The sequence below is a fragment of the Neurospora tetraspora genome (genome assembly GCF_033439725.1).
Source record: "Neurospora tetraspora strain CBS 560.94 chromosome Unknown B0H65scaffold_7, whole genome shotgun sequence".
NCBI lineage: Eukaryota > Fungi > Ascomycota > Sordariomycetes > Sordariales > Sordariaceae > Neurospora > Neurospora tetraspora.
This window is the reverse complement of record NW_026944389.1, coordinates 609,365-829,712: the sequence shown is the minus strand read 5'-3', so window position 1 is coordinate 829,712 and position 220,348 is coordinate 609,365. Positions and strand designations below refer to the sequence as shown.

The window sequence follows — 220,348 nt, the reverse complement described above, 5'->3', positions numbered from 1 at the left end:
CTGTTCGGTAACTAGAAATCTATCCGCCTTCTTGTAGAATTTTCTACTATCCTCTTCTATAATCCTTAATACAATTTCGCTTATACTTCCCTTCAAAATTCTTAAAAAATAATTTATAAAATTATCCATATATTTAATCTATAACTTTTAATTTTCTTAAGTCCTCTTTACCCTTATTTTCCGCTTCCGCCTCTATTTACCTAATTATCTCTTCAATTTCAACCTTATTCGTAACAATCGCTTCTAATTACTCTATACGGATTACGAAATTAAAACTTATAACATTAAATTATATAATATTATTTAAATCAATAAGAATACTATTAATATTGATAGATTTTACGAATAAGAATATTAAAAGCCTCCTAACTAAGTCTACGATAAACCTATATTACCCGTTAATTATTTTATAAAGTATTAACGTAATCCTAGGTTTAACTATTTAAGATAGGTTTAAGTTAGGAAGTAATATTATTACCTAATTTCCTTCTAATAAATTAGTAGGCTAAAACTATTTAGGGTTTGTACCCGCCCTTTTTGCAATTCTTTTCTATAATTAAATTCTTCTATATTAAATTGTACGTTTAATTTAAAATAAAGCTAATGGTTCCCAGGAACGCTCCAAACTTAATACCGACGAACAAATCGACTCTAGGTCTAATATTAATAAGCGAGCCAATTCTAATTTTAACTCTAATAATAACTTAACTTCGAATTCCGGTACCGCCGGTATATTTTCGAAATTTAGTCCGTTATTTAGGAAAGGTAACGCTGCTGTTAATACTAATTCTATCTCTCCTTCTATTTCCTCTTTAATAACTTTTAAAATATCCCTATATAAAATTTTAGGTACCTATATTTAGAAATTAAGTATATCCTTAAATAAATATTTACTCCGGTATTTTCTATTAAATTTAAAATCTCCTATTTCTCAATTCGTTGAAGGGTTATATTATTATAATTAAAGTAGCCCTAAAATAACTAGGTTTTTTAATAATGATATAAATATCAATATATCGATATCTTCGCTATAAATACTAATTTTTATAATTAATGTTATATAATTAGTAGTATAAGTATTAATATTACCGTCCGTTAATTTCAATGGCCGTAGCCGTTCTAGCTTATAAATTAGTCAATTATTGTATTTAATAAAATTTATATTAATAAAAGTTTTGCCTGTATAATCGCTATTAACCAAGGCTAAATAATATATTTTATGCTTACTATAATAAAAATAATTAAAAAGAAAGATAGATTCCACTCATTTAATTATAATTAAATTAATTAATAAAAGTTCCTTTTAATTTAACTCTCTATATTCTAATAAATATCCTTCTAATTCCTTCTTCCTTTCTTTTTCTAGCGGTAGCCTCCGCTAGTAATTTACAATAGAAATACTATATTTCCTATACCGGCGTCGTTATCATTATTATTAACTTCGGTAGTAGCTTTATTACCGCCGCCGTTAACTATATTAATATTATTACCACCATTACTATAACTACTCTAACCAAACGTTTTATTACTATTAATATCAGGCTTCTTATTATTATTAGAACGGTTAATTTTAATACTAGTAATAGGTCCTTTACTATTACCTAAATTTATAAACTACTAATAATTCTTCTATTTATAACCCTTTTTACTATATTTCTTATATTCGCTATTATCCTAATAACGCTTCTAAACATTAAAAAATATAATATAACATATAATAACCTTAATTTAATCTAAATCTATAATATCGCTGCTTTATAAAACAATTTTCATAAATCCGCCGCCATTACTATTATTATTATTATTATTATTAAAATTAAAGCCGCTATAATTACTAAAAAAGTTAGAAAACTTCTTTTTAAAAGTAGCCTCTTCGTAATTATAAATGAAACTATATAAAAATATAGTTTAGCTTTAAAAATTATTATTAATCAAGAAGTTAGTCTAGTAATTAATTAATTCTTTAAATTAATTATTAACCTTCTTTCTAAGTAAAAGAATTCTTATCGAATTACTTATATTATAATAGTCGACGTAAAAGACAAATTTATCTTCGAAATTTTAAAAATTAAACTTCTATTAAAAATATTAGAAAGTACGCTTAGCGTCCAACCTTATATTTATAATAATATAACGAATATTAAAGTAAGTCATTAAATCCGTACTTATCTTCTAAAATTATATTGAAGGGTCCCTATTTTTTATAAAAAATTCTATATCCTTCTTAATATTAATTATAAACGCTTTACCTAAATAAATGTAAATATAAAGGAGCTTAAGACGCTTTATAAAGAATACTTATTCGTTTATATTTTAATATAAACGAACCTTCGTATGTTAAATAGAATAAATATTGTTATAATTATAGAATATTTTATTAAAAGCGTTGAGAATCTTAAGGTCGGGTACTATACGATAGTAACTACTACTGTCGTAATTTATAACTGAAATTGGGACCGGGGATTTAAAAGGGGGACTGCTAAAATTTCCGCTACCGCCGCCAAAACCTCCGCCGCCGCCGCTGGGACTACTAAAACCTCCGCTACCGCTACCGCCGGGATTTCCGCCGCGGCTATTATCGGAACTATTGTTATTAAGGCCGAAGCCGGTAGGGACGCTAACGCTATTATCTTTAAATAAGGCTGTAAAGCCGTTATTATTAGTATATAATTCAACGATTTAATTCTATAAATAAAATATTTAAATTTATAGCGAAAATACTTAAATTTTTATAATTCTATTATCGTTTACTATATTAAGTATCTCTTCATTATAATTTATATATAATTACTTTCTATTTTTATATTTATTAAACTACTTCCTAACTTTAAACCTCTATTAAATAACCTCGTTCTAAAAGTTCCTCTAAAATTACTTATTAATACAATCTTCCACCTCTTTATATAAATTTTCTTAATAGTAGTATTCTTTAAAAGTATGAAAGGTCCTAGTAATAGTATCGACTATAGCGATAAAAGCTGGTAATTAAGTAATAGAATTAATATATTAACGAAATATAACTGGGTATAAGGTAATAAAATCGTTAATTAGTAGTATATTGTATAAAAAGGACCAAATATAACGACGTATAATATCGCCGCTGTATATACGCAAAATTATTAGGGCTATTTCGTTATCGGTAACTATTTTATTACTATCGGCCGAAGGGGGATTATTTAATCCCTAAAGAATAAAGTTAAAACTATAAAAATTATAACCCTAATAATAATAATTAGGAGGATAAAGAACGTTGATTTTATAGGAGTTTGACTCTTAGGGAATAAAGTAATTATTAACTATATTCAAAGCTAAAATTTAATCAATAAAAGTAGAAGTAGCCTCGCTTAAGAAACTAGGAAAATAACTAACAATTATAAATTTAATATCGGTATTATTATTATAACAATTAATAATTACCGACTTAATATTATTATTGTCCTTAGGATAAGTAAAATAAATGTACTTAGGATTAAGGACGTCGCTTAACGCTTAATTACTATAATTACAATAATTATAAAATCCGCTTATAATTAAAAGTACTAAACGGATAAATATCGTTACTAAATTAATTCTCCGTTCTATGAAGGGCAAAAACGTCGAAAACGATCCAAAAATCTAATTACTAGCAAATCGCTAAGAAAAACGTTCATTACAATATCTATAGTAAATAAACGCCGATAACGCAATATATAAATATAATAAACTATTATAGGGCAAAGGCACCGTTAGGTATGAAGTATAATCTTTATTATTGTACGAAGGAAATAAGAAAAGAATACGCAGCTAGGGCAAATATAGGGCATAAGTAAGATCCACCTATAGATCTACCCCGTAACCGCTACCAAGGCTGCCCAGTACTATGGCTCTATCATGCAATAGTATAGTACATTAGCCAATGACAGCCATAGTACAACTGGTATAGGGCATGTGATCTAGCCCTGTGACAAAAGATAGCTATCGTTGGCTATTAAAGATTAGAACGGCCCTCTTACCTTCTAAGAATTTCTAATTTTATTAAACTAAAACCCTAATATCATATAGGGTGAAATTAGCACCAAACCCTATACTTTAAAAGCCTTTATTAATATAATTAAAGAAATTACCTACGCGTTATACTATATTTACGAAATTATAATTAAAATAAATAAATAAGTTATATATTTCGCCTAACAGGCTAAAAAATATTAGGTAAATATAAACAACCATTTTAACGCGGGCAATAACTACGAACTAACTATAACAAAGTAATTAATAGAATTGGAATAAAAATTAACAATAGCTAATACGGATAAGGACGATTTAAATAATAAGATATAGGATCTTTAAATTAAAAATAATAACCTCTATTATAAATATAACTAATGAAATAAGAAAGCCGCGAAAGGTATTAATATAATTATTAAAGTAATTAAAATTGCAATATTAACTATTAAAGCTTACGCTCGTAATTAAATAAAAAGTATTAAGAAAAATTATATCGAAGACTTTAAATTTATTTATAAATAATACGACTTTAAGATCTCGTACCTACAAACTTAAATTAATAATTTCTAATACTTACTAAATATTACCTAGATAAGCGAAGAAGAATTAGAGGCTACAAAACTAGCTAAACTTATAAAGACTATTAAATTTAAAGAGAACATCGTATTTTATAAATTTATTAAACGCTCCCCCAATATTATTTACCTTACTAACGTTACTTACTATAAGAATAGTAAAATTCCCGATAAATATAATAACTATCGTCTTTCGAAGATTTTTAACGAAGGCTGCTGTTTATTTAAACCCATTTTTTACTACTTTAATACTAACGAAGGCGATTTTAATAATAATAATAACGAAGACCCGACCGATAATAATAACGATAATAATTATAATCCCCCTTACAATCCTTATTATATACTCCGTAATAATAGAAATCGCAATAAATATAGTAAAGGTAATACTCTTTTTAATACTATTTCTTTCGAAGGCAAACGTCGCCGCAATAAAATTATTAAAATAAATATTCCTACCTTCTCTAGAAAGGGTAGAAATAAATTAAAATTTAATATATAGTATTTCTAAATAATTTATTGCCTTCATACTAACCTTAATCATTTCATTCATAATAAAATTACTTTTAAAAAAGTTATTTCCAAATTATTTAAATAAACGTCGAAATACCTATATTCTTTTATCCACCCTAGCGCGGGCAAATCGCGTATTAAAACTATAAAAGACTTTATAAATTATCTATAACTAAGATATTACGACTTCAACGCCAACGAAAAGGCTCGTAAAGAGTACGAAAATTTAATTATACGCGCTTTGGACTATTTTAAAGATTTTAAAGTAATTTTTACCCGCTTAACCGTTTATTATAATATTTCTAACTCCTAATAGAAATTAAAATTATATCGTAAAATTATTATACGCTTTCGTAATTATATTAAGGCTAGCTATCGTACTAATTATAGCTATAAAAATACATCGAATTTCTTTAAAGTTTTAATAATAATTTTTATATAAATTAATATAATAATAAGGATAAAAGAGTCCCTACCGGCAAAGCTCTCAGTAAATTTAAGAAGTTATTTAAAGATACCATTTTCGGTCCCCTTCGTAACCGCCTACCCAATTCGTCTTTCCTTTATAAAAAGCCCTCTAAAGAAGAAACCTATAAGCTATAGTAAGAAGGTAAATATTTTATTTATTGTAAACTTAATTATATAGTTCCCTAATACTTACGCCGCGAAAAACTTTTTAAAGTAACCGATACTAAACTTTATGCCATAAGGGCTAAATTTTCTAATAATAAGATTGAATTTAGTAACGAAGAAGGCAGTAATTATAAAACTGATACCGTCGTTGAAAAAAATATAAATTCGGAAAATTAAAACGTCTAGAGAAATTACTCTCCTGTCTAAGCGAAGTATTAATCTATATATTGATAAAAAAAAAATAATATAAATAAATTTAATTTTCGAAATTATTTAAGGAAGGGACCTATTTTTACTATTAAATATACTATAGTTTATAATAAATTATTTATTACTACCTTCGATACGCTTATTGATACGGGAATAGATATATATATTCTTATAAGCTAGAAATTTGTTAATAAATTAATTAAATATTTAAAAATAAAAATAAAGACGAACTTTCCCCCAAATTACGTTCGTCTATACAAAAATATTAAACTGGATATTATCTTACAAACTCTAATAGGTATTATATAGGTATAAAATTACAAATTCCTAAATTAATAAATAATAGTATTACTAACTGTATTTAAAAATATAATCCTTAATAAAATATAATTAGGAAAAAAATAAAATCTTGCCCAACTATAGTAATAATTAGCTTATTTTCCCGGAAAAACTATTAAAAGTATTATTAAATAAGGATATCGAAATTAATAAACGACCTAAACTCCTTTAGGATCCTTCTTTTTAAAAAAACGTAGCTCGTCGGGAATATTTTATAATTATAGAAAATAAAAAACGAGCGGAAGGAATATTATTACAAATTAGAACTCCGTAGGAGGAATAGGAAATAAAAACGGAAATTCGAAAATTGGATACTACTATTATAGAGCTATAAATAAAAACGGAGGAAATTGCAAAGAAAAATTAAAACATAACGGCTAAAGAGAAAGCTATAAAAGAAACTATTAAAAGGTTCAAAGAATAAAAGAAATTAAAAAAAAGATTACCGGCCGTATTAAAGGAAAATATTTAGGAAAGAAAGTATACCGAAACCCCCAAAGGTATTCCTAATATAAATTAAAAACTAAAGGGTATTTATATAATGAAGTACCGTAATTATAATAACCTTATAATTAAAGTTAATTGAATAAAGTAGTAACTCTTTAACGGAATTAAATATAAATACGCTTCGACGGCCAAAATTTCGGAAAGAGAGATAATAAGGGACTTATATCGATAAAATAAAGACCTCTATCTTTATAATAATACTTAAAACCCTTACTATATAGAACGGCCATTCGGATAGACTAAATAACGCCCCCGCAACTATATACTAGTAAATACTATTACTGTAAACATCTATACTAAATAAAATAAAATTATTAAAGAGATTAATCTTTACAAAATTAATAGTATTATTGAAATACTACCAATTAAAGTATTACCCGACGATAAAGTGGAATACTACCAATTAATAATAAATAAGCTACCTAAGAAATACTAGGATCGTATTAACGTTTTTAATAAGAAAGTTTCTAATACGCTCCTAGAACTTAAAAATAAAATTAATTATAAAATTGAATTCGAAAAAAGTAAAAGTCCCTAAGATTTCGGATATAACTCACTATATAATATAACCCTAAAATAATTGGAAGAATATTGCTAATATATTACTAAAAACCTTTAAAAAGGATTTATCGAAACGAATTTAACACTATAGGTAACCCCTATCCTATTCGTACCCAAAGCCAATAGTAAACTATACTTCTACGTAAATTACTATAGACTCAACACTTTATCGAAAAAGAACCGGTATCTATTACTATTAATTAATAAAACGTTAGCCCAGATTAATTAAATAAAAATATTTACTAAAGTAAATATATAATAAACGTTTTATTATATTAGAATGTACCGTAATTATAAGGACTTAATTACATTTAAAATTCATTATAGTAATTACAAATACAAAGTATTACTTTTCGGACTAACTGGTAGCCCTTCGTTATTTTAACGCTTTATTAATAAAATGCTAATAAATTATTTAAATAATTTCTATAATACGTATATCGATAATATTTTAATTTATTCTAATAATTAAGAAAGGTACAATAAATATATCGATATAATATTATAACGTTTCGAAGAAGCAGGGTTATAGATTAATATTAAAAAATACGAATTTAGTATTACTAAAACTAAATTCTTGAAATTTATTATTAGGATTAATAATATTTTAATTAACCTAGAAAAAATAATAGTTATTAAAGAATAAAAAACCCCTACCATGAAAAAAAGCGTACAAACCTTCCTAAAATTCTATAATTTCTATTAGAAATTTATATACAATTTTAATCGTATAGCCAAACCGCTAATAAATCTTACAAAGAAGGACTTAGTATTCAAATAGGATAAGAAATATAAAGAGGTATCTACCTCTTTAAAAGAGAATCTTTTAAATATACTAATATTAATTTATTTCAGCTATAGCAAGGAAACCCAAATTAAAATAAATATAAATAATAATATCTTCATAGGAGTAATAAATTAATTTTAGGAGGAGGATTAAAAATAGTACTCGATTACCTTCTACTCTGAAACTATAAACTCCGCGGAGTTCAATTACCCGGTATATAATAAAGAGTTCCTAATAATAATAAAAGGTATTAATTAATAGAAACTGGAGTTTAAAGGAATAAAACTCTTTATTATTTATATAAATTATTAAATATTAAACTATTTTAGCGAGAAGAGAGTATTTAATAGTAAGTAAGTTTAATAATTAAAAATCCTATCGAATATTAATTTAAAATAATATATTGATTAAAAAAAGAAAACGTAGTAGTAAATACTTTATTACGTAAATTAAAAACCTGAAAAACTATTAAAAATAAGAAGGAAAATTAATTTACTTTACGAATATTTAAATTCGCTAATAACGGATTCTTTACTTTCGGTAGTAATAAATTATTAAATTAGGAACCCTTAGTTAATTCGGAGGAGGAGAATGAAGTAGTGCTATTAGCGGAATTATACGTAGATTATAATATTGTAAATTAATCAATCTAAGCTAACTATACTACGGAATTTTTATTAGTATATTACGTTAAAATATAAGAGGATAATTCCCCTTTTTCTCTTAAAGACGGATTATTATTAAAAAATAAAAAGTTAATAGTCCCTAAGGATAATAACCTTCGTATTAAATTAATCGAAATTATTTACTATTTAATAACCGCTACCTATCTAAGTTGTAGTAAAATAAGGAGGATACTTTATAAACATTATTAGTAATTATTTATAATTGTAAATATAAATTGGTATATTAATAATTATTAAATATATAAAGTTTCTAAAGTATTTAAAGATAAAATATTGGGATTATTGTATTCTATCCCTTTAATCAAAGAATATAAGCCGTTTAGCTCCCTAATAGTAAACTTCAAATCTATACTTAAGAACTGTTACGGATACAATATAATTATAGTAATTATAAATTAGTTTTTAAAAGCTAATTAGGATATCTTTTATAAAGACACCATTATAATTAAGAACGTAACTATTTTATACTATCGCGGCCCCTACCGCCTCTATAGCTTACCGGTAGAAGTTATTAGCGACCGAAGTCCTTAATTCGTATCTTAAATAATATAAGAAATATTGTTACTTTTTAATATTAAATAAAAATTAGTTACTTTAAAATACTCGTAAACCGTAAAATGAGTAGAGAATTTCTATTAATATATCGATTAATAATTAAAGCTTTATATTAACTATAATTAAAATGATTAGTCCGAATACATCCCTACGCTAAATACGGTTTAAATAAATCTTCCCTATAATAATTTTAATAGCCTATCATTAAAAGAAGTAATTATAGGCTATATAATACCTAATATCCTAAATTAAGAAACCCGAATTTACTTTCGACCCGCCCGCAAGGAAATTAACCGATAAGAAGCTTACTAATTAATAGATCGTCTAAAATAATATTACGCGGTAGCCTGGGAGAATATTAAAAAGGTATAATAATAATAAACTATATAAGCTAATAAATATAGGCGGGAACCCAACTTTAGTATTAATAATTGAATCTTTATTATTAAACGAAGCTAAATTACGGATTGGCCCAATGATAAATTAAATTAAAAGTAAATTCGAATACTATACTGTATTAAAGTAATAAAAAGGTATTCCTACGAATTAAAAGTCCTAGAAAATTAAAGAAGTATAATTATTTATTATATTAATTATTTACGACTATACCTTAATAATCCCCTCCTAAAATAAAGTAATGAGAATCCCGCGGGCGAAATAATTAGAAATAAAGAAGAATAGGAAGTCTTAAAAATAATTTTATTAAAAATTATAAGAGGGAAGCTAGAGTATTAAGTAGAATAGAAAAGATAGGACCCCGACCCTCGATTCTAGTTAGCAAATAACTTCAATAATGTAGTAAAGTTATTAAGGGATTACTATAAAGCGAACGTAGTAATACCGGGACTATTTAAATAATTAACTAATTAATTAGTAAGAAATAAGGAACCTTATATTAATAACGATAAGTTTAAAAATAGTTCGAAAGTAGGATTAAGTTGGAGAATGATAATAAGGAAATAAAATTAGAAAAAGTATTCGATTCCTATTTAAATTAATTTTTTCATTTTTTTCATTTTTCAGCTCTAAGGCTAAGCCTTAACCCGGGGGGGGGGGGGGGGGGGGGGGGGGGTAATATAATAATATACGTCTTGATACCCTATATATAGGTACTAAGGCCCCACTCGTCCTATTATAAAACCTATATCCTTAGGGATGTACGACCTCTAATTGGCTAAATTAGAATTAAAATATATAAGCCTATTTAATTAGTTCGTTGCAACTATTTAATTGGTATTGCAACTTATATATTGCATATATAATATTAGATTAAGAAGGCGGTAGAAGTTGGTAGAATCTAGGCACACCCTATATAAGGGTGCGCAACCGAGCCTAACTCTCAACCTCTCCCTCTTTCCTTCTTTAACTTTAGTTATTTTATCATTTTATACATACTCGTCGTACTACGGTTATACGCGCCCGTGTTGCATTCTGACATATAGGGTAGTTAGGGTTACGTATTAAATATTTATTAATTCGAAAAATCGTTATACTAAAGCGACGACAACAATAGAACTTGGCAATATCGCGACGGATTTCATCGATTATTACCCTAAGGGGGAGGGTATAAATAGGATTGTCTAGTAGTACGTGCTAACTTTTTCGAAAAAAGGAAGTAGCGCTTATAAAAGTCGCTTAGGTATCGATAAAGTTACAACAACAACGACGAGAGTTAGTGGCCATCTATAGCGAACTATTAATATACATTAAAACTAATACCAATTAATTGACGTACATTAATTAACTATATAGAGCTGGCACGGTTGATTAGCAGGGTAGTATTGCAGGGTAGTAATGCAACGTACAAAATTACTTAAAACTGCTAAATTAGAAAAGGGGTATACGGCTCGTAAAGACTAATGAAAAATTTCATAAAATACATATCATTATTTCGTACATTGAAATAAGGTATTTTCACGGCTAAAAGTGGGAATTTTAGATATTAAGTGCCATAGCCTATCATAGGCTGCCAGGGACCCTAACCTTAATGTTTTTATAGGTCTTGGAGTATACGGAGGCTAACCTTAGAGTATACTGAAGTTTTCTCTTCATCACGACACTCATCATCGTCATAATCATCATCATGATGCTTTCGCCCATTGCCATCATCATCCTTTGGCTGAGTCAGAACTGAACCTTCTCACCTTGGCTTGAACCCGGAATCGACAAACTACGTCACTGTCTCCAAGCAAGCTTTGAGAACAGTTAAACAAAACATTCGAAGCAACCACGACGCCGGCCCCCCTCGCAACGTACGGCTTCCTCAGAAACTCGCCCACCATCAACGGCTTCAGCAACTCGTTTCCCGTTACTAGCTCCCTCTGGTGAAATTTGGCCTCAAACCGCAGCAGCACCAAACACGGCATCACAAGCTTCAACTCCCGTCCCGGAGTGTCACTTCCGTCTCCACATCCGCGACAGCATCGTAAAATCTGGAACCAAAACCTTCATCAATTTTCCCAAAGCAGTAGTGCTTCTAACGAGCACGGCCACTCTTTTTACTCTGGCTTCCGGCCCCATGCGACACGCAACCAGACGTAGCCATGGATGCTACGATCAGCCCACTCCTTCCTAACATGGGCGCAGTAGACCTTTGTCTCTTCTACCGTCCAGCCCAGCAGGTTGGCGCAGATGTAGGTGAGATATCCCTCCAGATCCATGTCAAGCGACATCTTCCACCACAGTCCTCGCTCTGCAGCCTCCTTATCCGGGTGCCAGGTGCCAATCGGACATAGAATGTCCTTGACCTCGATATCGACAAAGCCGGCCGCTTCCATCCCCTTCCTTTGCAGATCCTCCTCAACACCGTCAAACGTTCTTCCGAACTTTTTGCCGCCCTCACTAAAGACTTTGCCCCATTGACCCAGGGCGCTATCTGGCTTTACCGACCCATCGTCACTCTTGAATTGGGGAGAGCCGATGAAGGTCTCAACATAGCCGCCTGGCTTGCAGGTCCGATAGGCCTGGCGGAAGATGTCGTACCAGTCGGCAATCACGCCCATCAACATGCGCATGTGAACAAAGTCAAAGGTATTATCGGCCCAGGTCCATTCCTGGTTACAATCGTCGAGTTCGAACTTGACGTTGGGAGGTACCCACGAAGGTTGGATGGGGGAGACGTCGGTACCAATAACGATCGCGTTGGGGAATTCATCGGCAAAATCGCTGCGTGGAAGTAAGATGGTATTAATAAGGCTGAGAATCGCCGGAGAAAGAACAGGGGACCCAAGAGAGCAGCTGCGGGGAAAACTTACATTGCCCAAAGGCCGGTGCCTGTGCCAATATCCACTACCTTCTGGACCCTCTTCTTATCAAGAGGGGACATGAAAAGCTTTCCGCCGAGGCACACTGTGTGACAGTGGTGGCTTTAAAGGCCGTCAGTGTCTGCATTCTGACTGTATACCTCTAGTCTCGTCAAAATCGGAATTCAGGGCAGTCCGACCAAGCAGGGTTAAGCGTCTGCCAATTACATCAATGATCAAGTACAGGCAGTCAACTGCAACTGGCCTGACCTTTGAACCAATGTTGCCGGACTGTCCTGGATTCCGAGTGTCGCCGCAAAATTATAGGGCATCATAAGAAAATCCGGCGCACATACGCTACATCCATGGCATCGACGTGATGCTGGTCGTTGGGCTCCCAGGCCTCGGCATTACCGATATCGCCGTGGTAAGTTCTGCCATGGTGGGTGCGGTACTCGAAAATGCTGCTGGTCAAGGAAGCGGTGCTGCCGACGTCCGATCCAAACGTAGAGTCAGCATCATCGTCCGGACGTTCCTCGGGAAGCTACGAAAAATATGTAAGTTTTGGTTAGTTGATTTCTCAGTGATGGGATCAAAAAAAGCAATTCAACTTACCGGCTGATCAGCCCAGTGCGATGCAGGAAGAATACCAGCCGCAGTCGCCGCCTCGGCGCTGAGCAGAGGTGCGGGGGCAGCAGCGGGTGCAGCAGCGGGTGCTGGCGATGCTGCCTCGGGGCTCTGCGAGCTTTTGGGGCTCTGTGACTGTGAGGTGTTGGGGCTCTGCGAGCTTTTGGCGCTCTGAGCCTGCGGGCTTTTGGGAGTTTGGCCGCTACTGGAAGCCATGGTTGCGACTTTGAGGACAAGTACGTATAAGGATACTGAGGGAAACGGACAGGCAGAAATTGAAGGTGGGCATCGGAGCGCTCTAAAGACCCCAGGTGAGAGGGTTATCGTCCGGGAACAACGCTGCACACCGTCTTTTCCGTTTGATTCACTGTGCGGTGCGCAAGTAATGCACGTGTTCGTTAGCGTGGTACTTACAGAAGGCTCTTTTAGGATCATGATTACCAATTTCAAGATGGCTAGGCGGGACTGTTGGCCTGAATAGCATCCAGTTGGCTGTTGCCCGTTGTGAATGGAGTCAAATTTTTGCGGGACACGACCGATGGTTGTTGTTGACCCTGGCTTTAGGGTGGGTTGGACCAATGGGAGCTATCTGTACTAATTTTGGGTGATTTTCACACTTTTTTTCGGTAGGAGCAGATCGGCCGGGCTTGTCTCGATCGGCCGGGGTTGTCTCGGAGATCCGGATTCCGGTGTACTTAGTTTCCCGATCAGAATACACTCAAGCTCCGGCTGCTCCGCCCCAAAAAGAGTTCGCCAAGTTTCCCCCGTGAACCCATCTGTCTTGTGAACTGACCACCAGATCGTCAAAGCTAACTTGGGGAGTGAAGCTCTGCTTCCTCTCTGTTTGGTGGTTGAATGACTACCGCTTTTTCTCACCCGATACGGTTTCACTCAAACTCACTCAACAAGGTATAGCGCCGGGTATATCTGGCTTCGACCAATCTCCTGGTCAGTTGATGCGGGTTGCAGAATATCGAGTGAGAAAAAGCGGTAGGGTTTGTTGATGAATCTCCCTTCGTTGGAATCCTCTGAAACCTATCATGACCAGATCTGGTCCTCACCATAACCTTTTTGTTGGGTGGGCTGTCCCGTTCTGGTTGTGAGTAGTGTTTTGCTCCATTTCAGTACACCGGATTTACGGAATCCGGTGCCAAACATCGCTGCTGCTGTACCCTGCGGGAAGGAATCGTCATTCCCAAATAGCTCCTCCTCGCTATGCCGTTTTTATCCCGACTGAGTCCCATCCCCTGGCGAGTTCGTGACAGGTGTGGAGGTGACCGACTTCGGCATTGTCCCCCCAACTCCTCAAGAACCTTCGAGGCCGGTCCATTTACTCCACGACGAACAAAGCTTGTGAAAGGTAAGCATTCCGGTGCCGTTCAATGGTGCGAAAAATATTCCCATTGCTTGGAGTCCTGACCACGTCACCGTCAGTGAGTGCCGGGCGGCGGCCCAATTGGAATCCACCCTGCAGAAGACGCCTGCAGCAACTGCCGGGGTTCTCTGCCCCTGCAGCACTGCAGACTAAGCGAGAAGACTGGCCACTTGCATCCGAATTCGCATTTTTTTCAAATGGGATTTATCCCCACGCTGTACGGCCAACCACATCCTGAGAAGGGCTGCAGGCCGACGACGCCTCAACGTGTCAGGTGATTGACAAAAACTGAAGCACTGAATATGCTCTGTGTGATCTGGGTGCAAGAGTGTTCGGTCTTTTCTGTCAACCACCTGCGTGTTGAACCATACGGAGGAGGTGATCACGTGTGAATGTGAGAGACGACGAAAGTGGTGGTGAATGTCTTGATTGATTGAGAAGAGAGAGAGATCAAAGGAAAAGGGACGAAGTCTAGCTTATATGCACGGTAAGCATGTACGGATCGTATCGTATCCACCTTGTGCCAAGAATGCCAAGACATGGTGATGGCTTCAACACCGCGTGCCTAGCAGACCTGTAATTGGCCAGAAGAGTCTGGGGATAAATCCCATTTGAATGGGAAAAAAAAAAAAAGCACCTCGGGGTCTGTCAGGATACAGTAAAGACCCCTGAAAGTGCAACTAATCCGAGCGGGCGAAATCTTTTGCACTTTCTGGGTATTTGCACTTGGAGGCTCTGGTGCACAGACCATAAGCCACCCTCTAGCCAGTGGAAGGCGCCCGGCTAAGCCAAAAAGTGGGTCGCCGGAGCCCCGGTAGCCGAGTATAAATATTCGTTCCCACCAAAATAAGACCCCTGCAAGTGCAAATCCAGGCTAGAGTGTTTGCACTTTGCAGTTTGCAGGTTTTATATAGCAAAACAATTCCGGCTGCCCAAATCGTTTGCACATTAGGGGGTATTTGCACTTTGGGGGGGTTGCACTTTCAGGGGTCTTTACTGTATGGGATGGGACACACGTTCATTCTTCGAATTCGCCTTGACCAGTTCATGGAGATGTGTCGCTGGCATCCTCTGAACTGAATAATGGGCCGGCAGCGTGTGCAGTCTGGACCTTTTTGCAGCTGGAAAATGCGCCAACTCAAGCCTGCCAAAAGGATAGGTGCCGGAACCGGGACCTACCAATAAAAGACTGTAGATTTCCCGAAAAAAAGGATCACGAAGTCTGGTCTATCCAAGTCTCCTGGTCAGTCACTGAAAAGAGTAATCATTTATGGTCGGGATTAAATGCGCGCCAGATCCTTACCACACTTATAAAGTCCACCAAGGTTCACCATCTATGTGGATAAGAAGTCGTGTGCGTGAGATATAAAAAGCGCATAGAGCTGGATGGATTGAGACTCTGTGTGGTCTTGAAAGAATTCAGCCAAGGCCCAAGAGGTGAATGAAGTGGAACGGATAGTATGCCCAATGCTAGAGAGATGAAGTGCCGGGATCGACGTAGTTGTGCGACCTAAATCTCCCGGAAGATAACGGCGCCGGGCAGTCTCCTTCAGCCAAGCTAGGCGGTTGATGAAAGATACAGCAAACTGATGGGAATGTACCTGGTAGGCCTTCTATGCGGAACCATGACTGTTCTCACGAGAACTATCCGAATCCAACATGACAGGAAAAGATGCTCGCTCTGACTTCCCCTGGACCAAACCCCGCAGTCTTCAATTCCCAATGGCAATTGGTAGCCCAGTCGGGAACTCGCCGAGATGTACTCCCTTCCCCCCCTCCACTTTACTCCGGCTTGCGGCCGTATACCACACGGATCATGAAATACCCGTGAATCTCGGGGTTGTTCCATTCCTGCTTGACGTGTGTAGCAAAAGCCTTGGTCTCCTCTGGAGTCCAGCCCATTACAACCTGCAAGATGTAGTTGATATATCCTGTCGTACGGGTTAGTATAACTTCAATATCCGATCTTGACGACAAAAACTTACCCTCAAGGTCTGCCTCAACTGCCATCTTATACCAAAGCCCCCTTTCCGCCGGTTTCTTCTCAGGATGCCAGACCCCTATGGGACATTGAATGTCCACGAATTCAACATCAACGAATCCGGCCGCTTCCATGCCCTTGCGTTGCAAATCCTCTTCATACACTGAAAACGTCCTGCCTAGCTTTTTACCGCCCTCTGTAAAAACCTTGCCCCATTGGTCCATAGCGCTACCTTCCTTCACCGATCCATCATCACTCACAAAAGTGATATCACAAACACAACTCTCCGCGTAACCGCCCGGCTTACAGCACCGGAAGGCATTCCGGAACAGGGCAGACCAATCGCCGTCAACGACGCCAATCAGCATACGCATATGGATAAAATCGAAGCTATTCTCGGCCCAAGTCCATTCTTGGTTACAATCGTCGATTTCAAACTTTACGTTTGGAGGGACCCAGGACGGCTGGATAGGGGAAACGTCGGTGCCAATGACTTCGGCATTAGGGAACTCGTCGGCAAAATCACTACAATGAAGAGAAAGAGTTGGTTAGCACAGATCTAATCGAGGCGGTGAACGCAACTGTGTAGCAGGTCACTGCGACTGCGTGGAGACAGGCCTGCTGAAGGTGCAAGTCCCCTCAGTTGTTGTAGATCAACATGATGACTCTTTGTGATGGTTGTCGCAACTTTGGCTGCACAGACTTGATGCCAAGCTTGTAGTCTTGGCTGTCTCTGTCGCAGGGACCGATCACACAGTCGCTTCACCCGGCTCGGATTTGAGGAACAGAAGGCTGGGGAGAACTTACATAGCCCACATGCCAGAGCCTGTTGCAATGTCGAGCACTCTATGGACCTTCTTCTTGTCAAGCGGAGAAAGATAGAGCTTGCCATCCAGTTGAACTAGCATGGCGTGGTGGCTTTCCGATGCATGAATCACGTCAGTAAACGATCAAGTCCATCCATCTTGCGAAGCCATAGGGTTCACTTACAAGATCTCCATGGCCTCAACGTGACGCTGGTCATTGGGCTCCCATGCCTCGGCATTGCCAACATCACCGTGGTAAGTTCTTCCATGGATAGTGCGGTACTCAAAGATTTTCGAACTCAAGGAAGCGGTGCTCGAAGTAAAGGAACCGATAGTAGAGGCGCCGTCATCTGCAGGATCCTCTTCTGCGAGCTGTGAACCAATGGGTTAATCCTCCGGATGAGAGATGCATCGAACCCGTGACTTACTGGCTGCTGTGTCCAGTGCGAGGCCGGGAGAAGGCCAGCTGCGTTTTGTTCCTCGGCGCCGAGCGGTGTTGGGCCTGAACCAGAGACAACGGGTGCCGGCGGGCTGGACGCTTGGTTGCTATTGGGGCTCTGAGAGACCGGGCTCTTGGGGCTCTTGGGACTGGTCACCATGGTCGCGACGCTAGGTAGTGTGCTTGTCAAGGTTGTTGTGTCGGAAGCAAGAGACAGGGCAGAATTTGAAGGAGGGGACTCGGAGAGGGACTCGGGGAGAGAAGGGTGTTCGTGGGCAAGCCTTTTTAACAGCACAAGAGAGGCCATCGTCCGGCAAGCACGACAGGTTCAATCCACTGTGGATGCTTCCCCTGCAGGTCTGGGAGTCTGGCTAGTCCCAACTAAGTAGCACCGGCAATGTCCACTGTCTGAATGGAGTCGAAAAAGTGGTTGGAGCCGTTACCCCGCAGTGACCAATAAAGTCAACTCGGATTCTCCGAGATATCTTTATACTTGCGAAATGCCGCGAGTCAACTTCATTGCGGCCATGCATCACATCCTGCCGAAGTAACTAGGGCGTGATCACAACCCTAACCCGACGGGATTATTGTACTGGTGTTGACGGCCACGCGAAGAGCTAAGGTTATCGATTCTGTATGCGTCGCGTCGCGTTAGCAACTGACATCTGGGAAGTGGAAAAACACTATTCTTACCTCCATCCTCGAGATCTGACTTGGGTAAAAGCAGGTCCTGGAGCGGGAGGAGTTCTGAACTTCTGATCAGGATGAGTTCCATTGGAACGGTGACCCCGCCATTGAATCTGCCCCCGCACTTGGACCGCTGACAGAGAACGGTCTCCACGATGCCTTCCTGATGCGGCCCGCGAGGCACTTGGTGAGGACAGGAGTAGAAACGAGGAAGACACGGAGGAGAATAGAGTCGAGGTTGTGCAGTTGAGAGGCTAGTGTAATGATCGCCAGGCACGACCTGCTGAGGGGGGAGTGATGGATGGATCATGGAAGTGGCGGGGCGAGAGCTCCGCACGCGTGACGCGGGCCGTTGATGTGGCGGGGAAGGTGGGGCACGGTACGGCCCGGTCGTGCCTGCCCCTCATCCGTCTTCCGGCCCCGCCCAGCCGCAGCTCTCCACACAACCACCGACAGCACCAACAGCACCAAAATAACCAAGTGCGCAAAGGAAAGATATGCGTGCGGGTAGAATTTGTCTAGAGCTATGCTCGGTCCTTGAAATCCAGTTGCGCGGCCTTTCGGGTGTCGAAACACCATCGAAATATCTGGACGGTGTGGTTTTTGCCGGGGATGCTTTGGATGTCAGGGAACTCCCTGGCGATGTGGTCTTATGAGTAAACCGAACATGGACAGTCCAATACCGCTCGCTTTGGCTAGAAAAGGTCGCGGTATGGTTCCCTTTACCCACCGCCCAAAACCCTCAACATATCCTGAAAGTCACCAGGAACTCCCAGCCCCGTAACTGGATCCCAGCCCCCCTTCGCCTCCCATCCCCCCACTATCACGTTCCCACTCCGGTCCCCTTCTCCTATTCCTTCTCCCTCTCCCACTCCGGCTTCCCCTTCCCATTCCCATTCCTCGCCGTCTTCATCTCCTTCCCCTTGATTCCCATCCCCGCCACCCTCTTCCGTCGAATTCCCCTGCCTCTTCTCCATCCCATAGTGCCTTCGGCCTTCCCCCTTCGCCTTCCCCTTTCCCTTATCTTTCCCCTCCTCCATCACATCCCCAGGAAAAACACACCCCTCACTCCGTCCCTCTTCCACATCCCTGAGCACCCCCCTCACCCTTTGGTCCAAGTACAAATACCCGTTCAGCCACCCCAAGCTCCTCTTTCCTTGTCTCAAGCGTTGATCATTAACCAGCGCCACCATGGCCGCCACCACCGGCGTTGACGCACTCGTCCCGCGTACTTCCACTATCTCTCCGCGGTGCATGATCTGGAAGCCTGAGCCGATGGCAGCAATGTCGGGAGTTCCGCGCCCGTTGTGGGAGAAGTAGACTCCTTTTTGATCACGGGGCTGGCTTGGTTGACCCGGTTTGCTTGATTGAGAGCGGAGAAGGCTGGAGACGTAAGGGTCCACTGCCGCTCGCTGCCAGAGAGGTCGATCAAAGTACTCGCTGAAGCCACCGCTGGAAAACTCAGCGCCGGTTAGATTTAGGGCCGTGTTATCAGTTGCTCCCACGCTGGTAACCCAGGGACAGGAGGCAGGAAAGGTAGGGACGAAAGCTCTTCTACCTGATCCATCGTTTTTGATGCAACTGTCGCCGCCTCCGGCCGAGAAGCCTATTCCCGCGGCACCGCCGTCGCCGGTTGCCACCAGCACTGTTGTTCCGCGCGCTGCCAAGGCAACGAAGAGGTCGCATACTCTGTGAGCGTATTTTCGCGGGACGGATTGTTCGTCGTCTGCATAGCTGATGCTTAGCACATGCGGGATCTGCGTATCAGGCAAGGCCAGCAAGGCTTGCAAGAACTCGAGGAAGGGCTCGTTATTCGCTCTAGGATCGTTCGCAGGGAGGGGACGCCCAGCCGAATCGAGTTTTGTCCCGCGCCCGCCGGTGGCGTAGTAAATCACTTGCGTAGGATGACCCAGACTGAGAGCGTATTGTACGTCAAGGTTGGCTTCGAGGCTGGAGAGGGCGGGGTCGGTGGGATGCGGGTCCCAGGGGGTGGCGTTGTTGAGGAGGGTTATGGTGATGTTGTAGGGGGGCTCGGTGGTGGTGTTTGTGACGGGCGGGCGGGTTAGGCTGCCCCCGCTGCCGCCCCGGGATGGAGTGGGAGTGGGAGGGAGCAGTTCGGGAGCGTAGGTGGTTAGGAAGGAGGTCACGTCGCGGTGGGTGATATATTGTTCCAGAAAACCGGCGATGCCGAACCGCACAGGAGAGGGAGAGCGAGAGCGGGGAGGGTGAGTGTAGGTGAGGTTGTAGAGTTTGCGGATGCAGCCAGGGAAGGTGCCGGTCCAGCAAGGAGGGGCAAAGAAGCCCTCCCGGGCGGACAGTTCGGGTTGAGTTGGCTGGCGACGGCCGAGGCGGAGGGTACTATCATTGCGGTTGCGAGGAGGCGTGAAGTGTGTAAGCGGGTGGACGAAGTCGATGTCGTCGTTGAGCCACTTGGGGATGGTGTAAGAACGGGCACGAAGGATTCGGGTGCTGGGATCGCCGTTGTACGAGTAGTAGGTTAGGTCGGCTTCAAAGAGCGCCTTGACGGTAGCAGCTGTAGCGTCAAAGGTGATCCAGCTGTTCTCCGCCTTGTAGCTTTTGATGCCGTGGGACTGTAGCCAACGGCCTACCTCTGTGACTGACTTTCGGTCTGGCTGACGGTGTTTGTCGACTTCTTCCTTTGTGAGGTGGCGGCTGTTGGGGTCGTTGTCAGATGTAGACTGCTGCAGGAGGCGTCTTTTCAGCTCTTCTATCCCGGCTTCTTTCAGCGCAATGGACAGTTGTATCTGATCGGAATCGGTGGCATGGTGATCGAGCTTCCACCCTGCCGGTAGGTGGCCCGCATCTTCGAGAACGATTGTTAAGGCAGTGGCAAACGAAGAGAGAAGAGCAAAGAGGCCGAGAAGGGCCCAAATGTGAAACTGGAACATCGTAACTAGAGAGGAAGGAGGAGAAGCAGACAGTGATCATGCAAGCATCCGCCGTACCACGATGATAGCACCACTGGCGTTATTCAACAACACGCAGATGGTGTTGCCGGTTTATATGCCCGGCGCATGAACACTTGGCCAGACTACGAAGGCGGCGACTGCGCCCGTGTTGAACCCGAATGGTTCGTGACGTAGGGTCCAACGATGTTGAGGTCTGTCAACAAAAGGGTTCCATGGACACGGTATGCGTGGTGGACATGGTGGCTTCCCCGCGTCGACTTGTACCTGGATCCAAGGAAGATTCGGCCGTCGCTCATGATCGGAACACGCTCCCGAAATCTTGGCGGTCAAAAATCGTACATGGAGGCTCAATGTTTCTAAACTTGGAAAAGCAATATACTGGAGCTGCTACCGTTGGGACGGTAATATGTAGGTGCTTCGTAGTGTGGTGCCAAGAGTCGAGCCGAATTTGTGAGCCGCGGGCCCTGAATTCAGCCGCGAAGGCCTGTATGGGAGCATTGGTGGGCATATTGACAGTTATAGGGCAGGGGATCCCGAGAAGTCGTCCTCGGAAGAAGGAAGTTTGCCTCTTGATACAGTGCAAGAAGATTGCAGATCAAAGAAAGTAAGACGACAAGCTTCCAGACCCTTAATAGAGTCGTAGGTCCTTGGTATCCAGCTGACACTTGACAGTCGCAAAGGAACGCTGACAGAAGTAATGCGTCGGAACGGCTAGGGCGCCACGGTACCAGTACCCTCGGATACCACCTCAGGCTTCCTATTGACTTCGCCTCCAGCGTTTTTTGCTTGTATCCCCCACCGCTGATCCTCCGCAACCGCGCTTCCGAATCGGTTCAAGAGTGTTCCGACGGATACTGGGCCGATGACCGTATTGAGCACGATGGCCCAGACTGCAATGACAAAGGCCTTCCGTGACAGATACGGTGTCTCATTCAAGCCGATCTGAATGATGAGAAGACCTATCTCGCCGCGCGCGACCATGGCAGTACCAAGGAAGGCTGCTGGGGCCCAGTTTCGTTTTGCCGGGGGTGTCGAAAGCGCTTTCTCTGAGGGATCCGGCTTCTTATTTGCGATGAGATCCCACAGTGGAATCACTAGGCCGACAACCAACTTGCCAAGAACCATCATGATAGTGAAGACGATGCCCTTCCAGATGACCTCGCCTGTCCAAAGCTCGATGAAGGGGATGGAGAAGCCAATGCTGGCGAAGAAGCATGGTTGAAGGATGAAGCGCTGCGCATCTTGGATGTATCGCGCAAAAGTGTCGCCGAATGTTGGCCTCTTCTGTTTCGCATCGTCATCAAGGTCGATGGTGTCGCTTGGTTCGTCGGGGTGGACATGCTGCTTGCTAGGTAGGCTCGACACAACTGTCCCGGCCAGGAATGCACCGAACAGGACGCTTGCGCCGGCATACGCAGCAATGGCCAGGAACGCACAAAGGACCAACACTATCAGGGCCATGTTGGCGACGTGTCCGAACTTTCGGAAGAATCGTGTCTCAACAGCCGGTAAGCGGAACAGGGGGCCGAGGACGAACTTGGCTGCGAGAGGCGTCAGGATGGCCATGAGCCCACTGGCCAGGATAGGCCGCCCTATGACCCAGCCCAGGTTCGCATTTTCGATGTCGCGCAGCTGGGAGATAACACTGACGAGGACCAGACCGCAGACATCGTCGAGAATGGCTGCGCTGATGAGGACGGTGCCGACGCGGGTTTGGGCGAAGTCGTGCTTTGACGAAGCGCTGTTGATGACGACGAAGGTGGTCCCTATGGAGGTGGAGCAGAGGGCAGTGCCGACGATGAAGGCTTCGAGGGGGCCTATGTGTTGAATGTCAGTACGCGTTCGCGATGAAAGAAGCCAAAGAGATGACAGAGGGAAACAGACCATAGCCAAAGCCAGCATAGAACAGGGCAAACGTCAGGGCAATCGGGGTGAGCACACCAAGAAGCGCCGCGCTGGTGCTGAGGAACAAGTTCTGCCAAAGAAGGTCCAGACGAATAGTCAAGCCACCTTCAAAGATGATGATAATGAGGCCAATGTAGCCCAAGGCAAGAAAGGTTTCCTGCCATTCCAGGGCCAGGATGTTGCCAATGGGGACGCCGTAGATGAGGCCAACAATGATTTGGCCAATGAGCCCCGCACGGAGCACCTTGTCGGCCACCCATTCGGACACGGCAAGAAAGAAGAAGAAAGAGATTAACGTCAAGATGCTGACGACTGGAAGAGAAGGAGGAATCAGCTGGTCGTTCCTTGTTGAGGAGGGAGCGAGTGACAAGCGATAACGAACTGTCTGGTTCATGATATTCGAGGAAGGCGCCATTTCCTTCGGCGCCCATGATTTGGGGCGTGTCGCAACCAGGACTCCACCTTGGCCAATGGTGCGCAGCGCGGGGAAAGCGCTGCTGTCTTTTGCGACGGTAAGGTTGGAGTAATTGAGTGAGAATCAAAGCAGTGAGAGGCAAGAGCAATCGCGCGAAGCACCAGATGGATGTTCTCTTGGGTCGTGACTGAAAAGGGGAATTTCAATCGATGACGATGTTGTTCTTTCCTCCAGTTCTGTCACAGCGCAATCAAGAGGTCAGTGTCTGCAGTCTTGGCGGTCTAGGCGCTGTATTCTTGGCGGAGAGGTCTGTGCCTTCCCGCAAGCACGGGCCACACAACCGCGAAAAGACATGGCCGAGTCGACGTCGCCAGACTCAAGAGATTCCCAGCACTGCAAAAATGCCTTAACGGCAGACGACCCAAGCCGACTACTCCGATCCGCCAACTGCTCTCGTCACAATTCGCATATACAAGCCCTTTTACACTTTTCTGAGTCCTGCTTCCTCGTCCTCATCATTGAGCGCAGAGGGTGTGCTGACCACTCCAGGCCGTAGCATGCTGCTGTTTGTCACTGTCGCTCGCGCTGGCGCTGGCGGGGGCTGTCAGTCTCTGCCGCTGTCACTCCAGGCCCCAGGGCTCGAGCACTCTCATCACTCCCGGGTTAGGGTTGGCTGTTTGTGCAACATGAACAACATCAACAAAGACACTCTCCCGTGACGGTCCCATTCCATGCACTAAGAGGATCATTGTGCCGAAGAATGCTTCCCGGGTGGTCAAACATTATTCTACTTCAATGTTTTCCCGCCTTGGGCCCGTAGCCGTTAGGCTTACCAGCGTCATCATCCGCACTGTCAGCTCTTCATCTTCCCCAGCCAGAGTCCGAGTCCAGTAAGGAGCGTGACCTCCCTGGCTCAAGTTCTCACGTACGGCAGTCGTGGCCGAGCCTACTCCAAAGTGCTGTATGTATTCCATTTCAGTCGGGCGGGAACTCAACTCTCTCTCATCGGCTGTTCTTCTTGGCAAGCATCCAATTAAGCCAAGTCCCCATGCTTCGTGTTGCCTTCTTTCACGACTCTTCATTTTTGCTAGTGAGCTCAAGTGGCGGACTTCGGCTGACATCTTTTGGATGAAACTTTGCCATATTGCACCAAGCCTTCGTGCTGCTGTTCTAGCCCGTGGAGGAATGATCGGTCTCGTCACCATGGTTGCACAAACCATCCTAGACCGCCGCGATACCGGGTGGCCTTTGTCATCAACAAAACAATAAGCCGCCCCTCCGAAACTCAGTGCTGGGTTCTCTTTATCTCGAAATAGCCTCCAACTTAAGGCAACGGGATATGCTTTCACCTCAATTTGCAACTCTTTCGCCATGATGCCCAGCGTATCGCCTGCCTGGATCGGCACAGTCCCTCCCATGCCATGAGTCCTAGTGTGCTTCAGAAACCTCAATGGGCTATTCAACCCCTATGGAAAGAAAAGGGTCATGGGCTCGATCGTGTTCAGTCGTCGGAAAGTCCGTATTTAAACCACTTGGTAAGTGATCCTCCACCCTCCGCTTCATTCCTCCGTCTCTCTCTCTGAGATATTCCCATGACCCGTCCCCTTAGCACGTCCCCTTATACCCGTTCCCCTACTAAGCACAACAGAAACACCATACACTCATACCTGGGGCATAGACAAACCCCCAACAGACCTTCGGCATGAAGCTGGTCTTCACGCTCGCGGCCTCCGCCCTCCTGGCGACGGTCCCCATCACCGCCTCCCCCATCATCCCCAATACTTTCACCAACACCGCGGTCGGCAAGAAGGACACCGTCATCGTTAGTGCCGCAACCGTCTCCAACATCATCCATCCCACCACTACGATTGTTGGTCTTCGACCTGAGGTGTCAGCGGCTGCTAACGAGTCCGATCATACCACGTCTGACTCTGAAGACGGTGTCTCTGACGATGATGCCTCTGACGATGAGAGTACCAGCTCCCATCTGACTACCCGCCAAGATGGCACCTGCTCCGGCAACTCCGGCCGTCTCTGCGTCGAAGAGGACAAATGTCTCTGCGCAGAATGCAAGAGTGGTTCGTATTCTGAGGACTGCAAGTTCACAGCCATTACCCCTGATAAGCCCAAGGCCAAGAGGAGCGTGATCCCTCCCTTAGCGGCCAACATCGTTCGTGCGGCGAACCACGACTACGACTCACGACACAAGGACAAGCGGACCGAAACGCCGCATAGAAAGGAGGATCTATCGGATGGCTCCTCCTCTTCCGAGTCTCACTTGAACTTCCTCACCCGCCGTATACGTCCCCTCCCTGAAGGGTACCACTGCCCTCACAAAAGTTTCTTTTTCGGCTGCAAGGATGACAAGCCTAATGAGTGCGCCTGCTATTGGCGTACAATGTGGAGTGCCCAAGCTGAGAGGGAAATCCCTGTTCGTGACAGCGACGGCACACCTTTGAAACGCTCTCTTGATGGGCCATCCACTTCTACCCCCATCCGTGCGGTTCTTGTCGAGGATGAGGATGACTTCACCGTCTCCGAAGAAGAATTCCACCTTCTTCCAAGGGACATATTCCGCCGCATGATTGCCGACGACTTGCACTGTGCCACGCCAAATGCGGCGATGAGGTGTAGTCTCACGACGGAGGTGTGTAGCTGCTGGAAGGACGGCATGAAGCTCGATGAGCAGCCGGTTAATGGGGGCTCGGACTGGAGTTGGGAGAAGCAGAGGGATGAGCAGAAGGCGGCGGAGCAGAAGGGGAAGGCCGAAGAAGAGAAGGCAAAGAACGGCGCCAAACGCTCCCTCTCTCCCCCTTCCGCCTCCGCCTCCGGTCTCGACGGCGACTATGACTTCCTCCCCGTCCACTCTCTCCCCCGCCGCAGCTCCCACACCGCCGAGTTCTGGAAGTCTCATCTCCCTTCCCATCTCCCTCCCACTTCTCACAACCGCCGCGGTCCCCAGTCACACACCGGCGACTACTGGAACCACCACCCCCCAGCCAGTTCGCCCAACCGCCGCGCCCCTGGGCCCCAAGAGCTGAGTCAAGATGACATGAACAAGGCAATGTTCGACTTCCATTCCGTCTCCGATGTTGCCCAACGTCGCTCCAATTCCCGCTTCGATGCTTTTATGCTATTACCCAGTTACCACTGCCCCAACAAAGGGTCCCTAGTCACCTGCAAAGATTATAACTACTACGATTGTCCTGAGGATACGTTGTGGTGTCGCCATTGGGATAAGAACCAAAAGAATGCTAATGGCCGCTTTGGAGTTTGGGTTGGGGATACGGAGAAGCCGATCAAGAAGACCAAGCGAGGTCTTGACGTTGACGTTCAACGCCGCAGCCCCGGCCACCCAGGCATCAAATGCACCAAGACTCATGAATTCCCCTTCTGCAACGATATCCGCAACATTACCATCGAGACATGCAGCTGCGCCTCATACCAAAAGAATGCCACGACGGGCTTCCACTATTTGAAGATCATGGGGCCGGCGGAAAAGGATGATTCCGACGCCCCCAAACATAAGCGAGACCTGTCCGACGGCGTCGACGACTCTCCTGACGCTGTTGACTCTAGCTCGTATCATCTCGCCAGGGACGGCAAGAAGCGCGACAGCATCGAGGACATCAACGCTTTTGACTCTGGCTCGTATGGCTCGTATCTGCCCGCAGACGTTGATGACCACAACAGCATGCCTATTGCCCGTCGCGCGGATACGTCCAACTTTTTAGATTACCACTGCTCCAACTCGGACTGGGTCGTACGGTGCGGTCGCAATAGAAACAAGCCCAAAGAATGCAGATGCTACGGGTGGAGATGGGACGGTAAGAAGGCCCACTTGGATGACATGGACGAGGCGATCAAGAATAAGAAGCGCGATGTTTCCGCAGGGGAAGATGAGGCAGACTTGGTCCCTCTCAGTGAACTCAGCGGAGATCTTCTTACCCGCAAATTAGCTTCAACCTACTACTGCACCGACCCCAGAGCAAAGATCATGTGCGAGCAGTCCAAAAGTACTGAATGCTGGTGTTACACCGACGAGACGGAGCAGACCGGGACTGGAGAATCAGTGACGACGATGGTGAAGGGCGATAAGCCTGTTCAGGACTCCGGCTCCAACTCAGACAACGAGGACAGTGATGGCAGCGAGGATAAGGAGAAGGAAGAAGACGAGAAGCCAGCGGACAAGAGAGACGTCACCTCCGACTCTGACTCCCAAGCCACGAACGTTTACAACATCATATCCCCCACTGTGGGCCGCCGGAACGACGGCCCAACAGGTGGCCCAGGATACTACTGCGCAAACAAGGAAGCCAAAATGGTATGTATTGCCGAAGATTTTTGTGGCTGCATGGTCAAGGGTGAGAACGGAAAGCCAGTAAACGGTGGTTGGCCAATCAAGGATGGTGAGAAGCCGAAACGCCGCGATCCTGATTCTGATTCTGTCGAGCCCGAGTCCGACTTCGAGTCCGACTTCGAGACCAAGTTCAGGAGGGCCAACCCGCCCCTCCAGTTTGATGTCGCCGTGACGCTACCTGCGGAGGTAGTCAAGGCTTTGGGCCCCCGCAAGCGGGATTTCCTTCCTGGCAATGACACGGAAGATGGGAAGAAGAGAGATGTGGAGGTCAAGATGGAGGTGGAGGAGCACCTGCCCGAGGCCAGCGTTCTTGAACGGGACGCCAACGGTGTCGCACCAGCCATGGAAAAGCGCAAGTTGAACGTGCAGAACGACCACGACCATGAGCTCTTTGCTCGCGGCAACAACGGGTTCGGCACCCGAAAAGTCGAATGCAAGGAGACGGGCATGATCGCCGGCTTTTGTCTCATCAACGGCTACTGCTACTGCCTCCAGTGCCGGCGCTGGCCAGACAACTGCAACTTTGCGCAGAGGGATGGCGTCGGCGACAAGAAGAGGAAGCGAGACCGTTTGGATACCATCGACGGCAGCGACGCCGAAGACGACTCCTTGATTGAGGCATCCGAAGACACTCCTGCGCATCAGAAGCGCGGCCTGACGGATTTCCTCGACAACCTCCTCAAAGCCCGCACATTTGGCAGTGAGGTGAACACCAACCCAAAACCACAGAATATGCCCAACTATGTTATGCACATCTACAGCCAAGTGATAGCAAACAACAAAAAAATCCAACTTACCTGCCGTAACTCGGTGGGCGGGTTGTGCTTCGAAGAAGGCTGCTTCTGTTTCCATTGCGAAATTGCTCTGAACAATTGCAGAGTCAGGAAGATCGGAGGGGGCCGTTCAAAGAGGAGGGATGACAATGGGGTTGAGCAGTTAGGTGATGATCATGATGAGCTGTTGACCATCGAGGGGGGTGATGTGGTGCATTATGATGAGAAGAGTTTGATCAACGAGAAGCGTGGTGGTGGCTCGGGTCTTCACAGAACCAGTTCGTTTGGCCATCCGCTTACGGTTGGTCGCCGGAGCCCCATTCCCATTCCCAATAACCAAGCGGTTTTGGAAAAGAGGAACAAGGGCTTCGAATGCGAGAATGCCCTGGGCGCCTTCTGCTTTGACAAAGATCAGTGTTACTGCCTTCGATGCAAGAAGTTTCCCAATGAGAGCTGCAGCTTGGACCAAAGGAAGTTCTTTACCAATTCCAAGAAGAAGCGGGACTCCGGTGCTACGGTCTCCTCGGAGGAGGATACCAAGCCGGAAGCTATCGACGTTGCCGCACCGCCAACGATTACTCCTCACACGGTTGTCAACGGGACGAAAGGAGGTGCGGGAAGGACGAAGATGAAGCCGGTGGACAAACTTAAAGCTCGTGAATAACCCAAGGTTGTGCAGGTGCCGACGAAGGGGAAGGTTGGTCGCAGCTTGAAGGAGGGGCAGGATAAGGGTACGCATCGGGTCGCTATCCCTGGCGAGAATGACGCTGATGCAGGAGCTTATGCGGGAGCTGATAAGGACCAAGGCGGTGGTGAGAAGCCCAAGAGGATGATGACGCAGAAGGAATGGGATGGCGACCACGAGGCGTATGACTGCGGGTGTCATGATGATGGGTGTTATTGCATGGTTTGTAATTCGAAGTTGAGGACTTGTAGGAAGATTGAGCAGACGGGGGTGGGGAATGATGGGAAGGAGAAGACTGAGAAGGTGATTAGTTAGGGTGTTGTCTGCTCTGGGGGGAGGGGGGAACGGGGCGGAGGAAAGAAGTTGCGGAGGGATGCGAGGAGATTGAGAGGTTGTTGTGAGTTGTCGATCCTTTCGACATTGTATTTTTGACTTTCTTGTTTTCTTTCTACAACACGAACAAGAATTTGTGATACCCATTGGCATGAGAAAGGACTCTTACTCCACGAACAATGGGTGGTTCAGTCCCGTTGAAGATTCAGTGAACTTTGTCAAATTGTCGCTCAGATTGGCAACACCAGTCTCGTTTCCGGCGAGAGGATTCTTCGGTGATGTTCACGAAAGACGGAGATAACGAGTCGACACCTGTTCTTCCGCCCTCGGAGGGTGCATGAAAGCACGGAGTTTTGATGCTGCCGGTCAGTCCAAGCTGCAAAGGAGTCACTGACCAGCCGGCCGGGCAATCAGTTGCTTGTTTTATCAATGTCAAGTCGCTGCAGGTATGCCTCTCGGACTTCTCCCTGCATTGTACAGATCAATTTTTTTTTCCTTGAAGCAAGACCCAAGGCATACCTCTCCGCCTCCTCCGTGATAGCAATGATGACACGTCTATCAACTTTACCACCAGAACTTCCCAATGACTAGGCGCATATATCATGGTTCTTCCTTTCTTCCAGAAAATGGGAAGCCTGAAGCCGTTCCAAGAGCCATGAGTTGAACTGTTGAAGACTCAAATTTGTGATTGTCCTGGCAATCGACCAGTCGGTTTATGGGCTACCTACCCGTCAATGCTCGAGCAACCTCAACCTTGGAATCTCAAGGAGGCTGCCGTCCGGCCAAGATGTTGCTGCATCTATGCCCTTGGTGACTTGGTCTGGACATGTCGCCACCAAGAAAACAGGATGTAGGTAAGGTAGCCATGACCAGGCCGGACATGCGAATGGAAAATGCCACGAAGCAGCATGAAGCCACGTCCGCCGAAACCCTATCGAAACCCTATGTCTGATCCAGCCAGCTTGCCCGAGCCACAGACCATTTTCCTTCCGAGGTCTTCATCATCAAAACAACCCTCTTCTTTCCCAATACATCCAACTTATTTTCTGATCATAAGACCTAACCAAGTCGTCTATCACCACCGTGATATCCATCACGCTGGTCTACCTCTTCGTCTACGCCGCCCTTCTGATCGGGCAAATCCTTTCCGCCATTGCTGCCCCCAATGCTCACACCAAGGGCATATTAACCATTACCCGATCTTTCACTTCCACTGTGACGGCCGGGGAAACATTTACCACTACCGCTCCTTCTCCTGTTATTGTCACTCAAACGGTCCACGATGCCCCGTCCTCGTCCCCGTCTTCCAAGGCCGTAGAGACGGTCCACGACGTCCCCTCTGTCCCCTCCTCATCCCCGCAGCCGAAGCCCAAGACGCCCGTTAACTTTCACGAGGATTACAAAACTTGGTATATGTGGGAGGAACCGGACATGTGGGAACACAACGGCTACAAGGGGAAGAACATAAAGGGCAAGAGATCCGTCGAGAATAAGGACTGGAGAAGAATCCCTACGGGACTCCCTACACCCAAGCCGGAGATAGGGAAGGGGAAGAGAGAGTTGGAAAACGTGGAGGATGCCAATCTTTCGACTTCGTACCGGACGCTGACGGCCACCATCACCCCCGCCCCCGCCCCAGTCGCCCCCCCGGCCCCCGCCACCACCCAGCAACAACAACAACAACCCCAACTCCTCCCCGGCCAAATCCGCGCCACCCGCTCCGACCTCGACGGCATCGCCGTCGGCTCAGGCGACTGGCAAGCCAAGAACATTGACGAGGTGCACATGTTCGTCTGGGACGCCGATCATCCCGAGTATGTGGCGATTGGCGGGCAGTATGCTGCGTTGGTTAGTACGCTTGTGAAGGCAGCGGCGCCGGCTCCGAGTCCGAGTGAGAGTCCGAGTCCGAGTGAGAGTCCGAGTCCGAGTCCGCAGGTTCAGGTGACAACGCAGCAACAAGAGGAAGGAGACCAGCCAGATGGCGTAACAAGAATCACACTCCCCGGCCAAACGACCGAGTCCATACTCATGACGATGAACGTGACAACAACCATTACGTTTCCTTCGGCCGAGGTCTCAACGAGCTTGGTTACCATCCCCGCTGGGCAGATTGGGAATAGTGAGGCGACGGTTTTGTCGGTTGTGGTCCCTGCTACTACCTCGGCTGCTGAGGCTCCCGTGGCTCCTGACCCGGGGCCTGTGGTGGTGAACACTGCGGCTGCGGCTGCCGGGGCCAGTGACAGTGTGGTGACGAGCTTGCTTACCGTGTCCGCTGGACAGGTGGGGAATAAGGAGGCGACGGTGATGACGGTTTTGGTGCCGGTTGAGAGTGAGACTACTCCTTCCGAGGCTGTGGTCCCTGCTCCCGCTGCTTCGACTCCGGCTGCTTTGACTCCTACGACTACTTCTTTTATTACTTTTACCCCTCCGGTTCCGGCTCCTGCGGTGAATACCACCCCTTCCGCTACCGCTGCGGCGAGCACATCGGTATCGGTATCGGAGGGCCCACAGGCACAAAAGAGTCCAAGTCCAAAGGCACAGTCGGAGAATAATGTGGAGTGGGAGACGGTGGTGCCGGGACAGGAGGTGGTGGTTAATGGGCAGACGGTGGAAGTGGTGACGGTTATGACTGGGGGGCCTTGATACCTCTAGGTACCCTTTAGTCATGGGGGATGGCGGATGGGAGTGGAAACTTATGAATGGCATTAATTATCATTTTATGTATCTTTTGTAGGTAGGGTGAGCTACTCCCTCGGGGTGTACTCATAAGGAGGGAAGGTACCCAGCCTATCGGGCAGAATGGGGATGGGGATAGTATGGTTTGGTATGGCCCATGGCAAAGGATGGAACGGATCGCCGGATCGGGTGGTTAAGGTATCTATCTGACGATATGAAGGTACAAGACATAGTATAGTGTAGTGGTTGTGAGACAGCGCAGAGGGGTGACAAGAAGAAGGAGGACTACTCAACGGCCCGGTCTAGGTAGTGCTTTAAAGAGTTCTTTGAAGGCAGGACGGCAAATGGGACGGACGGTGATAGTAACTAGGCATAGCGATAGGAAGACTGCCATTGGCAGATGGAGTTGGGTTCGAAAAAGGGATTGTGTAAAAAGCTAAGAAGTAACAGAGATAGTCAGACAGTATTAGTCAAAAGGAGTTCCTAGTTTTGCTTTGATCTTGTGCTGCTGTTGTGACCAAAAAAAGGAAAAGTTTGAACCAGTGACAGATGATTGCTCATTGCTGTTCGCTAAGGACTCGACAATGTTGTTTGGAGTGATATTTTTCCGAGAGCTTGAGCTTGCTTTTGTGGCATCGTGGGTGCGCTGGGTAGTGACGTTGTGGCATCGTGGGTACACTGGGTAGTGACGTTGACCATCCATTCGATTGTACTTGTTCATTGTGGCTGTCCAACGGGTGTAAGGGGACTGGTGATCGTGCCCGGGGCAGAGTGTTCATTGGCAGAACTGCAATTTCGTTATTCCATGTTGAGCAAGCTGCAAGGTATCCCCGGAACGCTGTCGATGGATAATGGTCGAGAACGTGCCTGTCACCCGGAGAATCCAGATGCGTTGTCACTTGGAAGCTGAGGCCGAGTCGACGAAGTTGGTGCTGGGTGTGGTTGCTGTCGAACTGAAGTTAAAGATTGCCGGCGGCATCGCACCAACGCCTGTTCCGTTCAGCCCGGCGGGCCCGGCCGTTCGACCGCTCGCTCGGGAGCAACGGGTGATGGGTACGGGTACGGATGTGGGTATAATTAGAAGGAGAGTCCACTTGGGCTTCTCTTGTCAAATATAGGGGGTTCAGAGCTGGCACTACTCCATCACCTCGATGGAGCTCCAATTTTTGGGTGTTTGGCGCAGTGGTCAGTATCTGACATCTCTTGATCTTGCCGCTATCTCCGGTGGTCCGCCCGCCTGCGACTGACTTCCATATCTTATCTGAATTGGCATAGATGGACGTGATGGGATTGTAGCTCGGTGCTGTTCGTGACAACGCCATGATGGACGAGACGAGCCCCTGGCAGCTTGAGCACTCGAATGCAACGTGTAAATGGAAAGAAGGAAAGGGGGCCGCGGCACCAAACAGAACGTTCATTCAAGGTCATGATAGTTATACATTATTGCTTTTCTTTTTTTAGGCAGACGAAACTTCAACCAAGCCATTAACTTTTTTTGTAAACCAGCAGAGCCGTTATGTAAAGAGGAGTCCGACCGAGAAAACCCCGGTATGGATATCGATAATAGCACAAGTACATTTCCCAACTCCACTTACTTCCGTCATGGCCGCGAATTTGTCCTGGTTGAAACTAACTCCACCCATTTCCGTCATGTCCGATGAAACAACGATGGCACTTTCTCATCCATCTCCACCAGTTATGCTAACCCGTTCCCACGCAGACAACCCAATTGCTGTGTTTCACGCATGTGAATGTCGTACGTAGTAGAGCTTTTGAAGATTGGCATGACCATAGGGACGTAAGAAAAAGTGCGCGCTCGCTTCAGTAACACTCCTCTAGGCTAGTAGAGAAATACACTTATTTGCCAGGGTTGGCAGCGACGAAGTCCTTGCCCTTCTGGATGTTCTTCTTGAGGTCAACAAGGCAAGCATCGAGGAGCTTCTGCTCGACCTCATCGACGGGGCCGACGGGGTGGATCTTCTCGACACCGTTGGGGCCGAGCTCGACCTTGGAGGAGAAGAAGTCGATGCCCTGGTCCTTGTAGAGAGGGGAGTCGACAAAGGTGGGCTCGATGACGCCCTTCTCGCCCTGGGAGGCGCGGAGGAGGGACTCGGCCATGCGGGCACCGGCCATGGCCATGGAGAGGGTGGCGGAACCGGCACCGTCCTTGGCCTTGACGACCTCGTCACCGCCGAACTGGACGCGGTGGATGAGCTGCTCGTTCTTGGAGAGCTCGGGGTGGTTGCTCTGGGAGAAGAGGGGGACGATGGTGACGCCGGAGTGGCCGCCGACGACGGTGATGTTCTCGTCCTTGGGGTCGGTGCCCTTGATCTCGGCAACGAAGCGGGAGGCGCGGACGACGTCGAGGGTGGTGACGCCGAAGAGGCGCTTGGGGTTGTAGACGCCGGCCTTCTTGAAGATCTCGGAGACGATGGGGACGGTGGAGTTGACGGGGTTGGAGATGACGAGGATGTTGGCGTCGGGGCACGACTCGGCGCAGGCCTTGGCGAGGTCGCGGACGATGGAGGCGTTGGTGTTGAAGAGGTCGTCGCGGGTCATGCCGGGCTTGCGGGGGACACCGGCGGGGATGAGGACGATCTCGGAGCCCTTGAGGGCCTCGGCGAGGCCGGAGGCGGTGGGCTCGTAGCCCTTGACGTTGCTCTTGGTGTTGATGTGGGAGAGATCAGCACCGACACCGGGGGCGCCACGGATATCGTAGAGGGCGAGCTCGGTGACTCTGGGGTTGAGCTTGAGGAGGAGGGAGAGGGGCTGGCCAATGCCGCCGGCGGCACCAAGGACGGCGACCTTGGAGAGCTGTGATGTTGGGGTGGTGATGTTAGTCTCAGAACTGGTGTTGAGCTTCCTGCTTGGAGGAGCTGGGACAAGCTGGACTGGAGCTATGACATGATAATTACTCAAATGCCACTTTAGGGACGACAACATACCTGGCGGGCAGAGGCCGAGAAGGCACGGGTCTGGATTCTGGAAGCGGCGAACATGGTTGCTATCGTGACGGGATGTGTAACGACGGTTGGGAGAGAAGAGAGAAAGGAGCAAAAGTTGGAAGCTCGGCGCGCGCGAAATGTTGATGAAGCTGTGCAACGAATTGTCTCGTTCCTGGCCCGCCCAATCCGGCTTAGCGCAGCCGGTCAACATTTCGGAATGGTCGGCTGGGGATACCCCGCCCCGCCAGCTTGTGCGCTGTGGAGGCCCAAGCCCACTGTAAGTTGGGGCCTGAGGCAGCAATGACAGCACATCCCGATGTCACTTGTCGCTGAGGACAACGACACAGAGGGACTTGGACTGTTCGGGTGGTCTGTGCACTCGCTCGTCAACACTCAACAACGACAATTACATGTTGCATCCGGGTAAAAGGGCCAGTTCGTCCCGAAGACTCGAAGAGCATCGATAATTTTCAGGGTGTCAGCACGTCTTGGTCAATTGGACGACAGTTTAGGCCCAAACAAGGTTCACGACAAGACAAACTCACGCTGAACAGACATCTATCCACTTAATCTATCATAGTATGTATTGTACACCACCAATTCTATCACAAACTCCCCCAATTATAAAGATGTAGTTTAATAGGTATGAAACATATCCAGTTCACTCACCCCATTTTCTTTCTCTCATGTAGTCAAGTCATAACATTCATCAAGATGCCATATCATGACCACAACTATTCAGCCCTCCCCCCCATTCTCGCCCGCAACCGCCTCTCAAACTCGGCCACCTTCTCCATCCTCGCCTTCTCCTCCTCCTCATCCTTCTTTCTCTTCTCTTCCTCCAACTTCTTGAGCTCCTCCGCCTTGCGGATCTTCTCGCGTTCAAGCTGATCATGACGGCGCACCGCAATGTCACGGGCCTTGAGGTCGCTGAACAGGTACTTGAAGACAACCTCAATGAGCCAGCAGGCAACGTAGTCCAAGATCATGACCACAGTCATCGTGTACTTGAACTCGTCCGTGAAGGGCACAAGCTTCATTGCCTCGTTAAGCTCAGGTACCATCTCGGTGGAGCAAGCGAAAGCGATGGCAGTGACACCAATAATGCCGTAGAACATGCCCTTGTTCTCAGACAGAGACTCGCGGAAGGGACGGCCCTGGTAGTTGACAGCGAAGGTGGAGATTTGCTGGATGAGCTGAAGGAGGTAGACGGCAGAGTTGAGCAGCGAAGGGGAGAACTCGGCCTCGAGGTCGACGCTCTCGGCGCGTGGCTCGAGCTGGTCGCAGAAGCGGGCAATGTAGATCAAAGTGACGACGTGCACAGCAAACTGGCCGAGAATGGAGCCGATGATGTAGAAGTTGAAGATGTTGGGCTGGGGACGCTCCTTGGAGAGACCCTCGACCGACTTGGCGCGCGAAATGGACAGGAAGCAGACGCTCATGAGCATGCCGCTGATGGTAATCTGACCGTCACCGAACTTGATGCCTTCGAGGTAGAGCACAGACAAGCTGTAGGCGCTGATCAGGCAGTTGAGGGCAAGGATCTTGTACATCTGAATGGTGGCAACCAGAGTGCAGCGGCCTTGGCGGATGATGTTAGGAATGGCCATAACGTTGCGGAGCTTCGAGGTGAAGGGAGCAGCGACCGAGGCATCACCAAGCTTGAGCGTGGGAGGCTCGTCGTCATCCATGTCCATGTCCATCATACCAGCGGTAAGCTTATCAGCAAAGGTGGACGCCTGCTGGGCAGCCGCAGCCTGTCTCTGCTTGGGGTCCTGGTTGATGAGAGCCTGGGCGCCAGGGGAGGTAACAGTCTCGATAGGAGCATTGTGGTGGAGGGTCTTGGCAAGCTTCTCAACGGTGATGCCCTTCTTCGCCGCCTCACGCTCCATAGCAACGTTGTAGTGCGGGTTGGAAGGTCCAGGCGGGTAGAGATGAGCGATCAGAGCGGGGACAGGAGGAGCGGGTTGGCCCCAACGCTTCATGAGGTCAACCTGCTTCTGATACATATCCTTGATCTTGTTGTTACGAGCGTGCTCGGCAATGCGAATAAGATCTTCCTGAGTACCGTTGAGGAGAGCAACACCGATGTGAGCCTGCTTCAGCGCACCGACATCGTTGGTGCCGTCACCAGCCATGAGAGTGTAGTAACCCATATCCTTGAGACCGAGAAGAATGTCTTCCTTCTGCTTGGGGGACACACGAGCGTAGACCCAGGTATAGCGGAGCAGCGTCTTCCAACCAACCTGTCCCTTAAACTTGGCCAAAGCGTAACCGGTAACACAAAGATCATTGGTCTTGATGATCTCAGGGTCGATGGGCTTGGTAGGGTCGACCTCGATGTTGACCTTGTCATCGACGCTGCGCCAGATGAGCTTCTCTTCGCCGTGGGCGCTGTGCTCGGGGGAATCCAAAATGAGAACGTCACGGTCGACAATCTCGACCTCCCTAGCGACATGAACGGCAGTAAGCGGGTTATCTCCGGTAATCATGACAACACGGTGGCTGCTCTCGTTGAGCATCTGCACGGCCTGCTTGGCATCCTCCTTGAGAGGGCACTGAAGGACAAGGAATCCGGCAAAGGTAAGGTCAGCCTCAACGTTCTCGCGTTTAAGGTCGTTGATCTTGCTGGCGCCCAGCTCGTTTTCGGTAGAGAGTTGCTTGTAGGCAAGCGCCAGAACACGGGCACCACGGCGGGTAAAGTACTTGTATGTCTCTTCGTAGTCCTTGGGAATGGTAACCAGCATCTTCATGATCGTCTCGGGCGCACCCTTGACAGCAACAAAAGTGCCCCTGAGCTTCTGGCCGGTCTTGGAATCGGTAGCGTTGATGGTGGCGACGGAGCTCTGACGCTTCAAGGCACTGGAGAACTGGAAGCGGCGCTTCACCTGAACGTTGCCCTGGACGGTGCTCTTGGCGCCAGTCCTGGTCTTGAGCATATCGTTCTGGCCAAGAGACCAGCCGAGGGCAGTAAGGGTAGCCTTCTCCATGGGATCACCGACAATGTCTCCTTCATCGAGCCTAACAAGAGCGTGGGCGGTGGCCAAAACAAGAGTAGTCTCCAAACCGGCCTCGTCAACAGGGGTCATGTGGCTGTGAGCACCATCGGACTCGCGGGGGGTGTCGGTACCAGAATGGCCGAGGCCAAGACCAGCGATACCCTCGACAACGAGATCCTCGCCAGTCAGGGTACCAGTCTTGTCGAAGCAGGCAACATCAATGCGACCGGCAAAGGGAATTCTGAAGGGCTCAGTGCAGAAGATGGCGAACTTGGCAAGAGCAGACAAGCTAGTGTTGACAGCCAAGCTAAGCTCCATCGGAAGCTCGGGGGGAACGACACTGGTAACGATCAAGACGCAGTCGAGCAGAAGCTTGGAGCGCTTGCGGTCCTTGCGAACACCCTCGTCCCAGACATACCAAGAAGCGGCAAGGGCGAAGATCAGGAGGAACAGAATGAAGAACAGGGCCTCGACGTTGTTGGCAGAGACGCGCTCGGTGGAGTAGATCATGGTGCGAACCAAGCTACCCTGGGAGGTCTCGAAACCGGTCTTGGTGACGATGGCCATGGCGCCGTTATCGGGGGGAGTAGGGACACCAGACGCAAGCTTGGGCTTCTCTTCATCGGGGTTGCCGTGGGTGATCTGCAGGACCTTGGTGCCGCCCCAGAGGAAGGCGTTCTTGTCAAGACCCTCGGGGTCAATCTGGGCATCACCGGGACGAAGCTGGATGGAGTCCTTCAACAGAGGAGTGCTTTCACCAGAAAGCATGGCCTCGTTGACGATGGCGGTTCCTTCAACCAAGATCATGTCGCAAGCAACACCGCTGTCCTCCTTTGTACGTGTAACAGACACAAGATCTCCGGGGAGAAGCTTGTCGCTCGTGGTCTCGGTCCACTTGCCAAGGCGGTAGACGTAGATGTCGTAGGGCTTGATGCTCATGCTGCGGAACTCGTTGAGGGTGCGTTGGCGCTGCCAGACGACGGTACTCTCGAAGACAACGAGCATGAACAGGGTGAAGAGCGAGTAGTACCAGTATTCGTCCAGCATCCACAGACCGACGCAGAAGACCTGGAACACGAAGAAGGGGGCGACGGCGTGTTCCTTGAAGAGCTCCGTGAAGGTAGGGACGGGGATATCGAACGTGTTCATGCCATAGTGTTGCTCCAGCCGGTCGAGCTCCGAGGCGGTCATGATGCCCCTGGACTTTTGGAAGACTTCGAGCTTGGGCTTGGGTTCGTCGTCGATCTGGTACGTGAGGGTGCTGAAGGAGTTGGTCTCGGCATTGTAGAGAAATCGGCGCTTCTGGAAGAGGAAGGAGATGTTGGTCTTGCCTCCGGCCTGTGAGGTGGTTAGTCTTCTATCTCTCCTGGGATAACTTGACAGGGGCAAACTAACAGTATCGCGCACAATGGGGCAGATATCGGAAATGCCAGCGTTGGCAACCGGGATGACCTTGATCAGCTGGGCATCTTGAACGGAGCGTGCCTTCTTCGCGGTAAAGGCGGCACGAAGGTTGATGTTCCAGTGGGTGCAGAGCCAGACGAGGGCCTGGACGGTGATGATGGTGCCGGCCCAGACAAAGGTCCATTCCTGGCCGTTGATGTGCTTATCGTAGAGGTCCTGATCGAGATAGTAGCGGAAGAAGATGGGCCAGATAATGGCAAACGGCCATACGTAGGCGTGGAGGTAGAGAGGCAGCGGCCTCAACAACTCGGCAGACTGGATCTGCGCGTTGTCGACGAGCGGCGCCATGATAGCGGTTCGACGGTTGGGTGGTTGTCGACTATAGAGACGGCATTGAACGGCGTCTTTGAGAGTGTGGTCGACGCGCGTATGATATGTTGGTGATGGGAGCAATCGACTCGATGGTGTCGGGTACTCGGGTGTTGTTCTGGTCGACGTTGGCGTTGGTGCTGGTGTTTGTCTCCGAACTGGACACTTCTCGTTTCGCCTGGGACACTTTTTCCCACCCAAACGGTTGGCCAAGTCCGAGCCAAGGTCCAGACAGGACTAGCGCTTGCGCGTCCGCTGGCGACGTAACCAACCGCCACCCTTCAGTGGACTTTTTGCCCCGAAACCGCCAGCAGCCCACTTTACGGTGGCCCAAGTGTTGGCTATGATCAATTGAAAAAGTTTGGTTGGAAAATGGCCCGTGCCAGCTGCAGGCACTAGATTCACACTGAAGGGTAGCTTCCATAATCTAATGCAATACCTTTTATCGAACTAATGAAGCAAAGTATTGGAGCGAAGCAATGAAGTAATGAAGCAATGAAGTAATGAAGCAATGAAGTAATGAAGTAATAAAGCAATGAAGTAATAAAGTAATTAAGTAATTAAGTAATAAAGCAATAAAGTAATGAAATAATGAAGCAATAACTGAAGGCAATGAAAGTCAACCAGAGTTAATAGAAGTCAACTAGAATTAATAAAAATCAATTAGAGTCAAAGGGGTGTAATGAGTTGAGACTGAGAGTCAATAAGAGCTTCGAGGTTTACTAAGATTTAAGGTAGTAATATAAATAGATCCTCCAATTCTTTTCCAAATTTTGGTCAGAATGAGCGAGCAAGAGCCTCGAGGTTTGCCAAGATTTTTTAGGGTAGGTAGTAGTGCAAATGGATCCTTCGCTTCTTCTCCAAATTTTAGACTTTAGGGTAGAGTATTAATGCAAATGGATTTCCCTGTCCCTTTTGCTCTTTCTGGGCTATAGGAATAAATAAGAGTTAATAAGAGGTATAAGAGTTAATAGGAATTGATAAGAGTTGTAAATGTGATGGACAATGTGATGCCTTTGGATGTAGGTGAGTCTTCTAGTTTAAGTATGCAAGTGATATGGAGGCGTTGATATAAAAGGGCTGGTAGTTGGTTGCAGTTGAGAGCTCGGACCAACTTTCAATTGATCATAGCCAACACTTGGGCCACCGTACCACTTCGTTCCCAGTGGACCGCCACTCTGGATCAGCCGTGTCAGCCCGCTTGCTGGGAGCTTGGGCCACAAATTGCGCGATGAGGACCGTGCCCCAGGCTCCCGGCAGGCAGATGGGCGCGTCATTTTGAACAGCCGTGGTTTTAAGCCACGAATAGTTCAACGACATCTCATTCCTGTCCGTGCGTTTCGCTTTCCAAAACATCGCCAACGACGTTCTTCATGGACACTCTGCAATCTCAAAGCTGGAACCTGCCTACCCTGTTCTTTGAGCTGAGTACCCTGTAGTTTGGATATCATTAAGCCAACCGTCCCCATCTCACATTCATTTCTCCTTTATCTCATTTTGGTTGATCCTCTTACAAGCAAGACCTTTCTGCAGCTTACCATGCCCTCTCTGTCACTGGATTCAAGCTGCCCTACATCACGCAGTTGCCTTCTGGTCTCAGTCTAACATTTCATCGCGTCCATGCCTATCAGTGATTGACTGGCGGCCTTGCCGATGAGCCATCATTTGCGTACCGTTGTCGGGGAAGAAAACAATTTTGTGTCAGGGGCCGATGAGAATTTGGTTTGTTAGACGCCAAGCAACCGGCCCATATCTGACTCCTCGCATTACTGGTTCTTCTGGATCTTTGCTTCTCTTGTTATTGCCGTCTATCCTGGAGGGTGAGTCAAGAAACACAAGCGATTTCTCAGGGCAGAGTACAAATGCCGTTTTGGGCTGATCACCCAAGGCCCATATCAGTCTGTCGGTGAGCAGGCTAAATGCATCAGGAAAGTTAGGATTAGCCATCCTGCTTCTTATTACCTCGTTACATCTTCCCAAAACCATATCGTGCATGTTCGTGAGCAATGAGTCCTGGCCGGAAGGAAATGGAAGGATGGCCCAACGTCAGTGGATATCCGTTCACATAACACACACCGAGGACCACATCAAACAGCCGTACTGGACTGATGAGGAAGGTACAAAGAGTAGCAAGTGCTTGATGCCGATCACAACTTCCTTCGACGTTCTGATGGCACCTGCCGACTGGAAGTCCGCTAACTGCAGGATGTAATCATGGCCTGAGGCAGTGTAAATGTTTACCGTCTCCGAAACAATCTCCTCTTCTACAAGTTCAACAGAGTTCTCTCGATATCTCATTATCCTAACCGACTCGGTCGCTCTTCAAAGCTCCCGCCGACAACCGGACATCCCCCCAACTAGCGTCAATCAGTACCTCTATCAACATAATCACAGATTATTCTCTTACCATGAGAAAGCAGCTTTACTTCCCTCCTCTCCCACCTAGCGAAGGCGACGAGAGCCCAGGTAGGCCGCTCACCCATTCACAAAACACTATCCGACATTCCAGCTGACAACCGCTCATAACGATCCAGATGTGCCCGAAAGTCCCAGCCCCAGTACTCCCAGATGCCCGGTACGCAAGCCACCTGTAGTCTGGTACCACGGTCAGCTTGACGAAATAGCCCATGATCTCAAAGACACAATCTTAGTCGCCCTCGACTTCGAAATGATCGACCATCCAAGGCACCAAAAAGTCCTGTCAGAATCGCAACGGATGTCCGAGCTCGGGATCGCCGTCTACGACCCCCGAGATGCCGCTGCCTCCGCCACGCATACAATCGAGGAAAGACTCCAGAAGATTCACGTCAGGCATTACATCGCCTCCCGCTGGCGCAAAACCACCCCCTTGACCTGCGACGCCTTCATGCACACCACCTGGCCCGGCAAAGGCGGGAAAATAGTTGGCCACGTCGCCCACCCCTACGACGGCGTCTTCGCCCGATCCCGCATCCGGCCCGCTCGCGCCATCCGGGACAAACTACAAGATATCCTCAACCGCCTGCCCACCCGCGGTCTGACCACCGAAGAGATCGCCCAAGGCCAGCGAAGACCCGTCATCCTCCTCTTCTGGGACGCTAGATTGGAGATCAAGATCATGTCGCAGTGGGGAATCCAGCTCCCTGAGTACCCTGACCCTGCGGGAAACAAGGCGAAGGTCGAGCTATGGGATCTCCAGAAGTGGCATAACCTCCAGCGGGCCAGGCGGAACGCGGAGACGAGCGATTCGGCCTACAACTTGCTGGCGCCGCTTGGGGTCCTGGCGTGTGGGCACAATGCGGGCAATGATGTTTTTGCGATGCTGGCGGCGTTTTTGTACTTGCTTCATAGCGAGGAGGGGGCGTGGAGTGAGTATATGAGGGACTTTACGTGGTTTCCGGAGGAGTATATGGTCAAGCTGGATTGGGTTGATCCGGAGGTTGCGGAGTTCAATGAGCGGCTGGATCCGAATTGGGAGATTGGGTCGTGCTTGGGATGCTTTCTTTGACCGACGTGTCTTGTTTGGTTTGGGGAGCGGTTACTTGGAGGTCGGCAGTACTGGCCATACACTGGCATACGGCAACAGAACTGGAAGACAGGCCCTGGGCACTGCATAGTCGGATTGGTGTTGTTCGTTTTGGATACTGGAGGCGGTCAATACTTGCCTTGCACACGGGATACAGGTTAGAATGAATGCAGGGAATCATGGAACGAGGAACAGCGGTCTTCTAGTCAGCTTCTCAGTCCTGTTCACAGCACCAGCACAAGTATCTCTCTGAACTTCGAGTACACCACCCTATGCAAAGCTAAACTGTTCTTGGCTGTTGACCGTGTTGGGGTCTGGACTCTGGAGCTCCGGGAACCTCGAATCAGGCCTCTGAGATGCTTTATCTTCGTTCTTATAATGTTCACGTTCATCTTCCTTCAGGACAACTACGTTCTCCCTCGAACCGTCAGCCGGTGAGCGGCACTTGTCACCACTCCATCCACTGTCCTAGCTTTTGCTCCAGTGGCACGGACTCCCGATTCGTCCCCGGCACCTCAGCCTGTGTTCTACGCTCCAACGGCCCACCTAATCTAGTCTGTTTCTTGCTACAAAAGGCGGATTGGCCATGAAGTGACTCCTGGTTTCGCGAGGGACGTAGGAGTTGGCGCCGGCAGTGCTTCCGGGGTTCTGGCTTACGGGCCCTAGTATAAAACCAGGGTAGCGGAGGTCGAAGCCATAGGTCTGGACTCCGGTCGAAAGGCCTGGGCTGTTGGGCTTATCGTGCCGGTGTACTTCGGTTCGGTTCGGTTCGTGGATGGGTTGAGAGTAAGTCGAGGGCCTCGCTGTTGCGGGGAAGCAATTGGAAGTTGCTCGAGTTGCGCTGAGCTTGTGTTGCTTGTAATGGTAGGCTGTTGGTTTCGTGTGTCGCTGTCGAGTAAAACTAAAGCGGCAGAGGGGTGGGATCATGGGCAATCAGTAAGGAATGGGCTTTCGTTCGGGCATGGTCGCTTTAGGTAGCGGTCTCGAGGGCGGGTCGGGGGCCTGGTCGTGGTACGCGAAGGCGTCTTGGGTTGTGGAATGGGTTAGCAAACGAAGGGATCTCGAAGCGCTGTCGAAGTTTCGAGGTCTGGGTAGCTCCGCGCAAATCGTTGGTGTATCGGGTTTGGATCGTGGTTGTAGTTGTTGTCGGCTGAAGAAAGTTGAACGGGGAAGAGTGACGTTGGTGGAAGACTTGTCGTGTTGGAGGTCTCGCACCGATGGACCGGGCGCAGTGGAAGGCCTCGTAACAGAAGCGAAGTATCGGCAGCTCGTTAACGCTGCTTATAGTGGAGTTGGGTACCTGAGTAGAAGGGTGCTGCTGTTAGTGCACAGTTCGGATGTTGTCGTCATGTCGGGCAATGCACACGGCAGGCGCACCTAAGCCTACCCAAGTTCCTGACGCCTTGCCAAGCTGCAGCCGAGCAGGGTATCGTCCTGCGTCTTCTTCTGGTCCGAACTTTATTTTCTTTCATGCAACGCAGCTACGGCAGCCCGTTCAAATGTCAAACACCACGACACGCGTCACGGCAGGGCAGCGCAGGGCCGCAGGGCACCCCCAATCGAGGCAGTCCGAACCACATGAGCGCCTGTTGGAGGGGCATGTACAGATTCCAACCGCTGCCCCTCCCTCCGTCCTTTTCTCGGAATTGGTATTACCGCTTTTAACATGAGCTATTGCCTTTGTCCTCACCCTAGAAACGCATGCTGACGAAGCATTTAGGATCACTACAAGATTGCTTTGTTTACTCGACTTCCCTTTTTGGTTATAATTGTGGATCCTCTCCTTTCCCTGTGCGGGTCCTGTGCGACCCAAAAGGCGCAGACTCGGAGCAGCACTGCACAACATGTTCCTGACGCTGTTGTTCAGCGTTCATGCACATCAACTCCGTGCTTATTTGAAGTTCGATTGGTTCAATCCACTTACTTGGTTGATATTTGCACACTCGCCATGGTGTCCTTGACGCCAGCAAACGAGGAAAGGGGTGAAGCGGCCAATGGAGTCAGTAATTCCCAACCTGGAATCTTTCTCTCCTTCTTTTTCTTGTCCCATAATGGGAATAATCAAACACAGGCCAAGTGGCCGAAGAGACGCATCGCTGAAGTACGGACGGAAATCGGCCTGGTTCCGTTCCTTGAGGTTCGAAACTTTGATGGAGATGGATGCCGAAAGGTTGAGCATTGAAGAGGATTGAAGTGGTGGTGAATTGAAGAGGGGGCTTACCGGTGGTCTTGTAAAAACAATGGTGCTCGAAAGCCGTCCCCGCAGCAGCTATCCGGACTTCCGGAGCAGTCGGTTCCAGGTTGGCTTCCAGGCTTTTTTTTAGTTATCTGACTTCACGACTATTGCATTCACAGCCAGCATCAACGCTGTCACGAGGTTTCTGAGGCACGGGGGCTGCGGCTTTCGGCAATGACGCGTATATTGGCTGCAGCAGACAACCTGAAACTCCGCGCTCGTGTTGGCGGCTTCGAGGTTTTCGCTGGTGGTTGCTTTGGTCCGGTGTATGCTGAGGTTTCTGTCGGGCCTCCGGTGCTGCGAGTGAAGGATCATAATATGCAGTCATAAGTTGGCTGAACCTTTGCCCTGATCTGCCCAACGGTTTGGGTTTGGTAAATGGTTTTATATAAATTCCTCTCTTTCCCCCCTTTTCTTCCCTTAACTTCAAAAATCTTCATTCTGTGTCCGCCTCTCTCTTTTCCCCAAGCCACCAAACCACCTTATCTCCACCCCCTCCTACCTCAACCTCGGTGCCTACAATATTGTTCAGCAAACAATACCAGCTTCACTATCACCATGAAGTCCGCATGCCCCTCGCCGCCGGAGGTTTCCACATACGATGAGTTGCAAGAGTTCAAAATTGCTCTGGAGGACACCATCTCGATTGCCTTGAACTTCGAAACCACTGACCACAACGCAAGCGAACAGATCTCGGACCAGGTCTCCGGAGTAGGATGTGCCGCCTACGATCCCCGTTCCTCGTCGCTTGATGAAGCAGAATGTATCAAGGGCATCAAAGTCAGCCATACGATCAGTCGTGATTGGGCGTGGCTCACCCGAGTAACCTGCCCAGCAAACAAGGTTGGACGGTGGCACCACCCGGAACACCCCAAGTCCAAACCAAATTCTGCCTCTCCCTACGCCGCAAAATTCTGTTTCAGCAAGGTCATATCGACCCAGGAGGCTCTCAGAGACTTTGCTGCATTTCTGGACCGCCTTGCCGTTCAGAATCTTACCGTGGAAGAGCAGGCTGCGGGGGTTCGTCGCAAGATTGTTGTGCTGTCGTGGGACTCCAACCTTGAGCCCAAGATCCTTGACGCTTTCGGGTTCGATCTTGGAAAAAGGAACATCGAGCATTGGGATCTCCAGCTGTGGAGTCCCGTTCTGTACCGTTTCGGTGACCAGGATAAAACCGGCGGAAAGACCTTCTTCGCCAGCACCGGTGTTTTGGGTCCCGAAGGCAACGCCGTTGCTATGCACAACGGCTCCAATGATGCTTGGGCCGAGCTGGCTAGCTTTATTCGCTTCCTCCACATGACGGAGGAGTCCTTTAACCGTTGGATTCTCGGCATGGAAAACCTCGAGCCCCTGGACCTGAGCTGGGTCAACCCCCGTTTTTTATTATCAAATGCCAACTTGGGGGGCGAGTACAAGGATGAGAATCCTTACCTCCGCTGCCGCAATAGGAAGAACAAGAACCGGGGTGTCCATCACACCAAGAATGCGTCATTTGAGGCTTCAAATCCCGTACCTCATCATCAGAACGCCGGCCCTCCCCCGGCTTTGCACGACGCTGCCGCCTTCCCCTTTCTCTCCGCCACACGTCAACCCGCAAAGGCATATGTCAAGTCAGCTAACGGAGGCTGGGCGAAGAAGCCATTTGGCGTCACGGAAAGTACCGACAGGCCGCTCACCAAACCGCCTGATGTCTCACCCTCTACTTCGTCCTCAACCTCGCCGTTATCATCAACTTCACCTTCTACTAACCCCTCTACTACACCCTCTACTACACCCTCTACTACACCCTCTACTGTCCCCTCACCTACCTCTAGCCCATCCCCCACACCCCCCACCCTTGCCATGGACGCGCTCGCCATTATCAGTGCTACTACCGGCAATGACTCCAGCAAGGCTGGATCGTCAAACAAGACGACGAAGAAGCACGGAAAGGGAAAACGGAGGCGGTATATTCCCATGGTCTAAAGTTGGATCACCAAGTATCAGTGGTTAGGGCAGTTTTGCAGCTAATTTCAGTATGCTTTCAGTTGGGAGTTCGGAGCTTGGATGGTTATCATGATTCTGCTTGCAGAAGGTTACCTCTAGTTAGCCCTCATTAGATTGACATTGGCACAAGAAGAACCCAGTTAACGTAGCTAGCATCACTACTCAACATTTCATTTCCCTTTCCCATGCCTTATACGTCACTTGTCGAACGGCTTTCTAATTGATTGATGGCTTATACCGACATATGCCTGATCGACGAGAAATGCAGATGGGCAGGAAGTGATGGAAGGAGATATTTCCGCCGATGTGCTCTACAAATTCACCTGTCTTATATACCGTCCTCTGTTTCTTATTACCATTTCTTCCCTTTCATATCCTGTCCTTCCCATCTCTCTCCCCCGACACCGCACCACCACCACGTTACCACTAACCTACACCCACTCCAATATCCCCCGATCAACATCCAGCAGGAATTCCCAGCTCAAGACGAATTATCAACAATGAAGTCTACGTGCCCTGCGCCCCCGGCTGTCCACAACTATGTGGACTTAGTCGAAGTCAAGAGGACACACAAAGACACTATTTTCGTATCGCCGGGCTTTTTATCTTCCTCTGGAAAATCTGTCCGAGATGGGCGTGGCAGTTTATGACCCAAGAAGATGTTCATCGAATTCTGAGGTCGAGCAAATCCAAGCCATCCAAGTCCAACACACGATCATTGACGAGTGGGCTTGGGTGACATCGAAGACCTGCCCAAATCGCTACAAGGCCTGGCACCGCGGGGCGCACAAGCCCTCGCCTTACACCGCAACGTTCTGTCTCAGCGACGTCCAGTCAAGTCAGAAGGTAACGAGCCAGCTGCTTCAAATTTTTGCAGAGCCATAACCTTACTGAGACGGAAGTTGCCGACGGCGTCCGCCGCAAGGTTGTCGTTTTTTCCTAGGATGCAAACGCCGAGTCCAAGCTCTTCTACGATTTGGGCTACTATTCCTGTGACAACGATGTTGAGCACTGGGATTTTCAGCTCTGGCTTCCGGTTTGAACCGGTTCGGCCATGCCAAAAAGACTAAAGCCGAAAGGTTCTACGAGCCAACGGGCGTTGGTAGATGTAGGTAAACTCCCATACTATAAGGTACCCAAGGTCTCGCAGCGCTGTATTGAAATCAAATTGCCAAGCCAAATATAAATAAACAATCAAATACAAATAAATAAATATGCGTGCATATTTGATTTGCCTAAATAAATATACATCGATATTTGATTTGACATATTTGCCCGCCCGGCAAAATCCCCGAGTTAAAGTTCAAATTAGCAAAACCCCTTTATTTTTACCCCTAAAGATTACTACTATCGGGACCCCAAACCCCTATACACGGCATCCTAAACCCTATATACAACTAATTAATTCGCTCGAGCTACCTAGAGGGACCTACATTTTAAAATTTCTAGTATTTTAAATTACCGCCCGCATTCTAAGTGCCTTTTTAACATTATATCGCCAACCTTCTACCCTAATTAGCTCGCCTCTAAAATTAAGCTTCATTGTACCCAACCGCACTAAATCGTTCGCAATACCTATTAATTATCCTTCCCCCTTATCGCCAATTAGTACTAACTTCTATTTAACGCTATTAATACTACTACCGCCGCTATTAAAATACCCGTTATTAAAAACCCCGGAACCTCGTCTATTGCGGGTAATATACTAACTATCTCTTTTAAAGATTCAACTGCGTATATAGAGGCTATTAATATATTCGATAGGATACGCCGTCTCCCCCTCCGTCGATAAATCAATTATTTAAAAGCGATCTACCCTAACGATTTACCTAAGAATATTAAAGGTATATTGAAGGTTATTTAGCAAGGAGATTAATATATACTAAAAATATAGTTATATAAATATTTTAAACGAAGTTCCTATTTAATTAAAGTATTTAGAAATCATAAGTTCGATAATTATTAATATTATAATGTATATAATAAATTCTATGTCCTTTATATTACTAATTCAATTTTTATTCACTTTTAATATATTTATAGAATTAAGAAGCTTATTAGCAAGGATACCGATTAACTAAAATTTAAGAAGGCTTGCTCTATCGTAGAGTAATTATAATAAATTAACTTCCTTATTGTTAAACCTATTAACGAAGTATTTTGCGAATTATTAGTAGAAATAATTATTATAATACGCCTCCTATTTAATTTTATTAAAAAAAGTATTTCGAGGGTTCTTATAGTTAATAAATTGTAATATAGTTAATAACCTACTACTAAAATCGTACTATAGCTTTATAATATAGATAAAAAATAAGTATATATACTATTTTATTTATTTTCAAGAGCGTTTAAATAAGTCCTCTTAATAGAAGTACTTCTCTCTTAATTTCTAGACCTCCTTAAACGGCTTTATTATATTTTCAATATTTGTTTATTACGTAAATTACTATAATAGTATTAAAAATAATTTATTTAGCCTCTTTTAAATTTATAGTAATTATAACGGCGAAAATATTAGGGTTTGCCTTCTACGAATTATTAAATTCTATAAAATTAAAAATAATAAAATCGGTTTCTTTTAGTACGATAATATTAATTCTAATAATTATTATATTTATTACGTCTTTAAATGATTATACCCCGCCCTTTCGAACGAGGAATTCGAAATAAAAGTACTTTATTATTATTTTCGTTATTTTAATTATATTTTAAATTTTAGTACGAAGGCTATTATTAAATCCTCCCTATCTTATACTACTAATACTAATTATTCCTTTTCTTACTTTTCCACTATTAAAAAAAATATTATATTATAGGAGTAGTGCAAGTAAAGGTTAGTTAAAAGGCTTTATAATATCGTATAATTTATTTAACGAAACCCTTTAAAGCGGATAAAGTTCTAAGAGATTATATAGTTTAGGCAGTATTCTAATATTAATAATAAATTGTCTCCCTTCCTAAATATATATATAAAGGAAGACGAAGTTTCTCTTACTATTAGCATTATCTTTAATAACATAACGTACTAGAATTCAAATTACTATATAATATAACGCGCTTAGAAATTACGCTACTTTATTAATTACTATATTAATAAGGCTATATAATATTTAAACGTCTCAATGAAGCTCCCTAAACAAAATCAATTCAATAATAATAATTAAACTATCTTTACTTCTATTATAAATATAATACATTACTTTAAAAACCTTACTAAAAAGTTTAAGAAGCGGGGTCTTTACTTTTTAACCGTTATACCTAATTTATACCGCTTTATTACTATTTTTAATAATAAGAAGGTGCAATTCAATAAAAGGATTATTTTAATATATTTAAGGGTCTAAATATCCTAAAATCTAATATTATAATCTCTAATACCCAACGGTACCGTATACGCACTTTATAAATTTAATCCTCTCCTCAAATCCAATCCTCCTCCTCCTCCTCCTTTTAAATCGAGTTCTTTTAAAATAATAAATTTCGTATTAACTATACTAACGATTTAATTAACAATGGTATAGAATACATTAATTTAATATTTAATAGAATTATTACTAAACTAAAAAAATGTAAAGACTTAATAAAAAAGGAAAATATTATATACTAAATTATTCATATCTTCAACCCTAATTATTATAATAAATAGGTAATAAAATATCTTTCTAATTACAAATATAGAAAAATTATTAAGGATTTCCAAATCGTATATCATAAAAGCTACGCCAACGCCCTTGTTCAAAACCCGCCAATTAATACCAATAATTAATAAATTAAATTAACTAATAACGATTAATTCATCGACCCTAATTTCTATAATACCCTCCCTTTATAGCCAAAGAAGGAAAATAAATTATACTACTACCTCAACGACGAAATCTACGCTATTAATAATATAATCGGCTAATAGAAAACTAATTAATCCTTATACCCTCATTCAATACGTATAATATTTAACTATTATTCTATTCCTTCTATAGCAAACGATTATACACGGTCTTTTAGCAGCGCCAGACTAATTATTAATAATTAGAAGCACAATTTTTCCGCTAAGTCTATTAATATCGTCGAGAGTTTGAAGTTCTGGCTAGAGAACGGGCTTAAAAAGTATAACTAAAATAGGAGTTTAAGAACTGACAACGACGACGACGTCTCGAATAGGGAATCTAGTATTCTAATGAAGTTTAGGGAGGTCTAGGGAGGCTGTACGTAAAGAAAAATGAAAAATCAGGGTTCAAATGCACCAGAAATCACGATTTTACGAGTTCAAATATTTAACCAAATAAATATCGATGTCAACTCAAATAAATACGATTTCATATTTGACCCACTCAAATAAATACAGATCGATATTTATTTATATTTGATTTGAATACAGCGCTGAGGTCTCGGCTTTCACAGACTCATAAGAGGAGCACTCCTCGCTCGTTTTAAGATCTTCTTCCTCCATCCAACCAATTCTCATCACATCGTCCGTAAATCAGCTCCGACACGTCTCCGAGCTCCATACCTCTACAAAACTCGGACCGAGGCCAAACGCGACGTCGTAAACTGTCATACTATCTCCTTCAAAATGCCACCCATTCACCAACCACGCCATGATCCCTCTGGCAACAGGGGAACTTGTTGCAGTCCCGTCTCTTTCAACATGATCACCACTCAAGGTTTTTGGTGAGGCCTTCCCTTCACAGCAACTCTTGGCAACCATTCACCTGTACTGCATGTGGCCCACCACTCAAAATATTCCATATCTCTGACCCTCCAGGATTACTATTTATAGCCCTCCACAATCGTCATCTTCCTCCTTTTTTGCTTCCTCCCTATAGAGCACAACCCACAAAGCTAACTTCCCTCCATCTCCAAGAACGTACTCACATTTGTCTCCGTACACAAGCTCTCAGGTACCTGCCTACACCAAACGTAAGTTGATCTATCTGTCGACCGTTCACAACCTTTTCCTTTCGGTTAGCTGACAAAAATCTTCAGCGGCGCACCATTTCAGTTTCAAGCGGTTGAGTTACCCTGGTTCACCTACCTACACATTCAACAAAATGTGCTTCAAGTGTTACTCGGATCAGCCCACGGTTCCTATAATCCTATGCCAGAACCACCACCCGAGGTTAAGACTTATAGGGGCTTGGCTGAATTCCAGTCCTTGTATGCCGACACCGTAATCGTAGCCATCGATCTGGAAGGAATCGACCACCGGAATGGTATCCATGCAAACGGGCTGGAGATTTGGGAGAAGGTGTCCGAGGTCGGTGCTTCATTTTTCGACCCTCGGGACGTTCGTCTCGACTCCGGGTCTCCCTCGGCGACTACATGTAGTCCAAAGCAATCGCCTCTTAACACCTCCACGGAGAGGCTGTCGTCGATCGTCAAGTACATCATTACATACCACGCGATTATCAATCGCTGGCGCCAATGGACCGAAGAGACGTGCGACGCCCCGCACCACAAGACCCACGACAAGGCGCATACGGCAAAGCCTTATCACTGCATGGTCACCGAGTCCTGCTTCCGAACCCATGAGGGGGCATTATCTGACCTTGATCGCCTTCTGCGCGATCTGTCCATTAGAAATCTCACCGCAGAAGAAATCGAGACAGGCAAGCGTCGTATGGTGCAGATCATCTACTGGGACGCTCGCATGGAATCTACCCGGTTCCACGACATAGATTTCGATGTCGGCTGGTACGGGGCCATAGCATGGGGCTTTCAACAGTTCAAGCCCTTCCGGTCGAGAAACGAAAAGGCTCGGACGGGTGCCGAAAAGGCCTTTGACAGTCTTGGGGCCCTCGGAACGGGGGCCGGGGGCATGGCAGTGCTCCATATTCGTCAGGTCTTCAAAACCGACCGTCTGACTAGCGGGCGGGCCACTAGTCAGGGCTAGCGATTCGTACACGACCAGCGACTCGTACCGAGCGGGGTACATCCCCCACCCGCCATTTAACTAGCAAATAAAAGTCGCTCATCCGGAGCCAATAGTTTTTTTTAATAATATATCCATATTTTATAATCGCATACAATATCGCTAACACGACCAGCATATGTATCAACCCATAAAATTATCATTATTTTGCACATGCATGAATCTAATAATATAGATTATTTATATTGGAAATTAAATATATCAAAAATTATATATCCCTTATTATTGTAGGGGTTCAACCTCTTTATAGTTACAATCCCTATATCCCTCCTCTTCGTCGTCGTTATCGTCGTTGTAAATAGCTTTATCGACGTTATCATCCTCGATATCCTCGTCCTTATACTCCTTATACTCTTTATCCTCTCAATTTATTTATACCTATCGTTTATTATTAGGATACTACTATTCCGGGTCTTTCTATATATTTACTAGCTCATTATCTTTAATAATTTTAACTTCCCCTAGTTCCTCCTTTATAAAGGGGATATTACCTTTACTAGTTAATTTAGCGGTAATAATATTATTTATAACCTTCTTTCTTACTTCGTTAATTACTTATAGAGTACGTAGCTTAGGAGGATTACTAGGAAGTTACTAGTATAAGGGTAGGGTAACGTCTTATATAGTACGGGTACGGTTAAACTTCAATTGCTTAACCTCCTTATTTATAGCCTTCTATTTTTCTATTTAATAGTAATTCTAATGGTTAGCCCTCTCTTTATAATATTTATTAATTAGCTAATCGAAGTTAAAAAAACGTATAATATGTAATTTAATATACTATCAAATTTCCTTTCTTAATATTTTAAATATATATAACCGTAACCGTTCGCTAACTAACTGTACCTTTTGTATAGTAATAAAGCTACTAATCTATCCCCTTAATATATTTTACTCTTATTAAAATTCGTAATTATAAATACGTTCGTCTTCTTTCTTAATAAAGGTAATACGCTGGTATTCATTTGTTGCAACGCGTAAACGGTTATTACTAATAATAATTATATTGCTATGCTTTAATAAATAGTTAGTATTATATATATTACGTAATATTACCTTAATTATTTCTTCTTTACGCTTATATTTAAATTCAACCTCCTTTACGGCTATTAGATTGAGGGTATTGCTAGCTTTATCTCGCTTGGCTAGTATATATAAGACTGTAAGTAAGATAGCGCAATTACTTTTAATTATAAACGATAGCTATTATTTAATATATTTATTATACTTTTTAATAAACGGGAAGTTAAATATTAATATAATTGTACTATTCTAATCTTAAATAGTATAGTCCTTTGTCTTTAGTATAAATAGCTCTATTAAAGTAGGGAGTTCTCTTATTATAGGGGGGTTAGCTAATATAAGTAAAGAAGGATTATTTAGTATAATTATAGTACGAGCTCTGGTATGCGAAGGGGTATCTTTTCTTCTTCTATATTAAAATTAATAATTCCTTGCTTAGTAAGATGAGTAATGCATCCTCTCCTCTATTTAATATATTTTTTATTTATTAATAAGGTTAACGGATTACGAAGGTTTAAGAGAATTAGATTAGGGTTGAAAGGATTTAAACCAGTTCGTTTTTAAATAGAATAAATATTATTCCTTTTAAATACCTTTTATCGGAGTTGCTTAACGCTATTAAGAAAGTCTAATTTATTAAAATCCACGTTATAGAATACTATCCTCTTCCAAATATTAATTTAATAAAAGTTTTTATAGATTTAGAATATACTGATATTAAAAGGTTGAAGGAAGTGGGTAGAATGAGGGGGTAAAAGGAATAGTGTAATATAGTTCTTTCTATATTATTCGTAAAATTTAATAGTATAGTAATTACTATAATTATTTAATATTAATACCCTCCTTTCCTCTTTATTAATAGGTTATGAGTGCTCCTCTTGGTGTTTGAATTAATTTAATGTATACTAGTTATTTATATAACTTTGTAGGGAAGTGGTAATAATTGTCCCGTTATCGAAGGAATTATTAATATACTTGTATATAATATTAACGTTAGGAAGTATTTACGAAGGGAGGTATAGTCCGACTAAATATAGAAATAGCTTTAAAGATAATAATAAAAATTCTTTAATTAGGGTTAATAAATTATATTTTAATTATTTTACTATAAGTCTATATATAATAGGCTTTATTTGATACGCTAACTTTAAAATTAAATTTATCCTTATTCTATATATTATTTAACTTAACTTTATACTTCGTAATAGTATTATAGAAAGAATAAAGACTTCTTCTATATTTATCCTAGTCTATAAAGCCTTACGTACTTACGCTATCGATTTAGTTCGAACGCTATAGAAACTTTCCTTCTTTATATATCGATATACCTATCTACTATTAATACGAGGGATAATAATAGAATTATCGTTACTATTATCACAATTTAATTTTATTGAAGTAATTACCGCTAATACTAACCGCTAAAGGGTTATTTCGATACCTGTAAAGGACGGTTAATAGGGTAAATATTAATAAAAATAATAAGTAATATTAACTAATAAATATTTGCATATTAATCTAAATATATATAATAAAATCCTCCTTTCTAATTAACAGTTTATTAAAGCTGCTATTCCCTACTACAGAACTTGCTCCCTTATAGTGGTTAATAATTTATTTATATAAAATTCGAAATGCCTTCGCTATATTTATTATAGTTTTGAATCATTTATTTTGAAATATTTTTACGGCGGTTTGGACGCTCCTTTCTATTTGGAGCGTCTCCTAAACATTACTAACGATATTTTTAATATTAAAAATTAAGTTAATAAGCGTTAGATTAGGGCGTAAGGAGCCGTTAGTAGATTTATGAAGTAAATAAAGTATAGCGTAGTAAATAGGAGATATAGTGATAAAAAGATAGTCTAATAGAGAAATAGAAGGAAGTAATATAGTAGGGAAATAAAGGAATTGAATAAAGGGGGTTAAATATAATTAAGACTAATTATACGTAAATATAAGTATACTTATTAATATTATTAAGCAAATAATTTAAGAAGTAAGCAGTTGAGTACAAATGGCTGGTATATATTTAAAATGTTAGGCAGTACGGGGAATTAGGTTATATGTAATAAAAAGAAAATTATTAAATAGATCTATATTAATTTACTAGCAAAATGGCGGTGTAGGGAGGTACCCCCAATTTTAGGTACGAGTCGCTGGTCGTGTACGAGTCGCTGGTCGTGTACGAGTCGCTGGCCCTGACTAGTGGCCCGCCCGCTAGTTAGACGGTCGGTTTTGAAGACCTGACGAGTAACGCTGCCAATGACACCTTCACTCAGCTTGTCGCGTTCTTGAGGTTCATGCTCATCAATGACCGAGGATGAGTGGAAGGAGTGGCGTGGTCGCTCGGACTTGTACCCTGGGGTCCTGGATCCGATTGACTTGTCATGGATCAATGACCAAATCTGGAAGTCGAACCAGGAGCTTCGCCCGATGCTTCAACCAGGAGAGAAGCCTGAGGAAGTTGAGGATCCTGAGGATCCTGAGCCCGTCATTGTCCACCATAGCGCAATGGCCGAGATCAAGGCTGGTGTCACTTCCACCACTATCGGTAGCGAGCCGGAGTCAAGCAGCTGGGCTGATGCTCTGCGAAAGCCGGTAGAGAAGGTCTCTATTCCAACTACGCTATGGTCACCGACATCTAGTTGGCCTTCAACGACGTCGAATTCCTCCTCCTGGGATTCCTGGGGTTGGAAGTCAACTACACCTTGGTCGTCCGCTTGGACTCTGCCGGAACCTGTTGAGGACCACGTCGCTGGACTGCCGGCCAAGATGAGCAAGCATGTACTCATCAGCCCCGCTGCAGCATCTACTTCTACCCCATCCACCACAAAGATTGAGGAAAGTGGCTGGACTCTCGTCGCTCACAGCAGGCGCCAAACTAAGAAGACGGTCTCCTGGCAAAGCACCAGGTCCCCTCCTCTAGACACCAAGCGCGGCAAATCCGACCACAGAGGCAACAAGCATGCCACCAGACCCATCGGATCTAGCAAGCCCAACAGGCAGCTCGTCAACGCTTCTCTCAATTCTGATACCGCGCCACATGCAGGCACTGCCAAACCGCCAACCAACAGCAAGCCCGCCCCTGAGGGATCATCTGCCGCCATCCACTGGGCTCAGCTTCGTTCTGCAGGTAATCAACATACCCGCAGACCTGACTGAGTCACGACGACGCAAAAGTTTGCGGTTAGCATCAGCAAGCGCAAAATCATCAAAAAGGAGCCAATGAGCAAAGTCTCAAACAACAAGCCTGCGGGAACTGGGATACATCAATCAAAGCCCAAAGGGAAGCAGGCGTTGGCATGATCTCTTGCACAAACAGGGCCGGAGTTCAAGCCGGGCCGCGGGAATCAGCAGTGCCAAAGTCAAAAACGCCGCTCCCTCTACCCGAGTGGGGAATCGAAAGGTTTCGCTTGTAGAGGTATGTGGTCACAGTCACTACCTCTACCGCTAAAAGGTGACGCGTAAGGAGGAGTGAGTGGAAGCAATCAGGGTTCACGCGTGAGGCAAGGGCGACGGGTGAAAGTGGGGGTGTGATGGTAGCATGGTGGGTGACGGTTTACATGGGGACAAAGGGGGAAAGCGGCTACTGGCTAGAGGGTGATTGCATCTGGAAGACACCAAACATGAAGTGGAAGGAATCAGGGGGTGAGTCAGGGATTGGTAAGGTAGTTGGGGTGGACGGCACAACATATTGATAACATCATCAGCTTTTCGCGTTGGTTGGTATTCGGTCTAGGTGGAATGCTATTTATTACTTCTGATTCCCATGTTGATTCTTGCAATCTTGCCCATTCGGTTCATGTTCTTGTTGATATTGTTGATGTTTTTTTTTTTACATGACTTCCTGTCGTTGACTCAGGGTGAACAATCAAGCTAGGGAGATTAGTGCGTTACCATACGGGATTGCATTTAGTTTCCCAATGGTCAACTGTTTTCCAATGTATTCCTCTTTACGATGTCATCAGTTTGTCCTGTAGAAAACGGTAGACAAACTGTGTGGAGCAAGAGCACTCCTGCCCTGTTCCTTGGCGGCTTGTTGTTGATGGAGCTTGCCAATCGAACGTCTACTGTTGGATTACACAAAGAGCATTGCTATGGGAAGCTGCCATCAGGCAAAGATTCAAACTGGAAACTGTGACTCTCAATATGTATAAAGCTGAGCCTTGATCTTCCTGTTTACGACCTGCCTCTTGATGGGGGCCATTCTTCTCCTTTCAGAACCTTAACTTGACGACCACCGATCAATTGCTCGCCGCATACAACAATGGGCTTCGAACGCCAATAGCGAGGCGGCTAAACGGAATTATAGGATTGCTACGATAGTCGAGGGAATGCACCGGACTCGAGTGCGAACGCGGCGCCCTGGCTTCCGTCGGACATCACACAATCCCGTGCCTCTGGCCGCAGATGTCTCAACGCTAGGGTCAAGGGGGTTTGAGGCAAAAGGAGGAGATTCCGGTGGGCCAAGATAGAGGTTGTGTTTGGATTACCAGTATCTCCCTTTTGCACGTTTTGTTTTGGTCATCGCCTATGGGTAGAAGACTGGATGGCACTAACGGAAGCCCATTCACAGACGTACAGGTACTCGAGGGGTTATCGTGGGTGGAAAGGTTGGGCCGATACCTACAATCTTCCCGCCCTTTCAAGCCTGAGTCACGGGACATACCAGACGAGCGAGCATGGCTGTGTCTGTTTGGTCCTCTCGGTCAGACGAATCGATCTGTTAACGAGTAGGGCAAGGTTTCTTGCATGCAGACACAGATTTCAAGCAAGGTGAAGGGGCCTTGGGTCAGTCTTTTCCGTTCACTTTTTGGAAAACGGCCTGTAAACCTGAAGCTATTCCCAATCCGGAGTACGGCCACTCTGATCTGAACCCGGATGGTGCATCAACAACACCAAAACATAAGACGACGGACACGAAAAACGTTTGTGCACCTCTGGTCTGTTGTAGCCACTTCCACTTCCCTTCACTCGGCGTCCGAAATTCGATATTTTTTTTTCTTCTCCTCCACCCCTATTTAAACCCTCCTCCCTCCACCACCCAATATTTTTGTTCCTTTGCTTTCGTTCTTCAACTCAGAGCAAAAGCCCCTACGAGAACCACCCGCGAGAACAACCCTCACGAGAACAGACTCTGCCAGATCTTTGAGCCTTTTTCCTTACCAGCAAAAGCCAGGAATCCGGGAAGACAACCTTCGAACGCACTTGCGTCACTTCATTTCAAAGTAATTATCTCCCTCCTCTTCTTACATATTCATTACATCCATTCTAATACACCCCTCTAGAACATCTTTACCCAACTCACTACCTCCACTTTACCGCCGTCCATCATGTCCTCCAAGTCAGGCTGGCCCCGTCTTCTCGAGGCGGACCGCCCCCCGCCTATCTACGCCTTCAACAACCTCAAAATATTTATCAAGGGCAACATCAGCGATAGCATCATCGTCGTACTTAACGTGGAGTATATCGACCATGAAGGCAAAGATACAACTGCCTTAGAGGCTTTTTCAAAGCTTGAGAGTCGCAACTATAGACTTCAGGCATATTAATTTCGAAAAAGCAGACTACCAGACCTTGGTAGAAGCGATCGAAGCCCAGCACATCATCACAACAGAGTTCAAGGACATTACGGAGGAAACGTGCCCCAACCCGGATCACCTGCCCGAGGATCCAAGGTGGGAATTCAACCACATTGCAAGGCCATACCACGGACAATTCACAAAGTCCGTGTTCAAATGCCGAGCAGATGCCATGGAGGATCTTTACCACTACATGCGGTCATTAACGACAAAGGACCTCACCGAGCAAGAGCGAAAGGAGGGGTCTCAGAGGGAGATCAAGGTCCTCTTCTGGGACTCCCGACTAGAAGAGCGTCTCTTCAAGCAAACGCGCCTAGACCTGGCGGAGTTGGGGGGAAATATTGAACTTTGGGACCTGCAGATCTGGCAGCCCTTCGATCACCGCTTCCGGCAGATTCGTCCATTCTTCCCACCCGAGTCCTGGGAGCTGCGCCGCCCTCATCGCACGAAGGCCAAGACGGTCTTCCACTCCCTCGGTATTGCAGGCATCTATCTCCACAACGCAGCCAACGACAACGTTGCGGAGGTCCTTACCCTGCTCTCGTTCATCACGATGACAGAGCAAGAGTGGGACACTTGGCATACCAGGAAGGAAGACCTGCCACCCAAAGCACATGCCTCGTGGGACCAAATGCAGGCAACCTTTTCGCATAATTATGCCCAGCGGCCCACTCGATCCCGGTTTTCGGAAGAGGACCTTGCTTGGGCGAAATCAGACGCCCGCATTGCGCGCCAGATGGAAAGGATCAGGAGGCTTGAAGAGGCGGGTGAAACAGATATTATCTGGGACGACGAGGCGGTGGAGGTGGACATAAAAACTTCAGAATGGGATATTGGTGATAGTTGGAAATTCTATTCTTAGTTTACTACGTTCAATGTTGACTGTGATTTACTTTAACCCGTGATGCCTTTCTTTTCAGATTCGTCTCTCAGCACCGCCTTAAAAGGTGTATATAGAGGTACCTACCTGTAACCCTCAATATGCTAGAGTGTGCCTCCCCTTCGGCTCGCCTGATCCCGCCTCCTTGAGCCCCGATCTTCAACTATGATCATTTACAATGCATCCGAGTGTCCATCGACCATCACAGACATCCATCCAGCAAGAAGTCGATTTCTTTTGTTGCCGTTGCTCTTCAGCTCACAGCAGAAGCGCATACAAGAACCCACCTTGCCAGACATTGACTTTGCAAAGAGCTACACTCCACGCACGCCCAAAAACTCCTTAGGTACGCCCTTCAAGTACACCACCTTAAGACACTCAAAAAAAAAGATTCCGTACTTCTATTTGCATTGGCTTTTGTCTTCGATATACACTTTTCCGTCCATTCTCCAAGCTGGTATGACGTTATTCTAACTCGTTAAGTCTTAATTGAGGAAGCGTACTAGACGGTGCACTTTTTGTGAGGTAAAAGCGCGAGTATGGTTCCTTTTCCTTCTTGCACTTTGGAAAAATGGGCGTACCTGGGGAGTTTTTGGGCGTGCGTGGAGTGTAGCTCTTTGCAAATTCTTTCCGCCATTTGCCTGATTAGTAACAACAAGAGATCTTGGGCGGTCATCTTGCAAAGAAGACGCCTCTCTTTTTCTTCCTAAGTAATTACCTCTTTTCCATTTCTTCCTACCTCTATATATTTTGAACATCATCCTATCAAGAACCCACGAGAACATGTTTACCATACTACTCCCGCACCTTACAACTTTTCACAATAGAGATTATCATTAGCAACGTACGCTAGACGAGCTCACCGAAGCATATTATAATATATAACGACCTTAACATTCTAGGCTGAATTGGATGACACTATAATCGCGGCCCTCGATTTTGAGTTGGTCGACTATTTCAAATAATGTAGGACCCCTCTACCAAAGTGGTGCACCATATCCGAAATTAGCGTGGCTGTATTCGACCCGCGCCTGGCATCATATCAAGACAACGATTTAAGCAGCCTAGCCCGTCACATCAAGGCGGAGCATATCATCGACTACCAATGTCAGTGGTGCACCGAAGAAACGTGCACAAACCCAACTATCCATCCGCCGGGTAACCTGCGTCCGAGGCATTATGCCCGCCCTTACCACTGCCAATTTGCACACTCAACTATCAAAACCAAGGACGAGTCATTCCCCTGGCTTATTGACTTTATTACGACCCTGACCAAGCAAAGCCTCACCCCAGAGGAGAAAGCAAGCGGGAAACAGAGGAAAATCAAAATCCTCTTCTGGGACTATCGGACGGAGATGGAAGTATTGGATGCAGAGGAAGTCAACATCGACCTCAAGGGGCTTGGTACAGACATCGAGCTGTGGGATCTGCAGACCTGGTCCCCAATTGTCAGGGTGTTCTTCCCATGGCCTGATGAGCGCATGCGCGTCAACTGTGGGGTGGCCTTGCCTCTCTGGGAATACAGGGTGGTGAAAAGGGTTCTCAAGGCATTATTTTCCACAACGCGGCGAACGATACCGTGGCCGAGATCCTGGCTTTCCTTCGGTTCATGACCATGACGAGGAAGGAATGGGAGATATGGCATGACAACCGGGAAAAGCTCAACACGGTTTCCCTAGACTTCATCGACCCGACCATCTGGCGTAGTAACTGGGCGAAAAGCCAGCCGCTACCTCCTATGCCACCGCCACCGCCACCGCCACTGCCACCTCCACCACGAATACCATCACCAACTCCGTCAGAAGAGTGGCCAGACAGCTCGTGGACAGACGGCTCGTGGCCACACGGCTCGTGGCCAGACAACTGAACTCACACTGGTAGAGGTGTAACATCGGACTCCCTTGAGAGTTGTCGGTACATCCACTGTCGAGGTACGGGCAGGCTCTACAGTATTTTCCCAGAGGCAGCTCTCGGGACGTGGAAAGAGGTCTTGGCTCCAATTTTTGCAAAGGTGGTATCTCGATTCTGAGTTTCAGACTTGATTGTAGAAGGGCGGCATGACGAAAAGATTCCATAGTAGATAAGTGGTTAAGCTAAAAACCATCATTATTTCTTGCCTCTATATGTCTCTTTTGACCATCGATCTCGTTCTATGCGTTAACCCCTGGGCCTATCTTGCATGTGGCCTTGGACCTTTGACACCTTTATATATAATGTAATCCATTCCGAGACTGCTCCAGTAGAACATCTTTACCCAAATCACCACCTTACCACCCTCCATCATATCCTCCATGTTAGGCTGGCCCCGTCTTCTTGTGGCGGACGCCCCCCCGTCTAGAGATATCTAAGGTACGCCTTTGACAATCTTAAGAGGTTCGTTAAAGGCTCTATTAGTGATAGTATTGTCGTCGCACTTGATGTGGAGTGTATCGACTATGAAGGAAAAGATGCGATTGCCTTGGAAGCGTTTTTAGAGCTTGGAGTCGCAACTATAAACTTTAGGCGTATCAACCTCGAAAAAACAAACTACCAAACCTTAGCAGAAACGATCGAAGCCCAGCATATCATTACAACAGAATTTAAGGATATTATAGAGGAAACATAGACTAACACGAATTACTAGCCCGGAAATCCAAGGCGCCAAGTACACTGAAGAGACCTGCCCGGCCTTTTACCACAGAAAGTTCGCCGATAAGCCCGGAAAACAGCACTCAGTCAGGCCTTACCACTGTGCATTTGCGCGCTCGACCTTCAACTGTGGTGGTTGAGCTCTTTTTTCTGGGAGCTGGCACGCTAAGACCGAACTAAGGAAGAGCTTGAAAACGATAAGCAACGCTCTATCAAGATTCTCTTCTGGGACTACCGCCTAGAGAAAGACATCCTAGATCAAGGCGGTTTTAACGCAACAGACCTAGGCATCAGTCAACTATGTGATGGCCGCCAAAACGCCTGCAAATCCCACGGCCTGGGACTACCAAGGCCAACTGGCATTTTGCAAGAACGTGGAGGATAGGTACTAAGTTTGTTATTCTGTGTCTCCCTTCTGGGTTTCGAAAAGGGAAAGACCACGAGGGCCCAGGATCTCAGCGTCTTGAAGAGCTTCTACGAGAGGGTCAATAGCGTCAAGAACAAACTAGACCAGCCTGCTTCATACGACCCTTTTCCTCAACTCGAGGCCTCGGCCACTGCTGCTTCTGCAGCAGCAGGTGTTCATGAATAGCACGAGATAACGGCAGTAGCAGTTGAAAGGCAGTTTTATCGCTTGGTTATTTATTCCTAGAGGTATATCTGACCTTGATTCGACTTGATCAACGAGGACTTTGTTCCCGTTCTGTGTTTCCCAAAATCCCATTCACTTCTCCTGATCGTGACCTGGGTTTTATTTCTCCCACAGCATATTTAATCCCCTGCTCCCCTCCTCTAACTCGCACTTCTGTTCTTCCTTCTCCAGGTCAATTCCTCTTACAATCGGAACTCAAAAAGTTAAGATAGGAAACCGAACTGTCAAGACAGTAACACATCAAATCGACCCTCGTCGACAGACCAGTGTCCTAGCAACCCACCGCAAAGTTGAGGTAAGGATAATCCCGCAGGCAGCAAGCATCATCCAAGTCGGTACTAACACATAAGGTACCCTAGAAGTGTCTTCAGTATTCGTCATCATGGCTCCCATGACGCCTGCGCCTCCCATGGTCTGGGACCACGAAAGCCTCCTTTCCTTTAAGAAGGAATTGGAGGATGCAATTCTGATCACCATTGACCTCGAAGGTGTTGATCACCTCGTGAAGAAGTTCGACAAGCCTGCTCCGACAAACTACGAGAAGTTGTCAGAAGTGGGCATCGCCACGTACGACCCACGTGAGAAGGTGTCGACGTCGACCACCAACGACATGGAGGTCCTCGGCTCGTGCATTCGCGCCCATCACACCATCGTTCATCAATTTCGCCGTGTCACCGAAGAGACCTGCCCGGCAGGTTATCACAAGAGGTTTGCCAAAGATCCGAAGAAACAGCATGCTGCGCGCCCCTACCATTGCGCCTTCGCCAAATCAATCATCAAACCGACCCAACAGGCACTGGAAGGTGTGAAGAACCTCATCAAAGAACTCTCCGGCCAGAATCTCACCAAGTCTGAGGTCCAAAGTGGCAAGGACCGGCACATTTGCATCCTTTACTGGGCCGCCAACATGGAGGAGACGGTCTTTTCGCAGGCCGGGATTGACCTGACTACTGCTGGCTCCCAAGTCACGATTTGGGACATGCAGCTCTGGTCGATTTTTCAGATCCGCTTCCAGAAGGGGCAGGCCAAAGGCGAAGAAGCGTTCAAGTCACTCGGCGCTCTAGGAGATGGCCTCAACTTACACAACGCCACGAACGACTGCGTGGCCCAGTTGCTTTCATTGCTGAAGGTTTTGAGTATGCAGGAGTCCGAATGGAACTCCTGGTTCCACCAGCTTGCTGATCTTCCTCTGATGCCCATGTCCTGGATGAAGGCGAGCATCTATCAGCACAACTTTAACATGCGGCCCAGGACCCTCCACGACAACGCATACACCAGGGCTTCTCAGGGTCAATCCTCTAAGCATTTCAAGAATCAGTCGGCTTACCAGCACCGCCAACAAACTCAACATATCAACACTCAGACAACCACCAAGCCCTCGATCAACACCCAGACAACCAGCAAGCCCTCGGTCAACACCCAGACAACCAGCAAACCCACGCAAGACACTTCCTCCTCGAAGAAGTCTGATGAGAGCCAGAAGGAGATCGCACCGAAGGGCAAAGAGAACACTGCCCCTGTGGCGAATACCGATGAGGTTAGCCAGTTCTGGGCAAAGTACGACAAGAGCAAAGTTTCTTCGGCCATGGGCAAGTACAGGAGGCCCACCACCGCTGCGGTGCCGAAGAGCGAGCATGTCTCGGGCTGGCCGGCTGGTATGCCGGGCTGGTAATCTGGAATGTCTTGGAGGATCCGCGAGTGATGGTTGTCCGCAGAGAACAGGTCTCAGGATATGAAGGGGTAGGACTATGGAGAATTCATGTATTTCATTGTGAATACCGTCTTACATCCATGGAGAGCTCACGAGATGTATTGCAGGCACCTCTAGCTTGATGACGCTTAGGGAAGGGACATTGAGAAGGATGTAGAAGGAGCATTTGTTGGCGTCTGGGCATCGGACTAGTGCTTTACAAGGCGGTACAGGTAGCGTGTTGTTTGCGACAGGCTCGGACTTTCCTGTCCCGGAAGGTAGAGAAGAGAAGGAACGTTTTGTACCTCTACCTACCCGTCTTTCTAGCTTTCATTTGAAACATATAGGTACCTCACTCATTGCCCATCATCTTGTAGTGTGAACAGTTCATTCCATGCAAACAAATTTGCTCGATGAAGGCAACCGCCACATGCATCTCGTCGCCTTAACTTCTGCTTCTCAAACAGCAACCGGAACGTATGCTACCAGTTTCAGTTTTGCCTTGTTTCGTTTGTTCGTTGTCCTCTGCCAGTACCACTCCAGAGCGTACGGCTTCACAATTGGCCGTCTCCTATCAACACATGGACTGTCCTATGGAAGCCTGTCAAATTTCTGGTTTGCGCGTGCTATATACCTCTAGCAAAGATGTTAGAGATTGGCATCGCAATTTACGACCCGCGAAATAGTCCCTCCGCATCCCAAACCACGTCGACCACCCCCAAGTCTAATACACTCCTCGAGGACTTGGGAAGATCTACAACCGCTCATCACATCCTGGTTGATGAGTGAAAGCACGAGACAGAAGTGACCTGCAAAACCTTTTGGCACAAGGGCCGCAAAAACAAGCCGGGAAGACCTCACAAAGCGCGGCCATACCACTGCCAGTTCGCAAAGTCAACCATTCTAGGCCACGATGAGTCGATCAACTGGTTGAAGGACGTCCTCCAAAGCCTTACAAACCAGAACCTCACTGCCAAGTAAAAGGAAAACGGAGACCAAATACAGGTCAGAATCCTCTTCTGGGATTCAGGCCTTGAGGATAGAATCTTCCGACAGGCTGGCATCAACCTGCACGAGCTTGGCAACGACGTCCTCCAAGCATGGTCGCTGTTCAGAATTCGGTTCAACAAGGGATCAACAACGGTCAAGAAATTTCACAAGCCCAACCCGGCATGGTTCTCATCCATAGAACGTGCCCACCAGGGTCGTACAAATGGGTATCACGTTACTCTGTCTCAAATGCACATAGGAGCTGTGGACGGCCTCGGAGGTCCAGTTGAAGGATGAAGGTACGGGAAGAAAGCCGGGAAGGGAGCCAGGCAGTGCTGGATGAACAGAACCTTGTACGAAAATGACATTCACCGATATTATGCCCTTGAAACCATCACGGGACCTTAACCTTGACCGGATTCCTTGCCAGCCCGTAGTCTCGACCTGAAAACCTTGAAGGCTCGTTCCCATTCACTGCGCCCCGTGGTTGGCGATTTTCTCTCCCGCCGTCCTATAAGATGATTCCCAGTTCTTCCTCCCCACAACTTTTTTTTCTACCATCCTTTGCATCCAGATCAAGGCAAGCAGCAACATCAGCAGCCACACTCTTCATCATGGATTCCACTTGGGACTCAGACGCCTGCGACCTGGACGATGGTCTCGTTATTCCAGGAGGGATCGGCGCATCAGCTCCCCCCGCTGTTTACTCATTCGAAGAACTCAAAGACTTCCGTGTTCAGACGAAGGACGCAGTGATTATTGCGGTCGACTTCGAATGCGTCGACCACTTGAACCAGCAGTTCGGAAAAGACTTTTACGGCAAAATGTCGGAAATCGGCATCGCCACCTATGATCCTCGACAAAGCACCAGTCTCGATACAGGTAACATTGCGAAGGATATCGCCGCCCAACATATCATTGTTGAGGAGTGGAAGGGCATCACAGAGAGAACTTGCCCTGCTTTTTTCCACCGCAAGAACACCAAGAAGCCCAATAAGGCCCCTGCGCCGCACAAAGCGCGGCCTTATCACTGTATGTTTGCGAGGTCGACTATCGGCCTCAGCAAGGAGCAGGGGATGGAAAGGTTGAAGGATGCCATAAGGCAGGCTACGGTCAGCAACCTCACCGCTGACGAGAAGGAAACGGGTGCCGAGCGACAAGTGAGAATCATCGTTTGGTGTGCGGAGAGGGAAGAGAAGGTTTTTAGCCAGGCTGGGGTTCACCTGGACGAACTCGGCTCGGACGTCAAAATGTGGGACTTCCAGATATGGATGCCCTTCCGCCTTCGCTTCCCCCATTACCGCACAGCAGGCGAGACCGCTTTTGCATCTTTGGGCGTTGTGGGAGCGCTGGATTCTGAGGGACAGCCATCGACCGTCCTTCATAACGCAACTAAGGACACGGTTGCGGAAGTTCTCGCGTTCCTTCGGTTCATGGTGATGACAGAAGCTGAGTGGAGTTCTTGGCTTGACCAGAAGGTTGACTTAACCCCGATGTCGTTCGACTGGGTCGATCAGACTGTTTACCAGCACAACATCGCCCAAAACCCCATGCCCAAGCCGACGGACAAGGGCCGCGGAAAGCCTCGGGGTGGAAAGAGCTACATGTACAACACCAGACAGCCCAGAAGGAACACAGCGTCTCAGCCAAGCAACAAGACGACGACCACGGCAGCCGCTACGAAGATATCGACGAGCCCAGCGACCAGAGTTCGACTTGTGATCAAGGAGACACCGAACAGCACAGGAGGACCGTCCACTTTGGAAAAGCCCGACTCGGACAACATCGCATCGACCAACGGCTGGGGTAATAGTTTCGGAAACGGTTCGGGAAGCAATCCGAGTGAGGGTCAATTCAGCGGCTGGCCCAAGACTCCTAACAATGATGGGTGTGACAGTTCATCCAGCAGCGGTCCCAAGACTCCAAGCGAGTATGGCGATGAGGCAGAGGGTCCATTCAGCGGCTGGCCCAAGGGTTCAAGCGACTATGGCGATGAAAGCCCATTCAGCGGGTGGCCCAAGGGTTCAAGCGAGTATGGTGATGAAAGCCCATTGAGCGGTTGGCCCAAGGGTACAAGCAATGGATCTCACGATCATGTTGGCAATGGTTGGAGGGCACACTCGAGCACTGGCTACGAGAGCTCCAAGACCGAGACCTCCAAAGAGAACACTGATCGTGACAGGGTTCTCAACCACAATGACTGGTGGGACGCTTACAACGAGCGGTCTAGAAACGCAGGAGTCTCTTTCAAGGCCAATGGTTATAGGGGACGTTCTGCTCCGCGGGGAAGAGGCAACCGCTCAAACTGGCGGTAGAGCGTTACCAGCATCAAAGCGACAGGCCGGGGTGTGTGGCTTTAGCATCTCTGGGTACGACCTTTAGCACCGATAGAGCCAGATCACTCGAAAGAGGAAACGGGGTTTTAATGAAAATCGAGATTGGGGATAAAGTATCCGTTGGAATGGTTCTAGAAAGCTTATAGGAAGCCTGTACTTTCAGGACTCCTTTCGGTCTGCTGCAGGGAAGTGGAGGAACGGCAAAGATATTGGGCATCCCACAACACTCTTTAGTATCGGACGTAAAGTTCCGGGCTATCTATGTACCTCTAGGCAGCCGTTAGACTTTGCTTAATATTCTCCCATTACGTATCCTCTCATGTGCAGTGTCTGAAATTTTGGAGCGGCTTGAAATAATTGCCATGTCTTGAGCCATACATGACGCTTCAATGTTTGCGGTCTCGTGCAATCAACACATAGACTACCTAGTCGAGCTGTCAAGGCTTCAACCCCCCCGCAAAGGCTTCACACTTTCCCTATTTTCCCGCTATGGTACCTCTAGGTAAAGAAGACCCCGGGAGTGTATGTGGGTGATCTATATAGCATGATGAGAATACACCAATATGCAGTAATACACAGAACCTCACTACGATACAACAGAAAGCGAAAGTGGTGAGCAAGAGGCAGGTCAAACTTCAACTTCTTTTCTGGAATACCGGCCTCGAGGATACCTAAGATGCTTTGCCAGGCTGGCATCAATTCGCACGAGATCGGCAATAACATCCAAGCTTGGGACCTCCAGGCGTGGTCACCGTTCCGCATCCCTTTCAACAACGGCAAGAACAATGGTCAAGCAAAGGGAAGGGAGAAGAAGCTTTTGCTAGCTTGGGGGTGCTGGGAACGACAGGCGATGAAGGAAAGTCCTCTACAGTTCTTCACAATGCAACGAATGATACAGTTGCACAACTGTTGGCCTTCCTGCGTCTCACGGTCATGAAGAGCGGAGAATGGATTGCATGGTTCGATGACAAGATCGACCTCACTCCGATTTCGGTCGACTGGCTGGACATGACCATTTACAAGCACAACATTAACTAGCCGGAGCCCTGGATACCAGAAGAGACATCAGCCAAGAAAGCCAAAGAAGGGGGCATGGGAACCGGTATCGTGGGAACCAGGTCCAGTCTTCGAATGGAAAGCAAATTTCAAGTGGCAAACTCGAGGTTTCTTTACACTAGTGTACCTTACACATTCATTCGCGGTTTACATGCAAAATAGAGGTAGTGGAGGTGATTTGGGGTATGTTCTTTGTGACAGGGTATTTGAGGCTCCCACGTCTATTCCTGATGCCGCTTTGTCGTGCTTTGATCACTACCTCAACATAGAAATATATCTCTACAGACAGAGGTAACCGACAAACCGACGTCGAGGCCCCTGGGATAGATGGCTGGTCTATGTATGTAGACAACTCGTCCTTATGTGCAGACAACACTTCCACTGCTACAGACGCTTATGGTTGGGTGTACATTGTATTCGCGAGTCCGGAGGGAAATGGGGAAAACATTGGGCATACTGACGCCTGGAAAGAGCACTATCACAAGTCGAAGTCATCAGGGCTTGGGGTCGCGTCTTTCGATCCGAGAATCAAACTGTACCAAGGGAACGTAACAACTGGGTTAAGACAGACATCATCAGAGTCAAAAACTCACTTATATAGAGTGTGGATGACGATCGAAGTGAACCGAAGACCAGCCAGCAATGCGCTTCACTCAACGGACCCTTGAGCTATCACCAAGCCTTGGATACAACCTGATGTTGTGGATTCTTTGGTTAGCGGCCCTGGAGAACCTGAAGTTTTGATCTTGTCCCTCACCTCCAAACCTTCACACCGACATTCACCGGCTACCTACTCTTCGTGATGATACCATTCACAGTTCCTGGCGGGGCTTGAAGGTTACAATTTTTCCCACAACCTATTTAATTCCCAGCTCCCACACCGGAGCTGGAATTTCTTCTTTTCTCCTCAACACCACACCCACAAACTGGAACTTTTTATTTTTCCAGCTCGCCTCACAGCACGTGCAAACTGCATCTCCTTCCCTCTCCTAATCACTTCACAGAAAACAATCAGGTAAGAGCGATGATGTTACCGCGCATGGTCATTCGTGCTAACAATTCCGCATCAGACAACATGGAATACATCACCGCGACAGAGCCAACCCTGGTCTGGGACTACGAGACCCTTCGTAAGTTCCGCCAGGTGTTGGGACGGGAGGACCCAGTCATCCTTTCCGTCGACTTCGAGAATGTCGACCACCTTGTCGGAGCCGGCATCACACACTATGAGAAGATGTCAGAGCTGGGAGTCGCCATATACGACACGAAAAAGCGACCATCGTCCAACGATCGCCCCAAGGCCGGCGACAACAGCAATCGCCGCCTCGAAAGCCTTGCTAAATTCATCATATCCGAGCACATCATCACCGAAGAATTCCGGAATAAGACGGAGGAGACATGTGATGCGCCCTATCACCGCCGCGCCGACAAGAACCCCGGTCTTGCTCACCATGCGAGGCCCTACCACTGTCGATTTGTTGAGTCCACCTTCCTCAGCAAAGAAGACACCATCCAACGTCTCCGAACCCTCATCCAGGACGTTTCCACACAAAACCTCACTGATGACGAGAAAGCCGCTGGCGCGACCCGAGCCATCAAGATCATCACTTGGGCTTCGCACTGCGAGGAGTCCACATTCTACCACGGCGGACTAAACCCTGCTTCTTTGGGCTTGAACATCGAGCTCTGGGATTACCAGTTATGGTATCCCTTCCGTGCTCGGTTTCACGAGAATCCAAACTCTCGCAATGCTAAGACCAAGGGCGAAAAGGCCTTTAGTTCCTTGGGCGCTTTAGGAGAGGGGCTGCCATTGCACAACGGGTGCAATGATACAGTCGCCCAGCTGATTGCCTTTCTACGCTTCATGGTAATGACCGAGGGTGAATGGACGGCTTGGTTCGATCAGAAGGTCGACCTGGCCCCAATTTCTTTCGACTGGGTCAGCCCTAACATCTACCGGTCCAACCTCGCAAAGGCGCCGATTCCCGAACCCAAGGTCAAGGGCAAAGGAAAGTGGAAAGGAAACCAGAAAGGTGGAAACAACCGGAACTACCAAGGATACAGACAACCCAAACAGACCACATCCTGGAAGCCGACCCAGGCCGAAACCGCTCCTTCGTCCAACTCCACGCCCAAAGTTCTTGCCGACAAGATGGCGAACTTAAACTTAGAACAGTCGTCATTAAGCAAGTCCACTCCAAGCGACAGCTCCAGCACTGGTTGGCCGGAGGGTATGGACGGGTTCAGTGATTGGAGCCAGAGTTCCAAAAACAGCTCTGGTGACAACACGAGCAGTGGTTGGCCAGATGACATGGATTACCCAGCTCAGAACAATGGCTTTGAGGATAGTGGAAACAATGCTCAGCATGACAATGCAAGAAGAGGTTGGCCGAATAGCGCAGACAACGGCGAAGAGCACTCCGATCTCACCATCAAGGCCCTCAACCACGATGACTCTTTCAAGAAGGCGCCGAAAAAGGAACAAACGAGGACGCAAGAAAAAGTATGTGGAAGAGGTCGAATGGGCTTTGTAGGGCCAAAAATTGTTGTCAAGCTGAAGGTCGGTTGCGTAAGGTACTTGCGAGCGACTTGGAGGGCTTTGCATGGAACTTTCATCTGCGAAGCATCTGGCAGATTGAGATGTGTGGTCTCACAAAGGACATGAAGGGAAGGAACCTAGAGGTAGGAAAACAGGTGAGCAGGAAAAGAACAAAAAAAGAAGAAAAAACGGAAGGGGCAGTCGTGACCTCGGACCTTATGCTACCTAGAAATATCGTATATAAAAATCGCCAAGTTTTTTCGTTAATATGACTAAATGTTTAAAATATTTTACGGGCTGGTTTTACTATATAAAACGTAGGGTTTTATATATTAGCTATCATTGGCTATTATGTAGGGCAAATATGGTGCGGCAAGTCAAAATATGGTGCGGCAAGACAAAAGGGGTGGTGCGGTAAGTTAAGCTCTATCGAAACCATATCCCTTCCCAACTCTCGACCTCCAAACCACCCACTCCCACCAATCTATACCTTACTCGACATCAACCTCATCCATATTCCTCAAAAACATCCAAAACCACTTAACCCCATTAACATGTCCCCTGACACTCACCCGCTCATTAACCGTATGTATACTCCCCAGTCCCGAATCATCATCCGCCGGATCATACCCCGGTCCCCACCGAAAGATATGTTTCGTGAGGTCCCAGTAGTATCGCGTGTCCGTGTTGCCCGTCATAATTCCGGGAGTCACAATGACTTCCTCCCCGTAAAGCGCGCGGGTGGTGCCTGCTAATACCGAAAAAGGGGTCGCCGGGCCGTGGGGGTTTACTTGGGAGGGGGTGACGGGTGCTACCAAGAGTTCGTGATCGGATTTGGTTAGGATGATGGAGTTGGCTGGTTCGATTTCTGTGGAGGAGGAGGGGGACTCAAAAGCGTGGAGGGAAAGGTTGTGCTTCTTCGCGACGTGCGCGGCGAGTTTCGTCAATCGGTCGTAGACTACCTGCGGAGTTTCGCCAATGTTGATGCGGTGATTAACCGTCACCTGAACACGCTCCGGGAGGGCGTTGACTTTGACGCCGCCTGCGATGACGTCCACGGCTTGAGAGGTTTGCATGAGGTATTTGATTGCTGGGCCGCCCTGAGCAGCGGCTTCGAGGGCGAGGTAATCGGGTTTGACTTTGGCCTTGCAGGTTTCCGAGTGTTGCTGCTGGCGGCCCGAAGAAGAAGAAGGAGAAGAAGAGTGGCGGTGGTGGGCTCGGAGCAACTTCTTCAGCTTGTGCGAAAACTGAGGCGAATGCGCAGCGCCGCATTGCAACTGGGTGAAATACGGGTTTTCCTCTTCCAGATGGGTGCGGTACTGCTCCGCTTCGATGCGCGTGATCAGCTCGCTCAAAACACCAATGCTGGTGTGGTCCGACGGGATGGACGAGTGGCCGCCGGGCATGCGGACGGTGATGTAAATGTCTGAGTATCCCTTTTCGGCCGTGCCGGGTTTGGCGAAGAGCGTGCCCCAGGTCTTTTCAAACGTGGAGCCCTCGTCGACGATCACCGCCAACGAATCCTTGCCGTAACGCTCCTCGATGAACTTTGAGAGGGACGCGGCGCCTTGCCGGCCCGAACACTCCTCGTCGAAACCGAAGGAGAGTAAAATCGTCCGCTTGGGCTCCCAGCCGGATTCAAGCAAGAGCTCGACCGTCTCCATGATGGCGATCAGTTGGTTCTTGCAATCGCCCGCCCCGCGGCCCCAGATGTACTTGCCGTCGTACTCGCCGGACCAAGGCGGGTGCGTCCACGCGGGGATCGTCTCGGGCGGCACGGGGACGGTGTCCTGGTGGGCCATGAGCAAGGTGGGCTTGAGGTCCTTGTTGGATCCTTGCCAGGTGTAGAGCAGGCCGTGGGTGTTGACCTTGTCGACTTGCAGCTTGGAGTGGATCAGCGGGAAAGTCTTCTCGAGATAGGCGGCGAAGTCGTAGAAGACGTCCCAGCGCGGGTCTTCGCCGATGGCGCCGAGGTCGTCAAAGGACTCGGATTTGACGCGCACGGCGCCGGAGAGGCGGGCGACCGAGGTGTTGAGGAATGCCTCGGTGGAGAGGAAGTCGTAGGCTTGGTCGAGCTTGTCATTTTGGCTGGGCTTGAGCGGGGAGGGTTGCACGCATTGGGAGGCGAAGTTGACGTTTGCGGACGACGAGCGGGAGAGGGCCGAGGGGAGGACGGCTTGGTTGGTGTGCCAGGCGTAGAGGGCGTAGAGGGGAAGACCGAGAGCGAGGGCTTTGGCGACGGTCTTGAGGGACTTGCATCGGTTGTTGGATGCCGGGGCCGGCGTGGGCGTGTAGGCCACCGGGAGAGAGATTCCCTTCTCCATGGTTGCTGATGATGATTTCCTTCGTGATCGAAAGACGGTTGGAACTCGAGGTGGTCAAACAGACATCAGTGTTGGGGATGACGCAGCATATAAAAGGCGATTGGTAATGGTGGGTGTTGACGCGGAGACCGGGATTGCCGAGACGTGGTTGACACCTCCTCGATTCGGAATGGCGCGGGTTGTTTTAGTTATCTGTCGTCAAAAGCGGGGACGCAATGCGGAGCTGCCCGTGTCACCCCCACTGGTTTCCGGGAACGGGAGCCGAGTGATGGTGGGCCGTTCTTGGGCAAGGATCGCCTTCCGGCCGTGTGGGGTTTGGTAAATGCCGTCACCGAGAATATCTGACGATGGCGATCGGGACGCTCAGCTCTGAGATTGCTGAGCTTCTCGCACTTTTGATCAACATGTAATGATGGATGAAGATACTGTGGTGTGGGAATTCCGGGTCGTTTTTACCTTAATGCGGGCACCTCAGTTCATCCTGCCCGGTTTCCAGATGAACCATCGTAGTACATGTACGCCCAAGTCAAACGGCCCGCAATGTCCTACACAAAAATCGGGAGGAGCACGTTATGCACCAAACCGGCCGTAACGATATGATGATGCAATTTCCTTCCAACAGAGCAGCACAATTTGTGACAGGTTCTTCTATGAAACACAATATCTGATTTCTTTTTCCTTTTAATCTGCTTTTTCCATTTTGGCTCTGACAATCCAGTCCGACTCGTAATCAAACTCACGCCGCGCATCAGTTCCAACTCCAAGCTTGGTTGGTAGTGTTCTAAGGTTTTCTCATCAATAGGTATCCAGATCTCGTAATGGTTAATAAGTACTACACCGCAGAGCCCAAAACATCAACAAGCGCCAGTGGTTTAGTGGTAAAATCCATCGTTGCCATCGATGGGCCCCGCGTTCGATTCGCGGCTGGCGCACTTGAAAATTCTCTTTTTTTTGCATTTTTTTCTTGAGGCTGGGATCATGGTGGTTCGCTCATGACTCGGTTGTTTGTTTTGGTTCCACTTCACCCCTTTTTGTGTGTGTGGAGTTTTGTCTCTCTTCTGACTTTTGAACTGAGAGCGAAGTTCTTGTCTATCATGTATGTTTGTCTATTTTGCGGAATTACAAAGTGTCTGAGGCTAAATGCTACCAAAGTTGAATCTAATACGAGAAATCGTACATGATGTTTTACATGTTGAACCTGGAGATTACATCCCGTCTTTTCCTCGAACCGAACACCAGGAAATGCTACCTCTACGCTTAAAAGCAATGAAAGCAATGGGTATCATCAACACATTCTCCTTCCCCCACTCCTCTTCGATGTCATGGCGAAGAGACTTATGACTGCCCTTCCGCTTCGCTCATTACAAGCTCACGCTCTCTCTGTTCCTGCCTTCTCTTCTCCTCCTTGGCTTCCTCCTTCCACTTCTCCTCCGCCCTCCATCTCATCCCCCTCCTCATAACAAGCACCAAAAACGGCGCGAACCCGATATACAACAACCCGAAGATCGTATATGACCATCCACTCCCAATCCCGTTAATCATCGGCAGAATCACCGCACTGCTCGCCGCTCCGAGCAAGCACCTCGTCAAGTTATTCGCCGCCGTCGCCGCTCCCGCCTTGCCCGGGTAGATATCCGCAATCAGCGTGCTGAGACTGTTGTTGAAACCGATCATGCCTATTCCAAAGAGGAACAGCAAGACACAAGGCGCCGCCAGACTCGTCTTGCTCTGCATCGCCCAGCCCCAAGCTATTATCACAGCACTGGACAGCGCCAGCAGCGGTAGTCCCACCTCTAGTCTTGCTCTCTCGATGGGGAAGGCGGTCAGATCCGTTTGCCGGGTTCTGTCTACTACCATACCCAGCCGCCTGGCATGGCGATGGTAGTTCCAAGTGATCACCTTGCCAATAGCAAAGGCTGTGACGATGGAACCGCCCGCCAAAGGGAGGTACATGAGACCTATCTGCACGTCGTTAAGCCCGTAGAGAGTATGAAGCTGGTTAGGCATGGCGGTGCCGATGGCGTAGAAGCCGGAGAAGACGATGGCGGAGTAGCAGAGGAGGATAGCCAGCTCTTTGGAGCGGAAGAGAAGTGTGAGAGACTCGATGAGGTTTGGCGGGGTGAGTTGGAGTTTGATCTTCTGACGCGGAGCAGAGGCAGTCGACATGGTATGATGGAGGCCGTTGTTGTGGTTGGAGGGATCTTCCTTGGAGATCTCAACTTGACGACGCTCCCGCTCCATGCGGCGTTGGCGACGGGCTAGCTTGTCGCGGATGAGCTGCCAGCCTGTCCAGTATACCCAGTGCGAATCCTTGCGACCGCTGCCGTCGCCTACGATCTTGCGGCACGTTTCGGGGTAGAACATGATCAGCACCAAGAGGTTGACGCTCGCCATGATGGTTAGTAGCCAGAAGATCCAGCGCCAGCCGAGGTAGTTGGTTAACAGACCGCCTAGCACTGGTCCGAGACTGGGAGCTAAGACCTGGGGAAGCGAAGTGATGCCAATGTAGGTGCCACGCTCAGCGCTGGTGGTGATGTCGGCTACAGTGGCCTGACAAAGAGCAATGGTGGTGCTCGATCCTGCACTCTGCAGCATTCGAAGGATCAAGATACTCGTGAAATTCTTGCTCAGCGCCAGACCGATGTCGGCCGCAATGTAAATAATGAAGCAGATTACGTAGGCAGGTCGACGGCCTGCTGAATCGGCCAATCCGCCGAGGAACATGGGTGTGATGCCTTGGAAGATCATGTATGTAGTTACCGTCAGGTTCGCCTTGGTTGCGGTGACGTTGAAGTCGTCAGCCAGGGTAGGCAGAGCTGGGAGGTAGATCTGGGCCGTGAGGGGCGAGAAGAAGGCCGAAATGGAAGCGCCGAAGATGATGAGGCGCTTGGCCCAAGTTGAGTGAATCGAGTACTTGGGAGGCTGCTCGACGATGGGCGCTTCGCTTTGCGGTTCGCCGGTCAGGAGGGGCACGGGTTCGGCGGGAATTGCAGCGGCTTGCTGTGAAGCCTGTCCCGCTTGCTCTTGCTTTTTCTCGTGGGCGTCATATCCCGGGTCATGGCGAGATCCTTGGTCAGCGTCAGGAGTTTCTGTCGCAGTGGTCGTCGACATGGACCTGCGCGAGTCCGTGACTTGTTGTTTCAAGTCGGGTTCAGCCATGGCGCTTTCTCTTTCGGGGAATCGGCCAAGGCAACGCGGTAGTGCGCTCAAACTGAACGCTCGCGAAGAGTGGGTGTTGGAAGGAAGAAAAGGTGCGTGTCGAAATGTTGAAGATGGCCCACGAGCAGGAAACCGAGACCTAGAAATATGATCGTGAAGGGAAGATTAAGTGGCGGTCGGCTGAAGGAACGGCCTTGCAAGTTGAGAAAGAGTCACCAGATTTATGGTGGGGTGGAGAGCGGAGGTCCAGTTTTATATATATCCCGGCCGGCAATTCGCATCCGATTGAAGGCGGTGACTATGACGGGAAGGTACAGTTGCAGTTAACCAAGATGGATACTGAAGAGGGAAGGAGCTACCATTGATGCATCTGCATCTTTGACACTTTCACTGGTCTAGGACTGAGTGATCGACAGGTGAGAGTTTGCAGTGTGAGACAACCTTTTTAAGTTTGGTGACAAGCCAACCGTGGGATCAAGTTTGAGTAACTCAACTGTATGTGACTGTATTTGAATGATCGATGACACGATCTTGATATGAGTGGAGCATCAACTTTCAGTCACATCCATGATTATTCCCGGCAACTCGGTTCCGAAGGTGGAGGGAGGTTCCATTGTTGGTTTCTGGACTTTTCCATTCTGGAAACATTCAATTCAGACCCTGAATAGGCATGGATTTGACCATCAAAATCGGGCGTGGCAAAGTGAAACTGAAAAAAAAGTTCTCCGGCCGAGAGAAGGGAGTATCCTGGATTCCGATCCCACCGGCAGTCCGGCACCGTAACGGCGGTGGGGCCGTGATGATGAAATATTTGGAGTGGTTGGTTTCAGTCCGAGCATCGGTGCCGCTTCGGCTATGGACTTATACGAGTCAATCCCTGACGACCACTTTCATTCCTATCCAATGTTGCCAAAGTGTCTCGGTTGTCCGGACGACGGGATGATGAACTTTATAAACTGAAGAATCCCGACATCTGAAACTACCTACTACATAGTAGGTGAAAGAGGGAGCGGTGTCATGGCAAGTGGAGCTATAACCCTGCACATTTGTGGCACCCCTGTACCTAGGTAAGGAAGGCATCGTTCCTGAATATCAACACCAGCATCTCGGTTGACGATTCGGCTTCTAGAACAATGCTAACTCGAGAAGCTCAAGTTGGTGTTGCTTCGTGTTCGATGGCACACGAGGAAGCATCGGGGAAAACATTTCGAGAGAAAACAATCGGTGCAGCCCATGTGACTCCTGTTGAATCTCACGCCTGGCCGTGGTTCGGGAACTGTCGGTGCAAGGGGAACAGGAGCATACGGAGGTCGGAGAACGGACCCGGGGCCGGAGTTAGGGATAAATGTCGGAGGTTTCGGAGGCCCTTATCGGATCCAATTTCACAACTCTCGGTGGTTTAGAGGCCGAAGCTACCGTGGACAGCCGGTATTTAGAACTGATGCCGATCGATATCGAAATTGAAGTCGATGTCATGAAGAGACGGGAAAGACTCGGGTCGATAAGAGCTGCCGTTGATAAGCGGTGAGGGGGGAGCGGGGTTTCTCCGCACTGTTCTAGAGCCCTGAAATTGGGGTAATTGGGGTAAGACAGCGCCTGCCAGCAGCTGTCGGCCACTGTTGTCTGCGCTCGGCTCTACGTGTAAACACCCTCCTTATCGGTGGTCCTATCAAATGGCGGGATAAGAGACACATGATCGCCATCCCCAAAGATAACCCCAACACGTGTAACGCCAGGAATACGTGGACGGTGAGGGCCATGAGTCCATGAGGTGTTGTTCCCTCTGACCATCTGTCCCTCCTTCTCTCCTCCAGTTCGCATCATCATCAGCATCATCAGACCTCAAGTTTCAATACCAAACCTCATTGCTTCTCCCTTTGATCCCGCTTATCTGGGTGCCCTATACCTAGTAATACGCTCCGTGTTATCGCATATCGTACCCGCCTAATTCCAATCGCCATGTCCGCCGACGACCAGAAGCAGAAACCCGCCGCCGAGGATGGCTTCTGGCACAACGGCAGCTTCTTTGCCTGGGCGCCTCCAGTTACAAAACCTCCCCCGGCACGAATCCCCAGCCGACTTGTGGTAGCGGCAATTCTACATGATCCCACAAAAGAGACCACACAAAGCACAACTAAGGCTCCCGAGAAAGCCATCGCCGCCGAGGTCCCCCGTCCTCGCCCAGCCACCGAAACCGTTGTTACCACTCCAGCTCCCAATCAACAACCGCAACAAACAAACGAGCCAAAACCAGGCGCAAACACCTTCGTCTCTCACAATGGTCACACATTTGCTTGGGCGCCGCCCGTCACAAAACGTCAGCAAGACCGTGCGACCAGTTCCCAGCCATCTCCAAGCATTCAACCCACCCCCGAGCACAGCTTCTCGCACAATGGCCATTCGTATGCGTGGGCATCATCCGTGACAACACGGCAGCCAGAGCACCAAATGACCAGTACGAACGCTTTCTCCCACAATGGTCACTCCTTTGCATGGGCGTCATCCGAGACAAAACGCCAGTCAGATTCCACAACCAAAGCCCCGGTACAAGCCCCCATGTCATTGTCGACCCAATTCGGGGAGGCACGGAGGACAATGGAAGAACTCGGAGAACTCCTCGAACGCTCGCAAGCCCGCCTCGAACGCACAAAGGCCGGCATACTAGAGTCCCTCGCCGGATCCTCCCGAGCGGGAATTGTTCAGCCAGATCCGCTACCGCTCCCTCCGCCCCGGAACAGCCCCCCCAGACCTTTCAGAGACTTCCAGGATGAACTTGCCGAGGCACGACGTCTAGCAGTAGCTAGCATTACTCGAAATCAACAACATATCAGAAACCGTATTACCAATGAGGATCTTTACGACGAACTTCGCCACCTTCGTACCATGACAAGCAGGCTCATCGGCGAGCGCCTGCATCCTCAACCTAACCCTCGGTGCCATGTCGCCCAAGACCAGATCGCCCAACAGACACCCGAGCCTCTCCCCAGCAATGCCACCGCCGAGCCTCCCAAAGACCTTCCCAGCCGATATTCCTTCGCAAACAAGACCGATAAGCCTCAAGGCGAAGTCCCCAGTCGATATTCTTTCACGGCCGATCCTGTCGCGAATTCGAAATCGGTTGTCAAAGGTCAAGGGCACAGAGGCCATTACCGTTTCAGCGTTCTCACCGATAAGCTTGTTCGATTCGAGTGGTCTGAAGATGGCGGCTTCGAAGACCGTGCTTCCACAACGGCATTCTTCAGGTCGTTCCCTACCCCCGAGTTCAAGGTCAACGACGAGAAAGACAAACTGGAGATCTTCACACAATACTTCCACCTGACTTACGACAAGAACGAGTTCTCGTCTGACGGTCTGACGGCCAAGGCTGGCAATGATGTGTGGCGCTACGACGGCAAGAGCTACGGCGATCTGGGCGGCACAGCCAGAACTCTGGACCGGGCCGACGGGCGCATTCCTCTCGAACCGGGTATTTTGTCGCGCAAAGCATACGCCGTGCTCGATGACAGCGCCTCCATGCTGTTCGAAGACGGTTGGATCGCCACCAGGAAACCGGGCCGCAAGGATGGCTATCTCTTTGCCTACCACGGCGATCACAAAGCTGCCATCAAGGACTTCTACCGTCTGTCGGGCGGTCAGCCGTTGCTTCCTCGATGGGCTCTCGGAAACTGGTGGTCCAGATACCATGCCTACTCGGACAAGGAATACCTGGCGCTCATGAAGAGGTTCGCAACCGAGAAAATCCCGCTCAATGTTGCCGTCATCGACATGGACTGGCACAAGGTCAACATCCCTTCCAAGTACGGTTCCGGATGGACAGGTTACAGCTGGAATCCCGACTTGTTCCCGTTGCCAGAGAACTTCCTCAGTAATCTCCATGATATGGGCCTCAAGGTTACTGTCAATGATCATCCGGCAGATGGCATCCGCGCCTTTGAGGACCAGTACAAGCTTGTGGCCAAGGCCCTGGGTCACGACGCATCAAAGGAAGAACCGATTCGCTTTGATTGCACCGACAAGAAGTTTCTCGACGCCTACTTTGACGTGCTCAAGGCCAATCTGGAGGATGAGGGTATTGACTTTTGGTGGATTGACTGGCAACAGGGCAACCGATCGCGCATTCCCGGTGTTGACCCGCTGTGGGTGCTCAACCACTACCACTATCTCACCAGCCGTCGCAACGTCAAGACCACTGCGACGCCCATCACCTTCTCCCGATATGCTGGTGCTGGTTCTCATCGCTATCCTATTGGCTTCTCTGGCGACACACTCATCACCTGGGCTTCCTTGCACTTCCAGCCCGAGTTTACTGCGACAGCGTCTAACATTGGCTATGGCTGGTGGAGTCACGACATCGGCGGCCACTACGCCGGTGTGCGCTCCAACGAGCTGACCGCGCGCTGGGTCCAATTCGGTTGCTTCTCGCCCATCCTGCGATTGCACTCCGAGAAGAGTCAGTGGAACTCCAAGGAGCCATGGCTGTACGAGCCCGAAGCCCGCAAGGTGATGACCGACTACCTCCAACTTCGCTACCGTCTCATCCCGTTCCTCTACACCATGAACGTGCGCGCCTGCTACGAATCCGAGCCCCTGATGCAACCCATGTATTGGAACCACAAGGACGAAGAAGCATACACAGTGCCCAACCAGTACTACTTTGGTCCCGACCTGATCGTGGCACCGATTACCACGCCAAACAATTCGTCCACCCTCATGGGCAGCGTTCGCGCCTGGCTTCCGGACACCGGCCGTCGGTACATTGACATTCGCCATCCCAGTCTTGTCTACGATGGAGGCCGCTACGTGGACGTCCACCGTCCTCTGTCGGAGATCCCGGTCTTTGCCAGAGAGGGAACCATTATCCCGCTGGACACGGCTAAATCTGCGGGTCGCCACAAACACGGCAGTACCCGGCCCCAAGCGATCACCATCCAACTTGTCGTCGGCGCAGACGCCTACTTTGAGCTGGTCGAGGAGCCAACCGGTGCCGTTCCAGTGGCCATGGCCGACCGCCCTGACCCATCCACCTTGGTCCGCACCCCGATCCGGTGGAATCAAAAGGAGGGCATTCTCACCATCGGGCCCGAGGTCAACGGACGAGGCGAGCGTCGGGAATGGACGGTTGAGCTGGTGGGGTGCACCGAGGGAGTGAACAAGGACGTTGTTGAAGACGATGACGATGACGATGACCTGCCCATTGTCACTGGCAACCCAGCTTCCGATCTACAGAACTTCAACCGATTCCGTGAACGGCTGTTACGACTCCGTGAACGATTCCGCAACGCTTCCCGCCCCAACCCCTCTTCGCTCTCCAGCCATCGCAACCGCGAATGCGAACAACCACACTCTTCGCACATCACCACCGTCTTCCTGGGCACCCTCGCCTTCGGCGGCGCCAAGGCGGACAACAACACCAACAACTTGAACCAGGACAAGGGACGGGAGTTCAAGCTGGGTAAGGATCTGCAGTTGGATGTGGTGGATATCCACTTGAGATTGCATGAGATGCTTTATAGGTGCGAGATGGACTACCCGATGAAGGAAGTCATCTATAATCTGGTGACGAGGGATGGAGGACCGGTAAAAGAGAGGGTGGAGCGGTTGTGGAGGTTGGAGAATGTGTCGGAGGAAGTGAAGAGGGCGGTGGTGGAGATTTGGGGGGCTGATGGGAGGAGTGAGGGGGACGCTGTTGGGGTCGCCTACAGGCAGTGCGTTGTAGGGGAGAGGGATCCCGAGCGGGTGGAGGTGGGAAGTGGATTGAAAGAGGAGGAAGGGGAGGAGGCTGTGCCGAAGAACGACGACAAGGTCAGCGACGAGGAGTGGGATGAAGATGCTAGGAGCGAGCAGAGTTATGAGTTTGTTTGAGCAGAAGATGTTCTTTGAACGTGGGCTTGGTTATTATTTCAGGAGGTTGGACGGTTGCGGTGTTGGCTTGTTGATGAGACCATGACCTGATGTTATGATGATGTTGAGGCCTGGTTAGTTACGTTGGGTTTAGCGTTGCTTTGGATGGATTTGATGTTTATTGCGTTTTGCTTATGACTTCAAGCCTGGAATTTGAACTTGTTGACATGAGACGCACATTTGATACTTTCACTAAACTGGATTTATTTGCCTGTTGCTTTGTTCATATTGCTGCCCATATTCTCTCCAAAACCCTACACTAACAAATAACAATTGCCATTAACCCTCAACTCTCACATGCCCAGTCAGCTGGGGGACAGCTTCACCTGAAGGCCTGATGACAACTATCCGACATCGACATCGACATCAACCAGTACCACTATGACCAAGAGCAACTCCCGATACGGCCCACTGTCAAAGCAAAGCGTCGTTTGATGATAGTGAGTTGACCCCAGTTGTATCCGTGTTCATTTTTTCTTATCTTGCTCTCTGACCTTGTCCGGAGGGAGACTTGGTGATCACGAGCGTCAACGGTCAAACCTCGTTGTTCACTTCCATGTTGCCCGCCTTCCATCGGTTACACTAACAATTACCACTAACCCTTCTGTAACCATCACCCAAGGAACACCCATGCGTTCCACCATAGAGGGAACCCCGGGTCTGAGAACAGGGTCCGGCAAGGGTACTGCAAGCATGTTTGGGCGAAAATTTCTTTTCGATTTTGGAAAGGTTGTATAAGGCTTTGACTAGTCTATATAAATGTTTGGTTCTGACAGACGTCTATGACCAATAGTGTAAAAGGCCCTCTTTTACTTATTGCTCTAATAGTCTAATTGGTCCCGGTCAGACTTTTGGTCCCGGTTAGACTTTTTCTAAGAAGAGATATCTTTTCTTCTCTCCGTTAGAGGAAGCGGCGACCACCGGGCGACCATCGGGAAAAATAGTAACCATTACATCATCATAATTGTAATAGTTCATCTTCTCCTTGGAGTTTATCTTTTTAATAATATATTATTTTCTTGGTAATGTATTTTCTTAGTAATACTCTTAGTAATGCATCTTCTTGGTAGTATATCTTTTACTTAATAGTTTTTACAAATATTATAGCAAGGAATCGAATAAGAACCTCACGGAACTAAGTATTTATATTACTAACTACGCTATCTAGTATTTACTTTATATACGCGAATGTATTAGAAATAAAGCTTAATATAATTAATAAAAGGCACGGAAATTAATTGAGGAAAAAAAGGAAGAGTTAGAAAAAAGAATGTTAGAATAAAAAAATATTGATGAAAAAGAGCGTTTTCTTAGGAAAAGAATGTTCAAATAAAAAAAATGTTAGCGAAAAGATTATTATTCTAAATTTCTCTCGTAAACTATCGAAAAATAATATTTAGGCGGCAAAAATCCTAATAAAGCCTAACATCCGTTTTGGTACTATATGAATTTTCAAAGTTAAAGCTCTTTTATACCTAAAAGAGAGTGTTGTCCGACGATATGCTTTTATAAGGAATATGATTTATGGGTCTTTTAGAATTTCGTAAAAAAAGGGTGGTACGACCCTGTTTGAACCTTGTTTGAGCTATTTCTGACTGTTGGCTCAAAAGCGCCTGTTTTGACCCTGTTCTCAGACCCGGGGTTCCCTCTATGGCAGGTTTCAACCCCGCTGCCACGCTCCTGCGGGGTCATCTGGATGGGACGGTCCGTTGCCTTATCGGCGGAGCTGCCGCGGCTCCGCCTTTGAGGATCGTCTCGACTTCCTCGTTATCCCCTAACCCTCGGGCTTTTGTTTTCCCTCGTCCAATGTCCCGATCACCACCACGATGATTGCCGAGCATCTACACCAGTCTGCCCTCGGACAGCATCTTATAACAGCGACAACACCAGTCCTTCTACCTTACAAGCTTCTTTCCATCACCCCGACATCCTCTCATCACTAATCGCCTGCCATGGCCGCTATAACCACCGCCGTCGACACCGCTGGCCCAACCAGCTCCGAAGAAGTCCATGTCGCCCCATCCCTTCCACTCACCCAGAAGCTCAAGTACGGCGCTTTAGCCTACGGCATCACCAAGCTCGTCATGACTCCCGTGAACTTTATCAACTCCATCAAGACCGATTACTTGGGCTCTTCCCCGAACAAGCCGGATATCATCAAGGCGTTGCCTTCAAGGCCGCAGTTGCCCGTTCGGTATGTCCCTTCCCCCGCTTCCTCATTACCTGGCCATTGAGTAGGGTAGACCCTCGACAAAAGGGACTGAAAAACAAATAGCGTCTTTCTCCCCAAATCACACTCCCCCTCGAACCCCGAGCGATCTCACGAGAAGCTGCCCACCTTGCTTACCATCCACGGCGGCGGTTTCGTCATCGGCGCACCCTACGAGAACGACGGTTGGAACCGCCGCTTCGTCCAAATCGCCGAAGAAGCCGGCACCCCCTTCTGCGTGATTGCTCTCGACTACCGCAAAGCCCCCTCCTATCCCTTCCCAACAGCCATCCACGATCTCGAGGCCGTCATCCTAGACCTTCTCGTCGACTACGGGTCTGACCCGTCCACTGCAGTAGTTGAGAAACACTCCGACTTGCCAATCGACACGCACCGCGTCGCTAGCGCCGGCTGGAGCGCCGGCGGGAACCTGGCAATGGCTGTGTCGCAGCTACCTGATATTCGTCACCGGATCAAGGCCGCGGTGCCCATGTATCCGGTGCTGGACTTTGTCACTCCGTCGGTGGCTAAGACTAAGTCAAGGCGGTATAAGCTGAGTCTGGGCGGGTTTAGGGGAAGGGATACGGACTACTTGATGAGCGTGTCGGGCATGTTCGATTGGAGTTACGTCTCACCGGGGCAGAAGATGGGGGACCCGTTGCTGAGTCCGTTGTACGCGGTGGAAGTACTGGAAGAAGAAGACGCAGAGGGGACTCAGGGGAGGGTCACTAGGGTGAAAGGAAGGGAAAGGTTTCCCGCTAATGTTTTTATTGTTGCTTGCGAGCTGGATATGTTGGGCGGTGAGGCGTGGCGGATGGCGTGTAAGTTGGCGGGGAGGAGGGTTCCGGGGGTTGAGGAGATGTTGGGGAGGGAGGAACCTGGTCCTGGTGAAAAGAAAGAGGGGAAGAAGGGGGGGTTGTTGGAGTTGGAGGATGAGAGGTTTCATTGGCAGGAGGAAGTGACGGAGATGGAGGAGGATGGGCGGCAGCAAGTGAAGAGGAGTTATAGGTGGTTGTTGGTGCCTGATGTAGTTCATGGATATGATCAGGATGGTATTTCGAGGATTAAGGATGAGGAGGCGGTTAGGAATGGGATGGAGAAGAGGGAGGAGGTTATGGAGATTGTTAGGGGGTGGTTGGTGGATGGGGTTCTATGAGCGGTTACGGATTGGGGAGTTGGTAAGTCTGGCGTTATGATGCGGATGGCTTTTGACGTTCCCTCCTTTTTTCTTCTCTTATCTGACTCTCTGCTAGGCTCCATCTTTTGGATAAGTTCTCACCCTCCAACGCCTTGACAGTTTCCAAGACTTCCCGAGAATTGAGCTGACCACAACTTTTTGACAAACGGACCATCGAAACGAAAGACGAAAATCAAGAAACTCAATTATATGATCAGAAAGAGTGCTCTCTTGATAGTTTCAAGCACGCTGATGTTGAATCTAAAATCATTTTTCCTTCATCTCCTCATTTGGTAGAAATATGGGCAAATGAAGTCTTGTTCTTTTCGTTTCAAAAGTCCGTTTGCCAAAAAGTTGTGGTCAGCTCAATTCTCGGGAAGTCTTGGCAACTGTCAAGGCGTTTTGAGGGTGGGAAAGGTACCTATGTTAGTATGTTGGAAACGTTTTCTGTGGTTTTTTTTTTTTTTTTTGCCTTTTCCCCAGCATCAAGTCGGCATTCGTTCATCGTCAATCCAAAGTCAACAGTTCTTCTGTGTCCAACCCGGATAGCCGAAAAAGGATGTCGTTGGCATTGAGATAACACGTGCATCCAGATACAGATCGCAATATCTGAGTAACGTTGCACGTTGCCTCGTGGAGGATGTAACGACCATCATTGGCGGTGTACCTGATCGTAGGGTGACATCAAATTTCGTCTATCTTCAGGAATGCGGGGGACAACTGTGAAGTCGACGACGACAAATGACCTTGAACAGACGTTCAGTTGTCATTTCATGGACTCCAAATGCTCCCGAACAACTCAAGAGGTAACATCAGACGGTGCAAGATGGCGGCCGCTCTTCTATTTGGCCGAGCACATGCACATTACCGGCGGTTGTGGGTGGCCGTTCAGGACCTTCTCAATCCGGATGATGCTTCCCCAGATCTAACCAGATCCGACGGCACTTGGATTTGACAGGACCGGGGACATGGCCACCATAAAGACACATCTCGCCAATTCCCGCTGCAGATAATGAGCGCGTGTCCCCGAACATTCCGGTGCCTGGTTATCCGGTGATCGCGCTTGCATCCCTGCGATGCTTCCCCGTGGTGTAGTATACAACCCTTCCATGTGCATCTTGACCACCGAGCTCTAATACCTCTTCTTCGAACTTCCCCTTTCAAGGTCTCGCTCGACTACCTCTCATCCACTCCTTGAACCGAGAAGACAGAACAAGCACCAAGTCCGAGATAAGACCCCACCCATCAAGGGGGCCGTCGTCTCATTCTGCCACCCTCTCTTGTCAGGTACCTTCATCATCCTCAAGACACCGAACACTCGCGACTCGGTAACGACGTCTCGTGCCAATATCCGAATGCTCGATCGAACATTACAACGCCGACCAGGCACCCTGACAATCAATCCCACACGGCACGGAAATTGCATCCCCTTCCTGCACATGAAGACAGATCACCAGTCACTTACCGTCCGGTCATATCGCCATATCAAGCTCCTTGTTGGGTCAGTTGAGGTCTAGGGGTGGATGATGTCGCCCAACAATTTCCTCGCCAGTTCTCTTTGACCTCGGCCATGACACCGAACTCACAGACACGGCGTGGATGCCATGGGGAGGTTAACAGCCACCAAACCCGGTGGACAGGACGACACATGGAACATTCAGGTACAAATCTCCCGTCATGGCAACGTTGCGAGATTGTTTAATGCATTTGATCCAGGGCGATGAGCAAGCATCTCGAAGCTCACAGGGACGGCAAGACGGATACCCACCTAGTGTCCACGGGCATGGGCGCCAGAGTTGGCTACCACCATCATGTAGCTATCTCGATGCAACGAGACTGGACCTTCGCCATGGCACAAGACCTTGACGATGAGCGACCCTGTCGTTGGGTCACTACCTCTATGCTATGTTCTGGTGTTGGCCGCCACACTAGAAAGGGATGGGCCAACGGTGCTCTACTACCTATCGACGTTGGGTCGGAAGCCAAGGGAGGATAAAAGCTTCTTCATATCCTCTTCCGAGAAGCTAGCTCCGAAGTTTGCATCACCAACTGCGCCGCCAGACAAGCGAGCTGCTCCCAACATCACTCCCTCACTTTGCCTGGTCTAGCCTGCGACTAGTTCGAACACTCCCCCACCATGATGCTGTTCATCAAGACAGCCGCACTGGTTGCCGTTTCCTTCTGTTCATTCCTTGTGGATGCTGCGCCTGCGCCGGTCGGGAGCAGCTTGACTGGTCGTGACAGTGGCGTGAATACCACGGCAGCAGCTACTGGCTATAAGAACGTTGTGTATTTTACCAACTGGTGAGTACCATATTCTCAAGCTTCTCGGATCCCTGACACGGGCGTGACTGGCATCGGGTACTTGCTCACATTCGACTCTCTCCAGGGGCATCTACGGCCGCAACTACCACCCCGCCGACCTTCCCGCCGACAAAATCACACACGTCCTCTACTCCTTCGCGAACCTTCGCAGCGATGGAACTGTCTTCTCCTCAGACACATGGGCCGATACAGATATGCACTATCCCGGTGACTGTACGTCCTCCTTCTTCCCTCTCCCCTCCTCTCTCTTTCCGCTCGGCAAGCTAACACCTCCACCTCCCAGCCTGGAACGACATCGGCACCAACGTCTACGGCTCCATCAAACAACTCTTCCTCCTCAAAAAAGCCCACCGCCACCTCCGCGTCCTCCTCTCCATCGGCGGCTGGACCTACTCCCAAACCTCCCCCAGCAACTTCGCCCTCGCAGCCTCCACCCCTTCCTCCCGCACACAGTTCGCCCTCTCGGCTTTGGGGTTGATGAAAGACTGGGGATTCGACGGCCTCGACATCGACTGGGAGTACCCCGCCTCCGACACAGAAGCACAAAACTTCCTCCTCTTGCTGAAAGAAATCCGTTCCCAACTCGACAAGTACGCTGCTGAGCAGGCAGCGGGGTACAAGTTCTTGTTGACCATCGCTGCCCCCGCTGGGCCGGAGCGGTACGGGGTGTTGCAGCCTTACTTGAAGGAGATGGGGGAGACGCTGGATTTTATGAACCTCATGGCGTATGACTTCTCGGGGTCGTGGGATACGAAGAGTGGGCATCAGGCGAATTTGTTTCCTAACCCTCAAAACCCGGACTCGACGCCGTTCTCGGCGGATAGGGCGGTGACGGATTATGTTAACTTTGGCATGCCGAGCGAAAAGATCGTCCTGGGTATGCCACTCTACGGTCGCGCTTTTGAGTCCACTGCCGGACCGGGACAACCGTTTAGCGGAGTAGGAGCCGGGTCGTGGGAAGCGGGGATATGGGATTACAAGGTTCTGCCGAAGCAAGGGGCGCAGGTGTATCTGGATGAGACGGTGGGGGCAAGCTGGAGTTATGATGAGCAGACTAAAGAGATGGTGAGTTTTGATACGGGGGAGATGGTTGCAAGGAAGGTGAACTACGTAAAGGAGAGGGGGTTGGGGGGAAGTATGTTTTGGGAGGCGTCGGGGGATCGGAAGGGGGATGGAGATGGGGAGAGTTTGATAAGTGTTGCTAGGGAGGGACTATCAGGCGGAGGGGGAGGGGGGATGGATGAGGGGGAGAACTTGTTGGAGTATCCTGGGAGTGTTTATGAGAATATGAGGGGGGGGATGCCGTCTTAGAGGGGAGTGGAAGTTGGGAGTTGGGAGTTGGGGAGTTGGGGCTGGAAGGGGAGATATCACCACGTCATGTCATTTACTGTCGTAGTAGGGAATCAACAGACCCTTGTCATCTTCTTATCTACTACCTGTACGTAAGGTATTGTACTTGAGCCTATTTCCCGATTCTTTATTTTCTCGTTTCAGATCATCCCATACCCGATGTACATAGGAAACAACTTCTATCACATAGTCTTTCCTCCTTTTCATTCAGAGCTCCCACTTCCTGTAGGGGTAACATACACTCCTTATCATACATACCTACAGAGAAACAGTCCGGACCCAAAATCCCCCCCTAATAAAAAAGAAAAAAAGAAAAGAGACCTCCATCCATTCCTCGACAGGTAAGATATCCACCTACCTCCCTATGCATCCAATCAAGCCTCAAACCTTCTCCGAACCTTCCTCTTATGGCTCCCCCCAAGACTCTTAAAAAACCCATAAATCCCCTCATTCTTCGTCTCCTGCTCCTTCGTCCTCAAATGTCCGCATTTTCTTCTAATCTTCTCATCACACTCCTTTTTTACTGCCTCATTCCCCTCATTCGTTTTTCTGCACGCCTTCCACGCCGCCTCGCACATCAGGCCCGGCACCGTGTAATGGAAAAGCTCCATCTTGACCTTCAAATTGTCCTTGATGCAGACGCATTCGTATTGGAGAGAAGTGTAGAGGCACGAGTTGGTCTTGACGCCTAGGTTGTCGGTACCCATCCCCGTCCCGCAGATGTAGCCGCAGGTTTCGACGTGCGTGGTGCACCAGTCGTTTTTTTGGGCGTCGGGGATGCCGGATGTGGGGAGGGTGGTGGAGAAGTCGTAGGCGGAGATGGGGGCCGTGAGGAGGGCGAGGAGGGGGAGGAGGAGAGAGGTGAGGGTGGGTTGGAACATGATGGGTGCCGTGGTTGTGGCTTTGGGGACTGGGGATTTGAGGTTGCTTTGCTTTGTTGTTTCTTTGAGGGTTGTTGCTTGCTTGCTTGCTTGCTTGCTTGCTGTGGCTAGTGTGTAGCTGTAGCTGTGGCTGTAGGTCTGTTTGAGTCTCGAGCTTGAAACGAGGAATACCAAAATGATCAGGGTATCCTTCAACAGCGGGGACGAAAAGAGATGTGAATAAGATTCTGAATAGAATCGGCGAGCTTTATATGTCTCTTCATTCTGTTCAGGACATGGGGTCTACATTATGTGTCCGCTGATGTTGAAAAAGGGGGAACGTGCCGTGGTCTTTGTTGACTTTGACTTGGCGGCTTTACCCGCTTCGCAGGTGCCCCTTGTTCCCGTGGACTCGTGGTCGAAGAACAATGAAACGCCAAGGGGTAAAAGCTAATTTTGTCCACAGAAGACACGGGGAGAACAATTGTAGCTACCACGGGAAGGGGGGCGGGGACAAAGGATTGCTTGACATTGTGCTAGCCAAACCTCGAGGCATGTTGAACGTCACGACGCGGCGAGTCCGACATTTTACACTCAACCTACCGCAACACAATGAGAAAACCGGGAATCATGTACAGTTGAGGTGTAAGAAAAAGCGAACTCTGCAAGGGGTGAAGGCATTCCATGGTGCAGTTTTCTTTTGAAAAGTAGATCTTCCTGTGTCAGATACAGATATCTGCAGTCAATGGGAACGGAACAGATTGGGTAGAAGTTAGCCAACAACGGGCCCAAGAGTTGGTGGAGAGAAAGGATTGTAGGATATATATTTCCTTGCAACAGATGTTCCGCAATATGGTAAAAAGGTGGGAAGGGAAAACCTGCCCGCACCCTACGCTTTCCTACACGTACCCTATTCCAAATCCCCCGAGATCTTTTTACTAAATTCAGGCCACACCTTTCAGAAAAAAGTATCTAGTATGAAATTCAAACTATACTCTCCTCTCTTAGGCCTCAGTGTTCTTTGTAGAGTCTTTAAATATAGTATTTAAGTCAGTTGCAAAAGACGGCGTTGTAAATACAATTGGGAAGGAACTCGCAAATAATGGGGCGTGAATAAGTATTGTGAAGAAGAAAACCTCTTTGATATGTAGGATATACGCTATCGTCTTTGGAATACGAGGTTTTGTCCGATGATATAATTGTAGTAGTAAAGAATTATAAAAGATTGTAGAATTTGTAAGGTACGTATAGGAGATCGTAGGGTGCGGGTAGGTTTTCCCGGTGGGAAATACGCCAAATTATAGGATATAGTGAATGAGAACATAAGAGTCCGTTTCTTCCTCACCAGCGTCGGTCACCGCGATCGTTCGCGAACTGTATCCTCATCATCTCCTCCAGCGCCCGATCCACATCCTTGATCGCACGATCTAACACCGTTTCAACTTCTTCATCTAGCCTATCGATACCCGTATCAGCAACCGCTCGGCGCAGTATTTGGTGCGTTGCCAAACTTCGCTTAGCTCGCTCATGATCCCAGGCGACGCAGGCGTCTCCAAGGCGTGCCACCATTTCCGGACTGTCTGCCGTTATTAGGTCCCAGTTTTCGGTTCCGGTTTCGAGGCCTGAGGTTCGTTCCTTCACCATTTCATACTCCCTCAGAATCACATTCGCGGTGTTCAAGTTATCCTCAATGACTTCCACGGCCTTTTTCAGGAGTGAAGGGCCTTTCCCAGTGCATTCCACTTTAGCACCAAAGTTGAGAAGCATCTTAACAATTTGGGGCTCTGATGTCGCGACCGCAAACAAGAGAGGACCTTTGCCCTCATTGTCGGTAACCTCAACATTCGCGCCTGAGTCGAGTAGGGACGGAAGAACTTTCGTCTTGCTCATGAAAACCGCTGAAACGAGCGGAGTAAAGCCCCTATGGTCTGTAGCCTCAAGATCTGCACCTCCTTCAAGTAGCAACCTTACTAGCTTAACATGCTCCCTAGCAACGGCAGCATGTAGGGGAGTAAAACCATCATGGTCTTGTGCCTCTAAGTGAACGCATTTCTCAACTAGCGTCCTGGCTAGTGATACGGCTCTATCCTCGTCCTTATCGGAGTAGTAGACCTTGTGAAGGGCCAACTCGCCTTTACAATCTTGTAGGTTGGGATCCGCACCTTTCGCGATGAGGAGCTTAGCCAAAGCCCACCTACCCGAGTCGACTGCTTGCATGAGAGCGGTTGTGCCGTCTTTGTTGGCTATGTCAAGACATGCTCCTCTTTCAATCACAAATCTGGCCAGTTTGACGCCATCTGTCCTCCGGTACATTTCATCGTAGACGGCGCGGCATGCCAGCAAAGCGGTATTGCCGTCATTATCTGTGGAGTTGACATTGATCCCTTTCTCAACCAATACCTCCACCATCTTGGCGTCATCGTTACGAGCCGTGAGGTGTAACAGAGTCCGTCCTCGCGCATCTAACTGATCAACGGAGGCGCCGTAATCGAGTAAGGTAGTGGCAGACACTAATTTTCGAGCGTCCACGGCTTCATACAGTGGAGTTTTGTCTTTCCAGCCAGTACCCACTTCGGCCCCCGCCTCGATCAAAAGCTGTATAGTGTGGTTGTTTCCGTATCTGGCGGCTAGAGCTAGAGGTGTTGTCTCCCTTTCGTTGTGACCAGTGTTGATTTCTTTAGCGCTAATGTTACGTAGAATATGTCGGACGAGGCCATTGCATCCTAAAGCCACAGCAACATGAAGACTTGTGGAGAAATGTCTTGCAAATTCCTCTGGCCCGTCATAACGTTTATCAGTCCATGTGCGAAAATGTTTGGAGCCAGGCTCACAAAGGACCATCGCTGTTGTCAAAAACCCGATATCATCATCCAAGTCGCTGTTGCGAAGGTGGTGGCTCCAATGATCTCTTGAATAAAGCAGAAAGGGATATTCCCTTTCAAGGCGGAAATGGTCGAAATTGTGATGAACAACCTCAGGATCCAAGATATATATATACCGCACGCAAATCCGAGCAAGTTCACCATGGGCCTGGTTTTTCCTGATCGAGGAGCGCCATGACCCTGGCGCTGTAGATAGTTCCGTTTCGGCCTGCAAGAACTCTCTCGCGGTTTGATGCAGGAAGTACACTCTGCGCTGGTGAATTGAGACAAAAAGTCCGCAGATTGTTCTTGGGCGATTTGAGAAATCTTCTTCCTCCTCCATGTCCAGTTCTTTGACAGATATCATGTCAGGTTCAATGTTGACCACAATCTGCATCTCAGAGAGCGTCAAAGGGCGCTAGGCAGCAAGGATGACACACAACACTCGTCGCAATATTGTACGTAGGGCACCCTGGGGCCTATTGAGAATCCGTTCATATGCATCTTCCACTGTCCTCGGAAGTTTCTCAATGGCAGTCTTAAACCCTTGAGCTGTCCGCTTCAGAGCGTCGCTTGAGACGAGGGTCTTCAAATAATCGAAGACAAGATAGACCCAGAGATAGGTTCGATGCTTTGTCTTGTTGAGTTCCGCCCACAGGGTATTTTTGAGTTGATCTTGGAGTTTGTACTTGAGTACGAATTGATCGACGCGAACTTGAATAACACGATTAATCTCCGTACTGATCTGGTCCGATTGATCTTCCTTTTCCCCCGGGATCAGAACGCGAGGAAAGCGTTCAAGCATGTCGCCATACTTGAAAGGGGAAAGCACATCCCCATACGGACGAGATGTAAGCAGAAACTTGGCGACGCTTTCTCCCACTTTGTTGATGTTTTCCACCAAGAGTGTGAACTCATTTGGCTCGCATTCATCAAGAGCATCAAGCACTATGATGATGGTACCCGCTCTTTCATCATGCGTTGCGTCGTTGAAAATCCGCCATAATGAGGATGTCGTTCTGATCATGGCGTCTCCATTACGAGCATATTCTTCGAGAGCATGCTTGATCAGTTCTGGCTTTTGGCAAAAAAGCTGATGTAGTAGAGCACAAAGGGCCTGCTTGACTGTGTTCTGGTCCCCATCTTTGAAGAAGAAGTAGCATATAGTTGCGGTCGGAAACCGTTGTGGCAGATACTGGTCAATCAAGTATTTGGATAACACGGATTTCCCGCATCCAGGGTCTGCCGTGATCAGAAGAGGTCCCGATTTGAGCTTCAACCAGTTTTGAAAATTCTCGTGCTGAACAGCCCAGATGCAAGTTCCCTCAACTCGCTTTTGGACACGGCTTTTATACCACTCATAGGTGACATGTCTCTGATTGTCCGTAAGACGGAAGAGGTGTAAACACTTCTCCTCCTTCTCCTGAAGCTTATTCTCAGCGCCTTTACGGACAAAATCTTGGACCTCCTGTAGAGCCTCGAGAAATCTGGCGTTGGACTCTAAAGATTTATTGCTGTTCTCCTTAAGAGTCTCAATGGTGAGTGAAAGGTTGGTATTGTGGTATTGTTGTAAATCCTGGTAGAGAAGACCCTCTTGGTGCTTGATGACTGTGATAAGCTGCTCCCACGCGTTGGATGAAAGGTCTTGTACGAAGCGTTCAAAGCCACTTTGATGGTATCGGAGGACAATGCGGACCTGGAATTCAAGCAAATGCTGATAAAGCCTGACAAATTCCTCTTGAACACTCTCCGTCCAGTTTCCGGTATTGGCAAGCTGACGTTCAAGCGTAGTCCAGAAGCCGATACGGGACGTGACGTATGAGAACCCGTTCCTCTGGGCTTCGTCGGCAATTGCAGGTTGGGTGAGGAGGGGTAGAACAAGATACACGCCTGCCCATACAAGGGAAGCCTCCGGGAAAGCTTTGACAGCCTCGCTGATGAAGTTCTGAAGCGCCAACGTCAATTTGCCCGCCTTGTCGATTGATGATCTTGCTGAGCTTGCCCCCTTGGCGGCATGCTTCAATGCATCTTCAATGGCTCGGTCAAGTACTGCCTTGTTGGTGAGCTTCTGATCCAAGAGTGAATCCGCGAACGTTTCCTCGAGTTCCACTGTACGTCCTAACAATGTGACGATGTTAGCATGTTGATATGCAGGGAGAGGTGATGGAAAGAGCCACTCCCCAGGTACCCCCCTCAAGTACACCCCCTTAAGACACTTAAGAAAAAAGATTCCGTACTTCCATTTGCATTGGCTTTTGTCTTCGATATACCCTTTTCCGTCTATTCTCCAAGACGGTATGACGTTATTCCAACTCATTTAGTCTTATTGAGGAAGCGTACTAGACGGTGTACTTCGTCTTCGATACTTATATCATTCTTTGAGTCGGATTGCGAAATACGACTAAAGAAAACTATTTTAAAGGGAGAAAAAAATAATAGGGGCTTAGAGTAGGCTTAAGAAAATTGTATTATGGGTTACTTTAGAAGTAAAAGCGCGAGTATAGTTCCTTTGCCTTCTGGCACCTCGGAAAATGGGCGTACCTGGGGAGTTTTTGGGCGTGCGTGGAGTGTAGCTCAATGGAAACCCTCACCTGACACATTGGATTTTAATTCATGGAGAACTTTTCTCTCGTAATCGGCAACCAAGCCCGACTTGTCGGGATCGTTGGATGATCGAAGAGCGTCGTATGCTCGGTCCCATAGAGTCTTGGGCGTGCTTGTGATCTCCTGGCAAGGGATGTCATTTGACTCGGCGGCCTTGACTGAGTGGTCCCCAGTGCTGTGCTTGAGACTTGAACCGTCCATTCGGTCAAGATGGAGGTTACTCAATTCCTCTGTTGGCACCACCGGGTCACCGGTTCTGGCGTCTTTTCCTGATGGGATTGACTCGCCATCTGCCACCTGAACTTGACGGCATGGGGGGATTGTGGTGATGCTTTCACTGGCGGCCGCGGATCCCTCGAGAGACGCAGATGTGTCGTTGATGATGGAGGTGCGGGGCGAGGGTTTGGATGCATTGCTTTGGCGAAGGACAGAAGCGACGAGCGGTTCAGGAGCGAGTGACGTGGATTTGGCGCCCGTTAACTTTTTGAAGGATTTGCGAAATCCGAAACGGTGCTTCGGTACGGCCTGAGGACTGTCTTTATCACGGCTTCGGTGGAAAAGACCCATTGCGTGCGGTTCCCTGTGGGTTTTGCTGCTTTCTCCAGGCTCCCTCGACGGAGATGTGTGGTGTGTTGAAAAGATTGTCTGGTAGATGGATGTCCTCGGGGATCGTGAATGTCCTCGGGGGAATTGTGAATGTTCTCGGGGGAATCGTGAATATCCTCGGGGGAATCGTTAATGTCCTCGGGGGAATCGTGAATGTCCTCGGGGATGCCCTCCTCACGATTCCCCCGCGGCCTCGCCTCTAGGAGGGGTTCCTGTTAGAGGCCAGGGGATCCACTGGGCGTGCACGTGCCCAGTTGGGCTGGGATATGCGGGATTTATCCAGATGCTAGAGCTTCGAGTCTGCAGAGCCAATCTTACACAAACACACAATCAAGCCACGTTAAACCCTATATCGATTATTACTAATAATATTACAATTAAAAGTCTTATTAATTCGACCATTGAAGCTATCGCCAGTAACGACAACTGACTAAATGATTACTAATAATATCTACAATTAAAATCAATAGCGTTGCCCTTAACGGCCCTAAGGACTAGCCGGCTTAAAAAGATACTTTTATTTCCATAACTTAAGACTTAGGTCTTTAAAAGTATATCAACCTAAATAACCGCATTCCTTAGCTAACCGAACTAGTAGAACCTAATATTACTAACTACTAAAGGGAGGTTCCCGCTAGAGAAACTAAAGAAATTAAAAAGGATAAGGAGGCTACCCTATTTATTACCACTAAACTTCATAGCTTTTATTATAAGCACGACTACTATAATTATATAATTAAAAAATTAGACTAGCGTATAGAGGTTAAAACCTTCTCTAACCTAAATATTAAAAAAACTACACCAAATTACTAAATATTTAAAACCGTTGGAAATAATTACCGGGAAATTAATTTTATTAAAAGTATTAATTTATACGAATAATATAATAATCTTAATAAATCTACTATTTTTAATAATTATAAAGTAAAGAAGTTTGCCCGAAATAAATTTATTAATATTTTTAAGCCCCCTAACAAAACTAATTATAATTAGTATAATTGAAATTTTTATTAAAAAGCGGCTATACCCTTCTATATTATTAGAAGAATTATTAGAATAAATAAGCTAGACCTATAGTTCCTAGAATTCTTTATAGTTATAAGGTCGAATCTTTATATTATTTAGGTAAATAATTACTAATTTTAATATAATAAGGAAATTAAGAGAAACTTTAATTTTAAAATCTCTTTTGGTATTATAACTAAGGACTTTTATAATTTAAGTCCTTAGTATATCCTTTTAGGCTTTAAAGTACCCCTAGTACCTTTTAGAATTATATAAACGATATTCTATATAATATTTTCGATATATATATATAATAGTATATTTAAATAATATTTTAGTTTTTTTTAATAATGAAGTAGAATATGACAAGTACATTAACGATGTATTCGAATGGTTAATTAAAGTTACTTTATGGGTAGATATTAATAAGTACGAATTTTATATTAAGAAGATTAAATACTTATAGGTTAATTATTATATTAGGAAGTTTTGAAATAAATCTAGAGAAAATTAAAATTATTATAAATTAGTAACCCTTTACCTTTAAGAAATTCTTATAAAGTTTTTTAGGCTCTACTAACTTCTATTATCGTTTTATTAAAGGATTTTTATTAATAGCGGTACCACTCTACAACTTTATAAAAAAGGATATAGAATAAGATTGGACCCTAATTTAATAAATTACTTTCGAAATTTTGAAAATAGTTTTTAATAGCGGATTTACTTTATATATATATAATTAATTAAAGAAGATAATTGTTAAAACCGACGCTTTTAATTAAGTTTTTAGTAGTACCCTATTATAATATAGTAACGATAGAATTTTATACTTGGTAGCCTATTTTTCGTTATAATATACCGCTTAGGAATATAATTACGATATTTATAATAAAGAATTATTAGTTATTATTAAAGTATTAGAAGAGTAGAGGCTAGAGTTCGAAGGTGCGTAATAACCGTTTAATATTCTAATAGATTATAAGAATTTAAAGATTTTTACTACGAATAAATAGTTAATTCCGCGCTATATACGATAATTATAATTTTTATTCCGTTTCGATTTTTTAATCCGCTATACCCCCAGTTCGAAGAATTTACGCTTTAATGTTTTAAGTAGGAAGCCGGAGGACGTCCCGTTAAATATAAATAATTACCGTTTAGAGGTAAGGAATTATAATTTTATTAACCCCGCCTGCTTTGAAGAAGGTTATTTAAAAACTTTGTTTAATATTATTATCAATATAGAAGTAAATGAGGAGGTATTTTTATTAGTACTAAATATTTTAGAGGAGTTAAAGAAATTTATTAACGATATTATTAATAATAATTATATTAAATGTATATTAATATAAGAGGCGGTAATTTATTTTCGAAATTTTAACTGGTCCGAATAGCGCCCCTATATTAAAAAGAAATTACGGGTAGTATTTGCGGAATATTTAATAATAGGAAGTAAAATTTATAATAAAAAACGAATATTTATTAATTTTAATAATACTGCTACTTATTTATAAATTATTTACTATATTTATTCTTCGTTAACGGTAGGGTATTTCAGTAAAAATAAGACTTAGGTATAGATAAATAAATATTAATATTAGTTAGGTATAGTAAAGGCCGTTAAAGCTTATTATAAAGGATATTTCGCTTGCTCGAAAACGAAAGTATTATAACGAGTTAAGGCTAGCTATTTGAAGTCAATACTAGCCGCCTTCGTACTTTAATATAATATTAATACCGACTATATTTTACCCCTCCCAGAGAATTTTTATTGAGGCTAAAAATTTAAATATATTACTATCGTAATAAATCGCCTTACTAAAATACGATACTATATCGCTACCGAAAATATAAAAATAGACGAATTTACCGATTATTTTATTAATTATATATATACCTTCTATAGCCTTCCTAATACCGTAGTATTAGATAGAGGCTCCTAGTTTATATTAATATTCTAAGCTATGATTTGCAAAAGATTAGCAATTAAAAGATTATTAAATTCTATTTTCTACCCCTAAATAAATATTTAAATAGAATGTATTAACGTAGAAATAGAATAATATTTATAGATATTTATAAATTAAGCGCAAACGGACTAAGTTCGTTAGTTCCCCTTAATGGAGTTTACGGGTAATAATATAATATTAGAAACTATAGGAATAATCCCGTTCTTTACTAATTATAGTTTCTACTTTCGAATAGGTATTAAACTATTTTTAATTATAATATTATAATTATCCTTAATTTAATAGAAAGAATACTTAAAAATTAACGAACTATTAGCCTACTTCGAGGCTATCTAAAACTATATTCAAATTTTAATTAAAAAAGTATAAAACTATTATAAATTTAACGTTAATAAGAAACCATCGAACGTACCTAAATACTAGGCTAGGAACTTAATTATATTGAATATAATTAACCTTATTAAAGGCCGCTTATATAATAAATTATATTTTCGGTAAGAGGACCCTTTTAAAATCGATTAGGCTAAATTATACGATATTAAATTCGTACTACCTATTATAGGGTTAGCCTATAATATTCTTATATTGCATTGACTGCCTTATATACTATGCCTATATATAGTAGTTACGTGTAGTTGTACGTGTGCGCGTATACGGACTAGCTTGGTTAGAGCTTACGTTTATATAGCCAGTCCTCTACGTATACCTTCTTTTCTTCCCCTTCGTATAATAATATATAGTTTACCCTATACTTAATAGTACTTCGCCCCATAATAGGTTATTATACTTTACTATTACGCTACGCGCGTTTAAAGGAGAAATTAATTAATTAATTACGATCGTATATTACGACTTTGAAGATTTGGGCCCTTATTAATAGGATAAGTATAAAATTCGACTTTAATATTACTAAGTCCGAGTTAGGAGTTATTTAATTAAGTATCTAGTACTCCTTCCCCTTCCTACTTCTAAGACGGTAATTATAAGAGATTACTGCCGTTATAATTGATTTAGTAATTAATATCGGACGTCTTGGTTATTATAAATAATTTTATTATTGTTATTATAATTAAAGTTCTCTAAATTTGTAATCCTGTAAATTAAGCAATTTACGATAATTATGTACAGGTATTTATAAATTTTAATAATAATCCTTTTACTGGCCTTCCTTCGATTTTAATTATAGAATACGCCTTTACTTTCGCAATTATCTCCGTCTTTTACGACGTAATTATTACTTTGAATCATTTAATTTATAATAATATTATTAAAATTGTCGACTGCGCTTAAAGAGCCGAAGAAGAATTGGAGGAGTTTTAAAAGGAAGTTACTAAGTTTAATAATAATTTAGCTACTACGGTTCTTTAATATAAATTTAAAATTAATAAATTATATAAAGAAATCGCCGTTTTAAAGTATTTATTTACTGATTTTACGAATAATATTAATATTGCTTTTTAAAAATAATACGAGAAGTACGTTAAGGCTATTAACGATTTCTGTAATTAATTAAAGTAAATTAATATTACTAATTTTACGACCTAATCTAAAATTTTTAGTAACTATAATACTGTTTCTAATAACCCCGGCCCCATGAATAAATTTAGTATATTAATTATAATTACCAGTAACCGCCGGTCGGTATCGTCCTATTCGTATATCCCGCTATTTAATACTAAAGGTAATACTTTTTTAGAATGTATAGAATATTATTACGTTTGGCGTATAAAAATTAAATTATATTAGATCGATAAGGCCGTTTATTTTACGTTTGAAGTTAAGCGTTTTTTATATATCGTTAAATCTTTAGAGGGTACGCCTTTTTCTATTATTAAATCGGACTTGATTACGATTTTCGAGTATTTTACTGATAATACTAAATAGAAATAAAAGATTGTAATAGACTTTTTCGCCGAATTCGATATTAAGTACGATGATGTCGACTTTATTATTTATTTTCGCTACGAATTAAACGAATTAAAATTAATTAAGGATATATATTAATAAGTTTTCGAAAATTAATTTACTTTATTCGTTAATCGTTATAAATTCGATAATACTATAAAAGTTTATTATTTCCGTAGTAAGATTATTGAAGAGGTCCGGGCTGTTTTCGCTTTTTAATACCCTTAATTTATTAATAATAATTATATAAAATAGTTTAAAACTACCTAGGGCTTCGCTTAGAATTTCGAGGATAGTATTTATTACGATAATTTCCCTAACGTTTTCTATAAATTGAAGATTGTTTTTACTTCTATTATAAATACATTTATTAATTAAAGCGGTATTATGATAGATATTAATATTGATAAAATATTTACTACTAATATTATTTTACGCAATATAATCTCCTAGGAGGTTTTCGATTATTATATATAAATAGGCGCTTATACTTGCTACGGCCGTTAGGCTTATTTTTTAATTATATATTATATTAATATTAATTTTAGGGAGGAGGTTTGTCCATTCTATAGTAGAGGCAGAGGTTGCGGAGGAGGTAGAGGCAATAGAGGCGGTAGTAGAAGAAGTAACGCCGTTTTTTAATAGGGTTAATATAACTATAGCTAATAGTAGTACGGTTAATACTATTCGGTTAAAAATTATTAGGTTAATATTATAAGTATAGCTTTTATAATTACTTAAGATTATTAAAATACCCCAACCCCCGCTTATTCGATCCCCGTTTATTAATTTGGTTTCGTTAGCCCTATCTAGGGTAATAAAAATAGCGTCGTTGGTTAGTAGGGAAATATGTATTTCAAATTAAATTACGATGAAAAGTATAAGTTTATAAAATTAGGAGGAGAGAAGGTGAATATCTTTGTATAATTAAATATAGTCGAAATGTATAGACCTTTTATAGATAGCCGTTATAAATATTTTAATTTATTGAATTTCTTTATTTATTTATTTAACAAATTATATAAATTATATTATTTTACTTTAATTAATAGCGGTTATACCGCTTTTAATTTCATTAATAGACATTTTATTTATTAGTATCAATTTCTTTATTATAAGTTGAGAATATTAAAGATCTTCTATTTTACTAATAAAGGCCTAGTTAAAGGTAATATTACCTATTTTTTTAGATTGATAATGTAGGCTGGATTCTATTACGAAGTTATTAATTTATTAATTTACGATTTAGTAGACGATAACCCAATTATTTTCAATTACCTTTAGTCTGTTTATTACCCCCTAAGTATTTTTTAGCCTTACGATTCCCTATACTGTACCTTAGTATATAAATTGAGAAGCTACTTCTTAAAAGGCGCCCTTAATTATATATACCACGCCCCTTTAAAATTTGGGGGTAGTTATATTATTCCTTTATTTAATATATTAAGTACTTACTTAGTTCTTATTTATAAGAAGGCTTCTTATAAAGAGGTTTTAGAGGAGGGGGAGCCTACCTTCGAAGGGGAATTTAAATTCGATTATACGTACGGCTCCTAAACTAATATTGCGCGCTATATTTCTATTTCTACGATTATAAGGAAAATCGCCCGTTAGAGGTTTAATTATTTTAAATATTAAGTAGTTAATTATTTAGGTACTATACTTATTAGTAAGAGTCTCAGCCGATTAAGGTAAATTTTAATAATTTTAACCGTACCCAGCTTTAGAATTCCCTATATTTTTCTAGTTCCTTACCAGGTAAGTTAGAAGTATCCGTATTAATAACATTAATTATTCTATACACCAGTCTACGTTTATAGTATACCCCGCGGCCCTATTAATTTTAATAATATTAGAGAATTATTAGTAGCAACCTTTAGTTAGTTGGTTAAAAAGTATAAATTATAAATTATTTATATAAGAAGGGCTTAAATAGTAGAGAATATTAAGAGGATAAATAAGGAGGATTAAATTAAAATAGAGAGAGAAGGAAGCGTTTTACATTTTAGAAGAATAAGCGATAGAGTATCCGAAGAAATAATAATAGAAGTGCTAATAGGAAGAGGAAGGAAGTATAAGTATTTATTCGGTAGTAACTTCTATAGATAAATCGACAGCTTAGCCGAGATTAAAGATAAAGAAACCTTCTACGCTATAAGATTTATTAATTCAATACCGTTTTTAAGGATAAAGAGGGATTTCTTACGTTGCGAGGCCGTTATTCACGAGTATTTTGCGACAAATAGTATATCTTTAAATAAAATTATATCCGAAAACGTAACGAAGTTTTACGAAAAAGTTAATAAATTACTAAAGACTGACGAGTAAATTAAAATAAAACTCCTTTCTTAATATTAGTATTATATTAAGACGTTTAAATAGGAGAAACTCTACTCGCACGTGGAGAAAACTATATTCGCACGTGGACAAAAACGTTGACTTTAATATCTTTTTCTGTATAGTTAAAATTACCGTAGGGGGCTATAAAATATATTGGAATTTTCGTTATTTTCTCTTCTACCTTATAAAGCTCGAGTTATAAGCGTACGTGTTTCGTAACCCCCGAAATCAGGAAAATAAGAAGAGGATTTAGTTAAAAGATTAAACTTATTAAAATATTAAAAGGCCGAAATTAGGCAGATTTAGATACCGCTTGAGGTGCTAAGACGCTACCTACTATATAAAATCCGTTAAAATTCAACGACTAATTTAATACTACTATCAATTTTATATTGTAGAGTTTGGCTAAGTTATACCTAAAAAAGGTAATGTGGATCCACGTGCGAATAGAGTTTCTCTTAAATAGGAGGGCATTAAAATATTACTTTTAATATAGTCTTACGATTTTAAGATTGAATTCCGCCCGGGAATTACTCCGTTAGTAGTTCGAAGCCATTCGTTTAACCCCAACGAATTAAATATTATTAAGAAGTAGATTGACGATGATTTAGTTAAGAAGTTTATTTGGCCGTCCAAATTTGAGGCTTCTTCCTTAGTTCTATTTATTAAGAAGTTAAGAGACGGAATTTACGTTTATATCGATTATAGAGGTATTAATAATATAACTTTAAAGTTCTACTATTTATTACTATTAATTAAGGAGACCCTCGACGTTATTTGCCGGGTTAAATTTTTTATTAAGTCCGATATTATTATTGCTTTTAATTATATTTGCGTTAAATAAGGCTACGAATAGTTAATTGCTTTTATTATACGGTTTGGCCTATTCGAATCTTTAATTGTACCGTTTGGTTTATAAGGTGCGCTAAACGCTTTTAGAATTATATTAATAATATTTTATATAATATTTTCGATATTTATACGATTACTTATTTTAACGACGTTTTTATTTATTCCAATAATATTAAGAATTATAAACGGTACGTTAATGATGTTTTCGACCGTTTGGAATAAGTTGGCCTTAGTGTTGATATTGATAAATACGAATTCTATACGATACGTACGAAATATTTGGGTTTAATTATTACTCTGGGAGGTATTGAAATAGATTTGGAAAAGGTTAAAGCTATTATTAAATAGGCGGTTCCGGAATTGAAGAAATCCTTATAATTTTTTTTAGGTTTTGCGAATTTCTATTAGCGCTTTATAAGAAACTTTTTAACGATAACGACCCCGCTATATAAATTTATTAAGAAAGATGCCGCTTAGACTTAGATTAATATTTATTAATAAGTTTTTAATATATTAAAGGAAGCTTTTACGAAAGGCCCCGTTTTATGGATTTACAATTAGATTAAGAAAACTATTATTAAAACTAATATTTTAAATTAGGTTACGGGCGGTACCTTTTCCTAATATAGGGATAACGGAATATTATACCCAGTTGCGTACTTTTTAATTAAATATTTTCGTAAGAGTATAATTATAATATTTATAGTAAAGAATTCCTCGTTATTATTAAAACGTTAGAGGAGTGGAGGCTAGCATTCGAGGGCGCCTAATAGCCTTTCGATATCTTTACAGATTATAAGAATTTATAAATTTTTATAACTCATAAATAATTTATATCATATTATATATGGTAGTCCTGATTCTTATTTCGGTTAAATTGTTCAATTAAATATATATTAGGTTTTAAAAACCTCTGTCTAAACGTATTGAGTCGGAAATTAAACGACCGCTCCGACGATGTAGAAGACGACCGATTTATAATTAAGAAACGCCCGTTTTTAGACCCTTCTTAATTCGAAGACAATTATTTCTCTAGAGAGGACCCCGTTATTAATTTCTCTCTCTATTTATTAGGTATAGACGATTTCGATAATAAATCTACTAATAATTTGATTTACGTTAATTATAAAACGTTTATTTTCTTATAAGAATTCGTTTTTTATTTAATAGACGAGACGTAACGCTAATAGCCGCCGATTATTAAAAAGGGTTTTTACCATACTTTTTCGGAATGTTACGCCGTAAACGGTATTATAAAATAGCGGGATAGGGTAATTATCAACCTTTATAATAAAGAATTCTAATTTTAATTAATTAATTACTAATATAATTCCCTTAGCGCGGGTTGTTCCGGTCGTAATATTATATATAAATTCTTATAATACGAATTTTATTAGGAAGGAATATATAATGATGTAAGGACCTTCTATAGAAGTTACTTCCTTTATGTAAAAATAAAATTGTTAAAGCGGGGTTTAGCTGGTTACTTTAAGCCTATAGCCGTTTCCCTAATACTATAGAAGGATATATTTATTAATTACGTTATTCCGTTACTAGGAAGTATTTATTTTAATTAGATTTTTCAATATATTACTGTTGTTATTGACCGATTAATTAAAATGTAGTATTATATATTTATAGTGATTTTGGAAGTGGAGGAATTTGTAGATTGCTTTATTGAATGGATTTATTTAATTTATAGTTTACTAGATAGCGTTTTATCTAATAGAAATATTTAATTTATATTACGTTTTTAGTTCACCCTTTGTAAAAGGTTATTTATTATTTATAAATTAATATCCGCTTTCTATTTTTAAATTAACATTTAGATAGAATATATTAACGTTAAAATAGAATATTTTTTATAGTTCTATATTAATCGGGTATAAATGGATTGGGTAAAGTGGTTATTAATTATAGAGTTCGTTAATAATAATGCTATATTATCGTTAATAGGTATATTCCCCATCTTCATAAATTATAGTTATTATTTACGGATAGGTACCGAACCCTATATTCTATTACCTTTAGACTTTTCCCTAGCTTAATTAAAGGAGTATTATAAAATCTTAAAGTTAGCGGACTATTTTTAATAAATTTGGGATTTCGTAACTTTATAGATTCCTTATATTTAGGAGTAGTACCAAGATAACATTAATAAGAAGCGTATAGATTCCCTTAAATATTATTCCGACAATTTAGTTTTATTGAATATGATAGATTTCGTTAATGGTCGTCCGTATTTAAAGCTTTACTTATAATAGGAGGGCCCTTTTTATATTATACGAACGGAAAGTTATATAGTATATTTTACGCTCCTAGCTAACATAAAGTATTGATTAATATTCTACGTATTTATAGTATGGTTATAAATTGGTAGAGGCCTCCCGGGATAGAATATATTATTGGATGTGAAAGTAAATGATGGGCGGGTGATAGAATGAATAATTACAAAGAGCGAGAGGAATGAGATTTCGAAAAGTTCGTTGATTGTATTTAGTTCGGCGGTAATTACTATTAGTATTATTAGGTTAAATGGAAGGGCGATTACTAATTTATTTAGGAATTTAAAGATTATATTATCGATTGCGAAGAAATGCTATAGCGTTTTTATAACGAGTTCCCTAATAAGCTTATATTATTAAACGTAGAGGCTATATTGGCCGGATAAGTTCCAGTACTAGTTACCATTCTAGTGCCCCCAGTACTTCCGAAGCGCCGGTTTGCCCGCGTTGTTTAATATTAAATTGCTACCATTATTAACGTTATAAAGCCGTTGCCCGATATAGTTACAATTATAATAGTACCTTCAATTAAATTTATAGTATACGAGGAATAGGGATCGGATATAGCGTTTATAAGGATAGTAAGAGGATTGATAGATATTTGGGTTTGTCGAATATTAAAGATAGAGTTTGTAGATTATAATAAGTTACTAGAGGGGTACGAGAAGAGTTTAGAATAAATAATTTGGAGTATTATTATATATATATATAGATTCGAAGTTATTAGAGTTTTTTTTAAGGGGGGATGGTATTATAGGGTTAGCTTGTAATATTTTTATATTGTATTAATTGTTTTATATACTATGCCTATATATAGTAGTTACGTGTAGTTGTACGTATGCGCGTGTACAGATTGGTTTGGTTAGGGCTTACGCTTATATAGCCAGTCCTCTACGTACACTTTCCTTTCCTCCCCTTCGTATAATAACGCATATCTTACCCTATACCTAATAGTGCCTCGCTCTGTGATACTACCTATTAATATAAAGTATTTACTAATATTCTACGTATTAATAATTAAATTTTTTAAGGAAGGTTTACTTGGCTAAGCCGATATTTAAAAGGATGTAAAGGTTAACGAAGGTAGGGTAATAACGAAAACCGATAACTACGAAGAAGTTGTTAAATAGGAATTCGATTAATTTCTAGTATACCGATAGAAGGGAGGTAATTACTCTTAATTTTATATAATTGTATAAATTGATTATAATTTAACTAAAGAACCGTTAGTTAATATAATTAATATAAGGGAGGCTATTAAACCTTTCTATAGTAATTACTCTAATACGCTAATTTTATTCAGAATTAAATAATAATTAGAAATTTAAGCTATACTATAAGGGAGAGCGCCGCCCGCTTTAGTACTCTACCTGTTAATAACGATTGTACCGCCTGCCCTAGCGCCCTATTTTATTACTACTATTATTCTAGTACCCTATTTGCCGGTGTTAGTATTGCGACCCGCCTTAGTACCTATGGCGCTTACGATATTAAAGCACTCTAAATATATAATAAATTTAAAGGAGTAGATTAATTTATTCGCGGAAAATATTACGCCCGTTCTATTAATTAATTAATTAATAAGGGAGAACCTTAACTAACTAATAAAAGAATTATTAATAGAGGATATAAGGAACATAAACGATATTTTTGAATAGATTTTTAGTAAATTATTAGAAATATATTAGGAGAGGAGGCTCCCTACGAAGAATATAGTAAGCAAATTAGAAGTAGGGATATATTAATAAGGAGACGATAATTGGAAACTGGGTAAAATTAGGGATATAAGGAGGATTTGGGAGCTATGAGCGGGGGGATTTAAATAAACGTTTTAATTACGGATAGAATTACGGATAGAGGAGCTTAAAGACGGGGATTGAAGGATAATTTATTATTTTATATATATATAGATTTTAAAGCTCTAGAGCTTTTTTTATAAGGAGGTAGTATTATAGGATTATTTGTAATTACCTTATATATATACAGCTCCGGCTATAGGTAGTCGAATTTCGTACCGTATTATTACCGCTATTAGCTAATAGTATATTACGTATATATACACATACAGGTCTGGCTCTAGGCATGGTTTAGCCCTACCCTATATCGCTAGACCTCTATATACCTTTCTCTTTCTCTCCTCGTATAACTACGTATATTTAACCTACTCCCTACCCGTCGCCTTGCCCTATAATAATTACGAACTATATATTAAAGTTAAATTAAAGCGCTAGGTGCGTAGAGAAGTTTATAACTACCTAGAGGGCCCTAAATTATAATTAGCCGTCGATTTCTTTTCTTATAAAGAAGTAAAAGTAGGGGGCTAGAAATATTTAAATTTAATAGCAATTGTAGATCGGTAGTCTAAATTCGTCTAAATATATTACTTAGGCAATAAAAAAGCCGAATCTATTACCGCGTATTCAGAATCCTTCTATATAGGGCTATAGACTTAATATTAAATCGTACTTCGGGTAATCGAATATAATAACGAAATAATTAGTAATAAAAAGATTACTACCTAATTTACTATAAAGGGAACTAATATTAAACCTTCAACACCTTATACGCAAACTCAAAGCAGCAGCGCAAAGCGCTTAGGGGGTATAATTAAGACCAAGGGTATAATAATATAATTAAGTATAAATTTTCCTTACGAACTATAAATAGAAATTACCAGAGCAGCTATATATTTATGTAACTTAACCCCTAAGGCGGAATATTATTAGAAATCTCCCTAAAACTGATGTAAATTTTACTATTAATTTAAAAACGGTATTATTCTTCTATTAAACCCTTCCTTTATTATTATATACTTTAAAGTATATAGCTATAAGGCCTTTATTCTTATAATAGAAATTATAACAGAATAAAATAAATTAATAAAGTTTCAAGATTATATTTAAGTCGGCTATTTAATTGGATACTAGTTAACGAATATCTATAGGATTTGGAATCTCTATATTAATTCTATTATTATTATACGAAATATTATATTTAATAAAAACGAGGTCTTTCCCAGTAATAACGTTAAAGAAATCTATAATACCCTTAATATTTCCCTTAAAAAGTTAGCTATATAATTAAAAGATTTTTATTAAATAGATATTACGCAAGTAAACGTCCTATCGGTCGAGGTTATATTTACTGTAAATAATAGAATTTTAGCCCCATTATCCAAAATTTTCCTATTAAGACCGAGAATATGTTAGGGGAAGAGGAGGAATTAAGGTCCTTAGAGATATAAACGTAGTCTAGATCTTTAGAGGTCCTATAATTATTAGAAATATAATTATAAATAAGTTTAGAAATATTGTAAAGATGTTTAAAGCTTTTACTATCGCCGCCCGTATAATTATTATTGGATTTCTAAAATATAATTTTAAATTCAAAGGATAAAGAAGAGAGCTATTTTCCTATACCTCTTAAGAACTTAATTATATTTCTAGTAATCGATTTCTTTCATTCTAACGAAGATTTATAATTAATTATAAATTACTACTTTTATTAGGCCGCGTTATTCTTATTTATAAAAGGTAATCAATTAGTAAGATTCTAGGGAAATAAGGTTGTAGATTAAAGCTTCTTAGAGGAAATAAGAAAGAGGGGTATTAATATTAATCCCGGTTATAATCTTAAATTAAAAATAATAAAGGAAATTATTAACCGTAATAGAGTAAAGGGTATGTTAAAGACCTTTTATCGAATTAATTTCCTACCTTTTTCAAAGTATTATAGTAATTTTAATTCTTATTCTTTTAGAGAATTCTTTAGGGCTATAGAAAAGGAATATTTAGACGAATATAAGAATAAGAAGTCTTAGAAGTAGGTTAGTATTAAGGAAGTAGGAGATAACGAAATATTCGGTTCGATATAGGTATATATTTACAAATTTGACTAAAACGGCTGGTTTTTTAAATATAAAATACGTTTAATTGTACGTAGGGACTATTAATCTAAAAATAGCGTACGTAAAATATCCGTAGCGATTCTAATTAATAAATCGTTTTATATCCTAAGAATTATAGCCGTTTATTTCAATTTTTATTTAATTTAGTATAATATAAAGAACGCCTTTATTAATACTATATTTAATAAAGGAATATTTATAAAGGTTCTTCCTAAATATATTAGGAAAGGTTAAGTATTCTAATTATCATATGCGCTATATAATTTATAGAAATTTCTCTTTCTTTAGTAGTAGGAATTTACTAAGACCTTCGTAAATATAAATATAAACCCTCTCCCTATAGAATTTAGTATTTGAATTAAAAATAAAATTTTTTTTTCTTCTACGTTGATAATATTATTATTGCTTATAAATATAGGGATAAAGAAATTAGTATGATTAAGAGGGTAGTAGCTACTATAGAGCGGAAATATGAATTAACGGGTAGAGAGCTATTAAAATAGTTTTTAAGCATTAAAATTATTTAAGACCGAAAAAAGAAATTAATTTAATTATTATAACGCGATTATATTGAAAAAATTATAAAGAAGGTTAAGCGTATAAGAAAATTATATTCTATACTTATAGTTAAAGAAGAATTCCCATTTTAATAACATAGTATAATTGTATACGAAATTTATATGTATTAAATTAAAATTGGTTCAATTTTCTATATTATTATTACATTACAATTAAATATAGTTTTTCAGTTTTTAAATTCGCTCAATTTAATTTAAACCCTAATTTAATGTATTATATAGTTATAAATAAAATATTCTTCTACTTTCTAATAATTTAAAATTATACCTTTTAATTAAATAGTAAAGACTGTTAAAATTTTTATACTTTAATTAACTTATTATTTACAAATAATTCTCTTAATCGAAAGAATTTATAAGTATTCGTATTTAAATTACTAAGCGCTATTATCGATTAGTATACTAAAAAATAAAATACAATTATAATTTTATTTATAGAGGTTAAATTATTATCCTTCAATTAAGGAGTTAAAGAAGTAATTTACGTTTATTATTTCTTTAACGAATTTACTTTAAAATTCAAAAATTAAAAGGCTACGCCTATAAGCTATAATAATAAATAAATAATATAATTTATTATAAAGGAGAGAATTCGGCTCGTAATCAAATTTAAGTATGTTGATATATATAAATATTAATTAAAGTAAATGTAAGAGAGGAAATTGGTAGACGTAGTTTACGTATTTATTAAAGAATAGATTACGGATAGCCTTATAAAGAGTTTCCTTCCTATAATATATTTAAAATTTATAGAGTAATTAGGATTCGTAGAATTATAGCGGCTATAAATTCAATTACGCGAGTTTAGTAGCGGAGATATCGCTATAAGCTATTTAAAGGGTGTAGAGGACTTTGTAGAGTAGGATTCGGGTAACGAATTAGTAAATATAATAATAAGTATAATAAGGTAAGATTCTTACGAGTGAAAGTTTGACAGCTATTATAACGAGGAAATAATTTGGGAATAGTATTGTTTCTAGCTAGTTTTAGGAAAATTTTAGGGCATTTTAGGGCATATCTAGGTAGATTTAGCGTAGTTTGTATATTAAATTTAAGGGAGTATACTAGAGGCTAGGAGATCTACTGGGCGTGTACGTGCTTAGTTGGGTTGGGATATGCGGGATTTATTTAGATGCTAGAGCTTCGAGTCTATAGAGCCAGTTTTACACAGACACACAATCAAGCCACGTTGAACCCCATATCGATTATTACCAGTAATATCACAGTTCCCAAGTCCCAACAGACTACGCTATGTGTGGAAGCGCCCATGCACGGTGGCATATCTGGTAGTATTGCCATTTTATTGGTACCTGTGAATAGATATGGTCTAGGGCAGTTAGCATATGGCTTCCTGCATACCTAGGCGAGGGGAGATCATTCGTTGAATCGAGGCATCGCCCATTGAAACGTACATTTTATCCCTAGCGCAATTCCGACCTAACGGGAACAGGAGCTGGTGATAGGTAGTGATACATGGCCTGCTTGGGCGTGTGAGTGCCACAGTGCACGGAGTCCGCGGTGGCTGTGCCGCGGCGATGCCAAAGAAGGGAATCATTCGAAGTTGATCATGGTGTTTCTGGTGGCAGACCCAAATTCATGGTTAACCGCCCGGATAGTGGTCCAATCATGACAGGCCGGGAGTCCGTGTCGAGGATGGGAGGGAAATGGAGAAGATGGAGAACGAGATGGAGGAACGGGCCGCAATGTGGATGGTCCATGACAAGAAGGTTCGGGTTGCGGATTGCGGGGGCCGGGGCAGGATTTGGGTCGGTGTCGAGCAGGTCCACTTTATTGCTGATATTGTCCAATGGATAAGCATTTCGTTGGCCACAATCTGCACGTGCGGGCTTCCGTCCCGCTAGCTATGGTGGGGCTCGGGTGTTTACAGCGTCTTGTTCCCCTGGGCCAATGATTTCTAGGAGAGCTTTCAATGTCTCTGGTCATCGAGACTGCCACGTCAAACACACGACACAAACCCTTCCACTTGCCTTCGCCTTCCGCTTTGGAGGAAAAGGTCAGGTCAGCTCCTCCAAAATGCGCCTCGCCCCAATTGGCCGAGGCAATGGAAGCCTCTCACTGGTCTGCCGTTTGGGAGTTTGACTGACAATGTCAATTGACCAAACACTTTTGACAGTTGTCAATCGATGAGGCTTCATCTTCAGGCCGTCGTCCCCAGCCCAACAACGAAACAACCACGACTCGTCCCTGCGTCGGCGATCCGTGCCTGCCTCTGCTTGTCTCTGCCTGATGCATGAGAAATTAAGAATATGCCAATCGCCGTCGATTTATGCTCAGCTTCCGAATCAACCAACCACCCCTGGCCCTGTCCACAAGAGCCACTCGGCCCACTGCCCTACAGCGGTTTATCCACTCTGGAGTCCATCACCGACACATTTGAGCCACGTCGGTCATCTTCAAAACTCACTTCTCAACCGAACATAACCACCAGACCCAGACCTCACCAACATCGCATCACCACTCTAATACCATAATACGCCTCCTCACCAACAGGTTGCCCAAGCTGGATACTCCCCAGAAAGAAGCGCTCCGTGGTTTCCTCCGGTCGGCAACTTCCGAAACCACGGCCACGCCAACCATCACCACCTCCGCCGCCGGCACCACCAGCATCAACACCAGCACCACCGCCAACACCAACAATACCAACACCACCAATCTGCCCGGCAGCCCATTAACACCAACAACAATGGGTTCCCCTTCCTCCCCTTCCGGCCCCTTCTCCTCTTCCTCTTCCTCGGGGAACATCGACCCCACCCAAGCCGTCGATGGTCTCGTGCGCGCCATGCGCGACCTCACAGCGGACAGCAACTACAAGCTGGTCGCCGACGTCTTCGGGCAGTTCATCATGCTCAAGGAGAAGAACGAGCGGATGTCCATCTCCCACCGCGAAGTCCTCGACGAGTACCACCGCTACCGGTCCGAGCTGGACGACTGGAAGAAGCGGCTCGACAAGGAAAAGGAAGGACTCGAGGACGTGATCCAGTCGAAAGTGCAGGAGGTGCTGCACCTACACGCCATGCGCGCGAAATTGCAAGGGGATTTGGAGGATAGTGCCAAGAGGACGGCGGCGGCTGCGGAAAATGCTGAGCGTGAGCTGACGAGGTTGAAGGAGGAGAAGGAGAGGGAGTTGGATGAGTTGAAGAGGGATAAGGAACGGGAAATGGCGGCGTTAAAGGAGGACAAAGAGAAGGAATTGGCTGCGCTGAAGGAGGATAAAGAGCAGGAACTGACCAAGTTGAGGGAGGACCAGGCGTATGAGCTGGCGAAGCTGAGAGACGACATGGGGACGGAGTTGAGTGATATGAAGTCCCTACGGGGGATGCAAATCTCAGACCTCGAAGCTGCCAAGGCCGCTCTTGAGAAGTCAAAGGAGGAACTCGAGACAGCTGCCGCCCAAGCTGCACAAGCCGCGGCCGAGGAGATTGCCGCACTATCGAACGCCAAGACCCTTCTCGAGACCTGGAAAGCGCAAGCCGAAGCCGACCTTGCATCGCTTCAAGAATCCAAGACCACTTTGGAAGCCGACAAAACTAAGAACGAGGTCGAGATCGTTTCGCTCAAAGAGATTGTCGCCACGCTAGAGGCTCAGTTCAAGGCAATCGACGAGGCTCTAACAGCCACCAAAGCCGAGTTCGAGTCCCTCAAGGCCACAGAAGCTGAAAAGACATCTGAGATTGAGAGTCTTAAGGCATCGCTCAAGGCTACTGAGGAACAGATCGTCTCTCTCAAACAGACGGTGGCTGAGAAGAGTGCAGAGATCGAGGCCCTGCACGGCAAACTCGACACCGAGACCAATCGAGCCGACACGGCCGTTGCCCGGGCCGAAGACCTCCAGAACCGACTTGACGAGACGGAGGACAATCTCCAAACCGCCGAGGAGAAGCTGGATATTCTTTCATCGTACCAGATCAAGCTTCATGCTGACAGCGAAGACGTTTAGTGAGTTCCCCGTTCCTTCCCATATTCCTTTCCCCTCTGTCCCTCTCTTTTGCTCTCCTTTTCCCTCTTATCCTCTCCCTTTTTGTGCCCTGTAGCCCTCTCCTGATCCTTCATTCTCACCTCGTCCCTCTCCCATCTTTCTCTTCTTGGTGTCCTCCGCCTCTTCTCCTCACCTCTTCTCAAAGTCCACCCCTTGCTAACCTTGTGCGCAGCGTCGACATCCTCGACAAAATCTGGACCTCAATTGTCACCCTCGTCGAATCCACCTTCCGCCCCTCCCTCCCCGAGCCAGTCCTCTCCGACCCCTCCTGCTGGGCCAACCTCCGCAACTCGCCCTACCTCAAACACGCCACCCAACTCCAAATCCCGCTTCCGCAATCCAACTCCCCAGCAGCCAAGGGCATGCGCATCTCCGCCGTCTTAGCCGTCCTCTCCCGCGCTTTACACCGCCATCTCTTCCGACCAGTCTACCTACTCGACGACGACGACGAAAACCTAGTCAAGTTCCTCCGCGTCTTGGAAGACGAGAATCCTGCTCGGGAATTGCACCTAAGGTCAACGCTGCTTGCGACGATGCCCGAACGCCAAATCGAGCAGGGCGCAAGAAGGGTGAAGACAGTGGTGAGGGAAGTCTCCTGGCTCGTGCAACACTTGCTCTCGGCACTAGCATTCGAGTCCTTCGTCTCCGGCCTCGAGCAAGCCTGCAAGCTCGCCTGCGAGCAATGGATGCGGATCCAACTGGCCTCGATGAAAATCGAGCCGTACTTTGGGCCGCCGTACGACGACTTTGATTGGCAGGTTTTGGACCTGCCGGAGTTTGTCAGCTCCAACCCGCAACAACAGCGGCCATTCTCAGTGACGCTCACAGACGGCGGAGACGGCGATGACGGCGCTTCAACAATCGGAGCAGATCAGGGAGCCGGCGCCCCGTTAACCACCCCCGGTCCCGACGGCGGCAAGGGCCTACATAACCCGTCCCACGACCACGACCACAACCACAATCACTCCCACCACAACCGCTCCCGCACGCACCTCCACTCCGACAACGACCACAATAACAACTCGGACACCCCGCAAGAAGAAGAAATAGACCCAGACGACATCCTCCTCGTAGTCTGGCCATCCATGTGCTCCGTCGAAGACGGCGACATCATGAGCATCACCCAGGGCTTGGTGATCTCTAAGGAGCAAGCCCGGCCCGCGTTGGAAGAAGTTCGGAGGTCCAAGTCTAGTGGCGGATCGGGACTGAATCGCGATGGGAGTTTGAACTCCAATAATGGAGCTCCTGGGATGCCGATGAGACCGGGTTCGACTACGAAGAGGGGCACGACGAGGGGGATGAGTATTGCTGCGGAGGAAAGGAGGGGGGAGAGTAGGAGCCCGGTTACGAGTAGGCGGAAGAGCTTTTTTGGGATGGGCGGCGGTGGCGGTGGGGGTGGGGAGAAGGAGGGGAAGGGGGAGGAGGTTGATGCCTGAGACAGACCGAGGCGGCGCGAGGCCGAGGAGAGATTGGAATGGAATGGGGGTTTGATGTGATGTGATGATTGACGGATCTAATGATTGGAAACAGGCATATGGAACATGATGTGATGACGGATGGATAGAAACGACGGACGGAAGTTAGTACACGATCTGTATATCATAACGACGAAATTCACGACATGATGAACGTTTAGTCTTGGGTGTTAGTTAGCGTTGGGCTCTCTTCGCATTGGTCATCGCCTTGTCCTTTGCTTTATTGACTGTAGCTCCGAGGTCTCTGGAGTCTGGACACCGTCTCTCACTTGAGAGCCATCTAGCAAGAGAAGTGGCTGGAAGTAATGAAGGGAACCTAATGAGTAATGAAGACCGTCTTGCTTTTGACTTTGACTTCCCCGGCTCGGCGGCTATCCGACCTGCGACTGACTGCTTTGCTGACTGACTTATCAACTTGCGAGTAGTCTGCTTCCTCCGACGAACGTCGGCCGGTCAATGACACCCGGTTCGGTTGTCCGTCCGCCTGCCACGCTCTCTCTATATGATAAGTGAACGGGACATTTACATTCGGGGGCTTGCTGCCATCTGTCCGTACCTGCGCGGCACGGAGAACTCGTATCCGAGCATATCGAGTGTCGTTGAAGCCAACCAGGCCGGGCCGGGACTAAGCCACCCCCAAGAGCAAGACCCCAAAGATTCCTTAGGACTTCCTTCCCTAGACCTTTCACCCCCAAATTGCCATTACCAACCAACCAGTCTACCGCCGGTATCTGAGGACCGGAGAGGAGAGCACTAACAAAGTCCAACAACACTCCAACATGGAAGACGACAATGATACTTGATTGCCTCTAAACGGAAACGTGGTTGACATAGGCTGCTCAAAGCGGCCGCCAGGTACGCAGCACGCTCATGATCCGAACTGTCGATCCTCGCGAGCACTTGACCACCAAACCAACACCGATTACCTATAGAAGGCAAGTTGCTGCCCCTGCTCCGTCACCGTGGCACCCCCGAGATCAAAATGACATGAAGTGAACCAACCGCTCAAGCTGGCGGCCCGCGTGCCTCCGCCGATATGAGTGAGGACCGAAATGCACCAACACACTACACTCCAACACACGGCAACACACGGGAAAGATCGAACCCCAACACACGGAAAGATCGAACCCAAGTCCCAAACCCGCAAAACGTGGATTCGTGAGGTTGCTTTCAGCGGCCGCCGCCAGGCACGCCCATGATGATATGATCCGAGCACTCACTCGACCACGATCTTAGAGCGGCAGAGAACGGCGCCCGGTGTTATTATTCCCGTTACTAGAGCCGTCGGGTAGCCTAGGTAGCCTAGGCCATCATGGGAGGCTACCTTATGTAGCGGTGGGAGTTTTCTCGTTTGTCGCGCATGAAGTGCATACCTAAGGATTAATACGTGCTGACTGCTGACGTGAGAAGGTTAACCTGCCCGTGCAGCCCGTGTTCCCGTGAGACTTGGGTCCAACCCTACTTCTTCCTGCGAATCCTGCCTTCGGCTCTCTTTGGGACTTTGGGTTCCTGACTCTCGCCCCTTATGTAGTTGAAATTGAACGGCGGCCGACTGGACCTTGTGAGGGTACGCGGCTGGCTGTTGATGTTGTAAGTCTGTTAAGGTGCAGTCGCCGATCATATCGTCTAGCATCGGCCGCTCGGTACATAGCGGGTAGTCGCATTGGTGGGTTACTTTGTTCTCTGGGTCGATGTAACACCTCCAGGGCTGTATTGACGTCGTGTGACCTTCGGACGTGCTGTGTGGTGCCCTCTGCCGACGAGAATAACGCCAGGCTGCTATGATGCGAAACTGTGGGGGAGTTGCACTGGGGTCTCTTGGCCCGGGGGAAGGGGCAGTGCGTGACGATGGTGCTACATCAATCTGGAACGTTGGTGTCTGCGGTTTTGCTTGGGGTTCAATGGGGGCTTGGGAGCGGGATAGCAGGGCAAGACGAAACGCAACGTCGGAACACATTTCCAAGTCTCTAAACAGTTACTAGGCGAGCATTGCACAGTTTAGGGAGTAAAACATGGTGTATAGATCTATCGAAGAGCAGTTCGAAGGGATGATGCTGGGCTATCACTCGAAAGACATCCATCTCGTGCTTGAGCTGCCCGAAAACTTCCGACGTTGCCCTCCCGTCAACATCCACGACACTTGCCTATACGCAGAACTTTCTGCAGCGATATTGATAACGAGATGAAGGAGCAGGCACAGAAAGAAGCGGCCGCGCGCCCCCAAGGTGTTCACTTTTGCCTTCCCCAACTGGATGCAGTGGAACACCATCATCGCCGACCAGCATAGCCAGTGTAGTATTGACCCAGACCCAGTGAAGAGGCAGTCACCGTGCTGTAGCACCGCTAAGCCCAATCCTCCCGCATCTGCGTGACAGAAAGTCACAGAAACAGTAGCCGAAGGATGCCGAAGGCCCGAAGGACCAGCAACGCTTATTGAGAAATGAGGGGCCAAGTCGTCGAGGTGCTTTGCGCCATTGTACTTGGTTCCTCCTGCTCGTATATTTGTGCGCCGCTGCGTTTCGGTAGCTGGTGGGGGCCAATGGCGAGATGGAATTGTTGTTTCGTCTTGGGATTTCTTTGTTGTGGTAGGCTCGCGATCCGGCGTCAACGAGATCGATACGGGTTGACTGCCTTTTCTGGCGTTGTCTAGGCCTGTTCATTTGGCCTTCCTCCCGTCCAGACGGCTAGGCTTGCGAAGGGTTGTATTGAGGGCGGCCTGCCACTGACGGATTGACGGACGGGATGGACGGGTTGACGGGTGCTGTGCTGCATAATGTTACTGTACATCCCGTCCCCTTCTGCTGGGCTGCTAATAATCGATTGTCGATCTTAACAGCTAGGTGGGTGAGCTGGGTCGGTTGGATCTTCCTGAAACCCCATCTGCCGGGTCCCGAGTTTTGTATCAGTCGTGATGATGCTGCTGTAGCTGGAGAAGTGGTACGGCGTAATGATCCCTTGATCCAGTTTTATTCGAGATTGTTTGTGGGGAGGAAAACGGTCGGTGATACTGGTGTGTAACACATCGTGGGGAGTCTGGCAGACGGACGTAGGAGGTCAGCAAATCTTGGCTAGCATCTCGGGAGAATGGTTTGCGGCATGGGACTTGCAGGAGGATTTCGACGTTGGGAATGTTGGACGACAGGAAACATTCCCGTGCTTGAATGTCAAAAATAACCGCGGCGGATTTGTTGTTTGGTACGGACGAAGAGACGGCTGGCATGGTTCACGACAGGAACAGAAACAAATTTCCATGTTGAAGCCTGCCCGGGAATGTGGTGTGGACTCCTTGAATGTCCGGCTGTAGAAAAGATCAGAGTGTGTGATGCACTAACAGCTGCTAACAATTTCGTGGCGGAGTTGGTTGCACACGGGACCGCTGTGCTCGCTGGGGGCTTGTTGGGCTTGTTCCAGGTCCGCTTGGCTCCCCGCATTTTTTTACAGGGGCAGCTCACTACAACTTTGGGGTAGCTTGGGTAGGAGCACTAGCTACGGCATTGCCGTACCTCCGTACTACCTCTGCATACTAGCTTGCAGGAGCAGGGGTTGTTGCTAGGATGTCGTCAGATGCGGTTAGGCCTGCACAAATGATCCGAACTGAGAAAGTGTGTAAGACGAGTTCTCTTTGTTTCCCGGACCTCTTAAGCCCAAGGATTCCCCCTCTATTCAGTCCGTGGTTTGCTCTGGCTTTGCTGGTGTACCACTCATCATCGCGACACCGTCTGTCCGTCATTCTTCCTCTCTGCTTACATCGTCAGCAGAGTTCCTGTCAGCATCCCGTATTCAGTCTGACAGGCCGCTGTTCTTTGCCCTCGTCCTCGAGATCGACTTCGACTCGCCGATCGCCCAACAAAGAGCTCTCCTAGAAACAAGACCTCGACGAGTCGCAACCTCAAAATCTGTGTTTACGCACCTACAAAACAACCCCACTACCGCATCATCAAAACCTCTCACAAACACAACCCAAACCACCATGGACTGCCTACGACTCTTCCGCCGCCTCCGCCGGCGCTCCTCCAAGCCAGAAGACGACTCCCTCCTCACCTCCCAACAACGTCACGGCCCGCGTCCCTACCGCGACCACGACCACAAACACAAACACTCTCCCTCCGCCGACTCTTCCTTCTCCACCGACTTCGAAAAGGTCTCCTCCTCCGACAGCACTCTCTACAGAGGCAGCTCGCGAACCGGCCACGGCTCTGTCGCCGTCCCCGTCATCCGCCCTAATGTCAACCCTGCTTATTCGGCTTATGCCACGCCGGAGGTGTATCGCTATGGTGGCGCGGGGCCGAAGGATGATGGGAGGACACCGGGGAGAAATATGGAGGTGGATATGGATAGTGCCGAGGAGAAGGAGAGGAGGAGGAAGGCAGAGGAGGAGGAGCAGGAACGGTTGGAGTTTTTGCAGATGATGTGAACATCTCGGCGGGTGGGATCTCCTTTGTATTCCTTTTGTATCACGACATCTTCATGGCGGTTTCGGTTGGGCTCACGGTATGGGACACGGCAAGGACGCGGAGTCACGGCGTTTGGGGCGCATCAAAAAGGGCATTATCACGGCCGATTATGGCCTGGGTTGGGCTGGCTTGTTTGGGTTGGGAGGTTACCTCCGTGTTATGATTACGACACCTGCTAATGGCGTTATCACCAATTTGCAGCTTCGAAAGTAGCGAAGGAGATTGACGAAAAGATGACTGGGAAACTTGTCGATAACGAATCTACGACAGCTTCCTTTCAATGTCCACAAACAATCAACAGCCGCTGTCAAAACAGTAACGGCGGCTCTTCTTTCACATCTCAGAGGCAACCCAATCTTGGATCCATGCCTGTGTCTCACGTACCTGAACTTTGCCACTTCTGCACTTGATGATTTGCATGTCTTGCATGTCTCGCATGTTTTGCATTTCTTTGTTGCCTTTGATCTCGGCGGCACATGGAATTTTGAAACCAGCGCAAACACCAAAAACATCACTAACACAGCTCCACTGATGGTGCACTTCAGCTTTGTGGAATTGATTGGGTTTGCAAGGCATGCATCCGAGACAGAGCTACAACCAAACAATCCCTCATTCCATCGAAACAGTTTCATCATGGACAAAAACAGAAAGCGTTGTTTATGCGATTTTGGTTGGGCCCTGCTAGGGGCGTACTAGTTGTTTTGCTCGGGGGAAAACAAAACAACTAGTGCGCCCCTAGCAGGGCCCTTTTGGTGAAGGTAATTCAGCTTGAATCTTTCCCTGCACCATACCTTCAGCGCATTCAGTGTCTTTCAGCAAGCCGCGAGCGGCATTGGCATCATAAGTTGGCATGCTTCGGTAGCGCCGATTGGAATTGCTTCAATGATTGACGGAGTCGACGTCATGCGCTTGAAGAGTCAAAGAAAAGCAAAACACAAAACCTGGCCATCCCCGGCCTCCGAATCCAAAAACATCGGGCCTGTGGCAGTGTGGCTTTGAGGCTTGGCCGGGAGGCCACAGGTAACTCGATGACTGGCATCAATGGCTGACATCGACGAGATGCGATGAACGCCCAACGAATGATGGAGGCGTCTCACAGACATTTTTCAAGAGAAGACGAACGCCTATCAGGGTTTATCAGCGGAACTCTGTCGTCGAGCTCGTGGCAAAAAAGGCGTGGCTTTTGGGGCTGTACACCCCAGTACGGCAGTTGATGATTGATGAAGGCGATCAGGGCGATCAATCGGACGATTGGGACCGTCGACGTCAACTGTCGCAGTCATTCTTCAGCTTCCAAGGTGAAGTTCCCTAACACCAAACATCATCCCTAACACCATCCATCAACAATCATCGTCATCCACCATGGCTGTGATGCGCAAATCTCCAACCTCTTCACGTGAACAACCGCTAATCTCTCCAACCTCTTCCCCTTTCGGCCTCCTTTGCAGTTTTTCCCAGGCTTGAGTCAGGGAAGACATCACCATTCCTCACTTTCAGTCTAGCGGATAGCTAGCGGATGTTTACCGAACACTTAGCGAACAGTTAGGTTTCTTTTAGGTTACCTTTAGGCTCGTCCAGGCCTGCAGAGGCCTGCACTTTGCGGGGAAACGGGTGATGATCAGCATGGGGTCTGGATTGGTCCATTTCACGGGGGGCGGGAGGATTTCGGGAGGGACAGATGTTGGCTGCCGTTGACACATGCATTGAATGCAAGTGTGAGGTCATTCCCGACGGGGTTCGCATCGCCATGTTGAACGGCCAAGTTTTGATCGAGAGAGCAAGGAAAGAACGATGTTAAGAAGCGGCCAACGAGATCTCGCCCGCCCAACAGTCCGCCTTGCTCCTCGCCTGGCCACCCCAGCCTCCGGCCCCGGCCCCGACCCCGACCCCGGACCCCCGGCCATTATGTCTCCACGCCGCTCGCGGCCCGGCGCCTTGGCACGAGCCAACCGCTAAACCCAAAGCCAGAACGTTTCTCATGCCGCCATTTCTTGAGGGGGAAGGTGTATGAAAACTCCGGATATGAAGTGGATATCATGCCTAGCCTGCCTAAAAGTCGATGGCGAAATTTCCATTTGGGTTGGAGACCACGATGAGGAATTTTTTGGTCGGTGAAATCGGTGAGATCGGTGAACATTGGGAAAAGGCGTAACGAAGTCGAGGACGGGACGGTGTTGGTGACCGAGCGAAGTACAGTTAGAGCCACTCAAGCGTCGTGATGGCGCCTGTTACTGCCTGAGTCGGCGCAACGTTGAAAGCGTGTTCCAACCGCCGACTGTCCTGCCACGACACGATTCAAAATTTCAGCAAAGGTAAAAGACAGAACTTGAATGGCGCCTTTCAGCATATCTTCCACAATTGCTAAAAGAACATCGACAACAAAGAAGGAACCGATGGAGAGGAATGCAATCTCGAAATCCCGACGGAACTTCCCATCCAAACACTAACATCGCCAAACAGTCAGCACTAACACAGCTAACACCGCTACTCACGCTTGCCGCCCGGACCCGCTGAGGGCATTCACATCATCTCACCGATGAACATCTTGCATTCTCCATTCCACATTCCCATCCACTTGCCCAGACCGAAAAGGTCGATGAACACCGCTTGCATCAAATCATTTGCAAACAAAACAAACGGTCAACACCAACGACTTACTCCACCAGTTCGTCGTGACTCCCCGCCACGACTCCACGAACTCCAATCTCCACTCACCTTCAGGGGCTTCCCAAGTCCAAGGAGCCAACGAGTCCAAACTCCGCGATTCATCAAGCATCAAGCTTGTAAGCCCGTACAAGTGTCATTCAGGAATCAGGGGACGGTGTTGTCAGTTGTTAACATCGCGGGATTCGAGGTGTGGTGTTTGACGATGTTGACATTCGCCCAGCTCTCTCAAAGCCCATTGCAGAAAGTCGGTGGTTCATAGCGGACCAAGACGAAGCTCAGATGGTTCACGGATAAGGAAGTGCACTACTTCAGGCATTTCCATCGCGAATTTCATCAGTCAAAAGTGTTGAAGATGAGAACATCAGTATCTCACAATCCAACACAAGGACCAGTTGTTCACCTAAATAGGAGGGCAGAACAACATGATTTCCAAGCTCAAGTCTTCCTCCTGTGCTAGAGGTCCTCTTCCACCACAATCCTTTCTCGGATCCTGCGCAATTCTGGAAAACAGTGTTCATAAACCTCTATCACTTTTCACCACATCTCCTCAAAAGTCATGATATTTCATCTTTCTCATCATCAACCATCTTCACCAGGACACCGCGTGGTACGCAAAGTCATATTAACCGCACCTTTCACACCCTTTCCTCCGCTCTATGTCCTAGCACGGCCATTTCATTCTATCATCCAGGTCAGGGGTCTGCATTCTTTCATGGAGAAACACTTCTGTTGTTCCTGGTTCAAGCCCAGTCCTTCCTCCATCTGGGTGTCTTGGGTTTATATCGAGAACCGACGCTTACTTGAATGAAGGAGACATCCTCTTGTCTTAAGTCTGCGTGCTCTCGAGCACTCACCAGGGCTGAGTCAAGAAATGGTATTCTCAGTCCTGCGATTGAGAGCCGTCACCGCGAAGATTTGCGAGGAGCTCAAACACAATCCGGCACAGGATACCTCTAGCAAAGATCATACGGATCAGTGCCACCAGAGATAAAGACACTTGCCAAGTGAGAGACAAGTCACATGGTCATCACACGCATCAGGAGCCACGAAGAAAGTATCCAAACGATTAAATGTCAAACTATGCTACCACTATGCTACCACTCCAAGGCCCTTATCCAAAACCCATATCCAAACCCTATGTCCAAGGCCATCCAACTCCATGCTACGCCACCGCCGAAACCGCCTTTCCCAAGCAAAACCGGAACGCCATAAATGCAACCACAACGCCATAAATGCAGCCACGCTATGCTTTCTATCCAAAACATCCATCCAAAGACCCTAACCAACGCCACTATCCAAAGCACGCACCCGAAGCACTTGTTCAACCAAGTGCTCAACCAAATGTCCAACCCACATGTCCAACCCACATGTCCAAACCAAATATTCAATCATATGTTCAACCAAATGTCCAACCAAATGCTCAACCAAATGTCCAAATCAAATGCCCAAACCAAATGCCCAAACCACCTATCCAAAACACCTATCCAACGCACCTCTCAAAGAACATGTCCCAGTCAAATGTCCAAACCAAATATGCAAAACAAGTGTCCAACCCAAATAATCAATCAAGTCCTCAACCAAATGTCCAAATCACCTATCCAAAAAGAGACAAATGGGGGTGTCCAGGCCCTCAAGTATCTTCTTGTAAGCACCCTTATCCTGAAGATACTTGAGAGCCTGGATAACGGACAGTCCGTCGTCCGCCCCCCGCTACATTACTCAGACAAACCCACCCACCGCTTGGGAGCAGCGAAGGAGTCCTCTCCGCCATGGGGAGCAGCGAAGAAGCCATGCTACCGCCCTCAACACAAACCGCAAAGACCAAGAATATGTCCAACACCACCACCACCACCACTACCACGCCCACCACACACACAGACCCCATGCTTGTCCTCGTCCTCCTCGCCCTCCCCCTCGAACTTCTCCTCCTCCACACCATCACCCACGCGGACCATCGCGGCAGTAAGATCGCTCAGCCATGCTACCGCCTCAACACAAACCACAAAGACCAAGAACATGTCCACCACCACCACCACCACCACTACCACGCCCACCACACACACAGACCCCATGCATGTCCTCCTCCTCCTCGCCCTCCCCCTCGAACTTCTCCTCCTCCCCACCATCACCCACGCGGACCACCGCAGCAGTAAGATCGCTCTTGTAAGCTTGGCGCATCCCCTCCCCCCTCCCCCGCGCACTGGTGGTTTGGATATGGGATGGAAGTGGCGTGTAGCATGTCCCTTGGAGTTGGCCAGAATTAGATCAGCGGGCAGCCATCCGTGGTTGCATATTCCACAATTCCGCCCCCGCATCGCGCCCCCTCTTCCTCTTGCACGCAATACGCCGGCCACCCCAATCAAGCGGGCACCCCAATGTCGCCGGAACGACAATAACACGCGCAACGCCCTTGGACCGGCAAACACAACCACCACAAAACAACATCGAAACGCCCACCTCCGGTCCCAAGCCCAGCCTGCGGTCGCTGCCCGCTTACTCTGCCCCAGTTGATGGGGAGAGCAGCTTGGGGGCCTTAAGCTCGCAGGCTGGGCGACCACAATCACAAGTTGAGTGTGATGTGATCATGGGCTGGTTGGAACAGACTGGAAGATATGCGAAATATCTTGCACAGAAGAGCAAGGGGAAAGTGTCGACTGATGATGTCGAAACACCGAAACCGGCATGGGTGCCTGGTGGACCGGAGTCACAGCCGTCGCGGTCCCAAGCCCAGCTCGCAGAGGCTGCCCACTTACTGACCCCTGATGAAGGGGCCAGAAGTTTCGGGCCTTGAGCTTGCGGCTGGGCGGAGGAAGAATGCTGAGTGGATTCCTCTTGGGTTGTCTGCGAAATCCACGAGTTGGAATGAGGCCCTGGTGGACCGGACGGCTGTTGGGTGGGCTGTTGTTGTGGTTGTTGTGGTGGTTGTGACGTTGAGAGTTGGACATTGTGGTGTGTGGAAGTGACCACGGTAGCTGACCTAGCACTGCGACGGTCTTACACCCGCCGTTTGTGAATGGCTTGGGCTGGGCAGAGTCTAGGCCCGCAGCGCACCGGTCACTGATGGTGAGGGCAGTTTAACGTCATGCCCAGGACGTAGTTCTCGAAGACGGTGGGCACGTTGGATGTGATGTGAAGAGCCGATGTCTGATGGAAGAGAGAGATGCGAGAGGACGAGAAGTTGTGTCACAGAAGCGCGACCGAGGACTCCATATTGAGTTTAGGTTGATGCGAGCCAAACAGGGTCCAGGAGTGTCACCACGCCGAAGGCAAGCCTAGACACTCAAGTCAAAGGCTGACTGCGTTGGCCATTGACTGTGGCCCCGAGACATGGAAGTGAGAGGAGCATGTCCGCCTTTTGTGTTGTGTTGAGGTGGACTCTTTCTGAGACTTGAACTTGAAGAAGACTGAGGACTCCATCTGGCTCACTTGGAGACGTGTGATGCTTGTTTTGCTTGGCCGATGACGAGACGGGCGTTGTGTCCACGGATGAAACAATGAGCAGCGGTTGTTGGTGCCGCTGATACTGAGGCCGCTGCTGTGGTTGATGTACAACTGGTGGTTGGTGATCTACAGGCTGTGAGATTGCCAGGGGATGCTGAGACGTGGAGCTGAAAGGAGCAAGTCCGTGTCTTGTGTTGTGTAGAAGGTGCAAAGGCTCCGTTCGGTGAGCGTGAGTGATGAAGGTCGGCGTTATGAGTGTGAACCGATCAAGCTCGGAAGGATGACCGACGAACGCCAGCTCAGATGCTTTCACGGCTGTCAGGGTAGGCTCGGGCGGGGGCGATCCTCGCTGCCTAGCATCCGTTCCAAGTTCACCCTTAGACAGCTTCTTCCACCATTCAGCCGGCAACTCTGTCTTTGCTCGCTTCATCTCAATATCAAGCCTGATATCTGCTCTCTGGCGATCCAGAACCTCTTTGGCAGCTTGGTATGCTTCGGCATGGTTGCTGAGAGACTCAGCGGGAGTCCAGTCCTTGACCTCGCGCGGAGAGTCAGGGGACAGCAGTGATGTGCAATGTGCGCCGACACAGCTTGAGTGAGTGTTCTGTGATGCAGGGGTATGTTAGCCTTGTTGCAAAGAAGCTGGTTATGGTTCAGAAAGTCATACCTAATCGTCTGTGCCAGCCCTTCCAAGAATCCGAGAAGGAGGAGCTTCGTGCTTTCCAGGGCGGACGTAGCCGATGCAAGTGTTGTTGGCCGGTAGCTGTGCATCTCGAACTGTTAGCAGACTGAAGTCATGTAGAGCACGAGGAAAAGAGAAGCATTGCAAGTGTGTTCCCCTCAAAATGCCATGTGGTCCCAGTGAAGTGACAATAACCAAAGAAAGAAAAATCAAATCGGAAGAAAAATGCAATATGCCCGTAGGCGAGAGACAAAGGAAATGGTGAGGTGAGAGGGATGGGAAACGGTGCAGTGACGGCATGGTGAAGCGAGAACGAGGGGGAGATGGCACTGCAGGGAGGCCGAAGCCCCGCGATGGCAAAGTATCTTCATGCCTTCCAAACACCGGCTTCACAGGCCAGGTGCGAGGTCATGAGAACCGCCGAGCTTTACAGCCGGTGACGGTTGAGTGCCCTCATCACAGGGGAAATGGTTGTGCTTCGATAAAGACAGAAATGGTCAACTTGCAGTTCATGACTTCGATGGCGAAGTTGTTGTCAACCAGAGTGAAGCCGACAATTGCGTTCAAAACCACGTTTGGCCTCGTTCTGCAACATCTCGGCATGTTCCTGCATCTCCTTGTACGCCGAGTGGCCATGCTGTGCTTCGAGAGCCCGCAAAGGCGGAGCCGAGAAGCTTGAGGGGGAAGAAACTTGTCGTGGGAAGAAAGTTGGATGGAGGAGGAAAAATTTGAAGGAGGAAAAGGGAAGAGGGGGAGGGGGGTTTTATAGCCCTCTGGGAGGACCATCTGCCCCGCAGCTCGAAAGAAGAACCGTCTGTTGAGCCACACAGTCGTGCGTCAGGGGAAAGAAAGCGAAACAACGAAGATGGGATGAGAAGGAAGGCCACAAAGTTCTTCAACTCTTCGTGACAGATGTGAAGTGCGACGAAAAGAATCGTCCAGAGACTTGAAGAGGTTGTTGAAGCGGGAGTTTGGTGGGAGTCACAGCATTATAGCCGACTTGGACACGCACAAGATTCTCTGACCCACACGCAGAACCGGCAGGAGAGTTCTGATGAGCCGAGCTTTGAGATTGCGAAGCACGAAATATACGTCACTCGGACATGAAAAGGCAACAGGCTGTCGAGGTTCTCAACCCACCAGGACCAATCAAGTGTCGAGGAGTCGAGAGTCCGGGGGGCTTATCAAGCAAGCACGACGGAGGAAGGAGGCTGGGGACTGGTACTTTGGTCACGTACATCAGTCCAGACTCCTGTCGTTCGATCTTTCTGACTTCCAGACGGCTTAAGGTACGTCACACGAGTACCTCAATAGCACCGAGTGGAGACCATGCAGATGATGCCATTCGGTTTGTCAAATCAGCTCGCGAGAAGAGATGAAGGGTTGATGGAAGGAGCTCGACAATAGAAGAAGGACAGTTCATCCCGTTGTCTTCTGCCCCAACCCCTGCTCATGGCCAGACGGGTGACTTCTGTTGAGTACCCTACAGGCCTATGGAGGCAAGGCGCACATTCCAGGCTGCTTTGGGGTCTACGAGGCTGACAAATTGTTCTTGAGTCTTGGGACGGAATGAGTTCCAGGTTTGTATTGTATCGAAGCTCTCACAGGTTGGATGATATTCGGAACAGTACTTCGTCCCAAGATGTGTTCTCATCAAGAAGCTTGTGTTGACGATCAGTGGTGGAATCAGATCGAGGCCCTGGAGAAAGGTGTTTGCTTGCTATGGAAGGTTGTGTGCTGCCCATTCGTCCCTTCGTTCTCTCGTCCAGATTGTGCACGCAGGATGACAAATGGTTCCTCAGAAGATCTGATGCCGCAGGAGGTGACGAGTTCTACCTCCTGGGTAGAAGGAAGACGGAAGGAACCAGTGAAGCGTTCTGCGTTTGCTCTCCAAACTTCAACGGGGCTCTCCTCTTGGAACCAGAGTGCTTTTCATCTCGAGTTTCCTCCAGATCCGTGGAGGTTGTGCTACGTCAAGTGACTCAAGTCCAGCTGCAAACAAGACGAGCCACAGATCACAGTGGGAGTAGCGGTAGCCAGCACGGATCTTTGTGTCTGCTCGGGACCGATGAGATAGCAGGAGCGCGAGAGAGCTGATCGAGACGAAGTACCGATGTACCCGAGGTGGGGGCAGGAGTCTAGAAGTGAGGAGAAAGGAAATGAACAGGGGGTCTGCCGGGAGTGCCTGCCCTGAGTAAGAGGATGAGGTGACGAGGTGTTGAGACAGGCGGTGCAGTCATGGGAGAGATCTGAGAGCAGGTTGATGATCGTGGAGAGCTTCCGGAAGGAGCATTGGAGGATCACCAAGCCGGCAGTTGGGTCTACGAGATCGCCGATCGCCAGAGAGGGCATCAGGAAGTGAGGACTTGATGAAGCTGAATGTGTGACCCATCTGCTGCATTGTTTGACCACCTGCACTGCCGTGATTCCTCGTGCTTATTGCTCTGGAGCTCACGGTCCGAAAGCAACCGCGAACGGCATCATGACATCACTGCAGGTGACATCGTGAACTTCATGGGGGGGGCAGAAAACTTGCCCACAGCCGTTGAAGATCGAATATAGCGAGAGTTCTGGAGAGTTGGAGCCAAAGCTGTTCCCTGCTTCCTTGTCGTGCATTGCCCATTTTTCGTGTGAAAATTGGAGACTGCGGGAGACCTTCATCGCCAACTGCGACTCCGACGCCAGGCCTCCGCCCCGGTAGGGACGACCACCAACACCAGAAAAAACATACTATCACCTCCCAGTGGCTCTCTGAAGGATGTAAGAGTATTCAGGAAACCTGCAGATCTTTTGTTCCGAGTTGTGCGTCCTGAATGTGAAAGAAAGCATCGCCCAAATCCCGGAGTGCGGCGTGGACCCACCTCAGACACTCGATCATCACCATCACAAGCACCAATTTTCGTGTCGCTCTCAAAGCACATGGCACTCGGAATTGCACAAGGTCACTCTATCTACCATGTGTTTGTCGATAGCTCCTCAAAAATTACAAATCCGTTTTCTCCTGATTCCTCAATCCCTGTGGAAACTCGCCCTGGACACTCGATCAAAAATGGTGAAGCTCCGCCTCTTTATCCCTCTTTCATTCTCTTCAAAGCTGGATAGATTATCAGTATTGCAGGACCCAGTGGTTACCGCTCCTGAGGGCGCTCCTCAAGGACTGAGATCGCTTTCAACTGACCTCGTTTTTGGCCGCTGCTCTCCTGCAGCGTTGGCATTTGATCATTGGATCTTCATACCGATCCTGGCAGACAATTTTCTTCTACTTACAACTTTTGGAAGTGGAGATGGCAATCCATGACGGCTGGGTGCTTTGCAGATGATGACAAGACACTGATGGCACCGGCAGCGGCAGCGGCGGGATGGCAACCGACTGACTGACTGGCTTGCTCGGATTCTCTGGATCCCGGAGAAACACCTTTCTGATGCTTGATCAATATTGCATGTTTTCTTTTCTCTTTTTTCTTTTCCTTTCGGATTTTCAAAAAGGAAGACAAGTTGAAGTTGGGCACGTCCTCAAATGGCCACTGTCAGGATTGAACGATGTCTCTTCGGTGACACTCAATCACGAGAACCAGGAATAAGTCATCCGCGTTTCCCAATTAATGGATTCCTTGCCTCTGAAAATGAAATTCTCGTTATTGTTTGCAGCGAGAAAATTCGAGAAAACGTGTGGGCGAGATCTGTCCGTGGCCCGCGACGGTGCGGGGCAGGCCCAAGTCATCCAGGACACTCGGTCAGCACAACACCACGAAATGTTCAATCAGTCGGCAATTGCGTTCTCTTGATCCTTCTTAGTCCTTAATCCACGTGAATATCAAGTATCATTTCATTACGACGTTTCCTGCAAATGAGTCTTGACCCAAGTTGGAGCCCCTCCCGAAATTTCCTTTGATCGCCCAACGCCGACCCACGCAAACAAAGCCATTCTTCCAATCTGCTACCAAAACGCCACATTGTCCATGCTAAGGTTTCCTCCCAAACGACCTCCTGTCTGCCACCCCTTGTGTATTGTCTACGAGTCGCGCGAAATAGTCGATCGCTTCATCTTTCCTCGAGCCCTTGGTGCCGGCGATGTAGATAAGTCAAGTTGCCAAGCCAAGTTCAAGCAATCAAGCAAATTCAAGCAATCAAATCGAGGTCTCCCTGTACTCAATCAAGTAATTATATATCGTCAATTTGATTGACTTTAATTGGCCGCCCGGCAGAAAAAGTTTTTTGGTAGTAAAAGTTGTTCATTTTGCCCGCGGTCCGGACTTTCGGGAGCGATGTCGGGTCAGGGTTAGGGTTATCTATGAGCCCCACTATTCTTGGCAATTACTTAATCAATCAAGCAATCAAGCAATTCAACTTCTTTACTTGACCCACTCAGTCAATCTCAAACCCTTATTTGATTGAACTTGAGTTATCTACATCGCTGCTTGGTGCAGCCGCCGCTGTCATCACGAAAGCTTCGTGCTTGAACCAGCCTGCCTTCCTCTTGCACGTCTCTTCCATATTCAGAGGTATTCGGGATCAGCGGCGAAACACTGAAACACAAGGGGTTAGTCAAGGAGTTCATTTCAAGTAGGAAAGGAGCTGCCGGTCGAGTGTCAAGCTAGGAGATCCTCTATGATTTTGGACCGGTGAAGAGTTCAACAGCAATACAAGTAGTGCTTACTTTTGCTAGGAAGAAATTTCACTGACCTTCATCTTGAGCTTGAGGTAATACGCGGAGAAGGATGTACTGTTTGTTGGCTGGGCGTTCTGGGACTGTTGCGACGAGCACCCATATGAGCTTTCAGTTGACCTGCTTCAACAGTGGTTCAGCTGTCGGGGTTGCAAGTTAGCTCTGGATCCAGCGCGACTGTGCTTGCGAGGCAGAACTTCTTTTGCTGGCGAGTGATTCTTTGGAGGTTCTGGCTTACCTTGTAGTGGGGTTCAAGCGATGGAAGGTTGTTTGGGTCGCGGGGGACGATCAGCGAGTCTCCTGGTTGTGGGGCTTGTCGGAGGCACTGGAGGGGGGAGTCTGGGAGCCCCTCGCGATCTGGATTGCTCTGAGAAGAGAAGACTCCTTGGAGACTTCAGAAATGGCGTCGTGGAGGTGACGTGTGGTTAGACTGTACTGTCTTGTTGAGAAGCGGTCGCGGCGGATCCGCAAGGCTTGGGGAGTATCGAGCTTCAGAACCGCTTGCAAGGCTCTGTCGCAAGTGGAAATTTGGACAACGTCCGCAAAGAAAAGAAAAGTCAAGATCTTCATAACGGCGAGTTTGGTACGCGAAGTGAGTCTTGATTCTTGGTTGTTGTGGGGGAGTCCTTTTGGGTTGTTCAGAATGCCTTGCCGCAGGTATCACTTTGCGGTTGGGATTTGGGAAAAGGGCAAAGGTCGACGGCAGGGATGTGATAGAAAAGACAAGGTCATGGTTCAGGAATAAGATTGCTGCCACCGATCACGAGTGCCCAGTAAACTCACCGGCGACCGTTTCAGCATCTGACCCCATCCCTGCTTTCCCACTCTCACGCAGTTACCCGACACTACTACCGAATCTAGATTCTCGCTACAACCGGAAGTCACATTATCAAGCGCTGTCTTTACGAGTGTAAAAGCTCACGATCAACTGATCTAGATTCTGTATTCAGTCTAGCCTCAGAATCCATTGTGACGTCCCTGTACATGTCCCCCTTCAAGTGACAGCAGACTCAGCCTCAACGAGGACAATCCTACAACTACTCCCGGTGCTGGGGCGTGCCACAGCGCCACATAGGGCTCCTTGAGGCTCGGCGGGCTGACCGTCTGACCAACAAGGCTTTTGGACTTCCTCCAAATTCGATCAGCACCTCCACATATCTCGAGGTGGGGATCTAGCCTACCACTTTCTTGTCATCTTATCTCGAAACAAACAACTTCTCAACAATTTGCTCGCCTCAGTCATCCCAAGCCAGACCTTGTGCCACCGTGAAGGCATACTGTGCAGTGGATCAAGACAGAAATCCTCAAATCGTCTGATCAAAAACAGGGCTGGCGTCATCTGGTTTGCCCCGGCCGCCTCACACAGCCAGGTGACACCAGAAGTACCAAAGTCACTTCTCCTTTCATGCAGGCAGGGCTCCACCCTGATTCGCCCTCCCAGTCCCACACACTTTTTCTTTTCTCCCACACTTCCTTTTAAACCTTCCCCTCTTCCTTTCTTCCTCTTCTTCTCTTTTCTTCTTGCTTCATATCTCACCACAAAAACCACCCCCGACCTGCCCTAGGGGGGCAGCCTCCCATGGCTGAAGCCAAAGCACCCGCGAGGGAGAAGGCCCAGGCTCATGAAGTAAGTATCTTGCTCTTCTTCTTGTTTTCCCTTCCTTTGATCTTGAACCCCGCCGATCAAGGTTTTTCTCGCGGTCATCTTGTTCATCGTTCACCTTTTTTCCATCGTCTCACTCCTCCATCATCTGGTGTCAACTAACGTCCCATGCCCTAGGGTCACACATTCTGTGCATGAAGAGAGTCTTCCCTCTCCCTTCACCCATCCGCCATGCACTGATCGATACCTATTGCCCGCCGTATGGCGTCCCGTCGGGTAAGTGATTTTCCAAGTTTGGATCGTGTTCACCTCGCCTTCAACTCATATACTGACCAACATCAACAGTGGTCCAGTACCCATCAGGCCCGTGACTGGGACCACCGACGGGGGCGCTACAGTAGTCCCTCCTGGGGCCAGGAAGGCAGACCACAGTTGCCGCCAGTCGAAGCATTGCAAATACTACTCGACTGGCGGTAACTGTGGTAAGCGGGGCAAGTGCCGTTGCCGGTATGTTCATGTCATCTCTCATCTCACTTTTTGATCATCTGCTAACATGCAAGAACAGCGGGCGGTTTTCGAAGCCATCGAAACAATGGTCACTTCTACCCTCTGGGCATACCACTCTTCCAAGTCTCCCGACCGGTCGTTGGACCCGCGCTGCGCTTCGCAGCAACGGAGCGGCTCCTGCGGTGGCATCGGCCACATGTCCCGTGAGTTCACCTGATGTTGTCCACGTATTCTGAACCAAGCTGACCAAAGTTCCATAGGCGACGCGCCGTTCCAGTTCCGATCATCTCCAACCCCGAGTTGCCGCCGAACCCAAAGTCCCACCGTGACCACCTCTCTGACTCTTCTTGCGGCGGGACAGCCGCAGAGGTGATGTGGCGTGGGCAGCCGCGAGGCCATCACCACCACGTGCGACGCCCGAGGAAGACGTCACTGCGTCAACGGCTCCAAGAGCTACAACTGCGGCGAGTCTCCGGGTGCACTATCAGGATGGGTTTCGATGGCGCACCTGCGCAGCCGCCTGCTCCGGCCCCTTATCCTCCGCAGCCATATGGTGCCCCTCACCATTGGTGGGATCAGTCTTCGCCCTTTCGTAGGACACCTCGACCGTTGCAGCAGGGGCTGCCTTCACCCGCGGGACGTCTTCGGTCGCCTTGTCATCGGCAACCTGGCCCAACACGGATTCGTCGGCAACGCGAGCATGGGTCTCCATCATCCCTCGGTAATCGCTTCGGCCGCCGGCCCCCGAGCCCAACAAGCGCGCTCTCTACGTTGGGGGCCTCGACCCCAGAGTCACGGAGGACGTCCTGAGGCAGATTTTCGAGACTACTGGCCATGTCCAGAACGTCAAAATCATTCCCGACTTTGGCGCTGGCCCCGCAACTCGAGCGTTTCCTTCCCAAGCCCAAGGTTCTCGGTGCCCCCACCAGATTCAAGGTATCTCGGATACTGGATGTCTATTGCGATGCCGGGGCCAGGTGCATCTGTTGCGTGCATCGTAGGCAAAGTGCAAACGCAGGCCACAGCAGGAAGGGAGATCTGACGGGAAAGCGGTCGTATGGCCGCCTCCCGGCATCGCTCCCAAGGCAACCCTCGGGGCGGTGTCGGGGAGGCACGTACAAGTCCGGCCCGGCCCCAGCCAGGTGCCTACCCTCCGAGGCCCCAACAACAGGCAACAGAGCCCAGCGAGACGAACCCCCGGACGACTTCGACTTCGACTTCGACTTCAACTTTGCCTTGGCATCTTTCGACAACTTGGCCTCCAGTTTGGCCCGCATCTTCTCCAGCTCGCGCGCCTTGACGCTCGCCGGGTGCTGCCGCTCCATCCTGGGGGAAGAACGGCGACCTGAGCACACCGATGTACGAGGCCGCGGCGCGCACGTGCACGTACTTCAACGATCTCAAAGTCCGACGACGAGAAGCCGGAAGTCTTGACTACTCGTCCGGAAGAGTCTGTGGTCCCCCCGGTGGCCAGGAAGGCTGACCAGTCGAAGCACTGCAAGTACTACTCGACTGGTGGAAATTGTGGTAAGCGGGGCAAGTGCCGTTTTGTACATGACCCGCGACCCCGAGCGATCCTCCATTATTTCCCAAACTTCCATCCTCGACAACCCAAGATATCCCAACAGCATCACGCAAGCAACCTTTTAGTCGGCAACTCAACGGAGGAAAGATGACCCTCCAGCAGCGCTTGCTCTTAACCCGCTAAGTGTATCCGCGAAGGCTGGACCCAAACCCACCGCGGTCTACTTTGTTAAACGACAAGGAGCAGGAGGATCTGTCCATTGTCCAAGCCATCAAGTACCTCCAGGACAAGGGTGCTTACAAGAAGAAGAACCCATTGGATCAGTCTTCTGGTGGTAGGAGGGGGGTGGGAGGGGGAGGAGGCCGCTTTCCGTCGGCGGTCTGTCCAGGAACACGATGCTCCGTCGCTGGACTGTCCGGGTACGTCCTGGGCATCCGGGGATGGAGCAGGGGAGGTCGCCGGCGGAAGCGTGATGGGGGGGTGGAGGTGGCTTGTATGGTAGAGATATAAAAGAACAAAAAAAAAACTTGAAAACAACTTGCGTGCTGAATAAGTGATTGCTCGTGTGACTCGAAACTTGTGACGTTGCTGTTTCGTGTCTCATCATCGAAGGAATCTTGTTGACTGTTTGCAGTTGAGTGACATACGAGATGTGTCATGGCGTGCGCGGTATCATCGCAGTCAGATATGACTCTGGCATGTTGCTCGCAAGTGCTTCCCGTCTATAGATGAGTGGCGCCTGCCTGTTCGGAAGATGGACATGTTTTGTTCTACCGCGTCAGTTGATGCACTCTCTCCGATGTCGGGTGTCGCGAGATCTTAAGACAGAAAATGGAGAACAACACGGAAGGCATGTAAAAGATAAAAGAAACGGAAAACAGAGGTTCATAGGATTTGATTTCGAAGGGTGTGGTGTCTCCGTCAATTTGGAGAGAGGACAGGTTGCTTGAAGTCAAAAGCGGCGTCGACGTTGTGGACCGGTGGAACTGCCGAGAGGCAAGCACAGGATGCGGCTCTGTTACCTCACTATCACAGCTTCCGCGAAATCCGTGCAGCCGCAGATAATACAGCATCTAAGTGGCATCAGTGGAACCCCGCGCTCTTTCCCGCTTGACATCTTAGCAGAGCCTCAAAACCATTACAATTCCAAGTCAACAACTGCTTTCTCCAACTTTCATTGCCGGGGTATTTGATGTCTCAAACCCTCTGGACAACTTCAAATGATTGAACCACCATATATCTCTCTGACTTTGGAGTTTTGGACCGTCTTATGAACGAGCCGTGTAGGCAACCCATTGGGGCTACAGCGCTCTACAGGGCATGCATGCTATCAGCGATGCAACAACAACAACTTCTCCGTCAAACGACCGCATCAAATGCTCAACATCGTCATGAAGACGCAGGGATGGAATCCGTTGCATCCGCCGCCCTTCTGCTGCCTGTACCTACATAAAGCTTCCCGAGTTCACCGACATCTACCTCTAGTATGCAAAGCAAGCCGGACATGCAGCGCCGGACATGAGTGGATGAGTGCTGCGGTGCGCGAACCCGACTTCAGTGGACGGCAACTCCGGTTTCCTTTTCTTCCTCTCACCTTCTGCCATATCACGACACCACCTCACCACTCAAACACCAGGAGATAGTAATCCTCGGTGACATAATCTTTCCCCCTCAACTAGTACCTCTACTCAACATCACCATCACCCTTTCGTTGACACACAGCTAACACCCCCATCAACAGGCTCCCTCCTGCTCCGCAACGACCTCCCTCCTCCATAACCATCATCTTCCTCTTAAATACCACCAGAACCCAAGAATCACCGGCATTTCCGCCTGCCATGGCTGGAGACTGGCCTCACGACCGACGAGTCCATTCACACAAAGATCTCCACGCCCCATCCCGTCTCCTGCTGAGACTCCGTACCTCTAGTCTCCGAACCCAGAACCAAGAACCTCACCCACCATATCATACCTATGTTACCTCCACGACTCCTCTCTGGCCGACAGCACCGAGAGACCACCCATCGACTTAGGTTTGGCGCAGTTGTGCCTGGCCTTCACGACACCGACGCGGCCAAGGTCGCGAATGCTGCTGCGATTGTCATGATGCAGGTGAAGGTCACCTACGCCAATTGAGAGAAGGAGAGGCCCCATTATCAGGGACGCGGCAGCTGTCCTTCACGCTCAGCACCAAAAGCAGTGTGGCCCAGAGGACCTGAGAGACAACAAAAGTTACCTTATCACCGGAACAATCGCAGGAAGGAGGGAAAAGCGGTTCGAGTGCCCCTGGTTGGAGGGAATGGCTGGGCTGCCATCGTTTTGATCGTTGCCTCCCTAGGTAGTGCATCATCCGCGGTACCTGTCTTGGTAGCCGGCATGCCCGTCTGGCTGTCGGTTCGCTGGTCACTACAGGTATGATGGGGAGTGAAACGCTGCCCGACCAGAGCACACAGTATCAGAGTCTTGCCTTTCGTGTAAAATCTTTTGTATTTCTAAACTGATTGCCTGAAGCTCTATTTCCTATGGCACCCGACCCTACAGCCCATCCTCCATAGCACTCCCAAGTCCCAACCGTTGAACTGAACGAGGAGTACCTGTATCCAAGCCTTCTTGTTGCAAGTTGTTGAATGGGAAAAAAAAAGTTGGGTTGAAGAGTTGCCGCGCTCCAATAGGGACAATCCTCGGAGAACGGCAGGTGGTGCCCAGCGGCTCAGGGTCTCGATGTCCCACACAGAATAAACGGTGAAGGACGGAGCAGAAGTGAAATGGTAGGGCCAATTAACTCTCCCTGGATAGCTAGGGCGCCGCGATGCGATCCAAGTCCGTTCTTGTGGAGGTCCTTGAGGAGAGCTCCGATGTTGTTTTCGATGGCCGCGCTCCAATAGGGACAATCCTCAGAGAACGGCAGGTCGACCTTCTTGCTGCAGACGCCGAACCTGCCAGTCTCGAGCACATACAAGGCAGCTGACTGGGGACCGGGGTGGGGGTTGTGAAGCTGGGTGAAGTACTTTGATCCCTTGGGGACGAAGTAGCGGCCGAAGAATGCTCAGCTGAGTCGAGAAGGGGTGATGGCGTACTGCCTAGCGGTATCAACAGGGTGGATCGTGGACATCGAATTGGGTTCTGTCAATCTTCATGTTGTTGCCGGCTTCAATCTTTCTTGTGGTTCATGTTTTCGAGTCTCTTGATTTTTTGCTTCAACTGCTCAAACTCAAAGCTGAAAAGATTGATGGTTCAGGTTGGCTACCTTAGACTTCCCTGCCGCCTCTGCTGAAACCACCACCGCCGCCGCGGGAGAAGCCGCCACCACCACCGCTGAGGTTGTCAAGGCCGCAACCACTGAGCACTATGTCCGGTAAACTTGAATACGAATGGGAATTCGTAACGAGTGGGCAAAATGTGCTGTTGTAACGAGTGGCTAGGTAAGTTTGGTGATGGCACTACCTGTAGGCTTTCAGGAGTGATGAATTGGAAGACTCTGGTCCAACGGCCCCCGAGAAGTCTGTATTGCCCATCTTTAACTCTCACCGGCTCTGAAGGCTCGGGAGGTGAGAGGAGGCGGGGTCTTTGCCTGACTTGGTGTGGTGGCTGGCGACTCGGGCGTCGGCCAGCTGGGCTGTACTCCGGGCGTCGTGCTTCTCAAGCCAAGTTCCTGTTCTGAAGGCAAATGTGATGCCATTCCCAGACGCGGCCAGGATGTGAAGAGGGCCTTGGTTCCCTGTCGAACAAAGCCTTTGTCTGGCGTTTTACCCCCAAAGTCGATCGTCAAATTCACCTCGTCACCATACAACCTCTTCCCGTCGACTGGCCAACGGTTCTCCTACGTTTTAGTCGGAGTCCTCATGGTAGCTGGAAGTCCTCAATGTCGCGGTCCTCAAAGTCAGGTGCGTCAAAGTTGAGGTTCTCAAGTGGGAGTTGGTACACAGGGTCGGGGTACTGAGCGCCGGGGACCTCGACGTCGTAGTACGGAACCCTGGAGTACGGAACCCCGGAGCGCTCAAGATCGGAGTCCTCGTCGGAGTCCTTGTCAGAGCCCTCAACCGAATCCTCATCTTCAACCGGATTCCTCTCAACATCCACCATCCAACCACACAAACAACGCCTCAATTTCCCAATCAACTCCCTCGCTTTCTCCTCATGCCCCTCTCGTCCGTTGGCCAACCCACACTTCGGCTCCTCCCCCACCTCGCACTTATCCCAAGGCTTAGCCACCACATCATGACCAAGCGCCCATGCTATGCTCCTGAAGAGCATGCCGTGGGACTCGTGGGACTCGTGTTCCGTGAAACCTTCCGCGAACAGGTCCACATGCAGTTCTAGACCTCTTGTCCAGACTGTGTAGTAGCTTGGAAGCCAGGAGCAAGTGCAGACCGACGACTCTTGTACTTGGGCGTCCCACATGGCCTTTGTGTGGTCGGACCAGGACTGCGTGATTCTGGCTGGGAGGGCAGAGGTGGGAAGGAGCGGGGCCATGTTGGGCGGGAACGGCGCTTCGCGGTGGAGGATGTTGTAGAACAGGAATAGGAGGCGGATTGCTGGAAAGGGGAAGGCTTCCATTTCATCTGTTGGAGAGGGAAGTGTTAGTCGTTGCTGCCATTCGTGGAAGGAGGATTGGAATAGGTGGTAGGTTGGACTTACCGATGATGATGGTCTTCTCCTCGCTCGTCAACAGGTGCTCAAAGTGCATGTTGACACCGCGTCGGATGTCTCCTGCCAGGTGAGCCCAAAAGGGATCCGGCAGTCTCTTGGTCAGGTCAACGCTCAGCCGCCTGAAGGCACTCCGTTGGCCGAAGTAGAATGCCGCCTTGACCAGCTTCCACCGATCTACCAAGTTGTTTGCGAAGAGACCGTTTCTCCGATCCAAAAGCCATCCTCGCGCAGCCCACGACAGCGAGGCTGTGGTTGAAGATGGGTCCGCCATGCCGATATTGAACTCCAAATCGTGCGCCGTCTTTGCAATCCGGAGCACGAGGTCGAGAACGTTCAACGTCGACGCGGGGAGGCTCACCCAGCCGTTGTGACAGGCGCGGAGTATCAGGAAGAGCGCCTCGGGGTCGACGCTAGAAAGAGTGATCTTGAAGAGCCTCAAATGATCGTCGGTGCGAGGGATGTTCTTGATGCACCTCTCGCTGAAGAGGCGCTTGTAGAATGAGGAGTTGAGGAACAGATGGTCAGAGCGGATCAGGAAGAGGCGCTGAGGAGGTATAACGACGCCGGGCGAGGTGCCTCTAACGAGAATGAGTGTGTCGGCGTCGCGGTCAAAGGAGACGGTGTCCTTGGTCATGTAGAACGTATGGCAAAGCACCAGGTCAGGCGACGTCAATGCCATTGCCGGAGAGGAGTGGGTGCTGGGCGAGGTGCTCTGGGGAGGGGTTTGTTGGTTCATCTTGCTAGGTTGTTGACGAAGACTGGATAATACTCTTGGTAGGGGGTTCCTGACGGTCAACCCGAAGCAGTAGAGAAGAGGTAGGCGGTAGCAGGGAAAGAGGTGTGGTGGTAGAGCGATCAGCCAAGCGAAGATATGCGCGTCTCCTGATGTTGGGTAATGGAAAGAAGGGAAGTAGAGGTATGTGGAACTGGAGAATTCTATATAACGGATTTGAGTACTGTTGGAACGAAAAGTAGGAGTGGAGATTGACGGGCCGGGAGGATAGAGTGAAGGGAACAATAGTACCTCTGGAGGTACCTTCGCCGATTTTCTTCCGCGTTCTCTTTTTTCCGCCCGGCAACGTTTTCTGCGGTAACTCTATACACTGGTCAACACTCAAAACTTCCTGGTCAGCACCAGCTCACAATAATCCTCCATCAACAACAAACCCTTCTTCACTGCCTGTACCTTTTGAACCAGCGCGCCTTCTCGCCTTTCGATACTTCGACATTCACGACCACATCACCTCCATTCTCAGCAATGTCTCAACCCAGTGCCCCGGCCATACCCCTCTTCCTTCGCCGTCGCCCAGTTCTTCAAGACCTCTTGACGATGGCTTTCTACTCCCCCGAGAAACCAGATGTCATCTTCGACGAGGACGGCGACGTCCTTCTCACCGTCGGCGACCAGAGCGAAAAACGCAACTTCCTCATCCGCTCGTCCCTCCTTCGTCAGCACAGCTCGTACTTTGACGACGTGCTGAAAGTTCAGAGCCATGATTCCAAAAATCCTTGGAGACGCAGTTACAAGCGCGCCGACGTCTTAGCTCTGTTCATCATCCTCCGCGGTCTTCACAGCAACATTTGGCCCAAGCAGGTTGGTTTGAGGCTCCTCGTCCGCTTGGTCGGAGCCACTTGGCGTTTCAACTTTGACAGAGAGCTTCCGGATGGGAGCGCGCCGCTGAGGACCGCTGCGTGGGGGTGGCTTTTTTCTATCCGCGAGCGGCTTGGCCTGAGCGACATGGTCAGGAGGTGGACGTTGATGAAGGCTGCGTACTTCTTTGGTAATCTTGCGGCGTTCAACAGGCTCAGTCTTGAGCTTGTCCGAGGGCATATAGGACTCTTTGCGAATCTGGAAAATGCCCAGGCGGCAATTCTAGGGCTGGGGGTGGATTTCCCAACTCCCATGAAAGTAACGCCGGATAGTCTTATTCTTGGTAAGTCCGATCTGCCCTAGCAGTGGCACTTGCCAATCCGACGGTCTCTCTCGTTCTCTTGAGGAAGGAGGATTTCAACCCAAAGTCAAAGTGCACCCACAGCCTCCTTGATCTGAATCACTCCCAAGGCCAATATCAACGGGATCCAGCTATAGGTCAACCAAACCTAACATCTCCCCTTCACAGATAGACTCGCATACATCCGCAGTGGATTCCGCACTCACCTCAACGATCTCTACTTCGGCGACGTTTACGATTTCCTCTTCGACAGAGGCCCCTTCCCTCAAGACCATCTCCTTGACATTCCCGCTCCCCCGGCGCTAATCGATATGTTTGCTGAGTCCGACGGATCTTCAACCTCCTCGACATATAGCGTGGCACAACAGTGCACCTGCGCCTGGCTGCCCACCTACTACAACGGTTGGCTGGAGCTCTTGGACTCCCGCCTTCCTTTTCCACTCAAGCGTACACACTCGCTTGACGCGGCGGCCGTGCCATTCCGCAGGTTCCTCGTCGAGTCTCAAGGAAATGGGGCCGTTGATATGCCTTGGCGTGACTGTCCTGGATATAAGGAGCCAGACTGCGAGATGGGTGAGCTGGACCATAACTGGGCGGGAAAACAGCTCCGTCGGTTGTTGATTGGGGTGTTGGATTATTGGGAGGAGGACGTAAAGACGGAGGTTGAGAAGTATAGTAAGGAGATTGGGGTGGACGGGTTGTGGTGGGTGCCTTGGGCTCCGGAGGAGGGTGAGGGGGTGGTGGAGAGTCAAAACGTGCCGGAGGAGTAGTTGTCGGGTTGGAGTCTCGTTGTGAGGGATGTGGGCCGTCAAAGTCAGTCGTCTTTTCTTGGTTTTTATTTACGGTGCTAACAGTTCGTCAGCTGGGCGTAATGCCTTTCTTGAACAAGCACGGAGGTCATTCAAAGATCTTACGAATGACCTCAACGAGTTCTTTGATATCCTAAACAACCAGTTCAAGTGAACAGAGAAGAAGGATGGTAAATGGAAGAGCTGATGCAGAGACTGCCCTGATATGACTTCCCCATCCGAATACATGCCATGCATGTCCATTTGTGATTACCATACCTGCCTGCGTTTGATCATCTTCACTTTTGATATGCCTGCGAGGAAAAAGATATCTGGGTCCCAAAGATGTGGAATAGGGCTTCATCTTGTAGAAGAAGAGACTGCTCCAAAGCTTGGGGACCATGGGTTTGTACCGTAGCGGGAAAATGCGGAGGGGAATAGGGCTTGTAAGGCTTAATGTAGCTTATAGGACTTATAGATTCAATAAGCCCTATTGTATTAATAGGTCCTATTAATTTAATAACCCTTATTGAACTAAGGGAGGCCTCTAATTGTTTAATCCGGGTGTCCGCTATAGACGGTCGCTAAAGGTCCCCAAGTTGAGCGTACTACTTTAGTGCTAAAGTGACGATACTTCTTTCCCAAAGTTCATTTTCCCTCGAAACTCCACTACTCTATATCAAAGGAAAGAACGAAGCCTGCCTTCATTTAATTAGGCCAATAACTTAATAATTCTTATCGTCGCTCTTATTCTGATAATTACTAATTCGATTCCAATTAGTAAGAGCTTTTTTTCGGTCGTACGAAAAGTTTCGCGCGACCAAAGTATAAATGCCTTCAACCGGACTTCGAAATCGAAATCCTTCGACTAACTACTAAAATAACTACTACCTCTCTCTAAAATTATTATTAAATAACGACCCTTATAATAACTTTCCCAAAGGTTTTTATAAGGGTCTTTAACTTTTACTATTTTACACCCAAATCCGATTAATTAGAAGCCTCCCTCAACTCAATAAGGGTTATTAAATCAACAAGGCCTATTCCATATATACGCCCTAGATATACAACAACGCCTATTGCGCTCAACAAGCCCTATTACGCTCCTTATATTCCCGCTGCGGTATACACATCCTCTCGTGCCCAACCGGTCTCCCAAACAACCAACTGGCTTATCCTTCGAAGTGACTCCTTCCCTGACACTCTTGAGCTCTTTCTGTACCAGCCACTCGTAATAGCTTCCCTTGCAGTACAGGCAGGCGCAAGCCAGGGCTGGTGCAGGCCTGCGGCAGTCGGTCTAAACATTGCCTTTCAGTGTGCTGGCTAGTAGGTACGGTAAGAAAACACTCCACGTCAGTAGAAGTCCACATGCGAGCTTCCTTTGCCCTATGCATGCAGGTTTGACACTCTGTCCTTTCTCGTGCCGAACCAAACTGACACGTTCTATCATGACTCATGAGCAGAGTCTAGCCCCATTTGCGAAAAGATTTATGTCGCCGCAAACCAACACGCCCTGCGTGCGACGCTTGATGTCAATCACTTCTTCCCAGCTATCAAACAAGCGGCGAAACCATTCTGGGGTTTATGAGGTGAAGCAGCTTCAGGGCCAGCAAGACTGGGGGTACCTAGATCGGGAGACAATCCTCCAAACACTTGACCAAGCACTACCTTTCAGCCCTTGGCCATATCAATTCCTCCATCTTGACAACCAGGAGAACAGGACCGCCAGAGAAACAATCCACCAGGTGACCGCGGGATATACCATCGGGAGACGAGAAGAGACGCGTGCTCAGAAAGCTCACCATCGAACTCATAGTAAAAAGAACCAAGGGCAGGGCGATAGAGGTGTTTGTGCTGGCGAGAGATGTATAGGTGCTGGCGAGTCCTAGATCTCAGAACCTAGGTACTTCCATCCTTCGGTACAAGACCGACATCCTCCGCGCTGAGAGCATCACCACGTTTCCACGAAGGGCTTAGACCGACTCTTTTGTTAAACCAACACCTCCTGTGAGGGTCCGTTTGTCTACCTGTAGGTACTATATTTGGAAGACCAGCGCTTCAAATCAATGGTCAGAGGCGTTCATAGGATGGAGCTGCGCGTGTACAGTTTTTGAAGAGCTTGAGTCATGGGGGGAGGAAACGGAGCAGGAGGTAACCTAATCTCCTCTCTCCGCTACAACTCGTTTTGCTGATATTTTTCTGATTTCCAGCCAACAATACTGAAAACTGACATACACACTGGCAGACAGCGGCAAAGCAGATACCACCACCACGACCAACAACCACCACAACAACACCAAGATGACGACCGAAGCGACCACCACGTACACGTTCACCTGCGCTCCTCCCCCCGGCTCGGCGGAGAGTCCGCCAGCAACATCTTCCCAAGCCCAGGAGCGACTGTCAGGGGCCAGGCTGTTGCCTTCGACCAAAGCTCCCGTGTCCCGAGGTGCTGCTTGAAGAAGGGATGCACAAACCAATCCGGGGCATCCTCTGTTACTACCGCGAATGTTAGGGTGTTCACTACCTCCTCACCGGTCTCAATATCTAAGGGTGGACTTGTCTCAAGCCTTATTACCTGTTACGCATAAACTTGACGACTCGAAAAATGGTCTGCGGGTTCGCGGACGGAGAGAAGATCAAGCGGTTTAAAGCGGCAGCAACACGTACGTGGTGCAAGTGGGATTTTCGGCGGTGGGCATCTCGTTCGCTTTGTTTTGCCCAACTTAATTCCGGGAAAATATCACAAACAAAAGTCTGTGTGTTGATGACTTCGGCGTTGCCGGGGTGATGCTTTTGTATGTGGTTGTGTAGATTACCTACTCGAATGCGCGTAATCTTTATCACAGTATGGGCATAAAAGCCTCTCGTCCCGTGGACGAGGAGGACGGCCCTCCCGTGCAGCGAGCATTTTTTCGTGGTCGTAGGACCTCCGCTCGTGCAAGAGCAGGGAGGACTCGTCCGCCCAGCCCACGTTGCGATAGCCATCGACGGCACCCTCCACCGATCACCGACAAAAGAACGGAGAGTCAGGTGCAGAAATGTATGGGCTCGTCGAGCAACTCACTTACGACCTGGCTGCACATGCCAGGACATGAAACATGCTGGAGCACCGTATGTCACCGGCTGCAGGTCAATCCGGTGCCCCCGTTATCATGAAGTTCCAATGCTACGACATGGGATTAGTGCCGGATGCAGTCATTGCTACACATTGCAGCGGCGGTCCTTGCAACAATCATGCTTGTGTCATCAGCGGACCGTATGGCAACGATTACATGACACTGCTGGGTGGTCTCTCAAAGAACGGGAGTCCCTTCATTACCTTATGGAACTCAGCCTTTGAAGATTTTCCACGAGGAATCCTCATCGTCATCCTTGTCGGTTTTCAAGGCAGGATGTGGAGGGGACGGAGTTCTAAAGGGACGGTGAGGGGCCGAGACCGAAGCCAAAGCTACCTATCGGGGTGGTGGCAGGTAGAGCGGTAGTATGGCCAATAAGCACTATTCCAGACCTCCTGACAAAATATTGTATACGCTTGGATGCAATCCTTTTCGGTTCCGAAATGTTTAACTACCTCGTACGAGGGGCTATTGGGCCTGCATGCCTTGGCTCTAGTAGTCTTGTAGGCGGCATATTTTTTTGACGAAAGAATAATGTCGAAATGCTGCTTGGCGAGTTTTTGGGTCTCCTGCTTGTTTACGCCGAGTTTGGCGGTTTTGGTCATAATAGCGCGAGGAGTCCTTGTTAGAAGGGTGGTGAGCGCGAGGAGTTTTACGTGATTGATAGAATCGCCCTGATCCTGTATGGGGGAACTCGCCGGGAGCTGCGAGTTATCTTGCTGTTCCCCGGCCTCCATCTCAGCAAGACGGGCCTCTTCAGCTTTCTTCTCCTCAGCAAGGCGAGCAGGACGAGGAGGCGGTGGTAAGCGGGCGAGAGATAGGCGCGCAGAACGATATCCAGGAAAAAAGCCGGAGCCAGACTGTTGATGCCACCGGGGTGGAAAGGTCTGATGGATCAAAGGCCGATAACTCGATGGATACCTACAACCGAGGTTGGAGGTACCTTGCTTCTTCTCTTCCTCGACAACCGCGAGGATCACGACGAGATCATCTCACCAACAAAACAACGCACAGTGCCTTTCTCTCTCGACGTCAAGCAGTAACATGAAGCGTCAAGCTCGAACTTGTTGAGTTGCAAACAAAACGGACGAGGTTGCTTTACTGAGATCGGTGAGAGGACACTTTCAGATGAGAGAGTTCGCATTTTATCTCTCGAGATAATCCGTTGTCGAGCTGATATGATTTGGATGACGAGTTTTTTATCTGGCAAAGATCAGACCATGCTATTGCGATATCTTCAAACAGAGAGTTTCCTCTCAAGTTTCCAAGAAAATCTCTGCAGGGATCCCGGTCTGTTGAGCGTGGTGATGCTCGTCATAGGATCTACACTTCTAGCTCTGTGTTTCGCCTCCGGGGCGACTTGTCTACGGAGAGGAGCACCGGGGGTGGGAGGTTGCGTGAAAGCGAGTCGGGCTCCTGGACCTGATGAAGGACGGCGTCTGGGGAGGCGCTGCGATTGTGGCGGGGGGAGTAAACATTTTCGTTAACTTCGTAGTGGCTGCGACGGGGGCTAGTTGCTGTTGACAGCGCTATCTAGAGTATATTACTCCATCCAAACCACAGGCCCCCTCCAATAAGCGACTCGCCGAGAGCGGCCCCCCGGATATGCATGGGAGTAAACGACAACGCCTAGACATTGGGAGCAATACCTCTAAGTTCGTCTTGGTGCATTGAGGTTACTGACACTTTGATGCTCTACACTAGTGACAATCGTTTTCACGGTCGCAAGTCTGATCCTTCCATTCCCTTCTTATGGAGTCACTCCAGGTACCAAGGGGACGTAACAATTCCCTCCAATAGGACTACAGACCTTCACATCACTAGGTCCCAACGTCATGTCCACATTGTTCGGGACCAGATTTCTCCCTCGCACACCCGGCCATGACGGCCTACCGTGACATGTTGGCGCGAGAGCCCATCCGGTTCGCCCTCGTCGTGGTAACAGAAGGGACAAATACGGGGTGTTAGAGTACGCCCGGTTGTTACTCCGCTGTGACCATGTTGGTCAATGTGATCTCTGCCGCCTGTAATCTGGTCGTAACTATGGCTCCGACCGGATCCTCTATATCTACGATGGCAAAGACTTGAGGTCCAATTCCTTGGTCAGTTGTAGTTGATATCTTCCATCGCAGTGGATATTCTGTATGTCTTCTCTTGTTGGTGACAATGAATGGCATCAGCAACTGAGAAAGAACCTCAACCAAGCCACTGCCTCATACCTCTTTATCGGACTATTACAGCTTTGCAATCTTATTGCTAGGACTGCGTTTGTTTTCGTACTGCCGCCGTACAGAGAATCTGGTCGTATAGTTTTATACTGCAAAGCTCGGGCCACTTTTGAAATGCAGCGTACAGCCTTCTGCACCCCCCTCGAGCCTTTTTATACGGTCACTTAAATTGCAAAAACGATTTGCAACGACGGGTCTCTTATAGCGGGTTATAGAGCAGAAGCGTCGCACGAATGCACTGAGCTCCCTATAACTATAGGGCATTGCAGGGTGCAGGAGGTGGATGTACGGCATTGACTGCATTTTTGAGCGTATATACCGCATTGACTGCATTTTTGAGCGTATATACCGCATTGTCTTGGGCTATTCGTTTTTAAGTTCCTAGGAAATTAGGCATAGTCTACAAGCATACTACAACATTCATACCCACTAGAAATTCTATACAAGACGGTAATTTTAAATATCCCTACGCTCTAACTCTCTTTCTTAAACCCTATAACCTTCCCCTATAACTTTCTCTCGTTCTTTCGCCCTCTATAAAACTCATCGTCGTCGATATCGTAATACTTTCTAATATTGAACGTAGAAATAGATCCACATATTAGGACATTCTATTTCAATATAAATACTAGATTTAAGAACGGGTACCTAAGGCAGCATCCCTAGCACGCCCAACATGAGTACAACGAACACTTCCAATACAACCAATATAACTAAAAATCCTAATATAACTAAAAATCCTAATATAACTAAAAATCATAATAGAACTAAAAATCCTAATATAATTAGCCTGGGTACTTCTCCCTCCCCCCCTTCCTCCTCTTCCTCCTCTTCCCCCCCTATCGAATTAATAATATACTAAACAACGCCCTAATCCCAAACCAAAATCGTAGAATAATAAAATTATAAAGGAGAAATTTAAAAAACCTACTATTAAAATATATTAATACTACTCTAACGAAATTAAAGTCTAAATTAATAAAACTCTTATTAATAAAGTACTATTGTAGTAGGGCAAAAATTAGAAAAAGATTAGGAAGTACAATACTAATAATTCGAATAAATATTAACGTATTTAATATAAATTACAATATCCCTCGTCGTCGAAGAGGGTAGGATTCTCGAATAATAATACCGCCGCCGTTATTACAATTCCTAATGATATAATAAAATTCACACCGTCGACAGGCATCGTAATATTTTCGTTCACGAGGTTGCTATCTTCTTTAAAATACCCAAAACTATAATACAAAACTAGTAAAAGACCCGAAAAAAGATATTACTTCGGATAATTCGAAATAGTAAAACTCTATAGCTAAAATTAAAACGTTAACTATATAAAAAATTTTAATATACTAAATAAAATAATATTGTCGTTACAATAGGATAATTCCGCCGAGAATCTACTACTGTGACAGCGCTAATAGACTGAGTCTGGGTGCTATGCACAAAGTAGTTTATAAGGCTATTGGAATAAGATACATAGAGGTTCTAGGCATGGTATAGACTAGGGATGCGAGCTATTCAATTGGTCATTGCAAGACTGGTTACAGGGTAGACCCTGGCACGTGCAGGAGTTTGTCCTACAGGTAAAAAGGATGCGAGTGAAGGGATTGGCTGTTAGCGACCCGCATGTGGGTCCCGCTGTAGCTTGTGCGACCAGGGTATTTATTTGGGTCTGTACGCTTGTACCTAGTTCTCTTCCTCTTTTCTTCTCCCTATCTGAAATCTTCTATCATAGATGGAATCTTAGCTTTGCCTTCGACTTACCCATACTGTGCTCTTGCAACTACTATATTTATTATACTTTATCCAAAGTAAGCACAATAATCCGATTTCTTATTCTCTTATAATTAATTTAATAATATTTTATTCCGTTATTATATATTATATAGAAAGATTACTTATTAATTTTAACGACTACTAATTAAATTATTTATTAAAATAAACTCATTCTTAAAGTAAATTTATACATCTATATAATAATCTATAATCTTTTTTCATAGTTCCTACCTTTCTATTTCCCTATACAATAAATTATTAGAAGAAATTTAATAAATATTGGAAAAAACCTAAATATTATCGGCGAAAACCTAAAGATTTTCAAAAGCTAATTAATTTAACCTACAAATTCATTAAACGTAATTACTAATCTACTATATTTAATATAAACACACAATTTCCTCCTTCCGCTATTATAAACTCCGATAAAAGCCCCTTTCCTTTCGAATATTTTAATAATTATTTATACTCGATTAAAGGAAGTAAATCGGTAATAAATAAAATTAACTATAATAAATAGAGTAAGTAATAAATAAATCTTATCCTTTATATTTTTATAAATAGTATCCTTCGTTTTAAATTAATAATTATCTTTTATAATAAAGGCACCTCTAAAAAGATTATTAAAAAGAAAGCTCTCTATATATAAAATATTAACATACAATTTAACAAAACAATATACCAAAACGAATATTTACTACTTAACTAATTTAATAACGAATTTACTCCCGTTATTAAAGATGATATTAAACAAAAATTATTACTAATTATAAATATATACCTATCTTATAATACCTAACGAATTAAAAATAAATTTAATAATAATATACTTTATAAAGTTATCCAAATTATAATCCCTAATAGTCTTACCAATCTTCTTTAACCTCTTAATACAATAATTAACTTCCTATTCAAATACTTATTAAAGGAGGAAATAAAGCTAGCTACCAAAGCTTAGGAAGATTATAAGGAAAATAAAAGCAAAGCATAATCTATATCTAATAAAAGGATTATAATTACTTATATAGTATTAAAATACTAGAATATCCTCATAATTAAAAAGAAGGCTATAATTATTAAATCTTTCAAAGATAACGGTATATCCATCATTCCAAATAGTAATTAAAATCACTTAGTGAATATTAAAAATATTAATAACGCTACTATCGACTAACGTAATTAAAAAGAGGCTATTAATATTATTGTTAATATTAATAACGTTAAAGCCATCCCCTTATTTAAAAATAACGGTATTACTTTCGAATTATAGGTAGAAGAGAGAGCTAAATGTAATTATAACCATTATAAAAAAGCGAAATTAAAAACCTAGTATCTATAACGTAAATTACTAATATTAAGGAACATCAAAAGCCTCATCCAATAATTAAAGTAATATAATAAACAACACCATCAACCAACAATTTAATTTACCAACAATATTACCAACAATTTATATTATTATTAATAACTAATATTAGTAACTAATAATATTATTAGTAACTAATAATTTGAATAACAAATAAATTAAAGTTCGTTATCCTCCTTATTATTACCAACCTCGCTGTCGTTAAAATTAATAGACTCGTTACCAATATACTCGATAATATCGATATATATAAAAACAATACCCTTAGCTTCCTACCACCAATAAACCTTCTTAAGGCGGTTATCCCATTTATACTAATATTTGCCTAATTTAATCATATAATAATAAGCATTGCTAACACCCTTAAATCTAATTTCGAACTCAATCTTTTTACAACTTCTATTACAAACCAAACCAAAGTAAGTACATTTATCCATATCTATAAAGGTAAGGCCTTCTAATATATTAAGAAATAAAGGCATTCGCAAGACGACGACGTAGTTAATATATTCAACGAACTACTAAGAATGTAAATAGTCGTCAGTAACCTCTATAAACAAAGCAAGCGAATCAATAAAAGAATTAAAGAGAAAGAGAAATAGCCTCAATACTAAAAGTTTATTTACTTATAAATAAAATCAATATCGCCAAGGATTAACTTCATCTTTACCATAGTTAAATTATTAAAGTTTAATTGCAAGGGAAGGTTACAAAGGGGAATAAAAAGACAGGGGGAAAGGAGAAAGGAAAAAGACAAGGGAAAAGACAAAGCACTAGAAGAATCGAATTTACAATGCTCTGGGCTCTCACGCTATCTCCCCCACTATTTTTCTCAGGCATAAAACGCACATATTCTAGCATATATATGCCTAATTTCCTAAGAACCTAAAAACGAACGGCCCAAGACAATGCGGTACATTTTGTCGTTTTGTACGATCATACCGAAAAATGTACGATTTTTTGGCCATATATAACCCTAACCCGGACAAGGCTATACGAGGCTGACATAAGGGGGTCGCAGATTACATTTTCTCACGGCAACTGACCAAACGACACAACTTTTGTACGGTTTTCGTACAAAAACAGTCGTACAGACCCCTTTATACGACAACCGTACCAGAACAAACGCAGTCTAGAGGTACTACCTAAACGCGTCACCGTCCCGCACTACCTGCCAACCGTCGAAGCAACCAGAGACCTTCGTCCGAAGTCCAACCAACCAGCCCAATCCCCCAGACCAGCCCCAGAGATTCCAAAACCTGCACCAGGTACCAAGTACCATCGCACCCTTCCCGCTCCATTCTCGGGCCCGACAGGCGGTATATGTATTAGGTCTCCCGCCCCTTCTTCCAACAAACAAAAAAAGCGCGGTTAGTGTAGTGGTTTAACACGTCCACACAGTAATCCACGGCCCGGGCCCCTCTCCAGACATCCCCATGAGGCTCTGGGTTCGATTGCATGGTCTGGCGTTCTTTGCTTTGAGAAAACCTACCTACACCCATACTTTTCCTCCTTGTACCTATAGTGCTAGAGGGTTAGGGTCCCTGGTAGCCCCTGACAGGCAATGATACTTGACATCCAAAAATCCACCTTTTGGCCGTGAAATTTCGACCTTTCAATGTACGTTACATTTTACCCCATTTCGTAAAGTTTTTGGCCCGCCTCTCGCATCACCACCAGCCAATACCACCACAAAAAAAGACTTGAGCCGCCAAATGAGGCGAGGGATGGAATTGGGAGAGGAAAGCGATAACCGTCCTAAACGAGGCTTAACGAAGCAAGATCACCAGGGGCAAGTAAACAATAAAAAGGACTCATCTACACTGCACGCATGCATTGATGTTGCTGCGATTCTATGGGAGTTGGTGAACTTGGCGATTTTGGCGGTATGCTACCTAGAGGTACCTCTAGGGATGAACAAAGGCGAAAATACCCGCCAAAACGGCGGTATTTGATGACAGCTGCCACGGGTGGATATATGGGTGCAAGGAGGAAAAGTATGGGTGTGGGTAGGTTTTCTCTTTGCTTTTCTCTTCTTGGAAATCTTGCATTGGTTCCGTTCTCATAAAACAAAAATAAAACCAAAAAAGTTCATAATCACCCGAGGAGAGGGATGGCTTCTGGAGACTGGTACCGGGCCGTGGACCTGATCATGTGGAAACCCTAGGTTCGATTCCTAGACTGCGCATCACATCTTTTTTTGATCTTTTTTTGGTGGTGAGGGGTTCATGTTTTGGTGGTGAGAAACTCGTGATGTGAGCTTTTTGTCTCGGCCGCTACGGACTTTGCGCTTGCATTTCTGACCATTTCTCCATGGCGAGTGAGATTATCTCAAGTAAAAATGCTCACGACACGTTTAAATCGTAGAGTGTCTCGCCGAAGAACCCTCCATGTTCCCCTGCTGCTTTTCTTTTCTCATCTCACCGTTCTCTTTACCTCCGTGCAACTGCCGACCGGTAAACTTCTTCAACGATGGACCAACACGGAAAGATCACCTTCTTCGTCCTCCCCGCTGAAATCAGAATTATGATCTACAAGCTGGTCTTGGAGGACGACCTCGAGATACCTTTATATACCAACACCAACCAAGACACCAGCCACACCGGCACCATCCCTTTTCAACACCTCAAACAACAATTGGTCAACCTCAATAGGCTGGCCAGAATATACCGCCAGATTATGTCATGCCCGCACGAGAGCTCAACTCAAACAACAACCCGACCGCGATCTCCGCCGCCGACTTTGGGCACCCGGTTAAGGATCGGTTGGGCCTTATCACGGCCATGTACTCCCTGGGCGCCCTCTGCTCAGTTCACTTCATCCCTCTCACGAGCCAGTGCAAGAAGACTTGGGCAGTGTGGGAGAGCGCTTAGCTTGCTGCCGTGGGTTTGCTTTGCACTTGGTGCGGACTGGGTAATCAGGTCATGATGGCGGCTGCTGCTTAGTAGGTATGTAGCAAGCGATTCGGATGGAGGTGCGGCGGCCGTAGCGGTTGCTGAAGAGGGGGATCAAGGGGATAGAACAGAGGGCGCCCAGGGAGTACATGGCCGTGATAAGGCCCAACCAATCCTCGCAGTAATGAATCTGACGTAGGGAGCCGCCGTTGACTGAGATTCGGAGAGATTCGCATATATGATGAGGCAGGGTCAGCCACTAACGTTTTCATTGTCCATGGAAGAATCTAGGGCAATGATGCTTTCAACTGGATGACTCTTGGTCTCCATGTTGTCATACGCAAATTGTCTCATCAGGATTTGGAAGCTGATGTGCTGGACATCATCTACGAGGTCACCGCTTGGTAAATCCTCGGACGAGACGCAGCCGAGGGACTCAAGAGGGTAGTTGGAAGGCTAGGCTGGGAGGTTGAAGTTATCCCTCTTGGAAACTGAAGAGAGAGAGGTGCCTCAAGTAAGGTAGATAGTGTAAGTTTAATAAGGACTGATATATCGAAATTGGAGAAGAATGGCTCATTCCTTCTTCTGTGTGTGTCGTGTGTTCTGATCAAAACCGAAGATATATACCTAGTCAAGTCTGAACTGTCCTCGACGGAGAATCAAAGAATCTGAGCTCAAGTTCGGCATCAAGAAGGAAAGATCGAAGAGAAAGAGAAGAAACGACTCAACATCAGGTGAGGCGGTGCACGCTATGAAGTTTGGATTCGCAGGCATGTTCACGGGCTTGGAGCAATAAACGCCACTGAGTTACGGATTAAGGAATGAACGAACGGCAACAAACATCTTTTGTCAAAGTTGAGGTTGCTTGCTTGTTTTGTTGCCACCGCTGCATCGTTTAACTTTATCTATGCTATCTTCCTAGAGGTAACTTGACGAACGCCTAACTGTAGGGTCATAGCAACGTGTGACGAACCGTTACAAGCACAGGAGTATATCGCTGGGAATATGATCAACGGTAGTAGTAGCCAAAAGGTACTGGTCGATTGTGAAAGCTATTGCTTGCTGAAGAGCCCAGTAGACAGAAGGCCTGGGAAGGCCTTCTTTATATACTGGTCCTTCAGTGTGCGCCGCTGCGCCGGTGAGGCTATTCTCGGCCACCCGGCGCCCTTGCGCCGTGGCCGCGGCGCCGTTTACTCACGGCGCCGGCGCCCGGCGCGGCCCTGATTGGTCTACCTAGCTGCTTACATAAGTGATTCCTTATTGGATCGTAACACAACGGGAATGCAAGACGCAGGGGATGTGCAGGCAGTGAGCAACAAAAACAACGTAAAAGTCAACCGAGAACGTGTGAACTCAGAGGTTTTCATGGCAGCGAGCAAGAAATATTTAGTGCCGACTTTGACTGCTTCCCGTCTACAATGCTTGCAGAACTTTGTATCTCTATTGCATCTTTCCCTTGGCTTCCATTCCGAAGTTGCTGCTGACAGCTTTTGGGCAACCACCAAGTCAAGAACGGGCAGTGACGTCATGTCTCGAAAACTCAATGAAGGTGTCAGGGGTGATGTTCGCGCATCTGGCAGACAGGGCAGTGAACGGAAGAGGAAGGGAAAGAAGGAAAGAGCCAGGCACCCACGGAGCGTTTACCTCCTATCCTTGAGCCGTCATGTGTCGTCATATACCGGCAGGTGCCAAAGCCTGGCACAAACAGAAGCTTTCCAGCTGCCGGCAAGAGCAACTAATGGCAGGGACCCTGACAGGAGGTTTATGTATCAGGTCTTTGTGCAAAAAGTACAACAAGAAACAAGCGCAATTGGCGTAGCGGTCAACGCGTTCACCATTAAAGCCGTTCTTAGTTGTCTGGGTTGAAATCCCCGGCGAACCACTGTCAAAGACCGACTCTGGGGGCATACATGAGCTAGTGAAAGACCTGGGTTCGACTCCTGGACTGCGCATCTCTTTTTTCATTTCTCTCTCTTCCTTTTTTGTCTCGTCATGGGCGATGGTATCATGATGGTGGCGATTGTGGGGAAACCCGTGTTTTGACTTGCAAGTGGCAGAGGAACTTTGCACTCTTCATCATTTTTTTTTTTCATTTTTTTTTGGGCAGTGATTGAGTCTTTGTAGCTTGAACGGCGCTTGTTGCTCACAATCCTGTCAATGCCTGTCGAAATCTTTGTCCTTGTTGCTGGTTTGTGTGCAAGTGTTTTGACTTGCAATTCCTCCACCGGCCACAACATCACCAGACGCTCCGCCCTGGCCATCAAGGTTCACCGGGGCTACGAACTACAAAACCAAGAAAACACCTGACCAGGCGGGCCATTTCAATTACCTTGAATCGCTGACACAGCTACCTAGCCCTTAGCAGAGGTGCCACTCCACCACAACCACCGCCTCGGCCGGCACCAGCAGCTCGGGACCGACACCCACGGCATCAACCCAGACAAGCACGGACGCGCCAGTCGACCTTGATACCGCGGTATATAGGTACCCTGGTGAGACCCCAATACCAACAAATCAAAAAAGGTTAGAGTGGAGTAGTAGTTTAACTCACTGCCCTCCCAAACTCAAGTTTGGAGTTGAGGCAGAGACTCGGGTGCGAATCCCGGCTCTAGCACATCTTTTTTTTGTCTTTTTTTGCTTTTGGTTTGGTGAAGACAGTGACGACAATCTCTCCTGCCCGTTTCAATATTTTCCGACTGTCGTTCTTGACTTGTTTGAGCGGTTGGAAGTGCTGAAGGGAAGGGGCTGCTGCGGTGGGAGTAGCTTGGGTCCGGAGACATGGAAGGCACAGCTGGAACCTGAGAGGTTGACTGGAACTGCCCGGGCGGCCGATAAGCCCGTCCTTCCGTACCGCCTACCACCTTCCGACTCACAGCCTTCCGGATTGCCTTTTACTGCCCCTGTGAAACAGCCAGTAAACCGTCCCCAAGATAGGCGCTGGGTTCTGGGTTATCCGCCCGACAGCTCTCTTCGGGAGCCTGGATGCACTGTGGAATCACTCGCTTGCCACTCAGCGACCACGACGTCGATGTCAATGAATTTCCAACCAAAACACCGGGAACACACTCTGAAGGGCTCTATAGTCTTTGCATGACTTTCCTGGCCAAGCTTCACCTCTCCTTGGTCAACCCGAATACACGCTAACTTCACCTTCGAACAGGGCCAGCTCGAGATTTCTTCGACTCTCCATTACCATCGCAACGGTGCCAAACAACCGACGCGTTCAACTTCGATGACTTCATCTTGCTAAACCTCCAGTCCGCACGCTGCTACCGACCAACTGTTACCTCTTTGACTACCTCTAGTACACGACAGAGTTCCACTTGTTGATGACACCCCGACGAGAACAACGAAAACGATGTTTCTGTCAGAGTGAATGGAGCGAATGAAACGATCAAAGGTGCAAGCACAAGAGCCAGGGAAACATCAAGGCAACAATAAGCTTCATGGCGGAGAAGTGGCACGAGAACAAGAGATGGAGACCCTTAGCCAGCTTCACGGCTAACGACCTAGACACTCGACCACATCTCGACGACCGAACCTTCTCCCCGACACCGATCGACCGACACTCCCTCTCCGTACCTCGGCGACCGCTTACAGACCAAAGTGCTTCATATCATCACTCCCCCGAATCGGCACCGTATGCCCGACCCCGCGCGCATACACGCCCACAAGCTTTCCCTCTCCCCACGTATAAGTCGTATACCCACTCTGCGGCGTGTTGTTCTGCGTAGCATCCGGCTTCTGATAATCATACCCGAACACGCCCGCCCACTGCTTGATGGTCTCATTATAGTTGTTCGCGTTCAGCGTGCTGTCCGCACTGCCATGGTAGATCTCCATCTTGGGTCTCTGGCCCTCATAACCCGGGTACATATCATGCACCATCTTGGCCCACACCTGGGGCGTGCCGCGGGCTTGACCGTTGGCGCAGCTGCTGTTCCATGCGTCGGTTCCGCCTGATTGGGAGTAGAAGCAGCCGGCGGGGGTTCCCGAATAGGCGATGCCGGCGGCGAACAGGGCTGGGTAAGTGGCGGCCATGACGTTGGTCATCATTGCGCCTGACGAGGAGCCGGTGACAAACACCTTGGTTGCGTCACCCTTGTACGTCTTGAGTGCGTAGTCGACCATGTTGGCGATGGAGTTGCTGTTGCCGCCGCCGTTGTGGGTGAGGGTGGCACGAGAGGAGACATCCCAGCAGGTTCCAGAGTAAGGGGACTCGGGGTAGATGACGATGAAACCCTTTTGGTCGGCCAGGTGGGCGTAGGGCGAGTTGTTGTAGTAACCCTGGGCAGTGCCGGTACAGTAGTGGATGGCGACGATGATGGGTGGGGAGGCGGCGAGCTTGTCGGGGACGTAGATGTACATTTTGACCTTGGAGGAGTTGGGACCGAAGTCGGAGACTTGACGGAGGGAGGCGGCGGGGGCGCGCTTGTAGCCGAGAGGGGTGGAGGGGGTGACGAGGTCGTCGAAGACGGGGTGGGCGGTGGTGAGGGTGGCCAGGAAGAGGGCCGCGGTGAGGAAGAGAAACTTCATCTCGTGCGATGACTGTGGATGAATGGTGTTGAGAAGTGGGGGAGGTGAATAAATGGGTGCTTTGTGGAAGGGAGAGAGGAGGGTGGACGGTAGTATAAGAGGATAATTGGGCGTCAACTACAGTCACCTTAGAGGTAGTCTAGGTATTTCATTGCCTCCGTCTGGATATAGCTTCGTCGTCAATAGGACTTTGAAATTTTGCCATACTCCAGGAGCCACGAGTTGGGGTCCAATCGGGAACAGTTGAGCTACTTCATGCGATTTACCCGGGGGCGGCAAGCACCGATCAGCACTTCCCCAGATTTTCCATAATGGCAACTCTGGGGTAATTGCCACGAGGTTGAGGCGGATGTCGGCATTGAAGATGGTACTAGGAGCATGATGGGTCAGACATTCCCCGGTAGTACGTGTGCTGTACGGATGTGTGTGCCTGGTGATCAAGTAGCGCAGGCCCTTCTGCCACTGGGTTAATCTGGGTTGATGTATCCAATTTGCCGGGCGCAATACGGAAGATCGTGATCCTGGCCGTTCTTGGCAGGGACTTCCCATCTGTACGACCGATATGGAGGCGGAGATGCGCAATAGTTATATGGATGAATCGTGCAAGCACACTTCCATGTCCGGACCACTGGGCAGCAGAATTTGGTTGGATAGTTCAAGCATCAAGAGAGCTAAGATAGAGAGAGGTAAGATGCTGATGCTAGGTGAAGCATCAGAGTTCAGAGGCGCCACTCGGCAACAAACAGTTCTAGATACCGAGAATCTGGAAGACTCCATGATCAATGACATTCAAGCTGATCTAAGATGGAAACGTCTTGAACTTTACAAGATCAAACAAGACCTTGCAAGGAAACGACAAACTAAACCCAATAAACCGCCCTCCCCCACTCCTTCCCCCTCCTCTCCTCCTCCTCCTCCTCCTCCTCCTCCTCCCTCCGCCCATACCCCTCCGCCTCAGTGCTCAGTCCGACGATACATGTATCTATCCACCCCCAACTCCTTTTCCAACATCCTCCAATCGAGTTTTAGAGGAGCGGGGTTGATCCGTTCAAAGTGATAACCGACGTTGTCTTCGAACTGCCGTTCCATGCGGGCGCGGTTGATGAAGGATTGAGCGGTGCGGAGGCGGGAGAGCCAGCCTTGGGTGAAGGAGTGGGCTAGGCGGGAGGGACCGATGACTTCCTTGGGCTTGTCCTTGGCCTTAAAAGTGGTGGACTCCTTCTCGGGGTCGGGGACGGTCATCGAAGCTGATGTGGCTGAGGTTCTGGTGTTGACGTTGACCTCAGGGGCGGCTGTACTGGTACTGGTAGTTGTCATGAGTTCATGTTCTGAAAGATCGAGGCGGCAGCCCCGAGGTCTGTTCATGACTGGTGTACTCGATGAGATGATCACTGGTGGTCCCGGTGGACAGCAGCGCACGCCTTGCCGCCAGATGTCGATTGCGTCGAGGGGGTCAATTATTGCTGTCGCTGCTGCCGCTGCCAATGGAACCAGCTGCTGCAACACTTGTTGCTTCTTCAGCGGAAGAGGATCTTCATCTCCGTTCCATCGTAACCGGGAATCGATCCACCAGACTCCGGATCCAACTCCCACTTCCACTCTGTTTCTATTATTCAGCCCATGACCATTCCAATCCCCATCCCCATCCCCATCCCCATCCCCATTCCCATTCCAATCCACAACCCTCACCAAACCACCACCCTTCCCGTCCAGCTCGGAGTCGGGCATGTCTCCCGAGCGTGGTTACTCCGGCCTATACTCCCCATAGTCATACCTGCTCACCGAACTACTCTCCCCACCATAAGCATGCACGGACATCCCATGTCTCTCCCTCCACTCCTCCCTTTCCCTCTCATATCTTCTTCTTTCTCTTCTTCTTTCTCTTTCCCTTTCTTTTTCGCGCTCGTATTCTTCGGAATCGTAGCCGTCGCTAGAACTGCCCTCATCCGCTTCCTGTTCGTCTTGGTGGTGCTGGTGCTGATGCAAGAGAGCGCTGTTCTCGCCAGCCTGTTCGGCTTCGTCGGCTTCATCTACTTGTTCTGTTGCCGCGGGTTGGGCGTACCCCCCATCTTGATTTCTGTGGCGGGAGCTGGAGTAGGAGGAGGTGCTCATTGGTCTTTGCTTTGCTGCTGTGTTCTCAAGGAAGGCAGACTGTGAAGGGCTGGAGGTGTGGGACTTGGTAAAGAAGGATGGCATGGAGACGCGGTTATTGGAAGGGGCAGAAGCAGAAGCAGAAGCAGCTGGGGCGCCGGAGGAGGAGGATTGTTCAAAGACGGAGCGCATGCGTTGGAAGAGGGAGCTACCTCCTCCTCCTCCACCTCCTCCGCCTCCACCTCCTCCGCTGCTGCCGCTGCCACTGCCTGAAGCGCCACGGTTATGAGACCGCTCACTATCTCCAGAAAGTCTCACCTCCTCACTCCGAGACCGAGAAAAACTAGAGGTAGCCTCTCGCTGATGCCACATCTCCATCACCTTCGGGCCCTTCGGCACGGGCTCCCTGTCCTTCGCACCACCATCCACGTAGGCTCCGTACCCGCCGCCGCTGTAATCAGTTCCACTTCCCCCATCCGTCAGTGAGCTCACCCCGCGGGGACGGCCGATGCTGTCACGGATTCTGGGGTCTTGTCCCGATGCAGATTCCCCTTCGACGGGGGAGCTAGGGCCAGAGGAGAGGGTGGTCCCGCTGCGGGCGGATTGAGGGGAGGAGACGGTGGGGACGGTATTGGAGGTGTCGGAGCGCCAGGGGCGGTTGGTTACGTCGCGGGGGATGAACTCTTGTTCTTCCTCTGGGGACTGGGCGTCGTGGGCGTCGTGGTGAGAGTCTTCGTGGGCTGGGGAGGGAGGAGTGGCGGGGATGGTGAGAGGGGGGAGATCGTGATGATGAGGCGCCGGATTGATAACGTTATTATCGTCGTCGTCGTGCTCGTCAGAGTGCTGGAATTGGTGGTGCTGTTCGTCACCAGGGGTCGGTACTCTGTTGTCCTGATCATGGCGGTCGTCGTAGGCAGCAGGAACCTCAGGGGAGTGATGCATCTCACCATGTTGTTCGTCATAGTACTCATGGAGCTCGGCCGCCGTGTCCTCAGCACGACTGGACTCGGTAGCCGGGGTCTCCAGAGCAGCTTCAACTTCGGCATCGATGTCGACATCAACGGTGGGATGTGCATGAACGACCGTATCAGCGGCGGCCGCACCAGCCTCCTCCACATGCTCAGGGGCAGGTTCGTCAACCTCGTCCTCGGAGTCGGACTCGGACAAGAACTGGTCTACCTCACTCCAGTCCCGTCCCATATCCTCCTCCCTTGTAACAGCGTGCGGATGACCAGAGATGGATGATGTCTCCGAAGGGAACTCCTCGTTCTCGGTATCGCTAGGCTCGATGAGTTGCAAGACCGGAGGCTCACATGGCTGTGACGGTTGGGCCTCGACCTCGTCGTGATTGTGTGAGTGGCCATCATGATCGTAAGCCCGGTTAGCCTGCTCATCACTAGACCGATAGCCGGGGCCATCATGCTCTCTGTCATCAACCGCCACCTGCCCAACAGGGGACTCCTCATCATGATGCCTCTGTTGCTGAGCACCCTCCTCTTCATAATGACTGTGCTGGTCATGCCCCTCGTCACTCCCCTCCTCACCAACATCCTCCAACTCCTCCGCCAAACTCCTCTCGCTCCTCGCCACCTGCTCATGGCTCATCGCAGACATCGCCTCCTCCACACTCAAAACCTTGTCAGATGATCGTTCGACGTCGGGCTGGTCAGGGGCGTCCACGCGTACATCGTCCTCCACGTGTTCGACAGTCTGTTCCTGTTCCTGTGATTCGGGGTTGGCTTCGTTAACGACATGTTCATCATCCCTATGTGCAGCAGAAGAGTCAGAGGTGATATCTTTAACCGAAGAACTCATGGTAAGGGTGGGGGAAGGGGAGGTGGAGGTGGTTACTTGCCCTTCAGTAGTTTTCTTGGGGGGTGAGTAGCGGAAGGGGTCGTATTCGTCGTCTTCGGGACCAGGCTCGCTATGGGTGTGATCTTCGCCATCAGATTGGTGTTCATGCGAGGCGTGCTCTTCCTCGGTGGTAGTTTGAGGATGGCCGGCCTTGAGGTCAGGGGCATCGTCGAGTGCAGGTTGCTCCTCTGAGAGTCTGGGATCGGGATCTTCTTCGTGGATCCGTTCGGGCTCGGAGGGTTCGGTTGAGCTGTCAACGTCCGAGTCGTCTTCGGTGGCTTCGGTGCGATCGGTTTGCTGGCGGACAAAAGTGTGGGTGGTGGTGTCGTACACGTGGATGTCGGCTGGTGCAGACTCGACGACGTCTTGGGGATGGGAGGTAACATTTTCCGCTTCTGCTTCGGCTTCGGCGCCGGCGCCGGCTTGGACAACGTCGTTGTGAAGTGTCGCGTTGCTTTCATCCACGGGAATGCTGCGGACGTCGTCTTCGTCGGACAAGGCAGCTTCGACCTCAGCCTCGACACGAACCTCTGCCTGGGTCTCGGTCTCGGCGGCCATATCCCGACGCTCAACACCATCGCCGAGCTCAGCTTCAACAGCCTCATCCTCCTCCTCAGCAATAGCATCCAGGTGGTGAAGAACGACATCACCTCTACCCTCAAAGTCGTCATCCTCAGACTCCGACGACGAGGCTTCATGAACCTGGCCCTCATCGACTTCATCTTCACGATCAATGTAATGCTCAGGCCCGGGCTCCATGTCACGATGATGCACATCCCCAAATTGCGTAGCATGCTCATGCTCAGCAGTAGCAACCGCCTGTCCAGGAACAGCAGGAAAGTCATCCGCACTAGGCTCGGGACTCTCTTGCTCTTCTCTGACATCCTGGCGGCTAGGAACGCGCTCGAGTTGATGACCTGTTTCTTCATCGTCTTCGGTGTCTTGTTCATCTCCATGACCGTCCGCATGCGCATCTTGTGGGTGGTGCTCAGCATGTGCCTCCTCCGCTACATCAGGCTGTAAAGTAACGACAACCTCTGGCTGCCCATCGTACGCCTGAACATGCTCGTGTTCCTGGGCATGCTCAACATGAGGAAAACTAGACTCCAACCCAGGCGTAGGAGCAAAGTCGCTAGGCGTGTAAGGACGTTCGTACAGCTGGTATCGAGGCTGGGTATCCTCTTCCACCTCTTCACTGACGTCGGGAACTTCGCGCTCGTGGTGTGCCTCCTCGTCTGCCTGTTCGTCTGCATGGTCAAGAGGGGCATACGACTCTATGTCATCGACGTGCTCTGGAAGTTGATCATGTGGAGTATAGTAAGCGTCGCCAGTGGGCAGGATACCCTCAGCTGGGGTGTAGAAGTCATCAGCGCTGTGCGGTACATGATGTTGGTTGACGAAGTAATGCGCTGGTTCTTCGCCTTCTTCGAGGGGGGTGTGGCGCATGTGCACTTTCTCGCTGTGGGTGAGGGCTACGCCGACGACGTCAAGGTGGGAGACGTGGGAGTGGTCGAGGGGGTGGTGGTCCATGTCGAGGACTTGCACCGGTGTATGTTTCTCGTTGTGTTGTTCACACTCGGCCGAGTCGTGTGGTTCAGGTCGACCTAGTCCCATTTCCTCCTGCTCACGAACCAGCTCCTCAACCGGGCACGGGACTGGCTCAGGCTCAGACTCAGCTTCATGCTCAGGCTCAGGTCCGGGACCAGGAGATGGTGATTCCTCCATCGTCACAGGTGGCTCAATGACCCCTTCAGCACCCATGACCGGGCTCTCCGCCTCCTCATACTTGTCAACCTCACCCTGCAGCTGCTCATCCCCCTCTCCATCGGCCAAATCCACTCGACTAGCACACGGCTCCAACACTCCCCTCGCCCTCATCCCTTCCTCCTCTTCCAACTCAAACTGTTCATCATGCGCCCGGCCGACGGGGTCATGGACCAAGCCTTGGAGGACCTCCTTCTCTAGGACTTCCTTGGTTTCCACCGCTTCTGCATCAACATCCTCCTCAGCGGCTTGCTCTTCTTCGTGGCGGCCCTGCTTGTGCTCATGCTCATGCTCTTCTTGCCCTCCCTTTTGCCCCAGCTCTCCCTCTCCCTCTTCCTTGCCCGCCACAGCATCAACAGCATCAACCGTCTCAACAGCATCAACCGTCTCAACAGCATCAACCGTCTCAACCGCCTCAACCGTCTCAACCGCCTCAACCGCCTCAACCGTCTCAACCGCCTCAACAGCCTCAACCGCCTCAACAGCATCAACAGCATCAACAGCCTCAATAGCATCAACCGTCTCAACAAAAGAATCAACAAGACTATCAGGGCCAAGCACCTTCCTCTTCCCCTCCCCCTCTCCCTCCCCCTCCTCCAACGCCGCCCGCGTCTGCACCTCCCGTGCCCCATCCTGCTGCCACTGCTCAGCAACAAAATCCGCATCATCATCCTCTTCCTCCGCCTTGGCAGCAGTAGGAGAAATAGGAGACGCCTCGGGCTCTTTGATGTCGGAGTAGGAACCGCGCTCGGAGGCGGTGGAGATGGAATTGGAGTGTGCGTCTGCGTCTGCGTCTGCGTCTGAGGGGACGGTGTCGATATCACTGGGGGTATCGGGGAGAGCAGCGCCTTGGTGGGCTTCTTCTGGGTTTGGGTTTGGGGTTGGGCTTGGGTTTAGGTCGGCCTCGGTGTTGGCCTCGGCATTGGTAGGGAGGTCGGTGTCGGGAGGGTTGGTATGACTATGGGCGTCGGTGACATGGTTGTTGGCAGGTGTGACTGGGGAGACTGGGGTGGTGGGTTTTGAGTAGGGTGTGTAATCGGAGGTTTCAGATGCTTCCTGGTCAGATGCTGCTGGCCGAGCTGGAACAGCTGTTTCTTCAACTTCGGCAGCGGCTGCAGCACCGTCACCGTCGTCCGAGGCAGTGGGGGGAGCAGGAGGAGGATGGATGATACCCAAACTATCATGTCTCCCCCGGAACTCTGCAGTCCATGTCCCAGTAGCAGCTCGCTCGACAACAGTCTCAGCGGATCGTCGGTGGTGCTCAACCCACAACCCACAATGCTCTCCCTCATCAGCCGTCCCCTCCTCTTCCTCAACCTTAGCGAACTCATCGAGATGGAGGTTCTCATCCATCGGATGCGCCCGGATCGGCAGTCCTTGGAACTCGACGTCCACGGTTGTGTCTGTGGTTTCCGTCGTCTTGATCTCCAGCTGCCGTTCTTGGACATCAGACGGTTCTTCCAGGACAGCAGGATTAGGCTCGAGGGCAGTGTTGTGAATGTTGTCGGCGTCTGCCTGCTCTTCGTTGTCCACAGCAGATAGAGTCCGGCCAACGGGAGAGGTAGGTCTCGAATCAACAAGGTCGGGGGCAGCAACGCTGAACTCGTTGGGCTCGTTCAGGAGGCTGTCCATGCTCATCGATGCCATCTTTTCTTGTAAGTGGACTGCCAGACCGGATTCGTTGACGTCGGTCTCGCGCGCAAGTGTTTCCTCCTCTTGCTGGGTTCCGGCCTCGGGCTTGTAGCAGTCTCGGTCGAGGTCGGGAGGAGCGTTCTCGAAGGCGGCAGCGGGGAGGAAGCCCCTTTCTATGATCCGTGTCTCGGTTGGCTCGCTCGTCTCGGCCGTCTCTTGAGGCTCGGTAGTCTGCTCCGACACGAGCATCTGGGCGGTACTCGCCTTCCTCGCTGCCGATATAATAGCTCTCGCGTTAAGCGGCAATGGAGTCTCGGTATGCGCCTGTAGCTTCTCCTCAATCAACCGATTCAGTTCCTGTTTTTGATTCCTCGTTAGCCAATCATCCAGACAAATCACACCATCAAGTCCAACCCGGGAAGGGGGAAAAGACTAACCTTCCTCCTCCCCTCCAACCCCCTCAAAACCCCCCTCCCCTCCTCCCACCTTCTCTCCCACCCCCTCTCAATCTCACCCATCAACTCGTCCGTCTCCCTCTCCACCTCGCCCTTTTCTTGTTCTAACCTTTGTTCCCTCTCCTCATCTTCTCGCCTCAATCTCTCCTCCCACTGTTGATCCTCCTCCCTCCTTCTTCTCTGTAGTTCTTCGTCCTCCTGCCTTCTTCTTTCCAAAATCTCGTCCCGCTCTACCCGCCGCTTTTGCGAGAGGGATTCAGACTCGGCCGTGAAGGCGGTGAGTAAAGAGCGGATGGCCGAGTCTCGACGGGTGGCGAGGTCGGTTAGTTGTAAGCGTTCTTCGGGGGAAGTTATGTGGTAGGGGTCACCACCCGAAAGAGAGGAGAAGGGCGGCTGGAGGGCGGTGATGGTGGTGTGGATTTGGGAAATGGTTTCTTGCATTTGGATGAGGAGGGTGGGGAGGTCCATGGCGTCGTTGGCGGATAGTTGTAAGGTTGACGGAGAGGTAGGTGACATGATGGATGGGTTGTAGGGGGCTGGACGCCCGCTGATTGTTGTTGTTGGTTGCAGTTTGGATGGTTTTTCGTGGGATTGTATGGTGCTCGAACGGATTTCGGGACTTGGTGGTTGGTCTTTGATGGGACTTTTGGTGGTCGAGAATCGCTCTGGCTTCCAAAGGCCGTTCATCACTGCATGCCTCTAGGTTTGGTAGTCAATATGATAGATGGACAGTGATAACCAGTTACTTGCTATACTCCTGTAGCTGTATAGTGAACATACAAGATCGCAGCCTCGGGAACATGGATAAACGAAACGACATAACGGCACGGAGAAACCGAACATGACGGTTGACACCGGGTACGAGGCACCGGCGATAACACCAAGCACCAAGCACCAAGCAGACGGACGGCAACATGGAATCCTCGAGTCGAGTCGAGTGTCTACTCGAGACAGCGATACCCTGTCCTGCCCTGCCCTGCCCAAGTGTCCTCGTCTTCCAGCTCCCGTCTGTACGTACTCGCCGCTCTGATATACGCCATCATCTTTGTATACACTTGTATATCGACATCGAACGACAACCCATCCGCTAGGATAGGGAAGGATGGAGAGGATTAATGAGGATGGGATACCCCTCCAACGACCTCTCCCTCTCGACACTAGTCAAATCTTCGACCGTGGGCGTGTAGCGCTTGCTACGTCAAGGGTGGAAGCTTTCGAAACGGGTCTCCTGATATTCGCCATCGATATGTCGTGGATGAGTCGCCAACGGCATTTAACGGCGGTCGGACGCGGGGCTCAGACATGAATCCATCCGTTCGCATCGGGCGCATCGGCGCATCGACCGTACAATGACCGGTGACCCATGGCTCCGATGAGCTACGTCTTCGGCGAGGTACGCCATCGGCGACCGGTATCGCGCTCCGGGGGATCTCGGCGCTCAACGAGTTTCGTTTCGTTCGTTCGTTCGGCAACAAGAGGAATGTCGTCTCATTCTTCAAAGTACAAAGTCTCGTCGGGGTCGATGGGATGTTCGGTTGACGACATGTTTCAGCGTTGGTCAATGTCGTCAGCGTTGGTCACTGCGGTCGGTGCTCGAAGCGGGGAAGAGATGCTAGTGGCTGTGTAAGGCTCTAACGCATACTATTTGATTAAGCTAAATAATTCTGTTGTGTATTGTTAGTGTAAGTTGCAGTCAACCCCACGCCTTATGACAAGGGTCCAAGCGAGTCAAGACCGTTGTTAGCGTCGTAGCGCTAGCGTCAAAGCGAAGCGGAACCTGAAACTCCGAAACTCCCAAGAAGTTCCCCTTCACACTTCGGATGCAACATCTGAAAGATGCCGGGCATTTAATGCTACGATGTTTCAATATTGGGTAGAGGAGAGAATGTTGAGATTTAGTCCGAAAGCTTTGAATCACTCGAGCTCATTGTTGTGGTGGGCAGCCATGGCCTCGGTGCATACCCCCTCTCGAACGGCACTGTTTGGCAGAAACCGTCTCCGAGTAAGATGCCATCTATCTTGCCGAGGGTCCAACTTTGAGCAAAGGAAAAGCAACGATGGAGCAGCTCTAGACTGGTGTACACTGTCGATAATGTAAATCAGAATAAGAACGCCATGTAAATGCGAGTAACACAATCGCTGTTTTGTTAATGTAAAAGGAAAAGAGAGATGCGATGCATATCTGAATGCTGTAGCCAAAAGCCAAAAGCCAAAGCCGAAAACATCATGACCGCTCCAAACCTCCGTCCGACTTGCCGTACGGTTGGATATCCAAGAAACAGAAATCCTACTGACCATCACCACCGTCACCAATTGCCTCCCAACTCTTCACAACCTCTTTCTTCCTCTGGTCTTCCAATCACATGAATTTCCCCATTGTCAAACACTCTCAAATCCTCGCCATCCCCCCCCTCTCCACCACCGCCCTCCTCTGCTGATACTGCACAGCAAAATTATACCTACAAAAAGTCCCATAGCCATACGCCGCAATGGCCACGGCCAACCAAACACTCGTAATGACCAGTCCAACCGGGAAAATCATAATCTGCACGCCCGGCAACACAAACGCCGTCGTGCCATTCTTGAGTCTCGCAATCTCGTCTTCGACTGCCAGCTGGGCGCGGTTGAAGTCCGACAGGACGACTTCCTTGCTGAAAACACCGGCGACAAAGGCGGCTTCGTTGGAGGAGATGTTGGTTGACACGGAGGCGCCGGAGGGGGTGGTGGCGGAGAGGGTGACGATGGGGAGGAGGAGGTGTTGGAGTTGGGCCCTGTGTCTGGTTAGAATACTGCGGTGAGGGTATGATGGGGGGGGGGGGAGGAGGAAAACGTACATAGTCATATCACCAGTCATCTTCCCCTTATCAATCTGCCCCAAAAACAAATACTGCTGCAACAGCGTCGGATCACCATTACTCGGCAGATCTCCTGGCGACTGTCTAGCAGCAAGCGCATTCGCCGCCTCTCCGTCGCCGCTTCCTCCTACTCTTCCCACCGAAGCAGCAGACACAGAAGAAGGAGAAGCAGTCTCCGCCTGGGAAGTAGAAGCAGAAGCCCCCTGCGAAGCCTTTGCTGCCGAACTTCCGCCGCCAGCCGCATTCGCAACAGGCTGATCAGCGGTCGTAGTCCTCACATTAGCCCCCACGAACCTCACGCCCACCGAAATCTGTTCCGGCTTGATCCCCGCGAAACTATCTCTCGCATCATTGATCCTGAACAACCTGAGGTCTGCCTCGAACACGCCCGTGGAGTTGTCCAGCGCCGGGAGGTTATAGCACACGCACGTTCCGGACGGGTTGCTCGCAGCAGTCAGCTGGCGCAAGGTGGAAATGCAGGCGGCGTTGACTTGGGCGTTCCAGGCTGTCATGTTGAGGGTGCCGTCGGCGGTGAAGATGGGGTCCTGCCCGACGGCGGAGGTGGAGAAGTCTGATTGTCGTTCCTCGAGAAAGCCCCGGCGCAGGAGGTAGGAGCCCATGATCTCTTCCATGCGCTTGTGGTAGGAGGGCGAGCCGCGCGTCATGCCTTCGGCGATGAGGGAGCCGATGCCAGCTTGGACGACGGGGGCCACAGCCAGGAGGGCGGCGAGGAGGGTTGTTGGTTGCCAGAGCATGATGGCGGTTGGTGTTGGGTATCGATATTAAGTGGTGGTTGTGAATATTAGTTCCGCCCAGCGGAATGTCGAAGAGAAACTGCGCGCTCTGAAAGTCTGAGGTCGATGATGTGGTGATCGTCGTCCACTGCCAAATAGACCTGTTGATAGGTAGGCAGAGCCTCGATGATGGGTTGCTTGGGTTGGGCACCCGTAGATCAGAGGCCAGCCCTATGTCCGATGGTATGGAGAGATTGTCGATCAACGAACACCAGAGTGGTAAAGAAAGTACGGAGGGACCGGCCCCGTATAATTAGAATAGGTATGTCTACCCAAGAAGTGTCCAGTCAAGACCGGCAAGAAAGAAAGTACTAGTAGAATGGTAGATCACACCCGGTGATTAGACAGAAGGGAAAGGACCAGCAGCAACAACAGCCAGCTAGAGACGAGATGACATGGTGGTAATGGGTTGGGTTCGTTACGGCGGGCCGGAGATGTCCAAATGTTCAATACGGGGTCATGGCCTGACCACTTGTCGCGTGATAGGGGGTCGGAGATGGAACAAGAAGGGGGTTGACGGGCAGTCTTGAGGGAACTCAAGAGGTAGCAGCCGAAAACATAGCCCCAGGAACTACCATGGACTTTTTTGAGGAGTATCACATGGCATGAGGTGGAGCGCAAGAATACTTTGCAGCATACTCCGGGGTCAAGTACATATGACTGACATGGGGATGGAAGCTCCAATGAGGTGGGATATCCCGAACTGAAGCGCGAAAGGTATAAGTGATTCTGGACCAATGACAGCGTACAAAGAACTGGGAGAAGAACAGACGAGACAATTGTTCGAAATGGGTCGAGAACAAATCAACAAAGGGGACATTGCTCCGCGGACCGTAGCTCTCGGTTGAGGGGCGAAATGAACCATGTCCATGAAAAAGTCATGATAGGGTTGCAGCCCGGGATCTTGAGGCGCAATGTGTTGCATCATGACGCCCATTGGGATCCGGATGACTTTTGGACGTCCATGCCATGCTGGGCGCTGGCGGGACAGGGACGGGGGAGTCTTGATTGGCTGTCCGTTGTTGTGGTCGTTAAAAGCCGTGGACCTGTCGTTGATGGTGGACGCACTTGCGCCGCGACTTTGCGATTGCCGTGTTCACCAAATGCAGTCATATCCTCCAAGCATTCCCATGGGCATCCGAGTCGCTGAGTTCGTGAGTCGCGCAAGAAAAGCGGGGAAATCTGGATCATGACTTCAATCAGCCGCCTGAATCTGAAACTCCAAAGTTTGGAGTTGCGTCCGTCGGCAGCCAAAAGGTCCGAGCGCTTACAGCAAAACAGCCACCATCGCGCCACATCTGGGAGGGGCAAGCCACGGCTGACAGCTGTGGAAGTGGGCTGTCAGAGCTGGCAAGGTTGGGTCGGCAGCCGTCCGTCAATGCTTGGCATTTAGATGTCGAACGAATTGCTGTCGCCATTTCGCAACACTTGACATCAAGTAAGAGGGATCAAAAATGCTCTGGTCGACGAGGAGGACTGCAAAGCTATGCTTTTAATGTTTGTGACCTTTTGCAAGAAACATTTTCCTCAATCTGTGTACTTTCGTTGTACCTTGGTCTCACAAGCTGGGCGGCAATCCATCACCGTGCAACCGCCTAAAAACCGCAAAGTTACAGCGCTTCCCGCGATCGTCGGCCGCGGGAAGCTCCATCGCCCAAAATAGCTGCAAAGTCGGCGCTTACAACATCGACAATCGGCATCCTGTCCAACGATCTCCCGCCCACCCTTTCCCTACCTGGGACACGCACTAGGTATTTTCTGTCACTTCTCTTTTCATGTGAGCGTGTTCTGGCATTTAAGCCGCTAGATTCCCGTCTGCACATTTTGCGATCGAACCAGCACACCATCTTCACCGCGTGCAGTGCATGAAGGATGAAGGGGGTGTAGCAGTTGACGCCAGGAGCGTATGCGGCTGGCTTCAGACATCGACGACAGCACAAGTTTGAGGTGAAAATGACTGCGGTCTCTGATTTCCTGTGACTCATGTTTACCTACCCTTCTGGTGGCGAAGAGTTTTTCTTCATGCTTTGCCTTTTGAAGCCGGTGATGTCGTTTGCTGAACAAACTACATCAGCCTCCCCAGATATCGGCTTTTTCAGATTCTTCCATCCCGATCCCATCAAAGGACAAAGCCCCAATGTCATTCCTAGCCAGCAAATCTAACGTTCCAGCTCCATCAACGTTATCAACCAACCCATTTCCCCGGCCATCAAGCGCAAACCAAGACAATCCACCTCCAGACGTTGTACCCTTTTCCCTTCCTCAGTCATTGTCGCAATCTTCCCGAAGCCCGCAAACTTCTTCCTTGTCATTTACCATCCACCACGCACTTTTGATTTCGACCCTCAACCCCACGCAATCATTCCCGCCCATGCCGTAACCTTTCCGAGCATCTGCACCACACGTTCCTGATCACCCATGTTGATGACTCCTTTGTCGGTGTCATCAGTGTTGTTAAGCCGCGAGTACGCTAGTTGTCTTGTTGACGTGTTTGATGGTGATTGTGGTGACCAGAGAGCCGTTGTTTGGTGCAGAGTCCGATGGGGATGTTGGGGGTTTGAAAGGCCGAGGATGTGGTGTAGTGTAGCCGGTTGATGGATGACTTTTTTTTTTCGCTCTTTTTTTTCCGCCATGATATGATAATCGGCTGAATCAGTACTCTGGAGAGGTGGTTGACTTGACGTTCCTGAAGAAGAATCATTGATGGTCGATTTGCCACTAGACAAAACGGACTGCACTACTGGGTAGGAAGGGCCGGCGCGCTGATGGAGTCGGAGACGGTCTGTCTATATCGACCCGGTCAAGATCCTCAACATGCGGATGGCTTCGTCTTTGACACGGCGCGGGTCAACCCTCCAGTTGCGGATAGCGGCGATGAAAAACATCTTGAGTGAAGGCTTTTTGCATGTAGCCGGTGAGGTTTGTGACGTGTTGGTCAGTTGGGATCCAATGGATGCTCTGGTGATATGGTGGTTTCTAGTGAGCTGACGATAGTGCGAAGGTTGTGTCCGAGGAAGATCGTGAAGTAAACAAGGCGAAGGATCGTGAACAGGAAGAAGTTTCAGGCTATCAAACCCCCAACACTTATACTCCCAGGCAGCCATGCCCTCTGGTGAAGGTTTGCGTCATCGCCTCCGATATCGTGAGTAGCCTAACATTTGTTAGCCGTTACTGTTTCGGGATGAGCAAGTTATCCACCAAATGACCTATCGTGACCCATTTTGGCGAGTTAAGATGCCTCAAAAGTGCTGCCAAGAGCTTTCTTATCTCTGTGAGCACCTTGGCGGCTAGTCCTCGGTCCCGAAGGTCGACCTCGAGAAGAGACGAAAGGAAGATGAGGGGGTGGCACGTGATGGTTCACGGTGAGCTTCTGGCTGTCCGGACTCCGCTGTGACCGTCTCGAGCCCGAACCTGACCGCGAAGAGTCATCGTTGACAGTACTTGGTGTAGATTGCTCATTGTGTAAAAGGAGTTCATGTGACGAGCGCTCAGTCACCGACGCTGACGAAGCAGGATCTAATCAGACCACTCTTCTCAGCCCTACGAGATACGTATGGATTCTTGATCGTGGCTTGGAGTCATGGAAGGTTCGCAAACTGTGAAAGAGTCATAATCGCGGTCAAGAAGTGTCCTGCTGGTGGATGTCGCGGACTGTGTTCGGGTTTCGAAACTTGATGTTCTCAGCACGGACCAGGTGGATATAGTGCCAACCGCATCGACCAATGGATAAGCGCGGAACAAATAGAGTTATCGCCAATGCCAGGGACAGCCGGCAAATAGTGGGGCTTTTCGGAGGGGTTCGGCTGGCAAAGAAAGTGCGAACAACGAACGCATCACGAACTTTTTGGCAACAACAATTCCATGTTCATTTGCGATGGAGAAGGAGCTGCCAAGGAATGATGACACAATTTTCTGGCAACCTCTGGTCCTTCCAAGTTGAGCCGCTGGAGGACAAACAGTCTTTGTCTTTATTGTTCCTTTTCGCAATCGCCATCACAATCGCAATCAAAGTGTCGGAGATTCTCGACCAACTTTGTACATTTCATCTCTCCTTTCTCGTCCCGTCATTCCACCCTCTGTTCCATTCTTGTCGCATTCCACATTGACAACTGTGGCGGATGGATCTCCAAGATTGCTGACCGGAACAAAGCGGAAAATAGCGAGGGCGCGCTGTTCTCGCTGCCATGAGGACGCGAGCTCGCTGTTGACTCAGGGGGCGCCAGCCACGTCTCTTCCGTTGTTCCGAGACCTCCCGACGTTCATTTTCCAAATGTCAGGGTAGACAACTGCCAACAGAGGACTGACTACCCTGCAATCTGTCAGAAGTCGAGACTTGGGAAGTCAAAGGCGCAGAACATGACCATGTGTACCAACATCTTCAACCATCTTTGCTTCTTTCACGAGGAAACACTCTGACGCTCAACATCAGATGGCTCAGCCCTTTCAAGACATCAAAATCATGCCAAGCTCTGCGGCTGAATACAATGTCAAGATGACGATGATCGCCATGCGAGGTTGTCGTCGTCCCGGGACATTCACATGGGTCATCCCTTTCCCTCCTCCACCCGTTCCACTCCTTCCATACTCCCGATTTAGTCCCGAACATTCCGGGCTCCAACCACAAGCCAAGTCAAGTGTCAAACGCTGTTTGCTGACCCCTTCACAAGCTTTGACCAATCGACTGTCACATGTTTCAGCGAGCCCAACCTTCTGGAAACCACCTGCACCACCAGTCACCACTCCCGAGACACCAAGATCGTTGGCCGTTGATCATGGGAGGAGATCTACCCTCGAAACAGTCACGGCTTCGTTGCCCTGGTACATATCAGCATGTTCTTCGACCGCCGCCAACACCGATGACCCCTCCCAAGTCATGGAGCATGTTTCCCAGAATAACCCATATGATAGGGACAAGGGAAGCTATGGAACACCGGAACAAGGCCCTTCGTTCGTTAGCGGTATCAAAGGAAACACAGAACTCTGACCGTTCATCTCGTCCTCTCGGGTTTCCGCATGCGATCCAGTGTTCATGAATCAAGTCCCAATCCGGCCTCTTTTCGTTCCCACACACCCTCCGCCACGGCGATCCTCGGGTGTGCCCTACGTTCGTCATAGCTCCATCGCGTCGCGATTCATAGTATCCAAGTGTATACGAATCTTCTGTCTGATGGAGCTGCCCAGTGCTTCGGTCATGACTCGTCTGTATAAAGGTTCTTCTGCCTCGTCCCCCTACCTCGTGATATCCCTTGAATGCTTGAAAGTGTGAGACGTCATCTGAATCACAGTCGTTCGTTCTTCTGTCGCAAACTCACAGCATCAGCAACCATGGCTCATCGTCTCCCAGACCGCTCCAAGCTTCGGCTCTTGACTAAGGGCGTAACGTCTGCTGGTTCGTCCTTCTTCACTCCCGCACCTCTTGTCGGCTACGCTGCTCTCCGTTATCCTCGCGCCATCTCGACAAGCAACAACGCCAACAAGCCTGTTGCCGCCATTCCTACCGGCCCTGTCTCTTCTGTTCTTCCTGCCGCTTCGGAGGTTAGGGATGGAAATGCCTTTGCTACTCTGCCGCTCACGTGGCCCCACGAGGGTTGGAATGAGAATGTTCTCTTGAACGTTGTTCCCAGCCATCGTAAGCCTAGGACTTTCGGTGACTGGATTGCCTGGAAGATTGTCCGCACTTGCAGGTACGTTAGACGTCGAAAACTTCTGGTCGTTCATTGTTAACAGATGCTCCCCAGATTCTGGATGGATCTCGTCACGGGCATGCGTCCTGAGCAGCAGGTCGACTCGAAGAATCCCACAACTGCTTTGGCTGCCAACAAGCCCCTGACTGAGCGCCAATGGGTAGGTTTCATCCCCGACTATCTGACCTCGTGCCCTGCTAACGACACTAGCTCGTCCGCTTCATCTTCCTCGAGTCTATTGCTGGTGTTCCTGGCATGGTCGCCGGTAACTTGCGCCATCTCCAGTCCATTCGCCGTTTCAAGCCTGACCATGGCTGGATCAAGTCTCTTCTTGAGGAGTCCTACAACGAGAGGATGCACCTCCTCACCTTTCTCGAGATGTACAAGCCCGGCTGGTTCATGAGACTCGTCGTGCTCGGTGCCCAGGGCGTCTTCTACAACGCCATGTTCATCTCGTACCTCTTCTCTCCCAAGATTTGCCACCGCTTCGTCGGCTACCTCGAGGAAGAGGCTGTTCATACTTACACCCGCTGCTTGCTTGAGATGGACCATGGCTACCTCAAGAAGTGGTCCGACCCCAAGTTCCGCATCCCCGACATTGCTGTCCGCTACTGGAACATGCCCGAGGGTCACAGAACCATGAAGGATCTCATCCTCTACGTTAGAGTACGTTTCGTCACCACTTCTGCAAGCTTGTTCTATGCTAACATATCACAGGCTGATGAGGCTTCCCACCGTGGCGTCAACCACACTTTCGGCAACCTCGATCAGGTCGCCGACCCCAACCCCTTCATGGAGTGTCCCGGTAGCGGAGTCGTCAAGGCCTTCCCCAAGCACCTCTCTGTTATCAGGCCAGCTGGTCTGGAGCGTGAGGAGGTTATCAGCAAGGAGACTCACTAAACATCCAACGCCACAATGGAGATACCTTGTTGAAGACGCAAAGGCACGCGCGACTGTCCCTTCTTTCCCGGCTTGGAGAAGACTCAGTGGACCACCAGCCTCTTTGTTTCCTTTCCCCTTCCATCCGGGATCTGGTGGAGTAAGAAGACACACTCTGAGGATATACCCAGGTCTTCTTGCTGCTTGATTACGGATTACGGCCACAGACTGGCCCCATTTTCTTAATGGTTTCCTTTTTTTTTTTTTTTTTTTTTTTTTTTCAGGTTTCATATGGAGTTCGGCGATCAATCACGCATTTACGCGAGCATTTTCATTTTTGCATCCGGCATTCATCTTTTTTCACACTTGGGTTTGGGGAAGCTCGGATGCTTCGGATTATCGGATAGAAGGAAGATAGATGGACAGGGGGTATTTTGGATAGCGCCCCCTTTTTTGGGCAGCTGTGGTTCTAAATATGCTGCGTTAGACTCCACTGCAAATAGACTGGACATGATTCATTTCATGTTGCACGGATTTGACGCGGACCCTTATCTCTGTGTTACATTGTTTTTTATCAAATCGTTCGAACGGGTTTGTGAAGCCGTCATAACTTGACACCTAAGGAGGGAGACGATGTCCACTTGGTTTATCTGTCAGTGCAGCAGGATATAAAATGTTCCACTTGCTGGAGAACGGTGGAGTCATGATAAAGCCGGGGGGACTGGAGAGTTGACGTCAGTGATAAGGTCTTGATGTTGAAGTTGTATCAAGTTATCACGACTCCATCGGACAACACGACAGACAATGAACACCTTCTCGATATCCCACCTTGCAAGAACTGACACCAACGTTCATCCTAAAACTTTCCGTTTCATACCTCTACGTACAGCAGGAGCCCTTGCTCATCACCGCTTTACTCGTTTGACAGACGGTATACGTTGAGGTAGTGTAAACTCCAGCTGTTAATTGCCAACCGTCATCCCCCTGATGAATTTCGGAGCTGGTCTCTTCCCCCATTTTATCGACGACAACAACGTTCATCCTCCGCTTTCTCGTATCAGCTCGTTGGAAGCTAGCATCGTTCGGCTTGTCTAGGTAGGATGCCATTCCTGATGTGCACGGGAAGATCAAGATGGCGCTGCGACCATCTTCCCTCCTCGTGCTGTGATTCCGGCCAATCTTTGTCCAAATCTTACTCAACACATCTGGAAGTACAGACTAGGTGTGAGCCTCCCTGGCCAACTGGCCCGAATCCAGTCTCACACCCAACGCCAATAATGATTGGTCGGAGTTGGAGGCTGTTCTGGTTTTGAGGAGGTTGAGCCGCATATGCCACACACACCGAGGAAACCACCAACCACCAAAGCAGCCACCGAAGACACCGAAGCCACCGCTGACACCGAAGCCACCGCTGACACCGCCGACTGCCTCTCTGGGCCTTCGTGCCCATGCTTATCAACCTCTTGTTCTTTCTAGGCTCCGGGGTTGAACTCTTCGCGGTTATTTGTCGTGGGATAACATGAGGCCGGTTGATGAGCGGCCAGCATTTTTGTCGAAGTTCAACTTTGTCTGGACGCAGAAGGAACAGCCAAGGAGATAATCAGAATCAAGAGGTCGACTGTCTTGCAGTTCGAAAATTGCCGGCTCCGGAAGCCTGTGAGGAAATATGCCAGACCTTGGAATCGACGTCGCCCTTGACGGACAACATCACTCAACGACAGTGATGTATGATAGGAATTAGTTCAAAACGAGAAGGAAACGAGTGGAAAACCAGTGCTGCTTCCCTAACAAGGTGATTCAAAGACCAAAGCAAGCAAGCAGAGAGAAATAACCAAAAGCCACATGGCATCAAGACGTTGAATCTGTACCATAGGCGATCGTGGAGGAGCAAGATTATCAAGTCCTAGTGGCAGAGGCTCTCGACGAGATAGGAATTGCTAGTGTCTGGTGGAACACTCTTTGTTTGAAGGAGGGCGTCGGCGAGAGTGGTAAGTGTAAGTCTTGTGGATTTGATACAAAACCAGCATCAAGTTCATACATCGTGCAATGAATACCTCTATGCACAGGAGGGGAACTCGAGTGTCATAAGCCTGCTTCTGAATCTCACCATATCTTGCAAATATCAGCTGTCTCACTGTTCTTCTTTGCCATAGAAACAGGCATACACAGACTACACAGTCACAATCACTCATCTTGCGTACCTCTAGGTTAATAGTACCTCAAACTCTCAAAAGGCGTTGGCGAAGTCAAAACAGCCAGTGCCTGGCGCCAACGTTCTCCCAAGTGACGCATCCAAATCGACTCCATCTCCGCAAGAGATCGCCCGGCCTCTAGAGGAAAGAAATACAGGGCCCTAGCCGGCAAAAGAAGATGGCAGGAAAACACCAAAAAATGGCTGCGCAGTCCAGGAGTCGAACCTGGGTCTTCCACATTCTTGATCTTTTCCATTTGTTCCCCCAAAATCGGTCTTTGAAAGTGGTTCGGCGGGGATTTCAACCCGCATGGTCTCGAACTTTGTGGATGCGTTAACCACTACGCCAACCGCGCTTTTTGTTGAACAGAAGGCACGGACGACTGACCTATATACCTCGAGGACAGGGTATGTATCTCTGCCCGCCGCTGAGACCTGGCAGCGTGGGCACCATACTCCTCGTTCCTTCCTGTTTTCTCTTCGAGTTTGGTCACCCGCCCACAGACTTTGGACGATCAAATTCTGGCAGGCAGCCGTGCTGTTGCCCTGTCTCGGGCCTCGCAAGTTGAGACGGGTTGTGAGTCCCCCGCGGGGCTTCAAAACCCTCTTCTTCTTGCTCCCACTTTCTTCCCGTCCTCTTCCTTTCCTCCTTCACTTCTTCAACCATCACCACGAACACAAGTCCTCACTCATCACAATCACAACCAACAAGCTTCGCAAGAACAAGCTCCAAAAGCTTCTTCATCACAACTACAACAAGATGTCCTCGCCAGTAAGTCTTCAGTTCAACTTCCCTTCATTGCGATACGGTCTTCCACCTCTTCCTTCCACAACACCGCGCGACCGTGAGACAATCTCAGATCGTCCTGATCGCGGCCCCTCACCTTGACTCTCCTTCCACCGCATACCTCCATCTCCTTCGGCACAAGATCATTCCTATCACGCACGAAACTTCCTTCTATGAGGTAGTAAGCTTCTTCAAGGACACCCGCGTCGTCACCACCGTGGGTGATCCAGGGAGGTCACTTTGCTTTCACTCCAGGGTGAATGCAACATGACTCCATCCGAGCATTTCAACTGACAATAACAGCAGCAGCAGCAAGCTCACCACGAGCAAACGAAGAAGCATCACACCACCGGCACCACCTGTCCCGGCCCGTTCCCTCATCCGGCCCAGCCCATCGCATCCACCGCGGACACCGCGATCCATGCGGTGGTGACCACCCGGCCCCAGCACCAGACTTCCCGTGCCCCGGGCCCCTTCCCTCTCCCAGCCTATGCGGTCATCCGCAAGGCCGCTCTCCAAGTTTATGTGACTAGCACCCCCAAGCCCAAGGGGCTCCCTCGCCCGTAAAGAACACAAAGCGTGAGTGGCACTTTCCTTTCACTTTCTTGTCGTTTGTTCGTGGATCTGCCAAGATCGCAAGCAACAAAAGTCTGACATTCCCATAAACCAGCCACTCGAATCCCCTTGGCAGTAGCCACTCTTCTCGACAATCTCTTCCTCCTCAACATCCTCCTCCAATGCTCCTCCCTCCACTCGAACTTCCCTGCATCCTTCTCCTCCGGATCTCTCTCGTACACCGTCCGTTGCAGCCTTTTCCGCATTCGGACATTCTGGGTACCCTGAGATCTATTCCAGACGACTATAAGCACCTTCGGCATCTGACCGACCATCTGCATGAAATGCTCCGGGCTAGTCCTGCGAAGGAAAGTATGGCCAGCCAAGTGCCAGGCAGTATCAGGGTCTTCGTCACGATCCATCATCTCGTGAAACGGTTTCATGCAAGGTTTGGCGAGGTTCCTCCCTTTCCTATGTTCATCGACGGTCTTTCCAATAATAAGGACTGTCGCCCGGCCCCCACCCCAAACTTCCTTCAACATGGGGGCCGGGGTGCTTCCAACAGCACACCACTGGACTGCCAGTTGGGCTGCCACTGAAGCCACATCCCACCGGCGCGTTACCGGGAACGTTGCCCCAGAGGCCGAACTCGCCAAAGCCTGCTCTTAGAAGCATGAGAACTTCGACCGCCGCCGAGGCCGGCGATGACTTCCTTGTCAGCAGCCAATATACTTCGTGCAATCTGCTTGGTGACAGCCGCATGAGCGGGACGAGCAGCGCTCATCGACAGACAGATCCTGATCGAATGTTACGAGAATCACATCCGTTACTGTCGGGAGAAGGCGGCCCCGGGACGTAGCACACGTGGCACCCAGCAGCTGTGAGCGCCTCCCCCGGCCCCCCCCTCCGGCCCCCCCCTCCCGCGCCTGTCCAAACTTACGCAACTCACTACGGGGGGTCGGGGGGGCCCCTGGACGTCACCACCAGCACGCTAGCAGAGTTGCTAGTGGCAGAGTCGCCAGCCACCACAATAGCAACGGCCGCGACCTGTGCTAACAGAAAAATATTAATAGTAGAGGTATGTGTGTTTGCTTGTTTCCATACAATGTCTTCTTTTGCTGTGGTTGTAGTACAATGACGAATGCTGACCATTTGTTGTGATAGGTGCCCGCGGGCGTAGCCCGCCGAAGAGATCAGAAGGTGGGGGAGCGCCAGAGGAACTCGATCGAATTTTCCGTCGTGTCCCTAACCTTGGCTTGATCGCCGAGAAGAGGAGGTAGAGGGGGGAGGTAGAGAGAGGAGGTAGATAGAGAAAACAGAGAGTGTTGAAGCAGACTGTCGCCTTTGAATTCATTGATGCACGCATGACTTCGTATACCTCGAGCACATGATTCATGATCATCATCCCCCTCGCGCATGCTTACCAGCGTACGCTCTATGTCAGTTAGCCTCGACAGAGCGTGCACACTTCGAGCACCTAAGACTGGTAAATTGACCATCGTCTGTCTCTAGTGGCCACACTGGCGAAGTTACATTGAGGTGTGTAGCCGATACAAGGGGAAGTAACAGCATTAAATCTCGGCCCTGGCTTTGCCGGGTGGGCGATGAGTTTGACTATCAACATCTTGCACATACAATCATCTTCACTCCCATGTCCGCTTTGCCAACTGTAGAGGCATCTTTCCTCTTCCGTTCGCAGAGGCACTACGGATGGAATGTTTCCGAGGAGGTAAAAACAGTCATCATTGCCGCAATGGCTTCTATTTCTAGCAGTGAAGGTTGTCGCTGTCGAGTGTCTTGTCTTTTGGTGGATGACGAGACTGTTGAAGTTCTCCGGTACCAGGTCATACGCCAGTTTGAGAGGCTGGTTGATTACCTCTACGATTGGAGTTGCCTGCATGTTCTACGAGCATACCATCCTCATGAGTTTGACTTGCTGGTGTCTCATGTTGTGAAGTTTGACCTTCGCACTTGGCCTTGAGAGTTGAGAAACTTGAGAACCACTGCTCATCAACCTCTGCTGGTATCACCTGGCCATGACTCCTCAGATGTTTATCTTCACAGCACGGAGATAGGGTTCTTTCCCACTCAATCACTAATCCATTGCTCTCTTCAAACATGCAGAAGGTTTTTGGGCAAGAATAGCACAAGTAGACACTTACTCGTGAATGTTCGGCCATGGGATTGAACAGCGGAATGACCAGAGGATAGACTATAGTAATGGATTCCAGACCTTCCTACGTCGTGTCGTTAAAAGACGAACTCGAACTCGGTGGATGAAGTTGAAAGCTGACATCGTAGAGGCAAGCAAAAAAGTAACATGCTCACTGAGTCTACAAACAGCACCTGTTCCGAGCCCTGCTCATTTTCGGTAGTCAAGCTGTTGGACGGTGTCTTGGCCTTCAGTCTGTCCACACAAGTTCTTCAAATTGATTGTACTTCCGGGACACTGCTTGCTTGTGTCGTAGACGTATGGTGGTAGAGCCAACAGGTTGAAAGGATTTCAAGTAGAGGCAGAGAACGGGAAGACATATATGGAGTTTGATCGAAGTTGAGAACGAGGCTGGAAACTTTCATGCGCGAGCTTTTGAGGTTAAGTGATGTTGTTTCGGCATTGGAGTTACCATCCCCAACCTCCGCGTTCCGGAAAGAAGAAGTGACTGTGCAAGCGGTAGCCCTATGGAATCAGTTGATCATCGAACCCGGAGTTATCCCGCGACGGAGTGAACTAAGATATGAATACTACTGTGTGTGTTGAAGATATAGATGTATGGTAAGAGGTAAAGTGACGGGAAACTGCTTGAAGCATGGAAAGAAAGAGGAAAGAGGGCGAGAAGTGCTCGACAGTCAAGAGATATGATATAAACACACAACTGCATCCATAGGTCGGTTCAAGCCACCTCAGTTCAGCAACCTTCTTCAACACTAGCGGTATCCTCGGTCTCCCAAGTAACGGCACAGAGTCAAAGGCGAGAGGTCCAGCGTGGACGCTCAAACTCAAGTCTCACAACCCCACGCAGAGTTCACCAAAGGCAAAAGGTCCAACAGACCATCAAAATAAAAGGCACAAGACGAAGAGGAAGAAAGCAAAACCAGAAAAAAAATATGCGCGGTCCGGGATTCGAACCCGGGTCTTCAACAGGAGATCTTTTTTCTGATTGCCCTCTGAAACTCGGTCTTTGACTTTGATTCGTCGGGGATTTCAACCCGAATACTTGAATCGAGTGACGCGCTATACCACTACGCCAACCGCGCTTTTTTTCTTGTTGGAAACGGGACCCAAAGAGGTACCTTATCTACCCGAGGTGACGGGACTCGGGAGGCAAGTGAAGCCAGCTGGTAGTGGCAGGCAGAGGGGCAGAGGCGGGGTAGAGGGCAGGCAGGTTGAAGCTCGGGATGGAGGGAAGGAGAGAAGTAAGAGGGAAGGAGGTAGGTAGGTACGGAGGTACCTCTACTGGCTGTACCCTCGCTCTAGTGACTGCTCTTGTGGGCAAGAAGCAGGAAGTTTTGGACGGGGGCCTGAAAGCTTCGGTCCCGTCGTCTGATCCTTCGCTCTTGCCACTGTCCCATTACTCTTCTCTTCCTGCCAGCCGAAGTCTTTCCTTCCGTCCACAATGCCACCTTTTGCCTTCCTTCTGTCGTGCAACTGGCAGTCATTCGGCTAGCAGAGGCAGAAAGACATGTCAAGAGTTGAGAGGGAAGGAAGGAAGAAGGAAGATAGCAGACACGCACGCCATTATTGGCTGTGGCTCTGGCCTTCGTGTAGTGACTTCTCTGAAGACGGGCAACCTTGAGAGCGGGGAGCGTGACAGCTTCGGTCCCGTCGTGTGATCTTTTGCTCTTGCCCCCGCCTTCGTACCTCTACATACCTCCACTGGTCATCGTTCTGGTGACTGCCGCTCTGGAAGACGGGCAAGCTTGGGAGCTTGGCAACTTCGGTCCCGTCGTCTGATCTTTCGGTCCTGTCGTTCCTGCCAGCCGAAGTCTTTCCTGTTCAGTCTGCCAGCTTTCCTCCTGTCTTGCCACTGGCAGTCTTTGTTTCCGTCTTGTCTTCCAACTGTCTGACACTTGTCCAAATTTGCACTCGTTACGTACCTGCCCCTGGGGAGGTATAAAGCTTCCCAAATCTTCAACGCGGGGCAAATCTTTCTTCTTCTCTTTTCCCCCCATTCACACCTTCGTCACTTCTCGCATCACACCACAAGCTTCAAGCCTCCAAGTCAAGCACAAACAAGACATCAACATGGACTCCACCAATACCAGTAACGCCGACGACATCGTCAAGGTGGCCGCACTCATTTGCCTGGTGGTCTTCACCACCGTCATCATCGTAATGACTGCACTCCACGTCGTCATGTGGTTAAGAGAGAGGGGGGCGCCGCGGGGGCAGAATATGGATGTAGAAAATGCATCTGATGAGTACACTTCTGGATTCTTGCTGCTTTATTGACTTCATTCCATTCAATTCTTCCTTCCTCGTAACACCTTCACTTCTGTCGCAACTTGGTCACTAACGCGTTTGTCCTGTCACAGCTCCCCGCCGTTCCCCGCGCCTACAAAGATTGTTCTCGCGCCGAGAACCCAACCCAGAGAGCGACGAGATTCCGCTTGCTGATATCCCCACAAATCGCGGGGCCGGCACAACGCGTACATAAAGCACTTCGACACTACCCAGTCTGAGCTGGAGGGGTGTTGTCTGGGGGGAAAGGGGTGGAGGGAAGAAGAGATCTTCCGGAGGGGGGGGGGGGGTGGAGGAACAATTTTCTTGAAGGGTTGTATGCCTCTCCCCAATGATGGTTCAGGGAAACAGAAAGTCGTAAGGTTGGAGGAGGGAGAACAACTTGCGCGCGGTTTTTTTCCAACAACTTTTTGCTAACAGGGCGGTGTTTGGTGTTCTTGTTCTTGTCTTCGTTCACTCCGTTCACTTCGACAAATGTAAAGTTTCTTCGCCATGCTCATCCTGATTTTGACCAATGTGACGCTCGATGTGATCTTCCTTGTTGTAAACTTCCATGCTCAAGCTCTGTGTTTGCACTCCCATGTCTGTCTTGCCGGTTGCTGTCTGTGACCAATTCCCACACGCGAAGATTTCTCGCGCGTACCAAATGGAAGGCGCGGTGCTTGGTCCGCTGGTTTGCCCCTCATCTTCCTTCCCGTTTCAGTGATCAGAGGTACCAGAGCCGAGCACATCTCCGAGGATTCCGACGCACTCACTCACTTCCAGCTCACCGCCCATGATCCCCAGACGGTGTGACAACCAGACGACAGCTCGCCGAATGGGCTCGGTGTGCCTGTAAGAGAAGTGGAATCTTTCAAGTCTCTGGTTTAGCCCCTTAGAGGTACCAAGCAGGTGCCAACACTCCTGCGAGTCCGTCAACACTCGCAGCTCGACTCTGGGAGCGCGGTGCTTCTGCTGTAAGCGGATCTTAATGTCAATGGCTTTACAAGTCCATGGCTGAGGGCGACGGTGGTGCTGCTCCTGGCAATGTAGTTTTGTTTGGCGGTGATGATGTATCTAGTTCCGTAGCTGACAAAGTGTAAAGCGGTCGTCATCTTGCTCGAAACCGCGAGAATCTTGTCTTCGATAACGAGGTGATGAACAAAGAGATCATGGGTGTCTACTCCCTGAATTTTGTTCCAAAATTTGCAAGTGTCCTCGTGAAATCTTTTAGTCAGGTTGGCCAGTGATCGAGACGTAACGACTCGCCTTGGCCTCACCAATCCAATTCTGAACATGTGCATGTCCAGCAGCGAGAACACATGTTTGCCAGCCTGCTAGAGAATCTCACGTTGTTGATAATTTGGGCTTCGTGTTATTGCCTTGGCCTTGGGCTTCTCTATCTACGAGCGGCGGCAGTCTCCTTCACCTCCTTCGGAAACCAGCGAAAGAGAATCTTCACTTGGACGATGTGCAACGTCCATTTCCGCTGCGTCAAGTCCATCTCGTTCCTGCTCCTGTGACTCCCCCCACTGCCACTCCTTCCACAATCGCTCCCTATGCCGTGTGTTGTCCTCCCTAAAGTCGTCGTTAGGCACGCCCGTCAAGCCAGTTCCTGCCATGAGGTAGGTGGGATTCTGCGTCACTTTGGTCTCTCTGAAGACGCGAGTGCAGTGGCTGCGACTTCGACTAGGAGATGTTTGAGGTCTCTCTTTGGAAGGCAAGATTCTGGGTGATAGGCAAGCAGGTGTCACCAAAAAGCCACTGGTGCCCGAGCCATCACACAGCGCAGAGAGACGTAGAACCACAAGGAGAGGGAAGGCTCACAAGGTAAAACAAAACAAACGGCAAAAAGAAAACATTGAGAAGAGACAGAAAAAAGAGATGTGTGCGGTCCGGGATTCGAACCCGGGTCCTTTCACGGCCACCTGGTGTCCGGTTTTCAGTATGGAGTCTGCCACCCCTCCATAGATGCCCCTGAAAACCCCAGCTTGAGAGTGAACGCGCTGACCACTGCGCCAACCGCACGTTGGTTTTTGTTGGAAGGTGTGCACAAAGACCTAATACATATACCCCGAGGGAAGGAGCCCGGATAGCTGCCTTGGGAAGAGGAGTGTGCGTACCTAGTGGTACCTAGGTACCTCTACCGGTCTGCTGCCCAGGGCCAGGCTGCTCCTGCTCCGTTGAGATTCTCCTTGAGGTCCCGTGGCTGCAGTGGGTTCCCCGCCTTCCATTTGTTTCACGGTTGGAAGGCTGGTGAGCGGGAGTTAGGGCTAGTAACCCCAGACGTGACCTCTTGGTCTGCCGAGGGGAATCTGGCTTGTACACCCTCGTTCAAAATCCTCGTCGTCCTCTGGTGTTCTTCCGTTTCTCTTCCTCCATCACAACCCCTCACCACCACCTCAACACACAACCACCTGCACCCAAATGGCAAAACCGACATCAACTGTCCAGTCCGACAGGACCTTCTTCTTCTTGGGCCAAGCAAACTTGACCTTCTTCGCCTTGACGATAGCACGAAGGACAAGATAACACGAGACGAAGGGGGGGCAGCAGCAGCAATCTCAGTCACACCGAGCTGCCCCCCCTTCTCCCTTCAGTTTCATCCTGGGTCGGAACCTTGGTTATGCCAACTGACGCCCTCCAGGGCACTCAGCAACTCCAGGTATGTCTTCTTTGCTCGTCAAACCAGCAGACATCCCCACCGTGATCTAACCATGGGAACTGGTCTGTGAGCAGGACAAGAACCCCACCATTATCGACCACACACATCAGCCTTAGGCTTGTGACCATGAAACTCTGGAACTTCCTCATCCTTCCAAGCCAAGCTCTTTCGAGACCCCAATCTCAGCAAGGAGGCTCTCGCCGAGCTGGCCAAGCAGGAGAAGAACAGGAAGGCTAGAGAGAATCTTCTCAGGGGGCGGACACTTGATTCGTACGTCGAGTAGACCATTCATCCCGAGTCGAGAATTGAGATGACTGACACTGCACCAGAGTCCGCCCCCTGGGCCTCGCTCGTGCCGCTCCAGATCTCCGCTGCTTCTCCCAAGAACGCGGTCCCGTGTGGCCTTGGCTTTCTCCAGGACATTCTCCTTGTTCCTCTCGACCCAAAACTGCTTCTCGAGGCGCTCGCTGGCTGCCTCCCCTGCTGACTCTTACGAGTCCTACACCGACCCTGCTATCCTCGCTTCTTCGCTCGAGCAACATCAGCAGCTGTTGGAAGTCCGTGCCCTGGGTCGCCCATTCACTGGTGCCCTTCCAGGTATTTAGGCTGCCCTGGTTTCCGTTTCTCCTCTTCCGTTAGACAACTCCAGAATCAAGCCCTGTTCGTTGTCGCCTCTTCCAGCCTCCAACAGCAGCAAGTTCAAGCTCAAAGGGAGGCATCGGAGCCAATGTCGGTGATGAACGAGCCCATCACTCCCGAGGCTACCTTCCGGAGAACATTGCGCCTGGGCCTATTGCAAATGTTCACCCAACTCACACTGCTTGTCATCCGTTTGATGAGCCAGCACTGTCATCCCACATCTGAGGTGCGAGTGTTCACGGACTCGCAGGAGTTGTGGCACCGGATTGTAAGTTTCCAGTTCCAACTTCAAAACTGTACCACCGCTAACGATGACGAGCCACAGACTCCACTGTCGGTCGCTGGTGTTGGCTCTCGCCGTTGCGACAAGCCTCTGCCTCCCGTCCAGTCATCGGCCAAGAAAAAACAAACATCACCGCCACCTACATGACATCCAGGCACACGCCATCACTGGTTGGATTGCTATCGACCACAAGTTGTTCATAGACCCAATGAAGACACCAATCCAGCGTTGGCCCGCTTCTGACTCCGGATCAGTGGTGGATCACAGTCATTTGGACTGCAAGGACAACAGTCGGCTTCTGCAGATGCAAGGAAACGATCTTGCATGGAATCCACATGTACATAGCCATAGCCATAGAAGCACGCGTGTAAATCAATCCCTCATCACGCTACACAATCTCCTCCATGTTCGCTACCGCCTTCACTTGAGCTATCATCCGTGCTTCCTGGCACTCGTCTACTGTCCCTCTTCGAAACAGCTGTGGCATTCTTTCCCTCGTGGTCATACCTCTGCCTTTCGTCTCGTGCATGCAAACTCCATGGAAGTCCACTTGTCCGAGTTTTGAAAGGCTGACAAGCAGCTGGTGCGTGGCGGAGATGGACTTGAGGATGTTGAGCTACAACCTGAGCCCAACTTGTAGAGGAAGGGACCATGAGTTTAAGAGTCTTGTCAGCTAAAAATCATGGGCAAAGAGGTAGCACAGGAGCAACTGAAGACTCGGTGCCCAGCACTGCACCCTCACCGAACGGTTTTCAGGATATCATGGAGCGTCGGGATTTGAGATACCTCTACTTCCAACCAGATGAGCCAAATGAGAATACCAAGAATAGGTAGGCCTAGGTGTCAAACGGGAAACACATTACCGACTTCAGCCTTCCAAAGTTTACCTCTGTGAATAGAGAAAGTAAGGTTAATCGGTCCACTGAGGCAAATGCATCGACAAATCTTCCAACTTGACTGCATGGGATGATGGTTTGAACCAGGCGGACTGTGATACTGCTAGTGACGATCTCAAGAGAGTTGAAACTTGAAGCCGCGAGTCTTATCTGAATAAAATGCCGTACAACCAAACAGTAGGTAGACGGCAGAGAAAAGAGAAGGCATATCTCGCATCCAAAGAACAAATCCGACTGTCCCGACGTTCCCAGACTCGTAGTCGAGAACAAACAGGCCGCACACGACCACAACAGATCCCCGAGCGACCAACAGCCAAAAAAAGAACAACACCAGCTTCAACATCATGGGAAAAAAGAAGAAGAAAAAGATATGCGCGGTCCGGGATTCGAACCCGGGTTCTTACACTGCCTTTTGTACTATGGCTTGCCGGGCCCCCCCAGAAAACGAACATGCGTGCTCGGGTTGGCATTGAACTCACACCCTTCGCACATTTTCGGTGTGTACGCGTTAGACCACTACGCCAACCGCGCTTTTTTCTGTTTGTTGAAATGTGCACACAAAGACCTAATATATATACCACGAGGGAAGGTGCCCGGGAGTCTGGGAGGTACGTACCGGCTTGCTGGGCTTGTTCCCCAAAGCTTGCCTTCCGCGGCTACGACGAGTTGACTTGGCACCTCAGTCAGCCTTCCCGCCATAACAAAACGGCTTAAGCTAGCTCAGCATTTGAAGCCGTCTTACCCCTCCAAACCATCACATCCTCGTCTTCTTTTGTTGTTGTCCCACTTGCCTCCATCACCAAATCACCATCACCATCACCCACAACCACAGCCACACCACCATCCAGTCACATCCAGCAACAATGATCCTCATACCAACCGAAATCGACTGCATCACAACAGCCAAGCTGTTGGCAACTGCACTGCCACACTTCCACTCCGACTCCGTCAAGCAAGGTGCCCTTGCATTGCCCGGCGGCGAGGCTTGCAAGACTTGTTACCTTTGCCTGGTGTGCCGCCCCCGCAGGCGCATAATAATTACCATTCGCATCCGGAGGTCGGCAAAGTACTGGGAGAGAATCCACAAGCTAGCGTGGGGCCCCGAGATGGAGGTTCGGATGGGCTGGAGGGTTCGGTACAACTTTGGCAGGGGCAGGGAGGAGGAAGTCCCGAGGGAGGAGGAGGAGGCCTAGCCTCGTGTTGTGTCTGTAGAGGTATGTACGTTTGCTTGCGGTGTTTGTCCCAACTCCCGAGTGTTCGAGGCTGTGGATTGAAACCTGAACTTGCTTGATGGTAGCCGGAGGCTTGTACTTCGGAGCCTGGCCGGTTAGACGATTCAACTGATGCTGATTGCTGACCACACTTTGTCACAGTGCCACAGTCACTCGGTGGCTCCCACCCCTCCCCTACGCGCCTCCTCAGTATTCCGCCCAGCCGCCGCCGCCGCCGGGTAGTCAAGGATGGTACTACGTACCGAATGGCCAGAAGCCGGATCAGAACGACGGGTACTATGGCAACCAGCAAGAAGATGTCCAGCTCCAGCATGGCCTGGCCGTCACCACGAGCACACCACGACATGTGATGGGAGTAGTAGGACTTTGAAAGGCATAATCACCAGCCAGAAATGCATTGTTGTTACCTAAATTGACATATTAATACCAATGCTATGCCCCTGCTACCGAAGAAAACACATAAGCTGGATGTGAAAACACCTGGACAAGTTGACCAGATGTCTCGAGCTAAGAACCTTAGCCTTCAAGGGGTGTGTAGTCACTAACAGGCCTCAGTGCTATCAAGGTAAGGTGAGCAAGGTAGAGGTAGCATCGAGCATGTGAAACCGGCGACCCACGTACCCCAGCCGTTCCTCACAACCGTTGTCCCCAGGAGCGTTTCCTGTTTTCTGTTCGTGCCAGGAACTTGTCCTGAGGTTCTCGCTTAAGCACATGTGCACCAGACCTCATCCATTGATATCTAGTGTAGAGCTCTGTCACTCTGGCCTACGCTAACACTTCTATACCTGACTTTAGGTTAATGTACCCGCCAACTATCTGTACTTTACTAGTGTACATGCAGCACTGGTAATGACGATCCGGAGGAGGGGTAGCTCCTACTATCATCAAACCTACTGTCTCCCCCAAGTCACGACGACCTCGATACCGGAATAGGAAGGCGGTCGGTGATCTGCTTGTGATCTGCTTTACGGGCATGTAGGGAATGGATGGACAGGGCGAGGCAAGGCGAACCGCTCCGAGCTCGGATGTATGTCGGGCAGTAGAGGTAGGTAGCTGAGGGGCGAGGAAGAGGCGGAGCGTTGAAAGTAGGTCGTGTGCGGCGTTCAGGATGGGTTGGTATGAGTCTTGCTCAGGGTCTGGTACCAGGCGAACAAACGAACCAGACTTGAACTGTAGTTTAACCGGCGGCGAAGCAGCGAAAGAGCTACATACTCTAGGTACCTAGTAAGGTAAGGTACACAAAACCCCCACTGGTGGAACGAGCAGTCAAAAAGACGTATCACGCCATATCCGGGGTATGCCGGCACATTACGTGTGAAGTAAGGTTGTCAAGTGTCAACTGAGACTGGCAAAGAACGGAAGTGAAACCGCCTTGCCAGACTACCAGCTTGCCTTCTCAAACAGCCATTCGCTGAAAGTGCGAACCATGCGGCACTGGCAGTCCACGGTATCCCGGATGTTCATCGTTCTCTTCCCCGGTTGGTCGGTCACTCCACTTGAGCAACATGAAGTCGACATTGGGGTCGAAGCGAAGTACCTGTAGGTACCGCAAGTAAGGCAAGTACTGTGGTAAGATGGGTAAGTTAAACCGGTGGAGCCCGTACCGACAGGGGGGTGACAGGGGGTGCCGGGACTTGTCTTTCAACACCAAAATGAACATTTCATTACTATAGTAAATGCTAATATTTCGTATGCATCCCATTGGCATCGATGACAGCCTGACATCTGGCTGGCATCGAGTCCAAAAGCTCTGCTAAGAAAGATTCCGTTAATTCCTCCCAAGCCTCCAAAACGTAGCCACGGAGCCGTATATAAGTAGGCTTTTCATTAGTACCATATTTATCCTCAATAAAATCTTTCATCCAATTCTAAGCAAATTCTATCGGATTTAAATCCAGAGAAAAAGGTAGCCATTTAATAACATCGATACTTCGATCTTGAAGTTCATTAATAGTCTCAGCGGTAGCGTAACTAGGGGCATTATTTTGCATTAAAAAAAGGGGGAAGCCGCTTTCTCGAGAAGAACGGAAATACTCATCAATGACGGGAAGAGTGCACTCTCTATAGGAAGCAGCATTAATAGTACCCCATTCCTTTTCCCAAAAAAAGCCCGGCCCTTTTCCTCTCCCAGAAAAACTATCCCAAAACATCCATCCTTACTTTCTTTAGTACTTTTCGACGATACAAGTAAGATCGAATTCTTCTCCTGGCCTCCGGGTAACGAACTACTTCCGATAAGGACCGCCGGTTACCCAAATTTCGTCCGTCTAAAAAATCGATACCCATTATTAAGGAGTCCAATAAATATGCTCCAATACCTATTAATACCGGAAGCCCCAGTTGCATTCGGAAATCGGAAGTTTTTTCCGGGCGGACCTTCTACGGAAACCGAAACGATAAAGGGTATTTTTAATAGCCCAAACTCCAAAGATAACCCCAAAGAGAACTATTAATAGTTAGAGAAAAGGCATTCTTCTAGTCTTTTTGGAACTGCAGACGAATTCAACCAACTCTTTTTCTTGGGCATCGTCCAATGCTCGCGGCCGGCCCGCTCGGGGAGCAACGGCAGCGTTCTCGGAGCGACAAGCGTAGCGGATTTAGTCTTTAGAAAAGCCAGTGATTTAGGATATTTCGCTTTAGTTCATTTTGGCATCGAAATAAAGGGTTCTAATTCTCGTTCGCTCTTCGAGGGAGAGATGCTTCTTTCCGGTGATGCCTTTTGGGCGAGCCATGGTGAATGATGATGAAGATGCAAAAAGACCAGATTCAAAGTGCCTCGAAGTCCTTTTCTATAGAAATCTAGCGGTGAGTGACTTGGTGGCGACTTCCCCTGCATTTCGCTTACACTTTTTGGTGGCGGTACCGACCTCCCCTGTCGGTACCTGACATGGGGGTTTAACTTTTGCTCCTGACCACAGTAGTGTAGCTCCGCCGGACAACGGCCCCGGAAGCCCCGGCTGTTCCCGATAGCTGATACCGACCGGTCCAATCAACCTGAAGTACCTACACCCCAAGTTCACACGAACCGCGCGCGGAGATATGTCACTTGCATACAGTAGCTCCATTTCGGCGTGCTCGGCTCGTAGAGGTAGGTTAGGTTGTCATCGACAATCGTCAATCGTGCCCCAGGACAAGTTCGCGCATGAAGATGATACGATATGATTGATCTCCAGGCCCCAAGAGGGGGGAATCAGTGAGTGATCGGCGGCAGGGATGGGTTCTTTGGGAACAGGTGAGTGGATGGGAGTGCGTGGGCTAGGATGGGGGAGGACGGGGGAGGACGGGGGAGGACGGTGGAGGAGGGGGAAGTACCTGCCGATTAGGCAGGTGGAATTTGTTGCGTCTACGAGCTGTGTACGGGAATAGGTAAGGCGTGGTGATGGGGACTCGTTGAGTTGATTGCATGTGATGAGGCAGTTCACTGATGTTCCCCATGTCGTTCGAGGAGGCAGTGAGACTCTCAGGAAAGCTCGTACGATGAGTGAGGCTGCTGTCGGATTTACGACCTCGGGAAGCAGGCAAAGCAAAACGAAACAGACAGTGTATCTTCCGCCGGAAGATGGGAACGGGCGTGCGTCGGGGAATTGTCCAGGACAGAAGGAAAGTTTGCAGCCAAAGATGCGGGGGAAGAGCCTTTGGAACAAACGATATCCGACCGACCGGTAAAGCTGTTGATGTTTGACTTTTTGCGCATACTGACGGTGTAAGTCTACAATGTACCAGACGGAACACCATCGACACCACCAACACTCGTATGTCGTACACACAGTGGATCACGGGAAACCGGTCAACTACCGGCAGCGCTGAGAGAAGTACCGAGCTCGGCACCATCGCTCTCTGCACGGTGCTGGAAGTACAGCTCTCAGATCCGTGGTGGTGACACTCGAAGCCACTGATGTCGAGATGCAAGCCCGTCTGCATGTGAAAGTGGAAGTGTGAATGGGAGGGTTACTTCGTGGACTGGAGAGTTACTTCGCGGACTGGAGAGTCACTTCGTGGACTGGAGGTGTTATTGCAGCGTTGCGTTGTTGATGTCAACCTCTCAAGTTCAACCTCATCCTCAAGACCTCGAGACGTCGAGTCCCCCCGCCAAGCCGGATACCTCACTTTGGCCAAGCTGTTCAAGGTAGCATCGGCACTCTCTTTCCGCGTGCCAAGTTGACGATCGGTATTGCGTACCGCTGGGCCAAGTGGAAAGTCGGGATGTGAGTAATTTCTCGATTTAGAGTCTCGCAATTTGCTGACGGGTCTTGACGAGCGGGAGCCAAAGTTGGGACAAGATTAAAGTTGATGGAGATTGATGAGAACTGCAAAGTGAAAAAAGAAGCAAAGGGAAAGAGACGGGACTGTCGAGGACAACAATGACATTCGTCCCCGTTCTGGCTGCTACCGAGGAGACATTGAACGCTGGTGTGGGTCAACGCTAAAATGACCCTACCATGCTGTTTCGGGTAATGCTCGACATGGGAATGCGGAGGGTTGCTGGACTAGCTGAAAGGTGAACACGCAGGCGGTGGAGAGCGACCGACGATGGTTCGCAGTGGTCATCACGAACTGGTCACGAACTTGAGAATTGGGAGAGTTGACAGACCCGACTCGAGGGGAATGGCTGCCGCCACGGTGACGCCTTGGTAATTCGCGAGGCCTTTTTGGGACGTCGTGGGGACGCATTGGGGACCTTGACGGTTAGGTGACTATTCCTGTTACAGAAGGACAATGTCTCAAGATCGGAGCCAGGATCACGTTTTTGGATGAGGTGCTCTTGTCGATCAGGCGCTGACGGGTTCGACGGATGGATGTGTCAGAGGCCAGGGGATCCACTGGGCGTGCACGTGCCTAGTTGGGCTGGGATATACGGGATTTATTTAGATGCCAGAGCTTCGAGTTTGTAGAGCCAGTCTTACATAGATATATACAATCAAGCTACGTTAAACCCCATATCGATTATTACCTATAATATTACAATTAAGAGTTTTATTGATTCAACTGTTGAAACTATCGCCAGCAACGATAACTGACTAAATGATTGCCAATAATGTCTACGATTAAGATTAATAGCGTTACTTTTAACGGCCCTAAGGATTGGCCGGCTTGGGAAAATACTTTTATTTCTATAGCCTAGGACTTTAATCTTTGAAAGTATATCGATCCTAATAACCGTGTGCCTTAGCTAATTGAGCCCGTAGAACCTAATATTGCTAGTTATTAGGGAGAGGTCCTAGCTAGAGAAATTAAAGAAGTTAAGAAGGATAGGGAGTTTGTCTTATTTATTGCTACTAAACTTTACAGTTTTTATTATGAGTACGATTATTGTAATTATACAATTAAGAAGTCGGATTGGCGTATAGAAGTTAAAACCTTTTCTAACCTAGGTATTAAGAAAATTACGTTAAATCGTTAGATATTTGAAACTATTAAAAATAATCATTATAAAACTAATTTTATTAAACGTATTAATATATATAAATAGTACAATAATTTTAATAAATTTACCGCCTTTAACGATTATAAAATAAAGAAGTTCGCCTAGGTTAAATTTATTAATATTTTTAAGCCCTTTAGTAAAATTAATTATAATTAGTATAGTTAGACTTTTTATTAGAAAGCGGCTATAGCTCTTTATATTATTAAAAGAATTATTAGAATACATAAGTTAAACTTATAGTTCTTAGAATTCTATATAGTTATAAGGTCGAGTCTTTATACCGTTTGGGTAAATAATTACTAATTTTGGTATAATAAGGAAATTGAGAGAAACCTTAATTTTAAAATTTCTTGCCGTATTGTAGCCAAAGATTTTCGTAAAGTAGTAATAGCGAATACTATTTAGAGAAAGGGTCGCGCCTTCTTATTTAAGGGTATTGTATTCGCGGCTACGTTAGGCGGTAAACCTGTTGAAGAGGACGCTCCTAGCGACGAATAAAACCTTAGCCCGGAGGTAGAGGGATAGAGAAAAGTTATAAGTAAAAATAGTAAATTTAGGAAGAATATTAATAAAAATAAGCGTACTTCCTTTTTATCCCTACTAATAAGTAAACGACTACAACGATTTTTATATAAATTCTATAAATAGCCGGGCTATAATTTAAATAAGTATTATTACGTTAGATCATAATTATCTTATAAAGGTTGGGTCGAAAATCCTATTATTAAGAAGCGTACGTTCGTTAATTTGAAGAAGGATAAAATATTTAAAGAAGCCGTTAACTATTTATAAATATAGTAGGACGATAAGGATTAAAATAATTAATTCTATAAACGCTAAGTAAATAAAAATAATTTCTTAGTATTTGTAGCGAAATGCGGCGCTATATATTTATTAAGAGACTATATAATCTTCGATTTAAGTACAATAATATATATTTTTAATAAAGTTAATCGGTTTAAAGACTTTATTCTATTAAATATTAATAATTATATATAGGTTGGAAATAAGCGGATTCTTAACGAAGGGTATAATATTATTATAATTATAATTTAGGAGGATATTAGAAATAGAAAGTTCTAATTCCCTAATATCGCCTTAATGCCGGGTATAGTTTGTAATTTCGTCTCCTTAAAATAATTTAAGGATGAATAAATTTATTAGGATTATAAGAATAATTGTTTACGCTCCCGCTTTACAGACTCCCTTATTTATTATATTCTTTCTAAATATAAGTAATTTATTTTGGAATATATCCTTTTATAAAATAACGTTAATAAGTCTTTTTTTATTATATAGTATATAAATTATATCAAGTAGAAGCCTTAAGAGGTTAAGCCCCTTCGTTAGTATTTTCGATTTAGCTATTCGGGACCCGAAATTTTAATTAAATTAATAGAATAAAAATATAGCGTACGATTTAAAGGACCGGGTATAATATATTATAAACTATATATTAAAGTTAAATTGAAATATTAAGTACGTAGAAAAGTTCGTATTTATTTAGAAGGTTCTACATTATAATTAACCGTCGATTTTTCTTCTTATAATGAAGTAAAGGTAAGGGGCTAAAAATATTTAAATTTAATAGTAGTTATAAACTGGTAATTTACATTCGTTTAAGTATATTACTTAAGTAATAGAAAAGCCGAATTTATTATTATATACTTAGAATCCTTTCATATACGGCTATAGATTTAATATTAAATTATACTTCGGGTAGTCGAATATAATAACGAAATAATTAATAGTAAGAAGATTATTATTTGGTTTGCTACTAAGAGAATTAATATTGAACCGTTAGCGCCTTATATATAAATTTAAAACGGCGGCGTAGAGTATTTAGGGGGTATAATTAAAACTAAAGGTATAATAATATAATTAAGTACAAATCTCCCTTACAAATTATAGATAAAAAGTATTAGAATAATTAAATATTTATATAATTTAACCCTTAAAGCGGAATATTATTAGAAATTTCCTTAAGACTGATTTGAAACGTACTATTAATTTAAAAATAGTATCGTTCCTCTATTAAACCCCTCCCCTATTATCGTATATTTTAAAATATATAATTGTAAAGCCTTTACTTTTATAATAACAATTATAAAAGAATAAAATAAATTAATAAAATTTAAAGACCGCGTTTGGGTCGGCTATTTAGTTGGATATTAATTAACGAATATTTATAAGATTTAGAATCTTTATACTAATTCTATTATGATTATATAATACGTTATATTTAATAAAAAGGATGTCTTCCCTAGTAGTAATATTAAAAAAATTTATAATACCTTTAATATTTCCCTTAAAAAACTAGCTATATAATTAAAAGATTTTTATTAAACAAATATCGTATAAATAGACGTCCTATAAATCGAAGCTATACCCGCTGTAAATAATAGAGTTCTTACCCCTGTTATCTAAAATTTTCCTATTAAAATTGAAATTATATTAGGGGAAGAGGAGGAATTAGCGTTTTTAGAAATATAAACGCAGTTTAGATTTTTAGAGGTCTTATAAGTATTAGAAATATAACTGTAGGGTCTAGAGCCCTTACTATCGCCGTCCGTACAATCGCCGTCGGAATTCTAAAGTACGGTCTTAAATTCGAAGGATAAGGAAGAGGGCTATTTCCCTATCCCTCCTAATAATTTAACTACGTTGTTAGTAATTAACTTCTTTTATTCAAATAAGTAATTATAATTAACTATAAATTAATACTTTTATTAGGCCGCATCGTTTTTATTTATAAAGGGTAATCGACCTATAGGCTTTTAGGGAAATAAAGTTATAGATTACGCCTTCTTAGAATTAATAAGAAAAAGGGGTATCAATATTAATCCCAACTATAATCCTAAATTAAAAATAATAAAGGAGATTATTAACCGCTATAGAATAAAGAGTACGTTAAAGACCCTTTATCGAATTAATTTTCTACCCTTTCTAAAGCACTATAGTAATTTTAACTTTTATTCTTTTAAAAAATTCTTTAAGGATATAAAAAAAGAATATTTAAATAAATATAAAGATAAGAAATTTTAGAAGTAAGTTAGTATTAAGGAGGTGAAAAATACTAAAATACTCAATTCGATATAGGTATATACCTATAAATTCGATTAAAACGGCTGGTTTTTTAAATATAAAATACATTTAATTATACTAAGAAACTAATAATTTAAGGATAGCGTACGTAAAACGTACGTAGCGATTTTGGCAATTAGGTCATTCTATATCCTAATAATTATAATTACTTACTTTAATTTTAATTTAATTTAGTACAATATAAAGAACGCTTTTATTAACACTATATTCAATAAAGTAATATTTATAAAGGCTTCCCCTAAATATATTAAGAAAGGTCAAGTATTCCAATTACTATATACGCTATATAATTTACGCAAATCTCCTTTCCTCTAATAGTAGGAATTTACTAAAACCCTCGTAATTACAAATATAAACCCTCTCCCTATAGAACTTAGTATCCAAATTAAAAGTAATATATTCTTTTTCTTCTACATTAATAATATTATTATTATTTATAAATATAAAAATAAAATAATTATTATGATTAAAGGGGTAGTAGCTACTATAAAGAAGAAGTATTAGTGAACGGGTAGAAAATTATTAAAATAATTTTTAGGTATCGAAATTATTCGAAACCGAGAGAAGAGATTAATTTAATTATTATAGTACAATTATATTTAAAAGATTACGAAGAAGGTTAAACGTATTAAGAAATTATATTCTACGCTTATAATTAGAGAAGAATTCTTACTGTATTAAAATAGCGTAGCCCCGTACGAAATTTACGCGTATTAAGTTAAAATTAGTTCGATTTTCTTTATTACTATTATATTACAATAAATATAATATTCCCGGTTTTTGAATTTATTTAATTTAATTTAAATCCTAATTTAGTATATTCTACAATTATAAATTAAATATTATTTTACCTTTTTATAATTTAAAATTACGCTTTTTAATTAAGTAGTAAAAACTAATAGAATTTCTACGTTACAATTAATTCTTTATTTATAAATAAATTTTTTAATTGACAGAATTTATAAGCGTTTATATTTAAACTCTTAGGCGCTATAATCGATTAGCGAACTAATAAGTAAAATATAGTTACAACTTTATTTATAGAGGCCGAATTACTATCCCTTAATTAGGGAATTAAGGAGGCTATTTACATTCGCCGTCTCTTTAGCGAATTTACCCTAGGGTTCGAAAATTAAGAGGCTACACCTATAGGTTATAATAATAAGTAAACGATATGATTTATTATAAAGAAGGGAGTTCGGTTCGTAATTAAGTTCAAGTACGTCAATATATATAAATATTAGTTAAAGTAAACGTAGGAGAGGAAGTTGGTAGACATAATTTACGTACCTATTAAAGAGTAGATTGTGGATAGTCTTATAAAGAGCCTCCTTCCTGCAGTATATTTGAAATCTATAGAGTAGTTAGGATTCGTAAAGCCATAGCGGCTATAGATTTAACTACGAGAATTTAGTAGTGGAAATATTACTATAGGCCGCCCGAAGGGTATAGAGGACTTTATAGAGGAGGATTCGGGCGACGAATTAATAAATATAATAAGGCAAGACTCTTACGAGTAAAAGTTTGAAAGTTACCGTAACGAGGAAGTAATTTGGGAATAATATTATTTTTAGTTAGTTTTGGGAGGATTTTAGGGCATTTTAGGGCATATTTGGGTAGATCTGGCGTGGTTTGTATATTAGATCTAAGGGGGTATATTAGAGGTTAAGGGATCTACTGGGCGTGTATGTACCTAGTTGGGTTGGGATATGCGGGATTTATCTAGATGCTAGAGCTTCGAGTTTGCAGAGCCAGTCTTATATAGACATATACAATCAAGCTACGTTGAACCTTATATTGATTATTACCTATAATATCATAGGATGCCGGTGATGGTTTGAAATGTCTGAGTAAGGCGTGATGGGAGGAGACACAAAGGAGGAGAACACATTGTTGGAGGGCTTTCACGTTCCGGGCACTTTTATTCGGTGAGGCTTTGAGCCACAAATCATCGCTGGGACCGTCGTCGACAGGGGTTGCTGTCTCACTGATAGCAGTTCCGCTGACTGGACGGTCGGAAGCATCCAATGCAAAAAAGCACTCAAGGCTTGCAAAGAAAGGACTCATCACGAGCCTCGAATGTCCCCCGCTCATTGATGATGATGCTGATGGGTGGAGGATATCACGATTAGCTCGGATCGCCCTGTGGGATGCGGTTAGATGATGCAGCGATGAAAATAGCTGATGATGACTGCTAGCCGAAACAGATGAGGGAGATTAGGATGTGGGATAAATGACGACTCTGGGGAGATGGTTTGGCGTCAATGTTGATGTTGTCGACGGGAGATTCAGGGGTGTTCCACTTGGCAAGGGATTTAGGGTACGGTACAGGGGGCCCTGCACATCCGCCATTTTGGCCCAGTGTTTTGATCACGAAATCGGGTCCTTGGAGTTGTTGTTATCGACACCTCACATCCGGAAACATCCCGCTGCCGTTTTCCGTTCCGCGCTGTTCCCTTCTGCCGGTTTATGTGCTCTCGAGCGGGTTCTTCTGTGTCGATTGTCAGGTGTATCACTGTGTGGTATTAGAGCAAAAACGAACCAGATGACAGCTGAGGACCCCTTGACCCCCTGGCGGTACCCCGTACAGTTAGAGGCGGCACTGTAGGTACCTGAAGAGGCGCTAACGCTGGTCTGGATCCCGTATCTCCATGGATGCCACCGTCCTCCACAGACTTGCGCATATCCATCCCCCATTCATCTCCATTTCCAGCTGACATCAAAGAGAGAAAAGATGACACATCCCGCTGACGTTAGGAGTCGCCGAACTCAATATCCCATCATTTCCACTCATCCCACACGCACTGGCAAGGCGGATCACTGTTGACCTGACTATTCCCCAGATTTACACAACCCATTTCGCCGACAAGCCCCCCTGTAGACCCAAAGGCACATCCCTTGTCCAGTCCGGGCTGTACTTTCCATAACTGACCGACACCCCAAACGGGAGTGCGAGTGTATTAAAGACCAAGTCCCGTCCCGCGGTGGTGTTGTCTGCATCCAAACATCTCTATCATCAAGCTAGATCAACACCACTCAGAAGACAGATACAGCAACATCCAAGATGCCTGCTATTCGACGAACCAGCAGTACATGTACGGACGGGCCTCCGCAGCCGAGACAGCTGCCCGGGTCCGCCTGTGAGGAGTGCCGGAAGCGCAAGTTGCGATGCGACCGGCAACGTCCCCAATGCGGCACTTGCGCCGATGCGGGAATCGTATGCGAAGTCAACCACAACCGTCTCGCCCGCGGGCCCAAGAAAGGCGATCTCAAGGCCCTGCGGAGCCGCATCGGTAGGTCACCACCCACCCCCCGAGTCCCTGCATCCCGATGAACCACAGCCCTATATCTCGTATTCGGGTCTTAGTTCAGGTGTTGACATCATCTTTCTTTTCTTTCCTCCAGTCGCTCTTGAACGTCGTCTCAGTCTCGATCCAACCAACCTCGAAGGCCTATCCCTCCATGGCGACGCCGACCTTTCACAACATGCTCTTCCTGCCGGGAGCACACCACCACCAGGACCTGCCTCCGATTCAGACCTCAGCCAACTTCCCTCACCACGAGGGAGGGGATCGATATGGGATGGACAGCTTTCCCCCATGACACCACAGATTCCTTTGTCCATGCAGAACTTCAAGTTCCCTCCATCACCACCAACACCACCAAAGCGCGCCTTGGTCAATGATCTCATGCGCGCAGACCTGTATGTCCTCTTCTCCCATCTTCCACCTCGCAACATCTTCTAACCTCCCATAGCGACCAACTCTACTTCGATCGCGTCCACCCCAACGCCCCCATCTTCAACCAATCCCGCTACTTTGCCCTCTCCCAACAAACACCACTCACCACCCACCACCACAACAGCGCCACCAACCCCCGCCTATGTCTCCAATACGCCATGTGGACGTCCGCCATGGCTTTGTCATCGCAGTTCGAGTCCTACCGCGACACCCTCTACAATGAAACCAAGCAGATGCTCGAGTCGCTCGACATGTACGAGAACCACCACTCGCACGAAAGCCCCGTTTGCATCGAGGAGATCCAAGCCTGGCTGCTCCTTGCCTTCTACGAGTTCGCCAGGACCAACTACAAGCGCGGATGGGTGACGGCCGGCAGGGCGTTCAGGCTGGTTCAGCTGGCGAGATTGCATGAGATTGATAGCCCCGAGAGGTCGATGCTGCAGCAGGGGGAGGATCCGGTGGTGGTGGAGGAACGGAGGAGGACGTTTTGGGTGGCGTATTGTTTGGATCGGTTTATCAGTTTGAAGAATCAGTGGCCGTTGACGTTGGTGGAGGAGGTGGTAAGTTCGCACATCCCGTGCACCTGCAGTTAGGGGAAGGGGCATCATGCTAACGCAACATGCAACAGATCTGCACCCGCCTGCCCTCGCCCGAACTCTCCTTCCAAAGCGGCCAACCGATCCAAATGTGTTTCCTCTCCGAAGCCATTGCCTCGGGCGACCACGGCCTGTTCTCTCCCCTCGCCGAGAGTGTCGTGCTCGCCACCGTCTGCGGCCGCACCCTCTCCCACACGCAGGTCGCCAACGTCGAGCGCACCTACGGCAGCACCTCGGCCGACTTTTGGATCCGACACGAGTGGTTGGCGGGCATGGTCAACAAGCGGCTGGATTCTTTGATCCAGAGCTACCCGGTTGTGTCGGCGGCGGCGGACCCGATGCTCTTCTTTGCTTTCATGCTTGCTCACACGACGACGATCAACTTGTGCAAGGTGGTGGAGGCTGGCCAGGAGACAAACAGACATGGACAGCAGTGTCAGTGGGATCCGGCCGTGTTTGAGTACCAGAAGCGGGCGCTGAGGGCTGCGAGGGAGATTGCGGCGTTGACCAAGGCTCATGAGCATCTTGGTTATTTCAAGGTATGTCTTTTTCCCATCCTCTTCCTTCCCTTCTTTGCAGGCCACTAACAAAACAAACCACAGGCCCACATCTTCCTCCCCCTCTCCATCTCTCTCGCCGCCTCCCGCCTAATATCTCAACGCACCCAAACCCTCGCCGACCTCGCCGCCCAAGTGCCCGAGGGCTTCGTCCCCGCCACCGAAACCGAGTACGACAGTGAGATCCAGTCCTGCATGGACGCGCTACGAAAGATGCAGACGTTCAATAACCTGGCCAGGGAGCATCTACATACGCTGGGGATTGTCCAGCAGCAACAACAACAACAACAACAACAACAACAACAACAACAACAACAACAACAACAACAACATGCTCAACAGCAACATCATCAGCATCAACAACAACAACAACAACAACAACACCAACAACAACAACAACAGACTCTTTTGATGGGCCATGTACCAAGTCAGAGTCACAGTCATACTAGTCATTCTAGTCATTCTCTTAGTGTTTCACATCAGCATATACCCCAGATTCAACTTTGTACTTATTAAGTGGAGGATGGAGGAGGACAGGGAAGGGGGAGTGGGAGTGGGAGGAGTGACGGAGAAAGATGAGAGGTATCAGGAAGATGAGAGCAGAAGAGGAAGGAGAAGAAGAAGGATAATACCCAATACCATGAAGCATACAACTGCAGAGCAGAACAAGATACCCAACAATACAAATACAAGTATAATACTTTTACCAAGTACAACTAGGGTATATTCCCTCCTCTATCAGTGTTTTACTGTCCTCTCGAGTCTCGAAAAGCCGCAACCGCAAAAGCTGATAACAAACAACCTGCATGTCTCACTTCTCTGGCTCCAGTCTTCCTTCCTCTCCCTTCCTCCCTTCACCACAAAACCGCCCTCAGCTTCCCCTTCGGCTTCTTCCACACTGCTCTGAGTGTCTGCATGAGTGTCTGCATGAGTGTCTGGGGTACCCTGGTACCCTCCAGTCCTTCAACGGCTAAGCCCGACGAAGTGCAGCTGAACCGCAAGCCTCACGGTCTTGAAGAAGCAAGGGATCGGCAGAGAACAGCCTTTCCCGAGCGGACGAATCATGTCTCTGGAAGGTACACTAGAAGAAGGCATGTCGGCCGTTTTTTATGCGACCCGGGCCGTCTTCCGCGTGGTCGGTCGGGTAAAGGCAATATGTAGAGTATGGAAAGTGCAGCATCGTCGGGTCAGACATCATCTGCATGCATAGCGTTTGTTCTCCTTTCCACGCGCGGAACTTGAATGGACTACAATACAAAGAGAAAACTTACCTCTACCTTAACAAGAAAGACAGGACCTTGGTCGACAGGTTTATGATCTGGATATACCCCATCGTGACTCGTTGGGACGGACGATGAAGTGAATGGATGTCCACCATGGTGCTTGATGCCTCAACGTGGGACGGTGGGAAAGGTAAAAGGTGCCGTGAGGACTGGGACTCTGGGAGGTGCCGTGAGGACTGGGACTCTGGAAGGTCCATGTCTTGCAATGCATGCAATGCAGCTCATCAATACTGTGTAGTACATCCATCTGACATGCATACAGCGGATCGTGTTGAGGAAGCAATCCCGTCCATGTCTCCGACGTCTTTCGGTCTTCCCATCTTGTTTCGTACCTGTATATCCCGCAAAAACTCGGAATTTCTGGCCTTGATGTGGCATGTGAAGTTGAAACCGTGCCGGTCGTGACGCTCGCTCAAAACCGTGCGGTCAAAGAGCCTCGAACAGGGATATCATATTCACGGGCACCCAGCACCTGGGGCTCCTTGGATAGGTACGGTATGAGAATCAACGGCATCTACCGCGCAGACAGACCTCGGACTCCCGTCCAGTCTCAGGGTTCTCAGCTCGAGATGTCCAGGGATTCCAAATCCCAACCCAAGGGTTCGGGCGTCTGTCTGCTCGAGCCTCGGTGTCAGGGTCAGGGCTCACGTAGGCACAGCTGGAAGAGCTGGAAGAGCTGGAACCGGCGGCGGTACTCAATCCCTGCTCTCTACTTCAGGTAACTTCCAGCTCGTAGAGGTAAGTACCTAGAGCCGAGGTAGGTACGGTACCTTGAAGTTGTTGATCACCAACACCAACACCAACACCAACACCAACCCACCCACCCCGCCGCGATCACGATCTTATCATTTTCCTCCCAAGCGAACAATACCCGAGTTTCTTCCTTGCCTCTCTCTACACACTCGAGAGTCGAGATGACCAGGGCAAGCAAGGCACTGATCAATGATCGATGATCACATGCACCGTGCTCTTCAGGAACGGCACCCTTACGACGACGTTCAACCTGAAGTGAAAGTGATTGTATGCAAACATGATCCGACAATCGTTGATCACGATAGCCGAGGGGTCAGGATTTCGGCTCTCGCTCGCTCGCTTGCTTCGGCCATCCAGACAGATCCTATGATTATCATATTTTGTGGCCAGGCCTGCGAGGGTCCTCCAGTTCATCCCATTGTCACTTGTTGAACCACTGGGTAGGTACCGTCTGGATATGTTGTTGACATGGATGTCGACATGGGGAGATGGGGAAACTGTCCAGGTATCCCCATGTCACAGCGCTAGCGCACTGTCGATCACCATCAAGACCGTATGGGGCACTGTAACCCACCCCCTTTTAGCGGACTGGGGGGAACCATGTCCCTAGGCGAACGACTGGGGAGAGCTCAGAGAGCTCACCGGCTCTACCGGCTCGCTGGGAGTTGTCTTCCCTGTTCACGCCGCACGGTCTGTTAGCGATTGCAACACTGATTACTGAAAGCCGGGGCCCGTCCCGATGTTCACCGATCCCGTCCCTCCGTCTTGACTCTTGACTCTTGGAGATTTGTTGGACCACTGACCACTGGGAAAAGAGAAGAGGACCAGGTGATCACTTCTCGTATCTCCATGTTTCCCGTTCAGCTCTAGTGGGGATGTTACCTTGACGATGATCGACGGTGTGCGGAATGTTGTCCGTGCTTGTCCCCCCAGACAGACAAGACCAACTTGGCCTGGCCATCAAGGTTCACGGTCGAATTGATCACGAGTACCACTCCAGCGATGCCGAACGCGGTCATCAAATCGCCAAAACACAAGCAGTGAGTGAGTGAATCGTGAAACAAGTGATATTCGCGCAAGCAAAAACTGTAACTCCAAGGTATCCAAAAAGCAGGTAAAATGACCAAAACAGAACAAACGCCAAAACATGCTCAACCTCGACACCGTGAACTCGTGAACTCGCCAGCAAGTTCGGTGTCCGAACGGTCTCCTTTCCCCACAACTCCAGTGGGGCATATCAAAATCCCCTAACCGCAGATCATTGCATCTCATCTGGCGGCGGTGACATGACATTTCCCCATGTCCTCTTCTTCCCACCGCTTTCAACTCGAAGCACTCCCCATCCGGGATCCTACAATCCCGAGTTCGGGATCCAACTCTCCGCTGCTTTCCAACTCCCCCACTCCTCCTCACTCATTCCCTGTTATTCCCCATTCTCATTCCCATTCCCATTCCCATCATCCATGCATCCTCACCATCGTCAACACCACCGTAAACACCACCATAGTAGGCATCACCTAGGTAGACTTCACCACCGTAGATACCATCGTAACAGCTCTACTGGGCGCCTATTCTTTCAGTGAAGCCTCAACATGAGAACTCTTACCCACCACAACCCCCGCCAACCCGCTCAAACTCCCACACTGCATAATCTCAAAGATACTCATCTCGCTCCCCGCCTTCATGCTGAGCATATTCCTGAGTTCCACCGCCACCAGTGAATCCACGCCGAATTCTGCTGGCGAACACTCGGGGTTGATTTCGGAGGCGTCGGCGATCATGAAGATGTCTTGTAGCTTTTTGGTTATGGCTTCGAGGGTGTGGGATGTTGCTTCTTCTAGGGATTGAGAGTTGGCCAGAAGGCTGGATAGGTCGGTGCTGTTGCCGGTGGCAGAGGTGGTTTGGGTGGTGGCCTTCACGGCGCGGTGCTTGATTTGGGAGAAGCGGGCGTCGCGCGCGAGAGGAGCATCGGCAGAGGGTTGGCCAGTAGGACCGCAGTTCAACCCCAACGTAAGCTGGCCTGCGAACGGCGTCTGAATAGCAGACCCGATAGCACTCAACACCTCCTCCTCCGCCAGCGCAGTAAACCCATGGCGCTTAAGTGACTCAATCGTCTTCTCCGAATCAGGATGATCAGCCAGGTAACCGACTGATTTGACGACGGCCAGATCCAAGCTGACACCCGGCAGCCCTTGGGAAACACGGTGCTGTGCGAGGGAGTCTTGGAACACGCCGCCGGCCGAGTAGTTTGCCTGCGAAGCGAACCCGACGACGCCGACGAGGGAGGAGAGCATGATGTAGAAGTCTAGACTCTCTTTCTCCTTGGGGGAAGAGAAATACTGGTGCAAGTTCCAAGACCCGCTAAGCTTGGGAGCCAGAGCCGCCTTGTGATCTTCCAACTTCATGTGTTCCAAAACCGAATCGCGCAGTTCCATGCCGCCGTGGATGATACCGCGGATGGGAGGCACTCCTAGCTTGACGCAGTCGAGGGCCTTTGTAAGGACAGCCATGTTGGAGATGTCGCAGCTGATGGCGGTGACTTTGACGCCCTTGGACACATGGTTGAGTTCGGTCTGCAGCTGGGCGAGCTTGTCGGCTTTGGCGTTGCGGGAGACAACAACAAGATGCTTGGCTCCGTGCGAGGCGAGCCAGGAGCAGATGGAGCGGCCGAGACCGCCGAAGCCGCCGACGACTAGGTAGGAGGCGTCGGACCGTAGAGAAACGGTGTTGGAGGTGAGACGGGGAAGGACCGGCACCAAAGTCTCCTCCGACGCAGACAACACAATCTTGCCCATATGCTTACCAGCCTGCATCAACCTAAACGCCTTCTCAATCTCTCCCACGGGGTAGACCGTAATCGGCTCAACGACCCTCAACTCGCCTGCCCCAACTAATCTGATAATATCCTTCATGATCCGATTCGTCTCCATCTTCTTGTACTCTCCCAGGGTGATCACGTCAATGCTCGTATACGACACCGCGCGCGTGAACGCCTCCATTGCCAAACTGCTGTTCTGCTCCAGATCGCGCTTGCCAATCTCCACGAAGCGACCAAAGGGCGCAAGACAGTTGAACGATTCCTGCAGAAGCGTGCCGGCGAGGGAGTTGAGCACCACGTCCACGCCCCGGCCTTTGGTCATGGCCATGACCCCGGGAGCGAACGAGACGTCGCGCGAGGAGAAGATGTGATTGGCTGCAATACCGTAATGCTTCATGACGAACTCGCGCTTCTCTTCCGTGCCGACGGTGACGAACACCTCGGCGCCGACGCGCTGCGCCATCATCACCGCTGCTTGACCAACACCGCCAGTGGCAGCATGAATCAACACCGACTCGCCCTTTTGCAGACGGGCAGTATCGTAAAGAGAGACGTAAGCAGCGACGTACTGTGTCGGCAAGCTGGCAGCCGTCTCGAACGTCATCTCATCGGGGATCTTAACGGCACTAGTCCAGTGAATGCGGGTCCGGCTGGCGTAGTGACCCCTAAGCAAAACGGAGACGCGGTCGCCGACTTGGTAGCCCTCGGCAGCAGCGGCGGGGCCGACGCGAGTGATCACGCCGGCGCAGTCGTAGCCCATGGTGTTGGACTTGAGCTGGCCCATGGCGACCATGACGTCGCGGAAGTTGACGCCGAAGGCGCGCGGCTCGACTTCGACAAAGTCCTCGGGGAGAGGATCGGACGCGGTCGGGTCGTCGACGAACTTGAGCGTGTCAAGCAAGCCGGCGGTGCCGATGGTCAGACGCAGGGGACGGTCGGGCTGGATGAACGGCTCCATCTCGGCTTCGGGCTGGGCCGCGATGGCCTGCTGGTGCTTGAAGACGGCCGAGTTGCGGGTGACGTCCTTGATGTAGCGGGGGATCTTGACGGTGCCTTCGCGCTCGGCGAACTCGTAGTCGCTGCCGGTTTTGTTGGTCGAGTAGTCGAACAACTTGCGGAACACCTCGGTGATGGTGGTGATGGAAGACTCGGACCAGATGTCTTGGGTAGGGTCAAGATCGAGTGTTCCCAGACGCTTGCCGGAGTACTCCTGCCTCAAAGAGCGGAGGAATCCAGCAGCGAGAGAGGCCAAAGGCTGATCGCACTCATCCGCGCCGCCCTGCGTCAACCAAAGCAAACCCTTGGCGCGAGTGCACATATCCCTAATGCCACTGAACTGCGCCTTGCTCGGGTCCGCCAGGACGGGGTTCTTGGGATCATCAAGGAAGACGCAAACATCGTTTCCATCAACCGTGACCTCTTCGAGACTCTTGACGGTCGGCACCGAGCAGGTAAGCAATCCAATCGACACCCTCAGCTTATCCAGCCACACCTCGGGGATCTGGTTGCTGGCCGTGACGAAAGTAATGTCAAAGTCAAACACGGGAGCACTAGCAGCAGCCGTCGAGCTCATCACGCTGAAGGCATAAAGCTCATCATGCTCCACATCCCTGATCTCCGCCTCGACACCGCGGAACCCAGTACGATGCAGCACGCGATCCCACATGGGCACGGAAAGCGACGGGCTGAACTTGCGCTCCTCTTCCTCGCTCAACCACCATCCCGAAAGGAAACCGAAGACGAACTGAACATCCATCTGGTCCTGGGTCGTCTCCATGATGAACAGCTTACCGCCGGGCTTCAACAGCTTGCGGACATTCTGCATCGTGTTATCCATGGACTTGGTCGCGTGCAGAACCTGGCAAGCAATCACAACATCGTAGGTTCCCTCCTCAAAGCCCTGCGACGAAGGGTCCTGCTCGATGTTCAGCTTCTTGAAGCGCATCAGGTCCTTCCACGGTTGGAACTTTTCCTTGGCCGCTTCGAAGAAGCCAGACGACACATCGGTGAAGTCGTAGCTAGCAGCGCGGGGACCCAGTCCGTCTTCGGCAGTGCCGATGGCGTTGAGGACATGGGCCGTGGCACCACCGGTACCACCGCCGATCTCAATCATCTTGGCGTGAGGGTTCTTGTGCGCGTAGTGGCGGACCATTTCGCCCAGCTTGGCGTTGGCGCGGCCCCATTTGAGGCCTTCGAGGTAATACCGCGACAGCAAGTTCTGCTCGAGCATGACTTCCAAAGCGGTGATCTCTCCGCGGAGGATTGGTACGATCTGCGGACCAAGGCGGTAGACCATCTCGCCGTTGGTGCTGCTCATCTTGACCTTCTCCAGCAGCGTAGCCTTCTCGTTCAGCGTGGCGTTCGCCCACTTGTTGCTATCGGGTCCCAGCTCGTTGGCGCGAGCCAAGTCGGCCTGCAGACGCATCCAGATGTAGAACTTCTTGTGGTACCACTCCAGCTTCTTCATGTCCTCGGGGGTGAGGTCGCGGAGGGCGTCGTAGATGTAGTACATGCAGGCCTTGCGGAGGTTCATGAGGATCTCGGCCTCCTCGGGGGTGATCTGGCTGCCGAGTTGCTTCTTGAGGAAGACGTCCTTAAGGAAGGTCACGTCGGGCGCCCAGTGGGTGGTGGTGAACTTGTCAGCTTCCCAAGGCTCGTCGGAGGCGGTGGGCGCGTTACCGATCGATTGGCAGACGAAGCCGTCGATGGAGATGACAGGAACAGGAGCCTCGACGGCATCATCAACGACGCGGAGAGCGGTCTTGGTGGACTGGTCATCGGCGTGGTCGAGATTGGCGTAGGCCTTGAAGTCGTGGCCGGCTTGCTTGCTGATGTCGTGGGAGATCCAGAGCTTGGAGATGAAACGAGGAACCTTGGGGGTCTGGTTCTTGCCACCGGCTCCGGGAGCAGCGGTGTAAGCGGCCTGGAAGACCGAGTCCAAGGTCGTGGGGTGGATGACATGAGCCATCTCGTGCTGCTTGGGCATGACAGACTTGGTGTCGGCCACGGTGAAGGTGGTGATGGACTGCTTGCTGCGGGTACGAATGCTCTTCATGTTGCGGAAGATGGGACCATGGTTGATACCACCCGAGCGCATGCCGGACCAGATGTCATTGGGGTTGATGCGGATGCGGTAGTGAGAGTCCTGGGTAGGCTGGTTGACAGCGTGCTTGGGAGCAGCGCCGAACTGAACGGAGATCAAACCCTTGCAGTGATCAGTCCACTTGTTGTCCAAGTTAACGGACTGAACAGTGAACTCGGTCCATCCCTTGGTGGAAAGATCCCTTTCGCTGCCGGGGCGAAGAGAAAGCTGCATCTCAATACCCTCGCTGGTCTCAGGAACGACAAGAGCGTTGAGAATGTCAATATCACGAAGCTGATAGCCAGCAATCTTCTTGTCTCCAGACTGACGAGAAGCAAACCGCTGCATGCCCTCGACAGCCATGGCAATGTATCCAGCAGCGGGATAGATCATGTTCCCCTGCACACAATGGTCTCTGACCCAGGGAAGGTCACTGAGACGGACAATGTGGCGCCAGGTAGGAGCACTAGGATCGCAACCCAGGACGAGCGAACCAAGCAAATCATGAGGAGCCTCAGAGCGCTGTCTAAGAGCCCTGTTGAAGCGCGGCTCAATCCAATGCTTGGTCGAGTGATTCCAGGGGTAAGCAGGCAAGTCAGTCAACACCTTGACACCCTCAGTGCCAAAGGGGAAGTTGACAGCCTTGAGATTAACGGGGTATCCCTTGCGAACAAGGTCACCGACCAAATCCTGCATGGTATCAACCGCGCTCTTCTTGCGAATCAAGCAGCTGCCATAAAGGATATTAACCCCCTTAAACTCGGGCATAGCCAGGATATCCTGAATAGGACCCGACAGCGCCGCGTGCGGACCGACCTCGATAACCATATCAACCGTCGGCTCGCCACCCTCCTCAGCAAAGACCATGCTGCGGAACGCATCCACGAAGCGGACACAACCCGTCAACGAGCGCACCCAGTGTCCCGGGCTGCCAATCTCGCTGACCTTATCCATCCGCTTGCCCGTGCAAGGGGAGGAGAAGATCATATCCAACTTGCTCTTGGCCGGCTTAACCTTCTTATCCATGCTCGCATAATACGCATCAGCGACAGCCTCCATGTGATGCGAATGCCAGGCTGCATCGACCTTGAGCCGTCTGGCAAAGATATTCTCCTCCTTCATGACCTGCTCGAGCTCGACCAAGCCCTCGACATCACCAGACAAGGTAATGCTCGTCGGGGAGTTCTCGCAAGCAACGACAACCTGGCCCTGGGTAACCATGGGAAGGTACTTCTCGCCCTCCTCCCTGCCCAAGCCAACAGCCATCATGCCTCCCTTCCTCGCAAACTGCCGGTTGCCCTCGCTAGCCAAACCGCCTCGAGCAAACGCAATCGCCATCGCGCTCGGCAGGTCCAGCGCGCCAGCGGCATAAGCAGCCGCGATTTCACCGGACGAGTGGGAAGTCACAGCCGTGGGCTTGATGCCCCACGCCTTCAACAGTTCCACCAGGGCAATCTGCACAGCGACACACACGGGGGTGCTATAATCGAGCTGATTGACCTTGCTAGTCTCGGCATCGCGGTTCAGCTCCTCGACCATGTTCCAAGTGGCGCCGAGTTTCTTGATCTCGACGTCGCAGTCTAGCAAAGCGGCCTTGAAGACGGGGTAGGCGTCGATGAGCTCCTTGCCCATGGCCCACCATTGGGCGCCTTGGCCGGTGAAGACGAAGCCGATGCGCGGGGCGGTGGGAGAGGCTTTGGCGGGCTTGATGCGGCCCGAGTCGAGGGTGCGGATGAGGGAGTCGATGGAGGCGCCGGAGAAGGTGGCGGTCCAGGGGAAGAGGGTGCGGCGGGCGCAGAGGGTGTGGGCGAGGTTGGAGAGGAGGACATTTTCGTCGGTGGATTTCTTGGACTTCTGATCCTGGAGGTAAGTCTTGAGGTTGGCGATCATGCGCTCGGTGGCCTTCTCGTCTTTGGCGGAGAGGAGGAAGACTTTGGAGTGGTCGTTGACGTTGACGTTGTCAAGGTCGTCGATGGCGATTCCGCTATCAGCGTGGTGGTGGCCGTTAGTGCGCCCGTTAGCGCGGCCCTCAGCGCCATTCCAGAGCCCCCTTGTCCGCTGAGTCGTAGCGATGTAGCTGCTATAATCCTCCATAATCACGTGCGCATTCGACCCGCCATAGCCGAAATTGTTAATGCTCGCGCGCCTGATGCCGTCTTTGCCAACCCACTCCTCCAGCTCGGTGGGGACCTTCAGCTTCCACTCGTCCAAGCTCAACTTCGCATTCGGCTTCTCAAAGTTGACGCTCGGCGGGATCTGGCCCCTCTCCAGCGCCAACGCGACCTTGATGATGGCCGCCACACCCGAAGCAGTCTCGGTATGACCGATGTTGGTCTTGACGGAGCCAATGCGCAGCAGCGCGTCCTCGCCATCGCCCTTGCGCGAGTCCTTGAACACCGAAGCGATGGCGCCCACCTCGATCGGATCGCCCGTCGGAGTACCCGTTCCGTGCGCCTCGAAGTACGTCGTCTGTCCCGGATCGAGGCCTGCGCGCTCGTAGCAGGCGCGGATCAAGGCCTCCTGCGCCTCGCCGCTGGGCGTGGTGATGGTCTCGGTCTTGCCGTCCTGGTTGATACCGCTGTCGCGGATGATAGCGCGGATGGGGTCGCCGTCGCGCAGAGCGGCGTCAAGGGGCTTGAGAATGACCGTCGCGGAACCTTCGCCGCGACCGTAGCCGTTGGCGCGGCTGTCGAAGGCCCAGGACCGACCGTCCTTGGAAATGAGCGTCATGGAGGACATGGCGAGGAACATGTCGGGGTTGAACATGATGTTGGCGCCGCCCACGATGGACATGGTGGATTCGCCCGAACGCAAGCTCTGGCAGGCTTGGTGAAGCGCTGTGAGGGTGGTGGAGCAGCCGGTGTCGACGGACATGCTGGGACCGCGGAGGTCGAAGAAGTGGGAGAGACGGTTGGAGGCCATGGCGGCGCCGGTGCCCATGAGGAGGAAGCGGGGAAGTGTGTCGGGGTCACGGATCAAACTCTCGTGGTAGTCCCGGAAGAAGGAGCCGGCGTAGACGGAGGTGTTGGAGCCAGCCACATCCTGAAGAGTGATACCAGCTGTTTGGGGTCAGTTACTGCGTTCATCTGTTTGGAGAAGGGAAACCTACCGCTCTCAAGGGCCTCATATGTTGACTCGAGCTGCAGACGGAACTGGGGATCCAACGCAGCAGCAGTCTCGGCAGAAAGGTTGAAGAAGTGCGCATCAAACAGGCCAATATCCTCCTTCATAAAGTGGCCTCCTATTACGTTTGTCTGCGAGCTATGTTAGCTTCTCACTATTTCTCCCTGATCCGGGCGGAAGACATACGCCATTGAGCTTCTCAAAGTTGGGGTGATGAAATCCATCGATATTGAATCGATCCTTGGGAATCTCCGACCAGGCACTCTTTCCTTGAGCCAAAAGATCCCAGAGCTTAGACGGGCTGTCGACATCGCCAGCGAATCGGCAGCTCATGCCAACAATGGCAATAGGCATGTTGGAATCCATTATGATGATATGTAGGGGTATAAAATTAAGAGGGAGTCGTAAGAGTCGTATGGTTTCGTTATGTCGTTTCGTCAACTTCGTTAATGTTGAAAACGACAAAGTATGATATGCTCACAGATTACGAGAGGGGAGGTGTAAGGGCACAAGGTTGGAGGGAGGGGTATCTTGGATGAGTGATGGCAAGCTAGGTGTTTCTCCCTGGGAAGCGGGATGTGGGAAGAGTTAAGTATTAGAAGTAGGTATGGTGGGTGTGAGATGTGTCTCTGGATGTCCCGGTCCGGGCTTAGTGAATCTGATCTCCTCCAAGGAATAAGACGCCGCCACTTGATGATGTTCGGTCAGGTTAGTCAGGCAAGTCAGGGCACGATGCAACGGAAAGTTGAAGAGGGCCGAACAGGGCCATACTATACCAAGCTGAAAAAGGGGACGATCTTTAGAGAACCCTTGGTTGATACTGTCATGGACTGTGTATCTTGCCTCTAAAGCAGGTCCCCAGCTCCCATAGTGCTGTCCACGATTTGCTATCGCGTTATCTGCTTGGCTTAGATGCGAATCCGATCGAGGCCGAAGTGGAGGTGAGGTCCTTTGGGTGGCTCTGGGTGGACCGCTTATGATACTCCGTCGGTCCGTCAAGGTACGAGATCATGGGGGACCCCACGTTCGGAGACCTTTATCCAGGGCATCCAGGACTGTCCAGGACATGGGAGTCCACATGGAGCCAAGACCGAGTCCAACCCCCATAGTTCATGGTCTCCACGTCCGGGATCGATCGACTTCAAGCTTTGCAAGCTTCGACAACACCAAAGTCTTAGCCGCATTTGCGGCCGCTTGAATGCGAATGTTTCACAGGGCGGATCATTGTGTGTGTGTGCTTGCGTGAGACTTGAGTTGTATCCGGATGGGGATTTGCATATCCCTTCGTGGTTTTTGGTGTTGTGCATCCATCCTGTCGAGCCCGTCTCCAAGACCTTGTCTTACACGGACCCTCATTGGTCTGCCTGCCGGATCGACGAACAAATTCCCTGCATCCGTCGTCGGCCGATATTCGGTTTGCGGCTTTGTGAGACGGCATGGGATGCGCCCTGTCAGACCATATCTCTGGGGGTTGTACTACTGACTCGGATTGTTTTGGTGCGTTGTTTACCAAGGGACGGTCTGGGGAAGCTTGTGTTACAGGGCGGTCAACGTGGTGGAAGAGCACAACAAGTCGGTGTCGACTTTATGCTCCCCACGCTGTCCCCATCTCTTGAGCCTTTTGTCTTGCGGTGGCAGGTGTTGGTTGACGACAAAGCAGATGCATCTCGATCGGGAAAATTCAACATGCCGAACCAAGTCCAAATCCAACTTCAACCCCGACAGTCCAGCGGCTCTGGGTTGTGAGCAAGGCAAGTCGTACAAACAAGATACTCGAGGTTGCATCCCGAATGGTTGGTCCGAATGCTCGGGTGTACACCGTAACATTCACATGACATCCATGTCCCCTTTTTTTGCGGAACTTGCCACAAGCCAAATAAGCCAAACAAGAGACCGTACAAACAAGTATTTCACTCACCGGCAAACTTACAATATATACTGTATCGGCAGTACTCCTATCTTACGATCCGAACTGGCCAACAATCGAGGTCGCCGACGACATGGTTCAACCTGCTGTCATTGTCGTGTTTGGATAAGGTACGCCAGGGCACGGTCCAGGACTCCAAGTGCCGAATTGAAGGCTGGGAGATACATGCAGAACAGCGAATGCGGCACTTGGATAGAACAGCATTTGGGGAAACGAAAAGGGGTAACGAAGAATGAGGAAACAGAGAGGAACCACAAAATGGAAACGGAAATCCGTGAAATCCGGTCCCGAAAGACGGAGCGGTCTCTCTCGGCGGCCGGGGAAGAAGCACAGGAAGTGGTAGTGGGGCCCTCTTG

General features: G+C 48.1%; 53 protein-coding genes and 4 non-coding genes across 57 annotated transcripts; 30 read left to right on the top strand and 27 right to left on the bottom strand.

The window, feature by feature from the left end:
* Positions 1-11,848: 11,848 nt before the first annotated feature.
* B0H65DRAFT_433806 (S-adenosyl-L-methionine-dependent methyltransferase) lies at positions 11,849-13,435 on the bottom strand (the record flags this gene model as incomplete). The annotated part of the gene is made up of 4 exons (XM_062825094.1): positions 11,849-12,515; positions 12,605-12,715; positions 12,949-13,136; positions 13,208-13,435. The coding sequence occupies 4 exons, from the start codon at positions 13,433-13,435 to the stop codon at positions 11,849-11,851; spliced, it is 1,194 nt and encodes a 397-aa protein (XP_062678249.1).
* A 2,941-nt stretch (positions 13,436-16,376) lies between these two features.
* Positions 16,377-17,980, bottom strand: B0H65DRAFT_432195 (S-adenosyl-L-methionine-dependent methyltransferase; the record flags this gene model as incomplete). Its single annotated transcript, XM_062824986.1, has 5 exons — positions 16,377-16,525; positions 16,580-17,100; positions 17,383-17,493; positions 17,566-17,753; positions 17,810-17,980. The coding sequence occupies 5 exons, from the start codon at positions 17,978-17,980 to the stop codon at positions 16,377-16,379; spliced, it is 1,140 nt and encodes a 379-aa protein (XP_062678248.1).
* A 1,216-nt stretch (positions 17,981-19,196) lies between these two features.
* B0H65DRAFT_579728 (peptidase S8/S53 domain-containing protein) lies at positions 19,197-21,573 on the bottom strand. Its single transcript, XM_062830776.1, has one exon. The coding sequence runs from the start codon at positions 21,414-21,416 to the stop codon at positions 19,230-19,232; it is 2,187 nt and encodes a 728-aa protein (XP_062678247.1). The 5' UTR covers positions 21,417-21,573; the 3' UTR covers positions 19,197-19,229.
* Positions 21,574-22,096: 523 nt separating this feature from the next.
* B0H65DRAFT_283643 (Cation/H+ exchanger) lies at positions 22,097-23,981 on the bottom strand. Its single transcript, XM_062822913.1, has 2 exons — positions 23,322-23,981; positions 22,097-23,254 (listed from the first exon to the last, which is right to left on the bottom strand). Exons 1-2 carry the CDS (start codon positions 23,755-23,757, stop codon positions 22,149-22,151), a joined length of 1,542 nt encoding a protein of 513 aa, XP_062678246.1. The 5' UTR covers positions 23,758-23,981; the 3' UTR covers positions 22,097-22,148.
* A 445-nt stretch (positions 23,982-24,426) lies between these two features.
* Positions 24,427-25,317, bottom strand: B0H65DRAFT_283612 (uncharacterized protein). Its single transcript, XM_062822912.1, has one exon. It carries the CDS (start codon positions 25,173-25,175, stop codon positions 24,540-24,542), a length of 636 nt encoding a protein of 211 aa, XP_062678245.1. The 5' UTR covers positions 25,176-25,317; the 3' UTR covers positions 24,427-24,539.
* A 142-nt stretch (positions 25,318-25,459) lies between these two features.
* On the top strand, positions 25,460-29,554 carry B0H65DRAFT_432581 (uncharacterized protein; the record flags this gene model as incomplete). Its single annotated transcript, XM_062825013.1, has 5 exons — positions 25,460-25,699; positions 26,516-27,988; positions 28,217-28,447; positions 28,487-28,657; positions 28,763-29,554. 5 exons carry the CDS (start codon positions 25,460-25,462, stop codon positions 29,552-29,554), a joined length of 2,907 nt encoding a protein of 968 aa, XP_062678244.1.
* A 1,437-nt stretch (positions 29,555-30,991) lies between these two features.
* B0H65DRAFT_433048 (uncharacterized protein) lies at positions 30,992-32,551 on the top strand (the record flags this gene model as incomplete). The annotated part of the gene is made up of 1 exon (XM_062825038.1): positions 30,992-32,551. A coding segment is annotated over one exon (1,560 nt), but the record flags the coding sequence as incomplete, so codon positions are not given.
* Positions 32,552-33,424: 873 nt separating this feature from the next.
* On the bottom strand, positions 33,425-34,094 carry B0H65DRAFT_283577 (uncharacterized protein). Its single transcript, XM_062822911.1, has one exon. The coding sequence runs from the start codon at positions 34,000-34,002 to the stop codon at positions 33,544-33,546; it is 459 nt and encodes a 152-aa protein (XP_062678242.1). The 5' UTR covers positions 34,003-34,094; the 3' UTR covers positions 33,425-33,543.
* On the bottom strand, positions 33,981-35,759 carry B0H65DRAFT_474775 (malate dehydrogenase mitochondrial precursor). Its single transcript, XM_062827271.1, has 2 exons — positions 35,530-35,759; positions 33,981-35,398 (listed from the first exon to the last, which is right to left on the bottom strand). The coding sequence occupies exons 1-2, from the start codon at positions 35,581-35,583 to the stop codon at positions 34,442-34,444; spliced, it is 1,011 nt and encodes a 336-aa protein (XP_062678241.1). The 5' UTR covers positions 35,584-35,759; the 3' UTR covers positions 33,981-34,441.
* A 247-nt stretch (positions 35,760-36,006) lies between these two features.
* On the bottom strand, positions 36,007-40,551 carry B0H65DRAFT_474773 (cation-transporting ATPase 4). The gene is made up of 2 exons (XM_062827270.1): positions 39,924-40,551; positions 36,007-39,866 (listed from the first exon to the last, which is right to left on the bottom strand). The coding sequence occupies exons 1-2, from the start codon at positions 40,278-40,280 to the stop codon at positions 36,264-36,266; spliced, it is 3,960 nt and encodes a 1,319-aa protein (XP_062678240.1). The 5' UTR covers positions 40,281-40,551; the 3' UTR covers positions 36,007-36,263.
* Positions 40,552-42,212: 1,661 nt separating this feature from the next.
* Positions 42,213-43,990, top strand: B0H65DRAFT_474770 (uncharacterized protein). Its single transcript, XM_062827269.1, has 2 exons — positions 42,213-42,767; positions 42,836-43,990. Exons 1-2 carry the CDS (start codon positions 42,710-42,712, stop codon positions 43,786-43,788), a joined length of 1,011 nt encoding a protein of 336 aa, XP_062678239.1. The 5' UTR covers positions 42,213-42,709; the 3' UTR covers positions 43,789-43,990.
* Positions 43,991-45,300: 1,310 nt separating this feature from the next.
* Positions 45,301-46,400, top strand: B0H65DRAFT_474768 (uncharacterized protein). The gene is made up of 2 exons (XM_062827268.1): positions 45,301-45,455; positions 45,527-46,400. Exons 1-2 carry the CDS (start codon positions 45,306-45,308, stop codon positions 45,986-45,988), a joined length of 612 nt encoding a protein of 203 aa, XP_062678238.1. The 5' UTR covers positions 45,301-45,305; the 3' UTR covers positions 45,989-46,400.
* A 200-nt stretch (positions 46,401-46,600) lies between these two features.
* On the top strand, positions 46,601-48,212 carry B0H65DRAFT_579716 (uncharacterized protein; the record flags this gene model as incomplete). The annotated part of the gene is made up of 1 exon (XM_062830775.1): positions 46,601-48,212. One exon carries the CDS (start codon positions 46,601-46,603, stop codon positions 48,005-48,007), a length of 1,407 nt encoding a protein of 468 aa, XP_062678237.1. The 3' UTR covers positions 48,008-48,212.
* Positions 48,213-48,658: 446 nt separating this feature from the next.
* Positions 48,659-49,070, top strand: B0H65DRAFT_445152 (uncharacterized protein; the record flags this gene model as incomplete). Its single annotated transcript, XM_062825722.1, has 2 exons — positions 48,659-48,874; positions 48,972-49,070. 2 exons carry the CDS (start codon positions 48,659-48,661, stop codon positions 49,068-49,070), a joined length of 315 nt encoding a protein of 104 aa, XP_062678236.1.
* Positions 49,071-52,484: 3,414 nt separating this feature from the next.
* On the top strand, positions 52,485-53,921 carry B0H65DRAFT_541739 (uncharacterized protein; the record flags this gene model as incomplete). Its single annotated transcript, XM_062829186.1, has 3 exons — positions 52,485-52,692; positions 52,809-52,948; positions 52,998-53,921. The coding sequence occupies exons 1-3, from the start codon at positions 52,602-52,604 to the stop codon at positions 53,919-53,921; spliced, it is 1,155 nt and encodes a 384-aa protein (XP_062678235.1). The 5' UTR covers positions 52,485-52,601.
* Positions 53,922-57,185: 3,264 nt separating this feature from the next.
* On the top strand, positions 57,186-58,315 carry B0H65DRAFT_283518 (uncharacterized protein). Its single transcript, XM_062822910.1, has one exon. The coding sequence runs from the start codon at positions 57,297-57,299 to the stop codon at positions 58,146-58,148; it is 852 nt and encodes a 283-aa protein (XP_062678234.1). The 5' UTR covers positions 57,186-57,296; the 3' UTR covers positions 58,149-58,315.
* Positions 58,316-60,319: 2,004 nt separating this feature from the next.
* Positions 60,320-61,430, top strand: B0H65DRAFT_445149 (uncharacterized protein; the record flags this gene model as incomplete). The annotated part of the gene is made up of 2 exons (XM_062825721.1): positions 60,320-60,450; positions 60,530-61,430. The coding sequence occupies 2 exons, from the start codon at positions 60,320-60,322 to the stop codon at positions 61,428-61,430; spliced, it is 1,032 nt and encodes a 343-aa protein (XP_062678233.1).
* Positions 61,431-65,110: 3,680 nt separating this feature from the next.
* Positions 65,111-66,400, top strand: B0H65DRAFT_511192 (uncharacterized protein; the record flags this gene model as incomplete). The annotated part of the gene is made up of 1 exon (XM_062828466.1): positions 65,111-66,400. One exon carries the CDS (start codon positions 65,111-65,113, stop codon positions 66,398-66,400), a length of 1,290 nt encoding a protein of 429 aa, XP_062678232.1.
* A 1,622-nt stretch (positions 66,401-68,022) lies between these two features.
* Positions 68,023-69,723, top strand: B0H65DRAFT_551637 (uncharacterized protein; the record flags this gene model as incomplete). The annotated part of the gene is made up of 1 exon (XM_062829832.1): positions 68,023-69,723. The coding sequence occupies one exon, from the start codon at positions 68,023-68,025 to the stop codon at positions 69,721-69,723; it is 1,701 nt and encodes a 566-aa protein (XP_062678231.1).
* Positions 69,724-70,420: 697 nt separating this feature from the next.
* Positions 70,421-70,782, top strand: B0H65DRAFT_551636 (uncharacterized protein; the record flags this gene model as incomplete). Its single annotated transcript, XM_062829831.1, has 2 exons — positions 70,421-70,532; positions 70,643-70,782. The coding sequence occupies 2 exons, from the start codon at positions 70,421-70,423 to the stop codon at positions 70,780-70,782; spliced, it is 252 nt and encodes an 83-aa protein (XP_062678230.1).
* Positions 70,783-71,875: 1,093 nt separating this feature from the next.
* On the top strand, positions 71,876-73,439 carry B0H65DRAFT_551635 (uncharacterized protein; the record flags this gene model as incomplete). Its single annotated transcript, XM_062829830.1, has 2 exons — positions 71,876-73,303; positions 73,425-73,439. 2 exons carry the CDS (start codon positions 71,876-71,878, stop codon positions 73,437-73,439), a joined length of 1,443 nt encoding a protein of 480 aa, XP_062678229.1.
* A 149-nt stretch (positions 73,440-73,588) lies between these two features.
* Positions 73,589-75,915, bottom strand: B0H65DRAFT_474761 (uncharacterized protein). The gene has a single exon (XM_062827267.1). The coding sequence runs from the start codon at positions 75,661-75,663 to the stop codon at positions 73,831-73,833; it is 1,833 nt and encodes a 610-aa protein (XP_062678228.1). The 5' UTR covers positions 75,664-75,915; the 3' UTR covers positions 73,589-73,830.
* Positions 75,916-76,524: 609 nt separating this feature from the next.
* Positions 76,525-76,595, top strand: B0H65DRAFT_t406. Its single transcript has one exon. It is a non-coding gene; the product is annotated as a tRNA-Gly (tRNA).
* Positions 76,596-76,921: 326 nt separating this feature from the next.
* B0H65DRAFT_283492 (major facilitator superfamily domain-containing protein) lies at positions 76,922-79,157 on the bottom strand. Its single transcript, XM_062822909.1, has one exon. It carries the CDS (start codon positions 78,820-78,822, stop codon positions 76,999-77,001), a length of 1,824 nt encoding a protein of 607 aa, XP_062678227.1. The 5' UTR covers positions 78,823-79,157; the 3' UTR covers positions 76,922-76,998.
* A 703-nt stretch (positions 79,158-79,860) lies between these two features.
* Positions 79,861-84,684, top strand: B0H65DRAFT_579714 (glycosyl hydrolases family 31-domain-containing protein; the record flags this gene model as incomplete). Its single annotated transcript, XM_062830774.1, has 3 exons — positions 79,861-80,346; positions 80,733-84,274; positions 84,539-84,684. The coding sequence occupies exons 1-3, from the start codon at positions 80,168-80,170 to the stop codon at positions 84,682-84,684; spliced, it is 3,867 nt and encodes a 1,288-aa protein (XP_062678226.1). The 5' UTR covers positions 79,861-80,167.
* A 1,612-nt stretch (positions 84,685-86,296) lies between these two features.
* Positions 86,297-88,379, top strand: B0H65DRAFT_474756 (Alpha/Beta hydrolase protein). The gene is made up of 2 exons (XM_062827266.1): positions 86,297-86,917; positions 86,999-88,379. The coding sequence occupies exons 1-2, from the start codon at positions 86,676-86,678 to the stop codon at positions 88,086-88,088; spliced, it is 1,332 nt and encodes a 443-aa protein (XP_062678225.1). The 5' UTR covers positions 86,297-86,675; the 3' UTR covers positions 88,089-88,379.
* Positions 88,380-89,926: 1,547 nt separating this feature from the next.
* B0H65DRAFT_579712 (chitinase 1 precursor) lies at positions 89,927-92,061 on the top strand. Its single transcript, XM_062830773.1, has 3 exons — positions 89,927-90,413; positions 90,499-90,647; positions 90,718-92,061. Exons 1-3 carry the CDS (start codon positions 90,247-90,249, stop codon positions 91,743-91,745), a joined length of 1,344 nt encoding a protein of 447 aa, XP_062678224.1. The 5' UTR covers positions 89,927-90,246; the 3' UTR covers positions 91,746-92,061.
* Positions 92,062-92,158: 97 nt separating this feature from the next.
* Positions 92,159-92,665, bottom strand: B0H65DRAFT_591224 (uncharacterized protein; the record flags this gene model as incomplete). Its single annotated transcript, XM_062831092.1, has 1 exon — positions 92,159-92,665. The coding sequence occupies one exon, from the start codon at positions 92,663-92,665 to the stop codon at positions 92,159-92,161; it is 507 nt and encodes a 168-aa protein (XP_062678223.1).
* Positions 92,666-93,985: 1,320 nt separating this feature from the next.
* B0H65DRAFT_560199 (uncharacterized protein) lies at positions 93,986-98,972 on the bottom strand (the record flags this gene model as incomplete). Its single annotated transcript, XM_062830142.1, is given in 14 exon segments — positions 93,986-95,390; positions 95,476-95,487; positions 95,643-95,684; positions 95,706-95,747; positions 95,772-95,779; positions 95,795-95,923; positions 95,942-96,193; positions 96,203-96,219; positions 96,232-96,319; positions 96,338-96,453; positions 96,469-96,537; positions 96,547-97,623; positions 98,097-98,232; positions 98,407-98,972. Coding segments are annotated over 14 exon segments (3,663 nt in total). The 5' UTR covers positions 98,677-98,972.
* A 16,515-nt stretch (positions 98,973-115,487) lies between these two features.
* B0H65DRAFT_560198 (uncharacterized protein) lies at positions 115,488-119,376 on the top strand (the record flags this gene model as incomplete). The annotated part of the gene is made up of 3 exons (XM_062830141.1): positions 115,488-115,571; positions 116,094-117,514; positions 117,727-119,376. The coding sequence occupies 3 exons, from the start codon at positions 115,488-115,490 to the stop codon at positions 118,988-118,990; spliced, it is 2,769 nt and encodes a 922-aa protein (XP_062678221.1). The 3' UTR covers positions 118,991-119,376.
* Positions 119,377-122,577: 3,201 nt separating this feature from the next.
* On the top strand, positions 122,578-123,536 carry B0H65DRAFT_283337 (uncharacterized protein). The gene is made up of 2 exons (XM_062822908.1): positions 122,578-122,631; positions 122,788-123,536. Exon 2 carries the CDS (start codon positions 123,000-123,002, stop codon positions 123,441-123,443), a length of 444 nt encoding a protein of 147 aa, XP_062678220.1. The 5' UTR covers positions 122,578-122,631; positions 122,788-122,999; the 3' UTR covers positions 123,444-123,536.
* Positions 123,537-124,364, bottom strand: B0H65DRAFT_283314 (uncharacterized protein). The gene has a single exon (XM_062822907.1). The coding sequence runs from the start codon at positions 124,116-124,118 to the stop codon at positions 123,630-123,632; it is 489 nt and encodes a 162-aa protein (XP_062678219.1). The 5' UTR covers positions 124,119-124,364; the 3' UTR covers positions 123,537-123,629.
* A 1,325-nt stretch (positions 124,365-125,689) lies between these two features.
* B0H65DRAFT_445135 (uncharacterized protein) lies at positions 125,690-126,252 on the bottom strand (the record flags this gene model as incomplete). The annotated part of the gene is made up of 2 exons (XM_062825720.1): positions 125,690-125,926; positions 126,142-126,252. The coding sequence occupies 2 exons, from the start codon at positions 126,250-126,252 to the stop codon at positions 125,690-125,692; spliced, it is 348 nt and encodes a 115-aa protein (XP_062678218.1).
* A 1,667-nt stretch (positions 126,253-127,919) lies between these two features.
* On the top strand, positions 127,920-128,697 carry B0H65DRAFT_579683 (uncharacterized protein; the record flags this gene model as incomplete). Its single annotated transcript, XM_062830772.1, has 2 exons — positions 127,920-128,112; positions 128,216-128,697. The coding sequence occupies 2 exons, from the start codon at positions 127,920-127,922 to the stop codon at positions 128,659-128,661; spliced, it is 639 nt and encodes a 212-aa protein (XP_062678217.1). The 3' UTR covers positions 128,662-128,697.
* On the bottom strand, positions 128,697-129,262 carry B0H65DRAFT_283299 (uncharacterized protein). The gene has a single exon (XM_062822905.1). The coding sequence runs from the start codon at positions 129,093-129,095 to the stop codon at positions 128,733-128,735; it is 363 nt and encodes a 120-aa protein (XP_062678216.1). The 5' UTR covers positions 129,096-129,262; the 3' UTR covers positions 128,697-128,732.
* On the bottom strand, positions 129,263-130,186 carry B0H65DRAFT_283303 (uncharacterized protein). Its single transcript, XM_062822906.1, has one exon. It carries the CDS (start codon positions 130,019-130,021, stop codon positions 129,431-129,433), a length of 591 nt encoding a protein of 196 aa, XP_062678215.1. The 5' UTR covers positions 130,022-130,186; the 3' UTR covers positions 129,263-129,430.
* Positions 130,187-136,459: 6,273 nt separating this feature from the next.
* Positions 136,460-140,890, top strand: B0H65DRAFT_591218 (uncharacterized protein). The gene is made up of 9 exons (XM_062831091.1): positions 136,460-136,566; positions 137,108-137,256; positions 137,310-137,366; positions 137,437-137,734; positions 137,799-137,985; positions 138,068-138,408; positions 138,456-138,576; positions 138,759-138,993; positions 140,608-140,890. The coding sequence occupies exons 1-9, from the start codon at positions 136,519-136,521 to the stop codon at positions 140,708-140,710; spliced, it is 1,539 nt and encodes a 512-aa protein (XP_062678214.1). The 5' UTR covers positions 136,460-136,518; the 3' UTR covers positions 140,711-140,890.
* Positions 140,891-142,414: 1,524 nt separating this feature from the next.
* Positions 142,415-143,960, bottom strand: B0H65DRAFT_432596 (uncharacterized protein; the record flags this gene model as incomplete). The annotated part of the gene is made up of 2 exons (XM_062825015.1): positions 142,415-143,109; positions 143,213-143,960. 2 exons carry the CDS (start codon positions 143,958-143,960, stop codon positions 142,415-142,417), a joined length of 1,443 nt encoding a protein of 480 aa, XP_062678213.1.
* Positions 143,961-144,554: 594 nt separating this feature from the next.
* On the top strand, positions 144,555-145,178 carry B0H65DRAFT_433103 (uncharacterized protein; the record flags this gene model as incomplete). The annotated part of the gene is made up of 1 exon (XM_062825043.1): positions 144,555-145,178. One exon carries the CDS (start codon positions 144,555-144,557, stop codon positions 145,176-145,178), a length of 624 nt encoding a protein of 207 aa, XP_062678212.1.
* Positions 145,179-149,065: 3,887 nt separating this feature from the next.
* B0H65DRAFT_445129 (uncharacterized protein) lies at positions 149,066-150,620 on the top strand (the record flags this gene model as incomplete). The annotated part of the gene is made up of 3 exons (XM_062825718.1): positions 149,066-149,389; positions 149,751-149,885; positions 150,579-150,620. 3 exons carry the CDS (start codon positions 149,066-149,068, stop codon positions 150,618-150,620), a joined length of 501 nt encoding a protein of 166 aa, XP_062678211.1.
* Positions 150,621-159,876: 9,256 nt separating this feature from the next.
* Positions 159,877-159,967, top strand: B0H65DRAFT_t408. Its single transcript has one exon. It is a non-coding gene; the product is annotated as a tRNA-Gly (tRNA).
* Positions 159,968-160,947: 980 nt separating this feature from the next.
* On the bottom strand, positions 160,948-161,889 carry B0H65DRAFT_579676 (Alpha/Beta hydrolase protein; the record flags this gene model as incomplete). The annotated part of the gene is made up of 1 exon (XM_062830771.1): positions 160,948-161,889. One exon carries the CDS (start codon positions 161,887-161,889, stop codon positions 160,948-160,950), a length of 942 nt encoding a protein of 313 aa, XP_062678210.1.
* Positions 161,890-162,843: 954 nt separating this feature from the next.
* Positions 162,844-170,372, bottom strand: B0H65DRAFT_433053 (uncharacterized protein; the record flags this gene model as incomplete). Its single annotated transcript, XM_062825039.1, has 5 exons — positions 162,844-163,619; positions 163,689-165,672; positions 165,832-167,916; positions 168,028-169,587; positions 169,668-170,372. 5 exons carry the CDS (start codon positions 170,370-170,372, stop codon positions 162,844-162,846), a joined length of 7,110 nt encoding a protein of 2,369 aa, XP_062678209.1.
* A 1,702-nt stretch (positions 170,373-172,074) lies between these two features.
* Positions 172,075-173,295, bottom strand: B0H65DRAFT_432256 (uncharacterized protein; the record flags this gene model as incomplete). Its single annotated transcript, XM_062824991.1, has 2 exons — positions 172,075-172,456; positions 172,520-173,295. 2 exons carry the CDS (start codon positions 173,293-173,295, stop codon positions 172,075-172,077), a joined length of 1,158 nt encoding a protein of 385 aa, XP_062678208.1.
* A 366-nt stretch (positions 173,296-173,661) lies between these two features.
* Positions 173,662-173,916, bottom strand: B0H65DRAFT_433207 (uncharacterized protein; the record flags this gene model as incomplete). The annotated part of the gene is made up of 1 exon (XM_062825051.1): positions 173,662-173,916. A coding segment is annotated over one exon (255 nt), but the record flags the coding sequence as incomplete, so codon positions are not given.
* A 342-nt stretch (positions 173,917-174,258) lies between these two features.
* On the bottom strand, positions 174,259-175,319 carry B0H65DRAFT_445125 (uncharacterized protein; the record flags this gene model as incomplete). Its single annotated transcript, XM_062825717.1, has 3 exons — positions 174,259-174,672; positions 174,886-174,929; positions 175,070-175,319. The coding sequence occupies 3 exons, from the start codon at positions 175,317-175,319 to the stop codon at positions 174,259-174,261; spliced, it is 708 nt and encodes a 235-aa protein (XP_062678206.1).
* Positions 175,320-176,120: 801 nt separating this feature from the next.
* B0H65DRAFT_432533 (uncharacterized protein) lies at positions 176,121-176,438 on the bottom strand (the record flags this gene model as incomplete). The annotated part of the gene is made up of 1 exon (XM_062825010.1): positions 176,121-176,438. One exon carries the CDS (start codon positions 176,436-176,438, stop codon positions 176,121-176,123), a length of 318 nt encoding a protein of 105 aa, XP_062678205.1.
* A 2,221-nt stretch (positions 176,439-178,659) lies between these two features.
* B0H65DRAFT_511176 (alternative oxidase mitochondrial precursor) lies at positions 178,660-179,918 on the top strand (the record flags this gene model as incomplete). Its single annotated transcript, XM_062828465.1, has 4 exons — positions 178,660-179,018; positions 179,073-179,178; positions 179,229-179,684; positions 179,736-179,918. 4 exons carry the CDS (start codon positions 178,660-178,662, stop codon positions 179,916-179,918), a joined length of 1,104 nt encoding a protein of 367 aa, XP_062678204.1.
* Positions 179,919-183,187: 3,269 nt separating this feature from the next.
* B0H65DRAFT_432671 (uncharacterized protein) lies at positions 183,188-183,442 on the top strand (the record flags this gene model as incomplete). Its single annotated transcript, XM_062825021.1, has 1 exon — positions 183,188-183,442. A coding segment is annotated over one exon (255 nt), but the record flags the coding sequence as incomplete, so codon positions are not given.
* A 3,094-nt stretch (positions 183,443-186,536) lies between these two features.
* B0H65DRAFT_t379 lies at positions 186,537-186,685 on the bottom strand. The gene has a single exon. It is a non-coding gene; the product is annotated as a tRNA-OTHER (tRNA).
* Positions 186,686-187,609: 924 nt separating this feature from the next.
* Positions 187,610-192,020, top strand: B0H65DRAFT_541722 (uncharacterized protein; the record flags this gene model as incomplete). The annotated part of the gene is made up of 6 exons (XM_062829185.1): positions 187,610-187,760; positions 188,768-188,845; positions 188,879-188,967; positions 190,006-190,190; positions 191,139-191,440; positions 191,610-192,020. Exons 1-6 carry the CDS (start codon positions 187,674-187,676, stop codon positions 192,018-192,020), a joined length of 1,152 nt encoding a protein of 383 aa, XP_062678202.1. The 5' UTR covers positions 187,610-187,673.
* B0H65DRAFT_t378 lies at positions 189,756-189,896 on the bottom strand. The gene has a single exon. It is a non-coding gene; the product is annotated as a tRNA-Sec (tRNA).
* A 417-nt stretch (positions 192,021-192,437) lies between the features above and the next one.
* B0H65DRAFT_474722 (uncharacterized protein) lies at positions 192,438-192,853 on the bottom strand (the record flags this gene model as incomplete). Its single annotated transcript, XM_062827265.1, has 1 exon — positions 192,438-192,853. A coding segment is annotated over exon 1 (200 nt), but the record flags the coding sequence as incomplete, so codon positions are not given.
* A 274-nt stretch (positions 192,854-193,127) lies between these two features.
* Positions 193,128-193,885, top strand: B0H65DRAFT_474721 (uncharacterized protein). The gene is made up of 2 exons (XM_062827264.1): positions 193,128-193,565; positions 193,725-193,885. The coding sequence occupies exon 1, from the start codon at positions 193,215-193,217 to the stop codon at positions 193,542-193,544; it is 330 nt and encodes a 109-aa protein (XP_062678200.1). The 5' UTR covers positions 193,128-193,214; the 3' UTR covers positions 193,545-193,565; positions 193,725-193,885.
* A 2,856-nt stretch (positions 193,886-196,741) lies between these two features.
* B0H65DRAFT_541721 (uncharacterized protein) lies at positions 196,742-199,506 on the top strand (the record flags this gene model as incomplete). The annotated part of the gene is made up of 8 exons (XM_062829184.1): positions 196,742-196,776; positions 197,176-197,286; positions 197,307-197,436; positions 197,631-197,788; positions 198,873-198,955; positions 199,249-199,296; positions 199,373-199,389; positions 199,414-199,506. 8 exons carry the CDS (start codon positions 196,742-196,744, stop codon positions 199,504-199,506), a joined length of 675 nt encoding a protein of 224 aa, XP_062678199.1.
* Positions 199,507-204,708: 5,202 nt separating this feature from the next.
* Positions 204,709-207,522, top strand: B0H65DRAFT_530456 (fungal-specific transcription factor domain-containing protein; the record flags this gene model as incomplete). Its single annotated transcript, XM_062828933.1, has 5 exons — positions 204,709-205,406; positions 205,519-205,816; positions 205,870-206,413; positions 206,482-206,988; positions 207,052-207,522. The coding sequence occupies exons 1-5, from the start codon at positions 205,178-205,180 to the stop codon at positions 207,520-207,522; spliced, it is 2,049 nt and encodes a 682-aa protein (XP_062678198.1). The 5' UTR covers positions 204,709-205,177.
* Positions 207,523-209,648: 2,126 nt separating this feature from the next.
* On the bottom strand, positions 209,649-218,431 carry B0H65DRAFT_551610 (uncharacterized protein; the record flags this gene model as incomplete). Its single annotated transcript, XM_062829829.1, has 4 exons — positions 209,649-209,716; positions 210,649-218,001; positions 218,052-218,196; positions 218,252-218,431. 4 exons carry the CDS (start codon positions 218,429-218,431, stop codon positions 209,649-209,651), a joined length of 7,746 nt encoding a protein of 2,581 aa, XP_062678197.1.
* Positions 218,432-220,348: the final 1,917 nt, after the last annotated feature.

Bases quoted from the DNA above. Each gene is read 5' to 3' on its own strand.
- B0H65DRAFT_579728 (XM_062830776.1), bottom strand. From the start codon at position 21,416: ATGTTCCAGTTTCACATTTGGGCCCTTCTCGGCCTCTTTGCTCTTCTC.
- B0H65DRAFT_283643 (XM_062822913.1), bottom strand. From the start codon at position 23,757: ATGGCGCCTTCCTCGAATATCATGAACCAGACAGTTCGTTATCGCTTG. The intron at 23,255-23,321 runs GTCTGTTTCCCT...TTCAACACATAG, and splicing joins CTATGCTGGCTTTGGCTATG to GCCCCCTCGAAGCCTTCATC.
- B0H65DRAFT_283612 (XM_062822912.1), bottom strand. From the start codon at position 25,175: ATGGGAGGGACTGTGCCGATCCAGGCAGGCGATACGCTGGGCATCATG.
- B0H65DRAFT_283577 (XM_062822911.1), bottom strand. From the start codon at position 34,002: ATGAACGTTCTGTTTGGTGCCGCGGCCCCCTTTCCTTCTTTCCATTTA.
- B0H65DRAFT_474775 (XM_062827271.1), bottom strand. From the start codon at position 35,583: ATGTTCGCCGCTTCCAGAATCCAGACCCGTGCCTTCTCGGCCTCTGCC. The intron at 35,399-35,529 runs GTATGTTGTCGT...CCAACATCACAG, and splicing joins TCTCGGCCTCTGCCCGCCAG to CTCTCCAAGGTCGCCGTCCT.
- B0H65DRAFT_474773 (XM_062827270.1), bottom strand. From the start codon at position 40,280: ATGGCGCCGCTCGTCGACAACGCGCAGATCCAGTCTGCCGAGTTGTTG. The intron at 39,867-39,923 runs GTTAGTTTGCCC...ACCACCTCACAG, and splicing joins GCCCCATTGTGCGCGATACT to GCCGGAGGCAAGACCAACAT.
- B0H65DRAFT_474770 (XM_062827269.1), top strand. From the start codon at position 42,710: ATGAGAAAGCAGCTTTACTTCCCTCCTCTCCCACCTAGCGAAGGCGAC. The intron at 42,768-42,835 runs GTAGGCCGCTCA...ATAACGATCCAG, and splicing joins CGAAGGCGACGAGAGCCCAG to ATGTGCCCGAAAGTCCCAGC.
- B0H65DRAFT_474768 (XM_062827268.1), top strand. From the start codon at position 45,306: ATGTCAAACACCACGACACGCGTCACGGCAGGGCAGCGCAGGGCCGCA. The intron at 45,456-45,526 runs GTATTACCGCTT...CGAAGCATTTAG, and splicing joins CCGTCCTTTTCTCGGAATTG to GATCACTACAAGATTGCTTT.
- B0H65DRAFT_283518 (XM_062822910.1), top strand. From the start codon at position 57,297: ATGACCGAGGATGAGTGGAAGGAGTGGCGTGGTCGCTCGGACTTGTAC.
- B0H65DRAFT_474761 (XM_062827267.1), bottom strand. From the start codon at position 75,663: ATGGAGAAGGGAATCTCTCTCCCGGTGGCCTACACGCCCACGCCGGCC.
- B0H65DRAFT_283492 (XM_062822909.1), bottom strand. From the start codon at position 78,822: ATGGCTGAACCCGACTTGAAACAACAAGTCACGGACTCGCGCAGGTCC.
- B0H65DRAFT_474756 (XM_062827266.1), top strand. From the start codon at position 86,676: ATGGCCGCTATAACCACCGCCGTCGACACCGCTGGCCCAACCAGCTCC. The intron at 86,918-86,998 runs GTATGTCCCTTC...AAAAACAAATAG, and splicing joins AGGCCGCAGTTGCCCGTTCG to CGTCTTTCTCCCCAAATCAC.
- B0H65DRAFT_579712 (XM_062830773.1), top strand. From the start codon at position 90,247: ATGATGCTGTTCATCAAGACAGCCGCACTGGTTGCCGTTTCCTTCTGT. The intron at 90,414-90,498 runs GTGAGTACCATA...GACTCTCTCCAG, and splicing joins GTTGTGTATTTTACCAACTG to GGGCATCTACGGCCGCAACT. The intron at 90,648-90,717 runs GTACGTCCTCCT...TCCACCTCCCAG, and splicing joins TATGCACTATCCCGGTGACT to CCTGGAACGACATCGGCACC.
- B0H65DRAFT_283337 (XM_062822908.1), top strand. From the start codon at position 123,000: ATGGACTGCCTACGACTCTTCCGCCGCCTCCGCCGGCGCTCCTCCAAG.
- B0H65DRAFT_283314 (XM_062822907.1), bottom strand. From the start codon at position 124,118: ATGATGAAACTGTTTCGATGGAATGAGGGATTGTTTGGTTGTAGCTCT.
- B0H65DRAFT_283299 (XM_062822905.1), bottom strand. From the start codon at position 129,095: ATGTCCAACTCTCAACGTCACAACCACCACAACAACCACAACAACAGC.
- B0H65DRAFT_283303 (XM_062822906.1), bottom strand. From the start codon at position 130,021: ATGAAGCGAGCAAAGACAGAGTTGCCGGCTGAATGGTGGAAGAAGCTG.
- B0H65DRAFT_591218 (XM_062831091.1), top strand. From the start codon at position 136,519: ATGGCTGAAGCCAAAGCACCCGCGAGGGAGAAGGCCCAGGCTCATGAA. The intron at 137,367-137,436 runs GTCCCACCGTGA...TGGCGTGGGCAG, and splicing joins GAGTTGCCGCCGAACCCAAA to CCGCGAGGCCATCACCACCA. The intron at 138,994-140,607 runs GTACGTCCTGGG...CCATCGACTTAG, and splicing joins TCCGTCGCTGGACTGTCCGG to GTTTGGCGCAGTTGTGCCTG.
- B0H65DRAFT_474721 (XM_062827264.1), top strand. From the start codon at position 193,215: ATGATCCTCATACCAACCGAAATCGACTGCATCACAACAGCCAAGCTG.